General features: G+C 40.9%; 3 protein-coding genes, 1 long non-coding RNA gene and 1 pseudogene across 23 annotated transcripts; 3 read left to right on the top strand and 2 right to left on the bottom strand.

Moving 5' to 3' along the window:
• Window positions 1-54,993: 54,993 nt before the first annotated feature.
• Window positions 54,994-59,130, top strand: PTH (parathyroid hormone). Of its 2 annotated transcripts, none has more exons than XM_004050731.3 (3): window positions 54,994-55,133; window positions 58,321-58,411; window positions 58,515-59,130. In XM_004050731.3, exons 1-3 carry the CDS (start codon window positions 55,043-55,045, stop codon window positions 58,774-58,776), a joined length of 444 nt encoding a protein of 147 aa, XP_004050779.1. In that variant the 5' UTR covers window positions 54,994-55,042; the 3' UTR covers window positions 58,777-59,130. The 2 variants fall into 2 exon arrangements, with proteins under 2 accessions (XP_004050779.1, XP_063567058.1); XM_063710988.1 differs by lacking the exon at window positions 54,994-55,133 and adding an exon at window positions 55,176-55,262.
• Window positions 59,131-88,019: 28,889 nt separating this feature from the next.
• BTBD10 (BTB domain containing 10) lies at window positions 88,020-165,613 on the top strand. 5 transcript variants are annotated; one of them, XM_019037559.3, is made up of 9 exons: window positions 88,020-88,211; window positions 108,035-108,192; window positions 131,947-132,143; window positions 134,049-134,334; window positions 136,526-136,628; window positions 140,025-140,145; window positions 147,814-148,011; window positions 150,391-150,501; window positions 164,489-165,613. In XM_019037559.3, the coding sequence occupies exons 2-9, from the start codon at window positions 108,092-108,094 to the stop codon at window positions 164,797-164,799; spliced, it is 1,428 nt and encodes a 475-aa protein (XP_018893104.1). In that variant the 5' UTR covers window positions 88,020-88,211; window positions 108,035-108,091; the 3' UTR covers window positions 164,800-165,613. The 5 variants fall into 5 exon arrangements, with proteins under 5 accessions (XP_018893104.1, XP_018893105.1, XP_063567057.1 ...); XM_055356509.2 differs by lacking the exon at window positions 88,020-88,211 and adding an exon at window positions 88,519-88,689; XM_019037560.3 differs by lacking the exon at window positions 108,035-108,192 and having other exon boundaries at window positions 88,032-88,219.
• Window positions 121,405-121,550, bottom strand: LOC115933489 (uncharacterized; annotated as a pseudogene).
• A 759-nt stretch (window positions 165,614-166,372) lies between the features above and the next one.
• BMAL1 (basic helix-loop-helix ARNT like 1) lies at window positions 166,373-275,185 on the bottom strand. Of its 15 annotated transcripts, none has more exons than XM_063710981.1 (20): window positions 275,119-275,185; window positions 242,950-243,022; window positions 202,908-203,033; window positions 198,540-198,687; window positions 197,978-197,998; window positions 196,204-196,242; window positions 195,885-195,926; window positions 194,387-194,544; window positions 192,551-192,630; window positions 187,274-187,366; window positions 186,112-186,229; window positions 183,127-183,276; window positions 180,496-180,742; window positions 178,704-178,810; window positions 177,143-177,293; window positions 176,182-176,270; window positions 174,466-174,589; window positions 172,369-172,462; window positions 167,846-167,948; window positions 166,373-167,043 (listed from the first exon to the last, which is right to left on the bottom strand). In XM_063710981.1, exons 4-20 carry the CDS (start codon window positions 198,677-198,679, stop codon window positions 166,883-166,885), a joined length of 1,917 nt encoding a protein of 638 aa, XP_063567051.1. In that variant the 5' UTR covers window positions 198,680-198,687; window positions 202,908-203,033; window positions 242,950-243,022; window positions 275,119-275,185; the 3' UTR covers window positions 166,373-166,882. The 15 variants fall into 15 exon arrangements, with proteins under 15 accessions (XP_063567051.1, XP_063567052.1, XP_063567053.1 ...); XM_063710982.1 differs by lacking the exon at window positions 275,119-275,185 and adding an exon at window positions 226,565-226,619; XM_063710983.1 differs by lacking the exon at window positions 275,119-275,185 and adding an exon at window positions 209,371-209,535.
• A 1,292-nt stretch (window positions 275,186-276,477) lies between these two features.
• On the top strand, window positions 276,478-281,302 carry LOC109028927 (uncharacterized). Its single transcript, XR_010135433.1, has 2 exons — window positions 276,478-276,756; window positions 280,397-281,302. It is a non-coding gene; the product is annotated as an uncharacterized lncRNA (long non-coding RNA).
• The last annotated feature ends 7,056 nt before the right edge of the window (window positions 281,303-288,358 follow it).

The raw sequence follows: 288,358 nt of genomic DNA, 5'->3' as shown, positions 1-288,358 counted from the left end.
TTCTTTATACTGAACCCCATCTGAACTCTCCTTGTCTTTCACATCTAACAGGGCTCAGTATCTCTTGCATGTAAGTAGCTATCACTTATACAGCACTTTACATGGGCTAGTGTATTCATCACAGACTTTCTATTTTATGATATTTTGATGTGTTGGGGAGCCCAACTACCCAGGGAAAGACTGCCCCACAGAGGGATAACTAATTTTTAGAGATAATAAACAACTGGCACGCACACATGCATCTCATATGCAAACCAATCAATCCCAGGTCCATACCTCCAACCTCCTCTTTTATCTAACTCGCACACCAACCCAACATTTACCCTTTCCTAAATCACCCAGGTCCAGCTAGACAACTAAAGACCACCCTTTAACCCAGAGCCCACCAGAATTATTCAAACTAGCCAATCCTAACCTGTTTCCTATGCCCTGCCTTGCCTTTTTTGTGGGAAATACAGGAAGGGTCTGGGCCGGGCCTCCTCTTTCTCCTTTCTGCCTCCTGACTGACACTGATGCTTTCCAAGGTGGCCCTGCATGGCATGGCATACTCCCTCCTCTAGGAAAATGTAACTAATTAAAATCTGTCTTTAATGGCATTATCCTCTCCTTGTGGTCATCAATCACTTCCATAAGTTAAAATCCTATGAGTACAATTGAGACAGCTAAGAATCATTGGATAACTTTGCATGGACAAACTCATTTAATTTTTATAACAACTACATGAGGTATATACTACTATTTTCTCTATCTAACAAGGAGGACATAAAGGTACAGAGAGGCTAAGAAAGTTGTTCAAGGCCCTGTGAGTGAATGGCAGAGCTAGGATGCAAACCCGGTCAGCCTTGTATCCGCCGGTCTGTGGTTTCACAACTGACTGTACTGCCTCTTGGGGAAGCTGGGGTGTGTTATGCGTTATAGACCTAACCCGGACATCCTTTTTACCACTACAGGCCTCTTGCAAGAATTGCCTGTCTTATGTGAAATCCTGTCTTAAAGTAGTTATCAGAATGAGGAACAAACATATCTGGGCCCTAAAAAGCATCACTGTCTCGATCCCAGTTGGTTGACTTGGGATGAATACAGAAAAGAATATCTAGGTAAAAGTGTCTAGAATTCAGATGCTACAGGGATGAAAATTCTTACTTTGTTCCTTGGATTTATCTTTTGGTAAGAATGTAGCACCAGTACTAAACACATAAGAGCACAGTTCTTTTCTTTTTTAGATGGCAGATAGGAGGTGGTGTTAGTGTGTCTCTCCTACTTGGAAGGACAGAATAGCAGGCAGGGATTAACACTGTGAATTTTTTTTTCCAAGAACCACTGCAAGAACTTACCAGGAAAACCAAAAGAAACCACAGATCCTTTGAAGGAAGTGTCAGGCTGCAGCCTATCCTATGAAGCAGGCAAAAAAACTATAAGTTTCCAGAGTGTGCAAGGGGGAGAGCCTACTTCCAAACGTACATCCCCACCAGGGAATCTGAAAATCCGGATCATGGGAGAAAGCCTTAACCCTTCCCAGAGCTGGAACGGATTTATGGAGCAGCATGAAATATAAAAGTGGAAGCAGCAGTGGGAAGTGCCTTGTAGGCATTCCCAGTCTTCAGCACAAGTCGAGGGAAACCATTCCTGACTACATTTCACAGAGGTCTTCTGGGAAGTCAGCCAATGAACTCAGGGCAGGGTTACAGGGTGAAAGAAGCTACCAACTGAATTTTGTGATATAATTTCAAGTTCGGACAAACTCCCTTGAACAGAATCCAGGGGTAAGCAGGAAGTGTGCTGCAGACAAGAGTACAGAAGCTGGGCACCCAGCCTTGCAGGCAGATGTGGAGGGGACATGGACTAAGAGCCATGTTTGCTATCTTTGTGGGGAAGCTTATGGCCTGGGGCACGTCTGAGTTTTGTGTGCAGGCTGCCTGGATCTAAACCCAGTGCTGTTAGTGGGGCATTGCAGGAGTGAGACTGGCCTTGCCAACTGCATGGGAGCTGGGTGAGGCCTTCCACTGCCAGCTATTCCCTACTCCCATTGTAAACTCTTCCGCACAGCAGAGGCAGTTATACTCGCCTCTGGAACATTATCCCAGAGGCCTGAGAATCACCCTTTGTCCCCCACAGTGGCTGTGGCTGGCCCTGCTCAAGGAGAGTCTGAGCTCAGACCCTCCTAACCCTGAGCCTACCTGATGGTATTCCTCTACTTGCCCTAGGAGCCTAACAAAAAGACAAGCTTTTGGGAGTTTTATGGCCCCAACCATCACCTGAGAAACCAGCATACTTCCTCTTTACAACTTAGGGCAAGCTCAAATCCCATTGCTCTACCACAGCTGGTGCTCTCTTGCAAGTGCCACCTAGTGACTGAAGGCCAACCAACTCAGGCCATTACAGCACATCTTGGCAGATTAACACTGCTCCCAGGAAGGAGAAAATAGCTGCTAACACCACTGCCTGCAACATCCTGGCTAACCAGAGGTCCTGAGTCTGTCCACATGACAAGTTCACTACTAGCATAACCAGCATTTGAGAAAGCCAGCACACTAAATCTATCCACAACCAAGTAGTCTCACAGAGTCTGCATCACTCCCCTGTAACCTCCATCAGAGCAGGTGCTGGTATCCACTTCTGGGACACTTGAAGACAGGTCACATCACTGGATCCTTGGCAGACATTCTCCAGCACCAGCCCAGAAACTGGTAGCCTTGCTGGGTGGCTAGACCCAGAAGAGCAATAAAAATCACTGCAGTCAGGCTCTGAGGAAGCCCCGTTCCCAGGGGAAGGGGGAGAGCACCACATCAAAGGATAACCCCACGGAACAAAAGATTCTGAACAGCAGGCCTTGAGTCCCAGATATTTCCACAATTGCAGTGCTGGGCACAGTAGGGAAAGTCTGCACCTCTACCCCAATAGGCAGGTAACCTCTGTGATCATGAAGGGCCTTGGAGAAGGAATCATTGTTCCCTCAGGCACACCACTGCAGACACAGCTGGGGCTTTTTGCCTCAGGAAAGCAGCATGGATGCACCTACAGACAGCCTTCCTGAAACAATGCAGGGTAATTACAGCCCACAGGAGAAGAACTCCCCAGATTCAGGTCTGCATGAGACGCAGAGTCAGAGTTCCTCCCTAGTTGGAACATTAAATTCCTACAGATGAAAAAAAGATGCCTGTCTGAACTGAATAGCCAGAACACTGGGACAGGAGTGAAGCTAAGCTGTGAGGTGGATACCTTTCCTTCTTGCCTGGCAGGGGAGCTGAGGTAGCTCCCCCTCTTCAACCTGATAAAACCTCAGCACATATAATTGAGAGCTCCCCCAGCCACCTTCATCAAGGCTGGGACCTCTGCCCACCACTGAGTATTACATCTACCCATCTGTCTTAGCTACAACCAGTGCCCACTAAGGGATACCTCCCCTATTGGCCTGAAGCCTGAATCATCAACTCCATAAATAAAATACTGAGTAAAAATCAAATAAATAAAACGTATGCCATGAGAGAATGGGATAAGCTTCAAGAGATCCCTGACATTCTCAACCAATAGGAGACAGTAAACTTGCCCACACAATTAGTATATAACTACTACAACCAGTATCTGAGAAAGCCAGTGCAAAAAGACTCTATAACTAAGGAACTCATACAGAGTCTTCACCCCTAAAAGCACCAATAATCAAATTAGGCAAAAATAAAGTATAAACATTAAAGTCTGATCCTCAAGAGGGGAAAAATGAAATAAAAAAACCACAGTCCAATCAAAAATAAATTCATGAACAATTTCAAGAAATAGTCTACTCAAATAAGAATGAACCAGAAAAGTAATTCTGGTAATATGACAAAACAGGGCTCTATAAACACCCCCAAAAGATCACACTAACTCCCCAGCAGTAGATCCAAACCAAAAAGAAGTCTCTGAAATGCCACGTAAAGAATTCAGAAGGTTGATTATTAAGCTACTCAAGGTAGCTTAATATTTCCCAGATGCCAGAGAAAGGTGAATACCAACTTAAATATTTTTTTTAAAAATCCAGGATATGAATGTAAAAATCTTCCAGGGAAAAAGAAACCATAAAGAAAAAACACTCAGAACTTCTGGAAGTGAAAGAGACACTTAGAGAAATACAAAATGCAGTGAAAGTTTCAACAATAGACTAGAACAAGTAGAAAAAAGAATTTCAGAGTTAAAAGATATGGCTTTTGAATTAACCCAATCAGGCAAAGACAAATTTTTTTTTTTAAATGAACAAACTCGCCAAGAAATATGTTGTATTAGTCGATTTTCACACTGCTGATAAAGACATACCTGAGACTGGATAATTTATAAAGAAAAAGACGTTTAATGGACTCACGGTTCCATATAGCTGGGGAGGTTTCACAATCATGGTGGAAGGTGAAGGGCACGTCTTACATGGAGGCAGGCAAGAGAGAAAATGAAAACCAAGTGAAAGGGGTTTCCCCCTATCAAACCATCTGATCTTGTGAGACTTATTCCCTACAATGAGAACAGTATGGGGGAAACTGCCACGATGATTCAATTATCTCCCACCAGGTCCCTCCCACAACATGTGGGAATTATGGGAGCTACAATTCAAGATGAGATTTGAGTGGGGACAATGCCAAACCATATAATTCCACCCCTGGTCCCTCCCAAATCTCATGTCCTCACATTTCAAAACCAATCATGCCTTCCCAACAGTCCCCCAAATCTTAACTCATTCCAGCATTAACTCAAAAGTCCACAGTCAAAAGTCTCATCTGAGACAAGGCAAGTCCCTTCTGCCTATGAGCCTGTAAAATAAAAAACAAGTTAGTTACTTCCTAGATACAATGGGGGTATAGACATTAGATAAATACACCCATTCCAAATGGGAGAAATTGGCCAAAATGAAGGGACAAAAGGCCCCATGGAAGTCTGAAATCCAGCAGGGCAGTCAAATCTTAAAGCTCCAAAATTATCTCCCTTGAATCCATATCTCACATCCAGGTCATGCTGATGCAAGAGGTGGGTTCCCATGGTCATGGACAGCTCCACCCCTGTGGTTTTGTAGGGTACAGCCTCCCTCCCAGCTGCTGTCACAGGCTGGCATTGAGTGTCTGCAGCTTTTCCAGGCACACAGTGCAAGTTGTTGGTGGATCTACTGTTCTGGAATCTGGAGGACAGTGGCCCTCTTCTCACAGCTCCACTAGGCAGTGCCCCAGTGGGGACTCTGGGTGGGGGCTTCAACCCCACATTTTCCTTCTACACTTTCCTGGCAGAGGTTCTCCATGAGGTCCCCACCCCTGCAACAAATTTCTGTCTGGACAACCAGGCATTCCCATACATCCTCTGAAATCTAGGTGGAGGTTTCCAAACCTCAATTCTTGACTTCTGTGCCACTGCAGGCTCAATACCATGTGTAAGCTGCCAAGGCTTGGGGCTTACACTCTCTGAAGCCACAGCCCAAGCTGTGCCTTGGCCCCTGTTAGCCATGGCTAGAGCAGCTGGGACACAAGGCACCAAGTCCCTAGGCTGCACACAGCAGAGGGGCCTTGGGCCTGGACCATGAAAACATTTTTTCCTCCTAGGCCTCCAGGCCTGTGATGGGAGGGGCTGCCCCAAAGTTCTCTTACCAGCCCTGGAGACATTTTCCCCATCGCCTTGGTGATTAACATTTGGATCCTCATTACGTATGCAAATTTCTGCAGCTGGCTTAAATTTCTCCTCAGAAAATGGGTTTTTCTTTTCTATTGCATCATCAGGCTGCAAATTTTCCAGACTTTTATGCTCTTTTTCCCTTTTAAAACTTAATGATGTTAACAGCACCCAAGTCATCTCTTGAACACTTTGCTGCTTAGTGATTTCTTACACCAGATACTGTAAATCATCTCCCTCAAGTTCAAAGTTCCATGAGTCTCAAGGGCAGGGGCAAAATGCCACCTATCTCTTTGCTAAAACATAGCAAGAGTTACCTTTACTCCAGTTCCCAACAAGTTCTTCATCTCCATCTGAGAACGCCTCAACCTGGATTTCATTGTCTATAACATTATTAGCATTTTGGTCAAAGCCGTTCAACAAGCCTCTAGGAAGTTCCAAATTTTCTCACATTTCCCTGTCTTTTTCTGAAACTCCAAACTGTTCCAACCTCTGCCTGTTACTCAGTTCCAAAGTCACACTCGTACATTTTTGGGTATCTTTACAACAGCTCCCCTCTCTACTGGTACCAATTTACTGTATTAGTCCATTTTCATGCTGTGGATACAGATATACCTGAGACTGGGTAATTTATAAAGAAAAACACATTTAATGGACTCACAGCTCCATGTGACTAGGGAGGCCTCACAATCATGGTGGAAGGCAAAAGGCACGTCTTACATGGTAGCAGGCAAGAGAGAAAACGTGAACCAAGTGAAAGGGGTTTCCCCTTATAAAATCATCAGATCTCATGAGACTTTTTCACTACACAAGAACAGTATGGGGAAAACCACTGCCATGATCCAATTATCTCCCTCTGGGTCTCTCCCACAATACACGGGAATTATGGAAGCTACAATTAAAGATGAGTTTTGGGCGGGGACACAGCAAAAACATATCATATGGTATTATGTAAAATGGCCAAACCCAGAAAGAATTGATGTTCCTGAGGGAGAAAAGAAGTCTAAACGTTTGGAAAATTTATTTGAGGTAATAATTGAGGAAAACTTCCCAAGCCTTGCTAGAGATCTAGACATTCAAAGACACACAGTTCAAAGAACTCCTGGGAAATTCATCACAAAAAAGATCATCACCAAGGCCCATAGTCATCAGGCTATCTAAAATCAAGATGAAGGAAAAAAATCTTAAGAGCTGTGAGGCAAAAGCATCAGGTGACCTATAAAGGAAAACCCATCAGATTAACAGCAAATTTCTCAGATGAAACTTCACAAGCCAGAAGAGCTTAGGGTCCTATCTTTAGCCTCCTTAAACAAAATAATTGTCGTGGCTGGGCATGGTGGTTCATGACTACAATCCCAGCATTTTGGGAGGCCAAGATGGGAGGATTACCTGAGCTCAGGAGTTTGAGACTGGGCTGGCCAACATGGCAAAACCTCACCCCTACTAAAAATACAAAAATTAGCCAGACATGGTGGCAGGCACCTGTAATCCCATCTACTTGGGAGGCTGAGGCAGGGAGAATTGCTTGAACCCAGAAGGCAGAGGTTGCAGTGAGCCGAGATCATGCCACTGTGCTCCAGCCTGGGTGACAGAGCAAGACTCCATCTCAAAAAAATAAATAATAATAATAATTGTCAGCCAAGAATTTTGTATCCAGCAAAATGAACCTTCATAAATGAAGAAAAGATAAAGCCTTTTTCAGAAAAACAAATGCTGAGACAACTTGCCGCTACCAAACCAACACCACAAGAAATGCTAAAAGCGTTTCTAAATCTTGAAACCAAACTTTGATATACACCAAAATAGAATCTCCTTAAGGCATAAATCTCACAGGATGTATAAAACAGCAACACAATGAAAAATAAAGTACCTAGGCAACAACTAACAAGATGAATAGAATAGTACCTCACACCTCAATATAACATTGAATGTAAATGGCCTAAATTCTCCATTTAAGAAATACAGAATGGCACAATAGATAAGAATTCAACAACCAAATATCTGTTGCCTTTAACAGACTCACCTGACACATACGGACTCACAAAAACTTAAGGTCAAGAGGTGGAAAAAGATATTCCACTCAAATGGAAATCAGAAGCGAGCAGGGTTGCTTTTTTTTTTAGACAGGATCTCACTCTTGTCACTCAGGCTGGAGTGCAGTGGCATGATCTCAGCTCACTGCAACCTCTGCCTCCCTGGTTCAAGTGATTCTCCTGCCTCAGCCCCCCAAGTAGCTGGGGCTACAGGCACATGCCACCACGCCCAGCTAATTTTTGTATTTTTCAGTGGAGATGGGGTTTCACCATGTTGGCCAGGCTGGTCTCAAACTCCTGACTTCAAGCGATCTTCCCACCTTGGCCTCCCAAAATGCTGAGATTACAGGTGTGAGCCACTACACCCAGCCCAGGAGTAGGTATTCTTATATCAGACAAAACAGACTTTAAAGCAACAACAGTTACCAAAAAAAAAAAAAAAAAAAGACAAAGAACAATTATATAATGATAAAAGGATTAGTCCAACAGGAATATATTGCAATGCCAAATTTATATGCAACTAACACTGGAGTTCCCAAATTTATAAAATAGTTACTACTAGACCTAAGAAATGAGATAGACAGCAACACAATAATAGTGGGGGACTTCAATACTCCACTGACGGCACTAAACAGATCATCAAAACAGAAAGTCAACAAAGAAACAATGAAACTATACCCTAGAACAAATGGATTTCACAGCTATTTACAGGACATTCTTCCCAACAACTGCAGACTATAGATTCTTCTCATCAGCACATGTTACATTCTCCAAAATAGACCATATGATAAGCCACAAAACAAGTCTCAATAAATTTAAGAAAACTGAAATCATATCAAGTATCTTCTCAGACCACAGTGGAATAAAACTAGAAATCAACCCCAAAAGAAACCTTTAAAACTATACAAATATATGGAAATTAAATAATCTTCTCTTGAATGATTTTTGGGTTAACAATGAAATCAAGATGGAAACTTAAAATTCTTTGAAATGAATGATAATAGTGACACAACTTATCAAAACCTCTGGGATACAGCAAAAGTGATGCTAAGAGGAAAGTTTATAACATGAAATGCCTACATCAAAAAGTCTGAAAGAGCAGAAATAGACAACCTAATGTCACACCTCAAGGAACTAGGGAAACAAGAACAAACAAAACCCAAACTCAGGAGAAGAAGTAACAAAGATCAAAGCAGAATTAAATGAAATTGAAAAAAAAAAATAAAAAAGATAAATGAAACAAAAAGCTGGTTCTTTGAAAAGATAAACAAAATGGATAGACCAGTAGCAAGATTAACCAAGAAGAGAGAAGATCCAAATGAGCTCAATTAGAAAGGAAACTGGAGATATTACAACCACTACTGCAGAAATATAAAAGATCATTCAAGGCTACTATGAACACCTTTATGCAAACAAACTAGAAAATATAGAGGAGATGGATAAATTCCTGAAAATATACAACCCTCCTAGATTAAATTAGGAAGACATAGAAATGCTGAACAGACCAATAACAAGCAGCAAGCAATAAACAAATTTCCAACAAAAAAGTCCAGGACAAGATGGATTCACAGCTGAATTCTATCAAACATTCAAAGAACAATTGGTACCAATCTTACTGAAACTTTTCCAAAAGATAGAGAATGATGGAATCTTTGCTAAATCATTGTATGAGGCCAGTATCACCCTAATACCAAAACCAGGAAAGGAGATAACAAAAAAAAAAGAAAGAAAAAAAGAAAAAGAAAACTACAGACCAATATCCCTGATGAACATAGGTGCAAAAATCCTCAACAAAATACTAGCTAACCGAATCCAATAGCATATCAAAAAGATAACACATCATGATAAAGTTGATTTCATACCAGGGAATCAGGATGGTTTAACATATGCAAGTCAATAAATGCAATACATTACATAAACAGAATTAAAAACAAAAATCGTATGATCATCTCAAGAGATGCAGAGAAAGCATTTGATAAAATGCACCATCGCTTTACGATAAAAACCCTCAACAAAATAGGCATAGAAAGGACATACCTTAAAGTAACAAAAGCCATATTTGACAAACCCACAGCCAACATCATACTGATGGAGAAACGTTGAAACCATTCCCCCTGAGAACTGGAACAAGACAAGGATGCCCACTCTCACCACTTCTATTCAACACAGTACTGGAAGTCCTGGCCAAAGCAATCAGACAAAAGAAAGAAATAAGGGGCATCAAAATTGGAAAAGAGGAAGTCAAACTTGCTGTTTACTGATGATGTGATTGTATACCTAGAAAACCCTAAAGACTCATCCAAAAAGCTCCTAGATCTGATAAACAAATACAGTAAAGTCTCAGGATACAAAATCAACGTATACAAATCAGTAGCATTGCTATATGCCAAAAGCAACCAAGCTGAGAATGAAATCAATAGCTCAATCCCTTTTACAACAGCTACAAAAAATAAAATAAAATACTTAGGAATATACTTAATGAATGAGGTAAAAGATCTCTACAAGGAAAACTACAAAACACTGCTAAAAGAAATCATAGATGACACAAACAAATGAAAGCACATCCATGCTTATGGATCAGAAGAATCAATATTGCAAAAATGACCATACTGCCAAAAGCGACCTACAAATTCAATGCAACTCCCATCAAAATACCATGGCCATTCTTCACTGAACTAGAAAAACAATCCTAAAATTCATATGGAACCAAAAAAGATCCCGGATAGCCAAAGCAAGACTAAGCAAAAAGAACAAATCTAGAGGCATCACATCACTTGACTTCAACCTGTACTACAAGGCTATAATTTCCAAAACAGCATGGTACTGTTATAAAAATAAGCACATAGACCAATAGAACAGAATAGAGAACTCAGAAGTAAAGCCAAATACTGATAGCCAACTGTTCTCCAATAAAGCATACAAAAACGTAAATTAGGGAAAGGGCACCCTATTCAAAAAATGGTGCTGGGAAAACTGACAAGCCACATGTAGAAGAATGTAACTGGATCCTCATCTCTCATCTTACACAAAAATCAACTCAAGATGGATCGAAGACTTAAATCTAAGACCTGAAACCATAAAAATTATAGAAGATAACATTGGAAAAGCTCTTCTAAACATTGGCTTAGGCAAAGACTTCATGACTAAGACCCCAAAAGTAAATGCAACAAAAACAAAAATAAATAGATGGGACCTAATTAAACTAAAAACCTTCTACATAGCAAAAGAAATAATCAGCAGAGTAAACAGAAAACCCACAGTGTGAGAGAAAATATTCACGACCTATGCATCTGACAGAGGACTAATATCCAGAATCTACAAGGAACTCAAACAAATCAGCAAGAAAAGAATAAATAATCCCATCAAAAAGTGGGCAGAGGACATGAACAGACAATTCTCAAAAGCAGATATGCGAACATCCAAAAAACCTATGAAAACATGCTCGACATCACTAATTATCAGGGAAATGCAAATTAAAACCACAATGAGATACCACCTTACTCCTGCAAGAATGACCACAATTAAAAAGTCAAGAAGTTATAATGTTGGCATGTATGTGATGAAAAGGGAACATTTTTACACTGCTGGTGGAAGTGTAAACCAGTATCATCACTATGGAAAACAGTATGGAGATTTCTTAAAGAACTAAAAGTAGAACTATGATTCAACTCAGCAATCCCACTACTGAGTATCTATCCAAAGGAAAAGAAGTCATATGAAGAAGACACATGCACACACGTTTATAGCAGCACAATTCGTAATTGCAAAAATATGGAACCAACCTAAGTGTCCATAAACTAACAAGTGGATAAAGAAAATCTGGTATATATATACCATGGAATACTACTCAGCTGTAAAAATGAATAAAATAATGTCTAGCTGGAGGCCATTATTCTAAGTGAAGTAATTCAGAAATGGAAAACCAAATATTGTATGTTCTCACTTATAAGTGGCAGTTAAGCTATGAGGATACAAAGGCATAGGAGTGATAAAATGGAGTTTGGAGACTCAGGAGGGAGGATGGGAAGGGGGTGAGGGATAAAAGACAACATATTGTGTACAGTGTACACTGCTTGGGTGATGGGTGCACCAAAATCTCAGAAATCACCACTAAAAAACATCCATGTAACCAAAAACAACCTGTATCCCAAAAACTATCGAAATAAAACTTTTTTAAAGTGCACAATTCTTTGAACTGCCCTAGAAATGAACAAAATACCTTGTGTAAGACAACTTATAAGCCATCTTATGTTTCTAGGGCATAAAGTGCAAGATAGCACTAGTGCTAGGTGAGGTCAAAGAGCTCCACAGGAGCCAGGGAAGGGCCATAGGACTTGCCAAGAGCCATGTAGGTGATAAGGAGCCAAGTTGCCTCCCTCCCTCATGCTTGAGGAATAAGATCCTCTCAGTGATAGTCCAGTGGCTGCTACATAAACAATCATTTAGATTATGCAACATACAGAGCAAAATTTTTATTAGTGACACTAATAAAACTTTAAATAGACACTCGACAAACAATATTTTCTTTTCAAGTATTGCCTGGGGCCAATTCCCAAATATAAGAATGAGTCAAGAAAATTATTATTGTTCTCATTACTATCACGAGAACACCAGCATAGGGGTAACAACACCCATGACTAAATTACCTCCTACCAGGTTCCTTCCACAACACATTGGAATTATGGGAACTGTATTAGTCTATTTTCATGCTGCTGATAAATACATACCCGAGACAAAGGAAAGAGGTTTAATGGAGAACTCACAGTTCCATGTGGCTGGGGAAGCCTCACAATCATGGTGGAAGGTAAGGAGGAGCAAATCACATCTTATGTGGATGGTGGCAGGCAAAGAGACAGAGCTTATGCAGGGGAATTCCTCTTTTTAAAACCATCGGATCTCATGAGACTTATTCACTATTATAAGAAGAGCGTGAGTAAGACCCATCCCCATGATTCAATTACTTCCCACTGGGTCCCTCCCACAGCACATGGGAATTCAAGATGAGATTTGGGTGGGGACACAGCCAAACCATATCATTCTGCCCCTGGCCCCTTCCAAATTTCATGTCCTCACATTTCAAAACACAATCACACCCTTCCAACAGTCCTCCAAAGTCTTAACTGATTCCAGCATTAACACAAAAGTCCAAGTCCAAAGTCTCATCTAAGACAGGCAAGTCCCTTCCACCTATAAGCCTGCAAAATCAAAAGCAAGTTAGTTACTTCCTAGATACAATAGGGGTACAGGCATTGGGCAAATACACCTGTTCCAAATGGGAGAAAGTGGCCAAAACAAAGGGGTTAGAGGCCCCATGAAAGTCTGAAATCCAGTAAGCAGTAAATAAACCTTAAAGTTCCAAAACAATCTCCTTTGACTTCACCTCTCACATCCAGGTCATGCTGATGCAAGAGGTGGATTCCCATGGCCTTAGGCAGCTCTGCCCCATGGCTTGGTAGGGTACAGCCCCCCTCTCAGCTGCCTTCATGAGCTAGCTTTGAGTATGTGATTTTTCCAGTCACACAGTGCAAGCTGTAGATGGATCTACCATTTTGGGGCCTGAAGGACAGTGGTCTTCTTCTCACAGCTCCACTAGGCAGTGCTCCAGTGGGGACTCTGTGGGGGCTCTGACCCCACATTTCTGTTCCATACTTCCCTAGCAGAGGTTCTCCATGAGGGCTCCATGCCTGCAGCAAACTTCTGTCTGGACATCCAGCCATTTCCATACATCCTGTGAAATCTAGGTGGACGTTCCAAAACCTCAATTCTCGACTTCTGTGCACTCACAGGCTGAACACCATATGTAAGCTGCTAAGGCTTGGGGCTTGCACCCTCTGAAACAATGGACTAAGCTGTATGTTGGCCTTTTTTAGCCACAGCTGGTACACAGGGCAGCAAGCCGCAAAACTGCAAAAAACAGCAAGGCTCTGGGCCTGGCCCGTGAAACCATTTTTTTCCTCCTATGCCTCTGGGCCTGTGATGGGAGGGGCAGCCATGAAGACCTCTGAAATATCCTGGAGACATTTTCCCCATTGTCTTGGTGATTAACATTTGGCTCCTTGTTACTTCTGTAAATTTCTGCTACTGGCTAGAATTTATCCTCAGAAAATGGGTTTTTCTTTTCTATCGCATTGTCAGGCTGAACATTTTCTAAACTTTTATGCTCTGCTTCCCTTTTAAACATAAGTTCCAATTCCAAACCATATCTTTGTGAATACATAAAACTGAATGCCTTTTTATTTTTTATTTTTATTTTTTATTTTTTTGAGACAGAGTCTTGCTCTGTCACCCAGGCTGGAGTGGAGTGATGCAATCTCAGCTCCCCGCAAGCTCCACCTCCTGGGTTCATGCTATTCTCCCACCTCAGCCTCCTGAGTAGCTGGGACTACAGGCACTTGCCACCACTCCTGGCTAATTTTTTTTTTTTTTTTTGTATTTTTAGTAGAGATGTGGTTTCACCATGTTAGCCAGGATGGTCTCGATCTCCTGAGCTCATGATCTACCCACCTCAGCCTCCCAAAGTGCTGGGATTACAGGCATGAGCCACTGCACCCGGCCAACTGAATGCTTTTAAGAGCACACTGTCACATCTTGAATGCTTTGCTGTTTAGAAATTTCTTCCGCCAGATACCCTAAATTATCTCTCTTAAGTTCAACAATCCACAGATCTCTTGGGCAGACGTAAAATGCCACCAGTCTCTTTGCTAATGCATAGCAAAGTCACCTTTATTCCAGTTCTCAAAAAGTTCCTCATCTCCATCTGATACCACCTCAGCCTGGACTTTATTATCCATATTACTATCAGCATGTTGGTCAAAGCCATTCAACAAGTCTCTAGGAAGTTCTAAACTTTCCCACATTTTGCTGTCTTCTTCTAAGCCCTCCAAACTGTTCCACCTCTGCCCATTACCCCGTTCCAAAGTCTCTTCCACATTTTCTTGTTTGTTTACAGCAGCACCCCACTACCCAGTATGAATTTACTGTATTAGTCCATTTTCATGCTGCTATAAAGAACTGCCTGAGACTGGGTAATTTATAAAGGAAAGAGACTTAATTGACTAACAGTTCCACAGGGCTGGGGAGGCCTCAGGAAACTTAAAATCATGGTGGAAGGAGAAACAAACATGTCCTTCTTTACATGGCAGCAGGAAGGAGAAGTGCTGAGCAAAGGGGGAAAAGTCCCTTGTAAAACCATCAGATTTCATGAGAACTCACTCACTGTCAAGAAAACAGCAGCATGGGGGTAACAGGCCCCATGATTCAATTACTTCCCACCAGGTCCCTTCCATGACATGTGAGGATTATGGGAACTATAATTCAAGATGAGATTTGGGTGGGGACACAGCCAAACGATATCACTGCTCTTGGGAAATATTTCCCAATTCTCCCTATCACAGTTAGGGCTTTCCTCCACTATATTTTCTGTGTATTATAATTACTGTACACATCTACACCCAACACTGAGGTTCTAAAACTTGTTTCCCTGGAACCTGGCCAAGGCTGTGGTACAAAATAGAAGCTATTCAATTTTAAAGTGCTTTCTAAAAAGTTATTTTGAGTCAATCTCTGCATCTCTAAGCTTCACTTTCCTAATTTGTAAAATTTAAATTGTAATACCTACTCCATAAAACCATTAGTAAATTGAACCTAATAATTTACACAAATGCCCTTTGTAAACCATACTGTAACATATAACTTTTAATTCTAAAGTCACCTGTAGAATTAAAGTGTGATGAACTTTAAAATTATAAAGTTCATCACACAAGTGTAAGGAGCATTTGAATCAGCAAGATGTCAAAATATCCTTTATTCCAGGTTTCATCCCTTCTACCAACCACCCTACCACCAGGTTCTCTTTGCTCCACTCAATGGGGGCATTACTCAAGTCAATAACAAGAAGTTACACCAGGGGGCTCCCCTGTATTTTCCATATGCAGTCTGCAAAGTGGCCTTCACAGGAAACCCAAATACTTCTGAGTTCCAAAGTATTTGCTCTCTTGGAACAAGACAACATAAAAGAATTCAGAAACCTAGAAACAACATCATTCGTTTTTATCAAACCACTGTCTGAGACTTTCTTAGTTCTTCTTAGCCTGTTAAACTAGTAGAAGGAATTACCAATCCTCTACTACTAAAGAGATATAAATACTAAAAGACAAACTGTCACTCAACTGAGGAATTCAATATATTATTTATTCACAGGTTTGATCCCAGGTTGAGCTCAATAGAGGACAAACACAAGAAGACAAACATTTAATTATCATGTTCCCAAAAAGATCTTGCAAATAGGAGGTGGGGGGTGGGGAGGGTAAATAAATGAAAGTATATCTGATGTTTTCCTTTTTAAGATAATCAGCTACAAACTGTAATACAAGGGACCGTAGATAAAGAGTCAAGGACTGGTTCTAATGCTGGATGAACTTCTAACTTCTGCTAATTGTGTGATCACCTACCTTTAGACCTCAATTTTTTCACTTTTAAATGAGTTTTTTTGGGGGAGAAGGGGTCTTCACATCAGCTTTAATGATATATTATTTATATATGATTGTATGTTTAAATAGTTCTTAAGTGTAATTTTTTTTTTTTTTCTGTTTGAGACAGAGTCTCGCTCTGTCCCCAGGCTGGAGTGCAGTGGCGCAATCTCAGCTCACTGCAAGCTCCGCCTCCCGGGTTAACGCCATTTTCCTGCCTCAGCCTCCCATCTTAAGTGTAATTTAATGAGTTCTGAAAACGTATGTAGTGTTATTATCTATTCACCAGTTGAACATTTGGGTTGTTTCTAGGCTTTTAAAAATTATTATTACTGGTGGAGAGGCAAGATGGCCAAATAGGAACAGCTCCAATCTGCAGCTCCCAGTGAGACCAATGCAGAAGGTGGGTGACTTCTGCATTTCCAACTGAGGTACCCAGTTCATCTCACTGGGACTGGTTAGACAGTGGGTGCAGCCCATGGAGGGACAGCCAAAGCAGGGTGGGGAGTCAACTCACCCAGGAAGTGCAAGGGTTGGGGAACTTCCTCATCTAACCAAGGGAAGACCTGAGGGACTGTGCCATGAGGGACAGTGCTATTTGGCCCAGATACTATGCTTTTCCCACAGTTTTTGCAACCCGCAGACCAGGAGATTCCCTCGGGTGCCTACATCCCCAGGGCCCTGGGTTTCAAGCACAAAACTGGGCGACTGAGCAGACACCAAGCTAGCTGCAGAAGTTTTTTTTTTCCCATATCCCAGTGGCACCTGGAACCCCAGTGAGACAGAACTGTTCACTCCCCTGGAAAGGGGGCTGAAGCCAGGGAGCCAAGTGGTCTTGCTCAGTGGGTCCCACCCCATGGAGCACAGCAAGCTAAGATCAACTGGCTTGAAATGCTCGCTGCCAGCACAGCAGTCTGAAGTCCACCTTGGACACTAGGTCAGCCTGGTCAGGGGAGGGGCATCCGCCATTACTGAGGCTTGAGTAGGCGGTTTACCCCTCACAGTGTAAACAAAGCTGCCAGAAGTTCACACTTGGTGGAGCCCACCACAGCGCGGCAAAGTCACTGTAGCCAGACTGCCTCTCTAGATTTCTCCTCTCTGGGAAGGGCATCTCTGAAAGAAAGGCAGCAGCCCCAGTCAGGAGCTTATAGATAAAACTCCTATCTCCCTGGGACAGAACACCTGGGGGAAGGGGTGGCTGTGGGCACAGCTTCGGCAGACTTAAACATTACTGGCTGCCAGCTGTGAAGAGAGCAGCGGATCTCCCAGCACAGCACTCAAGCTCTGCTAAGGGGCAGACTGCCTTCTCAAGTGAGTCCCTGACCCCCACGCTTCCTGACTGGGAGACCCCTCCCAGCAGGGGTCGACAGATACCTCATACAGGAGAACTCTGGCTGGTATCTGGCGGGTGCCCCTCTGGGATGAAGCTTCCAGAGGAAGGAGGAGGCAGCAATCTTTGCTGTTCTGCAGCCTCCACTGGTGATACCCAGGCAAACAGGGTCTGGAGTGGACCTCTAGCAAACACCAGCAGACCTGCAGCAGAGGGGCCTGTCTGTTAGAAAGAAAACTATCAAACAGAAAGCAATAACATCAAAATCAACATCAAGTAAAAGGATGCCCATGCAAAAACCCCATCAAAGGTCCTCAGCATCAAAGATAAAAGGTAGATAAATCCACGAAGATGAGGAAATACCAGTGCAAAAAATGCTGAAAATTCCAAAAACCAGAATGCCTCTTCTCCTCCAAAAGAACACAACTCCTCACCAGCAAGGGAACAAAACTGGATGGAGAATGAGTTTGACGAATTGACAGAAGTAGGCTTCAGAAGGTGGGTAATAACAAACTCCTTCGAGCTAAAGGAGCATGTTCTAACACAATGCAAGGAAGCTAAGAATGTTGGTAAAAGGTTACAGGAACTGCTAACTAGAATAACCATTTTAGAGAAGAACATAAATGACCTGATGGAGCTGAAAACACAGCATGAGAACTTCATGAAGCATACACAAGTATCAATAGCTGAATTGATCAAGCAGAAGAAAGGATATGAGATTGAAGATCAATTTAATGAAATGAAGCATGAAGACAAGATAGAGAAAAAAGAATGAAAAGGAATGAACAAAGCCTCCAAGAAATGTGGGACTATGTGAAAAGACCAAAACTACAAATGACTGGTGTACCTCAAAGTGACGGGGAGAATGGAACCAAGCTGTAAAACACTCTTCAGGATATTATCCAGGAGAACTTCCCCAACCTGGCAAGACAGGCCAACATTCAAATTAAGGAAATACAGAGAACACCACTAAGATACTCCTTGAGAAGAGCAACCCCAAGACACATAATCATCAGATTCACCAAGGTTGAAAAGAAGGAAAAAATGTTAAGGGCAGCCAGAGAGAAAGGTCAGGTTACCCTCAAAGGGAAGCCCAGTAGACTAACAGCAGATATCTCTGCAAAAACCCTATAAGCCAGAAGAGAGTGGGGGCCAATATTCAACACTCTTAAAGAAAAGAATTTTCAACCCAGAATTTCCTATGCAGCCAAACTAAGCTTCATAAGTGAAGGAGAAATAAAATCCTTTACAGACAAGCAAATATTGAGGGATTTTTGTCACCACCAGGCCTGCCTTACAAGAGCTCCTGAGGAAGCACTAAATACATAAAGGAAAAACTGGTACCAGCCACTGCAAAAACATACCAAAATATAAAGACAAACGACACTATGAAGAAACTGCATCAACTAATGTGCAAAATAACCAGCTAGCATCATGATGACAGGATCAAATTAACACATAACAATATTAAGCTTAAATGTAAATGCCCCAATTAAAAGACACAGACTGGCAAATTGGATAAAGAGTCAAGACCCATTGGTGTTCTGTATTCAGGAGACTCATCTCACATGAGCCACACATAGGCTCACAATAAAGGGATGGAGGAATATTTACAAAGCAAATGAAAACCCAAAAAAAGCAGGAGTTGCAATCCTAGTCTCTAATAAAACACACTTTAAACCAACAAAGACAAAAAAAGACAAAGAAGGGCATTACATAATGGTAAAGAGATCAATGCAACAAGAAGAGCTAACTATCCTAAATATATATGCACCCAATACAGGAGCAACCAGAATCATAAAGCAAGTTCTTAGAGACCTACAAAGAGACTTAGACTCCCACACAATAATAGTGGGAGACTTTAACACCCCACTGTCAATATTAGACAGATCAATGAGACAGAAAATTAACAAGAATATTCAGGACTTGAACTCAGCTCTGGGCCAAGCAGACCTTATAGACATCTACTGAACACTCCCCACAAAATCAACAGAATATGCATTCTTTTCAGCATCACATAGCACTTATTTTAAAACAGACCACATAATTGGAAGTAAAACACTCCTCAGCAAATGTAAAAGAACAGAAATCATAACAAACAGTCTCTTAGACCACAGTGCAATTGAGTTAGAGCTCAGGATTAAGAAACTCACTCAAAACCACACAACTATATAGAAACTAAACAACCTGCCCCTCAATGACTACTGGGTAAATGATGAAACTAAGGCAGAAATAAATATCTTCTTTGAAACTAATGAGAACAAAGACACAATGTACCAGAATTTCTGAGACACAGCTAAAGCACTGTTTAGAGGGAAATTTATAGCACTAAATGCCCGCAGGAGAAAATGGGAGAAATCTAACATCAACACCCTAACATCACAATTAAAAGAACTAGAGAAGAAGAGAAAACAAATTCAAAAGCTAACAGAAGACAAGAAATATCTAAGATTAGAGCAGAACTGAAGGAGATAGAGACATGAACAACCCTTCAAAAAATCAATGAATCCAGGAGCTGATTTTTTGAAAAGATTACCAAAATAGACTGCTAGCCAGACTAACAAAGAAGAAAAGAGAGAAGACTCAAATAGACACAAAAAAATAACAAAAGGGATATCACCACTGATCCCACACAAGTACAAACTACCATCAGAGAACACTATAAATATCTCTACACAAATAAACTAGAAAATCTAGAATAAATGGATAAATTCCTGGACACATACAACCTCCCAAGACTAAACCAGGAAAAAGTCAAATCCCTGAATAGACCAATAACAAGTTCTGAAATTGAGGCAGTAATTAATAGCCTATCAACTACAAAAAGCCCAGTTCCAGGTGGATTTGCAGCCAAATTCTACCAGAGATACAAAGAGGAAATGGTACCACTCCTTCTGAAACTATTCCAAACAATAGAAAAAGAAGGACTCCTCCCTAACTCATTTTATGAGGCCAGCATCATCCTGATACCAAAACCTGGCAGAGATACAACAAGAAAAGAATATTTCAGGCCAATATCCCTGATGAACATTGTTGTGAAAATCCTCAATAAAATACTGGCAAACTGAATCCAGCAGCACATCAAAAAGCTTATCCACTACAATCAAGTTGGCTTCATCCCTGCGATGCAAGGCTGGTTCAACAAACGCAAATCAATAAACGTAATCCATCACATAAACAGAATCACTGACAAAAACCACATTATTATCTCAATAGATGCAGTAAAGGCCTTTGATAAAATTCAACAACACTTCATGCTAAAAACACTCAATAAAGTAGGCATTGATGGAACATATATCAAAATAATAATATTTATGACAAACCCACAGCCAATATCATACTGAATGGGCAAAAGCTGGAAGCATTCCCTTTGAAAACTGGCAGAAGACAAGAATGCCCTCTCTCACCACTCCTATTCAACATAGTATTGGAAGTTCTGGCCAGGGCAATCAGGCAAGAGAAAGAAATAAAGGGTATTCAAACAGCAAAAGAGGAAGTCAAATTGTCTCTGTTTGCAAAATGACATGATTGTATATTTAGAAAACCCCATTGTCTCAGCCCAAAAATTCCTTAAGCTGATAAGTAACTTCAGCAAAGTCTCAGGATACAAAATCAATGTGCAAAAATCACAAGCATTCCTATGCACTAATAGTAGACAAACAGAGAGCCAAATCATTAGTGAACTCCCATTCACAATTGCTACAAACAGAATAAAACACCTAGGTATACAACTTACAAAAGATGTGAAGGACCTCTTCAAGGAGAACTACAAACTACTGTGCAAGGAAATAAGAGAGGACACAAACAAATGGAAAAACATTTCATGCTCATGGATAGGAAGAATCAATATTGTGAAAATGGCCATACTGCTGAAAATAATTTACAGATTCAATGCTATTCCCATGAAGCTACCATTGACTTTCTTCACAGAATTAGGAAAAACTACTTTTAAATTTCATATGGAACCAAAAAAGAGCCCATATAACCAAGACAATCCTAAGCAAAAACTACTAAGCTGGAGGTATCATGCTACCTGACTTCAAACTATACTATAAGGCTACAGTAACCAAAACAGCATCATACTAGCACCAAAACAGATATATAGACCAATGGAACAGAACAGAGGCCTCAGAAATAACACCACACATCTACAACCATCTGATCTTTGACAAACCTGACAAAAAGAAGAAATGGGAAAAGAATTACATATTTAATAAACAGTGTTGGGAAAACTGGCTAGCCATATGCAGAAAACTGAAACTAGACCCTTTCCTTACATCTTATCCAAAAATTAATTAATCCAAGATGGATTAATGATGTAAACGTAAGACCTAAAACCGTAAAAACCCTAGAAGAAAACCTAGGCAATACCATTCAGGACACAGGCATGGGCAAAGACTTCATGACTAAGACACCAAAAGCAATTGCAACAAAAGCCAAAATTGACAAATGGGATCTAATTCAACTAAAGGGCTTCTGCACAGCAAAAGAAACTATCATCAGATGAACAGGCAACTTACAGAATGGGAGAAAATTTTTGCAATCTATCCATCTGACGAAGAGCTAATATCCAGAATCTACAAGGAACAAATTTGCAAGAGAAAAACAAATAACCCCATCAAAAAGTGCACGAAGGATATGAACAGACACTTCTCAAAAGAGGACATTTATGTGGCCAACAAACATATGAAAAAAAGCTCATCATCACTGGTCATTAGAGAAATGCAAATCAAATCCACAGTGAGATACCATCTCACACCAGTTAGAATGCCGATCATTAAAGTCAGGAAACAACAGATGCTAGAGAGGATATGGAGAAATAGGAACGCTTTTACACTGTTGGTGGGACTGTAAATTAGTTCAACCATTGTGGAAGACAATGGCTGATGTGGAAGTTCAACCATTGTGGAAGACTGTGTGGCAATTCCTCAAGGATCTAGAACCAGAAATACCATTTGACCCAGCAATCCCATTACTGGGTATATACTGAAATGAATATAAATCATTCTACTATAAAGATACACACACGTATGTTTATTGTAGCACTATTCACAATAGCAAAGACTTGGAACCAACCCAAATGCCCATCAATGATAGACTGGATTAAAAAAATGTGGCACACACACACCGTGAAATACTATGCAGCCATAAAAAAGGATGAGTTCACATCCTTTGAAGGGACATGGATGAAGCTGGAAACCATCATTCTCAGCAAACTAACACAGGAACAGAAAACCAAGCACTGCATGTTCTCACTATAAGTAGGAGTTGACCAATGAGAACACATGAACACAGGGAGGGGAACATCACACACCGGGGCCTGCCAGGGAGGTGGCGGACAAGGAGAGGGACCGCATTAGGAGAAGTACCTAATATAGATAACGGGTTGATCTATATATGTAGTCTTATGGCAGTATCACACTCTCTTGATTATTATAGCTTTGCCACAAGTTTTGAAATCACAAAGAATGAGTCCTCTAACTTTGTTCTTCTTCAGAGTTGCTTTGAATGGGCAATGTTCTTTAAATTTATTCGACTCTAACTTCTATGACGTAGGCATTTAAGGAGATTTATCATGTATATGAAACTGACATATTTATCATATATATGCATATATATGTCATATATACATATATAATTGATATATATATCAATTAATCATCACAAAAATCCTGTAAGTTAGTATTAGAATGTTATTAGTTCATAGTTTTAGTATCTCTTATGTTCCAGGCATTGCAGGTACAGAAGCTAGGAATGCTAAGATGCAACATGATACATGTTTTTTCTTGTTGTTTTTTGTGGGTTTTTTGAGACAGGGTCTCACTCTCTCACCCAGACTTGAGTGCAGTGGCCTGATCTCAGCTCACTGCAGTCTCTACTTCCTGGACTCAGGTGATCCTCCCATCTCAGCCTCACAAGTAGCTGGGACTACAGGCACACGCCACCACACCCAGCTAATTTTTTATTTGTTGTAGAAAGGGGGTCTCCCTATGTTGCCCACGCTGGTCTTGAATTCCTTAACTCAAGCAATCCACCTGCCTTGGCCTCCCAGACTGCTGGGATTACAGGTGTGAGCCACCGCGCCTGGCCCTCATGATCCCTGTTCTCACACATGAGGGAACTGAGGCTCAGAAAGTTTAGAGGTTCTTCCAAGCAACCCAGGCGAATTAGAATGCAGTTCTTTTAACTCTAAGTCATGTAGTGTTTCCACTACAACAAGACTGATAGGTGGTTCCTTTTCTGTAATCCTCCACCTTCTGCTGCACTTTCTATCTGACCTGGGCTAGGTGAGTAGTCACCTTAATGGCATGAGGGCAAGGATAAATACTGGATCTCACAGTATTCTCCATTAGATGGTAGATCAATTATTTATTCATTTAAAGAATATTTCTTAAGGGCCTACTGCATGCCAAGAATTAATGATATACTCAACACCAGACAATGCCACTCACTGCCTTCATGAAGTTCACTTTATTTCATTAGAGATGTAGTATAAGGAATTTCCTAAATAATAAAATAATTATAGAAAATAATTGCAGATTGCTATAAAGAAAAGCAAAATGTGCCATAATTCAGAAGACCAGAAACAACTACTTGAGACAAGAGTTTCACAGAAAGCCTCTTTGAAGAGTTAAAATTGTGTCAAGTCATGAAGAATAAGGGAGAATTTGCCCCATCAAGAGCATTCCAAGCAGAGAATGTACAATGGCAAAATCCCTGAGGCAAGAAAGAGCTAAATGTACCCTAGCAAGTGATAGAAAGCTAATGTGACCAGAGTATACTAAGGACAGGTAAGCAGGCAATGTGTCACAGCGTTACTCAATAGCTGATTTACCCAAAGTCCAGTAGAAAGCCATTAAATGATTTTAAACTAAAGACTGTTGTAATCTGATTTACATTTTTAAAAACTGACTCTGGCCGATGTGCGTAGAATGGGTTTGGCATATAAGGCAAATAAAAGTAGAATCAGGAAGTCTAGTTAGGAGGTTACTCCAGCCGCCAAAATGAAAGAAGGGTGTCTTTGACGACAATGGCACTAGTGGAAATAAATGGAGAAAGCCAGGCATAGTGGCACATACCTGTAGTCTCAGTTACCGGGAGGCTGAAGTGGAAGGATCACTTGAACACAGGAGTTTGAGACCAGCCTTGGCAACACAGTGAGATCCTATCTCCATTTTAAAAAGAAAAAGAAAAAAGAAAGAAAAATAAATAAATAGATGTGAACAGACTCTCTATATACTTTGGAAGTGAATTAACTGGTTTACATTCAAGTTTCCAGCTTTAATAACTCACTGGATAGTAGCACCATTTGCTGAAATGATGAAGAGTCAAAGAAGACGAGAATATATAGGCAAAAAAAATCAAGCATTCTATTTAGACATTTTAAGTTTGAAATGCCTAGAAAATACCCAAATGGCAATATCAATACGCATTTGGGATAAAGGTCGGGGTCTTTCAGCAAGAGAAGCAGCTGAGAAAGAGGGCTTACTGTCGAGGAAAACTTGGTTCCTTGGGTGTGAGGCAAGTGTCTGATGAAGAAGGCCATTATTTTGAAGAGCACAGAGATACAAGAACCAACAATTAATGTTGCTGTTTCAGCTCATCTTAGCAAATACTTTTTGAGTGGCCATAGGGACCACCATGAGACTACTCCCGAGGTAGTAGAAGGAGGCATGAACTTGAAGAGAGAAGACATGGTTCAAAGCCTGGTTACTTTGGCAAAGTTTAAACTTCTTTGATCTTTGTTGAATGGTTGTGAAAACTGAATAGAATAATTCACATGAAAGCATCTGGCCATATAAATATAGGTTAATATTATACATTTTGGGAGTAGGCATTATTATGAGAAATCAATATGAATAATACTGGATAAATATTGCTTTCTACAAATAACTAATGACTTTGGTGATGGCTTAACATAACCTGAATAGATTTAGTTTACCCTAGACAGGCCAGCTCTTGCATTACCCAGGTAAAGCAGATCAGGACAAAGTGATATAAAGGAGACTGATGGGACGCTGGGTGCCGTGGCACATGCCTGTAATCCCAGTACTTTGGGAGGCTGAGACAGGTGGATCACTTAAGGTCAGGAGTTTGAGACTAGCCTGGCCAACATGGTGAAACCCCGTCTCTACTAAAAATATAAAAATTAGCTAGGTGTGGTGGCATGCACCTGTAATTCCAGCTACTTTGGAGGCTGAGGCACGAGAATCACTTGAACATGGGAGAAAGAGGTTGCAGTGAGCTGAGATCACACACCACTGCACTCTACCCTGAATGACAGAGTAAGATTCCATCTCAAAAAAAAAAAAAAAGAGAGACTGATGTGTGTACACTGAGCTCCCATTGTGTTGTAGAACACATGCAACACCCTTCAGAATCCGTAAGCCTCAGCAGATCTTTACCCTGATTTTCTGTGACCATGACTAACAGTCACAGCTTGATTACAATGGCTGCGATCTCTTTGCCATTGCATCTCAAATACGTCAGTGTTACTTGTACCTTCTTTAAGAGCCCACCTGTCAGCATTAGTTCATGACCTTGGTAAGACATGGAAGTGATGGTTTACTTTCTGTCCTATACAATCACATAGACTTGCTGATTCAACAAGATAGTTTTTTTTTGCTTTTCTTTTTTTTTAACCTCTTCACTCTACCGATGTAGAACAACTCAATTTTTCTCAAACACTGTGTACTTTAACATTGCCAAACCTTTGTTCTTACAAAGATTCCTTTGGCCTAGAATGCCCCCACTACTCATCCTCCTGCTGGTCTGCTATTTATACTTGTGAATAAGTATGGGTTCAAATAAATGTAAATTGTGATTTCTCCTTAAAACACTAGATGGAATTCATTACATCCTCATCTATATTTTCATTTCACTCTATTTATAATTCAATATACTTATTCAGCAAACATGTATAGAATGCCTGCTGAATGTCAGAACTCTTCAAGATGCAAATGGCAGAAACCCAATCCAAACAGATTAAACAAACCAGCTCACCATGTTTTCAATCTCACCAATTTTTCCACTTTCTTTATAAATTAATATACTTATTCAACAAATATTTATAGAATTCTGCTTAATGTCAGGACTCTAAGATGCAAATAACAGAAACTAAAATTCAAGTAGCTTAAACAAACTCACTCACCTAACTAAAACACGCAAGGAAAAACATGATGAAATTTCAGGCTGATTAGGTTAAGTTCCCTAGAAATAGAGCCTGAGACAGGGATTCTTATGACAATGATTTATTAAAGGAACACTTTCAGGAAAAGGTGCATGACGGAAACAGGATAGGACAGGGAAAGAAAGCTAAGCAACGATGCTGTCTCAGCTGGAGACTACTTTCAGCCTTTTCCATGGGGAGATCTGGAGCATAAACTATACACATAGTTTATCCTACCTTGAGGCAAAGGGGTCTGCCTTTTGCACCTGCTTCCCATCAGTCAAGAGCTGAGTGCTATGGGATGGGGGAGTATTGTGCTAATCTGCTTGGTGAAGGAGCTCTGGGTGAGGCACCAATAGCATCCACGTGGCAGGCATGATGGCTGCCAGTAGCCCATTCATATGAATCTTGGGTAACCCCAAAGGAAAGACCTTTTCCCCTAAAGCTCTGACTGTACTGTTCCAGGGAGAACTCTGATGTGAGCAACTGTTTTGCAAGACAGATGGAGTCAGAGCCAATCAAATCATGTCGAGTGGGTGCTTCACTGGAAAGAGGGTTGTTTTAGCAAAGAAGTGGGAGGAAGGATGGGTAGACAAAGGCAAATGTCCTCTCTACCTACCACATACCAGGCACTGCTAGAGGCAAGGGATACAATGAGGAACAAAATATACACATCTCTGCTTTCACGGAATACACGTCTTGTTTAATGCAAGACAGACCAATAAGAAATTATAATAAAGTCAGATATATGCTTTAATAGAGAAAGTATAGATTGCTATGAATGAATCATATAGGAGTCATCTTACTCTTCTCAAGGGCCATATTTTTCCAGCTTTATATCTTCAGTGCTCACGTAGTACCATAAGTATTGTAAGTGCTCAATAAATGAGCACATTCAGCTTGATGTGTGGATTCAAGAGTCTAAGGAGGCAGTAACCCTCTCTAGGAATAGCCTTTTCAGTCAGTTTATGAGCCATGAAAGAAAATCACTTACTAATTTATGGCCATATCATGCCTTTAAGTAGAATTATTATTATATCTGTCTCTTAATGACTTTTTGGCTACTCCCAAATTCTGAAACCATTATCAAATGGTTGACTTGCTGACTTTGAGAATATTTAATTTCTCTTATTTAATTCAACATATTGGTCATCAACCTTGTTCTCATAGAAGGCCAAGCATTTCAAACTATAAAAATGAATAGACCTTAGTGCCAGCAAGCAAGATATTTAAGACTACTGCCTAGTAGGGATAAATGTTATGATGTATAATAGTTAAGGAAAGCAACTACATTTTCTAGTTAGCTTCTAGGGGAATTGCAGATTTTAAAATATGCACTTGATCATATTCTGTAAGTGTCATTGAATCTAAGGCCAAGAGGACACACATTCACAGAGAGAAGCCTTTACATCAGTGCCCTGAAGACAGGAGCAGCAAACAGCCCTTGATTTTTATCTTTTTCTTACCCTTCACATCTAGTTCCACCTACAGATCAACTCTCCATACCACCATCCTAGGCCAAGTCACCTTCATTTCTCACATGAACTGACCCTCATCTCTCACCTGAGAGAACCTCCTAACTGGTCTCCTGGACTCTCTCCATTGTGTCCTTCCTATCTATGCTCCATATAGTAGGCAGACTAATTTTTTGAAATTGTAAATTTAATCATATCTGCCAACCCTCATCTCTGCCCTATTTAAAATCCTGTCTGGCTCCCCTATTGCACTCAATGTAGAATCTAAACCCTTTATAGTGTCCTACGTGAGTTAACCCAGCTTCTCCTCTCTTCTCTCATCTTTAAACACCTTCCTTCAGTTTTATGCACACTGGAGGAGGAGGGCCTCCACACACGTGCCTCCCCCAGCTCAATGTATCTGTCTCCATCTCAATTTTCAATCTTGGTTTAAAAGGCATGACCACAGAGAGGCCCTCCATGACACCTTACTTAAAGAAGATATCATCCCCTCCACATATATCTTTATTCTCTATCTTAGCATCAAGTTCATTTCATCCATTTTGCTTATCACAATTTGCATTTAAGTGTTCATTTGTTGCCTATATTCTCCACTAGGCTGCTGTCCCAGGAGGGCAAGTAGCATATTTGTTTTTCTTTTTCCAGTAGTGTACCAATCACCTGGTTCAGTGCCTTGCATATAATTGATATTCAATAAGATTTCAGTTAATTCAATTCAATTCATCCAGTCATTCATTTACTCACAAATATTTTAATCCCCAAGAGTTTTTTTTTACACTTTCATGAATAGAAGTCAAATATGTGTACTTTTCTAGCTTAAAGCAGTTTTTTAAAATAAAATATGAAGACTTGTTTTGTCTTCGAGGAAGATCTTACTTGATTTTGAGAAAACCACTTGAAGATTTTTATTACAAATAAACATCTATATCTATATCAATGTATGTCCAATACCCATCCATTGTTCTTGGAGAAAATGGAAACAATCTGAAAGCAGATGTTTTGCATGAAGTACCTCAGTTTTCTGTCTGATTATGTAAATTTGATGTATGTTTTGGGAGTACTTATCTGCAGAATTTTTGCTTATTTAGGGAAAATTTTTCTTTAATCGAATTTAAACAGCTTTATTTTTTGTTCTTATGAATATATGAGAGTGTGTCTTTACTCCAAGAGATCTGGAAATCTGAAAAATGTACCAAAATATAAGGTCCTAAACTTTACCTGGAACTAAACTGTTGATGTCTACAGATGATCTGAATAAATACCTCAATTGTGCTGATGTTGAAATATTGATCTGATGAGATTGTACTTTCATGGGCCATTCTTTATGAGAATCCCTCTGTGGACAATAGAAGGAGTTTCTCCTGAATGAAGTGGATATTTGTACTCTTGCTCATCCTGTCAGCCTGGAAAGATGCTGATCCTGGAACAGAAAATAAGGACTAGAGCAATAGCCATGCAAACTGCTTCATCAGAGGTGCAATTTTAAATTCAAGACAGGTGAAGTGCTCAAGATGTTTTCTTTTGCAAGCGATAAGGTGGCACCACTCAGAAAGTGGTGAAGTAGTGGCTAGGCAGGTGGCATCCTTCTAGGACCTTGACGGTATGGATCTGAGGCTGGGTCTAAAGATGCTGAGTAACAACATTTAGCAACAAGTGTACATTATTTTCTCTATTCTCCTTTCTGTCCATCACCAATTAAAGAAAGAGTTTGTCGGCTGGGCGCGGTGGCTCACGCCTGTAATCCCAGCACTTTGGGAGGCTGAGGAGGGTGGATCACAAGGTCAGGAGATAGAGACCATCCTGGCTAACACAGTGAAACCCTGTCTCTACTAAAAATACAAAAAAAAAAAAAAAAATTAGCCAGGCATGGCGGCGTGCGCCTGTAGTCTCAGCTGCTGGGGAGGCTGAGGCAGGAGAATGGCGTGAACCTGGGAGGCGGAGCTTGCAGTGAGCCAAGATCGCACCACCGCACTCCAGCCTGGGCGACAGAGCGAGACTCCGTCTCAAACAAAAAACAACAGAAAAAAAAAAAAAGAAAAAGAAAGAGTGTGTTTCCTTCACGCACTGCCCCATGATAGAGGGGTAGTAGCAGCACGTCTTCAAGGGCAGATGATAATCCTTGTATTAGGCAGGGTTCTCCAGAGAAACAGAACCAATAGAATGCTTTGCATTCAGATTGATATAGGCTTGGGCTGTATGAAGGTAAAAACTGTCAAAAGGTTTTAAATAAGTTTTTCAGCATTTTAAAATTATATCACAGATTATTTTTAAGTGAAATATTAAAATTTTTCAACACATGTAAAACTTGAGAGAGTAGTATATGCAGCTCAATATAAATAGCATCCAGATAATTATCAATATTCTGCCACACTTGCATCAGTCCATCCTGCCCATCCCACCTCACTCCCTTTTTCTGGGAAAATAACAACTCTAAACCTCCTGTCAGTTTTCCCCTCTATACTTCATTATCCATCTCCAAAATCTATGGACATTTTCTTACATAGCAATGATGTCATTATAACAAAATATATTCAGGGTTCCATTTCCATCACTTTCCCTTCTACCCCTTTTTTCTCTTTTCTTAGTAGTAACCTTTATCTTTATTTTATTTTACTGTAAGTTCTGGGATACATGTGCAGAACGTGCAGGTTTGTTATATAGGTATATATGTGCCATGGTGGTTTGTTGCACCTAGTGACTCCTCCTCTAAGTTCCCTCTCCTCACCTCCCACTCCAGCAGGCCCTGGTGTGTGTTGCTCCGCTCCCTGTGTCCATGTGTTCTCATTGTTCAGCTCCCACTTATGAGTGACAACATGCAATGTTGGTTTTCTGTTCCTGTGTTAGCTTGCTAAGGATGATAGCTTTCAGCTTCATCCATGTCCCTGCAAAGGACATGATCTCATTCCTTTTTATGGCTGTGTGGTATTCCATGGTGCATATGTACCACATTTTCTTTATTCAGTCTATCATTGATGGGCATTTGGGTTGGTTCCATGAGTTTGCTATTGTAAGTAGTGTTGCAATAAACATACATGTGCATGTGTCTTTATAGTAGAATGATTTATATTCCTTTGGGTATATACCCAGTAATGGGCTTGCTGGATCAAATGGTATTTCTGGTTCTAGATCCTTGAGGAATCACCATACTGTCTTCCACAATGGTTGAACTAATTTACATTCCCACCAGCAATGTAAAAGTGTTCCTATTTCTCCACAACCTCACCAGCAACTATTGTTTCTTGACTTTTTAATAATTGCCATATTCAGGAGAATGGCGTGAACCCGGGAGGTGGAGCTTGCAGTGAGCCGAGATCGCGCCACTGCACTCCAGCCTGGGCGACAAAGCAAGACTCCGTCTCAAAAAAAAAAAATAATAATAATAATTGCCATATTGACTAGCATGAAATGGTACTGCATTGTGGTTTTGATTTTCATTTCTCTAACGATCAGTGATACTGAGGTTTTTTTCATATGTTTGTTGGCCGTGTAAATGTTTTCTTTTGAGAGGTGTCTTTTCATATCCTTTGCCCACTTTTTGATAGGGTTGTTTGTTTTTTTCCTGTAAATTTGTTTAAGTTCCTTGTAAATTCTGGATATTAGACCTTTGTGAAGTGGTTAGATTGCAAAAATGTTATCCCTTTCTGTAGGTTGCCTGTTCATCTGATGATAGTTTCTTTTGTTGGGCAGAAACCCTTTAGTTTAATTAGATCCCATTTGTCAACTTTGGCTTTTGCTGCAACTACTTTTGGTGTTTTCATCATGAAGTCTTTGCCCATGCCTATGTCCTGAATGGTATTGCCTAGGTTTTCTTGTAGGGTTTTTATGGTTTTGGGTTTTACATTTAAGTCTTTAATCCATCTTGAGTTAATTTTCGTATAAGGTGTAAGGAAGGGGTCCAGTTTCAGTTTTCTGTATGTAACCTTTATTTTTTTAATGCCTGCTTTATCCTTATGTTTTTTAGAAAATATAATTAAATATGCATGTACGTTCTTATTTCTTTTACTTTCTCACACAAAGTTAGAATATATTGTTCTACATCTTTTTTTTTTTTTTTTTCACTTAGCACTATATTCTGGATCTCTCTCCAGATCCATGTATAGGGAATCTTCCTTGTTCCATAGTATGTCATGGTTTACTCAGCCAGCCTCCCATTCATGTACATTTTGGGTGTTTTCAATCTTGTGCTATTAATAGTATGAATAATAATGCATAGTAGTACATACATATAATAATATGCATAAGTGGGTTTGTGGTTTTTGCCAGTGTATCTTTTGGAGAATGTATTAGTTTGTTTTCATGGTGCTGAAAAAGACATACCTGAGACTGGGCAATTTACAAAGAAGAGAAGTTTAATGGACTCATAGTTCCATGTGGCAGGGAAGGCCTCACAATCATAGTGGAAGGCGAAAGGCACATCTCACATGGTGGCAGACAAGAGAAGAGAAACTTGGGCAGGGAAACTCCCCTTTATAAAAACCATGAGATCTTGTGAGACTTACTAACTATCACAAGAACAGCATGGGAAAGACCCACCCCCATGATTCAATTACCTCCCACCGGGTCTCTCCCACAACATGGGAGAATTGTGGGAGCTACAATTCAAGATGAGATGTGGGTGGGTACACAGGCAAATCATATCGGATAGAGTCTTAGAAGTGGGATGGGTGGGTCAAAAGGTAAATTCAAATGTAATTTTGCATTATTCCCTTCCATAGCAAGTGTACCAGCAATTCCCACCAGCCAAGTATAAAAGACCTTGTCCTTTCAGAGTCTTGCCAATAGACTGTGTTGTCAACCTCTTAGATTTTTGCCAGTAGGTGAGAAGTAGTATCTCAGTGTAATTTTAGTTTAAATTTATCTTACTATGAGTGAGGTTGAGCATCTTTTCATATGCTTAAGAGCCATTTAATTTTCATCTTCTGTGAATTGCTGGTTCATATATGTATTAGTCTTTTCTCAGGTTGCTATAAAGACATATCCAAGACTGGGTAACTTATAAAGGAAAGAGGTTTAATTGACTCATAGTTCCACAGGGTTTGGAGGCCCCAGGAAAATTACAATCATGGTGAAAGGAGAAGCAAACACATTCTTCTTCACACATGCCGGCAGGAAGGAGAATTGCTGAGCAAAGGGAGGAAAGCCCCTTATAAAACCATCAGATCTCATGAGAACTCACTCACTACCATGAGAACAGCATAAGGGTAACTGCCCCCATGATTCAATTACCTCCCACTGGTTCCCTCCCATGACATGTGCGGATTATGGAAACTACAATTCAAGATGATATTTCGGTGGGGACACAGCCAAATCATATCAAAATACCTTACCCATTGCTATCTCTGTAACTGACACTGTACTAGGGATTTTCATATATATTGTCTTAATTTGATTATAACTGCAACTCTAAAAGATAGGCATTATTATCCTAACTTGGTATTTCTTGAGTTAATATCAAATTGTGAGGAGAAGAGTCAGAACTCAAACAAATGTTTCTAGACATTTCACTTATAATATCTCTAAATATTAAGAAACATAAATGACCGTATTAGTAGTGCTACAGATTATACTTTCCAAAGACAGACACGTCTGTATCTTTATCCATCTCACTTACCCTTGAATGATATTCTCCCCACAAGAGATGGGCTCTATGTTTCCTCCACTTAAACTTGGGCAGGGACTTGTCCAACCAATGGATCAGAATGGAAATGATACTATGTGGTTCTCAAAGCTAGGACATAAAAAGGACAGTTTCCACTGTCTCATGCCATACACAAAAATTAACTCGACATGGGTCAAAGGCCTAACTGTAAGAGCCAAAACTATAAAACTCTTAGAAGAAAATATAAAAGTAAATTTTTATAGGTCAGGCAGTGATTTCTTAGATAAGACATCAAAAACACAAGCAATTTTTAAAAAATGAACAAACTGAATTACATTAAAATTTAAAACTCATGTTGCACACAAAACCATCAAGAAAGTAAAGTAACAACCCACACAATGGAAGACACTTTTTGCAAATTATGCCTCTATAAGGGACCTGTATCCAGAATATATTAAGAATTCTTTTAATTCAAAAATAATGCTGGGCATGGTGGTTCACCTGTAATCCCAGCACTTTGGAGGGCCAAGTCATGGATCACCTGAGGTCTGGAGTTTGAGACCAGCCTGGCCAAAATGGTGAAACCCATCTCTACTAAAAATACAAAAATTAGCTGGGTGTGGTGGCGATGCCTGTAATCCAAGCTACTCGGGAGGCTGAGGCAAGAGAATCACTTGAACCCAGGAGGCAGAGGTTGCAGTGAGCCAAGATGGTGCCACTGCACTCCAGCCTGGGTGACAGAGTAAGACTCCATCTAAAATAAATAAATAAATAAATAAACAAACAAACAAAAAATTCAAGTTTTTAAAATAGGCAAAGGATTCAAATAGGAATTTCTCTAAAGAAGATAAACAAGTGACCAATAAGGATATGAAAAGAGGCTCAAGGTCATTAGTCATCAGAGACATGCAAATTGAAACCATGAGACACCATTTCATACCCACTAGAATGGTGGTAATCAGAAAGGTAGACAATAATAAGTGTTGGTGAAGAGGTGGAAAAATTAGACCCTCATACATTGTTGGTGGGAATGTAAATGTTGCAGCTGCTTTAGAAAACAGTTTGACAGCTCCTTAAAATGCTTAACATATAGTCACCTTATGATCCAGCAATTCTACTCCACTAGGTATATACCAAAGAGATTTGAAAACATATTTCCACTCAAGAACTTGTACATGAATGTTCATACCAGCATATTCATAATAGCCAAAAAGTAGAAATAATTCAAATTTTCATCAATTGATGAATGGATAAATAAAATGTTGTATAGCCATACAATGGAATATTATTTGGCATTAAAAGGAAATTAAATATCAATACCTCCTATAACATGGATAAACATTGGAAATATGCTAAGTGAAAGAAGCCAGTTACAAAAGACCAAATATTGTATAATTCCATTTAAAATATCCAAAGTAGGCAAATCAATAGAGACAAAAAGTAGATTAGTGATTGCCTAGGGCTTAAGGAAGAGGGTGGAGAAAGTATGGGGTGTGACAACTAATAGGTATGGAGACTTTTTTTAGGGGACAATTAAAGTGTTCTAAAATTAGATTGTGGTAGTGGTTGCACAACTCCATGAATATACTGAGAAACATTTCATTGTATACTTTAAATTGATGAATTATAAATTACCTATCAATAAAGCTGTTTTTAAAAAAGAAAGGGTATGGTTTTTACTTGGCAATTCTTTTTCAGGTTGCTTGTCTTTGGACACCACTCACCTCATCATATTATGAAGAAGCCCATGCCTCATGGAGGAGAGACCCATGTAGTGAGGATCTGAGACCCTTCATCAATAGCTGGCATCCACTTGCCAGGTTTGTGAGTGAATCACTTTGGAAGCAGATCCTCCGGCCCCAGTCAAGACTTCAGATGACTATAGCCCAGCCAACATTTTGACTGCAACTACATAAGAGGCCTAAGACAAAAATGACCTTTTAAGCCACTTCTGAATTCCTGACCAGAGAAACCATAAAAATTAATAAATAATTATTACTTGTTTTAAGCCATCAAGTTTTGGGGTAACTTATAATGCAGCATTAGATAACTAAAACATACAGTATAACATCATATTAGATAGGGTCCCTCCTGTCTCAGTTTGCACCAAGGTGCTAAGTACAGGCATCAAAATTTGCGCAAAGTAAATCTTCACGGACAGAATTTGCAAAGGAAATGAGAAAATCCATTTCACGACTCTTGAACCTTCTTACCCACTTCTATACTATAAAGAAGTATAGAAGAAGAGATATTGTGAGAATGATATCTTTGAAGAAAATTGTACTCATATCTCAAATCTTTTGAGGAGGTTTATTCAGTGCTGCTCAATTAATATATTACTTCTACACTTAATAGTGCAAAACTGAGCATATATGTATGTATACAGCAGGAGGTTAATGTGAAAGAGATCTGAAGTACTTTTCATTGGTCCTAAAAGTAATGGCTTGGAGTTTGGTGAGAACAGAGGGCAATTGGTAGATGAATGGAATTTGCCACAGAAGACCCAAGAGAAATCTGCATAGTACCTGGTTAAGAGAAACATGATATTGTTCATTGCTGCTTATATCCCATAGCTCCTAAACACTTAAATAGTCAATCCCTCTTCTGCATTTCAGATAATGTAAGGGCTGATTGAAGGGAATTCTTTAAGTCTGTATAGAGATGGCCACAGCACTCAGAACCACTATCATATAGCTTGGTGCCTTCCTGAAAAGTCAATCTCCAAGCCTCCATTAGTTCCCTGTTTTGAGTTTCACTGGTGAGTCAGCCTGCTAGTGCCATAGCTTAGAAGTGAATGTGAGAGGTACTGGGGTGATGGAAAGAGCCCTGGATTGGATTTCATCCTTGGCTGCCACTTTCAGAGCTTTGGTAAGAGATGAGTATAAAGTGTCTTGGGAACATCCCAGTGGTCAATACTTTGGCAGGCATCACAGAAAATGTTACATTTAGGCCAGATCTTGGAAATGAGCATGTATTTGCCAAGTGGCCAAGGGAGAAACCCAAGTCTCAGAACAGATACTTGGCTCTGTCTTACTGTTGTTGTTTACATGTGGTTATTCTGTTTTCTCGATGCTGGCGAAAAGATGATCTTTTCCCCATAGAATGGTCTTGCATCACTGTCAAAAATCATTTGACCACATATGAAAGGGTTTATTTCTGGGGTCTCTATTCTATTCCATTGATCTGTATGTCTTTCTTTATGCCAGTACCACACTGTGCTAATATTTACTATGGCTCCGAAGTAAGTTGTGAATTCCAACTTCATTTTTCTTTTTCAAGATTATTTTGGTAATAAAAAATCTACCACCCCCAAAAAAATGCCTGGACTAGATGGATTCATAGTTAAATCCTATCAGACATACAGAGAACTGATACCAATCCTACTGAAACTATTCCAAAAAAATCAAGGAGGAAGAACTCTTCCCTATCTCATTCCACTAAGCCAACATCATCCTGATACCAAAATCTGGCAAAGAAAACAAAACAAAAAAGAAAACTGTAGGCCAATATCCCCAATGAACATAGATGTGAAAATACTCAACAAAATACTAACAAACTGAATCCAGCAGCACATCAAAAAGTTAATTTACCACGATCAAGTGGGCTTTATTCCTGGGAAGCAAGATAGGTTCAACATACACAAATCAATAAATGTGATTCACACATGAACAGAATTAAAAACAAAACTACATGATCATCTCAATAGACACAGAAAAAGCTTTCAATAAAATCCAACATTCTTTCATTATAAAAACCCTCAATAAACTAAGCATTGAAGGAATGTACATCAAAATAATAAGAGCCATTTATGAAAAACTCACAGCCAGTATCATACTGAATGGGCAAAAGCTGGAAGCATTCCCCCTAAGAACTGGAATAAGATAAGGATGCCCACTCTCACCGTTCCTATTCAACATAGAACTGTAAGTCCTAGCAAGAGCAATCAGACAAGGAAAAATCATAAAAGGCATCCAAATAGGAAAAGCAGAGGTCAAATTATCTCTCTTTACTGACAATATAATTATATACCTAGAAAACCCTAAAGACTTCACCAAAAGACACCTAGACCTGTTAAAAACTTCAGTAAAGTTTCAGGGTACAAAATCAATGTACGAAAATTAACAGCATGGCTATACACCAATAAATCTCAAGCTGAGAGCCAAATCAAGAATACAATTTCATTTACAATAGCCACAAAAAGGATAAAATACCTAGGAATATATCTAACCAAGAAGGTGAAAGATCTCTACAAGAAGAACTACAAAATGCTGCTGAAGGAAATCACAGATGACACAAACAAATGGAAAAACATTCCATGCTCACGGATTCGAAGAATCAATGTCATTAAAATGCCCATACTATCCAAAGCAATCTACAGATTTGATGCTGTTCCTATTAAATTACCAACAGAATTTTTCACATAATTAGAAAAAAAAGTATTCTAAAATTCACATGAAAATAAAAAAGAGCCTGAATAGCCAAAGCAATCCTAAGTAAAAAGAATAAAGCCAGCAGCATCATATTATCTGACTTAAAACTATACTACAAGGCTACAGTAAACAAAACAGAAAGGTACTAGTGTAAAAACAGACACATAGATCAATGGAACAGAATAAAGAATCCTGAAATAAAGCTACACACTTACAACCAACTGATCTTCAATGAAGTCAACAAAAATAAACAATGGCAAAAAAATTCCCTATCAATAAATGGTGCTGGGAAAACTGGCTAACCATATGCGGAGGATTGAAATTAATCCCTACCTCTTACAAAAATTAACTCAGGATGGATTAAAGACTTAAATGTAGGACCTCAAACTATAAAAATCCTAGAAGAAAACCTAGGAAATACTCTTCTGGACATCAGCATAGGCAATGAATTTATGACTAAGTCCTCAAAAGTAAATGCAACAAAAACAAAAATTGACAATGGAGGCCTAATTAAACTAAAGAGCTTCAGCACAGCAAAAGAAACTATCAACAGATTAAACAGATTACTTATACAGTGGAAGAAAGTTTTTGCAAACTATGCATCTGACAAAACTTTAATATCCAGCATCTATAAAGAACTTAAACAAATCAACAAGAAAAAAACATTAAAAAGTGGACAAAGAACATGAACAGACACTTCTCAAAAGACATACAACAAACATGAAAAATGCTCAACACCACTAATCGTCAGAGAAATGCGAAACAAAACCATAATGAGATACCATCTCACACCAATCGGAATAGCTATTACCAAAATTCAAAAAATAACGGATGTTGGTGAGGCTGTGGAGAAAAGGGAATGCTTATACACTGTTTGTGGGAATGTAAATTAGTTCAGCCACTGTGAAAAGCAATTTGGAGATTTCTCAAAGAACTAAAAACAGAACAACCACATGACCCAGCAATCCCATTACTGGATATATACCCAAAGGAAAAATAAACTGTTCTACCAAAAAGACACTTTCACTCATATATTTATTGCAGCACTACACACAATAGCAAAGAAATGAAAACAACCTAGGTGCCCACCAATGGTGGATTGTATTTTGAAAATGTGGTATATATACATCATAAAATACTACATAGCCATAAAAAAGAATGAAATAATTTCCTTTGCAGCAACATGGATGTAGCTGCAGGCCATTATCCTAAGCGAACGAATGCAGAAACCAGAAAACCAAATATCACCTATTCTCACTTATAAGTGGAAGCTAAACATTGGGTACATACAGACATAAGGATGGGGACAATAGATACTGGGGACTTCAAAAGCTGGGAGAGAGGGAGGCAAGAGCTGAAAAACTAATTGTTGAGTACTGTGTTAATCATATGGGTGATGGGATCAATAGAAGCCCAAACCTCAGCATCACACAATATACCCTTGTAATAAACTTGCACATGTAGCTCCAAACCTAAAATAAAATAAAATAAAATAAAATAAAATAAAATAAAATAAGGAAAAACTTGTATTCGACATTCAGGGTCCCAGAGATTTTATATAAATTTTAGGATAAATTTTTCTATTTCTGCAAAAAAAATCATTGGGATTTTGATAGATGTTGCATTTAATCTGTAGATTGCTTTGGGTAGTATTGACTTCCTAATATTAGTATTAAGTCTTCAAATTCATGCACACAGAATACCTTTCCATATATTGATGTATTTAATTTCTTTCAGTCATGTTTTGTAGTTGTCACTGTAAATTCATTGCTTGTAGTGATCACTGTAAGTTCAATAGCATTTATTTCTTTTAATGCTTTTGTTAATGGGATTGCTTTCTTAATTTCCTTTTCAGATTATTCATTATTGATGTAAAGAAGTGCAACTGTTTGTGTTGATTTTGCATGCTGCAAACTTGTTGAATTTGTTTATTAGTCCTATTTTTGTGTGTGGAACCTTCAGGGTTTTTTAACTATAAGATCATGTCATCTGAGAAGTGAGATAACCTCATTTTTTTCAGCTTGGATGCCTTTTATTTCTTTTTCTTGACTAATTAATCTGGTTAGGATTGTCAGTACTACGTTGAATAGAAATGGTGAAGAGTGGGTATCCTTGTTTTGTTCCCGATATTAGAGAAAAAAAATGTGTCTTAAAAAATGATGTTAGCTGTAGGTTTTTCATATATGGTCTTTATTTTATGTTGATATAGTTTTATTCTAATTCTAGTTTGTTGAGTGTTTTTATCATGAAAGGGCATCGAATTTTGTGAGATGTTTTCTCTGCATCAATTGAGATGATCATGTAACTTTTTTCCCCTCATTCTGTTAATGTTGGGTATTACATTAATTGATTTTTGTCTGTTGAACTGTCCTTGCATTCCAGCGTTAAATCCCACTTGGTGATTGATATGGTTTGAATGTGTGTCCACACCCAAATCTCATGTTGAATTGTAATCCCCAATGTTGGAGGTGGGGCCTGGTGGCAGATGACTAGATCATGGGGGCAGAGTTTTCATGAATGGTTTATCATCATCTTCCCTTGGTGTTGTCCTTCTGATAGTGAGTGAGTCCTCAAGACAGCTGGTTGTTTTAAAGTGTGTAGTGTTCCCACCCCTCTCCCAACCTCTCTCTTGCTCCTGGCTCCTGCCTTGTTTCTCCTTTGCCTTCCACCATGACTGGAAGATTCCTGAGGCCTCCCAAAAAGCAGAAGCTGCTGTGCCTCCTATACAGCCTGCAGAACTGTGAGCCAATTAAATCTCTTTTTTTATATAAATTACCCAGTCTCAGGTATTTCTCTTTTTTTTATCTTTTTATTTTTTTAATTTTTTTTTATTATAGTTTAAGTTTTAGGGTACATGTGCACATTGTGCAGGTTAGTTACATATGTATACATGTGCCATGCTGGTGCACTGCACCCACTAACTCATCATCTAGCATTAGGTATATCTCCCAATGCTATCCCTCCCCCCTCCCCCCACCCCACAACAGTCCCCAGAGTGTGATATTCCCCTTCCTGTGTCCATGTGATCTCATTGTTCAATTCCCACCTATGAGTGAGAATATGCGGTGTTTGGTTTTTTGTTCTTGCGATAGTTTACGAGAATGATGTTTTCCAATTTCATCCATGTCCCTACAAAGGACATGAACTCATCCTTTTTTATGGCTGCATAGTATTCCATGCTGTATATGTGCCACATTTTCTTAATCCAGCCTATCACTGATGGACATTTGGGTTGGTTCCAAGTCTTTGCTATTGTGAATAATGCTGCAATAAACATACGTGTGCATGTGTCTTTATAGCAGCATGATTTATAGTCCTTTGGGTATATACCCAGTAATGGGATGGCTGGGTCAAATGGTATTTCCAGTTCTAGATCCCTGAGGAATCGCCACACTGACTTCCACAATGGTTGAACTAGTTTACAGTCCCACCAACAGTGTAAAAGTGTTCCTATTTCTCCACATCCTCTCCAGCACCTGTTGTTTCCTGACTTTTTAATGACTGCCATTCTAACTGGTGTGAGATGGTATCTCATTGTGGTTTTGATTTGCATTTCTCTGATGGCCAGTGATGGTGAGCATTTTTTCATGTGTTTTTTGGCTGCATAAATGTCTTCCTTTGAGAAGTGTCTGTTTATGTCCTTCGCCCACTTTGTTTGTTTTTTTCTTGTAAATTTGTTTGAGTTCATTGTAGATTCTGGATATTAGCCCTTTGTCAGATGAGTAGGTTGCGAAAATTTTCTCCCATTTTGTAGGTTGCCTGTTCACTCTGATGGTAGTTTCTTTTGCTGTGCAGAAGCTCTTTAGTTTAATTAGATCCCATTTGTCAATTTTGTCTTTTGTTGCCATTGCTTTTGGTGTTTTAGACATGAAGTCCTTGCCCATGCCTATGTCCTGAATGGTAATGCCTAGGTTTTCTTCTAGGGTTTTTATGGTTTTAGGTCTAACGTTTAAGTCTTTAATCCATCTTGAATTGATTTTTGTATAAGGTGTAAGGAAGGGATCCAGTTTCAGCTTTCTACATATGGCTAGCCAGTTTTCCCAGCACCATTTATTAAATAGGGAATCCTTTCCCCATTGCTTGTTTTTCTCCAGTTTGTCAAAGATCAGATAGTTGTAGATATGCGGCGTTATTTCTGAGGGCTCTGTTCTGTTCCATTGATCTATATCTCTGTTTTGGTACCAGTACCATGCTGTTTTGGTTACTGTAGCCTTGTAGTATAGTTTGAAGTCAGGTAGTGTGATGCCTCCAGCTTTGTTCTTTTGGCTTAGGATTGACTTGGCGATGCGAGCTCTTTTTTGGTTCCATATGAACTTTAAAGTAGTTTTTTCCAATTCTGTGAAGAAAGGCATTGGTAGCTTGATGGGGATGGCATTGAATCTGTAAATTACCTCAGGCAGTATGGCCATTTTCACGATCTTGATTCTTCCTACCCATGAGCATGGAATGTTCTTCCATTTGTTTGTATCCTCTTTTATTTCCTTGAGCAGTGGTTTGTAGTTCTCCTTGAAGAGGTCCTTCACATCCCTTGTAAGTTGGATTCCTAGGTATTTTATTCTCTTTGAAGCAATTGTGAATGGGAGTTCACTCATGATTTGGCTCTCTGTTTGTCTGTTGCTGGTGTATAGGAATGCTTGTGATTTTTGTACATTGATTTTGTATCCTGAGACTTTGCTGAAGTTGCTTATCGGCTTAAGGAGATTTTGGGCTGAGACAATGGGGTTTTCTAGATATACAATCATGTCATCTGCAAACAGGGACAATTTGACTTCCTCTTTTCCTAATTGAATACCCTTTATTTCCTTCTCCTGCCTAATTGCCCTGGCCAGAACTTCCAACACTATGTTGAATAGGAGTGGTGAGAGAGGGCATCCCTGTCTTGTGCCAGTTTTCAAAGGGAATGCTTCCAGTTTTTGCCCATTCAGTATGATATTGGCTGTGGGTTTGTCATAGATAGCTCTTATTATTTTGAAATACGTCCCATCAATACCTAATTTATTGAGAGTTTTTAGCATGAAGGGTTGTTGAATTTTGTCAAAGGCTTTTTCTGCACCTATTGAGATAATCATGCGGTTTTTGTCTTTGGCTCTGTTTATATGCTGGATTACATTTATTCATTTGCATATATTGAACCAGCCTTGCATCCCAGGGATGAAGCCCACTTGATCATGGTGGATAAGCTTTTTGATGTGCTGCTGGATTCGTTTTGCCAGTATTTTATTGAGGATTTTTGCATCAATGTTCATCAAGGATATTGGTCTAAAATTCTCTTTTTTGGTTGTGTCTCTGCCTGGCTTTGGTATCAGAATGATGCTGGCCTCATAAAATGAGTTAGGGAGGATTCCCTCTTTTTCTATTGATTGGAATAGTTTCAGAAGGAATGGTACCAGTTCCTCCTTGTACCTCTGGTAGAATTCAGCTGTGAATCCATCTGGTCCTGGACTCTTTTTGGTTGGTAAGCTATTGATTATTGCCACAATTTCAGATCCTGTTATTGGTCTATTCAGAGATTCAACTTCTTCCTGGTTTAGTCTTGGGAGAGTGTATGTGTCAAGGAATTTATCCATTTCTTCTAGATTTTCTGGTTTATTTGCGTAGAGGTGTTTGTAGTGTTCTCTGATGGTAGTTTGTATTTCTGTGGGATCGGTGGTGATATCCCCTTTATCATTTTTTATTGCGTCTATTAGATTCTTCTCCCTTTTTTTCTTTATTAGTCTTGCTAGCGGTCTATCAATTTTGTTGATCCTTTCAAAAAACCAGCTCCTGGATTCATTAATTTTTTGAAGGGTTTTTTGTGTCTCTGTTTCCTTCAGTTCTGCTCTGATCTTAGTTATTTCTTGCCTTCTGCTAGATTTAGAAGTGCAAAAATGAACTAATACAGTAATGGTGTATAATTGAACTCATGTTTTAAATTAAACCAAATATAGAACTTCTTATTCTGCTGCTAACTAGCACTTGGGAAGCTTGAGAAGATATAAAAAATTTTACAGATTAGAGAAACTATATTTTCTCAAATCTAAGTTATCATATAAGTAAACATACTTTAATATACTGTTCCAGTGTGTGTCTATGGGGGTACATGTGTGGACAGTATTCCATAATTATCAAAAGCATGGGTTCTGGAGTCACACTGCCTCTATTCAAATCAGGTCTCTGCCACTTACTAGTTGGATAACCCTAGACATGTCTTTAACTTATTTATGCTTCAGTTTCTTCAGTTGTAAAACAGGGGTTAAAATAGATCTACCTCAGGGTTGCTGTAAAGATTAAAGAGATAATATTTATAAAGCACTTAGAACAGTTTCTAGCATATAGCAACTGCTCTGTGAGTATGACTAGTACTATATAATTGCACTTTGGTTAATGAAACATATGGGTCTTTTGCTGAATCCAAACTTAATATCAGATTGTCAACTAAACTATTTAGTGGCAAGGAAAGCATTTACAGTTGAAAACTATAGATAGAGACCTTTATACTAGATAAAAGATTGTCAGCTTTATCATTCATATGTGTCATCTTACTTACATCTGAAAAGAAATTGAGATGCCCATCCTTCAATACTCTCTCAGGCATAAAGAAGTAATCTTCCAATCTGCAGAGATTGCACATAGGTGTAGGGATCTGACCTTGAAACTTCTTACCACCGACAGCCAAAAGCTTGTGAGAGCACATCATTATGGCCCCACCATAAGCTTGTGCCACCTCTGTTCCACCTCCCCACTCTAATGGATCTGGCATTATTATAAATCATACTTGTCTGTCTCCACCACTAGAACATACATTCCTCCAGGTCACAGTCTATGCCTAACCTTCTCTATAGTCCCATACCTCTCAAAACAGGGCCTTGACCTCAGCAAATATGCCCTGGATTGAATTCTCTGTTTCCTTTCTATTGACCTTTATTCTTTGCAGTATGATATTAAAGAAAAAGATGTAAGTCCAGATGCGTAGATTTAAATTTGGCCTTGTCCCTTATTAGTTGAGTAAACTTGAACCAAAAACTTCAGAAGTCCAAGTTTAAGCCTCTCATTTATAAGACAGAAATAATATTTACCTCAAAGATACCTGGTGAGAACCAGGTAAGACAAAGTATAATATAAAGTGTTGTGGAAATTGCCAGTAGATGATCAAAACAATCTTACTTGACTCTTAATTTTGCTGTATCAAATCCTCTACTTCTCAATTAAATTCCTAAACTTTTTCTTTTTGCTGAGAGCTTCACTTATTTATTTCTTTTTGTCTGCTATATCTCCATGACTTTTCTTAAATGAACAGACTTTATTTTCCAGAAGGATATTAGATTTGCAGAGTATTTTAGCAGATAGTACAGAGAGTTCCCACATGCCCACCCCATCGCCTCCCTACTGATAGTTTCCCCTATTATTAACATCTGATGCCCAGGTGTGGTGGCTCACGCCTGTAATCCCAGCACTTTGGGAGGCTCAGATGGGCGGATTACATGAGGTCAGGAGTTCAAGACCAGCCTGGCCGACATGGTGAAACCCCATCTCTACTGAAAATACAAAAATTAGCCAGGCGTGGTGGTGCATGCCTGTAATCTCAGCTACCCAGGAGGCTGAGGCAGGAGAACTGCTTGAACCTGGGAGGCAGAGATTGCAGTTAGCTGAGATTGTGCCACTGCACTCCAGCCTGGGTGACAGAGCAAGACTCCATCTCAAAAAAATAAAAAATAAAAAACAAAAAAAAACCCATCTTACAGTAGTAGTATGGTACCTTTGTTATAATAAACCAATGAATATTTTTATTATAACATTGATATAAACTTTATTAATTTATTGGTAATTTGTTAATATTATTTAACTTTATTGATTTTATTAAGTATTGCTAACATTGATATGTTTTTATTAACTAAAGACCATAGTTTGTTCAGATTTCCTTAGTTTTTTCCTATTGTCTTTTTATGTTCGAGGATCCCATCCAAAGTGCTATTTTACACTTAGTTGTCTCGTTGCCTTAGGCTCCTCTTGACTGTGACAGTTTCTCAGGCTGTCCTTGGTTTTGGCAGCTTGACAGTTTTAAGGATATTGTAGAATGCCCCTCAATTAGAATTTTCCTTGTTTTTCTCATGATTAGACCAGGGATATAAGTCTAATAGGGACTTATATTTCTAATGATTATCCTGGTCTAATCATGAGAAAAATATGGCAGATTCTAATTTGCCTTGGGGAGGAAAATTGCAGAGGTAAAGTGCCATTTTCATCACGTAATATCAAGGATATATTCTATCAACACTATTTATCATTGTTGATGTTGACTTGATCACCTGGCTGAAGTAGGGTTTGTCAAGTATCTCCACTATAAAGTTATTCTTTGTTCCCCCTTTCCATATTGCACTCTCTGGAAGATAAACTACAACTGCAAGAAATCTTGAAACAAATTCTGCAAAATAGGAACTGTTAAGAAGAGCCAAATCATCAGGAAAAAATAATGTAAAAGAGAAGCATGTAATTTAGATACTTATAATTTATTTCAGATAAACAACAAATATTTTTAGTATAAGTAGGTCCCATGCAATATTTTTTATCTCAGTGTACATATGCTTAGGAAATAAATAATTCAAATTTAACTGGGTGTCTTGTGCTTTCATTTGCTAAATCCAGCAACCCTTGTAATGCCAGGATTTGAACTCAGGTCTTCTGATTCCAAATCTAGTGCTCTTTCTACTATGACCTTCCCTTCAGTTGATTACATAAAATAACCAACTGCATGAGTGTGTTTGAATTAAATTTTACAGCTACTTTTACATACTTCATTGTTGCCCTAAACATTAGGAAACTGTCCCTGGGGAGAAAATAGAGAATCTCATCTTCATGCCTCTCTTTGCATCCATTAGGGCATTCTTCTGAACAATGTATTGAGTTAGGCCATGCTGAAGATTCTTTCCATTGTTGAAAGATAAAGTCAATAGCATTCTAGCATTAACTTTTAGAACAGCTCTGAAATGTTATTTGAAATGTCATGCAATCAGCAACAGAGACACAGAAAGCTACAAAGTTGAATTACATCATCTTAACAGGATTCACATAGACTGTTATTATTATTGAGATTCTAATCAGTACCATTGATACTGTTGACAAAGTACTTGGATATACATTATTCTACATGATCCTCACAAAGTCTAGGGGGATAGTTTATATCTATTTTTCTGTGGAAATTGAAATTCTCCTATGTAAAATGACTTATCTTGGGTTGTGCAGCTGATAAGTATCACAGCTACAAACTACCCACATTGTCTGCTTCCAGATCCTGAGTGTTTCCACTGCACAGTGCTGCCAAGTGGATGTAAGAACAACACGGCTTCTGGGGCTGCTTGTTGGTTTGTTAACTTGAATAAGAGTCCACTCTCTAATCACGCTTAGTACATATTGCTACCAGAAGAACAAAGATATACTTAGCTTTAGTTTAAGTTTTACAACAACTCCTTGTGCAATTAGCAAACACAGCATGGATTTTATGAACATCATAACTGCCTACTGCCTCAGAATTCTTTGCACTTCAGGGAGCTGGACTCACAAATCTGGGAGGCAGAGACCAGATTGGGCCAAGTTGCTCAGCACTCTCTATGCTTATTACTAGGAACTCCTAGAGTGAGATGGACTCACCTGAGGGAAGGGATAAGGGACACTTTCAGATTTAGATTCAACCAGCATTTTTCGAATGTCAATTATATGCAAAGCATTTTCACATATGATAGTTCGTATCTGAAAGCTCATCAAATGAGGGAAGGCAGTATTCTACTTTGAGACGTGGAATTTTAAACTATGAAAAGTTAAGATGTCATAATTTTTTTAAAAATCACATAAAAACAAAACTCACAAAGATTATGAGCAGGGAAATCTTGCCTGGTTGACTGTAAGTGCTCAGTGAAACTTTACCATATTAGATGAAAACCATAATGTAAATTGCAGTGTTGGCATTCCTGAACTGGAGTCTGAGAACCCAGATCATTTGACTTAGAGCTTCACTAATGGGAAAACAATACCCCATGCCCCACTATTTTCCCACACTATTTCAAAAACATAAAGGGAAGAATCAAGTACATAGCCTATTTGCTCCAGCTGAACACTGGATAAGGGATGTAAAAGACATTTTATTTTCTTGTTTTGTTGTTGTATCATAAATTGCATCATCATGATGTTCTATCAAAGATAAAGAAAGAGTAGAGCAGAAAGCTATCTATGTAATCCAGAGTAAGAGCCACATTAACTGAGGAGACCATATTATCTAAACTTCAAAAAATTTTTTATGTTATTCTTTTTTCTGGCAGGAACTAATAGAGTATGAACCCTGAATTGAAACACTTGGTCTAAACAGTATAACTACATTTATGGGACAATAAAAGAGAATATTTAGAATCAAAAGTGTTGGGCCAGGTGCATTGACTCACACCTGTAATCCAAGCACTTTAGGAGGCCAAGGCAGGAGGATCACGTGAGGCCAGGAGTTCAAGACTAGCCCAGGCAACATGGGGAGACCCTGTACCTACAAAAACAAATTAGCTGGATGTGACAGCACAAGCATAGCTACTAGGAGGCTTAGGAGTAGCTAGGAGGCTTACTAGTAGCTAGGAGGCTAGCTACTAGGACTTCGGAGGCTAAGCTGGGAGGATTGCTTAAGTCCAGAAGTTTGAGGTTACAGTGAGCTCATGTTCATGACCCTGCAGTCTAGCTTGGGTGACAAGTTAACAATAATAATAATAATAATAATAATAATAATAATAGTGGTCTGGTTACTTCACTGGAAAGGGCCACAGAAAATTTGAGACTTTACTTCTCAATTAAATTGCTATGGCTTTCTTATGATTCAAAAAGTGATGACTCAATTGTGTCTACTTCTTTCCCTCTCTTTTTTTAAGAAACAGAGAACTTTGCACAGGCAACTAAAACCTTTTCAATTAAATAAAGATCTAAAGGTTTCCATAAGTCCATAAGTGACTCTCTAGGTTTGCTCTGTGACAAGACAGAGACATTCCTTACTGTATTTAGAAAGACAGTCTCATCCCAGGCATCCAGTAACTCGCTATTTCCTTCAGTCCCTGCCTCTAGAGATGCCTCTTTCTCATCGTGGAAACATTGCATATCATCTTAACACTCCTCCAATCCATATAAACATGTAGAAAGCTGAAAACTCATGCAGGGTTAGATGTTCACTGATAGAACACACAAAAAACAACAAGTAATATTGTATTTGTGAATGTGGCTGCACGTTTTAACTTCGAGGAGCTACTCAGATATAATGGATCCCAGAGTTTATAACATGAATATATAGAGATCAGTGGCCTTCTAAATGCTGCCTATTAGAGAACCACAATCACAGCGTCCATCAATAAAAATTCTACAGAAAGAAAAATAAGGAACAGAATACTATCATAAATACTTGGAATATTAATCATTTATTATGTGCTAAGTCACTTTAAGAATTTTGTTCATTGCCTCTAACTATAAACAAGTTTAGGGGCTGGTGAAAGGAAGCAGAGAGGAAAGTTTTTTCTGACAGATCAAAAGGAGCTTGGTTGGCTGAGTACAGTGGCTCACGCCTGTAATCTCAGCACTTTGGGAGGCCGAGGCGAGTGGATCGCTTGACCCCAGGAGGTAGAGACCAGCCTGGGCAATGTGGTGAAACTCCGTCTCTTCCAAAAATACAACAATTAGCTTGGCATGGTGGCATGCTCCTGTGGACCCAGCTACTCAGGCTGCTGAGGTAGGAGGATCCCTTGAGCCTTAGAGGCAGAGGTTGCAGTGAGCTGAGATCACACCACTGCACTCCAGCCTGGGTGACAGATTGAGACCTTGTCTCAAAAAAATTAATAATAATAATAATAAGGAGCTCAGTAACTCATTGCACAGAGGGGCTTGGAGCAAAAGAATGATTCAACCATTAAGATAGACACTATTCAGAATAAGTTCTAGAGATCTGCTATACAATGTAGTGTTTCTACCTAATAATACTGCATTGTGAACTTCAAAATTTAAGAAGGTAGGTCTCATGTTGTGTTCTTCTAAACGACAAGGAAACTTTGAGAAGTGCTGGCTATGTCTATTACCTTAATTGTGGTGATGATATCACAGGTATAACATGTATGTCCAAACTCATCACATTGTACACATTAAATATGAACAGTTCTTTGTATATCAATTGAAACTCAGTAAATTTGTTTTTTTTTTTAAAAAAAGGGAGTAGAAATTATCCAATCTGTTCACAAAACATGGAATTAGAGAGATGTAGCTGGATTTTTCAGCCCTGGAAGCTTGTTGATGTCAAGTTCCCAAAGCTGTACTAATTCCTATTGAGCAAACAGAAGGAAAAAGTATCCGTCTTAACTTAAACCTTCCATAAGGGAACAGGGCACAACACACGGTATTTTATCCTTCCCAAATGTGAGGAATACATTAGATTGTTTGACCCTAGCTTCAGTACTTTAGAATGCTAAGAAAAGCTGACGTTTTCAAAGCAAAAAGCTGTGCTCAGCTCTTCTCTGTCACGGTGTCATCAGTCTCTTGTGCCCACATATCCCCTAACCCTGTCCTCCTAAGTGATTTCCTTCTATCTAATACCTGCAGGTCCAGAACGTGATGGTTCAGATAAACTATATATCAAGTCTTGGCAGCTATACTACTGCTTTGTGGGAAGGTCAAGTAGTCCTTTGAAAAATTTGAAGGACACAACAATATTACTCATGCACACATTTAGAGTTTAGAGAGGACTGCAAGACAAAACTCCTTGGCATTCACACAATAACCTTCCAAAATTGTACCCAAATCTTACTTCTTTGGAGTCATCATCCATTTCCCCATTTTCCCTCTCCATCCACAAGCATATATTCAATATTCAGTCTTTTTTTTTTTTTTGAGACAGGGTCTCACTCTGTCTCCCAGGCTGGAGTACAGTGGCATGATCAGAGTTCACTGCAGCCTCCATCTTCCAGGTTCAAGTGATCCTCCCATCTCAGCCTCCTGAGTATCTGAAACTACAGGTGTGCACCACCACATCCTGCTGATTTTTTTTTAACTTTTAGGAGAGATGAGGTCTTGCTATGTTGCCCAGGCTGGTCTCAAACTCCTGAACTCAAGCAATCCCCTTGCCTTGGCCTCCCAAAGTGCTGAGATTACAAGTGTGAGCCACTGCGCCTATTCAGTCTTCATTGCCTGCATGCCTGTGCGCATGCAGTTCCCTCTGTCCTTTCTTACCTTCTCTGATGGAAAACACAATCACCTGTCAGGACAGTTCAGCTTTTCAGTAAAACAGCTTCCAACAACTTTAGGGAAATTGTCACTTCCTCTTCTGTGCTTTTATAAGTCTTTGTTCATACCCCTATTATAATACCTATCACATTATAATTATGTGTTAAATTTCAAGGCATTGATTATGTCTCAATTATCCAGTGATTAATACAGCCCCTGGCAGACAGTATTCAACGCATTTTTTGAGTGAACAAATGAGTGACCACTGTCTGAACTATTTGCTTTATTTTTCTGTAAAACTAGTTTAATAATGTGGTTGCCTTGGTATGACAATTTATTCTATAAATAAGTGTAAGAGGAAGAAGAACAAGAAAGTGATAATTGCATCACTCCTAGAAGGCTGTCAATTACATTAAACTTACCCAAAGTGGGAAAAAATCTCCAAATCAGAATATTAAGCATGGCTTTATAATAACAATGCAAAAATGTGTTTATAAAACCATTTACGTATGCAGAAGATTGAAACTGGACCTGTTCCTTACACTATATACAAAAATTAATTCAAGATGGATTAAAGATCCGAAACTATAAAAACCCTGGAAGACAACATTGGCAATACCATTATAGACATAGGAATGGGCAAAGATTTCATGAAGAAGATGCCAAAAGCAATGGCAACAAAAGCAAAAATTAACAAATGAGATATAATTAAACTAAAGAGCTTCTGCACAGCAAAAGAAACTATCAACAGAGTAAAGAGACAACCTAACCTACAGAATGGGAGAAAATTTTTGCAAACTATGCATCTGACAAAGCCCTAATATCCAACATCTATAAATTAAACAAATTTACAAGAAACAAAAAACCCCATTAAAAAGTGGGTAAAGGACATGAACAGACATTTTTCAAAATAAGACATACATGTGGCCAACAAGCGTATGGAAAAAAGCTCAACATCACTGATCATCAGAGAAATGCAAATCAAAACCATAATGAGACACCATCTCACACCAGTCAGAATGGCTGTTATCAAAAAGCCAAAAAATAACAGGTATGGGTGAGGTTGTGGAGAAAAAGGAACATTTATACACTGTTAGTGGGAGTGTAAATTAGTTCAACAATTGTGGAAAACAGTGTGGCAATCACTCAAAGACCAAAAACAAAACTACAATTTGATCCAGCAATCCCATTACTGGGTATATACTCAAAGGAATATAAATCATTCTATAATAAAGACATATGCATGCGTATGTTCATTATAGCACTATTCACAATAGCAAAGACATGCAATCAACCTAAATGCCCAACCGTGGTAGACTGGATAAAGAATACGTGGTGCCTATATACCATGGAATACTAGGCAGCCATAAAAAAGAACAAGATGGAGCTAGAGGCCACTATCCTTAGCAAACTAACATAGGAACAGAAAACCAAATATCTCATGGTCTCACTTATAATTGGGAGCTAAAAGATGAGAACACATGGACACAAAGAAGGGAACCACACACACTGGGGCTTACTGAAGGATGGAGAGTGGAAGGAGGCGGAGGATCAGGAAAAATAACTAATGGGCACTAGGCTTAATACCTGGGTCATGATATAATTAGTACAATAAACATCCACAACATGAGTTTACCTATATAACAGGCCTGTACATGTACCCCTGAACTTAAAAGTTAAAAAATAAAAATCCATTTGTGGCTGGGTGTGGTGGCTCAGGCCTGTAATCCCAGCACTTTGGGAGCGAGAGGTGGGAGGACTGCTTGAGCCAAGGACAGCCTGGGCAATTTAGCTAGACTCTGCCTCCACAGAAAATTTAAAAATTAGCTGGTTGTGGTGCTGTGTGCCTATAGCCCCCACTACTCAGAAGGCTGAGGTGGAAGGACTGCTTGAGGCCCAAAAGTTGAGGCTGCCATGTCCATACCACTGCACCACTCCAGTCTGAGTGACAGAGTGAGATCCTATCTCAAAGAAAAAAGAAAAACCATCTGTATTTCCAATTCTTCTTCTCAACAGAGTATAGCAGAAAAATGACACACAAACATCACATGTAGAGTTTGCATCAGAAGAGGTCTTTAAAAAGATCAAGACAACAGATTTTTACAGTTAAAAGAGACCTCTTGGTTATCTAGTTCAACTTTCTTCTATGTATGAATCTCTATAGTATGCCTGATAAATGCTCATCTACCTTCTACTTGAATATTCTCAGTGATGGAGAAATCATTATTTGAGAAGGTACTTGATTCCTTATTTTGACAATTATAATGTCCAAGTTAAGCCCAATGAACCCAGCCCTTCCTTCTTAAACCACAGAGAATACTTCTTCCTTATGGTAACCCTATAAATAATTAAACACAGCTATAAAGTCATCCCGTCTTTTTTTCCTCAGACTTTTCTAGTTTCATTCAACTACTTCTCATGTTATAGTTTTCAACATTTTCACCAAACTGATTGATATCCTCAGTGTATGTTCCCATTTGTTTCTACTACTTCTAAAATGGAGCCTGGAGCAACACTCTAAGTGAGGTTAACCCAGAGTGGAGAATTTCCTAGGACAGGACTAGTATATATCTCTCATTATAAACTCCATACAGTTACTATTCAAATTTGTACTGGCTCTTACCTGAGGTAGAGTCAAACCTTGACAATGGCTAGTAGGAAAAAGGATGACATGAAGCCAGATGGGACCAGAGCTGAGAGAACTGATCCCACTCTGGCACCGGATCTTTGGTGGGAAGGCAAAGCTGTCTAAAGGAGTCCTAGATATATCAAAGACATTCAGGGCGTTTTGACAGGTGGACCAGGCAAATATTGCTGGAGGAATATTTGAAGTCAGACATGTGGCAGCATCACACCTCCAATAGGTTTTGGAGCAGGCTCTCATCATCCCTTAGGGAACATGAGAATAAAGACCTAACCCCTAGGGGAAAATGGTGCAAAGAGCTTTTGCTGTGTTTTCAGATGACTTTGCAAATTAAAGTCAAGAAGACTGGAGTTCAAAGAAGGGCTATATTTCTAGGCAGAAACTGAGGTAGTAAGAATCTGGTGTCATAAAGACCTTTGTTGAATTCCATCTTTTCTGCTTTCCAAGCCTAAGTTTCCTCATGTAAAAATGGGGGATAAGCACCTACTTTAGTACTTTAAGTACTAACTTTAAAGGACGGCTGTGAAGATCTAGTGGGATAATATATGTAGTTAGGCATGCAGTTAGTGCTTATCAAATGTTATTATTACAGATTAAGATGCACAAATAAAATATAAGTTAAATAAATTTTAAAATAATTTCACTTTTGAAGCTTTTAAAGTAATTATGTACTAAGAGCATTTTCTCAAATTATTCTTAACACTTCCTTTAAGAAAAGGGCTATATCTGTTTTTTTGAAAGATGACCAGAAGTGACATGGATTGGTTGAAAATGGCTTGTAAAGTAAGCCTAACATTTATGATTTATTACCATAAAAACTGTACCAACAGTACGGTTATAACAAATACACTTATTTTTGGATTTTATTTTCAAGTAAGATAATGACTTTATCATAAACCTTTGAAATCAGTCTTTTTACAGTATAAATTCAGATTCATTAATCCACATAGAATTTTTCTCGATGGCATAATTCTGTATTTGTTAAAAGTCTTTGCATAAGCCCCTTTTCAAGCCAAATGCTGTTTTCCTTTTAGTATCCAATTATCTGAAACTTAAGAAGAGTGTGCACCGCCCAATGGGTGTGTGTATGTGCTGCTTTGAACCTATAGTTGAGATCCAGAGAATTGGGAGTGACATCATCTGTAACAATAAAAGAGCATCTCTTGGTAAGCAGAAGACCTATATATAAAAGTCACATTTAAGGGTCTGCAGTCCAATTCATCAGCTGTCTTTAGTTTACTCAGCATCAGCTACTAACATACCTGAACGAAGATCTTGTTCTAAGACATTGTATGGTAAGTAAACTTAAAAATTCACTTCTGAATCTCATGAGATTTTGATAATCAAGTTATTATTTAATGTGTACCATTTCTACAAATACCATGTTGTTTCTTCAAGGTAAAATGCTAAGAAGTTTGAGTTATGTTTAATATAAAATGCCACATACAAAATAAATTAATGCTACTAAAATACTCTCAAATCACAAAATACTTTTTGATTAAAGTCTTCTGAGATACCTTGCCTTTTAAAACCTCATCTGAAATTACAACAAAAAGTCATTAAAATTTGGCATGCTATGCTTTAATATAATAGTATCGGTATCAAAATTTTGAAATAAAACAGGTTGATGGTGAATGAATAGTTCTGATTTAAATAATCTTTATAAATTTATTAAGTGGAGTTAATATTCTGTTTTTCCTGCAGAGTATTCTTATTTAGATTATTTATTTTATGACTCATAAAGAGCCCAATCTGTATACTAAAGTTGGATAAGCCCAGTTTGACTAGTAAATATTTATTTCCTTTACATAAATGACAGCTGTATTCTGAAAACTGTATTTCCTATGCTATTTCTAAATGATGCAGTTTCCCTGTAAAATAGGAGTACATAACTACTCTATGTGTATGTTAAAAGGTGGTACACTGAGCATTAAGGAAAAGCACTTCTATAATAACAGCCTTTGCAAGTACTGAAATGCAGATTAAGGCAAGAATATCCTATACTGATGTGAAACGAGGAAAGAGACAAAAGTTATATTAAAAGATAATTGTTAATAAAATAAGTTGAAGAAATAAGCTACAAACAAGCATTCCATTCAGAGATAAAGCTCGAAATCCATATCACAAGTAATTAATCAGATGATTTTTAAATGCTTTGACACATTATTTTTAATGCTAGGAGAAATGTGAATTAATTTAGTGAAAATCTCTAAATTAGCACCTATTAGTTTGGTATTTATGGTTATTACAATGCCTGAAATGAAGGTTACTTAAGAAAAGGATTTGCTACGTAAATAGTGTTAACAATTTACACTATGAAGAAAATTAGGCATTTTCAAGCAAGTTATAAACATGTAGGTGTAATCAACATAAAATGCAGTGCGGAGGGGATTTCTCAAAAATAGGCTCTTTCATTCCTCTTGTGGCTTAAGATTTCCGCAGTGTGACAGAAGGGAGCATGAGAAGCATGGCTCACCAGCCAGCCTCTATTGTCTATGTAATTAGAAGCTTCAGAACTCACTAATACCACTGTACCTTTCATTGGCGCATTACCCCATAACACTTGTTGAGACGAGGTGAGATCTGAGTATAAAGATAGGTCAGAAGTATTTTAAAGGGCTTAATTTGCCAAAAAGAAAAGTAAAAAGCTAGAGACCCTTTTTGCAGAACATTTGGTGACCACACATTTGAGGGAAGATGTGGCATTAGATGAAGCAGAAGCAAACCCTGCTCTTAGGGGCTCATCTAGGTGAGTGCACAGCCTGTGACACTACAGGGAGAGGCTCAGTAAACTGAGATCCAGCATTCTGTATGACAGAGGCATTGCTTATCACAGAGGTTCTGAATTTTAAGTAGGAAGTACATAATGAAGAGGGCTTTAAAAATTGCTAAGAAAGCGAGTCACCAAGGCTGGCAGTAGTGTCACAGGGCCATCCTGAGCTGTTAGGAGAGTACATGCAGGGAGGGCTGGTGACCTCCGTGGGTTTATCTGTTGGAGACTCTTCTCTCCAAATCCCAGGCCTGGCTTCCAGCACCATCCAGCTGTGCCCAAGAAGCCACCCTGGTCTGTTCTCCAACACTTTTAAATGGTGCCCAATTTTTCTAAGTGAGCTTAGCAATGAGAAGAAAAAAAAAAACATGAATTATTTTTCTGGAAAATCAAGGAGACATGGATAACAACAGGCACTAATAAATATTTATAGATGAGTGAATGAGGAAATAATTACATAAAAAAGGTCAGTGACAATTGATAAATGACAAGGAAATATTTAATTAGGTAAAAGTAAACCATTGCTCTCTATACTAGGATAGACTTTATCTACTTCGCCTGTTCCTAAGTCAGCATGTTAATTCTGGGGGAGGATCATAAGAAAGGAAATACTTTTTTAAAAAAAATTTAAAAACATGTAACAAAGCAAGGGTAAAATATATGTATATACATAAGTGGTGTGACTGTAAAACTGTACTTTCCATTTAGTTATTAGCTGAGTTAAGAGAATGATCACATTGAAGTACTGTGTGGACTAGAAATGTACTCTGTCATCATGCAATGAAATGTTGCTAACATTTTAACATAGCTCATTTATGTAGAATGAATTCTGGCAGTTTACCCCAAGTCACAGTTAGGACAGTAGATGGTGAGATCTCAGATGCGTGATTATCTAGATTCAGTGTTACATTTTTGATGTTTATCACTCAGTGGATTTTTATTAATATGCTGATTAAGTTATTTACTTGGCCAGTCATTGTGCTAAATAGTTGCTCTTTTGTGTTTCATTGCCTTGATGTTTGAGTGTAATCTAGCATTTTAATACAGTGTTTATTTTGCATGATCTTTAACAAATGTTTTAAGCAATTTTAAAAAGGCAGGATGTTATTGACATTATACGCTGAAGTCTTAACATTTTAATATTTATAGTGCTTATTAGTTTGCAAAATTGTATAATTAGGAATTATTTCAGAGACAATGTTTTCTTTTTCAGGTGAGTAGTTGCCGCTTAATATCATTGGAGTACATTCTTTATACTGTTTGTGAAATTAATACTAGCATATTAAGTGTACAAATAGATTTAGAAAACAATAAAAAATTGCATGCTAAAAAAAAAAAATAAAATAAATAAATAAATAAAACTTGCACAAGAAATCTCCAAAAGATAGTTAGGAGCATAAAACTAATTTCTAAGTTAAATTATGTGTATATATAATGTATACTAATGTATCCATAAAATAAAGAGGTTGATTCCAAAAGCTTCTCATGAAAACCAACCCAATTAGTTAGTATTGCATTCTGTGTACTATAGTTTGGAATATTAAAAATATTTTAAAATACCTCCATTTTGCTTGTCCTTTTAGTGAAGATGATACCTGCAAAAGACATGGCTAAAGTTATGATTGTCATGTTGGCAATTTGTTTTGTTACAAAATCGGATGGGAAATCTGTTAAGTAAGTACTGTTTTGCCTTGGAATTGGATTTTTAATGTTGACTTTATCATTTCAAAGTGGGGAGCTAATGGGAAGTGGCCCTCTCTGTTTCTCTTCTTCCCAGGAAGAGATCTGTGAGTGAAATACAGCTTATGCATAACCTGGGAAAACATCTGAACTCGATGGAGAGAGTAGAATGGCTGCGTAAGAAGCTGCAGGATGTGCACAATTTTGTTGCCCTTGGAGCTCCTCTAGCTCCCAGAGATGGTGGTTCCCAGAGGCCCCGAAAAAAGGAAGACAATGTCTTGGTTGAGAGCCATGAAAAAAGTCTTGGAGAGGCAGACAAAGCTGATGTGAATGTATTAACTAAAGCTAAATCCCAGTGAAAATGAAAACAGATATGGTCAGAGTTCTGCTCTAGACAGTGTAGGGCAACAATACATGCTGCTAATTTTTCAAAGCTCTATTAAGATTTCCAAGTGCCAATATTTCTGATATAACAAACTACATGTAATCCATCACTAGCCATGATAACTGCAATTTTAATTGATTATTTTGATTCCACTTTTATTCATTTGAGTTATTTTAATTATCTTTTCTATTGTTTATTCTTTTTAAAGTATGTTATTGCATAATTTATAAAAGAATAAAATTGCACTTTTAAACCTCTCTTCTACCTTAAAATGTAAAACAAAAATGTAATGATCATAAGTCTAAATAAATGAAGTATTTCTCACTCATTGCAAGTATATCTTTTTGGTTATGACTGATACCCAGATGTTTACATTGATCATGACTAGGTAGAACAATACAAAGTATTTTTTTAGTCATGTGTTTCACATTTGGATATTTTGAACATCAACCTTTTAGTATTACCAAAGTATTAGGTTTCCAAATCTTCACTAGCTCAATACTGTTGTCCTTTTGGTTTCAGGAAAGGAAATAAAATGCTCAGCAAAAAAAGGGGGCATAAAGTGGTCTGAAACTTGAAAAAGTATTTGCCCCTACATAAAAACCCACTAATCATAGTTCTAGTCTGGACCCAAAATTGCAAGAAATAGAATGTTTGTATCTATTAGAAGATAATTTCATTCATTCGTCATTTGACAATATCTATTTAGTGTTTATTGTTTGTCGTGTACTGTCTTAGGCACTGGCATACAATGGCAAACAAAACAGACATGGTTTCTGTCTATATGCGGCCTAAGATTTAACGGAGAAGACAGATATTACTAATTCATAATTTAGTTTGATAAGTGCTATGTAAGCACAGCACAAGATATTGGAGTGTAAAATACAGAGCCCTAATGTACTTAGATCAGTGCTGTCCAACAGAACTTTCTGTGATGACAGAAATGTTCTGTATTCTGTGCTGTCCAATATGGTAGCCACACGTTCATTTATGTAAAATGTGGGTAGTGTGACTGATGATTGATTTTTATTATTTTTATTTTCAATCCCTTGGTCAATTTGAATGATTTAAAATTTTAAATTTAATTTAAAATTAATTTAAATAAAATTATAAAATAAAAAATGGAAATAGCCACATACGATTAGTGACTACTATACTGAACAGTATAGTTCAATCTCAAGATGATCCAGCTGAATAAGAAACATAAGTAAGAGTTAATTAGATGAAAAGAAGTAGGAGGGTTTCCCAGGCAGGTGGTATAGCATATGCAAAGGCCCTTAGTTGGGAGGGAAGATGGCTGTAACACTAAGAGCCAGGATTACAAAAATGAATAAGATTCCATCTCTGGCCTCAAAGAGTTCATGTTCTAATGGAGAAAGACAGATAGGTAAGCAAGTAATTACCATACAAATGCAAAATACTCTGAGATACAGAGAGAGTAGACTTGCCTGATAGAATGAACAACTGAGATGGAAGTTTAACGGTAAGTGAACTTTGCAAAATGTAGAACAGAAGAATATTAACAAATTTCTTGCATTCTGGTGGAATCAATCAAACTGTAGTTTAAATGCAAAGAAAATTAACTTTAAATAGAAAGGGATGCATTACAGAATCATAGAGAATGCTGAAGGAAACAATCTAGGAAAGACTCAAAGTCACTGAGGAAGCGATTCTCTCTTCTAATAGCAGTAGCTGCCTTGACTATTATCCTGAGACTGCCCTGATCAGGAGGCAGCTGCTGTTCCAGAAACACACTACACCTCTACCATCCACCCCAGCAAAACAGATGTCCAGCATTCTGCCTATTGACATCTGTCAGTGCCTTGTCATTGTAACGTTTGCTAACACTAGTACAGTAAAATCAAACCGGTCCACAACAATGCTTGTCAGCAGAAAGGGAGAAGTGGCAGATCACCTTACTTCTGCCTTCCCTTTCTCACAAGAATGCATATGATTTGCTGAACCTTAGCTGCAGAGGTGTCTGGAAAATGTAGTTTTTAACTTGCCAGCCTATGTAATAGAGGAATACACACTAGAAGGTGGAGTGGACAGTGTCTCTGACTCCCTGGTAGAGAAATGGCACAGTGAGTATTCTTGAATATGTCCTCTTATGAAACTGTGTGAGAATTTCTTTGGGATCGTTATCCAGAAGTAGAATCATAAGACAGACATAAATGAGTTTCACAAGCACAGTTTATACTCCTTCCAGTAGGCTAAGCATTCCTGTTTCCTTATTTCCACCTCCAGTTTGGAATGATATGCCTTTATAAAAAGTTTTGCCATATTGATGTCAGGTGGTAGCTCACTGGTTTAATTTGTGTATCTCTGATTATTAGTGAGATTGGTATTATCTCTACATGTTGGTCATTTGAGTGTGAACTGCTTATTTATATCCTTTGCCATTTTTCTATTAGTTTTCTGGCCCTGTTGATTTTGAATTCTTTGTATATTCTAATGCAAATCCCTTGCTGGTTTTGTTTGTTTATGTATTTATTTATTTACTTATGAGACAGAGCAGCCTCACTGTGTTACCCAGGCTGGAGTACAGTGGTGCAATCACGGCTCACTGCAGCCTCAAACTCCCAGGCTCAAGTGATCCTCCTACCTCAGCCTCCCAAGTAGCTGGGACTATAGGTGCACACCACTATGCCCAGCTAATTTTAAATTTTTTTGTAGAAATGAGGTCCCACTATGTTGCTCAGCTGGTCTTGAACTCCTGGGCTCAAGTGATCCTCCTGCCTCCCCCTCCCAAAGTGCTGAGATTACAGGCGTGAGCCATCGCACACGGCCCCGTGTTGGTTTTATATGCCACAAATATTTTCTCCCAGTGTGTCATGTATTTGCTAACTCTTTCTATGCTTTTTTTAAACTTAAAGGTCTTTTATTAGCATTAACTTAGCAACTTAATAATGTATTAAAATAACCATTCTAAAAAAGAAAAACTTGAAACATGTTTCTATAGTATTGTCTCAAAAACTACAAATTAGACAACTGACTGAAAATGCCAACTTTCCAAAGAGTGCGCAATCTCACCATGATATTTTGCTTTGTATATTGATCCTGAATTAATAAGAACTAGTAATATAAAGAAAATTCGCAAGTTAAATCAGATGTTCAAAATAAGATTTAGTCAAGAGATACCTTTTAAAATTGTCAATGACTTAATAACCAGATTTAATTATATGAGGGTGACGGATATACTCATTATCTTCATTGTAATGGTGGCTTCACAGGTATATACGTAGGTCAACATTTATGAAGCCATACACTTCATGTCTGTGGTAGAAAACTTTTAGAATTACATAAAGGATTTTTAAAAGTGGGGGGGAGGAGGGAACCATCCTAAATGCCACCACCAGAAATGACCACTGTTGATATTTTGGTTACTAAGTTTTTGGATTTTCTAGCATACATCTACTCAGAGTACAATTCATAATTGACACGTTAATTGCAACTGAGAGTCAGCTAAAGCATGTACATGTTAAAACAAGGAGACCACCCACAATTTTAGCAAAAGTATTTACTTCCTGCCATATAAAAGCTTCCAAACTTATTTTAAGATGCCACACAAAGCCCATTATCCAACATAGTAACTTTGGTTTCAAACTTTGCCTGTCCATTGACTGTAGCAAAAACAAGCTTAGGTACTCCAGGTAAGACAGAAGTGGGGGATGGGGATGTTGGGAGAGGTGCCACCACTTCTAAAGTGTCTGTATGCAGAGTCCAAATCTAAAACAGAGAAACTGACCCAGTACCACAAAATTGAGACAACTGAGCCTATGATGACCACTTAGTGCAGTTAGTTATGTTTTGTCTGCATTAGAAATCGACATTTGCCTTTCTAAAGGATTTCTTTCTACATATCTTGAAAGACAACATAGAGGAGTGATCCTGGCTCAGCCAAGGGACCCTGAGGCAAGCTGATTCAGTACGTCGGGTCTTAATTAATTAATTGCCATCTCTGTAAAATAGGGCTTACAACCAAAACTCACTGAAGCACAGTTCATACAGATAAAACACTTAGAACAGCTCTGCCGTTTAGCAGTGTCACTGAAGTCTAGGTGGAAGCCACACCCCTTATTAATCTGCTTTGAAGGCCTTGTGTCTCTTTCTCCACACTCATTTCCTGAACCTCCCACCCCTACGGGTCCCAGTCACTCCGACGCTTCCATCAATTCCCAGAACACACCGGGCTCATCACCTCCAAAGCTTCTGTTCTCACTATTCCAGGGCCTGCCTTTTTCATGTGGCCTCCCCTTCTTTCATTCTTCATCTCTTGGCTTAAATGTCACCTTGATGAGGGGCTATCACTCAGTCTGTCTAGGCTTTCCTGCTATTTTCTGCCACTAAACTCTGCTTATTTACTTCAAACCATTTTCATGATTGGCAATATTTTGTTCACACTATTGTCTGTCTCCATTTCCTGTGGGCAGCAACTCTCTCTGGTCACCTCCATACCCCTGAAGTAGTACTCATTATGTAGTGAAGGGTAATACATACCTGTTGCCTCAATGAACGCACCCTTGTGGGGAAAGGCAGACATTGCCTCTTGGGCAGGAAGAGCAGAGGGGACACAAAAAGTCCTCAAATGTCAGGAATCAACAGCCGAGAGGAAACGAGTTCAGCAATCGAGAGCCTAGACCAGGAGCGTCCAATCTTTCAGTTTGGTTTCCCTGGGCCACAATGGAAGAATTGCCTTTGGCCACACGTAAAATACACTGACGTTAATGATAGCTGATGAGCAAAAAAAAAAACCAAAAAACAAAAAACAAAAAAAAAACCAAAAAACAAACAAAAAAAACGCACTATGTTTTAAGAAAGTTTACCAATTTGTGTTGGGCTGCATTCAAAGCCGTTCAGAGTGGTATGCAGCTGGTGGGCCGCAAGTTGGACAAGCTTGGCCTAGACGTTGCTGTCATACGTAACAGAACTCAGCCCCCACCAGCTCAGCCTTCTGAGGGTGAGAGGTGACAACGTACTAGCAGCCCTCGCTCGCTCTCGGCCTCCGGTCTGGCCGTGCTTGAGGAGCCCTTCAGCCCGCGGCTGCACTGTGGCGGCCCCTCTCTGGGGCTTGCCGAGGCTGGAGCGGGCTCCCTCTGCTGGCCGGGAGGTGTGCAGGGAGAGGCGGCGGCTGGAGCCATTGAGAGGTGAAACCAGCCGGCTTCTGGGTCGGGTGGGGACTTGGAGAACTTTTGTGTCTAGCTAAAGGATTGTAAACGCACCAATCAGCACTCTGTGTCTAGCTAGAGGTTTGTAAACGCACCAATCAGCACCCTGTCAAAACGGACCAATCAGCTCTCTGTAAAATGGACCAGCTCTCTGTAAAATGTACCAATCAGTAGGATTTGGGTGGGGCCAGATAAGGGAATATAAGCAGGCCACCCGAGCCAGCAGCAGCAACCCATTCGGGTCCCATTCCATGCTATGAAAGCTTGGTTCTTTCGCTCTTTGCAATAAATCTTGCTGCTGCTCACTCTTTGGATCCGCACTAACTTTATGAGCTGTAACACTCACCATGAAGGTCTGCAGCTTCACTCCTGAAGCCAGTGACACCATGAACCCACTGGAAGGAATGAACAAATCCAGATGCACTGCTTTTAAGAGCTGTAACACTCACCACGAGGGTCCGCGGCTTCACTCCTGAAGTCAGCGAGACCACAAACCCACCAGAAGGAAGAAACTCCGGACACATCTGAACATCTGAAGGAACAAACTCCGGACACACCAACTTTAAGAATTGTAGCACTCACCACAAGTGTCCCCGGCTTCATTCTCGAAGTCAGCGAGACCAAGAACCCACAAATTCTGGACACAAGGGAAAAATGCCAAAGGAGAGTAGGGCAGAGGCAGAGAGATGAGACATGGCCTATGCTGAAGAGGTGAGGGCAGGATAGTACCCAGTAGCCAAGGAGGAGAGGAGAGACAAATGGGACTGTGAGCCAGGGGTGGAGATGCAAAGCTGGGAAGCGCCCCCATCGCCTCTGGGATGAGGCTGGTATCTCCAGGGGTGAGCCCGCCTGAGGACATGAGCCTGCAGAACCCAAAGATAGAGCCTCTGGAAAGACTCCAGCTGCCCCAGTTCCAGGCCAAGGCCTGGCTCACCTGTGGCTCACCTTAGCCACGGGCAGCCCCAAGAACTGGATCCCTGCAGCAACTGCGTCACCACCAGCACCACAGCTGCCATCTTTATAGTTAATTTCGATGAACTCAGATATATCAATTTTTCACTTTATTGTTTGTATTTTTCGGGAGTCTTGTTGAAGAAGTATTTCCCCAGCCCTAGGCCACAAAGTTACCTCTTACATCTGCTTTAGAGTTTTACCTTTCACTTTATTTTTTTCTTATTTTTTTATTATACTTTAAGTTCTAGGGTACATGTGCACAACATGCAGGTTTGTTACATATGTATACAATGCCATGTTGGTGTGCTGCACCCATTAACTTGTCATTTAACATTAGGTATTTATCCTAATGCTATCCCTCCCCTCTCCCCCGACCCCACGACAGGCACCGATGTGTGATATTCCCCACCCTGTGTCCAAGTATCTCCAGAATTAGTTCCTTCCAGTGGGTTCTTGGTCTCACTGACTTCAAGAATGAAACCACAGACCCTCATGGTGAGTGTTACAGCTCTTAAAGCTGGTGTGTCCAGAGTTTGTTCCTTCAGATGTTCAGATGTGTCCAGAGTTTCTTCCTTCTGGTAGGTTTGTGGTCTCGCTGACTTCAGGAGTGAAGCTGCAGACCTTCCCAGTGAGTGGCACAGCTCTTAAAGGTGGTGTGGACCCAAAGAATGAGCAGCAGCAAGATTTATTGTGAAGAGCAAAAGAACAAAGTTTCCACAGCATGGAAGGAGACCCCAAATGGTTGCCACTGCTGGTTGCCACTGCTGGTTGCCACTGCTGGTTGCCACTGCTGGCTGCCCCTGCTGGCTCAGGTGGCTAGCTTTTATTCCCTTATTTGGCCCCATCCACATGCTGCTGATTGGTCCATTTTACAGAGTGCTGATTGGTCTATTTTACAGAGTGCTGATTGGTGCGTTTTTACAGAGTGCTGATTGGTGCGTTTACAAACCTTTAGCTAGACATAGAGCGCTGATTGGTGTGTTTTTACAGAGAGCTGATTGATGCATTTACAAACCTTTAGCTAGACACAGAGTGCTGATTGGTGCATTTTTACAGAGTGCTGATTGGTGCATTTACAAACCTTTAGCTAGACTCAGAGCGCTGATTGGTGTGTTTACAATCCTCTAGGTAGACAGAAAAGTTCTCCAAGTCCCTACAGAACAAGAAGCCAAGCAGGCTTCACCTCTCACAAGTGTTTTCGTTGTTCAATTCCCACCTATGAGTGAGAACATGTGGTATTTGGTTTTCTGACCTTGCGATGGTTTGTTCAGAATGATGGTTTCCAGCTTCATTCATGTCCCTACAAAGAACATGAACTCATCATTTTTTATGGCTGCAAAGTATTCCATGGTGTATATGTGCCATATTTTCTTAATCTAGTCTATCATTAATGGACATTTGGGTTGTTTCCAAGTCTTTGCTATTGTGAATAGTGCCGCAATAAACATACTTGTGCATGTGTCTTTATACTAGCATGATTTATAATCCTTTGGGTATGTACCCAGTAATGGGATGCTGGGTCAACTGGTATTTCTAGTTCTAGATCCATAAGGAATAGCCACACTGTCTTCCACAATGGTTGAACTAATTTAAACTCCCACCAACAGTGTAAAAGCATTCCTATTTCTCCACACCCTCTCCAGCACCTGTTGTTTCCTGACTTTTTAATGATTGCCATTCTGACTGGTATGAGATGGTATCTCATTGTGGTTTTGATTTGCATTTTTCTGATGGCCAGTGATGATGAGCATTTTTTCATGTGTTTTTTGGCTGCATAAATGTCTTCTTTTGAGAAGTGTCTGTTCATATCCTTCACCCGCTTTTTGATTGGGTGGTTTGACTTTTTTCTTGTAAATTTGTTTAAGTTCTTTGTAGATTCTGGATATTAGCCCTTTGTCAGATAGGTAGATTGCAAAAATTTTCTCCCATTTTGTAGGTTGCCAGTTCACTCTGATGATAGTTTCTTTTGCTGTACAGAAGCTCTTTAGTTTAATTAGATCCCATTTGTCAATTTTGGCTTTTGTTGCCATTGCTTTTGGTGTTTTAGTCATGAAGTCCTTACCCATGCATATGTCCTGAATGGTATTGCCTAGGTTTTCTTCTAGGATTTTTATGGTTTTAGGTCTAACATTTAAGTCTTTAATCCATCTTTAATTAATTTTTTTACAAGGTGAAAGAAAGGGATCCAGTTTCATCTTTCTACATATGGCTAGCCAGTTTTCCCAGCACCATTTATTAAATAGGGAATCCTTTCCCCATTTCTTGTTTTGTCAGGTTTGTCAAAGATCAGATGGTTGCAGATGTGTGGTATTATTTCTGAGGGCTCTGTTCTGTTCCATTGGCCTATATCTCTGTTTTGATACCAGTACCATGCTGTTTTGGTTACTGTAGCCTTGTGGTATAGTTTGAAGTCAGGTAGTGTGATGCCTCCAGCTTTGTTCTTTTTGCTTAGGATTATCTTGGCAATGCAGGCACTTTTTTGGTTCCATCTATTAAGATAATCATGTGGTTTTTGTCTTTGGTTCTGTTTATATAATGGATTATGTTTATTGATTTGCATATGTTGAACCAGCCTTGCATCCCAAGGATGAAGCCCACTTGATCATGATGGATAAGCTTTTGGATGTGCTGCTGGATTTGGTTTGCCAGTATTTTATTGAGGATTTTTGCATTGATGTTCATCACGGATGTTGGTCTAAAATTCTCTTTTTTCATTGTGCCTCTGCCAGGCTTTGGTATCAGGATGATGCTGGCCTCATAAAATGAGTTAGGAAGGATTCCTTCTTTTTCTATTGATTGGAATAGTTTCAGAAGGAATGGTACCAACTCCTCTTTGTACCTCTGGTAGAATTCGGCTGTGAATCCGTCTGGTCCTGGACTTTTTTTGGTTGGTAGGCTATTAATTATTGCCTCAATTTCAGAGCCTGTTATTGGTCTATTCAGGGATTCAACTTCTTCCTGGTTTAGTCTTTGGAGGGCGTATGTGTCCAGGAATTTATCCATTTCTTCTAGATTTTCTAGGTTATTCACATATAGGTGTTTATAGTATTCTCTGACGGTAGTTTGTTTTCTGTGGGATTGGTGGTGATATCCCCTTTATCGTTTTTTATTGTGTCTATATGATTCTTTTCTCTTTTCTTCTTTATTAGTCTTGCTAGCTGTCCGTCAATTTTGTTTATGTTTTCAAAAAACCAGCTCCCGGATTCATTGATTTTTTTGAAGGATTTTTTGTGTCTCTATTTCCTTCAGTTCTGCTCTGATCTTAGTTATTTCTTGCCTTCTGCCACATTTTGAATTTGTTTGTTCTTGCTTCTCTAGTTCTTTTAATTGTGATGTTAGGGTGTCGATGTTAGATTTTTCCCATTTTCTCCTGTGGGCATTTAGTGCTATAAATTTCCCTCTAAACAATGCTTTAGCTGTGTCTCAGAAATTCTGGTACATTGTGTTTTTGTTCTCATTAGTTTCAAAGAACATATTTATTTCTGCCTTAATTTCATTATTTACCCAGTAGTCATTCAGGAGCAGGTTGTTCAGTTTCCATGTAGTTGTGCTGTTTTGAGTGAGTTTCTTAATCCTGACTTCTAATTTGATTGCACTATGGTCTGAGAGAGAGTTTGTTAAGATTTCTGTTCTTTTACATTTGCTGAGGAGTGCTTTACTTCCAACTATGTGGTCAGTTTTGGAATAAGTGTGATGTGGTGCTGAGAAGAATTATATTCTGCTGATTTGGGGTGGAGAGTTCTGTAGATGTCTATTGGGTCTGCTTGGTGCAGAGCTGAGTTCAATTCCTGGATATCCTTGTTAACTTTCTGTCTCATTGATCTGTCTAATGTTGACAGTGAGGTGTTAAAGTCTCCCATTATTATTGTGTGGGAGTCTAAGTCTCTTTGTAGGTCTTTAAGGACTTGCTTTATGAATCTGGGTGCTCCTGTATTGGGTGCACATATATTTAAAATAGCTCTTCTTGTTGAATTCATCTCTTTACCATTATGTAATGGCCTTCTTTGTCTCTTTTGATCTTTGTTGGTTTAAAGTCTGTTTTATCAGAGACTAGGATTGAAACCCCTGCTTTTTTTTTTGTTTTGTTTTGTTTTCCATTTGCTTGGTAGATCTTCCTCCATCCCTTTATTCTGAGCCTATGTGTGTCTCTGCATGTGAGATGGGTCTCCTGAATACAGCACACTGATGGGTCTTGACTCTTTATCCAATTTGCCAGTCTGTGTCTTTTAATTGGGGCATTTATCTCATTTACATTTAAGGTTAATATTGTTATGTGTGAAGTTGATCCTGTCATTATGATGTTAGCTGGTTATTTTGCCCATTAGTTGATGCAGTTTCTTCAGAGCATCGATGGTCTTTACAATTTGGCATGTTTTTGCAGTGGCTGGTACTGGTTTTTCCTTCCCATGTTTAGTGCTTCCTTCAGGAGCTCTTGTAAGGCAGGCCTGGTGGTGACAAAATCTCTCAGCATTTGCTTGTCTGTAAAGGATTTTATTTCTCCTTCACTTATGAAGCTTAGTTTGGCTGGATATGAAATTCTGGGTTGAAAATTCTTTTCTTTAAGAATGTTGAATATTGGCCCCCACTCTCTTCTGGCTTGTAGAGTTTTTGCTGACAGATCCGCTGTTAGTCTGATGGGCTTCACTTTGTGGGTAACCTGACCTTTCTTTCTGGCTGCCCTTAACATTTTTTCCTTCATTTCAACTTTGGTGAATCTGACAATTATGTTTCTTGGGGCTGCTCTTCTGGAGGAGTATCATTGTGGTGTTCTCTGTATTTCCTAAATTTGAATGTTGGCCTGCCTTGCTAGGTTGGGGAAGTTCTCCTGGATAATATCCTGCAGAGTGTTTTCCAACTTGGTTCCATTCTCCCCATCACTTTCAGGTACACCAATCAAACGTCAATTTGGTCTTTTCACATAGTCCCATATTTCTTGGAGGTCTTGTTCATTTCTGTTTACTCTTTTTTCTCTAAACTTCTCTTCTCACTTCATTTCATTCATTTCATCTTCAATCACTGATACCCTTTCTTCCAGTTGATTGAATCAGCTCTGAAGCTTGTGCATTTGTCATGTAGTTCTCGTGCCATGGTTTTCAGCTCCATCAGGTCTTTTAAGGTCTTCTCTACACTGCTTATTCTAGTTAGCCATTCTTCTAATCTTCTTTCAATGTTTTTAGCTTCCTTGTGATGGGGTTCAAACATCCTCCTTTAGCTTGGAGAAGTTTGTTATTTCTGATCTTCTGAAGCCTACTTCTGTCAACTTGTCAAAGTCGTTCTCCGTCTAGCTTTGCTCCGTTGCTGGCAAGGAGCTGCAATCCTTTGGAAGAGAAGAGACAGTCTGGTTTTTAGAATTTTCAGGTTTTCTGCTCTGGTTTCTCCCCATCTTTGTGGTTTTATCTGCCTTTGGTCTTTGATGATGGTGACCTACAGATGGGGCTACAGATGGGGTTTTGGTGTGGATGTCCTTTTTGTTGATGTTGATGCTATTCCTTTCTGTTTTTTAGTTTCCCTTCTAACAGTCAGGACCCTCAGCTGCAAGTCTGTTGGAGTTTGCTGGAGGTCCACTCCAGACCCTGTTTGCCTGGGTAGCACCAGCGGAGGTTGCAGAACAGCAAATATTGCAGAACAGCAAATGTTGCTACCTGATCCTTCCTCTGGAAGCTTTGTCTCAGAGAGGCATCAAGCTGTATGAGGTGTCAGTCAGCCCCTACTGGGAGGTGTCTCCCAGTTAGGCTACTTGTGGGTCAGGGACCCAGTTGAGGAGGCAGTCTGTCCATTCTCAGATCTCAAACTCCGTGCTAAGGGAACCACTGTTCTCTTCAAAGCTGTCAAACAGGGACGTTTAAGTCTGCAGAAGTTTCTGCTGCCTTTTGTTCAGCTATGCTCTGCCCCCAGAGGTGGAGTCTGCAGAGGCAGGGAGTTCTCCTTGAGCTGCAGTGGGCTCCACCCAGTCCGAGCTTCCCAGCCACATTGTTTACCTAGTCAAGCCTCAGCAAAGGTGGATGCTCCTCCCCCAGCCTCGCTGCTGACTGGCAGTTCGATCTTAGACTGCTGTGCTAGCAGCGAGCAAGGCTCGTGGGCGTCGGGCCCACCAAGCCAGGCACGGGATATAATCTTCTGGTGTGCCATTTGCTAAGACCATTGGAAAAGCACAGTATTATGTCAGGAGTGTCCCGATTTTCCAGGTACCATCTGTCACGGCTTCGCTTGGCTAGGAAAGGGAATTCCCTGACCCCTTGCACTTCCCAGGTGAGGTGATGCCCCACTCTGTTTCAGCTCACACTCCATGGGCTGCAACCACTGTCTAACCAGTCCCAGTGAGATGAACCCAGTACCTCAGTTGGAAATGCAGAAATCACCCATCTTCTGCATCGCTCATACTGAGAGCTGTAGACTGGAGCTGTTCCTATTCAGCCATCTTGGAGCTGGATCTACCTTTCACTTTAATGTAGTTATTCTTCTGAAGACTAGTCTTGTGTATGCTAAAATGCTATGTTTGCATCTTATTTACTTTTTCATATGGACAGTCAGTATCCCAAACACCATCTGTGAAACAATCCATTATTTCCCTATAGCTTTATGGAGACATTTTAAAAATCACACCTCAGGCTCTTGGGTTAAACATAGGTCTATTTTTTATGTTATTTAATTTTGAGGGAAAAGAGGCTGAAAATTTGCTTTATTGTGCTCTTTGAATCAACTTTCAGTTCATGCCAACAAATGACTCTTCCTGGACTTTTCCTTCATTTCCCAACTTAATCATTGGACACCATGTCCCTCTGAATATCTCCAGCCCTGTGATTCTCCTCCCCATGTGGGGCATACACAGGAAACTTTCCTTCTCAAGTCCACGGGGGTTGAGCCTATGAGTAGACAACCTAGGCACTCTTCAGAAACAAGTTCTTGGTTACATGAGGAAGCAGCAGTTCATGGAGGTAGCCTGGGAAACACACAAGAGGAGAAACAAAACTAGCCCTCACACTGTGGGCCTCTTGGGTTTGGTCCAATTTTATCTCGAGCAAAGACCAGTATTTACAATTAAGTTAGGTTTTAAAATCAATTGTTTATTTTTGCAATTCTAATCTTAAAGCTTCCTTTTTAGTAAAACAAATGGTTTCTCAAACTTATAAACTCCTGGTAATGTCAAAAGAGATGAAAGTGTATGATCTGACAGTTTCATCCTGCATATTCCTCTTTTCCTGTCTCCCTGAGAGGACTGTGGTCAAATTATGACATCGATACCTTCCTTGGCACAGATCTTCATGTGTTGCATGTTCTCACCCTCTCTTGGGATCCCAGGTCCGAAGAGTGAAAATAGAGGCTCCAAGATAGACATATTGTGAAGGTGAATAAATGGAAACTATCAGAGGTGTTGAAAAATGAAATGGTTTTCAGGTCACAGTCCAGGAAAATCCCCACTTCTAAGTTTGGGCTCACATGGAGAACCGTCCTAGTTTCTGTGCTAGCAGTGACTTCACATACGCTCTTGAGGCTCACCACTTAGAACCAGAGATCTGATGATACCAGGAAAGGTTCTTCATGAAATGCAGATTCTCTGCAAACATCCGCAATCCATCCTTTTATTTCTCCCACTTTGAACTCCTAATAATATCAGCCAGAGGTGAAGCACGAGGACCCTAGGACAGGAGGAGCAGAGATTAATGTCTTGGCATTCTCTGGTGGTCTCATCTGGACATATCTCCATAAGAGGCTCTACAGGTCATTAGAAAATATGAGGAGGTTATTACTTGTGGCCACATTCAGACTCATCTTTTCATAGAACTCCATGCAGAACATGCTCAGCACAAGTGTCACAAGTGTCATCACTGTGATCTCAGCCACTAGCTTCCCCAGGGCCATATTGGTGGTCTAGATTCTCTGGATCCAAGAGATGTCAAGACACTGGGAACAAGTGAAAGGACATGCTAGTTCTCCCTCTCCAACTGCCTGAGGCAGGTGAAGCAGAAGTTGTGTTTGCAGGGCATCAAGCAGGGATCTTTGAATAGTTTAAGTTAGATGGGACATGTCAATTCTTTTTTGTGTTTTTCTGCTATGGCCACCATTTCAACGTAGCTATTCTCAGTTTTGTGCTCCTCTAGGGTACTACAATTCTTCTCAACTGGATTCTGGAATTCTCATAAAGGCATTTTTAAGCCTCATAAAGTCTCCCTATATCATTATTAAATAAATGTTTCTGTGAGGCAATGAGGGCTGGAACTTCCTATTCTGCCATCTTGCTGATGTCACAAATATAGGTTTATATTTGAGCTCTCTTTGTTTATTCTGTTCTAATGATGTATTTGTTCAAGTAATATAAATTAAGTGTGCACACACGCACACATCCTTCTTTATAGACGTCTGTTCTCCCATATAAATTTTACAATCAACTGAGCTCTCTTCTAAAAAAAGCCAATTGCAATTTTGATTGGGATTGTATTAAAATTATAAATTTGTGTTAGGAAGAATTGTCATCTTTATTATATCATCCTATTCATTGATACTGTAAGGGTCTTCATTTATTCTGATCTCATTTTATGCCTTTTAAATAGTTCAAATTTTCTCTGGAAAGATCTTATATAGCCTTTGTTAATTGCTGAATACTATGTAGTTTATTGTGTGGTTATTATGAAAAGTATCTAAATGTTAATTACATTTTCTATTTAGTTATTTTTGGTATACAGGAACATTGTTCATTTTTCTAATTTTATCTTACATCCAACAACCCTGCTGGACTCTCTTATTAATTCTAATAGTTTGTCTTTTGATTAAGCTTGTTATACATGTAGATAATCATATAATCACAAATAGTGATACTTTTTTCTCTTGTTTCCCCTCTGATTACACCTTTTTTTCAATTCTTATGGCATTATTCAGTACCTCTAAGTTCTTGTTAATGAGTGATGATGTTGAGCTTCCTTATCATATATTCTTTACCTTAATAGGAATGTGTCCATAATTTCTCAAGAAGAGAAAGTCCATTAACACATTGATGACATTCCCTTTTACAACTAGTTTTCCAAGAGTTCATTTGAGATAATAAAAGGGAATTAAACTTTATAAAATGATTTTCCAAACATATGCAATGTTTTACTTTTAGCTCAATGTGATAAGTTAAATATATTTACATGCCTGGGATAGAACCTACTTAATATCGATATGTTTTTACTTTTTTAAACAGTAAAATTTACTGTACATATAGAAGCCTGTATAAAACATATATGCAAATTTTTAAGAAAAAAATAGAATTAACATCCATTACTCACTACTGAGATTATGAAATACAATATTGCCAGTACAAAAATTTCTTGTAAGACCTTCCTTTATCACATCCCCCAATTCATCCCCATTTTACTTTTATCATTAGTCTTTCTATTATCTATATCTATATATAAAATCTATGTGTAGATTTTATGTATACATATAGATTTCATATGTATAAATAGTATACCTATACATATATAATCTAATCAAAGGGTGTGTGTATATGTGTGTATATATATATATATATATACACACACACACACGTATATGCCTTTTAAAGATTTCAAATTTAACCATTTAATAAATACACACTATTTAATAAATAGTGTGTGTATATGTGTATATATATACTCCTTGGTTATTTTATATTGAAAAGCAAGTATTAGACTATTCAGTCTAATTAATGGGTATATGATTAGATTGAATAGTCTAATACTAGCTTTTCAAATGTTTGCCTTCGAAAAACATAGGCTGTCTTTTCAGCTTGTGATATTACCATCCATCTGGCTAAGCCCCATCTCTCTATTTTTAAGTTTTTGCTAGTCAGAATTCCATTTAAAGGTATTCATTTCTGAGTTCATTAGGGTGAACAAATTGCTATAACAAATACATCCCAAATGTATATTCCCTTAAATTGAATAGAAGTTTATTTCTTGTTCATATAACATTACTGGAGCCAGGCGCAGTGGCTCACGCCTATGATCCCAACACTTTGGGAGGCTGATGTGTGTGGATCATTTGAGGTCAGGAGTTTGAGACCAGCCTGGCCAACATGGTGAACCACATCTCTACTAAAAATACAAAAATTAGCTGGGCATGGTGATATGCGTCTGTAGTCCCAGCTACTCAGGAGGCAGGAGAACCTGGGAGGTGAAGATTGCAGTGAGCTGAGATCATGCCACTGAACTCCAGCCTGGGGGACAGAGTGAGTGAGACTCTGTCTCAAAAAACAAACAAACAAAAATTACTGGAATGTTATATTCCCAGGCAGGCAAACAGGTCAACAGGATGACCAGGAATTCTATTTCTACCATGTAACACTGGGGTTGTTTCCAGTCCAGTTAGCTGGAATTGAAAAATGTAAGAATACTATGTGTGAAGGTGTTACGGGCCAGGCCTGGAAAAGGTGACATTATCTCTTAACATTCCATGGACTATAATATAGTCACGTAACCACACTTGATTTTTTTTTCTTTTTCTTTTTTTTTTTTAGAGACAGTCTGTCTCTGTCACTCATGCTGGAGTGCAGTGGTGTGAATTCCACTCACTGCAACCTCCACCTCCTGGGTTCAAGTGATTCTTGTGCCTCAGCCTCCTCAGTAGCTGGGACTACAGGTGCCCACTGCCACGCTCAGCTAATTTTTTTGTATTTTTAATAGAGACGGGGTTTCACTGTGTTGGCCAGGATGGTCTTGATCTCCTGACCTCGTGATCCACCCGCCTCGGCCTCCCAAAGTGCTGGGATTACGGGCATGAGCCACTGCGCCCGGCCCTCATTTTTTATGATAGCCATTCTTGTGCATGTGTATTGGTATCTCATTGTGGTTTTAATTTACATTTACTTAATGACTAAGAACTTTGAGCACCTTTTCCTATGTTTATAATTCATTTATATGTCTTCATAGAAGTGTCTGTGCAAGTCTTTTGCCACTTTTTAATTGTACTCTTTTGTCTTCTTATTTATTATGGAGTTGAGTTCTTTATATATTCTTATATAAGTCCTTCATATAATTTACAAACATTTCTTTTTGAGACAGCCAGGTGGGAAGGGGTCCCCAGAGAAACTCCAACCAGCCTGCACACTGAGAGGAATGTACACTGGGGTGGAGCCACAGAAGTTCGTGCCTTTTGCAGTTGGGTGGAGTCTGGCCCCTCCTCTTCCTGGGTGGAACCTGGAATTCAATCTGTGAGGTGGGAAGCACACTAGCAGGGACTTTGGCTGTGTGGAGAGTCCCTGTTTCTCATTTTTTCCTTTTTGCCCGATCAATTCCATTATTCTCACCCTTCAAAGTGTCTGCGAGGCTAATATTGGCCGTGTGACAAGGACCTGGCTCTTAGCTGAACTAAGTAGGAAATCCTACAATATCTTGTTGAACTAAAAGAAGAAACTGAGGCAAAATGTAGGGATAAGTTGCATTTTTCCCTTTTCTGCTCTTTGTCATGAAAGGAATGATGGGGTTATGAAAAACTCGTTCATGGGGGAAGACCAGATTCCGTCAAGAGACCCCATATAAGTGGAAGTTGCTGTTGCAGGCTGGTATTGATTTTGCATAGCCATTATAGGTGGAATCTTTGTGATCTGGAAGATATAAACTTAATGAGAGAATTAAAAAGGCAGGGACAAAATATTAAAAGAAGAATGACAAGGAATACAGGTCTAAAGAATGGAAGAAGCCATGTGATTTCAATAAAGGTTTTGGTCCAGTCTTGGTTACTTTGGAAAAGTGTGTGTATCAGTTTCCATTTTTTCAGATACATTAATGTAGGTGCAACAAGTTTTGTTGATGACAGCACAGATTCGTCTTTGTTCAGCTAGGAGGTAATTTTGAGCTTGTCTATTACGAAAAACCATTCCTCCTAGTGAGTCTAAAGACTTTTCTATTGCTGATATACTTGTGCCAGTTTTTGCTAAGGCTATGTCAGGGGAGGCAGTAAGTTCTTGTAGTGTGATTTCATGGTAAGTAAAACCTCCAAGTGGCAAGAGTGAGATAGTTCCCACAACTGTGGCCACATTAAATCCTAGGGCCCTTTTTTTCTAGAATGAAATTCTGAATTGGAGTTATGTTCAAGACAGTGATTTGGGTGGGAGCTATTGTTCCCAAAATACAATCACCATAATGAAGAGAATTATCAAGGTGGCACAGGGCCAAAACTTGAAAATGGATTAAATAATTATTGGTGGTGCTACAAAACCATAAGATTCCAGGAGGGGCAAGTAATATAGCTTGAGGCTTTTTGGACTACGAGGGCCACTGATGCTAAAGCTTCAAAGCAGGGGGCCATCCCTGGGAAACCAAGTCTAAAATTTTGAAAAATATGTTATAGGGCGCTTAGAGGGCCCCAGATTTTGGGCTAAGACACCCAAAGCAATTCCCCTTCATTCATGTACATACAAAAGCAAAAACTTAGTCAGATCTTTTAGGGCTAAGGCTGGGCTGAGATTAAAGCCTGTTTTAAAGTGTTTAGAGCATGCTTCATATCATTAGTCCCTAAGAGAGGTTGTTCCTCAGTTCCCTTGAGGGCTTCATATGAAGGTTTTGCTATTATTCTGAAGGAAGGAATCCATATTCTGCAAAACCCAGACATACCCAAAAAGGACCAAAGCTATTGTTTAGTTACAGGGGTTGTCATTTTAAGGTAAGATCTTTACTGGCACTAGAAATGCTCATTGTACTGGGGGTTAAACTAAGTCCCCAAAATTGAATGCTTTGTTCAGATATTTGTACTTTGGGAGAAACTTCTTTGTACCCACAGTTAGCAAATTTGTTTAGTTACGAATACTGTATTTTGGTCTGAAACAGCCTTGGTAGGACTACAGATTAGTAGGTCATCCACATACTGGAGTATATTGCTATCTGGGAGAGGCTGCAGGGTGGACAGGTCTTTAGCTAGGGCCTGTCCAAAAAGGCGGGGGCTATCTCTGAATCCCTGGCACAGAACTGTCCAAGTTAACTGTTGAGTTATTTGAGTATCTGGGTTTTGCCATTCAAATGCAAAAAAAAAAAAAAAAAAAAAAATGGCTATCTGGGTATACAGGAATGCAGGAAAAGGTGTTCTTAAGATCAAGTACAGTAAACCAAGCTGTGGTAGATGGAATTTGTCTACAAAGGGTGTAAGGGTTTGGGACAATAGGATGAATAGGAATAACAGCTTCATTAATTATTCTAAGGTCCTGTACTAGTTGGCAGGAGCCATCTGGTTTATTTACAGCTCAAATAGGAGTATTGCAAGGTGAGTTGCATGAGCTCAGTAATCCATGGGCTAAAACTTTTGTCATTTCAGGCTTTAACTATTTTCATGCTTCTGATTTCAAGGGATATTGGGGGATTCTGAGGAACTCATTGGGATTTTTAAGCTGAATGATGACAGAAACAGCTGATATTGAGCGGCCAGGAGCAGATGTATTCCAAACCTCAAATGGCATTTGTTTCAGAATGTGAGGTTCTATTGACTGCAGTGGCTCTTTTGGTGAAGTGTGAGTTAATACAGCTAGAAGGTGAGGCTATAACTGTAAATTCGCTTGTAATTTTGTGAGTAAGTCATGACCCAATAATGTAACAGGGCAGCTTGGCAGGACTAAAAGGAGTAGTTAAAGGATGAGTTTTCCATTTTACAAGGGAGTGGCAGTGTGAAACAGCTTCGTTGGGGTTTTCCTTCAATACCCATGAGGGAAATGGAGGACTGGCACATTGGGTTATAATGAATGTTTAAAGTTGGACCCTGTATCTATGAGGAACATTATTTCTTGTTCAGCCACAATCAGATTTATCTAGGGCTCATCCATAGAAGTGGAAAAGACAGGGGCCTGGATAGCCTCACAGCCCCATCAGTCATCTAGAGGATGACTTTCGAAGGCTTGAGCATAACCCAGGAATAGTGTTAGAGGTGCTTGTCCTTGTCCTTGCCCTAGTCCTCGTTCTGCAGGAATTTCTCATCAGCTAGGTTGGCAAGGTTGTGGCTATGACAGCACAGAAAGAGGAGGTGGTCCCATCTCATGAGGGAAAGAGGGACAATCGCTCTTCCAATGACCCTCTTGTTTGAAATGAAGACAGGGTCCTGAAAACAGCTTGTAAGCCAGAGGTTTGGGACATTCTCTACTCCAGTGTCCTGGATTTCTGCAGCAATGACAGGCCTCCATACTATTAGTATTATAGGGACAAGCCTTGGGGTTGTTAGCTAAGGAGAAAGAATGCGCCAATGCTGCCACCAGGTAATTAGCATGACAACAGCATTTTTCCTCCTCCAATTGAGCCTTTTTTATTTTTGATGTTTCCTCACAGTTACTGAAAACCTTAAAGGCTGTATTTAACAATGTAGGAAAGGGAGTTTGTGGACCTTTCTCTAATTTTGGGAGTTTTTGTCTGATGTCTCGGGAAGCCTGACTTATAAAATGTATGGCCAGAATGGATTGGCCCTTAGGGTTTTCAGTGTCTAAATTTGTTTATTTATTCATAGCCTCCACCAGTCTAGCTTGGAAAAGGGCAGGGTTCTCATGGCTCCTGGGTGATTTCTCATACTTTAGAAAAATTAACAGGTTTTATTACAGCCTTTTTCATTCCTTCCAACAAGCAAGTTATCATATAATCTAATCTGCCCCACCTCTGTTTGGGCTGGCATTGGCATCCTGGTACTGCCAGCTGGGTTCTGTGTCGTGGACAGCTTCTGCCCCAGCTTTATTATCATTAAGATTACAAGCATGAGCTTCATCTGCCCAAGCTTGAGCTAAGACCATATGCATGATTTTTCTTTTTCTTTTTTTTTTAGAAGTTTATCAATTTTTTTTTATTTTACTTTAAGTTCTGGGATACATGTGCAGAACGTGCAGGTTTTCTACATAGGTATACATGTGCCATGGTGGTTTGCTGCACCTATCAACCCGTCATCTAGGTTTTAAGCCCCGCATGCATTAGATATTTGTCCTAATGCTCTCCCTCTCCTTTTGCCCCACCCCCCAACAGGCCCTGGTGTGTGATGTTCCCCTCCCTGTGTCCATGTGTTCTCATTGCTCAGCTCCTACTTATGAGTGAGCAGATGCAGTGTTTGGTTTTCTGTTCCTGTGTTAGTTTGCTGAGAATGAAGGTTTCCAGCTTCATCCATGTCCCTGCAAAGGACATTCTTCTTTATGGCTGCATATTATTCCATGGTGTATATGTGCCACATTTTCTTTATCCAGTCTATCATTGATGGGCATTTGGGTTGGCTCCAAGTCTTTGCTATTGTAAATAGTGCTGCAATAAACATACATGTGCATGTGTCTTTATAGTAGAATGATTTATAATCCTTTGGGTATATACCTAGTAATGGGATTGCTGGGTCAAATGATATTTCTGGTTCTAGATCCTTGAGGAATTGCCACACTGTCTTCCACAATGGATGAACTAATTTACACTCCCACCAACAGTGTAAAAGCATTTCTATTTCTCTGCATCCTTGCCAGCATCTGTTGTTTCCAGACTTTTTAATGATCACCATTCTGACATGAGATGATATCTCATTGTGGTTTTGATTTGCATTTCTTTAACGACCAGTGATAATTAGCTTTTTTTCATATGTTTGTTGGCCTCATAAATGTCTTCTTTTGAGAAGTGTCTGTTCATACCCTTTGCCCACTTTTTGATGGGGTTGTTTGTTTTTTTCTCGTAAATTTGTTTAAGTTCCTTGTAGATTCTGGACATTAGACCTTTGTCAGATGGATAGATCGCAAAAATTTTTATACACATGATTTTTCTTCATGAGAACAACTAGTTAATAACACGAATATATCTTGCCAGGTTAAATCAAAGGCAATAGTTAAAGCCTGAAATTTCTGAATGAACTTAGAGGGATCCTGGCTAAATGAACTCAACTTAGATTGAATTTGTGAAAGACCAGACATTGGAAAAGAAAAATGAACTTGCATTGTTCCCAAATCTCCATTTGCTACCTTGCAGAGAGGCAAAATATTTTTGGGATTTTCTGAGGACTCTGTACTACTAGTGGCATATGTGACTCCTGTGTGAGCATGTGAGGAGGATAAAGTATTGCATATGGAGGAAATTGATTGGGGGATGGAACAGATGAAGAGGGTGTAAGTGCAGGGGGAATATTCTGAGGAGAGTGTGATAGACAAAAGAAACGATCATCTAAGACATCAGAATCAGGGAGAGAGGAACTTCCTTGGAAGCATACATGATGATTTTTATGTAATTTTGGGTTTTGGGATAAAGCTAAAAAGACCTGAACATCAAATCAGAGGTATGGGACCCCTGATTATAAAAGAAAATTATACACTTTTTTTTTGAGAGTTTGTGGGTGAAAATGGGACCAATTTTTAAGACTGAAACCTAATGGCAAGAAGGAATGAATTAAAGAATAAATTGAACCCATGTTGGGTTTTGGTAAGGGACTACAAGATCCCCGAGGCTTCCCTGAGGGATTTGGACATCCCTTTTCCCTTTGACTCACTGTATTCAGGGGTGTCCCACCACAAATAGAGGGCCTGCCCTTTCCTGGATGACCAGTATAACTGTCCCCTTGTTTGAGTGGTCAGCTCAAGCCTAATGTGAAGAACTCACCCGTAACTTGGGATGAGGTGCCTGTGAGGAAGTTAAATGCAAAAGTGGGTCGGCAACCTGTAGAGTGTGTCTGTGCAGTGTTCAGATCACTGCTGCTCATTTCCAAGGCACCATTTACAGAGTGTTAAAAGTGGACTTGCCACCCTGACGGGTAATAGCAAATTCGCTCTTTAGTTATGCCTTCGGGTATCATCAGTTCAGATAATACAACGGAGGGCCCTCAGCCGGAAACCCTCAATTGCCAACGAGTATTCAAGCTGGCTCACTGGCAGTCCAAAAACAGAAAAGAACCCTGGCTAGTCTCTCACCCCTAAGGACAGCAACAAAGTATAAGTATCCCTTCTCTAGGGCTTCAGGATCTCAGCCTTGGCCAAGGGCCTTTGGTTCCAAAGTGAAGGACCAGACCACTGAGGGAAGCAGGGAGGACAAAGAAGGGAGAAATCTCAGTAAAGTCCCCATATGGTCAAGATGCCAGGCAAGGTGTCAGAGCCCTGGAATTGGGAGGAGTTTGAATCCCAGGTTGGTAAAAAGAATTTATCGGCACCAGTATAGGTTTAAAAAAGGAAAGTTTATTAGAATGTGGCAGAGGAGTGCAGTGGGAAGCCTCAGTGAGAGGACTGAGCGTGCTGTGGTGGATTTTTCACTGGAGAATTTGTGGACCATAAGGCGGGAGTGTATGGAGAATTTATGGACCTTAAGGCAGGAGCGTAGGGTTGTAAAATGAGTTTCCACATGGCATTCCAGAGATATATAGGAATTTTAGTTACTTATAAATGTTGAAAGAGACCTGGAACCACATGCCGACTTTAGCTACCAGGGAAGTTTAATTACTTCTAATTTTCCCTAGATAAGGAGTTTTGCCTCCGGATGGCCTGCTTGATAGTCACCAGGTGGTCTTTGCTCCCTTCTAAATTCCTCAGATAAGGAGTTTTTGTCTCCGGGGCCTGTTCAATGATCACCATGTGATTTTGCTCTCCTCAATGGGTACATGCCTATGTTTGTATATTGTCTACATGGTGCCAAATTGATTTATGAATAAATGAGCACTTATTAAGCAAATAAGCCCAAATGCTTTTGAAGTTCACGTGACTTTAGTAATCACTGGTAATTAAAACTAGTTTTTAAAATGTTGGTAAAATAAAATTAGAATTTCTTCAGAATTGTATTAAATATAATTCAGACATTTTCACCTAGGTCTCTTGGTGAGACATATTTATACTGTTTCCACTAGATGTCTTAAGGTAACAGAGTTTGGTGACCAAACACTGTGGTTAGTGCTTATAATCCCAGCACTTTGGGAGGTCAAGGCAGGAGGATGGCTTGAGCCAGGAAGTTTGATAACAGCCTGGGCAACATAGTGAAACTTTGTCTCTATAAAAAAAAAAAAAAAAAAAAAAAAAAAAAAAAAAAAGACACATACAAAAAAATCGTTGCTTCTGTGAATTTTTTTTCTTTTCTTTCTTTCTTTTTTTTTTTTTTTTGAGACAGGGTCCTACTCTGTTGCCTGGGCTGGAGTGCAGTGGCACAATCATAGCTCACTGCAGCCTTGAACTCCTGTGCTCAAGCAATCCTCCTGCCTCAGCAACCCAAGTAGCTAGAACTACAGGTGTGTGTCACCATGCCTGGCTAATTTTTAAATTTTTTGTAGAGACAGGGTCTCCCTATTTTGCCTAGGCTGGCCTCAAAACCTGGACTCAAGTGATGCTTCCACTTTTGCCTCCCAAAATGCTGGGATTATAAGCATAAGTCACTATGCCTGGCCATTTCTGTGATATTTTTGATGTTTGATTTGTCTTGGAGCCAAAGCTCTGAGGGCTGGCTGTTGGGCTTCCCTGAAGCCTTGAACACATCTTACTGTGAGCTTACATCTTTGGTTTGAGCCTTTAGATTCTGGGGTCTAGACAAGTGGCCCTGGTGAATGAAGCCTGAAGACATACATATGTCCACAGTGTCTAGGCTGTCAGGTGTAGGGCAAACCCAACGTATCCTCCCTGGCCAAGCTATGCCTCCTGGTTATGTTGGGTAGGGTCGGACCCTCCAGGCATCCTCTTCACAGCTCTGCCCTCTCTCCTAAGCTCTAGACCTGGTATGTAAATTCAGGATCCAGATGAGCTCCACCCTTTACAGCCATCCTCGTTGCCATGTAGGTACTTGGGACCCAGGATGACTGGGGAAGACATTAGAGAGAATTCCTGTGTTATTTTAAAGTTATGCTGTATTAAATTAATAGATAAGCATAAGATGTCAGAGTCACTTCTAAGTTAAAATACTGAAATATTATTTCTAAGTTAAAATACTGAACTATTAATCTCTAAACATAAGTTTAAGTTTGTATATTTTAGCATCTTGTTTTTATGTGGTATAGAAAAACTAATTATATTTATATTTGTTAATTAAAAAATTTATCTACAACTACTGATATAAAACAGTTCGAAATTACTTTCTAGGATTTTCACTAGAAATTAAGGTTACTAAGAGTTAAAATTGTAATTAACATGTAATTAAAATTACTAGATATAAGAGAAACAATTGTGTATACAGAGTGTATAAGAAAAATAGGATGAATTTTTGGTAGAAAGGATTATGAAGGAGGCATGAGAATGTGTTTTTTTGTTAAAAAGAAAGTAATTTTGTCCAGAGGTTTTTGTTTTAAGTTGAAGAGATTTAAAAAATGATAAAACTGAATGGATATAGAAAATTGAGGAAAGAAAGAAAATTGAAAAAAATTATGAGTTTATAAAATGTTTATAGAAATGTTGTGTGGTGAAAGCTGATTGAGATGAGATGAATGAGCATTTCCATTGTGTATACTACCCTCAGTCTTCCAGACTGGTGGGATGCACAAATGGAAAATACAAAATCAATTGGCAAAGCTTACAGAAACGTCTTACCTTCCTTGGCCTAAGACTCTTTCATTTGCTTAGCTTAAATTCTACCCTGCTTGGAATACATCAGCTCTCTCCCATTGAAGTGATAATGAGAAGGCCCATGCCCCTGAAAAAAGGAGCTTACAAGCTAGCTCTCCTTAAAGGTGGTGTTCTTAAAAAAAAAAAAAAAGAAAAAGAAAAAATAAAAATAAGTAATCTTATGTCTGGGTGCGGTGGCTCACGCCTGTAATCCTGGCACTTTGGGAGGCCAAGGCAGGTGGATCACCTGAGGTCAGGAGTTCGAGACCAGCCTGGCCAACACAGTGAAACCCCATCTCTACTAAAAATACAAAAATTTAGGCGGGTGTGGTGGCACATGCCTGTAATCCCAGCTACTCGGAATGCTGAGGCAGGAGAATTGCTTGAACCAGGGAGACAGAGGTTGCAGTGAGCCAAGATTGCACCACTGCACTCCAGCCCGGGCAACAGAGCGAGACTCCATCTCAAAAAAAAAAAAAAAAAGAGTAATCTTCATCTCTGTCCTCCCACAACACATTATTTCTATCTTTGACCCAACTTGTTTTCCTTTTGTTATTTAATTATACATCTCATTTTGTCAGAATATGTATAATACTATCTGTATCTCTTAGTATTTTTATTTTTTTCAGTTTTGTAGAGAAGTCTTGCTATGTCGCCCAGGCTAGTCTCGAACTCCTGTCAAGTGATCCTCTCGCCTCCCAAAGTGCTGAGATTATAGGCACGTGCCACAGTGCCCAGCTCTTCTGGTATTCTTACACAGGGGCTTGATTAATAAATGTATTTGCTGAATAGGGATCGAGTTATTTTTGCGTGTATGTGATTTTCCTGTTCCTGCCATTAGATGGCAGTGCTCAAACTTAGTAGTACAAAGAAATTCCAGGTTTTAAAAATTAAATAGGATTCTGGGTCTGTGGTCTTATCTGCTTTGAAACAATATTGCCTTAGCATGCTATAACACAAACTACCAAATGATCTTGTTTGTCCACTGCTACAATATGAAACTTCTCTTTCTGTATGGACCTCTTTGGTGTGTGGAAGAAAGACTTTCATTAACGTTCTGAACCTTAGCCTATGCAGTCAGCTAGCATTTACAAATTGTCGTGTAGAGCAGATTTGTGATTATCTAAATCTATGGCATTACCTACCAAATGTATAACTGTTACCACTGCTTCTGTGCTACTACCTTAATATTTGAAAGGTTAATTATCTCTTTTTTTTTTGAAACGGAGTCTCGCTCTGTCGCCCAGGCTGGAGTGCAGTGGCACAAGCTCTGCTCGCTGCAAGCTCCGCTTCCCAGATTCACACCATTATCCTGCCTCAGCCTCCCAAGTAGCTGGGACCACAAGCGCCCGCCACCACCCCCGGCTAATTTTTTGTATTTTTAGTAGAGACGGGGTTTCACCATGTTAGCCAGGATGGTCTGGATCTCCTGACCCCGTGATCTGCCCGCCTCGACCTTTCAAAATACTGGGATTACAGGTGCAAGCCACCGCGCCCGGCCGGTTAATTCTCTTTTAAAGCAAAGAACAGTAGAAACTTTATTCGATTTTCTATTTTCTCCCAACTCCCATTCTCTTTTGTTTTTGAAGAACAGCAGAATGAAATGAGCTCCAGGACCCATCCAAGTAGGGTATGATGGTTTGAACAGATTCCAGCATGGAACAAAGTTTGCATATTTTGCCTGAAGTCTTTCATTCATATGATTCTTCTAATGCTTCCTGGAAAATTCCAAGAACTTGATGTGAAATTATGCTTAATAGAGCACCCAATTGGCCTATGGCAGGTGCATTAGTCCATTCTTGCACTGCTATAAAACAAAGAGGTTTAACTGGCTCATGGCTCCGCAGGCTGTACAGGAAGTCCGAGGGCTTCTGCTGGGCTTCTGGGGAGGCCTCAGGAAGCTTACAATCATGGCAGAAAGCCAAGGTAAAGCAGGTACGTCTTATATGGTGGGAGGAGTGGGGTGGGGGGGGGGGGCGCCACACACTTTTAAAGAACAGATTTCACCAGAACTCACTATCACCAGAATGGCAAAAACAGGGAAATCTGCCCCCATGATCCAACGACCTCCAACACTGGGGATTACAATTCCACATGAGAGTCAGGTGGGGACATAGATCCAAACCGTATCAGCAGGGTTAGAATAACTTTTTTTGTTTTCCTCCTAAATGTTGGGCTTATTCGTAGGGAGAGTATGGTAAGCCAAATAAAACTATAGTATACATAGTATTTTTCATATAGTATACATATTTTTATATGTAATATGAAAATAATGTGTCCAAAGGAAGGTGAGTGGAAACTACAGCAAAATACCAGAGTCTTTCTTTAGAAAAGGACAGCTTCTATTTTGATGTAAGAGTATGGTTCCTCATTAGCCCTAACTTGGACTACAGAATGACTTCTTTTGAGCAGAGCTTATAGCAGAAAATTTTGATAATAAATCAGGACTGATGACGTTTTTGTTTTTTGCCTGAGAATTTTCTCAGAGTTTCTCTGAGAAACTGTATCACAAAATTCCTATTAGATTGCTCTTATGTAGACAACGTGAAATTATTGGCAATTTCCAATTTAGCAAAATGTTGGCTATAATAACTTAGTGAATTACGACAATAACCCGTTTCTCTTAGGTTTCTGATATTTAAGTGTCCTTACAGGAGAAAGATGAAGCTATCTTATAATTGTCCAGCTCAACTGCTCATCTTCTTAGCATAAACACTGATTTGGAAAATACTTTGCGTATCACACGTAGGAGCCTGGGAATGTTCTCATCCGAACTAAACAGTGGTTAAAGGTTTTTCAACAAAGTTCTTGCTGCAATATCTGTTTTCATACCCAATTACTCAAACCAGGTCCTCTTCCTCTTTGCTTCCTCTCCTTGCAATGCCCTTCCCTCTCTTCCCTAAACTGGAGAACTTACTTATGCTTAAGATTCAGCGCAAGTGTCACTCCCAGGTGAAGGCTTTCTCAACAAGGCCTCCCCGTCTGCTCCCAGAGCTCATGGCAAGCAGCTCGGCTTTTATCAGAGAATAATGGGATTATCTATTTTCCTGTAGGTCTTGCCCCGGGGGTGTAAGCTTTGAAGGCGGAGACTGTGTCTTTTACATTTTTTCCCGTTTTTATTGCCCGGCCAGCCCATGTAGGTGACTCTCGGTGTTTCCTAGGCGGCCAAACTGAAGGAGTTTCAGCTGGCACACGGGTTCCCGCCAACCGAGCGTTTAAAAATAAGCAGCGGGGGACGTTAGGGAACAGAGGGTGTCCCTCACGACGACCGACTCTCATCAGGTCCACGCCGGCAGAAGCGATTTTGGAGTTTGCTTTGATAAGGAAAACGCTCTCCCTGAAGGGTCCCTGCAGTATTTCTCCAACTCTGTGACCGAGACGCTGTCCACTTTTCTCTAACAGTGACAGGAAGTCAAGGGGGAAACGTGGGATTCAAAGGTTTGAAGGTAACAGCCCTCAGCCACTCGGGCTCGAGGCTCGCGGTTGACCCGAGCTGATGTCTGTGAGGAGAGGACGCGCGGCGCCTTCCTCTCCACGCCGCCTGAGATCCCACCCGTGGCCGCCGCGCCCTCAACTGCCTTCTTCTTCGGTGCCCCGCCCACCCCTGGGCGGAGAGCACCGTTCTCGCGAGAACGCTGCTGGCCTCGCCTCTTCGCATTGTGAGATCTCGCGGTAAGAGGCTGAGGAGCCGGCCTGCAACCTGCCGGGGCGGCTCCGCTACGCGCAGCCGTCTCAGTGGCCTCCTCCACAGCCACCTCCGGAGGGCTCTGGCTGAGGAGGAAGTGGAGGTGTCACTGGCCTCGGCCTTTGCCCCAGTCTTCTGTGGGCACTGAAGGGGGACTACAGGTTCGAGAGTGAGTGGACTCAGCTGGGGAACTCGGCGGGGGCGGCGCGGGAGGCTGGGCTTGGCCGGGGCGAAAGAGGAAAGGGGCGGAGGGCGAATCTGGGCGTGAGAGCCAGGCTGCTGCGGCGGTGGTCTGAGCGGCCGGACCCTGCTCGGGTACCGTGGGTGGCGTTTTGGGCTCCGGCCACGAGCACCCAATTAGGAGAGGCCGGGATAAGACTTGAGTTTTGCGGCTGCTGCTTTTGGGTTGGGAGTCCGGGGGCCTTTCTCTGGGGATGAAGGCGATACCCTCATCCCTTTCCAGGGCAGAGGAACCCCGTGCCCCGCCCCTTTCCTGTCATCTCAGACGAACGCAGCGACATCCTGAGGAAGGCGCATCACAATAGGGGATAAGGTGGTGGGCAGCCTCCCTCTGGGTGAAGAGGAGTGAGACCCCACTAACGTGCTGCGTGGTTTTATGCTGTAACCATTTTACGTGTGGTAAAGCTTTGTTTTCTTAAAACTTGAACGGAAAAGGTTCTGATGTCTTTCTTCTTCAAATGCAGGTGCCCTGACACCCTTATCTTTGGGAATGGGGCGGGGGAAGGTGAGACATCAGTTAGTAATTTGTTAGTGTGGGCCAGTGTGACTGTCCCTGGGCCTCACAGATTTCCTGCTTCTCCTTTCTCAGTATTCTGAGTCCATGATGAAAAGTCACTAGTCCAGACATGCTGAAAGATAGAGCTTCACTTGCTTGTGGCTTTGTGCACTTAGTAAACAAGATTATTTTACGAAGGTTTATTATCTTGCAGAGTTTTCATGCTTTTTATTTAAATTAGCAATCTAAATGAAACAGCACAGGATATTAATTGTATTTGGACAACTGAGTTCCTTCCCGCCCCTATCCTCCCAACCCCCCAACTACACAAATTCGATCAAAATCTTTTAGAGAGGGGATTAGGGATAAATTTTCAATGAAAGAGACTGTGGAAATCGGAATAAGAGATATAATAAAGAATGCAGCCATAACGGCCAAAAGAGTTTCTGTATTAGAGAGCCTGTCCAGGATTGAAGTTCAGGCCTGAAACCCAGGACTGCAGTTGTCATTTGAATATAAAGCGGAAAGCAGTAGAAAATACTTGGGAAGGGGTTTGAAAGTAGACTAAGACTGGTAAAAAAAAAAAAAAGTGTGAGAAGAATTATTTCTGATGATGTAAATGTGTTTTATAAATTTTCCCAATATTTCTCAGCGTGTATGACCTAACTGCTATTATATTAATACATACAAAGCAGGAAGGAAGTTTCTGAAGCATGGAATGTGGTAAGGAACCACCAGAGAGTAACAGTGTTCAATCAGGAAAGCTTTTAGTGTTTCAACATGTTTTTGTGTTCGTTCACCTTTTTTCTCACTCCCAGAAAAGCTTTCATATGGACTTTTAACCCTATGTAATTATGTTACCCTTCCACCAGTCTGAATTTTCTTCTTTCTCACTCCCTCTAAGCCATGTGAATTTTTTAAATTATTAACTATGGAGTTGCAAACCACTGTGGTCTGCTTTTGGCTTTTTATAATAGGTGACTTAGGGAAGTATGGAAGTGATATGGAAAATATTATGCACCTTTCAAAGCCCTAGCATGAGCAACAAACTCACATGCCTTCGGGTACTAGTTAGATAATGAAAATGAGGGAAATGCACTATGCCTTATCAGAGAGACATCCAAGTCTCAGGTCCCCCTAATCAGTGCTATATATGAATATGGACCCCATCTTCAGCATTCTCAAGAGAACCCGGAAATCTAGATTTTTGCATTCAGTGTCTTGCGTCTTAAAAATATTGACAACTAATTAAAACCATTAAAAATATCATGTGACTGAATCAAATCCAAACCTGTCCATAGTTGTATTCTCCTCTCCAGTTTAGAAGCTCTGTTATAAATCAAAATTAATAAATTTTATGACTGGAAAAAAAGGAGGTTTAAAGCAAGTTTGGAGTTTCAAACTTAAGGGGTCTTGGGAAAAATGTCACATCTAATTGAAAACAGTAGTTAAGTTTAATAGCCTTTAAGTATAGTAGGGCAAATTGAACTGGTATTTACTATAAACGTTTTAACTGTGGAAATAACTGAAGAAAAAGCATCTCAGTATTTATGGTTTAAGAACTCAGAGTTCTGAGCAAAGCTGATTTATAGGTATCTTGTACAGAAATTGGATTATTTAGAAGCTCTTTATTGTATTTGCAGCTAATATATAAAATTAAATACAAGAGACCCTCTACAGTCCATTTCAGGATTTGAATGTTTATTGTTTGCTGTGCTATCCCACATTGTCTTCCTAGGCATTGACTTACTGGAAGAAATACTGATCCCTTGGATTTTATTCCATGCCAGATGGAGATTGGAGGGGTTTGGCAACAGGATGGAAAGAACTGGGTGGAGAAAGTGTGATGTGAAGCAGACACTCTTGTGCCCCTTCCTTACATTGTTCATTAAAAGATTGATTTGTGTTAGTTTTTCTTGTAAGAAGGATAGGTATATTAATTGATTAAACTTAGTGCCTTATACATAGTAGAGTTTAATGACATGTGTGGAATTGACCTTTGTGGATTAAACCTCATTTACCCATTAATATGAAGTAATTTAATCACATAATCTGATTCATACCTAGTTGGGTTATGGGGAATGGGAGTGCTAGAGGTCAAAGCTAAGTAACAGGTGGTTTTTAGGCATATACAGGGCAAGTTGGGGGTCTTCACTTGGGATAAGGGTGAGAGAGGAAGTCAGGTAAGGGAGAGAATTTTGAAAAGGAAGATGAAATGATTAAGTACCCATTTGTGTATTGTGCAGTTTTAAAAAGAGGTCTGCCTTTTGTGGCTAAATTTATCATAACTTGTGCAGAGACTACATAGAATACTGGTTTTTAATCAGGACTGCTTTGGGAATTTGCAGATTTTCTTTTCTTCATTTTAGCTCAGTCATCTCAGGCCAAGCTAGGCTAATATCTGTTCATTCAATCTCTGCCTCTCTCTGAAATAGGAAATGAAAGAAGAGGAGATATGTATTATGTTTGTGAGGTGCTCCTGTTGAAGAGTTATAAGACTACTTCTGAGGAATTTGTTTTATATTTGAGAAGATTGTGCTTGTTGAAGGGGGAACCATTATTTTCGTCTTTACTTGTTTCTACCATGACTCATAAAGTAGGAAGTTCTTTTTTGGAAATAGCTTTCCGCTTCTTCCCATCCCCTGAGTTGCCATCCCAAAGGAGGATCGGGGAGGCTAGGGGAAGGGATTGAGTATACTTTTGTTCAGTGCCTTATGATTCAATTTTTGGGACTCTCAATTCTTAGGCTATACATTGTGTATTCATTTGTATGGTAGGCTTATCTAAGCAGGCTGGACTACTAATACTATGAGGGAGAAGGAAATGGAATGCCTACAGTTCTAACTGGGTAAGTTTAATTTGCAGTTGAAGTAATAAGGGTTTTTGCACGTTGGATTTAGTTATATTTTTATCATCATCTGTTTGTATCCTTTATTTTTTGTTGATTCTGAACTGAAAGTAAGGCGGGTCAGGAAGATACAGATGTTACCTTCTCCTGTTAATGGAGAAAGAACTATTAAAATTTTTCCCCCTTTTTAATAGATTCTTCATCAGGGTTCAAGCCAATGTTGCATTTCCCCTAGTGTATCTTGCTCTGGTTTACTTTGAGATCCTTGAAACTGACACCTAGTTTGCTAAAGAATGTAGCAATCAGCCAGCCAGACATGGTGGCTCACGCCTGTAATCCCGGTACTTTGGGAGGCTGAGGTGGGCAGATCACGAGGTCAGGAGTTCAAAACCAGCCTGGCCAACGTGGTGAAACCTCATCTCCACCAAGAAATACAAAACTTAGCCAGACGTGGTGGTGGATGCCTGTAATCCCAGCTACTTAGGAGGCTGAGGCAGGAGAATTGGTGAACCCGGGAGGCTGAGGTTGCAGTGAGCTGAGACTGCGTCATTGCACTCCAGACTGTGTGACAGAGCGAAGACTCCATCTCAAAAAAAAAAAAAAAAGAATGTAGCAATCTATAACTTGAAGATGGAAGGTGAACAATTTAAAAAGATGCTCTCTGAGAAAGGATTAAGAAATTTTCAGGCAATGGGAATACAATGAGCTGAGTATTTGAAATAGTAGAAACTTGAACATAAAGAGGAACGATTTTAATTTAAATATGTAACCTTATGTCACAGTAGATTTATGAATATTGTAAATTATCTTTGCCAATAAAAGCATATTTCTGGCCGGGCGCGGTGGCTCACGCCTGTAATCCCAGCACTTTGGGAGGCCGAGGTGGGCAGGTCACGAGGTCAGGAGATCCAGACCATCCTGGCTAACACGGTGAAACCCCGTCTCTACTAAAAATACAAAAAATTAGCTGGGTGTGGTGGCACGTGCCTGTAATCCCAGCTACTTGGGAGGCTGAGGCAGGAGAATTGCTTGAACTTGGGAGGCGGAGGTTGCAGTGAGCCAAGATCATGCCGCTGCACTCCAGCCTGGGCAACAGAGCGAGACTGCCTCTGTCTCAAAAAAAAAAAACAAAACTTTCTTCACTCTGTTAATAGTTTAATTATGTTATTCTGTTTAAATGTAAGGTATCTGATTATATGGTGCTTATTTTTGTCTTTGTAGTTGAAATGAGTGATCTATGAGTAATTTTGGTGACAAATTGAAATTACCATTTAGTATTTAGCTCAGAATGAAAGTCCGTTATAATGAATCATTGATTGAAGTACTTGATTAGAAACTATGAAAAATACTTTTCTAAGGTCATTTATTTACTTATTTTGTTTGTTTTTCCCTCCAGCCACGGAAGCTCTAGGAACTAAGGTCATTTTAAATTGTAATCATACTTTTCTGCCTGAAGTGTCTTATTTAGTGTCATTTAGATCTGAGTTTAAAGCCCACTGTTAGCTCTATGACAGTAATGTTAACCTCTCTGAGCCTTTGTTTCCTCACATGAAAAATGTATATAGAACACAATTGTCAGAGATTTTTCTTGTTTGTTTTGTTTTTTTTTTTTTTTTTGAGACAGAGTCTCTCTCTGTCGCCCAGGTGATCTTGGCTCACTGCAACCTTCACCTCCTGGATTCAAGCAGTTCTCCTGCCTCAGCCTCCATAGTAGCTGGGACTACAGGCTCACGCCGCCTCGTCTGGCTGATTTTTTTTTTGTGTGTGTGTGTTTTAGTAGAGAGCGGGTTTCACCGTGTTACCCAGGCTGGTCTCGAACTCCTGAGCTCGGGCAGTGCGCCCGCCTCAGCCTCCCAAAGTGCTAGGATTACAGGTGTGAGCCATCTCACCTGGCCAATTGTCAGGGATTTAAGGATGAAATGAAATAAAGTATATAAAAGTGCTATCATAAATAGTAAAATGATGTATAAGTTGTTAGCACTTTGTTCTGTGTTTATGCTCAGAAAATAGCATACCGGCATCATTGCCTCCTTCTCCCACCTCTCTATCTCCAATGATCTTGAAACATAGTTAGATTTACATTCACATCTGGCTGTCTCACTTGGAGAGGACAAGTTCAACTGATTATTTACAGCCTTGCCAATATCACTCCTTCAATGGAAATTACAAAGCTTTTTCTTTTTTCTTTTTATTTATTCTAGTAAGCATTGAACAATAGGAAGCTTTTTTCTTGTTTTTCATATTGGCATCTATTGGCCGATATCTGGTATTCTGTGTAATATGAATGCTAGGTAGAAAAGTAGGCAAAAGGGAAGAGATTAGAGTGAAGAGAGAGATGGTGTGGCATTTTAAAAATTGTCTTTTGGGATACGGTTATCTACCTCTAAAAAAATCATTTTTATTAATTTGGATTATTTTCCTTTAGCATATTTGACTATTATTGCTTGTAGCACATGAGTAGAAAATTAACTTGGGTTTTCTATTTGTAGACTACATGAAATGTCAGCTTAAAAAATAAATGTCATCCTAGGAAACCAACTGGGTTTGGAAAAAAATAAAAGATAAATAAAAATAAATTTTAATGCTCAGATACCTGACAAAGAATCTTAGGTACAAAATTGTACAAGCGTTGTTATGATTTTCTTGTTTTTGGGTGGCATACAAATAGTGCTGGATTGTTTTAAAGGTAATTACTTCATTCAGACAATTTATTTTATACAATGCAGGCTTGAATTTGATTTTTCTCACCTCAAGAAAGCAAGCGATATGATCTGTTTCTTTCAGCTATTCATTTGTTCATTTAGAATTTTCTTAGAGAAGACCATAACCTCCTGTAAGATGGTTAACTGCGAGACATTCTTGTTTCTTACTTAGTTTTCCAAATTGTTGGAGTTTCTCTTTTAAAAGAGAATAATTATTAGAGAGACTGGTGGGATTATGAAACCGTAATACTGAAAGTAACTTTAAAACCATTAATACTCCAATTTTTGGAAGAGAAAACTAAAGTGCAAATCAAGCCCCTTAACTGATTTTGATCAAAGATATTGGCAGGCAGTAAGACAGCTGAGACTAGAATACAAATCCACAAGTTTCCTGATTTGGAGTAGTTTGTTCCAGTGATTCCCCCTAGTGGGTTGCATGTGCTTTTGCGGATATATGAAAAACTTGTTCATTGTGCTGTATGAAGAAAACAATAGAACTTCTATTTATTTTTTACTGTATCCTTTTTAAATTTCCATTTCGTGTGTGTGTGTACTGTATACATAATACTAGTGTGATAGTATATGTGCGTTGTTTATAAATATACATATATACAGCTGTCCGTGTTACTTGAACTCAACATATTAAGAAAAGGAAAAACTGCCATATTTTAAAGTGGTATGGCATCTTTGATCATCTTTGCTTCCCTAGTGAATGATATTATTTAACAGTAGACTGGAACAGTTTTTTTTTTTTTTTTTTGAGATGGAGTCTCATTATGTTGTCCAGGCTGGCCTTGAACTTCTGGGCTCAAGTGATCCTCTCACCTCTGCCTCCCAAGTAGTTGGGATTATAGGCGCATACCACCACACTCAGCTTGAATGGCTGTTAATTTTGAAACTGTTTTATGATGAGTAGTTTGAAAAATTTCCTATAAAAATAGATTTATTTGGAGTAATTTCTTTCTGACTGTAAAAGTAATGGGTATTACGTGCAACTGGGGACATTTAGCAAAGGGCAAAGAAGAAAATGGTACCATAATCCCATGACTCAGTGATAATTGCTTCCAGTCAGAAATATATGTGTGTACACAGATACATACATACATACACATATGAATATTACATACACCCCTTATTAATTTATTTGGAGTATGTAAGTCATTATGTGGTTCAAATATCTAAAGTATATCGAAAGAGAACTCAGAAGTCTTGATTACATCCCTATTACCTTCACCCCAGTCCTACTCTGCCCATATAGGTAACCATTTTGATTAATGTCTTTATACTTTGAGTTGTTTTCTTTTACAAAAATAAATACATGTATATTTGTCTTTGAATATATATACATATTTTTAAGTTTACCCTTTATGTTACAAAAGATAGTACAATGAATACTGCTTGTTCTGTACCTACCTGTTTTTTGCTGTTGCTGTTTAACCTAACGATGTATTTTGGATATTAATCTGTTATTCTATTGTGTGGATGCATGTAGTTTATTCAGTTAACTCCTTTTGATGCACATTCCGATTGTTTTAGTCTTTTACCATTACAAATAATGCCACAGTGAATATATTTGCAAATATTTTATGGAATATTAGTGGAGTTGTATCATCTTTGAAGTAGGACTAGTAAGTGTATGTGTAGTATTGTTGGATATTACAGAATTCCTTTCTACCAGGGTTATATAATCTGTGTTTTTCTTTTTATTTTATATATGTATGTATTTATTTATTTAATTTTTTTTGAGACAGGGTCTCACTCTGTCACCTAGGCTGGAGTGCAGTGGCATGATCACCGCTCACTGCAGCCTTCACCTCTCAGGCTTAAGTGATCCTCCCACCTCAACCTCCCAAGTAGCTGGGACTACAGGCATGTGCCACCATGCTTGGCTAATTTTTGTATCTTTTAGTAGAGATGGTGTTTCACCATGTTGCCCAGGCTGGTCTCAAACTCCTAGGCTCAAGTGATCTGTCCACCTCAGCTTCCCAAAGTGCTAGGATTATAGGCGTGAGTCACTGCGCCAGGCCCTCATTTGTACTTTTCATTGGCGGTGTATGCCAGTATTGAGACTGCTTCTCCACAGCTTCACCAACAGAGTATATGGCCAAAATTGGAGGTGTTAATTTGCATTTCTTTTATGAGTGAGTTTGAACATATTTTTTATGTTTAAGGCCATTTGCCTTTATTTTTCTGAGGATTGCCCATTTCTTTGTGCATTGTCTGTTTTGGAGAAGAGAAATTGTCTTTTTCTTTCCTTCTTTAAGGAGCTCTTTATATACTATGAAATTAGCCCTTTTAAAAAAATTACTTGTTTTTAAAACTTTATTTTTTTCTGTGCTTTTTGCAAGTAGTGGTGTTTTTCGTAGGCAAATAGGAAAGGCTTTCTCTCCTTCCCAGTTGTCAGTGAAATCACCCATAATTTTTCTAGTATTTGTATGATTCCAGTTTTTACATTTAGATAGTTGATTTCATTTGGAGTATATCCTTGTATGTGGTATGAGGTACGAATTCAGTTTCATGTTTTCCTGAATGTTTATTCAGTTGTCCCAATACCATTTATTAGTGTCTGTCTTTTCTCGATGACTTGAGCTGTCACTTCATCATATATTGAAGTTCTTTATGTTTTAGGGCTCTGTTTCTGGGCCTTTAATTCTCTTCTATTGGTTGGTTTGTCTATTCATGCACCACAGACTTTTAATTATTGAAATGAGCCTTAATTCAAAGATCTTTGAATATAACAACATTTTTAATTTTATTAAAATGGAATGCTACCTATAGTACCAAGACACAAAGATGTGTAAAATGTTTCTTTGTGAGCAAGTGTTTTGTCTCAGGGCAAATTTTAGATTCCTTAAACTTTTCAGACAGTGCAGACGTAGAACATTTCCATTATCACACTGTTGTGATAATGGAAAGTCGCACTGAGCAGTGAGTGCTACAGTCTAGAACTTGAATTATATTTAATAGAGCCTTTACTAGCCTGTTGAATTGATGGCTGATAGACAAAAATCGGAAAGGAATGGAAGGTAAGGGGAATAATGAGTAGGTCAAAATGGAACAGCATAATAAAGGTTATATGAAAAAACATAAAGCATCATGGAAGGAAAAAATATTGTTTAAAATATTGTCTGACTTTGTTTAAAGGGCGTTGCTTCTTAGGAGTTGACCGTAATCTCCTTTGATTTAGGCATCAGCTTCAGGAGCATTGCCTGTATTAATTGATATTATGTCAAGATGGTTTGCTTCAACTAAGGTGTTTCTGATTTTGAAGTCAACACTTTTTGGTCATAGTAGAAAAGTAAAACATTGTTATTTCTTTAGGATATTGAAAAAATATGCCTTTTGAGTTTTAAGAAGGTAGCCTATAAACTAAACAGTGTCTAGTTACTTAACAATGCTAATCATGTAATGTAGGTACTTTGTAAATGCTTAAAATATGGAAAGGTTTTCAAACATTTATTGAGCTGTTTGTGATGGGAAAGAAACAAATGAATAATACTTCATTTATTGAAGTGTCAATGTGTTAATTAAGAAGTCAGCAAAATTTGAATAGAAATTCTATAAAAGTGATAAAATCAATTAGCACAAAGATTTTATATCCAAATCACCTCTGGAACATCACGGGTTGACTGAGCTGACTTTGGAAGTCTTAACATCTTGGTGAATTAGAGATCACCCTTTAAATGGACAACAGGGCTGGGCGCGGTGGCTCATGCCTATAATCCCAGCACTTTGGGAGGCCGAGGCAGGCAGATCACTTGAGGTCAGGAGTTCGAGACCAGCCTGAACAACATGGTGAAACTCTGTCTCTCCTAAAAAGAATACAAAATTAGCCAGGTGTGGTGGCACACGCCTGTAATCCTAGCTACTTGGGAGGCTGAGGAAGGAGAATTGCTTGAACCCGGGAGGCAGAGGTTGCAGTGAGCTGAGATTGCATCATTGCACCCCAGCCTGGGTAACGAGCAAAACTCCGTCTCTAAATAAATAAATAATTAAATAAAAATAAATAAATAAACAACAGATCCTACTTTTAATGGAAATACCATGCAGTTTTATTAAATCTGTTTGTTAGAGTCTCCCTAGCAGTTATCAAAATGCCTGAAAGGTGCTAAGTACTCAATAAATAAATTTTGAATGAAAGAATAAATAAATTTTATTTTATTTTTAAAAATCTTTTTAATTTTTAAATTTTTATTTAATTTAATTTTTTATTTTTAGACCCGGAGGTCTCATTATGTTACCCAGGCTTGCCTTGAACTCTTGGGTTCAAGCAATCCTCCTGTCTCAGCCTACCAAGTAGGTGGGATTATAGGTGCATGCCACCATACCTGGCCACTTTAATTTTATATGGTGAAATTAGATACTTACAATTCAGTTGGTTATAAAAATATCCTGAATAAAGTTCTCAGCTAAGCTTGTCTCGTTTTAACTGTAACAAATCAGAAAAGGTCAAGCCTTAACAATTGAAAGGGCTTCTGTGAGATTTAAATAGGCACATCTTTGAGGAATGTTTTGGGGAAACTTAGGGCTTGTTTGGTAATAGCTTGAAAAATGTTTTCAGGGATGTGATATTTTCTGTCTTTTATCCCCACTATCTTGATATGTATTTCCTGAGAGCATTAGAAATTGAATTGTTATAATTTTTGCTTATTTGAGAGTGAGATTCACATGATTGGTGCTCTTTGCAATAACTAAAACATGAGTACAGGTATATGACAGTATTCTTTTAAGACAACTAGAAGTTAAAGACTGCTTATAAATCTTTGTAATTCTTATTTCCTCTGCACTAGTAAATTATATTAAGTGAAATGTCCTTCAGTTTCTTTCTTCTTCTTTTTTTGTTTTTGTTTTTGAGATGGAGTCTTGCTCTGTTGCCCAGGCTGGAGTGCAGTGGCGCGATCTTGGCTCACTGCAACCTCCACCTCCCAGATTCAAGCGATTCTTCTGCCTCAGCCTCCTGAGTAGCTGGGATTACAGGCGCCCGCCAACACGCCTGGCTAATTTTTATATTTTTAGTAGCAGTGGGGTTTCACCATGTTGGTCAGGCTGCTCTTGAACTTCTGACCTCGTGATCCACCTGCCTTGGCCTCCCAAAGTGCTGGGATTACAGACGTGAGCCACCGCACCCAGCCTCTTTCTTCTTAATGTAGTTAACATTTTGTAAAAGCTTACATACAAATTGTGCTAGGCTGTGGGGACACAAACCTGAATCATACTTTGTTCTTGCCCTCAAGGATCTTATAGTCTAATGGGGGACATGTGGCAGAAACATACTCTATCAATGCATATTTAGTGACTATATTTAAGCAATCCAAAAAAATTTACAAAACTACACTTAAGCAGTAAAATTAAACAAGGAAGAAAATTTCTATAGCACTGTCACCTCCAAATACTTTTTAATAAACCTTCCTCAATATTATCATTTTGAAAATAATATGTAGAAAATTCAAGTAGTATGAAGGGATACAACAAAAAGTAAGTATCCTTATTCCAGCATTTTCTCAGAGGCAACTAGTTTTAATTTTATGTGATATTTCTAGATATTTTATCTTAACATATATAAGCATGGATGAGTGTGTGTGTGTATGTGTATTTAATTTTTAAATTTTCTTTTTTGTGTTTTTTTGTTTTTGTTTTTCTTGTGTGTAAATATGGGATGACATAATGCATATCTGTATCTTGCTTTTTAGCTTAACAATATATTTTGAAATATTTTCTGTATCTGTATCTATATATCTTATTTTTACTGGTTGCATGATATATTGTGCAGATTTTTAACCGATAAACTTGATGAACATTTAGATTGGTTCTAGATTTTTTTCTAGGACAAATAGTACTGTGTATCATGTCAGGGAGAGAAAGGAGATGTATTCATTATGTGTATATGTGTGTATTAGTGTAGTTATACCATGTGTAATTATACCATGTATAATTAAACAAGGGCTGAGCAAAATCTTAAAACTTTTAGTCATGAATGAACTAATAAAATATACACAAAATTTATATTAGGTTGCCTACTAAAGACAGTAAGCATTGTGCCTAGCACTGTGTTATATAAGGTATCCTGTCTAACAGTTTGATGGTTAAAATAATAATAGATTAAATAATGAGAATTGTGTTATTTTCTTCATTTCACGTTTAAGGAAATTGGGGTCTTGAATGTTAAGAAACTTTTACACAGTTATACAGGTTTTTTCTGATTCTAAAACGTCCTCATTACTCACTGTTGTGGCAGAAGTAGAAATGAAAACTCACCAGTTTTCCTTATCAAAAGTTTATGTATGTCGTTTGTGGCAGTGGAAGGATGGCTATTAAGTATGCTTGCTATGGTAATGAGACAGTGTGATTGGGGTTTTTGATCAAAAAGTGGTTTCATTATGCCTTGCTGATATATTTGATGCTGCTTTTACGTATTAATTAAAATCATTGCTGATTTTTTCTTTTAAAATTTAAATGCAATAAAATTATTTCTTTCTGATATACAGTTCTGTCAGTTTTGATAAAAGCATACAGGTGTTTACCACTACCACAATTAAGGTACAGAATAGTTCATCACTCACCAAAATTACTTTGTGCTGTCCCTGTGTAATCACTTCAGCCTTAACTCCTGGCTGATCTGTTCTCTGTCTTTATAGTTTTGTCTTTATAGTTTTGTCTTTCATAGACATGAAATCATATGGTATGTAACCTTTGAGTCTGGCTTCTTTCACTTATCTAATGCTTTTAAGATTCATTCATATTTTGTGTGTATTCAATAACTTACCTACCTTTATTATTAGATACTGTCCCTCCTGTCTCTGAATCTCTTTTCAATTTTCTTCAATCTTTCTTGCTCTTTATTCTATGGATTGGGTAGTTTCTATTGATCTGTTTTCCAAGTTCCCTGATGGTTTTTTTTGTTATCTCCATATGCCATTGTACCCATCTAATTTTTCATTCTAGTTATTGTTCTTTTCAGCTAGAGCTGAATTTCCATTTCTTTTGACAGTTGGCACCTCTCTACTGAGATGCCCTTTGTGTCAATCATCAAGACAGTACTCTTCTTTTAGTTCTTTGTATAGGCTTTTTCTTTAATTGTTTGAATATATTTATAATAGGTGCTTTGAAGTCTTTGTTTGCTAAATCTAACATCTGGGCCAACTTGGAGTCAGTTTCTGTTTTCTGCCTTTTACTGTTTTAATTTTTTGCATGTCTCATAATTTTTGGTTGAAACCTGGGCATTGTAATATTTTTATGAGGATTTGTTGTTGTTGTTTTGTTATTGTTTTAGAGAATGTTAACTTGCTTGGATTCAAACTGCAAACTTGTTTCCCCTGAAGTGTATAGCAGCTGCCATCTGTGCTTATTTCTTACTTCCTCCAACTACTTACTTTTTTAGCTTGTTTTCCTGGGGGTCAGGGCAAAGGGAAGGCTTTTCTGCACCTGTAATTTGGTGGTCAGCCAAGAATTTGGGCAGAGATTGTACTCACATTTTGGAATTCACCCTCTCTGTGGGTTCTTTACTTCTGGGAATTCCCTCTTAATCTTTACCTGCTAGTGGTGGTCTTTGTCCTCTGATACCCTAACCAGTAAGGGATTCAGCTTTCTGCTGCTGGAGGTGTATACAGTTGGGGAATACATTCAGCTTAGAAAGCATCAAAATCATGTCTCATGCCATGCAGCTTTCAAGGGCAGAGTTCTCTGTGGTCCCTGCCTGCTTTTTCTGCCAGGCTACCTGATGTCCCTCCCCTACCTCCCGTACATGTGTATTTTAGCTATCAGCCAGGGATTTGAGCAGAGTTTATGCTCAGATGTTGGGCCTGCACTTTTCTTTGTTTCTTTCACTTCCACTACGTCTACCTGAAATTTCAGCTCTGAGGTTTTCTCTGCCACTTTGAGCTGTGTGGCTGCCTGGTTTCCTTCACCATATTTGTGAGGGATGGGGAGGCCAATCAGCAAAAAAACTTCAAACTGAACTCGTGATTTTGTTGCTTCTAGTTGTAGTTTTTCAAGAGTAAGCTCTTCTTTCACTACTGTCTGCTTTTGGACACTTGCCAGTGCTTTTAAATAGTTGTTTTTTATAGTATACCTAGATTTAAATAATTGCTTTCTGTTGGAGGTGTGCATGATCACTTCACCTGGCTGTGTTTGCAAGAAGTTTCTTTCCGTCTGTCTGATCTCCTTTTCTTTTAAAAGTTGCTTCCACCTGTTCTTTGTCCTACATTATTAACTGTGATAGTTTGCAGTCCCTCAAGCTCTTTCAGTTCTTGATGTTGCTAAAAATGACTGTTCAGTTCTCTGTCAATTAATTGTTGGATTTATGTTACACTCCATGGGAGAATTTAGAGTAGATTAGCAATCAAGAGGAAATTATAAACATTTTCATGGTGGTTATATCCGTATCATACATTTTCTGTGTTTTTGGTGATACAGTCTCTCTTTTATTCCTAAGGATAGAAGCTCATCAAGTGATCTTTCAGTTTCTGGTCCTTAGAATTCTTCCTCCTCGTAGGCCCCTCTGAAGGCCTTCTTTGTAGTTAGTACAAAATTAACTTTGTGAACATTCAGGTATTTGCTCTTTTGTCTACCAGTATCAAGTGATTAATTTGCTCTTTGGGGCTATCTCTCCTCCTTTTGGTCCTTTCCACATAGAGAATGTCATCTTAGGACATTTAACTGACTCAGGTGTCGTCTTGGCTTTCTCCTGGTCAGTCTTTACCATCCATATATTTGGATATTTGGACTTCTGTAGCTGAAGGCAACCCTTGTCGTCTGATTCTGGGATCACTGTGTAATTCTATCCTCTTCACTATTCTCCCTCTCTTATCTATCAGGTCTTTCTAGTAATGGCTGCACTTGAAATATTTTGTCTGCAAAGTTTGAGAGATAAAAATAATTTTACATTAATAGAAAAGCTGTTGTGTAACAACACTATTTAGAGTGTGCTATGGTTTGACTGTGTCCCCAAAAATCCATGTGTTGGAAACTTTATCCCCATTGTAAAAGTGCTGGGAAGGGCCTAATAAATGTTGATTGAGTCATGAGGGTGGAGCCCTAATAAATGGATTAATGTAGTTAATTTCAGGAGTTGGTCAGTTATCAAGAGAGCTGGTTATTATAAAAGTGAACCCAGCCCTTAGTGTTTTCTCTCACCCAAGTTCTCTTGCCTTTCTACCTTCTGTCATAGATGACACAGCATGAAGGCCCTTGCCTAATGCTACTGACATGCTTTTGGACTTTCCAGCCTCCAGAACCATGAGCTAAATAAATTCCTGTTCATTATAAACTACCCAGTGTCAGATATTCTCTTACAGCAACAGAAAATGGACTAAGAGTAGGATTTTAATAGGATGGATGAAGCCACAAGATGGCTGAGGTTTAAAAGGCACATTGTTGGTAATAAGCAAAAATATCAATTCTTTTTTTTTCCCTTTAAACTCTTTTGGACTTGAAAAAAGTACCAATTTTTATATACCTTGCTTGGTGCATTGGAAATAACATGGGCTTTTTGTTAGACTGGGGTTTTAATCTTCTCTCTTAAGATTTCCTCATATATGAAACAGGATAATAATATACAGTTGTTTTAAGGTTTAAGTAGGAGAAAATATATAAACTTCCTAGAACTTCGATAGTGAAAATAGAATAAGTGGTCTCCATACACTGTGCATTGTCTTTGTTTTGTTTTGTTCTTCCATATATCATTAGCATTAATTGATACTACCTGGAAATAGTGTCCCAAGGAGCAATTATTTATTTTGTTACTATAGTCTTGAAGATTCTGCCTATCCCCCAACCCCCACCTCCTGTTTAGACAGAATGTCCAAGAGAAGGGGAAGTAATTGCATCATCTTTTTCTCAGTTAACTTTTGGCAGTCTCCTGAATGCCTGCCCCTAGCCAACAAGCCCAGTGGTTCCAGCCTCTGTACAGATGATTTCTAGATTATTTTGAATTTAAATTTATTTCTATCATGCCTAAACGTAGTAATGAATAGTGACATATTTTCCAGGAATTTTATTTTTGGTTGTCTGGTAATTATTTTTTGATGATTACAAGATCCAAACAACAATAAACTTTAGTTTTTCTGGACATTGGGGATTCAAGTGCCAGATTCTGAAGGACCTTTTTATAGTAAGGAGTTTAGATATAGGAAACGAGGAGCCATTCAGTTTTTAGGAAGGCCGTTCTGATTACAGCAAAGCCAGTAAGGAATTGAATGGTGGTAAGGAGGTCAGCCAACATTTTTACTGATAGATGATAAGGGCTTAAATAAAGGCAGCACTGGTATGAATGAAAGGGAGAGAAGGAGTCAAAAGAAGATTCTAAAGTAGACTTGGTGTGGGGAAATGAAAAAGAAGTCAAGGATGACTTCAAAGTTTTTAGCTTGATGAATAGAAATGACATTAATTGATGTGAGAGGCCAAGATGATGAGACTGACTATTGAAGTTGGGGTGCCTGTTAAATAATTCAGATAGTGATAATGCGAACATAGATTCTATGTAGTGTATAAATCCTGATGTTTGCAAGGGTTTGGTCCTTATTTCTGTTTTGTTTGCTGTCTCTCTCGAACCAGCAAGTAGAGAAGAGAGGAAGATGGAATCCTAATAAACACCAAGATTTAATGAGGGTGAAGGATGAGGCAACAGTAGAACTTGAATAGAAGTGCTACAGGTGGGAGAGAGATACAGGATATGGAATCATGAGAGGTGTCTTTTTTCCCCTTCTAAGATGAGTTTTTTGAGTACAGGAATAATGTCTAACTTACTTCAGCACCTTGCATATTGGCATATTGTAGTAAATGCTTATAAGTGCTTGAATGAATGAATGAATGAAATCTGACAAATATACTGTCACTGAGAATGGCACAGAGGATGGTTAAAACTGAAGAGATTATCAGATATTACAAAATAGTATATAATATGTGCCAGTGGCCTTTCAACCATTTACAGTTATAACTTGGCTTATTGATAAAATTTAAAAACGCTAGCATTTTTGTGTATTTTACACAAACATAAAACACGTTATGTTTGTGTAGGCAAACATAGGCATAGTTTTTCCAAACATCTCAATTTGAATTCTGCTTATTTTTTAGTGTGCTTGTAACCCTATGACTACTGGGAGTGAGGGCTGGGGAAAAATCTTTCATGTGGTAATACCTAAGTTTTATTGACAAATGAAATGTGAATATGATTTTTTCAGCTGATTTTTGAGCACCTTTATCTGAACATTCATTACTTTCTTATGGCTTGCTGTGAAATACATGCTGATTAAATAGGATTGATTAGGAAAACAAATGGGAATTTCGCTCCTGCCACCTGTTTACCATCCAGTGTAATAGTGGTAGAAAATCTGAATCTGAATTTGCCTTGCTTATCTATTCCTTGTAGTTAGCTTTTTGGTCACTGCCACCCATGGTTTAGGATCATTCTTCCCTCAGTGGACATCTGTGGCTATCCTATTCAGAAGAGTATCTGATGTTAAGGAAAAGGAAGAGATAAAATGCTCTTCAAAGATATGTTAGTCTGTATTCCCAGATATTCTGGAGGCTGAAGTGGGAGGATCATTTGAGCCCAAGAGTTGGAGACTGCAGTGAGTTGTGATTGCACCATTGTACTCCACTCTGGGTGACAGATTGAGACCCTGTCTCGAAAGAAACGGCTGGGTGCCATGGCTCATGCCTGTAATCCTACCACTTTGGGAGGCTGAGGTGGGAGGATCACTTGAGGCCTAGAGTTCAAAGAAAGAAAGAAAGAAAAAGAAAAAGAAGAGGAGAGAGAAAGAAGAAAGAAGAGAAGAGAAAGAAAGGTTAATCCCTGAAATAGTTTATACTTGAGGATATGTAGAGTAAGGAAAAATTGTTCTAAATCTCATTCTACAGAATCTGCCAAATCTCTACATCTTTATTTTCTCACATTGTTTCTTTCTACTATCCTTTTGCATCTCTTTTGGTGACTACTTTTTTTCTGACTTTCTCCTTTGCTTCTCTGATTTGTTCATTCTCCCCATTTTCTTCTCTTTGACCTCATCTCTTCAGTACAGATAACTAGTCATAAAGTAAAATTGAGGTTTTTAAAAGTTTTTTTGTAATGAATACATTTTTATTTTTATCTAAAATTCAGATGACATTGACATATTTTTATGTTCAAAATAATTCATGGTTTTTATAGTCATCTAATACCTGATTGATTTGTGATACAGTCATTCTTAAGGAAATAATAGGAAATAGGCTTCCTTTTCCAGGAGCATTCAGCAAATAAACTATGTGGCATTTGCTTAGGAATTTGCATCAGTCATAGATTCAAAGGAAGAATTTGAATCAGCAGTTCTTCCTTTCCCCCACTTTTATTTTTATTTCACTCATGGATCTACGTAATTATTTATATATTTATTATATTAAATGCTCATTTATTATAAAATTTTCAGCTGTTTTTAGAAAGAAGGTACTATGAGAAAAAAATTATAGTAAAATGGTTTCTCTAAAATGAAAATGTATTTTCTACTGATTTTTGATATGAACACAATTTTAATGAGTTTATCTTTGGCATTCTTTGTGAACTTGTACTGCAATACTGTGTAAAACTCAGGAAAGTATAGTATTTTCCCAGTTTTGGAATTTCCCTTTGACTTTTATGTACAACTCTACCTCACCTCCCACCATCAGATCCAGCTTGGAAAAGTATATAGAAGGTATACAGGAGTGGGTGTCAGGAAACCTGAGTTCCAGTCCAAATCGTATAGCTTTGTTTGAATTGTTTAACTTCATTTGGTTTCTCTTTTGGTGTCTGCAATTTCTGAAAGTCAAATCATCTATTTCCAAACAAATACTTTAGTTTCAGCATTTTTCAAGATCAAGATTTTATTCTATATAGTGAATTATCCTTGTTCTTTATAATACCATTTAGCAGCATTGTGACCTTTGGCAAAGTTACTAAAATTCTGAGGCTTTCTATTCTGTATATGGGGATCATAATGCCTACCTTGCAAGGTGATTGTGAACATTAAATTGGATAGTGAATGTGGTTTAAAAGTGTTTAGCTCAGATATTCTGTAAAGCTGTTGTTAAGTGAGTTTCCTTATCATTTCATTTGACTATAGTAGAAATAGCAGTTACAAGCCTCACATGTGAAAAGGCATAAGTATATGAATTGTATTGATAAAACATTTTTATGGTTATTGCACTATAAGGAAACATCAGAATGCTTACATACATTTATTTTTGAGTAAAAATTAAATTTCTATTCAGAGTTTTTAACTTCGTTAAAGGAATAATCATTAAAGAAATGATAACATTGGTTATTTGGTTTTACTACATGCTTTCCTAAGCATCTTAAACTTTTAGTAATTAGGAAATATGTTCCAAGTGAAATTGTGTCTAAAAGAATCATTCTATGGAATTGTTTTTGCCTTTTTGGTACCATAATGATATTTGGATACATGAGGTACCTATACAGTAGTTGTTTAAGTATATTTACTAAATACAAAGAGCACATTATTAAACTGTTACATAGTGGTAGCAGATTTAATAGACAAATCAAATGAAAAGTACCTAAGAAGACCTCTGGTGTTTATTTTAATTTGATTTGTGGCATTTGTATGGTTAGTATTTTATAATCTATTCATCACTTTAAAAATATGTCACAATAATATCAAGTCTATACAATTCTATGACTTTTATTCTGCATGGAATAGATTTAAAGGTCAACACTGCTCTTTTATGTAGGTTATGGGTGCTACATGTGTGCTTTCAGAGCAGTAGTGTGAGGAAGCTTGGAGTGGGATGGCAGGACGGCCTCATCCCTATGATGGTAACTCCAGTGATCCAGAGAATTGGGATCGGAAATTGCATAGTAGACCTCGTAAACTTTATAAACATTCAAGGTAGGTAGAAAATATGTATTTCGCATATGAAAGCTCTGCTAAAAACTGATTGTAAAGAATACTACTGCATTTGGTTGTGGCAATTCCTGTCAGAGAATGGGGGCTGTTTTACAAAACGTTGTGAATGTTTATCTGTCTCCATAGATAACTTTTGGAGAAACATTTCTTTTTAATTTTTTAATATTTGTATTTGAATATTTATTTCTGTCTCTAAAGATGGTGAAAATCTCCCTATTGACCCCATGAATAAATGCTATAATTTACTTAATTGGGGACTCTCACATGACAGGTTAGTTCTTTGTGTTTAAAACTCTCTAATAGGAATTTATTTTGTGCTCTAAATACATTGTATACCTTACACAGGATAATATATAGATTTATGTCAGTGTTTGCTTCATACGTTTTTAACTATCTGAGTTTATATTGTGTTGTCATCCTTCTCATTAATGAGAAAAATTAATCTTTCTGGAGTGACTCTACTGGTTTATTTAAAGTTTGCTGCATGAAATAAAATTCATTTCAAGTTTCAGCCCTTCTATCTATTATTTTTAAAACTTTCATTTTCTGCTGTGTAACTTAATGAGGAATGCCTCATTTTGTACACTTTGATCTGAAATTTTAAGATGTTAATTGACAACTCAGAAACCTCACATATTACAGGTATGTAAGCATGTTTTCATAAAGCAAAATCTTCTATGAATATTACTTAGGGGATATTATTGAGCATTTAACTTACTTGAATATAAATTTCTCCTTACCACTGATAACAAATGCCAGCTTTCTTGAAAAAAAAAACCATAATATTGTGATAATGAAATCGTTTTTGTGATTTTAAAGAAATAGTTCAGGTACTTTATATACTATAGCTAGAAAATTTGAGTGATTGGTACTTTTTAAGTCTCCTGATAATATGTTCACCTTTATTGTGGACTTTTAATGTTATGAGGTCTAAAATATTAATATTAAGTTGACTTTTTAATAATTTATAAGTCCGTGCCAAATTGTATGAGTGTTTTTTTGGTTTTTTATGTTTGTTCATTCTGCGTGTGTGTATGTCAGCATCCAAACTGGGGCTTTTGTTCTTTTTCTCTATTTCATGGATATTATTTTGTCATTTAGATTAAAGATATGTTGGTTTTGCCAGGTGTGGTGGTTCATGTCTGTAATCCCAACACTTTGGGAGGCCGAGGCAGGCAGATCACTTGAGGTCAGGAGTTTGAGACCAGCCTGGCCAACGTGACAAAACCCTGTCTGTACTAAAAATACAAAAGTTAGCTGGGAATGGTGGCATGCACCTGTAATTCCAGCTGCTTGGGAGGCTGAGGCACAAGAATTCCTTGAACCTGGTAGGTGGAGATTACAGTAGGCCACTGCATTCCAGCCTGGGTGACAGAGTGAGACGCTGTCTCAAAAAAAAAAAAGTATTGGTTTTATCACATTAAATGTGGGGCTGTATTTATATCTACTATGTTTTATATATATATATGTGTATTTTTTTAAGTGAATTATATAGTATTCATCCTAGTTCTTGCTGTTTTTCTGCTGAAAAACAGATTGCTGAGGTATAATACTGCATTATATAATGAAGAGGTGACAAGGGAGAAAATAAGCCATTATTTTATAAAAGGCTACATACATACAGTGGGAAAAATTGATAAAAATGAACAGTGCATTTTTCATTATTGTTGTTTCATTGTCAGTAACAAATACTCAAAGCTCTTCTTGATAGCTGTAACATCAGTAACTTTTTAGTGCTGTTTTTATTCTTTTTTTTTTTTGAAATGGGTTCTCACTTAGTCAGGCTGGAGCGCAGTGGCACCATCTCAACTTACTGCAACCTCTGCTTCCTAGGCTTAAGCAATCCTCCCTCCTCAGCCTCTGGAGTACCTAGGACTACAGGCATGCACCACTACCACCACACTCAGCTAATTGGAGCTCTTTTTAGGTAGACTGCAGCAGTATTTAGGGTTATTTGGGTGAAAAACATTAAAGTAAAATAGAAAATAAATACCAGTGAATTGATTTTTTTTTAATGCAAAGACTATGAAGTCCGTTAAATGAGTTTATTTTAGCCTCATTCATGGAAAATCTGCCCAAGGAAGAACTTTTAGAGACCTCCTGTGCCATATGCTTAGGAACATATAACTTAGGACACTTAAAAAGTATGATTTGACTTTTTAAAAGTGTTACTTTTTGAATTAATAGTAAATTAATTGGCTGAGCAGTTTTAAAAAGTAATAGCAAGTATTAATGAGAACTTGCCTTCAGTTCAGGAGAGATTCAAAAGCGCACTGTTATGGAATAGTTTAGTATCCACGCATGGAACTATTAGAGGACAATAAGGCACTTAAACTATGGTAATGAGTTATAAAATAAGAGTTCAGAGAAAGAATCATTATCAGCTTGAGTAGGTGAAAATGAGACTTGAGCTAATCCTGGATGATTAGAGTATTAGGTAGATGGAGGACATTTCTGGCATGGATCTTCAGATTACCTTGACTGGATCTGAAGGTGGAGCTCTGTGGATAGTATTATTGTTCCCATTTGGCAAATGAAAAAAAACCAAATGAGTAAACTTGCCCAGGACCATCCAACTTGTAAACAGCAGAGCTGGGATTTGTAAACAAGTTTCTCATTGTTTTCTTTTTCAAATTTTACATAATTTATTATGGTATATTTTAAATACATGCAAAATAGAACAGATGTAATGAACCCCTGGTATTCATCACCCAGCTTCAAGTTACCAACTCATGGCTGATTTTGTTTCATCATGCCTCTCCTACTCTCATTCCTTTTTTTGAATATTGTGTATTTTATTTAGGTATGTTTGAGTAAAAGAAAACAAGACTAAACACTGGCTGATGTTAGGGGTTTATTATTCTTTTAAATAAGAAATCCAGAGATAGGCAATGGCGGATGCATGTTTAGTGGCTTAAGGATGTTAGGGTCAGAAGTCTCTTATTTTCTTGGCTTTCCTCTCATTATCACAAGGTGGATATTGTAGTTCCAGATGTCATTTTCACTTTCTAGACAAGAAGGAAAAAATGGAAAAGGGCTTCATTTATATCAGGAAATTAAATTTCTCAGAAATTTCCAGCAGATATCTGCTTATAAACCAGTCATTGGCTAGAATCATGTCATATGGCCATCTCTGGATCAGGGAGACTGAGAAATATGGTTTTTAAATTGGGCACATTGTCACCTTGAACAGTTGGGGATTTAAATCTATAAACGTAAGGAAATAAGCATACTTTATTGTTTAGTTTTTATAGCTAATCTAAATTTTGTCTTGTTGAAATTTGTGTTTTGTTTTGTTCTATTTATGTTTTGGAATAGCCTGACTTTTTCTCGTCTTGTACTTTTGATTTTTTTCCCTACTTTTCCTTGCTGGCTAGGATAAAAATAAATTTTTTGATTTATAAAAGTAACAGCAACAGTTACTATCTAATGTGTATTTACCATTAAGGTTTGAGAGTTTGAGAGCATTGCCTTATGGTTTCTGTTCTATCTAAACAACTTTAGGTACTTTAAAAAATCATTTAATTATTATATTTTATTTCTGATCATTTTCCTTCTTTTTTCAAAAGATTAAAAAATTTTAAAAATTGGCACATAATTGTGTATATTTATGGGGTACCTAGTGATATGTGTATCATATAGTGATCGTATCAGAGTAAGTAGCATGTCCATCATCTCAAATATTTATCTTTTTTTGTGTTGGGAATATTCAGTAAAAGGTGCTTTCTTTTTTAAACTTTCTTTTGAATGTAGATATATATCTCTTTTAAAAATTTGTTTACAGTTAGAGAAACTAGTCTGAACATGGATGGACTTTTAGGGTGCCTATGATCTCTCAGCAGGTCTATATGATTGAATTTGTTTAAAATTTACTGAATTGGTTTAAAATTAGTTTAAAAATTACTGAATTTGTTTATAAGTTGCTCAACTTGTTTCTGGGTGAGTAGTTGTATAGTTACATGTAGAGTTGCATAGTTATATACTTGTATGATATCCATATAGAACAGCTTGGTAGCCTGCTGAAGATGTTAAAGATCATTTCAGTTGAAATGTATTTGGCCTGAATTTGTGACAACTTCTTTTTAAATTATGAATTAGAGGAGCTTTTGCTATTTAAAAAAAGAAAAAGAAAAGCACTTTTTCTGTATAAGAAGGTTAAAATGTCTAGATAGATGATACACTTAAAAGCTCTTAAATATTTGAATTGGGTGGAATATTACCATATAAAACTCAGGTCTGCAGTCCACTCAGGTTACTAAAGATAAATGCATCATACATTCAGTATAGACTATGCCGCAAGGTTTCATTCCCACATGGAAGTACGCATGCTCGTTTCTCCTGAGACTGCATAAAGTCTGAACGTTCCAGTTTCCCTTTTAAGTCACTTCATAGCCCTAGCAGCAGTTTAGAAATGCAAAAGTTTGGTTGCTTTAAAGAATAGTTCTTGAGTGGATTCTTAATTAAGTACAATAATGTTTTCTCTTTGATTTTAAAGAGGTTTACTGCCCAGAATGGATACACAATAAAATTTTGAAAGGAAAAAGAAAGTTAGCTGTATCCTAGTTTTCTAAACCCTGGCAAGCTGGCAGAGCTAGAATTAGCTTTACAGATGGCATTTGGCAACATATCTACATATCTCTAAGCCCTCAACTCCTGCATTTTGTTATGCCTGTCTATCAATTACAATATCCAATCACTGCTCAGAGATGGAGAAATGGGACGATCACAGCTCACACGATGCTGTTTTGTTAGAAACGTCAGTGCTGCACAACCCACGGCTGAGTCAGTGTCTGTGAGAAAATAAACTGAATTAATATGTAGAGGGGGTTGTATCTCTGAATATTTAAAGCCTAAATATTGCAACAGCATTATTACACAGTAGAGGGAGGAAGCTAAAGGAAGTCTATGGACAGGTGAGGTAGGGGGAGACTGGGGAATTTTCTGATTGTTCAGAGGAATCTTGAAGATGATGGAAATATCAGATGTGCTAAAGTTTCCTAGTAATGCCCAAGGATGCTGACCTGGCTTTCAGTGCTTCATTGTTTGAAAGAGCAGAGTCCCTTTATACTCTGATTTCAAAATTTTTTTCTTGTTTTTGTGTGTCTGCCTTGGCATATACTAAAGGAAGGTGTGTATTCATTTATTACATGATATCTCTGGGTTATAATTATTTACATATATGAATTTGAAAGAAAGATTGAGAGGGATATGTGTGACCTTTGTTTCATTATGATCATTTACATGACTAAAGATAAAGATCATATGTCTGATTTTCAGTTTAATGGCAAGTTACTTAAAATAAATGAAATATGTTTTTATTGTTTTTGTGGGTTTGATGCTTTGTGTTTTATTTCAAGTAACTTGAGAATGCATTGTGTTTGGTACTGTTTTTTATGAATATCATTAAAAATTTATTTAAGGAGAGAGTAATTATGAAATAATATTTTTGATTTATTTGAAAATAAAATTCAAGATAAATGAAATAATTGAAATTTTCTAAAGAAGGAATTGAATATATTTTTACATTTGGATGAACTAAGGATTAACTGAACCATTTATATATAGTACTTTACAGAACTGAATGTACTTAAATGATAAAGCTCTAATTGGTTAAAGTGACTTTCTTTCAAGTCAAAGAACCCAGAAACTGAATAGATGATCTAACTATTGCCACTGAGGTTTTGGATTAGTGAGTATTAATTTTCAACCAGACAAAATTTCTAAATAAGGATAATGGTTTTTCCTGTGAGATTTTAAATCTTAACAGGTGATATTGCTCACTTTATTAGGAAATTTTACAACAGTTTAAAACATTTTGACTAATGGTTTTCTTCCTTCTCTCTTTATTACCCTTATCCTGCTGATCCTTAATTTTTTTGGACTTTTGGGATATACAGCATTTTACATTTACTTTGTTTTTAATGTATTTAAATGGTTTATAACATTCTTTCCTTGAAGTGTAAGGAAGTTCTTTTAATTTCCCCCATTTAATTTCTAAAAGTTTGAATGGTCATCTTATGGTTGTCATGACTTATTTATATAGTTCTGTTCGTGGTATCTTGTATTGACTTTTTTTGTGGTTTAGGGTCCAGAAATGTTTTTGTCAGCTTATTAAATAGAGTTATAAAAGCAGAATCTCAAGCTAGACCTTTTAATCTTATACTTTATAGGATACTTTCCCCTGGTTCTGCTGATTCTTTTAAGATAATAATGTCTGTCTTATTGTGAAAATGGTACATACTCATTAGGTAAATTTGGTAAGCCCAGAAAAACATATAGAAGAAAATGAAAATAAGTTTTTCTATTATAAAAAGAAAAATAAATATTTTGGCATATAACCTGTTTTTTCTGTGTATATATAAAAATCTAAAATAACACATATGCACTTAAAAAGACATTACTGTAGTGCTGTTATGTAACCTATCCTTGAAAAAAAAAGAAATTTAATTATGAACATCCTTTAGTCATGAAGTGATCTTCTATTGCATAATTTTAAAGGATTACATAGTGTTTTGTACATATATATTTTGTAATTTATTTCACCAATCCGCATTTTTCTGGTAATTGATCAGAGAAAAGATCAGCATGATTTCACAGCATAAATATCTCCAAAAAGAAAGAATGTCTTAAGGAGTTAAGTAAAAATGTAATATTGATTATTTTTCTGACAGAGAAAGATCTTCAGTGTGATTACACAGTGAACCCTTTAAAGACATACACATTACTTTTAAAGCAAAGCAAATAGCTAAGATAACCATCATAAAGTATAAAAAATAAAAAATCAGGAAAACTAGAGCTCAGATGAACTGAGACTTCAGAAAAATGCCAAGACCACCAAAAAAGATTTCTTATATTACATTTAATGTAAGAAGAATAATCAAGGAAAGTATAATAATAATGCATGACAATGAGAGGGAAAAATCTAGCTCTTGAAGCTTCTTTGTCAAAGTGGAAGAGGAAACCACTACCACCTCTAACAGAAATAGAAATAAGACAAACATTGACAGGAAGGACATGAAGGCCAATATGAGTATAGAGGTAAAGAATGCATCTGATTAAATGAGTTGTCTTCTGGGCCATTTAAAACATCTTATAAAAGGAACTGCATGCAACACCTTAAAATTATTGTTATTATTTGTGATCTTTGAAGGTTTTCTGAGAATAAAAGAACTGCTAAAAGATGGGAGATTCTGGGCTTGATTTTGAAGCAGGTAGGAGATTTTGGAATTAAAAATGGAAAGGACTCATTTATGACTGACTTGAAGAAAAACAGTTTAAAAATGATTAGGGATAGGTTTGTTAAAATTAGATTGCCAGACCAACTTAGATTTTTCTCTGATGCAGTTAGTAGACTAGCAACGCTATATTTGGACTTAAGCTTAGATTTTGGTAAAGTCATTTTGATACCCTTGAGAGTAAAGTGGGGGAACAATAAGTTAGCTACCAGCTGATCGTGGTAATTAATTTACACAATTCTGACTTTAAGTGATCCCATCCAGAGATTCATTGATCTTGAAAGGTGGCTTTGTTCTTTGCTTTGGGTAATATACTAAATGATCCAAAATAATTTTTGAGGCTGAGTTGCTGTATTAAGTTTAGATGAACTTTTTGGGAGTATATATGTAAGGACTAAAAAACACCAGGATACATTAAGGTAGCATCGCTCTACAGCATCACATATGAAAAAGACCTGAGGGTGGCTGTTGGCAGTAAACTAGATATAAGACAAAAGTATCATATGGCTTCCCATCTTCTTCCTCACCCCTCCCCTAAAAAATCCATTTCAACTAATGGAAGAGTAGAGTAACTGCTGAATACCAAAGTATTGTTATTTTTAGTTCTGTGTGTATTCAAGAAGAAGGATGTGAAAAAGTTGGGTATGTTGCCAGTTTAAGGAACTAAGAATTTAAGAGAAATCTTGGGCTGGGCGTGATGTCTCACACCTGTAATCCCAGCACTTGGGGAAGCTGAGACGTGCGGGTTGCTTGAGGCCAGGAGTTTGAGACCAGCCTGGACAACATGGTGAAACCCTGTCTCTACTAAAATTACAAAAATTAGCTGGGCGTGTTGGTGCACGCCTGTAATCCCAGCTATGTTGAGAGACTGAGGCACGAGAATCGCTTGAACCCAGGAGGCAGAGGTTGCAGTGAGCAGAGATCACGCCACTGCACTCCAGTCTGGATGACAGAGTGAGACTCTTTCTCAAAAAAAAGAGAGAAATCTTGTGACAGCTCTGGTTGGATATTAAGGAATGTCATAATAAGAGCTATCTTCAGATATTTTAAGACTTTTCCTTTGAAAAGTAATTAGACATGGTTTGAGCCAGACTTGTTTGAAGTTAGGAGCATGAGCTCTGGAATTGAACCCCTTGGTTCAGACCCAGCACTTAATTAACTATATGATTTCAGGCACCTTGCTTAGCCACTAAGTTTCCATTTTCTCAGCTGTAAAATTGGGGTGGTTTTGAGGATTAAGGTGCTCAGTACTGTTCTAAATGCCCAAGTGTTTGCATTGTTGTTGTTATTTGGTCCCAGCAGGTAGAACTAAGGCGGTGGTTTTCAGCCCAGATGATTATGTTTTCTAGTGGACATTGGCAATGTCTAGGGACATTTTGGTTGGGGAGCTGGAGGACGTACTAGCATACTGGTGGATGGAGGCTAGGGATGCTGCTAAACATTCTACAATGCAAACAACAGCTTTTTTACAACAAAGAATTACCTGGCCCAAAACCCTGAACTTGGGTTAGGCAAAAAGGTTTAAGCCTTAATGTGAAGGAAAAACAGCCTAAGAGTCAGAACTTTCCAAGGCTAGAATGAAACTTTTAAAAGAGAAAAGTTCCCCTTCCCTGTCATTAGCAGTAGGTCAGCCAATTCGAGGACACTTTGTAGATGAAGATTCAGGAATTAGATAAATGTTTGGACTAGATTTTCTCAACAGTTTTTCCTAAACTTAGGTTCTGTGTTTCTGTGGATATTTCTTAGGATAGTTAGACATACTGAATTACAACATCATCAAAGGGCCTCTGATAGAAATTATTTTAGTCTTTAATTTCATCAATCTAATTACAGTATAGATTTTTATTTTTGATATTTAGGATTGAATAAAAGGCATAGTGGGGGGAATTTAATAGAAAAAGGTTGTGTTTTCAAAGGTCATTTGGAAGGAGTGATTGTGGGATGGCTGTGATTTGTCTTTAGAAATCTGTTTTGTGGCCGGGCGTGGTGGCTCATGCCTATAATTCCAGCACTTTGGGAGGCCAAGGCAGGCAGATCACAAGGTCAGGAGTTCAAGATCAGCCTGGCCAACATGGTGAAACCCATCTCTACTAAAAATACAAAAAATTAGCCAGGCGTGGTGGCGGGCACCTGTAGTCCCAGCTACTTGGGAGTCTGAGGCAGGAGAATTGCCTGAACCTGGGAGGTGGAGGTTGCAGTGAGCCAAGAGTGCGCCACTGCACTCCAGCCTGGGCGACAGAGTGAGACTCTATCAAAATCTGTCTTGTGAAAGTAATTTATTAAAATATTCACAATCATTTGATAAATATTTTAAAAACTGAGTCTTATATTTGTACTTCATATCTTTTATACTCCAAAAGTTTAAAAAAATTATATTTTTAAAAGCATTGCTTGAAAAATATTGGTTGTGTATTCATTATATTATTCTCAATCATTAACAGTACCAAGAACAGTAACTGGCACAGGTAGTTATTTAGTAAATATTTGTTGAACGAATGACTATTCAGTAGATACACAATAAACCTGTGCAACCATTAATTTAGCTTTGAACAATTTTTAATAGTGGCTAGCTATTTTTAAAAAATTTTTCATGCTGGGAAGTTGCTGAGAATACTAAGTATGTAGTGACTGCCAACTCCGAAATTTGTATTTCTAGCCTAGACTTTCCCCCTGAACTTTAGACTTATGTATCCATAAGTATACACAGACTTACATATACTCAGATGTGTAATAAGCATCTCACTTTTAACATGTCTAAGACATACCTACATTTCTAAACCTAGTCCTTTCACTCTCACTTGCATTCAGTAAATGGAACTTCCATTCTTCCAGTTGCTCAGGACAAAATCATGGAGTCATCCTTAACTCTTCTTTTTGTCTCACCTCCTACGTTTCATCCATCAGTAAATTTCAGAGGCATATTCTTCAAAATATATAGTCTAGTCCACTCTTTACCACGTAACTCTGCCATTACACTGGTCCAAGTCACTTTCAGCTTTCGCCTGATTATTTACAGTAACCTCTGAAATGGTCTCCTGGTTTTACCTTTGTCTCCTTTCTCCCATTCTCCCATTGTTTGCTTTGCAGCTAGAGTGATCCTGTTAAAATGTAAATTACATCATTTAATTCACACTTCAGTGCTACCCATTTCACTCAAACAAAAGCCAAAACCCTTTAAACATTCCTTCAATGCCCGTCATAATCTTGTTCTAGTCTTGCCTAACTAAGCTCTACCTTTTTAACATGGTTGTTCTTAGTTTCTATGCTCCAGCAACCCTGGGCTTCTTGAATGTCTTGAAAAAGCCAAGGATAACTCTTACCACAGGGCCTTTGCATTTACTATTCCCTTCTATATTTCATAGTTCTATTTCTTACGTTTTTAGGTCTTTGTTTAGACACTTCCCCCTCAGAGAGTTCTACTTTGACCATTCAAAATGGTGGCACTCTTTTTTTATTACCTTTATTTTTCCTTATAACATTTATCACCATATGTTAGTATCTGGGTCTTCATGTGACTTCAGTTGAAATTTGAAAAGATACTCTTAGGCGCTGCTGCTGCTGCTGCTGCAGTGGGATTTTAGGAAGAAGAGAAAGATGTCAGGATTTAGAAATAGTATTAAAACTATTTTTAGGCTATACATATTTATTGCTGAAGTTGTCTTTGTAGGGGTAATCTGGGATTTAAGTATCATTTAAAATATTTTTATGGGAAAAATATATCCGACAACAGACTTACAGGTGATCTTTGAGAATTTAACTAATTCTTCAGTTGAGAACTTCCCTTTTCCATAATTAAGCATTTATTCCTTGGGAAACTGACCATATATTAAGCAGAAGAGCAGAAAGTTTATAGAAGACTAATTGACCAAAAAAAGGAAATAAGAGATAAATTGTTATTAAATCTATTTAGAAGTTTGATAGCATTTTTTATATTATAGTTGTTGACATTTAATACAGGGGTCAGCAAACTTTTTCTGTATAGGGCTGGATAGTAAATATTTTTGGCTATGTGGGCCACAGTGTCTGTCCTAACCACTCAACTTTGTCATTGTAGCATGAAAACAGCCATGAGCAGTAATCATGAATAGACATGGCTGTGTTCCAATAATACTTTATTTACAAAATCAGGCAATGGGTAGAATTTGGCCCATGAGCCATAGTTTGCCAAATCCTGACTTAACACATTAACGATGCTTATAAAAAGCAAATCAGTTGCTTCAAAAATATATTAATATAAAGTCATTTAAAAGCTTTAGTTTAAAAAACCGAAACAGAGGGTCTGGTATTTGTTAGAATAGTAAAAAAATCAGCTAATTTTTTCTCCCAGAATAAAAATAGGATTTAAAATATTGCTTCTTTATTGAGGTCTGACTAATTCAAATGGATAGGAGTATTGTCAGTGGAAAAAAAACACACTCAAACTCCAGGGTATGGGACAGGACACCTTCTGAAATGAGGGGTCTATGGCCTATAAGCAAAGTAGGTCAGGGGATTTCTTTATGGTCAGCTCCATTACAGGAAGGCAGGGGAAGAGTAGAATGTATTTTTAGTTTCTAAGGCCTGCCTTGGAGAGAAAAAGGAGCCATGAAAAGAGGGCAGGTGAAGGTCAGAGAGAGAGATTCTGTTTACTGAGGCCTAAAGTGCCCCCAACATTGTAACAAGGGCAGTAGGAGTTACGAGCCAGGAAACATGGACAAAAACATATATATAGCCTTTTATGGAGACATATAGTTTTTTACAGAGCTATGTATAGTTTTTTATATTACAGTTTTGTGTGTTTGTCAACAGTTTTCTGATATGAGTGCTACTTATATCAGCTACTTCTGGAAATTTTTCTTATATTATTTCCTTGAAAATGTGCTCCCCTCTATTTTCTCTGTTCTCTCTAGAACATATATTAGTTGAATGTTGACCTCCTTCATTAGTTCTCTTTTTTAATGCTTTCTTATTTTCCATTTCTTTGCATTTTTGTTCTTTTAAGGATATATTCAATATTTTCTTTCAACCCTTCTAGTAACCTTGTAAAAATTTCTGCTATTATTTTGAATTTCTCAGAACTTTTTCTTATTCTTTAATTTTTTTAAAATTGCAGCATTCCTGTCCTTATTTTATGGATACATTTTTTATGTTACTGAATTTATTACAGTTTTGTGTGTTTTTTTTGTCTCCACTTTATTTCCCCTTTTGTTATATAATTCAATGAAAATATGAATTATTTTCATTGTGAAATAATTTTAGATTTACAAGATGTCACAAAAAATCGTACAGTGAGTTCCCAGGTACTCTACTCAGCCTCCTTCAGTGATAACATCTTACATAACTTTAGTACATTATGAGAACCAGGAAACTGATGTGAGTACAATACTAATAACTAAATTATTGACCTTTCTTGTATTTTATCAGTTTTTACATGCACTTTATCTTTTTTCTATTACATGGTTCTGTGATATTTTATCGTATGTATAGATTCATGTAACTCCCACCACAATCGGGATATAGAACTCTTCTATCACCACAAAGAAATTCTCTTATGCTACCCCTTTATAGTTACACCCTCTCTCCAACTCTGACCTCTGGCAACCCCTAATTTGGTTCTATATCCCTGTAAGTTTGTCATTTTGAGAACATTATGTAAGTGGAATCATATAGCATATAAACTTTTGGGTTTGGGTTTTTTCATTCAGCGAAATGCTTTTGGATCCATTCACATTTGTTGCAGATATCAATAGTTTTTTTTTAAATTGCTGAATAATATTCTATGGTATGGCTGTACTACAGTTTACCCATTCAAAAAATGGCTTGGTTTTTGTTATAAACTTTGCAGTACTGTTGGATTTTAAAAACTCTGTACATATTAATTAGTATTATAAACTTTTTCCCCTTGTAGGAGTCTCTAGTTTCATTGAACAAAACGAGGCCCTGATGTTTTTCTTCAGTTCTTAGGAACCTGCCTGCCATTGAAAACTGTTGCTGTAATTAGAATTTTTAAACAAATTAGGTGACAAAATCATATGCAGAAGTTCATACCAGATTTGCAGTCTAAAGTTTGATGTGAATAGATATTTGCTTCTACACTTGATCTTAGCCAAAAGGCCAAGAAGCAATAGATATTTGCTTCTGAGAGTGACCATTTTAATAAGATTTAAAAGTTTTTAGAAACTTTACTGCCTGTTGATTCGCCTTCTGCTTCAAAGCATGATTTTGAAACAAAGTGAAAAGTTAGTATTAAAGAAAACAGAAGCATTATTAAGTCATAAAGCTGCAAAATTTAAAAATGGAAATATTTTCTTTTGTGTTTAAGGTGGATTTGTTTATGTAACTAGAGGTGCTTGGAAGTGATTGATATTCCTTAGTTGAAGCAAATTGTGATCTCAGAGGATCATGATTAAGGGTTCTAATTTGGGCTTTTGTAGTAAGTTTACTGGGTAGTATATGTTGGTTTGTGAAGTTTTCAAGTGGTGATCAGTTGGTGATGGTAGATGTTTTTAATCTGATTGTAGAAGTGCTTTTGGTTTCTTGAGACCATGGACCATATTACAACAAGAGGATGCAAAAATCTATGTAGATTGGTAAGAGAAGGAATTTAGTGCACTCTGCTAAGAAAAGTGTGAAAAGAAAGGACTATTAGAAGAAGAAAGGCATGACTTTTATTACTTAAGTGTAATTAAAATGGCTAAGTAGTTGTTTTCTATTTTGGTATTCTCAGGCAGCTGTGTTTTGGCCAAGAGGTCAATTCTGGTGTACAATTTGGTATATATATATATGTGTGTGTGTGTGTGTATATATATATATGTATCTCCATAAAACCTTACCATAATTAGGATAATGAGCATATACATCACACTCAAAAGCTTCTTTGGTGCCCTTTGTAGCCCTTCCCTTTGAACTCCTATACCCCTTTTTGGTGAAACCACCAATATGTTTTCTGTCGCTCTATACAGTATTCTATGTTTCCTAGAATTTTATATAATTTATTTTTTGTGGTGGGGAGAGATCTGGCTTCTTTTATTCAGTGTAATTATTTTGAGATTGATTCATGTTGTAACTTGTGTCAGTAATTCATTCTTTTTTATGTTGAGTAGTAGTCCATTGTATGGATATATCGCAAATTGTTTATCCTTTCACTTGTTCATAAACATTTAGGTTGTTTTCCAGTTTTGAGCTGTTACAAATAAAGCTGCTAAGAATGTTTGTTTACAAATTTTTTTTATGGATAATGTCTTCGTTTCTTTTGGGTAAATACATAATGGAATGGCTGAATCATATGGCTAGAGTATGTTTAATTTCTTAAGAAACAAACTTTGTAGGGACATGGATGAAATTGGAAACCATCATTCTCAGTAAACTATCGCAAGAACAAAAAACCAAACACCGCATATTCTCACTCATAGGTGGGAATTGAACAATGAGATCACATGGACACAGGAAGGGGAATATCACACTCTGGGGACTGTTGTGGGGTGGGGGGAGGGGGGAGAGATAGCATTGGGAGATATACCTAATGCTAGATGACGAGTTAGTGGGTGCAGCGCACCAGCATGGCACATGTATACATATGTAACTAACCTGCACAATGTGCACATGTACCCTAAAACTTAAAGTATAATAAAAAAAAAAAAAAAAAAAAAAAAAGAAACTGTTTTCCGAAACAGTTTCTAAAATGGTTGTACCATTTTCCATTCCTACCACAAGTGTATGAGAGTTCCATTTCATACATGTACTCATCAACACTTGATATAGTCAGTCTTTTTATTTAGCCACTCTAATGTGTAATGATGTAACAGTGTCATTTTAATTTGCATTTCTTTAATGACAAGTGACGCTATCATTTCATGTACTTTTTTCATCTGCATATCTCAAATTTTTTACCCATTATTTTGAGAGTTCTTTATATAGTTTACATATCAGTCCTCTATCAGATACATGATTTGCAAATATTTTCTCCCAGTCTGAGGCTTGTGTTTTTAGTCTCTATTATTTATTTATTTTTTTGAAACAGTGTCTTGCTTCGTTGCCCAGGCTAGAGTGCAGTAGCATGATGACCATGACTCACTGCAACCTCGAACTTCTGGGCTCAAGCAATACTCCCACCTCAGCCTCTCAAGTAGCCGGAACCACAGATGCCTGCCACCACTCCTGGCTAATTTTTAAAAATTTTTTTTGTAGAAATGGTCTCACTATGTTGCCCAGGCTGGTCTTGAACTCCTGGGCTCAAGCTATCCTCCCGCCTCAACCTTGCAAGGTGCTGGGATTACAGGCTTGAATCACTGCGCACAGCCTCTTTTCATTCTCTTAACACTGTTTTTTGAAGATCAAAAGTTTTTAATTTTGATGAAGTTCAGTTGTCGGTTTGCTCTTTTATGCATGGGGCTTTTTATTTCTAGAAGTTCTGTAGTTTTAAGTTTCAGATTTAGGTGTGTGGTCCATTTTGAGTTAACTTTTGCATATGATGGGAACTATTGCGCAGAGTTCTTTTTTTTTTTTTTCTAGAATTGCTGAAAGTGAAATACCTATTGTATATTCATTTGTTCCAGCACCATTTGATGAAAAACTCTTTCTTCCCTGAATTGTGTTTGAGCCCTTGTTGAAAATGAGTTGTCCATATATATGTATGTGAGTTCTTTTCTGGAGTCTTCATTCTGATTCATTGATCTATGTGCCTGTCATTATGCCAGTAACACACTTTACTCATTACTACACTTTTTTAATATGTCTTGAAATCAGATCATGTTAGTCTTCCAACTGTTCTTTTAAAAAAATTATTTAGGCTATTCTAGGTCATTTGCATATTCATATGAATTTTGGAATCAGCTTGTCACTCTTGACAAGCAAGCCTACTTGGTTTTCCATTGGGATTATGTTGTATCTAGTAGATGAACTTAGGGAGAAAATTGACTTGTAAAGACGGTAGGTTTCTCCATTTGTTTAGGTTTTCTTAATTTCAGTAATGTTTTATAATTTCCAATGTGTGAGTTTTTCACATCTTTTGTCATATTTATCCCTAAGTATTTCAGGTTTTGGTGTTATTTGTAAGTAGTGTTTTTAAAATTTCAATTTTAGGTTGCATATTGTTGGTATATAGAAATAAAGTTCATTTTAAAATACTGATTTTGTATTCTGCAACCTTGCTGAACTCATTGGTTCTAGTAACCTTTTTTTCTTACTAGAGCCTACAATAGATGATCGTGTTTTCTGCAAATAAAGACAGTTTTACATCTTAATCAATCTGAATGTGTTTTCTTGCCATATTGCACTGGCTATAATCCTCAGTACATTGTTGAAGAAAAGTGACAGTAGACATTCTTATTTCTGATTTTAGATGGAGAGCATTTGGTCTTTGATTACTATTCTTTTTTTATGCATTGCTGGATATGATGTGTTAAAATTTTGTTTAGAATATTGATATTTGTGTTCTAAGATTTGTGGTTTTCTTTTCTTGTAATATTTTTTTCCACTTTCTTTTAGTTCAAAATTTTCTAATTTCCTTTTTGATTTCTTTATTGCTCTGTGAGTTGCTTAGGTAAAGGTATTATTTAATTTCCAAGTGTTTGGGAATTTTCTAGATAGTAGTGTCTGGGCAATGTTGGTCTCATAGAATGAGTTGGGAAATACTATCTTCTCGTCAATTTTCTGGAAGAGCTGTGTAGGGGTGATATTATTTCTATCTTAAATGCTTGGTAGAATTTGTCAGTGAAGCCATATGAGCCTAGAGTTTTCTTGGAAGGAATGTTTTAAACTACAAATTAAATTTCTTCAGTAAACAGAGCTATTCAACCTTTTCTTAAGTGAGCTTTTTTGTAGGTTTAAATTTGTCCATTCTGAGTTGTTGAATTTATTGGCTTAAAGTTTTATAATATTCTTTTATTATTATTTTAGTATCTGTAGCCTCTCTTATTTCTGACATTGGTAGTTTGTATCTTCTCGATTTTTGTCCCAAGCAGTCTGGGTAGAGGTTTAACAATTTTATTGACTGATGTCATTTTTCTTAGACCTTTCTTCTTTTCTAATATAGGAATTTAATGCCATAATTTGCCCCTAAGTACTGTTACAATGTCATACCATGCCACAAATTATGGTATCTTGGGGTTTTTTCCACTTTCTTTTAGTTCAGACTTTTCTAATTTCCTTTTTATTTATTGCTCTGTAAGTTGTTTAGGTAAAGATATTATTTAATTTCCAAGTATTTGGTAATTTTCTAGGTATCTCTGTTATTCAATTTTACTTTAATTCCATTGTAATCAGAGGACATACTTTGTATGATTAAATTCTTTTAAGTTTATTGATACTTGTTTTATTGCCCAAAATATGATCTATCTTGAGAAATGTTCTTCTGTGTGCACATGAAAAGCATGAGTTTTCTGCCCTTTTTGGGTGTTTTGTAAATGTCAATGAGATCAAGTCAGTTGATAATGTTATTCAAATCTCATCAATCCCTACTGATTTTCTGTGTAGTTTTTCTGTTAAATATTGTGAGAGAGGTGATGAAATCTCTGATGATAATTGTGGAATTGTCTAGTTCTCATAGTTTTATCAGTTTTTGCCTCCTGTATTTTGAAGCGCTCTCATGAGGCAGAGAAACATTTGGATTGTTATGTGCACTTAATAAATTAACCCCCTTATCTTTATGAAATACATTGGTGATATTCTTTGTTCTGAACTCTGCTTTGTCTGATATTAATATAGCTACTCTTGCTTTCTTTGAACTAGTGCTAGCATAGTGTATCTTTCCTCATTCTTTTATATTGAATCTCTTTGTACCATATAGCATATAGTTGGACCTGGCTTATTATTATTATTATTATTATAAGACAGGGTCTCCCTCTGTTGCCCAGGCTGTAGTGCAGTGGTGGGATCTCCGCTCACTGCAGCCTTGACCTCCGAGGCTCAAGTGATCCTCCCACCTCAGCCTCCTGAGTAGCTGGGACCACAGGCATGTGCCACCACACCCAGCTAATTTTTGTATTTTTTGTAGAGATGAGGCTTTGCCACGTTGCCAAAGGCTGGTCTCGAACTCCTGGGCTCAAGTGATCTGCCAGGCTGGGGATCTAGCTTTTATATGCAATCTGATAATCTTCACCTTTTATGGTTTAGACAGTTTACATCTAAATGGCTAAGGCTATCTGTATTTAATGTGATTATTGACATGGTTAAGGTTAAGTCTTATCCTGTTATTTATTTTCCGTTTGTCCTATTTGTTCCTTTTCCTTCTTCCTCCCAACCCCTTTTTTCCTTTGCCCTCTTGGATTAGCCAAATCCTCTTTTATGATTTTATTTTATCTCCTTTTTTGGTATATTAACTGTATTTCTTTTGTTTTCTTATATTAGTGGTTGCTTTAGTATTAACAGTATACATCTTTAACTTATCACAGTATACCTTCAAGTGATGTTATACTGTTTCTTGTGTGGTGTAAAAACCTTACAAAAGTATACTTGCATTTCTTTCTCCCAGACTTTGTGCTGCTCTAGTTATATGTATATGTTATAAACCCCATATTATATTATTATCATTATTGTTTAATCTTTTATAGAGATTTAAACAATTAGAAAAAAATTATATTCTTCCATGCAGTTACTTTTTCTAGTAGTCTTCATTTTTTTGTGTAGATTCATATTTTCATCTGGCATTAGCTTTTTTTTCTGCCTGAAGGACTCCCTTTTAACTTTTCTTGTGGTGCAGGTCTTCTCATGATGAATTCATGTGTCTTTTTTTGCCTGAAAATGTCTGTACTTTTTTATTTTTTTTCGATAAATCAATGCAGATCCTTCTTATTTTTGAAAGATGTTTTTACTGGCTATGACAAACCTAGGTTGACAGGGTTTGTTTTCATTTTTTTTCTTTAAAGTGTGTGTGGAGTTTGTTGTGCATATTGAATCTGTGGGTTTGTAATTTTTGCCAAATTTGGAGAAAGTTCAGATATTACTTCCCTTTTTTCCTTCCCACTTCGTTCATGAACTCCATTTACACCTATATTAGGCCACTTGAAATGAACCTGCAGCTTACTTATGCTGTTTATTTTTCTGTTTTCTCTTTTTTATTTTGAATATTTCCTATTGCATTGTCTTCAAATTTGTTAATCATTTCTTCTATAATGTGTAATCTCCCATTAATTCCATTCAGTGTGCTTTTCTTTTTTAAAGTTATTTTTAATTGACATGTAACATGTAATAATTATACATATTTAGAGGTACTGAGTGATATTTCAATACATGTATACAGTGTGTAGTGAGCAACTCAGGGTGATTAGTATGTCACCTCAAACATTTATCATTTTTTAAAAATGTCGGGAACATTCAAAGTTCTCTCTTCTAACCATTTGATAATATATAAGAAATTATTGTTAACTATAGTCATTTTAAAGGGCCATTTAGTATACTTTTCATCTCACATGTAAACATTTTTATCTCTGGAAGCTTGATTTGCATCTTTTTAATCCTGTATGTCTCTACATTGCTTTTTGGAGGGCTGTGGTTATAGTGACTTTTTAATGTTTTTATTTCTCATTCTAACATGTGTGTCAGTTCATGTTTTATTTCACTTGATGTTTTTTTCCTCATGGGTTATGTGTTCTCACTTCTTTGCATGCCTGATAATTTTTGATTGGATGCCATACATTGTAAATTTTACCTCATTTGTGTGTTTGATATTTCTTATAAATATTCTTGAGCTTTGCTTTAGGATTTAGCTATAGGGAAACAGTGTGGTCCTTTTGGTCTTGATGTTAAAATTTATTAGGGGAACTGGAACAGTGCTCAGTCTAGTTGTAATTATTTCCCATTTTAGAACCTTCTAATTCTCTTCCCAATGCCCTATAAATTATTAGGCTTTCCAGTCTGAACCAGTGGGAACAGGACCTATTCCTGGCCCTGTATGAGTGCTGGGCACTATTTCCTCTAATCCTTTGAGCTGGTTTTTTCCCCCAGCTTCTTTTCATAGTGTCCTCACATGTGTGACTGGTATCCAGCTCAGTACTCAAGGAGGACTCTGCAAATTTCTGAGGTTTTCTCTCTGTGTTACACTCTCCTCTCTGGTACTTTTCCCTTAGAACTCTAGCCGTCTCTTATCCCAATGTCTCAGCTCCATGTCTTTCACTCAGAGTCCACTGGGTTCTGCTTGTGTTTCCCCTTTCTGTGTTTACTTTGCAAATGCTCTCAAGATAGTAATTTGGGACCATTGTTGGGCATATCTCATTTGCTTTCCATTTTTCAGTGATTGCTCTCTTTCATTGCCTGATGTGCCATGTCTTGCAGACTGTTGTTTCATATATTCCGTTTGGTTTCTTGGGTTGTTTCAGACAAGAGTGTGAACTTAGCCCTTGTTATTCTATCTTGGCTGGAAATAGATATTAGGGCTAATCCAGTCTTCATGTCCTTACCTATCCTTAGTTCATGAATCTCAAACTTTTCAATGCAGCCTGAAACAGAGCTTTCCCCTCTGAACTTGCTCATCCTCATTTTCTTTTGTACATATTAACTATTTTTGCCTTTAAAGTGATTTCTTAATCTGAAAGTGTTGAATTAAATATAGTAGGACATAATTTGTCTTCCATGACATCTGATTTTGAAGGTCTGATTCAGGGTTCAGTCTATATGGGAATTAAAAGAAAATATGAAAGTGTATTATGACACCTTTTGAATTCGTTTAAAATCTAAGTGGTTTAGAGATGAAGCCAATGTTTTAGCAGTGTCTAGTCTTTCAGCTACAGGGATGTCTGGTGAAAATGCTTTTTTAATTACTCAGTCTGCTTGGCCCTTACTCAAACTGAACATTTAGCTTGTATTTGTCTTACTCGTTGTTGTGCTTGTACCTTGTCCATTAAATTACCAGACTCACATTTAGATAATGTGCTTTCTTATAGTTGAAAATGATGAAAACTTAGCTGCCAGAATAATTTGAAGAGTTATTTTTTCTATATATGATCTTTGTTCTATTTAGTGTGGATTCCTTTTTTTCCTACTTTAGAAAACAAGCCAGAAATTCCAGTATTCCTACTCTAACGATTTTTTAAAAACATAAATGCAGTAGGATCTTTTGATCTGTTTGAAAGAAAAGATTATGTTCTATTGATGCAGCTGTCCTCTAATTTTTTTTCACTAGAATGAAGGTGGGAGTAGAATTTTTCTCTGTAGGTTGATGAGAAACAAATAACTGATAAAGGCTGTTAGGTTGCCTTTATTTCCCTAGAAGTAACTTTCAGGATAAATACAAAGTCAACTTTATCTTCTGTCCTGGCAGTCTGTTATAGCAAGGTGATGACTGATTTTTATAATGAAAGAAACCACCAAAATAACAAAAAATATTAAAGCTAATAAAATCAACCAAAGAGATGACCCGGAGACACTGAAAGATTTTGTTTTCTGAATCACGAAGATTAAATTTTTTTTTTTTTTTTTTTTTTTTTTTTGAGATGGAGTCTTGCTCTGTCGCCCGGGCTGGAGTGCAGTAGCGCGATCTTGGCTCACTGCAAGCTCCGCCTCCTGGGTTCACGCCATTCTCCTGCCTCAGCCTCCCGAGTAGCTGGGACTACAGGCGCCCGCCACCACGCCCGGCTAATTTTTAGTATTTTTAGTAGAGACGGGGTTTCACCGTGTTAGCCAGGATGGTCTCGATCTCCTGACCTCGTGATCCACCCGCCTCGGCCTCCCAAAGTGCTGGGATTACAGGCGTGAGCCACCGCGCCCGGCCCACGAAGATTAAATTTTAACTCGTGTGGTTTTGCTAAAGGAGAGCAGTATAATATTATGAAAGGGGCACTGGAATGACTCAAAAGGGTTAGGTTATAGTGTTATTAGCGTTTCTACTAAATGCTATGTGACCCTGAGCAAGTCTTGCAGTTTTGAACTTTAACATCCTCATCTATCATAAACTAAATAAACTAACATTTCATGAGTAATTATGTCGTGCCAGGTATGTTGCTGGTCAGCTTACTTATTATACTTCATTTAATTCACCTATTCACCTTAGAAAATAAATAGAATCTACATTTTACAAATGAGAAACCTAAGTTTCCAGAATATTAAGTATCATTCAAAATGCCAAGCAATAAGCATTAGACGACAATTTTACTCTAAAGCCATGAACTTCCTTCTCTTTCTAAAAAGAACTTTAATATTTTTGAACCATACTATATGCTAACAGTAAATTTCCAAATTGCCTTAGGTCTGGCTTTATTATTTTTATTATCATCAGTTTTCTTATTTGCAGTGTACTCTAATTATTGAAATTTTATCTGTTTGTCAGGGCCTGGACACTAGTGATACACTAGTGGCTACTCTATAGCAATGTCTTTTTTCTTTGAAATCCTAAAGCATGTATTATCTGATACCCATTTAGTAGTTACATATTTGGGAACTCTTTAGTAGTTTTATATTTGGAAGTTGGGATAACTCTTGAATTGTTTAAAGTTCTGCATGTTCATCTATTATTGCTACACTTAGAAAACAAGCTCCTGAGGAAGCTTCTTTCTGTTGGCATTTAGCATAGCATTGTGCATATAGTATGTGTAACTTAATACATAATTGTGTTAAAATATTCTGTAAGCTGGACTGTTTTAATCAGCATTCTGAGTTATTCACTTCTGGTGGAGAAGTTTATTATATATAAGATATTTTTAAGTTTTAAAAATTCTGTGACTTTATGTAGTCAGAGTAGGTAGGTTTGTTAGGTTTTTCAGAGAAATGCTTTTCTTTTTTTTTTTCCTGAGACAGAGTCTTGCTCTGTTGCCCATGCTGGAGTGCAGTGGCGTGATCTCGGCTCACCGCAACCTTCCCCTCCCAGACGATTCTTGTGCCCCAGCCTCCTGAGTAGCTGGGATTATAGGTGTGTGCCACCACACCCAGCTAATTTTTGTATTTTTAGTAGAGACAGGGTTTTGCCATGTTGGCCAGGCTGGTCTCGAACTCCTGACCTCAAGCGATTCACCCGCATTGGCCTCCCAAAGCGTTGGGATTACAGTGTGATTCACTGTGCCTGGCTGAGAAATGCTTTTCAGAAAAACTTAAAAAAAAAAAATCATAGTGTTTTGAAAAGGCTCAACTGAAAGTTGGTTGATTGAAGTTAGCATGTAGACTTATTTTGTTTGGCAGGGAGACCAATTTCTCTGCCCCATTCCTCAGTTTTTTAAGAGTTCCGAAAGCTCTTGCCTTCTCTTCTTCCCCTACAATGAAGGAAATCAAAAGAACATCTGAATAACATTTAAGATATCTGAGTGATCTACTACTATTATTACTACAACTTCTACTAACTCATATGTTAGTTAACCTTTCTAAGCTTTAGTTTTCTCGTTCATAAAAAACTGAGTTCAAGTATGTGATCTTCAAAGACACATTATTCCAGAATTTTTAAAGCCTACAAGTTTGAGGTAAATTAGGTTTCAGAATTAGAAAGTAGCATTTGATTTTTGCACTTCAAGATACTAGTTTTATATTACTTGGGTGTTTGTTTTAAAATGTTTGCAATCTGATGTTCTGCTTTTATGGTTAATTTTCCTTTCTAACTTATCAGTACTTCCTCGCGTATTGCTAAAGGAGGAGTTGACCACACCAAAATGAGTCTACATGGTGCTAGTGGGGGACATGAGAGATCAAGAGATAGACGAAGGTCAAGTGACAGATCACGAGATTCATCTCATGAAAGAACAGAGTCTCAACTCACTCCTTGTATTAGAAATGTGACTTCTCCAACACGACAGCACCATGTTGGTATGTAAAATCAACTAATCTTCCTAACAGTTCTTAAAAACATGCATTTACCTTTTTAAAGTAGTAATGACATTGAATTGTGCCTAATACTGCAGAGTAAAATTAGCTGCTTCTATTCAGTTGTTTCTGTTTTAGTTGAGCTTGGTTCTTGGTGTGAAAGAAAAAACAGCTCATTAAATGCAAAGTTAACGTGAATTTTTAACCTCTGGGACAGTCTTATAAAATAAGTAATTGAAAAGCCTTTGAAACTGTGATACATAGATTTTCAAAGTTTTCAATTTAATTTTTGTCTTATGAAATATATAGCAATAGTTTGTAGTAAATTATTGATAGGAGTTTAGTTATTATCATGCTAACAAAGGACCTGAAAGGTAGAATAGCCATCATGTTATTTATTCTGATTTTTGACAATATCTCAAATTTAATAATAAAAATAGATGAAAGGTGTGATGTGTTTTACTTTGTTAGTAACTAGCTCACCTTCCTTCCTACTCAGTATTATAAACGAACATTAGTACCCCAGGTGAACACATGGTATAACTATAAAACACCAGCTGAAGAAGAGGTGCCTTAGCATGTGAGCTTGCTGATTTTTATTTTCCCCTGCAGAAGGGACAAATTAAAACTTTGACTTAGTATGTGCAGCAGTAGTTTCTGATAATCTGTTGTAAATAAGAATCATTAATATTAGGGTCTAATTATGAGAGAAGTTGTCAATGTTTCAGTTGATCCTTGAAGTCAGACTTGTACTTTTAAGCCAGACATCAACAAAAGTATAAATTAGAGTTGACAGTTTGTTACATGCAAAAGTCAGTGTCTGGGAGTAGAATAGCAGGATATAATAAATTATTTTATTAATATTGCTTTAGCAAATTTTGCTTTTGGGATGCTACCAGTATTGTAGAAACAGGCAATAAAAGGGAGGTGTCAGAGTATCTCTGGAGATAATGTCAAACCTAATTATACAATCAATAATGCTGTACAGAGTGTTCTAAGTAGTTTGAGTCATAGAGGAATTTGGCAAAAGCTGATGAAAGTGATGAGATGGAGGTACATTTTTAGGTCACCTTTAAAGTTTAGTGATCTAGTCTCTAAATGAAATATATCACAAAATCTTGGTTTTTATTTCTCTTTTGTAGACTATTAGAACTTCTTAAGAAAATTTTCTGAATTTTAATATTTTCTACCTATGAAAATTACAGACTGTAATTATAGATCATAAAATTTGTAGCGGTGCTTTATTCAACAAACATGAGAATGAGAAGAAAACAATATATTATAAGCTACTAAAGCCACTTTATTTGGTAGACATAAAAATCATTAAAAAAAAAAATACTTCTTACTACCCTTAGTGAATTTCTTTCTTTTTTTGTGGGGGAAGGGGGACCTTCTTTTTTTGAGATAAATTGCTGGTTTTAGAATGCCCTTATTAACGTAGTGAGATTCTAAAGATTGTACTTTGTGTTCTCAGAATAGTGTTATCCCTTTTAGTAATTAGGACAGTTTAAATTGGTATTCTTATTAATCTTTTACTGTAATAACTTTCAAAGCATATTTATTTTACTTGTGAGAATATTCGGTTCCTTGGGTTTCTATTTTTAAGTGGAGTAATAACATAAAATTTTCCTTAGTCTTGATGTTAGTTTGGGTTAGCATTAGTCAGCTATACATCTTTTTTAAAAGTCTACAAATAAATATTTTAGAAAGCATTTTGATGTTTTGGGTTGTATTCCTGGGAACCAAATGAATGTTTATGGTGTTCTGTTAACATCTTATTTGAAATTGAAAAGTAGAAATGCTATGACTTAAAACAACTTTTATAAATCAAACATTTAAAAAGATATATATAAATCTTGAATTTGTAAAAGAAAAGTTGCATAACTTCGTCTAACATCTTTATTTCAGAACGAGAAAAAGATCACAGTTCCTCTCGTCCAAGCAGTCCGCGTCCTCAAAAAGCATCCCCAAATGGTTCCATTAGCAGTGCTGGGAACAGCAGCAGAAACAGTAGTCAGTCAAGTTCAGATGGTAGCTGTAAGACAGCTGGGGAGATGGTGTTTGTATATGAAAATGCAAAAGAAGGAGCTCGGAATATAAGAACGTCAGAACGAGTGACACTAATAGTGGATAACACTAGATTTGTTGTAGACCCATCCATTTTTACTGCACAGCCAAATACAATGTTGGGCAGGTTTGTATTATTGCAGTTATTTGCATTACTAATTATAAGGTGCTTTTACTGCCATTATTTTTTTGTTTAAGTTTTACAGTAATTCTCTGTTGAAATGTAACATTTCTGTTTTACAGATGAAAGAAATGAGCTTTGGAGGCTAAATTACTTGTCCCAAGTTAATACAGCTTAGAAAGTGATAGAGTAAGAGCTTGAACTTGGTTTTATTTCTAGTGTTCTTTGCAGTACCAGTAGAAATAGCAAATATATTAGTTATTGAAGTCAGGATACTAAAATATCTTTACAGATTGAGACTGTAAATTGAATCTAACCAGGTGAATTTAGCAATGATAGTATGTTTCCTGCACTTGGGTTCCCATTCAATCACAAAATATAAACAATCAACATTGTTTAAAGGCAGAAAAAAAACCCAATAGGTAGTTTAGCTGTAAAGTCAGCATGAATTGTCAGTTCGATGTAGATACTTAAAAAAAAAAAAAAAAGGAATGTCAACAAGTAGTTAGCAAAATGAAGGAGATAATTGTCATCTTCTGATTTGTGCTGGTCCAGAGTAATAGATCAATTTAAAGTTTGCAGTTATGGGAACCACAGTCTAAGAAGGATATAGACAATATAGACTTGATTTTTCACCATGTCCAAACTGTACCTTTTAATTGCAAAATCAGTATCTTTGTTCACACTGCTATCAAATGAAAGGGCATGTGCATGAAATAGAAGTTTACATGAGGTAAAAACTTGTACTTCACTAGATTGTATAGGTAATGTGTGTATGTGTGATTTATCATTGTCTCAATACAGAATAAATGCTGCCATTGTGATATTGCATACATTTTTGAGTAAATATTTTCCTTCAACGTTGACACTATGCTTTATATCATGAAAAAAAATCTTTAAACTATAGGCTTTTTTGTATTTTTAGTATTATAGGGGAGGATTATCAACAGAAATCAGGAATATGACTTGACGGTGTTAATAATACTTTATATTTTTACATAATATATATAGAAACAATAAAAAAAGTAGATATTTGAAATTTTGGCTGTTATGTTTTCTTAAAAAAACGTTTTAAAGTGTTCATATTGATGTGAAAAGAATAGCTTTCCCCTTTTGTAAAAAATGATGACATTTGATTCCTGAAAGACTATCTTCTTTTTCTCCTTTTTCAATTAGCAAAGCCTTCTTTTTATGCCGATTGACTAAAGTGTGTCTTTGGGGATGAAAATTAATATTCATGGGAACTGTAAAAAGCAGCTGGCATTTTTTTTTTTTGGAAACTGACATAAAAAGCTTTGTTGTTCATAGTTTTCTGTGTTACAACAAAAGAGAAAACTATTTGAATTAGGAAACTACTGAGTAGAAAACTTAGTTCAACCGTACCATAGGATCTAGAGGTTCACCTTTCTTTAATCATGATTTTTAAATTTTCTGGAGAGTACTAGAGTACATTTTTTATTGTTTAGGACATATTTTGGAAATTGCGTCTTTTCTAAACAGCCGCTGTTGAAGGGCCGACAACATGACTTGAAAAAATCATAAAGTCATTTGTATTTTCTTACATAAGAGCTTTTTTAATTTATTTTCTTAAACTTGCCCTTGTCTTATTTCTTCATTCCTGTCTATCCCAGCATTTGATTGCTTGTCTTTCAGTTCTAGGATGCAAGTCTAATAATTTTGAGTAGGATTTGTTACATTTATAGTTAAGGTTGTGAAATGTAAAACAACCTGACTTGTCCTGTATCATATCACTTTGTCTCAGTTTAGCTTGCTATTATGTGCTGCATTATGGCATTAACTGTACAATGAAAATAGCAGTTTTAAGGAAAAAGCACAGATAACATGGTTTCCCTTTTTTTTTTTCTTCCTGGTAAAATTGGTATTAAAAACTCATCTTTTTCCCTAGATTAATTGGTTGGTGGTGTTTTCTGAGAAGGGGTAGGAAAGCTCTTTAGCTTCTGAATTTTGTCGTTTATTTTATTGTTGCTTACAGGAAATCTATACTAGTGTTCCTTACCATCAAAAAGAAAATGTTTTTAATATTTTCTTTTATGATGTTTGCCAGAATAAATTAATGATAAAAATTCTTGAACTAAATTTAATGATATAATTCCTTTTTACTTTTGTACATGAAATCTATTTTCCGTTTTCAAGGAAGTATTCTATTGACGTATTTCTCAATTATTTACTATCATAGGATGTTTGGATCTGGCCGAGAACATAACTTTACACGACCCAATGAGAAAGGAGAGTATGAGGTGGCAGAGGGAATTGGTTCCACTGTGTTTCGAGCTATTCTGGTGAGTGTTTCTTACGAGTATTGACTTAATCATAAGACCCCTTCTTGGAGGTACTTGGATTAGACGCAGAATTCTATTTGAATATCTCTCTGGAGTTATTCCAGGATATTGTTTTTCCTTAAATACCATTTAATTCATCTTTATTTTATTTTGTTTATATTTTTATTTTGCAACAGGGTCTTGCTCTTTCACCCAGGATGGATGGAGTGCAGTGGCACAATCATAGCTCACTGCAGCCTCAACCTCCTGGGCTCAAGCAATCCTCCTGCCACACACTCCTGAGTAGCTGGGACTACAGGCATGCACCACTATGCCTGGCTAATTTTTTTTGTTTTCATTTTTTATAGAGACGAGGTCTCACAGTGTTACCTAGGCTGTTCTCGAACTCCAGGGCTCAAGCGATCCTCCGGCCTTGGCCTCCCAAAGTGCTGGGATTATAGGCATTGAGCCACCATGCCATGCTCTCATCTTTATTTTAGTACATACAGATAATACAATATAAGCAAATGAATTTTATGACCTTCAGGATGATAGGATAGGGGATTATTAATCTCTTAGGTTTGCATATATTAGGTATTTAGTAACATTTCTGGAGCCATATTTACTTCTCTTTCTCCTAAATACAGTAAGTCGATCATTTTTACTATCTGAGAATGAATATGACTACTTGATTCTATTATTTTATTGCACATAACTAGCAGTGTGGAAACTTAGAAACATATAAAAGTCATCTCCAAAATGTATTTGTTAACATCTTTAGTTTTTATTGTTTTTTTGTTGTTGTTGTTGTTGTTGTTGTTTGCCCCAGACAGGGTCTCACTCTGTTGCCAAGGCTGCAGTGCAGTAGTGTGATCACGGCTAACTGCAGCCTTGACCTTCTGGGTTTAAGTGATCATCCCACCTCAGCCTCCCTAGTAGCTGGGACTATAGGTGTGTGCCACCACGCCCAGCTAATTTTTTTGTATTTTTAGTAGAGATGAGGTTTCGCTGTGTTGCCCGGGCTGATCTTGAACTCCTGAGCTCAAGCAGTCCTCCTGCCTTGGCCTCCCAAAGTGCTAGAATTACAGGTGTGAGCCACTGTGCCCAGCTGACGTCTTTGTTTTAAAACTTTTTTTTGAGGTTTTAATAAACCGTTTTTTTTTAAAAAAATATTTTATCACACAGAGTCCCTACTTGTAATTTAAATTCAGTGATTTTGGTTCATAAGGCTGGGTGTGGTGGTTCATGCCTATAATCCCAGCACGCTAAGAGACCAAGGCAGGTGGATGGCTTGAGTCCAGGAGTTCAAGACCAGCCTGGGCAACATGGCAAAACTCCATCTCTACCAAAAGAATATATCCAAAAATTAGCTAGGTGTAGTGGCACGCCTGTAGTTCCAGGTACTTGAGATGTGACAGTTACTACAGGATTGAATGAAGGGGGACGAACGCAGAAATGAAAACAAAGACAAGATAATCTGCTTTAAAGAAGGGGCTGGGGGCTCCTTGCTTCTAGTGAGCAAAGGCCTTGAGCTTCCACAGCCTTTTGTATTTACTGGGGAGAAAGAGCAGGGAGGAGGTGCTGTTGGTCAGCTGCTTGATTTGTCACAGGTTCACATGATTGCTAACAGGCTTCAGTTGTGCCTGTAGATAATCACAAGAAACACTGCGCCTGGGGCATGACTGCCCTCAGCATTCGTTTTAGGCGGCAGATGCAGTTTGTCAGTTTGCCAACAATCTGCTTTCATGAGAACAGTTTGCTGTTTGCTCATATAGCCTCCAGTGGTATACTGAGTTGGTCACCACCCTCATTCTTTTGGCCTCCAACACTTGGGAGGCTGAGGTGGGAAGATCTTTTGAGCCAGGAGGCGAAGGTTGCAGTGAGCTGAGATCACACCATTGCACTCCAGCCTAGGTAACAAAGTGAGACCCTGTGTCGAAAAAAAAAAAAAAAAAGGTTTGATTGATAGTTTGTGATCGTTTGTGCCACAGCCTGAAAATACCATTTTCTTAAATAGTTTGAGGGAAGGGAGGATTCTGTGATGGAAGACAGATAGGGAAATTAGTTGATCTTGATCAGGTGAGTATTCATACAAGTACCAGAAGATGTTTCACTTCCATTGATGCAGCAACCTTAGAAATTGTATTACTGGTTACTTTGGTTCGGAACCTCAGGAAAACTTGAGACAGGTCTTTTCTTTTTTTTTTTTTTTTTTTTTTTTTTTCGTTTGCGATGGAGGCTCGCTCTGTCGCCCAGGCTGGAGTGGAGTGGTGCGATCTCGGCTCACTGCAACCTCTGCCTCCTGAGCTCAAGTGATTCTCCTGCCTTAGCCTCTTGAGTAGCTAGGATTACAGGTGTGCACCACCACGCCTGGCTAATTTTTGTATTCTTTTTTTTTTATTTTATTTTATTTTGAGATGGAGTCTTGCTCTGTCGCCCAGGCTGGAGTGCAGTGGCACGATCTCGGCTCACTGCAAGCTCCGCCTCCTGGGTTCACGCCATTCTCCTGCCTCAGCCTCCCAAGTAGCTGGGACTACAGGTGCCTGCCACCACACCCGGCTAATTTTTTTGTATTCTTAGTAGAGAAGGTTTCACCGTGTTAGCCAGGCTGGTCTTGAACTTCTGACCTCAGGTGATCTGTCTACCTCGGCCTCCCAAAGTTCTGAGATTATAGGCGTGAGTCATGGTACCTGGCCGAGCCAGGTCTTAATTTTGGGGAAAAAGTGCTTTTTTAGCTGTCCATATTTCCCCTTGAGGAATTGAAAAGAATTTTTATCACTCATCTCTGAAGTAACTTATCTGTGATTCTGGGGTTGTCCTTTAACAACTTATTAAGTGGATTTTGGAAAAAATTAATATTGCTTGTCATAATATGGAATCACCAAAGGGTAGTATTAAAAGAAGAATATCTAATGATATGTCTTATTTTACATATTTTAATACTTGAATATGACTATAATTCTGTACTAAAAACCTCACATTTTGTTAAATTATCTAGGTAGTAGTTAAGATAACATATCATTCAATTTCCTTACTTTTTAAAAAAATGTTTAAAACTTTATGATGGTTTCGTAGAAATATAACTTGTAGAAGGAAAATACATATGCATTGGTGTGATGTCATAAAGAAGACATGAATTAGGTAACAGGGAGCCCTATATTCAAATCTTACCTTTGCTTTTAAATAATTTTATGACAGGCTAAGTCGGTGAATTCATTTCGACCTGAATTTTCCTTATAGGTAAAATGAAAAAGTAGTTAGGTGAACGGAGGTCTTATTTAAGTTTAAACTTCCACATTTCAGAGATGTCAGAGTTCTCTACTGTTTCTGAAAATGTTACCAGCCCTTCCTTAATAATAAGTTTTGGCTACCTTGTGCTCCAGATATTTTATGCTTTCTTTACTTTTCTTTTTCCAGGATTACTATAAAACAGGAATAATCCGTTGTCCTGATGGCATATCTATTCCTGAACTGAGAGAAGCATGTGACTATCTTTGTATCTCTTTTGAATATAGCACTATTAAATGTAGAGATCTCAGTAAGTATGATGTTTTGTGTGTAAGTGGTTTGTAGAATTAGAATATATTGGAACAAAAAGCCTGAAATTAGTGCTATTTACCTAGTTAGACTTAAAGTATTTAATTTAATTATAAAGCATTCTAGTACCACAAAGATTATTAATGAAAGCTTGCAAAGACCTTGATAATCGCCTTGTGCAATTTTCCAAATATTTTTTCAATTTTAATAATTTTCTTTTTTGACAAACCCAGATTTCCTCCTAGACAGTTTTCTATATTATTTATTTGTTACCAGTTTTATCTCCTAGATTTGGATCCTTGGCTTTGGTCAAGTGTGGTCATTTGGCTTCATTTCTTTGATTACATCATCCAAAAATTTATAATTTTTTGTATTACCACGTATGATAATATGAGCACTATGGAAAACACAAATAACTCTCAAAAACAATACCTATCATTAAAGATCCTAGGTTGAATGTCTAGCCCTCATGTATACATAGGATTAAATGACTTCATCCAAGAACTTCAAATATTGTCTCAAAGCAGTGTGTAGAACGTTGTAATCCCAACTTTTTGATGGTATTCTTCTCTCACTACTTCTTCAGCACCCCTACTCCCATTGTTACTTCTTCAGCACCCCTACTCCCATTGTTTCTCCCAACCCTGAGAAAAGATGTGATTATGCACAAAAAAGTCAAAATAGTGTATGAGAAGTATCAAATGTTGACTTAGGTACTTAAGCCAACACTTAAGTGGTTGGAGAAGTTCAGAGGAAGGGGAAGTCATTGTGGGCTAGAGGATCATGGAAGAGTTCAGTGGAAATAGGTAGTAAAGAATGAACTAAATGATTTACAAAGAGTAGATAGTATTGTTTTGGGGAATTATTTATATCTTCCATAGTGCCCAGGATATCATCCTACATGGTAATACAAAAAATTCTCAGAGCTGAGGTTTCTGGAGTAAAGATGTAGTAGGTATACTTTGGAAATACAGTAGATCCAATAGATTGTCCAATAGATTGTTGGACAGCCAGAACATACAACTGTACATTTGAACAACGTTGCTGGGTTTTTGTTGTTGTTGTTGTTGTTGTTGTTTTTGAGATGGAGTCTCGCTGTGTCACCCAGGCTGGAGTAGTGCAGTGGTGCAGTCTCAGCTCACTGCAACCTCTGCCTCCTGAGTTCAAGGGATTCTCCTGCCTTAGCCTCCCCAGTAGCTGGAGTTACAGGCACCCACCACCACACCTAGCTAATTTTTTTGTTTTAATAGAGACAGGGTTTCACTATGTTGGCCAGGTTGGTCTTGAACTCCTGACCTCAGATGATGCACCTGTGTCGGTCTCCCAAAGTGCTGGGATTACAGGCGTGAGCCACCGTGCCTGGCCAGAGTTGCTGTTTTTCACATCTTAAAAAAATGATTTTAGGGGCTGGGTGCAGTGGCTCACACCTGTAATCCCAGCACTTTGGGAGGCAGAGGCGGTCGGATCACCTGAGGTTGGGAGTTTGAGACCAGCCTAACCAACATGGAGTAACCTCTTCTCTACTAAAAATACAAAATTAGCCAGGCGTGATGGCGCATTGCCTGTAATTCCAGCTACTCGGGAGGCTGAGGCAGGAGAATTGCTTGAACACGGGAGGTGGAGGTTGTGATGAGCCGAGATTGCGCCATTGCACTCCAGCAGGGGCAACAAGAGTGAAACTCCATCTCAAAAAAAAAAAAAAGTTTTGGTTGAAACCATGAGCATTATAGATCCCTGATTTCAAGTTTTGTGTCTATTCATACGACCATTTAAATTAATCTTTATATAATTTAATGTTGAATTTTGGTGACTGGCAGAGATAGAAAAAAACTAGAATTTTTTACAGATGATGTGAATCTCTTAGTTCTGCAATCTTTTGTTGTGCGTAGTTTACCTTGTCATTACTACTAAGTATCTTTTATTTGTTATAGATTAAAAGTAAGGGTTTTATGTAAAATATGTGTAATATGATTATCCTAGACTTTTAGCTTTTCAGTAATATTTGTAGTTGTTTCTAGATTACTTGTAATATATGTTACTAAAAATTTAGAGATTCTCAAAGACGTTTTAAAAAAAAAACTATGTAGAATTTGAAGAGATGGAAGTGGTCTTGTAAAAATGTAGGTAGACTTTAATCCCAAAGTAAATTTTTTTTCTTGCAAATATATGCCTTTGCTGAATATTTGGAATGGCACTTTGCACTAAAATATCTGGGCTTATATCTTAATTTAAGAAGAAATTATACAATTTGCTTGCATGTTCTCTCTCTCTGGTTGAGGCACTCTTTTTCAGTTTGTGGCATTAAACTAGTTTGGACTTGAGGACAGAGACTGTATCTTTTTGACTTTGTGTCTATAGTGTGTGGCACATCCTAAGGACTCAACAAAATGTTTGCTGAACTAATAAATTATTGTATTCCCTTGTGCGTTTTTAGGACCCTCTTCCACTGGTTGTCCTCTCTGGTATCATCAGTCTTTCCCTATGTAGTAAACCTCAGTCTCAAACATACTCAAATCTGACTTATGTCTATTGTAGACGTTCAAAAACATTCTCTTTAAAAAAAACTTGAGCTTTTCATTGGAATCCTTTGAAGTTAACTTTTTAGAAGAATTAACATATAGCTCCAAATGCTGTGTCTTCCCATTTATTCACACTTTTGTGTCTTTAGGTAGAGTTTTATCATTTTCTTCATATAGTTTCTACTCTGGTCTTGTTAATATTTTGTGTTTTTATTATTGCTGTGTGTAGAATATGTTTAACTTTTCTAAGTGCTAACTTATAATAAAGTTACTGAATTTTGTACATTTAGCCACCTCATAGAGCCGTGTTTGTTTCTAATAATTTTTTAGTTGATCCTCATATATGCCTCACAGTTAATTGACTATGTTATAAATAACGCTTTTTATATCTTTTTTTTGTCCTGTCAAATTGGCTAGAAGATTTTGAACAATGTTAAGTTTAATGGGAATTCTGGCATCTCTGTCTTTAAAGGCATTTCCCTGGACGTGGGGCTCATGTCTATATTCCCAGCACTTTGAGAGGCTGAGGTGGGAGGAGCACGTGAGCCCAGGGGTTCGAAATCATCCTAGGCAACATAGCAAGACCCTGTCTTAAGAAAAATAAAGGCATTTCTTTTAGGCTTAATTACGATGTTACTCATTTTTTCTTGACTCTCCCTTCCTTTGGCTTTTTGGCATCCTTTTTCCTGATCCTTGGAATGTGGTTGTTCTCCACTGTTAGCTACTTTCTCTCTCACAGAATCTGCACTTATTCTAAGTGGTGCTATTCATCACTGTGGCCTTCAAATATTATCTTTACACTGGGGATTTCTACCTTTTTATCTTTAATTTCTAAGTGTCAACTTTAATTTTTTTTTAATTTTATTTCAGTTGTTTTTGGGATACAGGTGGTTTTGGGTTACATGGATAAGTTTTTAGAGGTTATTTCTGAGATTTTGGTGCACTTATCACCTGGACAGTGTACACTGTACTCAGTATGTAGTCTTTTATCCCTCACTTCCTCCCAGCCTTCCCCACCGACTTCCCAGAGTCCACTATATCATTCTTGTGCCTCTGTGTCCTGATCAACTATTCATTTCTAGTTTACCATTTAACTTGTCCTTTCGTCCCCTCTTCCTTCTTAATCAAGCTTTTTATGAGTTTCATGCATATAGTACATATAGTGATGAATAAAGACAGACATTGTCCCTGCCTTTATGGAGTTTATAGTCTGGTTGGGAGGACAGACATTTAACAAGTAATAAAAGCTGTGAAAAATGCAGTGAAGAAAGGAGATATTATTAGAAGTGTATGACAAAGGGTCTGTGGAGAATCATTATCTAAGTGCCGTTAAAGCCGAGACCTGAAGGAGTGGCAAAGAGTGAGGGAAAGCTGACCATAGAAGCAGTAGAAATGATGTGTGCAGAGGTTTAAGTGGGAAGGAATGTGACATATTTAGGGTACTCAAAAAAAGGCAAATGTGGCTAGAGCAGAGGGATGGAATATGAGTGGTGAGGAATAAGGCCTGAGAGGTAAAGAGGAAACAAAATTTATGAATTAAACAAATATTTAATGACTCTACTCTGTACTAAGCACTGTTCTAAGTTTTGGGGATTCAGTATGAACAAACCAGGCATAACTTTCTGTTCTAATGGAACGTACACTCTATTGGGAAAAACGTGATAAACAAAGTAAATAAATCATATATGCTATGTTAGTGATAAGTGCCAAGGAGAAAAAAGTGAAGAAGTTACTTAGAGGAGCCAGAGAAACTTTCACTGGAAATAAAAATGTTAAATTCCAAGCAGAGGTTACTAGTGAATGCACACAGTGAAGGAGCTTGTCTGGTATATTTGAGAGCAGCAGAGAGGCCAGGATAGTTGGAGTGGAGTGAGTGAGAGTGTCAGTAATAGGAGATGTGGTCGGAGAGATAACAAGGCACCTAGGTCAAATAAGGCCTTTATGTTTTGGCGTTTACTCTGAGTGAGATTGGAAGATATGGGAGGGGTTTGAACAAAAGAGTGATATGATCTGTAAGGCTGTCACACTGTACCATTTCATGGGGGCCCTGTTCACACAGAAGTCAGTGTAGAGTTGTTCAGTGCTATAATCCTGACCTGACTTAAGGTTTAAAAGAATCACTTTTGGCTGTTGTGTTAAAAATGGACCAAAAGGGGAATTGTGCTAGAAGCAAATAGATCAATTAGGAAGCCACTGTCAAAGTCCAGGTATGAGATGGTAGGGGCTTGGATTAGAGTGGAAGCAGTAAGAAGTAGTCAGATTCTGGGTATATGGGATGTTCAGATTACCAGAATTTCCTCTTCAATTGAATGTGGAGTGGAAAGGAGAGGAGAGCTTTAACCGGAAGTGTGAGGTTGCCATTAATTGAGATGGGGGAGACTTCATGAGGAGCAAAAATCTAAAAGCTTGATTTTGAACACGTTAAGTTTGAAATACCTGTTAGATATCCAAGTAGAAATGTTAAGTGGAGCATTGGGTATACATGTCTAAAGTTCAGCAGAGAAATGTGGGCTAGATGTAAGTGGGAGTCATCAGTATATGGATAATATTTAAAGAAAGTGTATTAAAGGATTGATTCTAGACACTGATCTATAACATTCTTTTTCACATAGCAGGGCTTTATGTACCAAGTTGAGGATTTGAGACTTATTTTAAAGATAGTACAAGTCATGAGAGACAATTAGATTTGGCTGCTGTGGGGAAAATGAATTGCAGAGAGGCAAAAGCAGATGTTGGGGGAATGTAATCAGAAAGATTTTGTAGTAATTTGGGTGAGAGTTAATGATGAACAGAACCAGGATGGAGGCAAGGGGATGGAATATGTCGGGTTAACTATTGCTGTGTAATAAACCACCCCAAGCTTAGCATAAACTATAACCATTTTATTACTCTCATTTATTCTGTGGGTCAGTAATTTATACAGGGCACAGCAGAGGTGGCTTATGGTTGTATCACAATATCTGAGGCCTCATCTGTGAAGAATTGATGGGCTGGGGTGGCTCACAAGGCTGGAGGCTTTATTCACATGTCTGGTGCCAGGACTGGGATGACTGAAAGGCTGGACTCAGCTAGGAATGTCAAACAGAATACCTGTGTGTGGTCTCTCCGTATGACTTGAGCTTCTCAAATCCTGGAGGCTGCATTCAGAAAGGAAGCATTTGAAGAAAAAGCATTCCAGAAACCAAGGCAGAAATTGCAAGGCTTCTTTTGACTTAGCCTCCAAAGTCATGTGCTGTCTCCTCAGCCATGCTCCTCTGGTTACAAACAAGTTTGTATTACCAGTCTAATTAAAGGGGAGGGGAGCTAGACTCCACTTTTTGGGAAGAGATGTCAAGGTCACCTTGCAGAAAAGTATGTGGCTTAGGAGATTTTGCAGCTATCTTTGTGCCAAAAGAAGGAAATAACACAATTCAAGGTATGTTTAAGAAGACTTGGGGAATTATTTGAATTAGGAGGTAAAGGAGAAATCCAGGATTTATTCATTTAGTATGCTAACATTTAAGTTCCCATTATATGCCCAGCACTGTGCTGAGATAGTTCTGAAAACTTGAGTGGATAGTGATGCCATTTACTGATTTGAAAAATACCGTGGAGAGAGATAGAGACAGTAATTTAAATTTTGGATGTATTGAGTTTGAGGTACCTCTGAGGTTACATCCAAGTGGAAATTTCCAGAAAGCAGCTGAATATAATGCATCTCGAATACAGAAGACTGAATTAGTAGAAATAAATTTGGGAATTCTCAGCATAGGATAAAGAAGAAAAGAACTTAAAATTGTCCTGAGAAATACCAGTATTTAATGAACAGCTGGAGGAGAAAGAGTTGGCAAAGGTTACTGAGGAAGAACAGCCAGTAGGAGGAAAAAAACAGGGATAATGGTGTCAGAGATTCTTAGGGGTGAGTATGTTTCAAGAAAGAGTGTTCCATTGTAGGAGATTAAACTGAGAGGTCAAATAAGATCAGGACCAAAAGATGATTATTGTCTTTAACAATATAAAGGCTATTTGGAGACCATAGCAAGACATTTTTGTAGTATAGTGAGAATGGAAGCCAGATTGGAATTGGTTCAGAAGTTGGGGAGAGAGAAGGTGTTGAAATATAGGTAATTGTCTATAAAGATAACTTTTTAAAATGATAATGGGAAATAGCCAGCCTGGAGAGAGACATGGCTAAGTAATATTAATGTAGATTATTTAATTATCTAATCAATTATTATATTAATTGTAATATGTTAATTATAGTGTCTATTATATAATATATAATTATAGAGACATCTTGTAGGGAGGAAAAGCTCTCCCTTGGGAGACTGTAGGTTTGAGTTCTAGCGTCCTCCTTCACCCCTTCTCCAGTTCTCCAGTTTTTACAACACACACACACACAAACACACACACACACACTGTCTCTCTCTCTGGCTCACTCTCTCTTTCTCTTTCTCTCTCTCTCTCTCTCTCACTCATGCGTATGGTTGCCATGGTTGCTTCTTTAACTTCGCTCTCCAGGCTGATGCAGTAGCAGTAGTTCTTGAGATGTTGGCATCTTCAGTAGGGAGATAGGACATTGCCATTAAATAGAAATAAAAGAAAAAAGCAGTGCAGGTGAGTTTGTGGCTGTGCATTTAGGAAATTGAAGTTGTTCATTATGTCTGTGCTTAAGGAGGTTGAAGTCTATCTTTCAGCTCTCTCACTTCTAGTATCAAGTTCGCTGTGGAATTCCTGCATCATGTTATATTTTGCTTGATCTTTTGCCTGCATTATTCTGAAGACTATTGACCCTTTTCAGCTCACCTCTCAACCTGCACTGAAATATTAATTCTGTTTATAACTTTCGGAGAAGGAGAGCATGCAGGAAATGGAATATAAGAACTATTTCAGTTTATGTGGATAACCTGAAAAGTATCTTTAAGATATACATATTGCGTATACTGATGGAAGATAATATGGTATAGTGAAAAATATGCTAGGCTAGGGATAGGGTTTTAATTCTGACTTCGCAAATTAGTTTTGTAATATTAGGCAAGTTATTTCATGATGTGTAAAATGAGGGGGCCTATGTAGGCTGCCTGGCCTTTCTTGTTATAAGATTCTATATTTCTAAAAGAACTCTTTTTAGGAAAAGTTTTGGTAAGATATTTTTGTGGATTTCATTTCAGGTGCCCTAATGCATGAGTTATCAAATGATGGTGCTCGTAGACAATTTGAATTTTATCTGGAAGAAATGATCCTCCCTCTCATGGTAGCTAGTGCCCAGAGTGGGGAACGGGAATGTCATATAGTGGTGCTTACAGATGATGATGTGGTTGATTGGGATGAAGAATATCCACCACAGATGGGAGAAGAATATTCACAAAGTAAGTACTCTGGCATGTTTTCTCTCTCCTGAATCATCACGAATTATTTCTTGTTTATGTAAAGAAAGAGCTCTTCTCATAGACCAGCCTGGGGGTCAATCCAGCCCATCACCTATTTTTATAAATTAAGTTTTATGTATTGCCTATGGCTGCTTTCATGCTACAGTGGCAGAGTTGAGTAGTTGCAACAGAAACTGCATGGCTCGCAATGCCCAAAGTATTTATTATATGTCCCTGTACAGAAGAATATGCCCCGTCCATGCCATATACACATGGTTAGTTATTTGTTGACTCTCTGGAACTTGATAGATTTTTTTTCTTTGTATTTAAAAGCATTCAGGAGAACTAGTTCCTTTATAAAAATAGCTTGTTTAAAAAATGAGTTTTTTTACGTAAATTTGGAAGCTTTAACTCATTGATTTTGAGGATAACTTTAAGTTCTAAGGTACCCTTTTTTAAAATATCATATATGTTCATCAAGGATACAATGACCCTTCATAAGGCTTTGTAGAATTATAGTTCTTTTGGGCATTTCTAACCAAAATGGCCTATCTTGAGCAACAATCACTGACATTTTTTCTTATTTTTTTGTTATTTTTTCTTGATGAGCCCAATATCAGTATTTTTGACCAGTTTTATAAATAAGGAAGACTTGAAAAAGAATGACTCAAGGAATTGAATAAAATAGCCTAGCATCTTCTTCTGTACTATATAGTCTGTTGACTTGGTAAGGATTAGGGTTTAATATAGAAAGTACCAAAACACCTTATCTCTGATTTTTCCATTTTACATATGCTTTTCTAAAATCAAAACAAAGCAGACTCCAGATGGCATTCTTTTTTACTTCTGAAGGAGATTTTTGAAAGATTATTTTAACACAAGTTATGGTAGCACTTTACAGAGTTTGCATTGAGATATTTCTTTTGCATGATGTACTTAAATGAGTGTTGTGATTCCTTTGTGGATAGTTGTAGTAATAGACATTTCTGTTGCTATTTCCTCAGTTCTAGGCTCTTTGCTGACAATGGTTTTCTATAATATGTGGAATAAAAAGTTGAACAAAACCCAAGAAAAATGAAAGGTTGTCAAAAATAAAAGAGGTATACTAAATTATTTTCTGTTAAGGAAAAGGAGTGAACAAGCTTATAACTTACATTTTACTTTTCAAAAGGTTTGACCCCAAGAAAGTACAGTCAACCATAGAATATAGAAATGATATTATAGTGATAAAGGAATTATAATAAACCTGGTGTTTTCCATTGTTGAACTTTTCACTTCAATATTTTTTTGTTTTCTTGTTTTTTATCTTAAAGCTTAAAAGGCCTAAAAACATTTTTACTTAGTTGTCTAAATATGTATTATTTTGTATCAGGATGATCCAACATAAAGAAGATTCGTTTGAGGAGCTAGAGATAGCCTTTCGGCCTGATTTTTCTATATGTGACTTTATGACAGATATTGTCCTTTCTAAGATCTAAAATAATCTTTATCTTAAAATACCAGTAAATCTTAAGGATGTAGTAATAATCACAAATTTACCCCATGAGTAGAGTTTATATACGTATTTTCCTTTTATTGGCTCTTAAACCAGCATGTTTGGTTTGTGAGTGTGTTTTTCTTTTTTTGAAAAAACCTTTGCAGTTCACCTTTTAAGGGAGATAACTCAACCTGAAAGAGAGAAGGCGAGGAATGTCCATCAGTCTAACTCCCTGAAGTTCTCAGCACATTTGGAAGACTCAACATGTTGTCAGTGGAATGTCTGTCCTTTGCAAAGCCAGTTTGCTCTAAACAGACTAACCTAGGCAGAACTTGCTCGAATCTGCCATTTTTAACATCAGTATTAAATGGGGCTGTTCGCCTGAATGGAAAACAGTTTGTGGGGAGGGTCTTTGCCTTTTGGGAAATTATTAATAGTTGCTCAATCCATGAAATGTAAAATGTATCTGTTTTGTACTCTTTGACAAGGCAGTTTTTCCGCCTCTAGACTAGGCCTTGTAGACATCTTAGCAAAGTCCTTTACTTTGCTTGATAATGATGCGATATTGATATCTTCTTTGGATTCTCTTATTTGAAACTTGGGGCAGATCCCATTCCAATAAATGTGTAGATGATGTATCTTTCAGAAGGAGATTCTTCCTATGGATTGGGTTTTCTGATTGGTTGTCAAAGCTTTTCTTGTTTCCACTTAAGTAGACATTTGCTTCTACATTAACTATACTGAATACTGCCCTGTCATGTTGGCTAGTCATCCTTTGGCATTACTGCATCCATTATTTGGGCTTTTAGGACTGTTAGGCCCCTTTGATGAGCAAGATAAATTTAAGTTCATCTCTAAATCCTTTAATTTTAATACAATAATATTTTTCTTTTTGTTTCTAGTTATTTATAGCACAAAATTATATAGATTTTTCAAGTATATTGAAAACAGAGATGTGGCCAAGTCAGTTTTGAAGGAGAGGGGTCTTAAGAAGATTAGATTGGGAATAGAAGGTAAGACATTTTCATTATTTTCTATTAATTTTCTTTTGAAAACAAAAAGGTTAAAAACAATTGGATCTTATTTAGAATACAGTTGGAATACTTTGAGAAAAACTCTGACAAATGATTACCACATGCTTATGCAGTAGACCTATAAATAACAAAAATCAGCTGCACTTAGAAGACAGATAAAAGGCCATTAGAAATTGTTATTCCATAAGATTCTCTAGTGATAGAGATATGAATTTGTCTTTTTCTGCCCTAGTTTGCCCTAATTCATTTTTGACAAAGCCCATGTGTGTGGACATGAATATATGTACATTCCCATAGGATTGGCAGGGCTTTTTGCATAGTAGTGATCATTGAAGCCCAACAGAATTAAAAATTACTTCCTTAAAATTCATGTAAAAGCAGCACTACTAGTAGCTTACTTATGTCTTAAAGTATGATAATAGCTTATTTTCAAGGTAAGTACAAATTATGAAATATTCTTTCATCTTATGTAAATGCATAGAGTTTTAGATAGCTTACTTTATGAATTAAAATAATTTTTCTGTAATGTTTTATCAGATGCCTCTTTTATTTTAAATTACCCATAGAGGAACAAAGTGTCTTAATTGATATAACATGACAATGTAAAGAGTAAAGGCTCTGGAGCCAGATTACTTACGTTCAAATCCTGTGACTTATGTTCAAATCCTGTGACCTTGGCCAAGGCACTTAAAAATTCTGTGCCTCAGTTTCTTTCCTCTAAAATGAGAACATTAATGAGTACTTTATAAGGTTTTTGTAAGGATAGAATGAATTAATATATGAAAAACACTTAAAACACTGCCTAGTACATAGTAAGTTTGCAGTATATGTTTGTGATGGTGATAATGAAGATAATAGTGTTGATCATTGACCTACCTGATTGAACTGTTGGAGAATAGTAATGGGCTGCTGAGATATATAGGAAGAATAACCAGAAACAGGATTTTTGTGTGGGAAGGGGCAGAGACTTTGGGCTTAAAAAGCAGTGGAATTGCTGATATATGAAGCATTGGTCTAGTGTCCTCGTCCATTACTTTGTAAACAGTGAGATTTAGCTACTTGGTCTTAGAGCTAGAGAGAAGGCACTGGGAGCTACTTTAGATTGGGAGGACAGGGAAGGCCTCCCGAGAAGAAGACATTCAAGGGGAGGCCTGGTGACAAAAATGGTTCTAGAAGGAGAAAATAGCAAGTGCAAAAAGTGTTGAGGTAGGAATGAGCTTACTATATTTGTGGTACAGAAAACATACATATGTCTGGTATAATAAATGAGGAGGAGGTTTGAAGAGATATAGTTGGTCTGAAAGTTAGTAGAAGAGATAAAGTAGGATCAGAAGATGCAGGGTCTTATAGGCCATGGTAAGGAGTATACTGGCCAAGTGTCTTAAGGTAAGTCCCTCAGCCTTTCTGAGCATCAGTTTCCTTTATCTTAGTAGTGAGTATAATACTCTGTATATCTTAGAGGGTAGTTGTGATAATCAAATATTATTTACTAGAAATTACTTCCTTCCCACTCTACTTCCTCTTTCTCTACATGGCAACTATTATTCATCCTTTAAATCCTCTGAAACCTTCTTGGAACCTCTGTGAAATTGTTCCTTAGAATAATTTGCTATATAATACTCTGTTCAGTCATAGACTGTGAGCTTCTTGAGAGAAGTCAAGTTGCATATTGCATACCTAACATGTGGTCTAGTTCCTAGGTATAGGTGGTTCTCAAATAGTAAATAAATGATTTATGGAAAAGCTGTATGTAAATTAGTTACTGAAAGTGAGGACTTCTTTCTCTGTCACAGGGAGATAATAGCAGTGCTCTAAAGCATTGAGCCATAACTCTTAAATGAATTTTCATATAATTGTAAGGACCTATAACAAGTACTAGTTACTATTAACCTCATATAAAATTCATTTAAAATAGTACATTATATGTGTGTGTGTATATATATATAATGTAATATATATATCTATATATATATGATATATAATATTTCACTCCAAAATATTTTAATATGCAGCTCTAAAAATATTTTAACATACCCAACAAAATTAAAGAATACTTTATTTGAATCAATCCATATTAAAATTTCGCAGTGGTCTCCCCAAATTTCCTTTTAGCTGTTTTCTCTAAACCAACATTCAATCTGGGACCACATCTTACAACTAACTGCTTGTTTTGTCAAATTTCTCAATCTAGAATAGTTCCTTATTTATGATATTGTCCTATTGAAGAGTCTGGGCCAGTTGTCTTGTAGAAGGTCCCACTTCTGGATTTGCCCTATTATTTCCTTGGTGTGTCCTTCAGTTTAGTCCCTCTCTTCTGTAATTTCTGTGAACTGTAAGTTAGATTAAAGGCTTAGTCTGTGTATTAGTCCGTTTTCTCACTGCTATAAAGAACTACCTGGGGGGTGGAGCCAAGATGGCCGAATAGGAACAGCTCCAGTCTACAGCTTCCAGCGTGAGCGACGCAGAAAATGGGTGATTTCTGCATTTCCAACTGAGGTACCAGGTTCATCTCACTGGGGAGTGCCGGACAGTGGGTGCAGGACAGTGGGTGCAGCGCACCGTGTGTGAGCCGAAGCAGGGCGAGGCATCGCCTCACCTGGGAAGCGCAAGGGGTCAGGGAATTCCCTTTCCTAGTCAAAGAAAGGGGTGACAGACAGCACCTGGAAAATCGGGTCACTCCCACCCTAATACTGCGCTTTTCCAACAGGCTTCACAAATGACACACCAGGAGATTATATGCTGCACATGGCTCTGAGGGTCCTATGCCCATGGAGCCTCGCTCATTGCTAGCACAGCAGTCTGAGAGCAAACTGCAAGGTGGCAGCCAGGCTGGGGGAGGGGCACCCGCCATTGCTCAGACTTGAGTAGGTAAACAAAGCGGCCTGGAAGCTCGAACTGGGTGGAGCCCACCACAGCTCAAGGAGGCCTGCCTGCCTCTGTAGGCTCCACCTCTGGGGGCAGGGCACAGACAAATGAAAGACAGCAATAACCTCTGCAGACTTAAATGTCCCTGTCTGACAGCTTTGAAGAGAGTAGTGGTTCTCCCAGCACACAGCTTGAGATCTGAGAATGGGCAGACTGCCTCCTGAAGTGGGTCCCTGAGCCCCGAGTAGCCTAACTGGGAGGCACCCCCCAGTAGGGGCGGACTGACACCTCACATGGCCGGGTACTCCTCTGAGAGAAAACTTCCAGAGGAACGATCAGGCAGCAGCATTTGCGGTTCATCAATATCTGCTGTTCTGTAGGCACTGCTGCTGATACCAAGGCAAACAGGGTCTGGAGTGGACCTCCAGTAAACTCCAACAGACCTGCAGCTGAGGGTCCTGTCTGTTAGAAGGAAAACTAACAAACAGAAAGGACATCCACACCAAAAACCCATCTGTACGTCACCATCATCAAAGACCAAAGGTAGATAAAACCACAAAGATGGGGAAAAAACAGAGCAGCAAAACCGGAAACTCTAAAAATCAGAGCGCCTCTCCTCCTCCAAAGGAATGCAGCTCCTCACCAGCAACGGAAGAAAGCTGGACGGAGAATGACTTTGACGAGTTGAGAGAGGAAGGCTTCAGAAGATCAAACTACTCCCAGCTAAAGGAGGAAGTTCAAACCAATGGCAAAGAAGTTAAAAACTTTGAAAAAAAATTAGACGAATGGCTAACTAGAATAACCAATGCAGAGAAGTTCTTAAAGGACCTGATGGAGCCGAAAGCCACGGCACGAGAACTATGTGACGAATGCACAAGCCTCAGTGCCGATGCGATCAACTGGAAGAAAGGGTATCAGCGATGGAAGACAAAATGAATGAAATGAAACGTGAAGAGAAGTTTAGAGAAAAAAGAATAAAAAGAAACGAACAAAGCCTCCAAGAAATATGGGACTATGTGAAAAGACCAAATCTACGTCTAATTGGTGTACCTGAAAGTGATGGGGAGAATGGAACCAAGTTGGAAAACACTCTGCAGGATATTATCCAGGAGAGCTTCCCCAATCTAGCAAGGCAGGCCAACATTCAAATTCAGGAAATGCAGAGAATGCCACAAAGATACTCCTCGAGAAGAGCAACTCCAAGACACATAATTGTCAGATTCACCAAAGTTGAAATGAAGGAAAAAATGTTAAGGGCAGCCAGAGAGAAAGGTCGGGTTACCCTCACAGGGAAGCCCATCAGACTAACAGCTGATCTCTCGGCAGAAACTCTACAAGCCAGAAGAGAGTGGGGGCCAATATTCAACATTCTTAAAGAAAAGAATTTTCAACCCAGAATTTCATATCCAGCCAAACTAAGCTTCATAAGTGAAGGAGAAATAAAATACTTTACAGACAAGCAAATGCTGAGAGATTTTGTCACCACCAGGCCTGCCCTACAAGAGCTCCTGAAGGAAGCACTAAACATGGAAAGGAACAACCAGTTCCAGCCACTGCAAAAACATGCACAATTGTAAAGACCATCAAAGCTAGGAAGAAACTGTACCAACTAATGAACAAAATAACCAGCTAACATCATAATGACAGGATCAGCTTCACACATAACAATATTAACCTTAAATGTAAATGGGCTAAATGCTCCAATTAAAAGACACAGACTGGCAAATTGGATAAAGAGTCAAGACCCATCAGTGTGCTGTATTCAGGAAACCCATCTCACATGCAGAGACACACATAGGCTCAAAATAAAGGGATGGAGGAAGATCTACCAAGCAAATGGAAAACAAAAAAAGGCAGGGGTTGCAATCCTAGTCTCTGATAAAACAGACTTTAAACCATCAAAGATCAAAAGAGACAAGGCCATTACATAATGGTAAAGGGATCAATTCAACAAGAAGAGCTAACTATCCTAAATATATATGCACCCAATACAGGAGCACCCAGATTCATAAAGCAAGTCCTGAGTGACCTACAAAGAGACTTAGACTCCCACACAATAATAATGGGAGACTTTAACACCCCACTGTCAACATTAGACAGATCAATGAGACAGAAAGTTAACAAGGATATCCAGGAATTGAACTCAGCTCTGCACCAAACAGACCTAATAGACATCTACAGAATTCTCCACCCCAAATCAACAGAATATACATTCTTTTCAGCACCACACCACACCTATTCCAAAATTGACCACATAGTTGGAAGTAAAGCACTCCTCAGCAAATGTAAAAGAACAGAAATTATAACTGTCTCTTAGACCACAGTGAAATCCAACTAGAACTCAGGATTAAGAAACTCACTCAAAACCGCTCAACTACATGGAAACTGAACAACCTGCTCCTGAATGACTACTGGGTACATAACGAAATGAAGGCAGAAATAAAGCTGTACTTTGAAACCAATGAGAACAAAGACACAACATACCAGAATCTCTGGGACACATTTAAAGCAGTGTGTAGAGGGAAATTTATAGCACTAAATGCCCACAAGAGAAAGCAGGAAAGATCTAAAATTGACACTCTAACATCACAATTAAAAGAACTAGAGAAGCAAGAGCAAACATATTCAAAAGCTAGCAGAAGGGAAGAAATAACTAAGATCAGAGCAGAACTGAAGGAAATAGAGACACAAAAAACCCTTCAAAAAATCCATGAATCCAGGAGCTGGTTTTTTGAAAAGATCAACAAAATTGATAGACTGCTAGCAAGACAAATAAAGAAGAAAAGAGAGAAGAATCAAATAGACGCAATAAAAAATGATAAAAGGGATATCACCACCGATCCCACAGAAATACAAACTACCATCAGAGAATACTATAAACACCTCTACGCAAATAAACTAGAAAATCTAGAAGAAATGGAAAAATTCCTGGACACATACACCCTCCCAAGACTAAACCAGGAAGAAGTTGAATCTCTGAATAGACCAATAACAGGCTCTGAAATTGAGGCAATAATTAATAGCTTACCAACCAAAAAAAGTCCATGACCAGATGGATTCACAGATGAATTCTACCAGAGGTGCAAGGAGGAGCTGGTACCATTCCTTCTGAAACTATTCCAATCAATAGAAAAAGATGGAATCTTTCTTAACTCATTTTATGAGGCCAGCATCATCCTGATACCAAAGCCTGGCAGAGACACAACCAAAAAAGAGAATTTTAGACCAATATCCTTGATGAACATTGATGCAAAAATCCTCAATAAAATACTGGCAAACTGAATCCAGCAACACATCAAAAAGCTTATCCACCATGATCAAGTGGGCTTCATCCCTGGGATGCAAGGCTGGTTCAACATACAAAAATCAATAAACGTAATCCAGCATATAAACAGAACCAAAGACAAAAAACACATGATTATCTCAATAGATGCAGAAAAGGCCTTTGATAAAATTCAACAACACTTCATGCTAAAAACTCTCAATAAATTAGATATTGATGGGACATATCTCAAAATAATAAGAGCTATCTATGACAAACCCACAGCCAGTATCATACTGAATGGGCAAAAACTGGAAGCATTCCCTTTGAAAACTGGCACAAGACAGGGATGCCCTCTCTCACCACAACTATTCAACATAGTGTTGGAAGTTCTGGCCAGGGCAATTAGGCAGGAGAAGGAAATAAAGGGTATTCAATTAGGAAAAGAGGAAGCCAAATTGTCCCTGTTTGCAGATGACATGATTGTATATCTAGAAAACCCCATTGTCTCAGCCCAAAATCTCCTTAAGCTGATAAGCAACTTCAGCAAAGTCTCAGGATACAAAATCAATGTGCAAAACTCAGCAAGCATTCTTATACACCAATAACAGACAAACAGAGAGCCAAATCATGAGTGAACTCCCATTCACAATTGCTTCAAAGAGAATAAAATACCTAGCAATCCAACTTACAAGGGATGTGAAGGACCTCTTCAAGGAGAACTACAAACCACTGCTCAATGAAATAAAAGAGGATACAAACAAATGGAAGAACATTCCATGCTCATGGGTAGGAAGAATCAATATCGTGAAAATGGCCACACTGCCCAAGGTAATTTATAGATTCAATGCCATCCCCATCAAGCTACCAATGACTTTCTTCACAGAATTGGAAAAAACTACTTTAAAGTTCATATGGAACCAAAAAAGAGCTCGCATCGCCAAGTCAATCCTAAGCCAAAAGAACAAAGCTGGAGGCATCATGCTACCTGACTTCAAACTATACTACAAGGCTACAGTAACCAAAACAGCATGGTACTGGTACCAAAACAGAGATATAGACCAATGGAACAGAACAGAGCCCTCAGAAATAATGCCGCATATCTGCAACTATCTGATCTTTGACAAACCTGACAGAAACAAGAAATGGGGAAAGAATTCCCTATTTAATAGATGGTGCTGGGAAGACTGGCTAGCCATATGTAGAAAGCTGAAACTGGATCCCTTCCTTACACCTTATACAAAAATTAGTTCAAGATGGATTAAAGACTTGCATGTTAGACCTAAAACCATAAAAACCCTAGAAGAAAACCTAGGCAATACCATTCAGGAGATAGGCATGGGCAAGGACTTCATGTCTAAAACACCAAAAGCAATGGCAACAAAAGCCAAAATTGACAAATGGGATCTAATTAAACTAAAGAGCTTCTGCACAGCAAAAGAAACCACCATCAGAGTGAACAGGCATCCTACAGAATGGGAGAAAATTTTTGCAACCTACTCATCTGACAAAGGGCTAATATCCAGAATCTACAATGAACTCAAACAAATTTACAAGAAAAAAACAACCCCATCAAAAAGTGGGCAAAGGATATGAACAGACACTTCTCAAAAGAAGACATTTATGCAGCCAAAAAACACATGAAAAAAAGCTCATCATCACTGGCCATCAGAGAAATGCAAATCAAAACCACAATGAGATACCATCTCACACCAGTTAGAATGGCGATCATTAAAAAGTCAGGAAACAACAGGTGCTGGAGAGGATGTGGAGAAATAGGAACACTTTTACACTGTTGTTGGGACTGTATACTAGTTCAACCATTGTGGAGGTTGGTGTGGCGATTCCTCAGGGATCTAGAACTAGAAATACCATTTGACCCAGCCATCCCATTACTGGGTATATACCCAAAGGATTATAAATCATGCTGCTATAAAGACACATGCACACGTATGTTTATTGCGTCACTATTCACAATAGCACAGACTTGGAACCAACCCAAATGTCCAACAATGATAGACTGGATTAAGAAAATGTGGCACATACACACCATGGAATACTATGCAGCCATAAAAAATGATGAGTTCATGTCCTTTGTAGGGACATGGATGAGGCTGGAAACCATCATTCTCAGCAAACTATCGCAAGGACAAAAACCAAACACCGCATGTTCTCACTCATAGGTGGGAATTGAACAATGAGAACACATGGACACAGGAAGGGCAACATCACACATGGGACTGTTGTGGGGTTGGGGGAGGGGGGAGGGATAGCATTAGGAGATATACCTAATGCTAAATGACGAGTTAATGGGTGCAGCACCCCAACATGGCACATGTATAAATATGTAACAAACCTGCACATTGTGCACATGTACCCTAAAACTTAAAGTACAATAATAATAAAAAAATAAAAAAAATAACTACCTGAAAGTGGGTCATTTATGAAGAAGCAAAGAGGTTTATTTGGTGCACAGTTCCGCAGGCTTAACAGGAAGCATGACTGGGAGGCCTCAGGAAACTTACAATCATGGCAGAAGGCAAAGAGGAAGCAAGGACCTTCTTCACATGGTGGCAGGAGAGAGTGAAGGAACTGCCACATACTTTTAAACCGTCAGATCTCGTGAGAACTCACTATCACAAGAACAGCATGGTAGAAACTGCCACCATGATTCAAACACCTCCCACCAGGCCCCTCTCCTGACATGTTGGGATTACGGTTTGTAATGAGATTTGGATGGGAACACAGAGCCAAACCATATCTGTGGGTGACAACCTCATCTCTCCATTATAAGATTAAGATGTTCCTTTGTGTGGTATTATTTTGACACTAAGAATGTTCAGCTCCCGGCTAATCATTACCTAAAGATTTTAAATTCTAGTTGATAATTTTTGCCTGAATTTGTAATTTCATTAAGGATTGCAAAATGATAATTTTCTAATTTATCATTACTTTTACATTTATCAGCTGGTATTTTGTAAAACAGAGCTTTCCTCTACCTAATGAGGTTATTTGGTTAGCTATCATTATCTCTGTTTTTAAGAGAAAGAAGCTAAAGCTTAAAAGGTTAAATACTTATTAAAGTTTTTTGGGGAATAAATAGCAGAGCCAGGTCTTGAATCCAAGTCTGTGTGATTTGAGTCTGTGAGTGGTTTTGAAATATTATTTTAAGTAGAAATTTTAAAAATTTAAAATTTAAAATTAAAAAAATTCCACTTAAATAGCCAATATTATTTGCCTGTGTACTACAATCTGTGATATTGGGCTTGACTTTGGCAGGACGGTAAGTAACCAGGCTCTTCTGTTCTTTTTTTCAATAACTGCTTCTATGTACTGAAGCACTCTTTTCTTTCTCCACTAATATGTACACCAATAGCCGTATTTTCTTATCAAGTCTATTACTTTTACCTCTTGAAAAAATAAGTAGAATAGTCATAACCCCAGCAGACGTGTTGAGACTTTCCTGGAATTACAGAAAAAAAATTGAGATTTCCAAGTTAGCCATTTTGTTACTATCCTCCCCCACCATTTCTATGCCCCTGCCATACCAATCCCAAGTCCCTTAAAAAAAGTTTATTAGAATATTAAATGTGTTGACTTTTATGGGAGCTAGATTGGGTTGGTGTATAAGAGACATGAGGAGGACCAGAGAGAACTTGGATATGTGAGAAAAGGTGAAATATAAGGCCGGAAGTATTCAAAAAATAATTTTAGCTCTGTGGTCCCATATTCATATTGAGAGATTGCTATAGTCAGGCCTACCTAAGGCCTCTTCTACTTACTTTTATAAGCAGGCTTTTTGGGTTTATTGCTGTTGTTAAACACAAATGTGTCGTGGAAAAGCACAAATAATTCTTACCTAAATCATTCTCCACACCACAATTCCACCAAAAGGCACTTCTTTGGGGTTTTTCATTTTGTTTGTTTCACTTATCCCTTAATGGAACAACATCTCTCAACCTCCTAGGGTTGGGTTCTTAAGGCAGTTTAGGACTACTGCTACCCCATCGAGCAGACCATACTGGATGTGGCCTTAACTCCCATCATTAGTCCTTGTCCTGAACTCAGTAGAAAGCTCTCTTCTGTCAGAGTAATTGGCTGAGACTTAGAACAGAACCTGAAGTTTAAGACAACAAACTCTAAAATAATTGTGGAATTACAGTTCCCATAGAATATAGGAAATGCGAGGCAAAGTAATGAAGTCTTTAATTGGATGGGATTGTGAATTAGTCTACCCTCTGCATCCTGGGCAGGAATGGCAAGACAGTAGTAGGACTGGCTCTTATCACTGAAAGTTCACCTATATACAGAACCTCTCATTTCCCAATTCCATGTTTCTGGAAGTGCATACAAAATTTTGTTCTCTGCAAGATTTGAACAAACTAAGCTAAAAAAAAAAATCTGAGCTTCTCTTTTAATAAAGAGTATAATTTACTCTTTATTAAAGAGTAGAATTTACTCATGGCTGTCCTCCATTTGACGATAATCTGTCTTCTAATGTTACCTCCAGCTATTTCCCAGTACACTTTCTGCTCCAGTCATACATGTGTTAGGGTCTCCTAAACCATCTTCTGTGTTCCTGCCTCTGTAGCTTACCTGATGCCATTCTCTCCTTAGAATGATACTCTCTGCCTACCTTGCACTCCCCTTGTTTCTGCCCATCCCAGTCTTGCTCATGCATGAAGATTAAGGAAGGCATTCAAGAAGCTTTTTCTATTTTAGTCGATTAGAATCTCATTCATCTTCTGAATTCTTTACGCTTCCACTATTGCTTTAACACTTTCTCTTATGTACGTATATTTGCTGTTTGGAATATTCTTTGACTTTATGAACAATTTAATGACTCTCAGTAGACCATAAATACCTTAAGGGAGTGATCTGGCATTACAGTTTTGTGATGCAGTAGCTGCTAAACCATTAACTGTTGACTAAATAGGTTGGTAAATCTGCAAGTCAGGGGCAGGCTTGCCCTATCTGTCTGTCTGTCTGTCTGTCTGTCTATCTATCTATCTGTCTGTCTGTCTGTCTTCTGTCTGTCTATTTATCCATCTATCTGACAGGGTCTCGCTCTGTCACCAGGCTGGAATGCGGTGGCACAACCTCAGCTCACTGCAGCCTCCGCCTCCTGGGTTCAAGTGACTCTCCTGTCTCAGCCTCCCGAGTAGCTGGGACTACAGGCGCACGCCACCACACCCAGCTAATTTTTGTATTTTTAGTAGAGATGGGGTTTCACCATGTTGGCCAGGATGGAGTCGATCTGTTGACCTCATGATCCGCCTGCATTGGCCTCCCAAAGGGCTGATTTTACTTTATTTTTAAAGGAAAAAATGTTGAGTAAGATGGATATTGGAAGAGGTTATTACTTATAACTGGCATATCCTGGTAGTTCATTCACTCTTTGTTCAAATATTTGTTTAGCACCTGCAGTGTATCAGGTACTATGCTAGGCACTGAGGATACACCAACAAAGACACTGGCTTTGCCATATAGGAACTCATTATTTAGGTCAGAGAGTCAGACATACAAAAAGGTAATTACAGTTTAGTTCTGTTAAGTATTGTTAACATATGGGAGTGCTATGGAGCATAAGAAGTGAATGATTAACTGTGTGGAGAGTCTTAATGTTTTTGCCAGGGATAAAAGAAGGTGGAGCGCAGGGATCAGGAGGCTGAGAGGGAAGAGGCAGCAGAACAATTTGTGTAAAAGCATGTTTGGGGAAAGCTTAATATGGCAGGTGTATTTAAGAACTCTAGAGTTAGAGTGTAGCATGATAGTAGATGACAGTAAGTAGATATGGAACCAGGTTGTAAAAAAACCTTGTATAATATTCTAAGGAGTACAGACCTTCCCATTAAGCACGAGGAAACCATTGGTAGTTTTTAAGCAAGGATTGTAATATGATTACATTTGTCTGGAGTGGTTATTTTGTGTGGGGACAGAATACAAGGAGATGGGAATTTTAAAGTCTTTCTAATAGTCCAGGAGGAATCAAGGACAAGGGAATGGAGATGGAGACCTTTCTGATTTCTGGTGTTGCCTTCAGAGGTAATTGACCAAAAGTATGAAATGAAGACATTCTACAGGTTTTTAGATTTTCAGTTTTGTTCACCTGCTGCACCTATCTCACTCCCACCACATACACACATACTCCACACATGGCTATTTGTACTAGCTACCAACGATGCCTACATACATTCCCTTATGCAGTAATCATTAATTGATCCCCTACTATGTGAGACCATTCTATTTTTTTCTGATTCTAACTATGGTCTAACTTTGGCCTATGGGCCAAAATCAGCTCATTGCCTCTTTTTTATAAAGTTTTATTGAAACATACACATGTGGCTGGGCTCAGTGGCTCACACCTGTAATCCCAGCACTTTGGGAAGCTGAGGATCACTGGAGGTCGGGAGTTTGAGATCATTCTGGCCAACATGGTGAAACCCCATCTCTACCAACAATACAAAAATTAGCCAGGTGTGGTGGCAGGTGCCTGTAGTCCCAGCTACTCGAGAGGCTGAGGCAGGAGAATCTCTTGAACCCGGAAGACAGAAGTTGCAGTGAGCTGAGATAGCACCACTGCATTCCAGCCTGGGTGACAGAGACTCCGTCTCCAAAAAAAAAAAAAAAAAGAAAAACATACACGTGCTCATTCATTTACGTATTCTCTGTGGCTGATTTCACTTTACAGTGGCAGAGTGAAAAGTAGTTCTAGTAGAAACCATGTGGCCTACAAGCCTGAAGTATTTACTCTGGACCTTTACAGAAAATGTTTGCCAATCCCAAACTAGTTAATTCTTACTAGAAGAAAGGAGGGAAGGGGTCTATAATAGTTTCTTAAGGACAGTTGATCTTCGGAGAAGTGGCCTTACTAGTAAATAACTAATTTTTTTTTTCAAATCTAGGGTTGTCCTTACTTTTAAGTGACTATGTTCCAAAAGAGGAAGGTAATATTAGGTACTATTAATCAGGGAACGCTGCTTCGGGAATGTGACTGTAAATTGAATACTTGGTTGCTGGGAGTAGTAATGTTAAAATGATATGGGAGGTTAAAATATTGGCCTTGCTGATCTAGATGCAGAAGTATCTAGAACCACCTGGAGAGCTGTACAGCTTTTTCATTTAACAAAAAGAAAAGAAAAAACTCAGAGCAATATAAAGACGAGATGTAGGTTTAAGGAAACTAGAAGGCTAATGTGGCTAAATTCCAGGCCTGTAGGCCAGGTAATCCTGTGACGAGAATATAAGGATACGTAGCTAGAGGCCGGCATGGTGGCTTGCGCCTGTAATCCCAGCAATTTGGGAGGCCGAGGCAGATCACTTGAGGTCAGGAGTTCGAGACCAGCCTGGGCAACGTGGTGAAACCCCCTCTCTACTAAAAACACAAAAATTAGCCAGGCATGGTGGCACATGCCTGTAATCCCCGCTACTCTGGAGACTGAGGTGGGAGAATTGCTTGAACCTGGGAGGCAGAGGTTGCAGTAAACCAAGATCACACCATGGCACTCCAGCCTGGGTGACAAAGTGAGACTCCATGTCAAAAAAAAAAAGGATACATAGCTAGAGACCAAGATCTGCTCCAACATACTCCTACTTTAATAATTTTTTTTGATGGTTGATATATTGAGTAATTGAAAGAATGATAGAAGATTTTATGAATTACATCAGTAGGGTTTTCATGTCTGGCTCATGAACTGATGAATAGGTGGATGGAATATCGTTTTCACTTCGTTTTAAATTTGCTTCTTTAGGATCTATAGCAGAAAAGCTTTCTAAGGCAAAATTGGGTGAGAGGTCCGTGTGTGTCTCCTCAGTTTTTAAAATCTTTCTTTCTTTCAGGTTATCCTACATACAAAGAAAAAGTAAAGAAAAGGCCTGGAGGCCGCCCAGAAGTGATCTACAACTATGTCCAAAGACCCTTTATTCGAATGTCCTGGGAGAAGGAAGAAGGAAAGAGTCGGCATGTAGACTTTCAGTGTGTAAAGAGTAAATCTATCACCAATCTTGCAGCAGCTGCAGCAGACATTCCCCAGGACCAGCTGGTAGTCATGCACCCAACTCCACAAGTGGATGAGCTGGATATTCTCCCTATCCATCCCCCTTCTGGCAACAGTGACCTCGATCCTGATGCACAGAATCCAATGCTGTGATGCTGATTTTCCTTGAAACCATAGCATGCTACTCTTCACAGTGACGTTGTACTCTCCTCATTCTGCACTGCAAGGCCACTCTTCTTCATTGTGAGATGCACATAACAATGTTTAGGATATTGCAGTGTAGGCTTTTTTAAAGACCAAAGGTAGCTGAATGGTTTTTTTTTTTAAATGAGTACAACTCTAGCATTTTGAAGTTCCAGTTATATAAATGTATTTGTTTACCAGTAGGTTTGTGAAATTGGTTCTTTGTATGGGGGATGGTCCTTTTTCACACAGCTTAGGTCTTTTCAGAAGTGGTGGAAATTGGCAGCTGGGGTACTTTCAGTTTGGACTGATATTCATCACACCTCAGATAAAATGCAGAGTAATATATAGTTGCACTTTATAAATGGTGGTTAAATGGAAATGTTCAAGCCATTTTATAGTTGTGATGCACAATATAATTTAAGTGCTTCTGTCAAAGTATTCCTCCAGTAAAATTTGTATAGTTTGCTGCCCTTGATGAGCAAAAAGTATTTATCTTGGGCTTATCTGAATTATCAGGATGAGATTTAATGCCCATATCTTACCAGTTCAGTTATCTCCAGGGCCGTTTCACCCTTTAGAGTGAGTCACATGCAGGGAGTGTGAATGTCAGAGGTGGTTTAATATCCAGTCTGCCTTACCCTTAATCTGTTCACAGATATTTATTTACTAATGCTTTTTTTTTCTTAAGAGTTATGGGATAGGAAAATGAAGTGTTTGCTCTTCATTTACTAAATGATTGTAAACTTGAGTTTTTCATCAAAATAAAATTCCATTGTTTTAATGTTTCTGACCAAATTTATAACCACGTTGACCAGATTTTTAGTCTCATAATTTCCCATCTCGGTGGTATAAGTATTATTAGAAATAGTAGCTCAAGGAACTTTTACTATATGTGTGATGAGGCATTTAAATTCCCTAATTATAAAATATACTATAAATCAAAACAATATTTATTAGAGCTGAAAAGAGTATCTTCTAGTCCAACTTGATATGAAGGGCAAAATGACTTTACTAGGTCATATAGTCACCCTAAGTTTCAGAGCCAGTTTCTCATACTAGTTCAGTGCTTTTTCCATTATACCATGCTACTTTGCTTAGCAAATTATTTATGCAAATGCTATTCTAAATATTCTGTGGTCCAATTCAAGAAGGAATCAAATATTTAGGTGCTTTAGGACTGGGGTCACTTACTATATAACTGAAGTAGTATTTATTAGAGAGGTGCAGCATTAGAGAAGCCAATTTGTTAAATATAATCTTGAATTTATAATTTCAGAGGATTTGATGTTTGTGGATAAGCAGTAGCATCTTTGTTCTCACATAAATTAAAATTGCAACAACTTAGAAATGAACTATTTTAACAACACAGCTAAGCTAGTAGCATGGGGAAATTATGCAAGCCCAGAATCGTTATGAAGGCCAGAAAAGCACCACAAATGCTACTGGCGTAGATCATCCTTGAACATCCACTGTAGAAACTTATAATCCAGCCCTGCAACACGTAGGATTTTTTTTCTAATTATTTGAAATGTGAACAGTATTTATAGAACAAGGGAAACATTTATTAAAAATATTTAACTGTCTAGTACATTATACTTTAACCCATATTTATAGTAAAGGATTCTTACAAGGAAGAATAAACGGCTTTATGATACAATTAGTATAAGAAATATCCACATGGGGGACTTCTTTGTAGTGTAAAAACACCATACCTCTGAAATGACCATTTGCATATAAAAGCTACCAATGATGCTTCTGTGCACAATGATTAAAAAATTCAACACAAACAGAATCCAAAATATACAATTAATGCAAGCTATCCACAGCTAGCCCAATAATCAATGATGAGGAAACACTGGAGCAGGCTTAGTTCCACTTTGTCTGAAGTTACATATAGTAAGATTGACTTGTATCAATGGCTCTGAGATGGCTTTTATGAAGTCAGTACATAAAAGCTATTCTCTCCTTATCCAGTAAGCTTCACAGACTGTAAAACTCCACCAGTAATGCACTTTGATACTATAGCTGTTGCCAAAGCAACATGTAGTGTTTACAGCGGCCATGGCAAGTCACTAAAGTCAACAGGGCCACCCAGTCCAGCATCTGCTTCCAAGAGGCTCATGATGACAGCCATTGCTGCCTCATCATTACTGGGACTACTTGATCCTTGGTCGTTGTCAATCATGTCTATACCTATGTGGGGGTTCTCACCTGTGGGAGGAGATAAAGACTGGTCAGTGATTTCTTTTTTAAAGCATCTTCAGATTAAGTAAGCAATTCCTAAGCACATTTTTAATAAGAAAGTTACATTTAATGGTAGGGTGAGATGCTGCTTTTTGGGCTGCATGGCTATCTTTTTTTATATTGCTGTTTTTCAGAGGAAAGAACCAATTTTTTAAAAATATGTAAGAAATAAGTGGGGTTACGTTGTGAAGAGACACAGCTCTAAGGAATCAAATGATCATTTTAGAAATAAGTACAAAGTGCTTAAAATTTAGTAAATGTTAAAAATATTTGAGTCGAGCTTATTTTAATAATCTGATGTAACCAGTTAAGAGGAGTTACAAAAAGAAAGGCAAATAGGAAGGGAGAGTTTAGGAAAAAAACAGATCTAGAAAGACAAGTGGAGAAAAAGATGGATGTGATGGGAAAAGCAAACTCTTTTCACTTAATGACTTTTAATACCTTCTGATATGCTTACTAATCACGCTTCTAGGCATTATCTCTGAACCTTCATTAGCCGCCTCTCTGAAGAGATTATGCCCCACATGGGAGAAAGCCTATGTCTAGGTAGCTGTAAGCCTCCTCGAGTTCCAGGCACAAACTTGGACCTCCACCAAAACTCAAACACTGAAGTCTTTTTAGAGATTTAAACAAATTTTAAACTTTTATTCCGTTCCTATCAAATTTATCTAGGATTAGCTTGTTTCATACAGTTCAGTTCTTAAAATTGACTTTATGTAAGATGTTTTGCAAGCTCATTGCAATGGAAACGAATAATGATGCCACTTACCAAGAATAGAAGAACTATCAGAATATGGATAACCTGGGTTCTCCTGAGCCTGGCCTGATAGTAGGCCACTGGAAGGAATGTCTGGAGTCCCTCCATTTAAAATCTACAAACAAAAGGAGGGAAGTGTGAAGTTTGAATCAGTATTATGAGCAATGCCAAAAGGAAAATGAAGCATGGGGTGGGGAGAAGCTTCAAATGGCTTCAGTTTTCTATTGGATGATTTCAAACAAGGAACTGTTAGACAGACATGGTCAGAGTAAGAAAAAACCTCTCCCCCGAACTATTCTTTTCTCTTCATTTTAGTGAGCCCACAGAGGCAACTTAAAGGCTGAATAAAATCCCAAGAGCATTCAACTGCCTGGAATCATGATGCCCACATATTTCTTTAGGACCAATGCCTAAACTTCAATGAGCCCAGCTAGACATTTCCCCTATAAGGGAATAAAACATCTTATAGTGACAGATATTTCTGAAGAAGAAAAAGTGGAGTTAACAAGCTATGAAGAGACACAGCTCTAAGGAGTCAAATGAAGAAAACACTTAGAAGTAAATCTTATACTACAGGTGCCAACTTCAGTAGCCTGTGGTTTAAGTTAAGACAGGCTACTGGGGAGGATTATTACTACTACTCAGTAAGAGAACTCTGTCTCAAAATCTCCCCCACTCACCCCAGCTGCCTTCCCCTGGCTGAGTCTCAAAGAAGAGCATTCTTTTGAGACCTATCTGGATATACGTGAGGAAACAGTTGGGTAGCTGCTGCTTTCAGGAGCAGCAGTGATTTCAAGCCTTGCCAGTAGGTGGCATTATAACTTACTTTATTTCCACAGCAACGTTTTGGTCTAGGGACACTTTTACACTCTTAAACAAATCATTGAGGACTCCAAAGAACTTTTGCTTATGTAGGCTGTATTTATCAATATTTACTGTATTTGAAATTAAAACTAATAGATTTCTTAAATGTAATAAACCCGCTACATGTTAACATAAATAATGAATAGTATTTTAATGAAAAATAACTATTTTCTAAAACAATAACAAAAAATTACCGGGCAGAGTATTATCTTACATTTTTGCAAATCTAATGTCTGGCTTAATAATTTTTAACTGGATTCTCATATATGTTTTTCCATTCAGTCTATTTAGATAACGTCTTGTGATTCAAGTATATGAAGGAAATCCAACCTCCCACAGATAAGTAGTTGGAAAAGGGAGGCATATTTTAATAGACTTTTCAAATAATTGTATTCTTTTTTGATACCATTTCAAAATTTGACACGTAGAAGTTTCTTAAAGGTGAGTTGCAACGTGGAATCTGAAACCATATCAATGAATGTTTTGTACTCTTTATATCTTGGCACTTAGGATGGATCTTTTACCCTTACATGATTTTGAAATACCTTGCATTGTTTAGTTACAAAATATTGGTTCACTGAGTTATGGAGATCTTCTATATATTAACACATTTCATTATACAGCATCAAAATATCACTATTGTTAATACTCCCTATCTCATCAACCACATTTTTTAAGTTTTAGGAAGATCTCAAGGTCAAAGTAGCAGAGACAAGTTTTCTAAAAATTCCAATTTTTGCTTGAAAGCTCAGATTTTATCATTGGCAACAAATGTCAGTCATTTTCCTTGAAGTGACAGGTTCACTTCATTCATTTCCAAAAAAAAAGTATTCTAAATACCCAAAACCGAATGACCATATACAATAAAAATGGTGTCCAATGAAAACAGTAGCTAGTTCAACTCACAACTTAATCACACAAGTAGTTTTTGAGACAAACATCATACTTTGGTATGCAGCACAAGTTCTTTCTGTGTACTTCTGTCACAGAGCATTAAAAAGATGTGTGCTTGAGAATTTTATAGAAGTAATGATGGACATTTTCCCTCCCTCCCTCCCTCCCTTTCCTCCTTCCCTCCTTGATAGGGTCTCACTCTGGTTGCCCAGGCTGGAGTACAGTGGCACAATCTCAGCTCACTGCAGCCTCAACCTCCTGGGCTCAGGTGATTCTCCCACCTCAGTCCCCCGAGTAGCTGGGATTACAGGTACACCACCAAACCTGGATAATTTTTTGTATTGTTTAGTAGAGATGGGATTTCTGTATGTTGCCCAGACTTGCCTGGAACTGCTGGACTCAAGCAGTTTGCCTGCCTCAGCTCCCAGAGTGCTGAGATTACAGGGGTGAGCCACTGCACCTAGCTATGATGGACAATCTTAAATGAAACTGGCTTTAAACTATTTTTTTACTGTGAGTGTGTGATGGTGAAGAATACAATGACTACTAGTATAGTTTGGTGCCACTTGTCTGATTTTTGTAAAATGCCAGCAGTTTTACCCAACGGTGCTTTTAGCATGAATAGTGCACATTATCAATACAGGGAAAAAATTAACGTTTTAATGTTATTAAGAAAATAGCTTTAACCTTGCAGACCCTTAAAAGGATCTTGTGTCCCCTCTTTCTGGAAAAAGACTGCAGATGACATTTGTAGAACTGCTGCTTTATCTGAATTTTCCTTAGTGCTTCTGGATGTCTGTACTCTCCTGCGACCTATGGAGGCTCACTTAGGCTTCCTTTTTAGCTTGATCCTGACTGAAACAACTGCAGGCTAAATGGTTCATTTTTGGACCTTCCAAATTTGAAAGTGACTGGAAAGGGCTGGGTATGGTGCACCATTTAATACTGCTGTCAGTTTTAACTGTCTTGTTTAAGCTGCTTTTCTTATAAGTCCTGCTGCCCAGGACTCATCTCGTGAGAACACATCCAAATTTCTTCTCACAGATCCATTTTATAATCCATTCTTCTCAAAGAAAAGGGAGAATTTTCATAAGTGCCTCAAAAATAGCTGGGGCTTTATGATGCAGAGCACAGCTTTTGATTTCTGGTAGTTGTTGATGTGAAAAGAATTGGAAGCCATGAGCCCAGGATTGTAGTCTGGGGGCCATACTTATAAAACGAACGCTGAGGAGCCTGGATCTTGTCACTATAATGTTGTGAAGGTGAGATGAGACAATGTATATGAAAGTTCTTTGAGTAATATTTAAGCCTATATTGGACTGATAACCTTTCAAAACCAAGAAGTAGAATCCTTGGTAATACCAGGAGTCAAGTGCCTAAAAGTTAACTTAAGAAGCAGAGACTGGAAGACCACCCTAAGAAGATGGTGGATCCAATATGCAGGAAGGACCTGGAGGTATAACAGAAGAACAGCTAAGAAGACAGCTGGCAAGCAGTGTGTGTGTTGTGGGCAGGGGGGCGGGGGGCACGGGACACCAAGCCCAGACTTCATCTGTCAGTGGTATTTTGGGCCAAGCACTTTCACATATATTATCTCACAGTAGGACCTCATGTGCAAAGATGCTGGCTACCCTAACCAGTATTAGCTCCATTATAAAGAAAACTAGGGCTTGAAAGTTGTACAAGTTCACATAACTAGCACATGGCAAGGCCAAGCTTCGAACCCAGGTCTTTCTTACTTTGTAGTCTTACCCATTAATTTGTTAACTTTCAACCTTTTTTGGGGGAGCAAAACCCTTTTTCAAATAGAAATGTTTGCAGAAGATTCCTATATAAAAAAGAAGTATTGCTGCCCTTGTAGAAGCAGGATTTCTGCTCTTACCCTCTCTCTTTAGCAACTATCCCCACGCCCATCCCACCTGGTAACACCACAGCTCTTGGTAACCTGAACAAACCTCCGAGGAGCTCAGTTTTGAAAATCCTTGCCCTGCTTTTGATGGTTTGTGCCCTAGGAGTCCTGCCTATGGAAATTCCTAATATTCTCTCTGTCTGTTTTAGGAGATGGGGAAGGAAGCCATTGTGTCCAAAATGATGGCCTTCAAACTGTCCTAAGCTCTACTGGCATCAGGCAGTATAAACAGATTTATAATTTACGATTAAGATGGGCCTAGGCTTATAAGTTCTCCGGCAAAGATGAAAACAAATGACTGGTTCCTAAACCTATTTATAGTGTAGTCTTATAGCAAGCTCTTCATGAGGGGTGGTGATTGATCCACTGCTTGGATCCAATGCTGTCACACCAAAGGAACCCCCAGGCAGCAGATCCCCAAGTATTCTGCAGCTATAAAGCATGGCTTGATTTCCAAAGCACTGCTGGTGGCATTGCTGTTTCCATTGCCTGCCCTAGACACTAATATTTTCTCCCTTGAAAACTCCTGGCAGAGAATGAGAAACTTTTCTATGTGAGGTACTCAATAATCTTTCCCTCATGGGAACTCTTGAATTGCTCCCTCAATTAAATGAACTGACAGTTCCCCATTCCTTATTCTTTCTCCCTTCCTCCACTCACATGGAAGAAAGCCTCTGAGGATGTCAGCAAGCCTCCCTAGCCCTACCAGTATGCTTTGTATCCAGCCTCACACAGATGCATTTACTTCAAGGAGGAAGTAGTCCAAATTGTTTCAGCAATCGCAGTTGCAATTCCATACTCCCACCCCCAGCATTTCAGATCTTGGGCAAGAGGTTCTCTAGCTTAGGCTAAGAATCATCAGTCTTACCTTCTTGCCTCCTGGAGAAGAGGCATCAGGGGGAGGCGTACTCGTGATGTTCAATGGGCTGGAGCCACAGCTAGAAGGTGATGACCCTCTTATCCTGTCAGAAAAGAGAATTACACTGCCTTTTCTTTTTTCAGTGGAGTGTATGTGCTTTGTTAAGGGGTAAAGGTGAGAAAGGGGATGAAGATCTAGATTAGGGTTTGGCAAGCTTTTTCGGTAAGGGCCAGATAGTAGGCTCTCTAGGCCATATGGTGTCTGTCACAAATGCTCAACTCTGCCTCTGCAGCTTGAAAGCAGCCACAGATACGAATCGGTGTGGCTGTGTTCCAATAAAACTTTATTTACAAAAACAGATGACAAGCTGGATTTGTTCTACAGGCACCTGATCTAGAATGCAGTCCCTAGAGTCAAGTATCTCACCGACAGAGCCCTTGGAGTTTGCATTCAGTTGGTGAATTTCAAGTAAGTGGCCAGTTTTATTTCCTCACAGAATCCAGGTGAATTGGAGGAGAACTTCTAAGATCAACCTCCACCTCTGATCCACAGAAAACAATTTGTCCCCTTCTCCACAAACACTGTTTAGCTAGTGAATACTCTTAGGACATGGAGGGCACCAGGGTCTAAAAGGTAGCCTAGTAGTAGTGACAGTAAAAGCAGCCTTCAAAGGCAGTGGTTGATGGAAAATGGGTCCAGGCCTTTCTTATCTAGCATATCTCTCAGAAGATTTATGGAAGGGAAGACTTAGACCTGGAAATCCACCTAAATACTTGTCAGGCTGAAGGACCTCAGGAAAGAATCCATCACTTGGCATTGCAGCTACAGTTTAGGGAGAGTGTGATGGCAGTTGTGTAACCACAGGACTCTCAGCTCCTACATGGATGAATGTAGCTTTTGGGCCATGCACTCTCCCTTTTTCCTGTTATCATAAAGAAAATACACTTATAAAAGATTTTAAAATTCTTGAGGTCAAGGACTGTTTGATACTGTTCTTGGATGGTCTCAAGCAAAATACAGGGTATGCAAATGCAAAGTATAGGGTTTGAACCTGATTACACTGCACACTACCCTCATATCTCCTTCCTGATGCAGAAGTCACACCCACTAATCCTGTGGGGTTGGAAAAGAGCTGTGTTACCTATAGGGGGATAACAGCCCCTTTAGGGCCAATTGGAAAACAGGCCAGCCTCTAATTCTCCTGAGAGAATCCAGTGGCAGCAGTGTTTTCTTCCTTTTCTTATGTTACATTAAGTTTCGTTCTGAAGAATCTGGTTACCACCTTCTCTATTCCCCAAATTTGGACAGACTTAGGATAACTGCTTCCCTCTCGACTGCTCTTAAAGACAGATTTAATTAATTTTTAAGCACTCACTATGTGTCAGGCTGTGTTCCTGGAACTTTCCTGAGTGCCCTCACAATCCCTAACACAATTCTTGGGAAATAGTGCTTTCTTTTTATGGTTTAAGTCAACAGAGAGCAAGAGGTTAAGTAAGTCTCAGCATAGCCAGGTAGAGAGACAGGCCCAGGACTCAAACCCAGGTGGACTGCTTCTAAGCTCCTTCTCTTTCATATGGAAAGGAAGTCTCTCCCAAGACAGCTAGTAATAACTAGCTGATCTGCTTGGTTTCTAGTACTAATCCTGGGCAGCTCTTTGATTGAAAAAAAGTGAATGTTTTGTTAGGGTCCAGATCACTCTGATAGTTCACAGCTCTACTCCTGCATTCCTGTAAAGGTACATCTATCCGCACTGAGAAGCTCCTTGAGCCATAAGAAAGTTAAGTCTTCTCAAGAATTCTCTTTAGCTCTGGGCTATTTTGGTTTAGCTTCTTTATTTAAGGCAGGATTTCTTAATCTAGGCACTACTGACATTTTGGATTGGATAATTCTTTGTTGGGTGGGGAGGGGGGAACTGTCCTGTTTACTGTAGGATGTTTAACAAGCAGCATCCCTGGTCTCTATCCACAGGATGTTTAAGTAGCAACCTCCCACCCAGTTGTGAAGACCAAAAATGTCTCCTGACATTGCCAAATATTGCCTGGGGGAAAAAATTTCCCTGGGTTGAGAACCACTGGTTTAACAGAGGAACTAGAAGGTGTTACTTGCCTGTGGATTTCCATGATTTCCTCAGCAATCATTCGGCCTATTTTTCCTGCCCCAGCCCGGGTTCCCCCTGGAATCCCTGGAACAGTGGGGTGGGTCCTCTTTGGGCCACCTACAACAAAGGAATCTGAGAGTAGGAAAGGGGAAAACTGAGGAAGAAATACTATTATGTATTAAAGTAAAACCAGTTTATCCCATGATCCACTTGCAGTTCAACATCAGAGTTGTGCCTTGAGGGACTTTAGGGCTACAGCTTGTCAGGAAAAGGCATTCCAGCAGGGAAAGGCTCAAGTTTCCTTCTAGGATCTGAGGCCAGTTTTTTCCCTTCATACACCATCTAACTCTTTCCCTTCATGCACTGAAAAAAAACGTTTATTGAAGACCACTGTATGTGCCAGGGTTACAGAGACAAGTCCCTGCCCTCAAGGAGCTCACAGTTTAACAGGAAAACCAACAAGATGAACAATGGCTAAAGCAAAATGTTGTAAGTTTGACAGGCAAGCACGAGGCAACCAACTCATCTGGGGCCAGGTGCAGCTTCTGGAGCAAGTTAACCCCGAGCTGAGTCTTGAGAGATGAATATGAACTAGCTTGGCAGAGAGGTAAGGAGGAGAAAGCATTTCAGGCACAGCAACCAACACGTGCAGGAGCACTGAGGCAGGTTAAAACTTGGGAGACTCCAAGGAATTCATCATAAATGATGATGAGAGCATGACAGATGAAACTGGGGCAGCAGGTACCAATCCGATCATGAGGGGCCTCTTGGATACCGTACTAACGAATTTGGACAGTTTCCACAAGGGAATGAGGAGTACCAAAGGACGACACACAGAAAAGGCACAAATGAGAATTGGGTTATTAGAAAGTCCACGGCAGGGAGAATGAACTACAATGGAGGATGGGGTGGGGAGAGGGGGACTAGAGTTGCGAAGTGATTTGCAATGATCCAGGCAGCAGATGAGGAGGGTGAAATAGCAATAGTGGTGACGAAGTTTAAGAGATAGAAGGTTCAGGACTCCATGTTTAGATATAATGGGGAGAGACAACAGCCAGGTTTCTGGCTTAAACAACCAATCAGGTAGGGGAGTGCAGAAAATCAGCTTGGGATATTCTGAATTTCAGGTGCCTCTGAGACTCCAGGTGGTTCTGTCTATGAGGCATTTGGAGAGACAGATCTGGAGCTCGGGAGAGAGACTGGGCCTGGAGATGTGGATGTGGGAGTCATCGATGGGGGGCTGCAGCCATGCATGTGGGGATGGTCCCAGGAAGGATGAGTCCAGCGTGGACAGCAGGGGCAGGGGTAGGGCCAAGGCTGAGCCTGAGAAGGGAGCCCAGTGGGTATGGCACACACCCTGGTGCCGAAAGACACCTTCCTGCCAACCACAGGAGTGACAGTCACAAAAGAGCACTTCACATCATGGCCACTAGCCAACACAGGAGGAAAGCACAAGGGGAGTAGGGAGTTTGCGAGCTCAAGGGCTTCCAGGGGCCAGCAGCTTTGGGAAGTGCAGCAGTGAGCTCCTAGTATTCCGGCTCAACAGAGAAAGTGACATGACAGTGTCCACTGCATTCATGGGGAAATCCGCACATCATCCCCTCGAGGCCTCCCTTGTTCCACAGAATATGAATGGAGGGGACCCTGAATACTTTAGGGGAGGATATTTGACCACAAGCACCTTCCCACGGGCAAGCCCCAGGGCCCCAGCAGCACATAGTTACCTTCTCCAGAGGGCAGCATGCTGTCCATGCTGTGGGGGGATGCTGTGAGCTGTGGGAAGGTTGGGTCCCCGCCTTCCAGGACGTTGGCTCTGTGAACATCCCAGCAATAAGGAAACGTGAGTCAGGCCTGCTCAGAACTGTGCACCTTTCAACTTGGCCAAGGTGTCCGGTGTCCACTCTGGACCTGGACAGGCCAGAAAATGAAGTGTCTGTCTGAGTGGGTAAACAGGTCTGTTTGATAATATAATGGATAGCATCCTGGCCTTTGGCCCCACTGCCTGCCTAGGCCTTCCTAATATGTGTGGGACACAGTTCAGCAGAGGTGGTGGCTGCAGTAACCTACTGCCATCACTACAGTACCTCCTCCTGCCAGCCTGCAGTGCACCTAGGCCCGGCCCCTCACACAGCTCTAACCATAGGTGGGGTTTTGGACACTATGGGGAAGGAAAAGTGGGGAGCAGCCCTGGCTAAAGAGAGGCTCCTTCACCTCCCTCTGCTCATCTAGCAGGTAGCAGCCTTTCGAGATGGCATTCCAGCTGCCAGTGCTTGGGCCCCCTGTCTGACAGGTATGGAGACCTCCCCATCCTCAGCCAAGGCCAGTGTGAGCTAGTGCCTGAATGAGCCTTTCATAGATTGCCAACCCCTTCCTCCACAGCAGCACAAGTGGATGCCTAGGGTGCAGGGCCTGTGGAATTCAAAGGTTAGCTGCTTTATCTGGAAGGAAATGTTGCTATTTCCTGGAGCAGTTTCATAAGCCAGGGCCTGCATGGTACAAGTCCTGAAGCTTGTCCTTTGTTAACAATCCTTTCTAGCTTCTGCCAGTCCTGAGGCTTCACAGATATTAGCAAGATGGCATTAAAGGATGTGATACTGGATGTTGCCTGCACCCCATTTCCCAGATAAGGAACCCTAGGCATCTCTTTGAAGCAAGGGGAGCTTCAGATATAGGAAAAGTACTTACAAAACAACAGTGTTAGTTGAGACAATATATTCTACTTCCTTGGTCCAAGGGTTCATGAAACTGAACCATCGACTCCGTAGTGTGATAAAAGAACCATCTTTGATTTTAAATTTATAGCAATTAGTTGTAATTTTTTCTCTCGTCTGTAAAACTGAAAATGTAAAGAAAACATGGACATTGTTGTTTTCTCAGACCAAAGTATTAAACAGGACATCCAATACAATATTAAAGGTACTTGAGCTCCAACGACATCGCTCTTTAGTAAGCCAAGGAAACTCCAGTGGTCAACACTCAGGAAATAGGTTGTTTCTGAGGGTCTAACTCAGAGCCTTTCAATTCATTTGTGAAGCTGTCACAATTTTCCAGTCTGTAAAATTGAGGCTCTAGGGAATTACTGACTGCATGTTATACATCTAACTGGAATCAGCTCTAACATGACCACCAGCAAATGAGAAGGCACTGTCCAAAATGTCACGCTTTATCTCAATCACAAAGCCCAAGGGCAATATAGAACTTATCTCATTTCTAAGAACATCCAAATCAACAGAGGCCACTCACCTATTCAACCTCATTCTTTCATGTAACAAACATGTAATGAGCCCTTCTCATGTGCCAGGCACTGGAGATACAAGAGGAGACAGGCTATGACTCCTGCCCTCAAGAAGAGTAGTGAGGGAAGGCTATACAGGGAGAAGAGATCAGAGCCTTGAGGGATGAACACGAGTTTGCCAAGAGAAGGAGGGAGGGAAGAACCCAGCAGTGCCTGAGGAGCAGCAGGGTCTGGTTGGGGAGGGGCCAGTGAGGTCAGTGTGCCTGGAGCACAGGCCTCTGCAGGCAGGGATGGGGACTGAAACTGAGGAGGTGGGCTGGGGCCAGAAGGTGGAAGGTCTCACATTTGAATGCCTGTCAAAAGCACTTGGGCTTGAGTCTAAAGCAGGAGGTTTTTAAGCAGGCTGATGTTATCAGGCTCAATCTATCTGGGGATAAATGGGATAACTATGGAAGATGAACTGGGGGTGAGAGGGATCAGAGAAACCCTGAGAAGTCTATCACAGGTCTCTAAGTAGGCACAAGGGCCTGAACCAGGGTGATGGCAGAGGTGGTAAAAAGTAGACTTTTGGAAATGCATGTCTGAGGTGAATGAACAGGATCTGGTGGAGACACAGTGAAAGAAGGGGTCAGTGTTGGTCTCTCTCAGGAGGCTGCACACGAAGCCACAGCATTAGTCAAGACAGAAAACACAGGAGGTAGTGCAGGCTTGAATGGAAAAGAGAATCAGATCAGTCTGGGCCATACTAAATCTTTACAGGGTCTGGGAAAACCCTCTGAACAAGAGATGTCTTTCAGAAACTGCCATGCAGTCAGCACAGGGCAACTACAAGGGGGATAAACAGTGCCTGCAGGTATCAGCTTCCTCTTCACACAGATGTTCTGACCTGAAGAGTCCTAGGCTGGCTGACTCTACATCCTCAGTGGACAGACTTCCCTGGAAGGTCATGTGGACTAGTCTAGAAGCAAGGGGACACTTTAAACTTAAGATCTTTCATACATCCTAGCTTACCTTGCCTATGACATTCTGCAAGATGTCCTATGTCATCTTGGTGAAAATATTCATAACACGATGTGCCTAGAAGTTCTTGTGGTAAATATGCCAAAATAGCTGTTGCCCTAAAAGGGAATAAAGGAATATTTAAGGAAGAAAAAGCCATTCAGATGATTAATTGCAACTTTGCAATGGATAAACCCTGCTACAGCCTATGAGAGCAAGGTCAAAGCTGCAGGCAAAAGAGCGGGATGGATTTTCAGAGGGCTCACTGTGTGGATCTTTCTCTCTTTTTTTCAGGCATCTGAATTTAATCAAGGCTATAAAAATAGAGGGAAACAGAGCAAAGCCTTTGTAAAGGGACTATTATCACAAGAAATCAAATCTGAGGGGGCTTTAAAAATTGCAACCAGTCGGGCATGGTGGTTCATGCCTGTCATCCCAGCACTTTGGGAGGCCGAGTTGGGCAGATTGTCTGAGCTCAGGAGTTCAAGATTAGCTTGGGCAACATGGTGAAACCCTGTCTTTACCAAAAACACAGAAAAATGAGCTGGGTATGGTGGCACACGCCTATGGTCACAGCTACCTGGGAGGCTGAGGTGGGAGGACTGCTTGAGCCCGGGAGGTCAAGGCTGCAGTAAGCCAAGATCTCGCCACTGCACTCTAGCCTGGGTGACAGACTGAAATCTGTCTTTAAAAAAGGAACAACATTAATTAGATTAAAATGTGGTATAAATCTAAACCTCAGTGCAAGGCTTCTAGTTTTTGCTGCCTCCTTTTTATCAGGACAACCAAATGCCAGAAGCTGCAGCAGCTGAGGCCACAGGACAGCTGAGGCTGTCTCCTTTTCCAGCATGTTGTGGCTGTCTCTAGTAGCCAGAAAAATTATTAGCCTGTGCATATTCTGAGGGAAAGCAGTAGGCAGCAGTAAATTTGGGACACCTGGGTCCTTGGTCCAGGTCTATTACCAATTAGTTGTGAATCCTACAGGAGACCAGTCCCCAGGCTGGCCTCTGTTCTTCATCCATAAAATAAGGAGGTTGGATTACATCAACGCTGTCCAACAAGACTTTCTGTGATGATGGAAATGTTCTATGTCTGTGCCGTTAGCCACATGGGAGGCTACCATGGCCAACGAGTATTTTATTGGACAGCTCAGGACTAAATAATTGCTTCCAAGTCCTAGATTCAAAAGAATTTCAATCACAATAATGGTTCTGGAACATTCCATAGATTCAGACAGCACGCTATCCCTACTGTTTTTCTTTTAGCCATGGACATCAAGGCACCCCACTTAATTGTCTCTATATGCCAAAGAATGACAGAAAAATCTCTGTATTTATGATGATATCCTATTGAATCTCATTCTTTAACAGAGACTCTCATCACTTGTCTTTTTTTTTTTTTTTTTGAAACAGGGTCTCACTCTGTTGCCCAGGCGGAAGTGAAGTGATGCAATCACAGCTCACTGCAGCCTTGACCTCCCGAGGCTCAGCTGATCCTCCTGCCTCAGCCTCCAGAGTAGATGGGACTACAGGTATGTATCACCATGCCTGGCTAATTTTTGTATTTTTAGTTGAGACAGGGTTTTGCCATGTTGCCCAGGCTAGTCTCAAACTCCTGGGCTCAAGTGATCCACCCGCCTTGGCCTCAAAAAGTGCTGGGATTTGAGGTGTGAGCCACTGCACCCCGCTTTCTTTCTTTCTTCATTCTTAGAAAAGCCAGCTGATGGCCCAGTCTTCTCTTCTTTTTAGATCAGGGTTGAAAATCCTCTACCATCATTGCTCAAGGGTAGTATGTAGAGTCTTACCTCTGGTCTACAAAAACAAACTTTCCATCTATCGCGTGCCGAGAAACATATTCCATAGATTTCACCCTGATTTCCCCGTTCACTGGTTGTGGAACTACATGAGAATGCAGTCGTCCAATTGCGACGAGGCAGCTGAGGTTACACCCCTCATTGTCTGGTTCGTTGTCTTCATCCAGCCCCATCTTTGTGGGTGGCCAGCTTTTCAAATAGCCTGTGCTGTGGATTGTGCAGAAGCTTTTTCGATCTGCTAGAAAGCAAAGTTCGTGGTTAGTGTCAGCACTAGGTTTGGGCCATGGAGGTGTACACGGCCGATGGTGGGGTGGGATGTAGGTAGGGAGTCAAAAAATAAAAAAAATCAAGGCTTCACTCTCCAGAAGTGAGCATCTAATGAAAGGGGCAGACGGGAAGAGAAACAAACTGTCATCCAGTGTCAGAATGCTTAAGTAGGGCCAGTTATACCATGGATATTCATTACATACACCAAGGAAGGAATATCAAACTCTTCCTGGGGAGAGGAAGGCTCCCCCAAAAAACCAGTAGAGGAGGTGGATCAAGAAGGATGAGCAGTGGCTGAGGGACTAGAATGTATAAAGGCTGACGACATACAAAGGCACAGAGGCACAGCCTATATAGGAACTGGCCAAGAGCTCTGTGTGGTTGAAGTGAAACTGGAGGTACTGGGAGTAAGGGGCAAATTGGAAAGGCAGGTTGGAGGAAGATTAAAAGGGCCTTGGATTACTTTCTAACCAATGTTGGTCTTTTTAAGGCAGGATATGGAGAGCATCTACAGGTATTTAAGTGCAGAAACAGCAAAATCAAATTGTGGTTTGGATGCTGTAGGAGCAGAGTGATGTATGAACTGGAAGACAGTAGAAAACAGAAGTAGGAAGGCTGATTCAGGGGCCAGTGGCTATAATACAGCAAGAGATTAGGAGGACTGAACTATGGCAGTGCAGTGAAGATGAGAGGGAGCAGAGAAAGGAAGCAGGAGAAATTTCTGAGATCAAACTGTTGGGATTTGCTATGAATATCAGGCTTAAGGGAAAGAAACAAATGAAGATGACTCCAACTTTTCTGGATTGGGTGGTTGCTGGTGTCATTCACTGACTCAGAGAAGAAAGAAAACAGACTAGAAGAGAGAGAGAGAAAAAAATAGTTCGATTTGGGACACATTAAATGTGGAGCACCTATAGACTTCACCAACAAGCAAACCACTATGGAGTGTCTGCCAAGCGTGGAGTCTGTACTGGTTACTGGAATAGAGTGAAAAACAAATCAGACATGCCCTTGTGGAGTTTACAGCCTAGTGGGGGAGACAACTTTAAACAAATAATTGCACAAATAACTATATAACAGCAAGTATAAGAAAGCACTAGAAAGCAAACCAGCAGGGTGCTATAAGACATAAGGCAGTCTGAGGTTGGAGAGAGCCATGTGAAGGGAGTTCATGGGGAGAGGGAAGAAATTCCAACCAGGAAGCGACAGCATGTGCAGAAGCATTGCCCAGAAGGGGCTTGAGGCATCAAAGGAAGTCAGCATGGCTCACATGTGCTTAGTGGCAGGGTCGGGGGCTGCATGGTCACGTTAAATATTTTGAGCTTTTCAAGAGCAATAGGGAACACTGAAGGGTTTTTAAAAGGGGACTGATAAAAAGATCATCCTGGCTGCTGTGTTGGGGGTGGGGAGCATGTGGGTCTACACTTTATGAGACCTGGTGAGAGTTGGGGGCAGCCTGGAGCTGAGTGAAAGTAGGCAGCATGGAAAAGGACAGACATTTCAGAGAACTTTTGCAGATGGGACTCATCGTGGCAGGACTTCATAACTAACGGGATTGAGGAGTGGGGTGGTGAAGCAGAAGTGAGGGCACCTCCCCGGCTTCTAGCATGAGCAGCCAGCTGGATGGCAGTGCCATTTATGCTGGAGGAGAGGCTCAGGTGATTACTTCGGCACGTATCCTGTTGGAGATTCCCCTGAGATATCCAAGCAGGTTGATTTAGTAAGCAGTATATTTATGAATCTGGAGTTCAAAAGACAAGTCTAGGCTGGAAATATGAATGTGGAAGTTGTTGGCATTTAAAGCTGAGGGAGTAGATGACGTGACCAACAGAGAGAGACTGCAGACAGAGATGCAGCCCAGGACAGAGAGGGGCAGCCAGCAAAGGGGCCAGCAAGAGAGCCTGTAGCAGCACGGGGTCGGGGAGGAGGAAGAAGAATGTGGTTTCATGGAATCCAGGAGAAGAGAACACTTCAAGAAGGAAGACAAAGGAAAAATGTTCATTGCATTTAACAACATGAAGGTCACCGGTGAGCTCAGAGGAATTTCGGTGGACTGGTGGGTGTTCATAAGGCAGTTAGGATTGTGGCTGAGAGTATTCTTCCTCAATCATGTTAAAAGAAACACAATTTAAACAGAGGAGGCCTCTCCACAAATCTCTGCCATCAGGCTTTTCAGCTCTCTCCTCTGCTCCCAACTGCCCTACACATAGGGAGGACTGCAGGGTCCTGTCTGCAGTCCTGGGACCTGCCACTCTGGCCAGCCAGAAACCATGGAACAAATGCCCAGCTGAGAGCTCCGCTGCAGAAAGCACGCTTCACCTGTCACAGGGTTTTAATGGACTGTTAAATTGTTACCTTTTTTCTTTGAGCAGGTAGAGGGGAAGTCCTTGTCTTCAACCTTTACTGAAGGCCTGTTACACTTCATCCTACAGAAGAAAGAACGTCGTGCTCCAGAACATAATCGAGATGGCCCAGGGGTTATATCTGTTTTAACTGGAAGTCCAGCTGCAAATCAATACACAAAATGTGATAAACTGAGAGCAGTGTTGTCTGTCAGGAGGGGGAGTGTGACCTTGAGCAAAGCCTTTTCTTGCCTGCCTCACTGTTTTATAATGATGACATGAGACAAATATCTCCCAAGTTTAGGCTTTAACAGATGCAGCATGGACAGGTGTGTTGTCAAGTCTGGAAATGTTTATAAATCACATAGAGTGTGCTACTAAATAAATGGATTAGGTACTCTGGGGATGAAAAGAAATATAATATGGGGTTCTTGCCCAATAGAAGCTTATGGCTGACAAAGGGCAAATGGAGGTGCACCAAGAAAAGATTAATAATAGGACAGGGTGATGTATGATTAGTGCCAAATAAATGGCAAAGACAACCTGTGCTTCCCAGAGGAGAAGGAACTTGGGCTGGCACTGAAGGATGCGTAGGATATGGATATTGGGAAGGCAAGGTGGGAGCCGGACTGCCTTAAGTTCTCAACCTGGCTTGTAGGCCAGAATCCCCTGGATGCATGATCAACCTACAGATTCCTGGACCCCATTCTAGATCTGTGCTGTCCAATGCATTAGCCACTAGCTGCATGCAGCTACTGAGCACTTGAAATGTGGCTTTTCTGAATTGAAATGTGCTGTAAGTGTGAAATACACACAGGATTTCAAAGACAGTACAGAAAAATAAAAGAATGTGAACAAACTTATTAGTTGTTTATAATTATTACATGCTGAAATATTTTGGAGTCAATTTTACATTTATTTTTATTTTTTAAAATCTGGCTACCAGAAAATATCAAATTATATATGTGGCTCATGTTTGTGGTTTGCATTATGTTTTTATTGGACTGTGCTGTCTGGAAAAACCAAATTAGAATCTCTGGGGGTGGAGCATGACTATGTTGAAAAGCTCCCAGGTGATTCTGAGGTGCACACCTCCTTACCAAACACTGGCTAGGTGTCAGTACAGAAGCCGAGGGAAAACACACCCATGGCCATCACGCGAGCAAGTGTGCCGAGGAATGGCCACTGCCCAGGGCTCCTTCTGGGCTTCATCCCATCCCATCTACCTCCCACATTGCCAGCTCTGCGATCTCCCCTAGAATGCCAATCCGAGCCTGCCCCGCCCAACTCAGAGCTCTTCACTGTGTCCCCACAGAACAAATGGTCTTCATGGTTCAGCCCTTCCCCTCCGTGCACGTTTTGTCCAATAACACCAAGCAAGCCATGTGGCTCCACACCCCTGCACCTGTCCACAGATTGTTTCCTCTTCATTACCTGGCAAACATTAATTCATCTTTTCAAACCCACCTCGGTTGTCATCTACTCAGTGATGCCTGTCCTTGCGCCCACATGAGAATTAATCATCCGTTCTTTAGGCCTGGCACTATTTCTATGGCTGCACCTATTACTATGCAGGGTGCTGTCTGTCTCATTTCTCTGACTATATGCTAACAGCCTCAAAGGCAAGGCCCAAATGCCATTCATATTTTTCTCCTAAGGTCACTAAAAAAAGCCAAGGCTAGACTATAAAGAACAACAGATACCAAAGTCTGCATTTTCCTTTTAGGAACAAGCGGTGTGCTGTAATGAAAGAGATGACTTGAAGGAGATTCCTCTGGTGGTGTTTTTTTTCCAGGGATTAACATGGACAGCTTGGGAGCAAGACATTAGTTAGGCCACACTGATACTGTTCTTACTATGTGCTAGGAACTGTTCTGCCTGCTTTATATACATTAACACTTTCAATCCTCACAACAACCCAAAGAAATAGGTACTCTTCCATAAATGAGAAAACTGAGACAGAGAGAGGTTAAGTAACTTGCTCAAGGTCACACAGCTAGTGAATGGTGGAGCCGGAATGAGCCCAGTAATCTCCCTTGTGTTCTCATTCCTTTTTTTTTTTTTTTTTTTTTTTTTTGAGACAGAGTCTTGCTCTGTTACCCAGGCTGGAGTGCAGTGGTACAATCTCAGCTTACTGCAACCCCTACCTCCTGGATTCAAGAAACTCTCCTGCCTCAGCCTCCCAAGTAGCTGGGATTACAGGCACGCACCACCACACCTGGCTAATTTTTGTATTATTAGTAGAGATGGGGTTTTGCCATGTTGGCCAGGTTGGTTGCAAACCCCTGACCTCAAGAGATCCACCTGCCTCAGCCTCCCAAAGTGCTGGGATTACAGATGTGAGCCACTGCGCCCAGCCAGAGTCCTCATTCTCTCATTCTTAACTGTAGGAGTGCACAGCCTCCCACAAGACTAAAGTAGATGACAGCTACTGGGGCCTTGCACAGAAGTGTGTGCAGTAGCAGGAAGCTGGGGGCAGAGGGGGCGATGTGAATGGTGGTTCCACTACTGCAAGAAGAAAGCCAGGTGGGGGAGCCAACCTAAGGAGGAACACTTTGGTTGAAGAAACACCATATTTATAGTTGACGTTTTCTTACTTTTATGAGGCTGCCTGTGTGCAACTGAGGTAAATAGAGCCCATTTGTTCTGGGAGAACAAATCAAACTTAGCCCTTTAAACTCAGGAGCATACAACTGGGATTTTCTAGATTCTGAAAGAAAAAAAGAAAAATCTAAAAATCAGAAAGAATCCAGTCTAAATAGCTCTTCTTTTCAATAAATTTGGACATTGAGATTTTTTTCTTCTTTTTATGTAAAAGAAACCCAAAAGAACATAAATAATTCCATTTACCCAAAGATAGCTCTGGTGCCCCAGAAAGAGGACAGAGAAGTAGGACTGGAAAGGCTGAGCCCATCACACACACCCGCCCTCTGCTCACTCAGGGTTGGCTGCCTGTGAGTGGGCTGCTGAGGAAATGCGAGGCCTCTCTGGTACTCACTTTTTGCATCTATGAGCCGCTCCCGGGGTGCAGTGTCAGAGGAGGAGAGCTGCTCCTTGACTTTGGCGATATCTTTAGGATGCAGGTAGTCAAACAAACTCTGACCAATCAGATCATTCTTGGAGATGAAATGTTAAACATGACAAGTCAATTGCATGCAGAAAATCAATTATGCAACAAGTAAGCGTGCAGAGTCTGCATGTTGCCTTTGTGTTTTTGTGCATGAGACCTCAAACTTTTCCTATGTGAACCTGTACATATGTCCAACCACTTTGCCTAGACACCAGGAAGGAGGCATCTGGAGGTTGATTTTGATAACATGACGGGAAAACCCTCAATTATATAAATAGTTTATGCTCTTCTAAGGCAATAATCTTGGAATTCCCCTGTAAGACCTCAGAAGGCAGAAGATAGGGGTGGGCTCTGATTCCAGCTCTGCTGTTCAGCCTCTCTGTTCTCAAGCAAGTCACGCATATCATATGCTTCAGTCACCTTGTCTATTAACAGAGATAACAGCAACTTCCTCCATAACTTTGCTCTGAGACTAAAAAGGGCAGAAATCTTTGGAAAAATTAAATTTACATTAATTCTAATTTACATAAATGTCATTTTGATTCTTCAAGTCTTCTGCCTACCAAGCTTCCATGCAAATACCAGTGTGTGAGTGAATGAATAAATGAATAAAAACTCTGGGGGACATAATAGGTGAAAAGTTCTGTTCTAGAAGCATTCATAAATGTTACTCTTATTTGATCCTATAACTTATCATCAATTTTTAGAGTAAATTGAGGTTCAGTAGAGCTAAGAAGTGACACAGCACTGCAAACACAGTATGGAGTGGATTTCCAAGTGACGTATTCTCTGGTATTATGTTAACCTGCCTACCTTTCTCCCTTGTCAGATAGCCTCTTACCCTCTGTCATAGAAGAAAGCCATAATGCTATCGATCAGATCAGAGTCAGATCTTTCAATGGGGGGAATACGGAACATATGACAAGATTGTTCTAAGTCTAAATTAATTTATCTGTTAAGAAGTTAAGAATTTTCTGGAAGAAGTTCACATGTGACTTGTATACTATAATTATTCTGACAAAATTGAGTGACACTTCTGACTTCTGACTGCTGTGAGGCTGCCCACCATCAACAGGAGCATGAACAATACCTGGCTGTAGTTGAGGATCTTGAAGACAGACTCTGAGACAAAGAGTATCTTCCCTCGGTCACATCCTACGACAAACAAAAATCCATCTGCTGCCTAATCAGGAGAAATGGATAATCAATTTCTCATACTGTAGGAAACATAATTTGTAATCACCCTGATAACAAATAGAGGATGTGCTTTCTAAGCATCCAAAGCACAGGAACACTAACAGTTTCAGTGATATCCTGAGTGCAGGATGCTGAAAACAAACGTCTCTGAAGAACTGTAAGATTGTGTGTGTGTGTGTGTGTGTTTCTGCATATCATCTAATTATTATAGGAAGAAAGTCCAATTAAAGTAAGTTATATTTCAAAGCAGAATTCAGCTTGCACGTGTTCTTTTGAAGGTATCATGGTCCAGAGAATCATATTTCATTGCTCTAATTATAACAACTCTATGGAGAGTCAGAGAATCTGAGATTTGGAAGGACTCTTGAAGAATCCCCTCTCCAACATCTCAGCCATCATCTGCCTTCAACTTGAAAACCTCCATGTACAGGGAGCTCTCTAAAACAGTGGTTCTCAACATTTGGAGCAGTGTTTTTTGTTTTTGTTTTTATGCTGATGGTCTGGCATGGGGCTGATCACTGGGGTATTTTTAAACCCATCCCACTTCCACGTTAATGTGATTCTAATGTACACAGGGCTGAGAACTACTACTCTCAAATGTTATCCCTCCATCCAGGGCTGGACTATTTGCATTCCAAGTGAGACAAGAAAAGCAAAACTCCCCGCTTAGATTCTTCTTACCCCTTCTTCAGTTTAAATACATGAAAAAAATCTAAATGTTCCAATAAAGCCAGCCATTAAGATAGGACAACATTTGGTAAAGAGACTGAAGCAGGTAAATACCCAAGCTATAGTGCCTGAGAGCTTGGGCTGTGTGAATCCCACCCACTGCCTTCCAGACATACAGCCACTCAACTCCTGCTGGGGTCTTCCGGTGACAAGGAGGGTGTGCCCCACTCTGTCATGCCCTTGCTCTTGTGACTCAGCCCTCCCTGCTTCTAATACACAGTGGACTAGTTTCTCACCTTAGTCACTGGTCCTTAATCTGCTCTTTGGAAAAATACAGAGAAACTGTTCTCTTTTTCCACAAAAGGGCCTTCATGATGTAGTTTAATTCAAAGAACTAGGAAATGAATTAATGTGCCAGAAGGTAAAAGAATGGTGCATGTACTTGTGCTGGGACAGAAGAAATGAGTGAGAGGGGAACAGAATCACTGTTGCTTAAGACCCTGGCAGGCTACTCAGCCAGAAGGAAGCTGGGGAGGATCCTTTCCTAAGTTAGGTCCCTAAGCTGGCCCAGGGGCAAGGGATGACAGTGAGGGGGAAGTCACTTTCCAAGCACCATCTGCTGGAAGCCTCATTCTGTCAACAAATAGGGTATTAAAAACTTCCTCGTTTGCCTTGCAGATAATCTTGTATCTCATAGAAGTGTTTTTGAGGCTTTTCATTGATGTGGCAATATGGCTTGAAAGGTACCTGGACAGAAGGGAACTGTGACACCCTGGAGGTAATGCTGGGCAGGGTCAGGCCTGAACCGACAACACAGGTAAAGCTATTTCAGTACTCCAGGGGAAAGCCAGCAGGTTCCAAAGCAGTGAATGCATCAGCGAGGGGAGGCTCTGGACATTCCAACTCCATAGCACCCTGGCCAGCAGACCATCTGTGTGAAGGAGCCGGGCCCAAAGGACAGCTAAGGAGCAGAAGCTGTGAGAACACTACCAGCACCACAGAGCCACAGGGCCAGCCAGTGGCAGGGTCACTCTTGGGAAGATGGTGCTTGTTAATAAATGACACAGAGGCCTTGGTACGGTCTGCCTAGTTTTCAAAACATGGGGAAGTAGACTAATGTAGACATTGTAAACTGATACAGTTGACTGATCCCTCACATACACTTTATTAAAGATATTTTGAAAGCACTTAGTAAAGAAAGCAGTTTGTCCATTTTGCATTGCTGAGGAAAAGCAGAAGTCCAGCTCCTGCAGCCAAACTGTCTGAACATCATCTGAGTAGACCTAGCTTTCTGTTGAAGCAAGTCCCTGGAACTGGGACCCTGGAAGTGATAAGGGATTGGACAGTATTTCACAGCCACTGACACGTGCCAGAGAGGTGACAAAACCTTCATCAGGCAAGAGAGATCACTCTTGAGTGCTGCATAAAACAAGGGAGTAGAAAAGACAAGCCCAACATGAAGTATTTAGCTGAGATAGCATTATAATCCTTGTTCCATACCCTAGTAAGTATGGGTATCTGATAGAAAATTATTAAGAAAAGCAGCAACAATGGCGTGAACCCGGGAGGCGGAGCTTACAGTGAGCCGAGATCGCGCCACTGCACTCCAGCCTGGGCGACAGAGCGAGACTCCGTCTCAAAAAAAAAAAAAAAAAAAAGAAAAGCAGCAACAAGAAAACGATTAAGCATGTGCCATTGCAAAAGGAGCTTGTTTTATTTATTTTTAAATTTGTCCATCCACAGGACTCTGCTTATTATTTTACATATATATATATATATATAGATATATATATATGAAATAAAGACATAGATTCTTTTTCTTAAAATAATCAAGCCTGTACCCCAGCCTAAAATGTCATTGATTTGGATGTTCCTAGAACAATGCCAAGCCTCTAGTAAGTACACAAAAGGGTTTGTTGAATTCATGAATACGCAAGAATGAAAGGCATAGAGGCAGGTCTATCACATCTACAGCTGCAGATCTGTTACCAGTATGGGAATCAGGACCAGTTACATAATTTGTGGGGCCCAGTACAAAATGAAAATGCAGGGATCCTTGTTCAAAAATTATGTTTTCAAGATGGTGACAGGGCATTAAACCAAGCATGGGGCCTTGTGAAACTGCAGAGGTCACATGCCCATGAAGCTGGCACCGACGGCAGCTCTCGAGATGCTACAGGCATCGGTCATATTTTAACCTCAGCAAGTCCTCTCTGAGAACACGGACATCTTTACGAAAAGGATGGAGAGGTGGGCAGAGTTGGGTGTTTGAATAACTGTGTTCAGAGAGTGGTAGCCAAAAGACTATCACTCACTTGATCGGGAGCCTGGTCCCACCCTGAAGTGTTTCTCATTGATTTGGATGTTCCTAGAACAATGCCATGCATCTAGTAAGTAAACAAAAATGTTTGTTGAATTTATGAACAAACAAGGATGAAAGGCACAGAGGCATGTATTGGATCTACAAGTCACACAAAGATTCCAAGGGTCACTAATGACAAGCTGGACTGTGGGGCCATTCAACAAACAGGTTTTGACAGAAATGAAAGAGAAGTCCTATCTTAAGTTCAAAAAAGCACCTATACAAGATGTAAAAAACCTGACCTAACAATAATTCATATTCAGGATAGAAGGGGGAGGAGGCAGTACTGCAGCTGCCCCAAATGATGCAGTACTAATCAGATGGCTTTTTTGGCAAGGAAGGCACTAGTCCCATTCAACCTCAGGCCAATCAGACCACAGTTGAAGCACTACATTGGGTTGTGGGAGTCACTTCTGGAAGGAATCGAGCAAATGCATGTGGCTCTGGAAAGTGTGTGTGGCAAACACTGTTGGGGAAGCCAATTCCCAACACCATTCCCAGGCCCCTTCTCTCTTGCCTGTCTCCACCAGGGAGGCTGGAAAATCTATAAACACTTGTTTCTGCACCCTGCCCTGCAGCTAGGCGTGACCAAGTGACACACTTTTGAATAAGCTGAAGTCCACTATTGAGTTTTCAGGAAGGTGTATCCTTTCTTGATAAAAAGGACAGCCAGACTAAAGCTTCATTTACCCGTTTTTACAGTGGGTCTGGCTACTTAGACCTGGCAGAGGTACCTGGCTACATTAAGGAAACAAGCTAGCATGCTAGCTTGGTGTGGCTGAGTGCAAAGACAAAGAACCTGGTTCCTATTGACCTCATTGAACCACTGCAGCAACCCAACATAACCTACTCCAGACCAGTTATACTTGAGAAATTAAACTGTATTTATTCATCAGGTCTTCTGGACCTTGCAGGTGAATGCTTTCCAATCTGAGATAGCACCGTCATGAGGAGATAAATAGAGAATGCTGGAGTGAGCAGACAGGCCAGGCTTATAGAGAGCTGAAAATGGATAGTGATGATGCAAAATTCCAGATGGACTACCCTCTACTCTAGAGCTTTGCAAACTTCTGCTGAAATATGGGTAGGAAGATTCTGTTGGCTGTGCAGGTAAGGTCAGCCCTGACTTTGTGGGAGGTGGAAGCGGGTATCCTTCCTTTTAGTTACGTTTTTCTATTCATCTGTTTACAATCTACAAGAACACATGTTTCTGAATCCAGTTTCTTTCCCTTCAATTCCCAAGTTAATCTCACTTTACCTAGTAACACAACTTAGAGCTTTGTGCCGACCTAATTCTTCATGGAAGACAACAGGTTTCCATAGTGCCACCTCAACCATCTCCCAGCAGAGATTTAGCAAGACAGAGAGAGCACTCAAGTCAAGCAGGTGAAAGCATATATCTCTTGCATTTATTTTTCTTTTTTGGACCAGTAGTCTTTGTAAGTTTGTTTGTTTGTTTTTTGAGACAGTCTCACTCTGTTGCCCAAGCTGGAGTGCAGTGGAGTGATCTCAGCTTACTGCAACCTCCACCTCCCAGGTTCAAGCAATTCTCATGTCTCAGCCTCCCAAGAAGGCATCTGCCACCACACCCAGCTAATTTCTATATATTTAGTAGAGACAGGGTTTCAACATGTTGGCCATGCTGGTCTCAAACTCGACCTCAGGTGATCTGCCCGTCTTGGCCTCTCAAAGTGCTGGGATTATAGGTGTGAGCCACAGTTTTGTTATTTTGATGAGATTTTGGTGTAAAGATTTAGGTGGACTTTTTGTGCTAGTGGTTAAATCAGGTGAAGAGAAATTCTCAATTGTTGTTGGTTTCAGTCCCATCCTAAAATCTTCATGCAGAAATGTGAATCTTAAATCTCTCTTATTTTTAACAAATCCTGACTCTTCTGATTTTAAATTGCGGTGGCATAGACCTTCCATTTTTGTCTAGACGAGGTTAAAAGAGGAGGAGAATGGTTTTGTGGAAGAAATGTGAAGCCTGTCCAAACAATAAGATAAAGGGAGGGACCTGAGAGAGGAAGCAGGCCTAAAAAAAAAAAGCTCAGTGTTGAAACATCAAATTCCCACATGCTGGTACTTACTTGAAAACTTATAAAAACAAATGTTGTAAAACAATCCCATAATTGAACATACCCTGAGAATGAGGTGTTTCAATTCATCGTCTGATAGAAAAGTTGGTTTGTAGTTTGCTTCTGTGTATGGATTGGTGGCACCTTAGGGGGAAAAAGAGAAAGAATTGGTATACTTGATATTCAGAAAATGTCTCATTCTAACTTGCTGCCTCAAACCTTCTGTAAGTGGCCTAGTCTCTATGACCTGGTATTTAAATTTTATTGTTTAGGCCTTAACTGAGATGAGCCTAGATCTGGCTTTGGACAGAATCCTGTAAGCCAAAGAGAATTCCATGGAAAAGAGAACACTGTTACCCACAGGAGACCTAACAAGCCTGTTTTTCTCATTACAGGGAAAACCAAGAGATAACAGAAGGAAGTTTAACAATCTGCTTCTAAGAAAGAAGGCAGCTCTGGAAGTAAACTGGTAGAGGCTCCTCAGAGAGTTCCCTCCTCCTAAGATCTATATTAAATGGGTTGTCTGGTAGTCCTTCAAATCACCACTCTAAATGTTCTTGGGAAACCATTCAGTCTTCCAGGCCCTGAGTAAATATATTGTGGAAGGCATTTAATGTGAGTTCCTCCTTCATCAGGGGTGAGTTAAACGAGCGTGGCAATGTGGAGGAATGCATTGCTTCAGTCAATGCAGCTCTCACTCCCAGGACTGAAAGGGGACAAGACTTAGGTTTAAAAGGCTGTCAATCTGGCATTTTTCAGGAGTTAACAATCACTTAACAGAGAAAAATGCCAGCAGTAAATGATTTGGAGTCTGTAGAATAGCGAGTAGAATAGTGAAGGAATAAAAGGAAATGGATCTGTAACAATTCAAAGTACCATGGGGAGGGAAGGAGACAGGACGTGTTGCAACCATCCTATTGATCCCTATCCCTGCTCTTTACTGTAACTTGAGATTTGCCACTTTTTTCCAATGTAATAGAAATTAGTTTATAATAATTTAACCCATGTTATCTTTGCTAATATGAATTTTTAAATGCCATTCTTCCAGCACAGGATACAACATTTATATTTTTGGGTAATGATCTAAAGTCAGACAAAACCAGCTACTTCTTATTTCTGGTGGCCTTGTGCAAATATAAAAAGACGCAATTCTTCTACCACGCAGGTCAGAGATCTGACTGAGCGCCCACTTTCCAATTTCCTCCAAAAGTCCAAGACTAGCTATGGAAAATTCCAGGAACAGCATTCACCAAAATGCCTGATATATTTCAGATTTCTCTTGTGGTTTGGATAAGTCACTTCCACTTTTCTGCCTATGTTTTCTCACCCTCCCCACACTCAGAAAAGAAGGAAAATACTGCCTCCCTCACAAAGAGTGGATCTGGTTCGGGAAAATTCCAGGAAGATGAAAATATCTTCAGTGTTCATTCCTGACAACAAAATGTCGCGAGAACCCGCAACCCATGACTCACTTTTCAAAGGAACCATGATGAATTTTCATCTTTGAACTGACTTTTCTATGTCACTGTGTGCACCTACATTTCTGTGTGTTATAATTGTAAGGATGGGATCCAGGCACAAACATAGGCAAGGTGTGAGACATCAGAGCAGTATCATCTCTGATAGGCACATAGCCTGATTACATGCATATACAGAGACGTGCAAAGCACAGTTTCTATGCTCTGAGAATGTGTGACTGCAAAATTGCATGTCAAAACCCACATAAGCTCAATAATCACTTCATTTGGCATCACGGCTGTTGCTGAAGAGTAAAGGCATACTACTGAAGGCTACATAATTGCAAGCAATAAACATCTGCCTTAGGGATAGGAACATTCTAGGCAAGGGTGGTAACATTTGTGGGCAAGGACATAAAGGACAATAGAGCCCAGGGTCTCACCTCTTAATGTTTTCATGTGCTGAACAGCCATCCTTAGCACAGTAAGTTTATCTAATTTCCTGGACATTGCGTTGCATGTTGGTACCAAAGAAGCCAATTCATCTATAAAACTGTTCATTTTATCCCGACGCCGCTTTTCAATCTGACTGTGAGCTTCCCTGAACAACAATATGAAAAACGATTTCTTATAAAATGTAACCAAGCATCAAGAAAAGATGACAAAAATAAATGAGTTGTAACTGTTTTCAATGTTCATCTGACAAGGCAAATTTAGAATCTGCAGAATGTTTAAAATTAGACTTTTCTACTAAAGTCTCCAAGAAAATGGTCTCACTGCCAGGTCAGTATTAGTTTTTTTATGTTTACCTCATCTTTAGAATTCAGGAGAAAAGCTACAAAAATTGTCTCTTCAGAGTAAACTGAATTGTTCACTTCTCCTCGTTTCTTTTCCTCTCAGCCTTTGTAAAATTGGATTTTGAAATGGGGGTGAAAGGAAAGAGAAGGGAGGTGGTGGCTTCATAGCACAGAGCATCCAGAGCCCCGTGGGCTGTCCCTGAGGTCTGTGAGGAGCCCGCTGTGTGGCCGTGTGACCTGGGCAGGGCACCAATTCCTTCCAGTCACAGCCTCACTGACTAGGGCACCCAGTAACCAAAGCCGTCATCCTTGGATCAAAACCACTCCCCACCTAGGTGCAGCAGATGCTACATCTGTCCCCAGGAGCCTCCTCTGAGGAATGTCACACTCCTCCCACCGAGGCAGGGTGACACTGACTGATGTGCACCTGCCATTGGTGATGGTCCTCCTAAGGAGGTGCAGCAACGATGGAAATGTAGTTTGCTGCAGCTGCCGCAGATACAGAGCCATGGGAGCTCCTGCCAAGGCTGGCCTCCGAGGGAAGAGCTTGAAGCCTTAGGGCAGCCAATTTCTGCAGCCCCCTGTATCAGTCTGTCATGACGCAGCCTCAGAACACAGCCTGGTACTAACGGCAGAAGAACTGAGGACCCAATGGGAAGAGGTCAGCAAGTGTGGCTGGAGGCAGGACGGACCCAGGCAGAGAATCTACTCGAGACACCGAGCGTGCCCCATGTGGTGCATTCAGTTGCAACTCGCAGTGCAATAGGGGCCCCTGTCAGAGGCGAGTCCCAGCCCAGGAACCAAATCACTGAGCCATGTCTCCTGCGGAGGGCGCTCTAGTCAGGAAGACATTCTCTGCTGAAGACTGGGGAAAAACTTGAGCCTTGATTGATTTCTGCTACCTTCAAATCCACTTCAGGTTAAAGGTGCTTAGACAGCAAAGAGTAAAGGCCAGCCAGTACGGAGAGCATGGAGGGCAGAAGGCCACCTTGGCCAAGGCCCACTACCTGCCTATTCCCTAAGGAGGTGACACTGCTCAACAGAACTCTTAGACAGACAGGACCAAACATGCAGAGCCTCCTCGGCTGCTCTCTAAGCAACCAGAACTAGGATGCTTTGTAGACAAAATAAGGTCCAAGCTTACCTTGCATTTTTTATCCTTCCTTGGTGTTCTGTATATTCTAACCTGGGGGGAGGAAAAAGCAAAAGATAAAAACATAATTCTCTGGAGATGAATGGCAAAGTTACACATTGCTGTTTTCTTCTGCCTGATCCTGTCATCTCTCTGCAGACACACAAGGGGACTGGTGGTTGGAGGGACACAGTGAGCGCCCACAGGCTCACGGCCTCCTTGCTCATCTCCAGTTGAGGACATGGGTGCTGCCCCAAGTAATAGAATGTGTAACAGTGCAAAGAAAATGGCTATAAGGATGCTGAAGTTCAAATTACTAGGTTCATGGTACCTTCCATGAGGGTCATCTTTGTCTGTGTCCATGCTTTCTCTGAAAAAACAAAAGAGAATGTGACTGCATGTTAATAAAGACATACAGAAGAGCTTCTTATCATAAGACAGAAGGCTCTCATTTATCCAGAAACCAAACAATCATAAAGCTCGAACAGCCACAGTATCAATTAATGATGTATAATAAGGGTAAAACATACAAACGAAAATTAACTTGAACTTACTATAAAACCTGGACCAGCTTCTCAGGTTATCAAACAAAAGTTATCATCTCAAAAGAGTTTGTGTGTTAACATATATTTTACCATATTCTGATTGTTTGAAAATTGGGAATATGTAGTGTTTATAAAAATGCTTAGTTAACCATAGGATTGAAATATCTATATAACCTCTCATTCTCCCCCCGCCCCATCATTCTGGATAAATGAAGCTTATTCCGTTTGCAAAACATATTGAGCATCAAAGATAAATGTGCATACATATCTATTTGGCAGGGGAGGGATGAAGTGAGGAGGGTGGAATTAAAGTACCAACAAAGTACTGAGCAGAGCCCCAGGCAGCTTTTCAAAGGCACTACTGCCAAATATTCTGCTTCTCAGGTAGGTGGGAACCCCTAGATTTTAGGAATTGGGATGGAGGGGCGTAGTGGGGCTGAGGGCCACAGAGGTCCTGGGGTCACAGCAAGGATCTCCCTCCCTTTCACAGACTTCAGAAAACCAAGTTTCGTTGCATCCTGTGGTTCAGTAGAAGAAAACAGACTGAAATCCCCAGAGGAAGGAGTTCCAAATCCCCCTCACTGCCTTCTCCAATCCATACATTTATCAGGAGGGCATGGACTGCCAGTTGGGCCTCTCTCCTTTTTCCTTTATCCCACAGGAAAGGAGAGATCATGGCCCTTCAAACAATGTAATCCCAAGGGCAAAAATAGCTGTTTCTAGGAGCACTGGATCATATCGTGGGCATTCTAGAACAGTGTTCCCAATTACACGCCCTGGGGTTCCTCACAGGCAGAGAGTTTCCCCAGCTAGTTCTAAAGTTCCGAGATCACACAGGCCACACGGAAGGACAAAAACTCCCCTCTCCCTTTTGTCTAGAATTCTATCTGTTCCTTGAGGCCAGGTGATAATCTCAGGTGAGAAAAAGCTCTGCCTGACAGTCACAGATGACTTCAGTTACATTAAAATGATAGTGAAAGGGATTACAGTTGCTTAATTAATTGAGTCTCCATGAATTACAGAAGATTAGGAAACCAGAGTCCACAAGGGAAATCTTGGGTGGTGACCAGGCTGGAACCCACAGGTCCAGATGACAGAGGCCTTAGAACACATCAGTGGCTACCTTAGCGCTTGCTCAAGACAAAGGGTTTGTGGCCAACATCTCGCAGTCTTTCTGCTGGGGAGTTACTGCTATGGAAGAACGCCCTCACAGCCCTCATACCCACTCTCCAGCCCCTGGGTGTTGGCTGTCTTAATCATCTGGGATAACTTACATATTAATCATAGCATCTCCTAGTGGGCATCTGACCTCCAGCCATTGTGCTCCCCAAATTCGACCTGTGAACTTCAGCAGAAAGGACATCTGCTGTAGGGGGTATACCTCCTCGGAGATTTTCCCTCATTAAACAAAAGAAAACCTCTTAAATGGACATTTGGGTAAGATTCCACGCAGGTGCTTCGGCAAAACAAAATGTGCCTTTGAATATTCTACACTGCCTTATTCCCTAGGTGTTTGTACATATACAGAAGGGATGACTGTAAGTGTGAAAATTTACTTACTCAAATGAAAAGTCATCAAGTCTAAAAATAAACAAAAATACTATTTAATATAACAAGTTCATACTAATTTAAATAATATTTAAGGACAACATCAATGTTCCTAAATTGTTTTCAGAGAGGACATCCACTCATTCCTTCCATAAACATTCATTAAGCACCTGACACTTGCTGTCTTCCTCAGTGAGGCCCTCAGGCAAAGCTCTCTTTGAACCCCCTGAGATGACACCCATAGACTTAACCCTCTTGCTCAAAGGAGCAAAGAAAGAAGAGGAAGAAAGGGGTAAAAGACAGAACTTGGCCTTACGGCTGTTCTTTTTCTCTGGGTGTAGAACATTTTGGGGACAGGAAGTGGAAGTTAAATGCCTCAGCACTGCTGAAGGCTCCTTCTTGCTTACAAACTAGGGGAAGGTAAAGCCAAAAACCAACTGTGTCGCCACCTAGAGTTGGGTTTTTTATTCCCATCCCCTTTTCCAGGATGAAACAGTAGCTGGCTGCTAGATGTTCCATGCCCGAGAACTGACACCAAGTTTAACAAGAGGAAGACATGCCCCAAAGGCCTTACTGGTAGTCAGTGGAGCTGCCTTTCCGTTTGCGGTTGCAATCCACACCACTGGTACCAAGAGAGCTGGAAAGCAGGTCGGTGGGGCCCGGGGACATGAAATCACTGATGGTTGAAGAAATGTCCATTCTCTGGTCTGCCATTGGATGATCTGGAATTGTTACAAGAGGCACAAAGGCGTGTTTATTTCGATGAGCTCTCAAAAGTGGTGGAGAACCCAGGTTGGTGCTTGGGGGTTTGGCGGTCGGGGCGCGGGGGGAGACCCGGGGCTGGTTTACAGCAGCACTAACGCATCTCTCACACCCCCGGACCCAGAACAGGCATGTGATAGAATGGAAAGAGCATCATATTTAAGAGTTTTTGTAGGAAATTTAAGCCCACCCGCTCATTTTTCTGGTGAAGATATAAAAGCCTAGAGAAGCTGAGCAGCTTCTCGGTCCCTGTGCTGTGGCATGGAAAAACTAAACCAGAACCAGAAACTCTAGGAGTGAAAACCCAGGGCGGTTCCCACGGAGGGGACCAAATAACCCAGATGTTCTCTGACAATGCTAATTATTTTTCCTCCCTTTTCTCCACACACAAAGCTAATTTTATTTTATTTTTTTTATTTGTTTTGAGACAAAGTCTCACTCTGTCACCCAGGCTGGAGTGCAGTGGTGCAATCTCAGCTCACTACAACCTCCACCTCCCAGGTTCAAGTGACTCTCGTGCCTCAGCCATCCAAAACGCTGGGAAGCTGGGACTAAAGGCATACACCACCACACCTGGCTAATTTTTGTATTTTTAGTAGAGATGGGGTTTCACCATGTTGGCCAGGCTGGTCTTGAACTCTGGACCTCAAGACATCTGCCCGTCTCAGCCTCCCAAAGTGCTGAGATTACAAGTGTGAGCCACCACACCTGGCTGCTAATTTTATTTTCTTCTAATCAATAAACATATGATCAAGGAAACAAATAAATGCAAGTTCCTTATTATCTTTGTACTTCTGTTATGACTTTTGAGAGCTTGTTTGGGGGTCCTAGCAGAAGAGTGCAGCTACTCATATAGCCTTGACCAAAGACCGGTCCTCCTCTATCGGGGATGGTCATCCTTTCTGAACATACAGCTTTAGGAGGGACGCACATGGAGTGGTGAGGGAGGAATGGGACACCCGCCTAACCAGCCAGATCAGCCCAATCAACTCTGGCGACCAATGGGGTGACAGATGTTGCAGCCAGATAGTCCTCACATCCTGTTATGACTTTTGTAAACACTGTAAGAAAGCAGAAAATATCCTTTCTTCCACTGTAAGTCTTACTTGGGAATCAGGAAAATATGGTCCCCTCTATCACGGCCCAGGCAGTCGGCCTGTTTTCCCCCACTGTCAGCATCCTTTGCAAGGAAAGCCATGAATGATGAAATGAAGACATTGTAAACAAATTTGCAAAACATTTTGAGAACTCGTATTTTAAAGCATTAAGCAAACCGGCCCTTGAAAAGGGCTTGACAAGTGCCTTGCGAGGGACTCTGACTCCAAGCCCAGTTGAAGAGGTTGGGCACGGTGCCTGCCTACAGCCAGGGGGTCTGAGCTCCGTGGAGTAGGACTGGAGCTGTCACTACCCCTCTCTGGACCCAACTTTCCTCATCTGCAAAACAGGAGGGTGAGTGTGAGCTACTGTTTCCCACTATCCCTGTTAGGCCGACAGATAAGTGAACCAGTTGCCTCTTGTTTAGATGACTGCCATTTTTTCACTTTGATAAGCACTGCTGGGGTGAGCATCTTTGTGCATATATTTCCTTGCATTTGAGCAATTATTTCTTAGAATAAATTTCTAAAGGTGGGACTGACAGGTCAAAACGGGACACACATTGTATTCTGGAACATACTGTAACTGTGCTCCAGAAAAGCGACAATAATTTCTATCCCCAACAATAGCTCTTGCCAGTCTAAAGAGAAAAAAAAGAAAACCTCATTGTTTTTACTTGTATTCTTCAGCTATTACTGATGTTGCTTTTCTCTTTACAGGTGTTTCTCTGTCTTACCTTGGGTCTGCTCACGTCCTGTTTTTCTACCACAATGGCCTCCTACCCTGTGTTCACCTGTGTAACAGGATACGGCTGGAGAAACATACCCCTTAGAGGCCTGCATGCCGCCCAGCAATCCTTCATTCCCCTGGCCATTTATTTTCTCATTCTGCTATGAAGGACTTCATACTTTGCCCTCTCTCCTCAAACTTCCATCATCTCCTTAGTCTCCATTCTCCGCTGAGGACTCTGCTTCTTAGTGAACTGAGAAAAGAGGCAGGTGCACACCTACCACCTCCTTAGATGCTCCTACTTAGGATCCCTTCCCCAGCTCATGCCTGGATTCTACCTCTCCCACCTCCTCGAGACCACCATTTCAGAACCCTCACCCCAGCCCAATCCTGCACCATCCACTCTCCCCACGCTACTGAATCATTTCCACTTGGGTGAAAACAAGAGTTATGTAACTCCCATCTTGGGAAAAATAAACTTACTTGAATACCATCCTCCTCCAGCTATTGTCCCATTTCTCTGTCTCCAGTTTTTTTCCTCTTATTCTCAATAATCCAACTCCAAACAGATTCTCTCCCCATCATTCCCATAAAACAGCCCTTGTTGGGTTGACCAGTGACCTCCTCACGCTAGATCCAATGGCCAGTTCTCTCCTTGCCCATCAGCACATCCAGAGGAGAGCTGACCTCGCCCTTCTCACTGTCTCTTGGCTTGGGAGATCCCCCTTCTCACGGGACTCCTTCCATTTCAGTGGTCACTCCTTTTTGCTCTCTTTGGCTGGCTCCATCTCCCTCAACTCTAAGGGAGGGTCCCATGGATGTCCTGGGCCCTCTTCTGTATCTACACACACTCTCCAAGGGCTCTAGCTAGTGTCATTCTTTCAAATACTATCAACACTGTAACAATTCCCAAATTTATATCTCCAGCCTAGATGTCACCCTGAATTACAGATTTTTATGGCCGACCACCTCCCTGACATCCTCACTTGAATATACAAGAGAGATGTTAAACTGAAACATCCATAACCAAAACTCTAATTATCTCCAAGCCAAGCCTCTCAGTCATTCCTATGTCAATCCTTCTGGTTGCCAGGCCCCAAACCTAGAAGCCACCCTGACTCTTTTCTTTCACAACCTGCATTCAATCCATCAGCAAATCCTATGAGCTCGACATTCCAAAAACAGCAAATATGCTATCAGCTCAACATTCAATGACTTTCCCTTTTTCTTCACATGTCATTCCATCAGTGAAGCCCCCCTGAATATCCACATAATGCAAACCCTGCCAAGCCTCCCTAGCCCAGCCACCTACGTAACGTTTTTGTCCTTAGCCCTTATCAAAATGTGACCTACAATAATCTACCATAGTCACTGGCAGTCCTCTCCATCAGGGTCTAAGTACCAGGAGAACAGGAACATTATTTACTGCTTGTGCCCTTAGTGCCCAGAATACTTTCTAGTACACACTAAGTGCTCAATAAATATTGAATGAACGAATAAATTTGTATACTAAGAATATTAATTCTTTGTTCATCATTGATGTTGTAAACACTTTTTCCACCCTTTTGCTTTTTAACTTTGTTTACGATATTTGTATGTGGCACCAAAAGTGACATGTTTTAAGTCTTTTCTTACCCAAAATAATATAAATATTCTTTTTTCTAAGATTTTAATGATTTTTTTAATTTAATGCTATTTGGAAATTATTTTGATATACTTCCTAAGCTTAGGAATTTCTTATTTCCCTCTAATGGATAGGAGATTTTTTCTAACACCGTTTGCTAGCCCATGCATCCCATTGCCACTAACTTGAAATACACCTTTATTGATTTATCACCTATTTCTGGACTCTCTACTCTGTTCCTCTGATCTAGTTATTTCCATCACAGTACTATACTGTTTTTACGACTGTGCTTTAGAATACATTTTAATAGCTAGCAGAACAAATACTCTCTTACCGCTCTTTATTTTCGGAAATTTCCTAGCTATTCTCTCTGATTTATCCTTCAAGAAGTATTTCATGATTATTTAATCATATTAAAGACCCTGTTGGGTGGGTGACATTTTATTTTGTCATTAACATTTACAGAAGCAGGGCCAGGAATGAGTACAGAGCCCTGCCTTCAGGGTCTTGGTGATTTATGGAGCCCTGGCCCCCTTGGGCCATGCAGCAGACATGAAGTACCTCCAGAATCCCCCACTCCCTTTTCTGACCAGCCAAACAACCGCATGAGGTAGAATACCCCAAGTTTCAGAGTTCCTGGAAGATACTACACTTCCTAAAGGAAGAACTGCCATGCAAGCTACCAAGAATCATGAGTTCACAGGGGGCAGGGAGGGGATACTACTTTGTTACCTGAAGTTACAGTTCTTACACCCCAGATCCAGCTTGGGAGAAGTTAGGGGCCTCTGGACTTGGTCACCTCAAAGCGATTTTCATGTTTTATAATTTCTTTTCAGGCGGTCAGCTTCTTCCAAAAACCTACAGTGGGGGCCACAAGAAAAGAAAACCCAGACAGGTCACTTTGAGGTAAGTAAATGTAAAAATCTCTTATTAGCTAAGGGAGATGGTGGAGATGGTTCATGACTCCTAATTACAGAGAGGAAGGCTGGGCGAGCTCGTCACACTCTACCGGCACTCACCACCCCTTGCTGCCTGGCCGTCCTTCAGCTGCTTGTTAAAGCTAAGCTGCAAACACATGAAAAAATCTGGCAGGAGATATTTTCGGTGAAAAACAATGCCTTCAAAGTTACTAAAACTGGATTCTTGGGCATGTCCTTAGAAGGAAGTTAGTTGTGTTTTTTATTTCTCCTACTGGGTCAAGTAATCATAATTGTGAAAACTTGTTGAGTGTGATTTTGTGTCAGGCTCTATCCTTATTGTTTTATGTAGATTAACTCATTGAAACCTGAAAGTAACTCTATGAGGGAGATACTCCTGTGTTCTCCGTTTTACAGAAGAGGCTGAGGCACAGAGAGGTGGAGAAACTAGCCAAAGTCACACAGCAAGAGAGTGGTGGCCTTCAGAAGCTACCTCACTGCTGAAGACACCACTCAGCTCTTGCTAGGTTGAAGGTAGTGGCCTGAAGCCAGACAACAAGAACAATGAAAAACAACAGAAAACAAGTCTTCAGAAAACATTAAGCCGAAGCATAATGCCAGCAGAGCCAACACCTGAAACTAACTGCTAAAGCGAGCTCCTCGGTCTAAAGAAAACATCAGTGAATCTCAAGTGCACCTGGGCACACACGAAGTTAAGAAAGAAATTCTGAAACAGGGTTCATGGTAGCCACCTGGCGGTACTGCCCTCCCACCTTACTGAAAGGACTGAGGGGTCTCCTCTCCACCCTATGACTCATGCGGAGGATTCCTGTGTCTGGCAGAAACTGGCTCTGAAAGGAAGAAAAGGGTCACCCCACATCCTCCTAATCCATCCCTGCACTGCCTTGAGATGGCAAAATTTAGATTTTTAAACGGGGCTTTCCTGACCTTTCTGAAGCAAAAATTTTGGCATTTCAAATTCCACTGGCTAATTCTTGCAGTCTTTGGGGTATCTTTGCCTCGATCGCTATAGAGATCTCCAAATGAATATCTGCGAATACAACTGCTTCCAGCCTCCCAAGGCATTCATTCCCCATTGCAGTCTGATTCAGGAACCCTCACTGTCCGATTCTGTTAACCCCAGTCTGGGCGCATGCAAATAATGTGACCAGAAATTTTGTGCTTCTCATTCTTGAGCCTCAACTGGTAAAGCAGCAGCAAATGGATGTGAAATCCCCAGGCTTAATATAGGTAATTCCATCTAAATCTGATTCTCTGTTTAGGTCACACGCTATCCTCCCAGCCCCCAAATTAGCAACCCAGAACCTACCCTGGGCTTCCTTCCTCTCTTCCTCCCACACCCCACAGCCCCCACACAGCCCTCTAAGGGATGGGCCCAGCCACTTCCCTCCAGATCCTTGTCACTGCCTCTGTTCAGTCTGCTGTCGTCTCCAGCCCCATCCCCTCTCCACTGTGGTCAGAGGCGGGATACCCCCTTGCTCAGACCACTGCAATAGCTTCGCTGTTCCCCCTAAGTCTTCCAAACAAAGTTCAAACCCACCCAGCAGGAAACATTGCTTAGTCTTCAGCCCAACCCTCCCATCTGCTACCCAAAGCCCCCCGACAGACTAAAAGACAAGAGTTCCCAAAACCACCCTGCCTCTGCTGGGCCCACGTTTCTTGCAGGTGTGGCTCCTTTCAACCACCCAGTCACCTGATAAACTCCTGCTTTCCTTTCCTGTGCCCGTGGGCACACCTCCTGGAGAAGCCTTCAGAGCTGTATCCTCTCTCCCTGGCTCTCCTGCAGCAGCTCCTGCCCAGGCTCCTTCACGCCCTGTGGCCATTCTCTGCTTGTAGGCGTGTCTCCTCCACCTCCCATAAGCTTCAGGCAGGTAGGGCCTTATTTATAGGCGTCTCCTGTGCCTGATCTCGTGCCTCACTCCAGGTGGTACTCAACAAATGCTAAATAAATGAACAATTTCATGTCCTTTCTCGTTCTCTAAGTTCCCTGAAATTTACTTACTTATTTAATTATTTTTTGAGACAGTCTTGCTCTGTCGCCCAGGCCGGAGTGCAATGGCATGATCTCGGCTCACTGCAATCTCCATCTCCTGGGCTCAAACTATCCTCCTGCCTCAGTTTGTCCTGTAGCTGGGACTACAGGTATGCACCACTACCATGTCTGGCTAGTTTTTATATTTTTTGTAGAGAGGAGGCTTTGCATTGTTGCCCAGGCTGGTCTCAAAGTCCTGGGCTCAAGCAATCCGCCCATCTCGGCCTCTCAAAATGCTGAGATTACAGGTGTGAGCCACCATGCCCAGCCCTGACTTCCCTGAAATTTAGATGAAGGATCCAAATTTCAAGTACTAAACTCCATATGAAATTTCTCATTTTGATCAATTTTTCCAATACTCAAATTTACTTTATAGAAATAAAAATAATAAATGCTAATATAGATTTTGGTACTTCTGCAAAACAAAAATCAAAAAGCCTTTTTTATTTTTTTTGAGACAGGGTCTCACTCTGTTGCCCAGGTTAGGGTGCAGTGGTGTGATCATAGCTGACTGCAACCTAGAACTCCTGGCCTCAAGTGATCTTCCCACCTCAGCCTCCCAAGTAGCTGGGATTACAGGCATGTGCCACCATACGTAGCTAATTTTTTATTTTTAGAAGAGATAAGGTCTCACTATGCTGCCCAGACTCCTGGACTCAAGCAATCCCTCCATCTCGGCCTCCCAAAGTATTGAGATTATGGGCATGAGCCACCACGCCCAGCCTCAAAAGCCTCTCTTATATGCTTAGACAAGGTAAGGGAGCTAAACCAGTTGTGACACTTACTTAACATTATTTCTGGAAAACTGTTTTCTGACCAAGAAGGTGTTCTTAGATGCAAGAACAATAAATAAAACAACAAAAGATAAGAAAAAAGAAAGCCTCTTTCTGGGCTACTTCCAAAAGGGATTTGAGCCAACAGAGGTGCCTTTGAGAGGGTATCCTAGCCGAGGGTGGGCTCTGACGGCCGCCCTGACCTGGCCATCCACATGGTGTGTGGTGAGGATGCTTTGGGGAGAGCCTAGCCTGTGGTCCTGGAGTCAGGGGCTGCAGGTGTGCCCACTTCCAAGCTAGAGAGACCCAAAGGTGAGATGGAGGCATGCTGGACTGCCAGAGAAAGCAGGGCATGGAGGGACTTGCGCAAGATGCCTTGGAAGAATGTGAGGGCACCCTCCATTCCACCCAGGAGCATGGGGAAAGGATCTCAGGGGCTCCACAGGAAGGAGCAAGGAGGGTGGAAGAGAAGTCACAGCTCAGCCTGCCCTGTCGAGAGAGGCCTTGGCAGCTGAGAAAGGTGAGGGCATCAACCACTAGAAGGCGTCCAAAGGAGACACAGCTGCTCCTCTGAGCAGAGCAGGGTGAAGCTGTACACTGCCCCTTAAGAAACCCATACCGACCATCTACAGGAAGATGATCACATCCAAGACCCCCAATTCAGACCAAGTGACTCTCTCCTTTCCCTGGTCCCTGCTCCAGCACCCTAAAATGCAACAGAAGAGAAAGGTGAGCCTGGCAGAGTGGATCAGTGTTCCAGGCTGAGCTGTCCCACCCAGTGGGAAGGTTCTGCACAGCCTGGTGGCAGGCCTGGCCATGTGACTGACCCCGACCAGTGAATGAGGGCAGTAGTGACAGCCACAACTTTCTAAAGGACCTTTAACATGTGTTCCTCTGTCTGTGCCCATGACGGTCAATTTCCTGGGATAGAGGCTCCTCCTTTAGCCAAGGCCCTGGATGGACAGTAGCACAATGAAGAAATAAACCTTTGCTACAGTAAGCCCCTGAGATGTTGAGGTTGTTTATTACCAGGGTGACCAACTCATCCATTTGCCTGGGACCTTCCCATTCAGCACTGAAAGTCCTGCATCCCAGGAAACCCCTCCGTCCCAGACAAACCGGGATGGTTGGTCCCCTAGTCACTACTATTGTACAACTCATCATATGCTGACAGACACAGGCAGGAAGAAGGAAATTAAGACTAGGATTCTACAGCCACAGATCAAGCCTGATCCAAGAGCAGGAACAGGAAACAGTGCATTTACAACAAACAAGTTTAATTTTCACAATAACCTATCCATTCATTATGATCATTATCCCAATTTTCAAGGTGAGGAACCGAGAACTGAAGAGGCAACTTATCTTACTTAAAATGACACAGCTAGCAAGTGGGGATGCAACCCAGGTGTGTCCAGCTTTACTGCTGGTGCTTCTAACTACCATGCTGCTGCAATACTGCCTCCAAAAACCACCCCCCAAAGTGTAATACAGAGACAAAAGCAAGATAAACAAACAAAACATAAAAAAGCAAGGATTCCTGGAAAAGGAACAAGGAGAATTTATAAGAAAAAGAAATCCTGGGTCAGGAAAGCTACAGGAACTGAGCAAACAAGTTATCTCTGAGCTTCCTGGCAGCCGGGGCAGAGAGGGAAATGCTCAGCTCTCACTCTTTTAAGACCTGGAAGAATATCAGGGAGTTCATCAGGACAGGCCTGAGCAAGGAGAGCTATCTGTTGGAAGGTTCTCTCTACGGGACCTAAGTAATACTATGCTGAATGGCTTGGGGTAAACAAGTGTTGTAAAAGAACAGAGGACTTCCCCCTTTTTAAAATGGGACCCCAGGGAAGGCCTGCCTCTCCTTCTGGCCCACAGTGTTACCCCTAGTGTGACAGCTGGGCGGAGCTCTGTTAAAACACTTGGTGAAGCCCAAGAATGTCACTTGGGTAGCAGCCTCCCATGATGTGGCGAGCTTAGGAAAATAGGGACAATAGTGAATCAACATCCTTGACGACCCTATCTGGTATCCATGTGCTTACTGATCTACTTCTCCACAAAACTCTAAATCCCCAGCAGGGGTGCTTGAGTTGCCACCTCTGCATTCCCACAACCTACCTACAGGGAGCTGGCCCTGAGCACAGCACATGCTCCAGAAGTACTGCTCTCCTTCCCCAGCCCAAACAGCCACGGCAGATGGCTCCTGGCCCCACTCTCCACTACATGGTGCCTGCCCTGATGTCTGTAGAGGGAATGAATGCTGAATTGCTCTGACCTGTTCAGAGGGTGGTGCCTCTGAGCAGAGGTGAGAGGCTGATGGGGCCCTGTCCCCACTGCAAGTCCTGTCCGACCTCCATGGTTACTCTGACAGCCTGTGGCGAGCCTTGCTTTGCAACAGACAGATTTAGAAAACCTTCACTGAATGACAGCAGATGCCCTGAACCTAAGGTAACAGGTGTTTGCACAAGGATCATTCAATAAGCATTTCTCTAGCCCCTAGCAGAAGCCACAATGGGGACGAAGACAGAAATCAGCAGTCCTTACGTTCAAGATGTCCTCAGTCCAGCTAGAAAGACAAGTGTTTTAATAAGTACATGACAGCATGACCAATTTAACAGGCAGGCCATGTTTACAGCTGTACAAGCAATGCACTACCCTACTCCAGAGGTGCCTGAGGGTTTAGAAGTGGCAGATATTTGTTGAGCCATGATGACAACTCTCCAGCAGGTGGCAGTCAAGTGTCTTGAGGAAGGCGTGCTTTTTTTGTATCAGTGGGGCATAGGTAAGGTACAAGAGCAAAACAGATGAAAACATGATTTGCTTGTGGGCTTGGGTGTGTGTGGAGGGGTGCTGAGGAGGTGTTAATAAAAGGAGATGAGACCAGCGAAGAGGTCTTATGAGGTGTTGCAGGGGTTTGCCGGGTGGCCTGGCTGGTAGGGAGAATGCCCTGAGCAGAGGACAGCACTATATGCAGTGGTACTTCAGTCTCAAAGGTGCTGGTTGTCAGGGGTTGGGGTGTGAGCGGGGCCCATCTGTGGCCCTTGGGTACCCAAATTCAACTGGTAGCTCTAGATGCTTGTGGATCCCCAAATTAAACATCAATCAAGGAGACGGCATTTGGAGCTATGGGGCTTGATCAGTTGAGAGGATCCCGCAAGGCGTAAGATTTGTAAATCTGAGGCACTTTGTCAATCAAAACCAGGCTGGTCTTTGTGGAAAAGACCCCCAATATCGTTGATAGAGGAGAGTCCACAGAATCCCAGTCTCCCAGACAGCTACTGAGGGTTGGTAGAGGGATTCAGAAGTCTAACTAAGTCACCAAACAGTGCTAGTTCCCCCAGGGCATGCATCTAGCTCAGTAAAGGCACTCAGTTTGCTGAATGATAAAAGCGATGTCTTCTTAACCCTTTGTCAATTCCATCACTGAGGTGTAGAAAGAGAACAAGCTACCAACTCACTGGGCATCCTTGGGGGGACTCTTGGTCCTGGAAGTGGAGGCACAGGCCACAGATGAGATGGCTGTGGAAAGTGGCCCGACTCCACCTGAATGCTGAGCAGCCGCCCAAATTGAAGTGGCCCAGGATGAGGCAGCAGAGCAAACGAAATGGTCACAATGGGAGCATCTGAGTGGGCAAGCAGATCGAGGAGATTACTCTTTCAACAGGGCTGATTTTAATGACTGCAGAATGACTTGGAGTCCCAGGAACCATCAATCCCCCTAACAGATCCACGAACCGTCTGAAAAGGGAACTGATACCAATTAGTGCTTTTACTGCTCTAGACCCTTTAGAACATAGTGATTCAGAGCATGTTCTCTGATGGGAGATGACGGTCAAGTTTCAAATCCTGACCCCATCATGTATGAGTGCCTAGGGTTCAAATCTTAGGTCCCACATTTACCAGCCGTGTGACGTTGGGCACAACATTTAGCCTGTATGTGTCATTGGTCTCCTGACCTGACCTGTAGGATAAGGATAACATTACCTGCCTCACAGTTGTGGTGAAAAGTAAGTGAGATATATAAAGTGCTCAGAATGGTGTCTGGAGCATAACAAGCCCTCTGTAAGTGTCATTACTATCTGCCCATTAACCATCACAACAGCCTCATAAGACAACTAGCTAATGTTTCATCCCCCGTCTTACAGATAAGGAAACTAAGTTTGAGAGAGTAAGTAACTTGATCGACATCAGAGATTTTGTATAATGGGAAAGCAGATTTAAACACAGGCCGGTCCCATCTAAAGCCCATACTCCTTCCACTGTACAGCACAGCCTCCATGCAATCTAAGAAATGGGCACAGTCCAGAGGGTGCAGGGATTTACAAATTCTTCAAAAAACACTTCCCAAAGTTCTGCCATGGAACACTAATCCCATAGGATTGTAATGATGTTATCTGGGGGAAAAAATCAGGGGCCAAATACGTATAGGGAATGCTGGTTCAATAGTTAGGTTTTTCTTCTGCAGGGCTTCTTGGACCTTTAAACGCAGCCCTGTGGAGGGTGAAAGTCTAAGGGCAGCGGAGTCTGAGTCCCAAGTGTATGCATCCACACACCATTTATCACCTCACATCTAACAGCCAAGGGTTCCATGGGGCACACTAGGGGAACCATGCTCTGCAAGGCCATTCAGGATTAAAAGTCCCCTCCTGTATGACCCTCCCCTCCCCCTGCTGATTTCCTCACCAGAAGATGCTTATTTTCCAGCCTCTTGGCTCCTCTGAAAGCAGCCCAGGCTCTGAGGTTCATGTCCCACTTTTTCTTGTGAGTGGTCTCTGGCCACTTCCTTTGCCCAGTGAGTGCTCACTGGCCTGGCACTGTCCTCTGCCCCGCATGCAGACCCCATGCATTCTGTCCCAGAAACCAGGAATTTTTTGCAAGAGTTTTCCCCCAGCCTAGACCCCAGAGATGCTCTGCTTTACCTGGAGGACCACATGGGATCTGAAGCCACAAAGATCTCCCAGGTGCTGCCTCTCCCCAGGCAGGGTCCAGGCCTTGTTCCCCTCTGCACTCCGGCACCCAGCACTCAACATCTGGGGGCAAGGCTGGGGGTGATATGTGCTCTGTCTGCCACACCCCTCCTGCCCTGCCACTTCCACTCTGGGGACCAGACTGGTGAGGCCAAAGCTCTCTTCCTGACCCTTGGCCTCGACATGCCCCTGCATTCAAAGAGGGCACAGGGTGCAATCCCTGATGGAAGCAAGAAGGATCAACGAGTCATGCTCAAAGACCAGCTAAATGCAGGCGCATCAGCCTGGCTCCTGTTTCTTTTCATTGTTTTCTTGCCTGTCTTTGTCTTTAACTGCTACAGAATAAGAGGAGAGAGCCTGGTTCTAAAGACTCAGGGAGTAACACTCCTTTCACCAAAAAACTTACTGCCTGAAGTTGAAGAAAATTCTGGAAAACATCTGCATCTTGTTCTAAAGGAAACAAAAGAATGCACTGCTGTTATCTGGTGGCAAAGGGAGAGAGGCCAGTGTGAGGGAGGGTGGAGTTAGGATGGAGCACCTGAAAGGTGCTTGTGTTTCTGGCTAGGGCTTAGGGGATGCCAACAAGACAGGCTGGGCCAGGCAGCAGGGGCTGGACTCAGGGCAGGCCGAGACGCAGTGAAGAAAGCCACATGCCTTCTTTGAGAATGTGGGGGGAATGGGAAGAACATTCAACAGCAGAGAAAAGGAATATTATAGGATCTTGGATGGAATGGCCTGCACCTTTCACCACAGTAAAGAGCAAGGCCAACTACAAAGTGGGGTGATGGGACCCCAGGACAGGCAGGAAGGGATCCGTGGGACAGGAAGCCTGCAGAGCATCAGAGCCTCCTGGCAAGGCCAGGCAGTGGGCATGTCTCCAGAGCAGGCTGGCCAGGCGTGGGACCTTCCTGGCAGAAGACGAAGCAAGTGGCAGCAGCAGAAGAGGCTGAGGGTTCTCCCCCAGGTGCCAGACAGGCAGGACAAGGTGGGTTTTGACAATACAGTGAGGGGATTCTGGGTGCCTGAGGAGAGGCAGGGCAGGATGGTGGTCAGGGCGGGGCCTCTTGGGTTCCAATCCCAGCCCTGCCACTTACTAGCTGCATGTCCTAGGCAAGTTAGGTGACTTCCAGGAGCTAGAGATGCCTCATCTGTAAAAGGGGTGGATTCCCCGCACTGGGTTGTTGTGCAGACCACATGAGTTGAATATAAGAAAACACCTAGCATGCTCAGTGGTGTCCACTACGACCATGGAAATGGATGGCCTCGTGCTGGTTGAAAAGGGAGAAGGCTGGGAAAAGTGATGTCAGGAGATGCAAACTCAGGTTGAAATCCTGGGGATGCAGGAACTCAGAGATGGTGAGAGCAGGGGTGGCAAGAGGACATGAAGGAACTTAAAGCTGGAGAGATCCAGGACAGTGACCCCTGGGAACGAGGAGGGAGTTGAGGAGAGTGGCTGCAGGGAAGGCTACAGGTATCCTGGGGGTTGGTCTGGAAGGCATTCCAGAGCGCAGCATTTCATAGCAGGAAGCATTGAGGACTCCAAAGAATCTGAAAAGTGAATAGAGTTTTAAGAGTCCAACCGCTTTGTTTTAATATAAAACAGAGAGACAACTCCTCCTGTGAGAAGCTTGGACTAGGACAATGAGAAAGGTCAGTGGGATATGAATAACAGAATTTTGGAGCTGCTCAGGGAGATAAGATGTAGAAAGCAAGGACAATGATTTCCTTAGGGAGACGAAGCCCACAGGAGGAAAAGCGGAACCCAGCAGGGTGACAGCTGCTGCTGAGGGGTGGGCTGGGGCTGCCCCAGGGATTCTGGGGTGACATAGTAGCATCAGCTAAGGATGCTGGGGGCATCTCTTATGTCCCACCCAGCACAGGGTTTGGCTGACTGGCAAGGAGGCCTCAGACGGCTACCACTGCCCCAAAGCCTTGAGGCAATCCAACACAGTTTATTGAGAACCCACATATGCCAGGTAATTTCTTCAGTGAAAGAATTGGTAATTTGAGTAAATTTCCACCATAAACTGCTTGTAGTAGCCAAATTTCAATTCGGGACAATTTTGTAATAACGAAGACACTGTTGGCATGCTGGCCCACGATCACTTATTAATCTCTCAACAAATATTTACTGAGGGCATCCAAGTGCCAGGCACTGTTCTCCATGGCAGTGCTGCAGATGGGGGTAGGGATATAAAAATCCTTGTCCTCATCTGGTACACCTCCTGGTGAGGAAGGCAAGCAAACGAAACAAGTAAATTATGTCGGGTGCTGGATGGCAGTAAGTGCTCGGGAGGAAAGTCAGAGATGGGGAGGAGGCAGACCACAGGAGGGAGGCAGTTAGAAAGGCCCCAAGGAGGCTGGACAGGAGGAGGTGAGAGGTGACAGATGTGTTCCAGGCAGAGGACAGCTAGTGAACAGGGCCACGGGGAGCTGCCCAGTGCTAGGGGACCAGCGACCTGGGGCATGCTAGGGAGAGGAGACAGCTAAGGAAGGTAGGGGTGCAGTCAGAGGGCCAGGTGTGGGGGCCTGCAGACCCCAGTAAGGATCTTGGCCTTGACTCTGAGTAAAATGGGGAGTGACATGATCCCTCTTAGGTTTTAAGTCTGGCTGCAGTGGTGAGAAGATACCGTGTGTGTGTGTGTGTGTGTGTGTGTGTGTGTGTGTGTGTGTGTGTGTGTGTGTGTAAAAGCAGGGCAGGAAGCTGAGTTAGGAGACAGCTACAACAGTCCGGGGAAGAGATGCTATGACTCAGCCCTCTGTATTAGGTGTGGGGGTGATGAGAAGCAGCTGGATTCTAGACATATTTCCAGGGGCTGTGCTGATCAATGGGATGTGAGGTGTAAGAGGAGTCAGTCTGAGTGGCCATGGCGGGGTGACAGAAAGTCAACTCTTGCTATGTTCTGAGAAGTTGATTCTTGGTATGCTCTAAAGGAACAGCCAATGGGTTTCCTGATGGTCTAGACATGGGGGTGACTCCCAGTCCATGAACTGCACAAAGGCTCCCAGCCAAGGGGTAACTAGGGCTGCAAAGCCACTTGCCAGGTACATGCCCCGTGTGACAGCTGGATGAAGAGGTCCCTGTACACCATCCACCCATCCAGGGAGGAGCTGCTGGTTTGGGACATATTCAGTGTGGGATGCCTATGAGATGTCTAGGTGACACCACAGGCCCTGTTGCTGTGAGTGGAGGTGAAACAGAGCAGTCACCTGCCACCCCCACAACTCTGAACACTGACCACGTCCCGTTTACTGAGCATCAAACACGTGCCTAGGATGGTTCCTGCCCTGATATGTCTCCTTTGGTCCTCATAACGACCTTTTGGGGGAGGCATCGACATCACACAGAAGATGACACTGAGGCTCAGAGAGGTAAGGCAACTTGTCCAAGATCACACGGCTGAGAAGGGCTAGAGCAGGGACTGGAACCCAGATATGCCCACCTCCAGGCTGGGACTCTGCACATGCTCTATTGCTTCAGTGACTCAGCAAATAAAAGCAACAGCTCTGTCCCAAGTAGGAGAAAGAGGGCAGGGCAGGCTCATACCCATCCCTCCTCCCACCTACGGGGCAAGGATGTCAAAAACCAGTAACAAGGACATGAATAACCAATGGGCTGGGGGAATGGCACATCTGTTCAATGGGTTAACTAAAAGTTAGCCAGGTGATCCTTTCTGTTTAAACGTGAACAACTGAAAACCTTTCTAAAATGCACTTGTCCATTTGCCTGGCAAGCACACTTGGAGGAAGATGATGTAATCTATAACGAGTCTCGGGATCTTCCCAGCCCTAGATCTAAAATGTTCGTCTGAATGTATCCTGCCTGACCCCAGAAATAACTCTACAAATTCCTCTTAATGAAAATGAAATCGGCTTGTTTTTTTTCCTTCATTTGTCTCCTTCTGGCAAGAAGAATTTTTTAAAAACCCCACAAACTTCTGTGATTTCAGTTTCATTTTTCTGAGCTTTGGATATAGTGAGTATCATGTGTCTGTGGATCTGAACAGGCATGAGTCGTACAGCTCAAGGTCATTTTTCTGAGAAAATACTCAGTGCAGGAATCACAACAAAAATAACAACACAAAAACTATTGGCAGAAACCACACACCAGGCTTTTTTTCATGCTAGTCAGTGTTGTTTCGTTTAGTTCTCAAAGAAGAACTAATTAATTCCGAGAGGGGTCAGATAAATTGCCTGAAATCCCTCAGCTCACAAGTAGGAAAGCCAGAGTTCAAACCCAGCTCCGTCTGACTCCAAAGCTCTGTGACAACTGAAGCAATACTACCTTTTCTGAGTTAAAACAAAACAAAATCTCCTATAAATCAATAAAAAGGCAAATACCTCCGTGGAAAACTAAGCAGAGAATATGAATAGGAAACCCCAAAAGATGAAACACAAAGACCAGTAAGTATACAAAAACATGCTCAATCTCATAACCGTCAAAATTTAATAGATAATATGCCACTTTCACTGCTCATATTAGCAAAGATTCTATTTAAAGATAATACCAGTATTAGTGAAGATGTGGTAAATGGGCAGGTCAGTACACTGTATATCTGAATATAAACTGATATATCTTTTGACAAAGTTATTTCATGCCTAAATTAAATTTTATGTTTAAGAACATCATCTCTTACATAGTACTCTTTTAATAGATATGCACTGGTATCTGTTAATATATCAATAGATATAAATAGATATACATTTAATAAATTTTCATTTAATTAGTATTCATTAGTGAACTGATATACATTGATATACATTGGTGAAAAAGGATACAAACGTATATACACAATATTTCCCAATCTTCTTATGTGTCTATAGAAAAAAGACAAGAAAAAAATTCACCAGAATATTAAGACATCTTCAACTGGTGAGATGGGTCATTTTTGTTTTAACATTATAATTTCTCAATTTTCCATCTTTTTCTATATTGGACATGAATTATTTATATAATAAAATTTCATAAACACAGAAAGGACTGAAAGGAAATAAACCAAAATGCTGATAGTAGCTGTCTTTGTGGGCTGAGATAATGGGAAGTGATTTTCATCTTTCAATTTCTCTACCTGTTTCAAACTTTCTCTTATGAGGTTGTGTTACTTTGAACTAAGCAGAACTATAAAACTTAGTAGTAAGTATTCAGATTTTCTGTAACTATATCAATATCATGGAAAAGACTTCAACTAGTTTCCAGATAGGAACAACAAAGGACAGGGAAATCACACACCAGCTACCCTAGATGAAAGCCTTGGGAAATTTCCAACAGCGAGTGTTAAGGGACCAAAAGCTTACTGCCAGCCCACACATGACCACCAAGGCAGCATCTGACACTGGCACATTCACAGTTCGTGTTTGCCTTTTAGGTGTCGTGTTCAGTTCTGAACGCCTGGCTATCCATGGCATCAACCCAACAGGCACACAACACTGCTGCTCAGTACAGTCAGTGCTGGGCAGCATATTCCCTAGTGACAGTTGCTCTCTCCTGGGGATCCTCCTGGATATCAGACCCTCGTGGTCCAACTGGAGAGCCCTCAGGTTTCAGGACAGGTAGAGGCCCAGGCTCGAGGCAGGAAGCTTCTGGTAGACTGACTTCACCCACCCAACTTGGCCTACAAGTTGCCCCCACGAGAAGCCCCATTACCTCCTTGACTTTCCCTTGGACCTGCCCACAGCTCCCAGAGTCAGTCTGACTCAGGCCGAGGTGCAGGCAGAGGTCACAAAACAATCAAAACAAACTTAGTAAAGAGTGGGGAGCCTGGCTGGCTTTTCTTTCTTTAAAAGTCTATATGGGGACGCTTTTAAATATATATATGTACAAGTGGGAGGAGTGAAAAAAAATAGAGATTGCAAAAATGAAAAAATATGACAATGGAAACTGTTTCAGGCTCTTTTAGGATCATATACTTTCTAAAAGGGACAGGGGAAACATCAAAACACCTCATTTCTCTGACAATGAATGCAGTTAAAAATTTGGACTTCTACTACATATCCTTATGTAAAAGGACATTTCTAGGAGATATGAAACCATTTCTTTTCATTTAAAGTCTGTCTTAGGATTTGTCTAGCTAATTTGTAAGCATGTGCATGCATGCACACACACACTCTCTCTCTCTCTTGCTCTTTCATATTGTCAAAAATGCAATAAAAATATTTTAAATATGTCTTTAGCTCTCTTGAAATCTGTAAATAATATAACCTTACAACACTTATAATTCCAAAAATAATCAATATAATGCCCTAACTGTAATACAAAGAAGAAAGGAAATATAGTTAAAAATAAGACAACATGTAAATCAATATGTAAGTATTGGGGCACCGCTACACCAGAAAACATCATGAAAGATATATGAAATGCTTGCACCTATTCATAACAAATAGGTAAATCTTATATACTTGGTAGCTGTGTTCGCAGAAAATTCAGTATATATTAAAAACATGCAAAAATTATTTGTGTTTATGTGTTAATTGGAGTCAGATTCTAGGCCCAGATAATTTTAAGCAGGGTTTTGCCCACAAGAATGCACTGAGCATTAGGCAGCTATGCAGATGTTGGGCAATCCTTTGTTCCCCAAGCATTATATCTAGCACCCCTGCCTTCCCCTCTTCCCCCAATAAAAGCCTCGTCTGGGTCACTGTGACATCCAGATCACCCACACACATTCCCACGATGTCCTATAGGGGGCGCGAAGTACCCATTCAGAACCAGTAGCATTTCTACAGACAAAAAGAGGCAGAGAGGTTAGCTATTTACCCAAAACAACAGATAAAACCCAACAGCAGACAGGACTAGAATAAGAGAAGGAATAGACAGCAGAGGAAGAAGGAAGTTATTATTCTCATATTTATGTTTCTTCACTGCTAGACATCATGCCAAGGACTGTTATGTCCATGCAGAATCTCATCTAATCCTCCTGTCAATCTTCCAGGTTAGTAGTATTATCATCCCCATTTTTCAGATAAAGATATTACCTTTCAGGGAGGTGAGGTAACTCTCATAGCCCTATTTTTGGTAGAACCAGATTTTATCCAGTGCTTTTTACATTGCTTCAAGCTGCTCCCCTCCAGGTCTCTGAGTCGATGCCCAAGGGTCCCTCACTTTGCTGCTTAAATCTCTGGAAAATAGTGACCGGAATGTGTGCTATCTGGAAAGCAACTCACAAAGAGAAAGATGGTTCAATCCCAGCATCTCAGCCCTTCTGGCCCTGTCAGTGTATGGCTGTGGCCAGAAAAGCCCAGGCATCCCAGAGCACAGGAAGCAAAGACTCTGGATGAAATCATGGGCCATCTTTCTCTAGACTCCTGGAAGAGCCTGGCTAGAGGCACCAGGGATCATTTCAGGAGAATGTGTATTTGGCACCTACATCCCAGTTTTGGATGGTAGGTGGTCATCACATCCTTCCACCCCCGTAACTGCTGGAGTTGTTCTCTGAGACTGAATATTGGATTAGGCACTTGAAGAGATGACCCAGTTTTGCAATTCATAGGTACCTCTCTCCTTCTACTTTCTGGCCATAAAACCATGACTAAGCACTTTAAACAAGAAACCTATTGCTCAGGCACCATGTTCAGGAAAAAAAAAAAAACATCAAGAGCCCTGTATTTGTCACCTTGATCTAAAGCTACCATTTCATGAACCCTGTGGGGCCTGGCAGAGCTACAGGATGAACCCATTTGTTGGGGACAGTGCAGATGCCTCTGCCCTGCAGTCTGTTCTGTCAAAACAAACTCTGAAGGTTTCATAGAAAATGGTTCAACTAAGGCTCCTGTCTAATGATTTCTTGCAAAATAAGTTAAAGCAGGGCCAGCCCAAGTCTAGTGCACCATGGGCTTATTTTTGGCACTATGCAGGAAAGGCTGTAAGATAGTCTTGCACCACAACTAAGAGCACGGGCTCTGGAGTCACACTGCCTAGCCCCAAATCTCTGCTCTGCTGCTTGACTGCATGGCTTGGGACAAGATGTGAGCCCTCGTTCCTTAGTTGCCTCATTGGTAAAATGAGGATGATGACAGGGCTCACCTCATATGGTGATTTTGAGTCATAAATAAGACAATTCACGTATGGAGCTTAGAACAGTGCCTGGCCCATGGCAAGCACTCTCTGGATACATGTTACCTTTACTGGGATTAATACTGACTGCCATGCCATAGAAAGAATGGCTGAAGGCACTGGAGAACATAAACCTTGTGGAGGGAGATAGAGTGGGTGGAGAGGGAAAGGATGTGGGTCCATGAGCACTACCTTCAAACTTCTAAGCTGGAATTGTGCCATGCCTACCGACCTTTGTTCTGTGTTGCTACAAAAAGCAGAACTAGGTCACTAAGGAAACACTGCCAAAAGGCAGATCCGGGGTCAGAATAAAGGAGGATTTTTAAAAGCCAAAGATGTCCATAAAGCAGGAGCAGGATGCCTGGTGCGGAGATGTCCGAGTGGGGCTAGGGAACTGCCTGTCATGGGCAGCCACTGCGCAGATGGGATCCTCCTGCACTGGTGGGTGGTTAGAGGAAGTGACCCCTTATGCCCCTGCCCACTGGACCATTCTGTCACTTTGAAAATGAGTAAATAAGTGCTGATAGCCAGGGTGTGGTTGATCAGCCTGAAGGAAGGAGGATGGACTTTGCACCAGTCTTAACATACACAACCTTCAGAACTTTTACTTAATGCTCTCAGAACCACATCTGGTGGTGGCAGTGGTGACAGGAATGACCAGTAATGGCTCAAAGAACCAAAAGTGTTTCTGGAACACCTGCTGGTGCCAGACAATAATTCAGGGAATGTGTAAAATGACACGGCTGTGACAACAAGCTATCAACATTTTCTTACTTTGGACGATTTAAAGACAGTATTGGCCGGGCGCAGTGGATCACGCCTGTAATCCCAGCACTTTGGGAGGCCGAGGTGAGCAGATCACCCAAGGTCAGGAGGTCGAGACCAGCCTGGCCAACACGGCAAAACCCCGTCTCTACTAAAAATCCAAAAATTAGCTGGGTGTGGTGGCATGTACCTGTAATCCCCAGCTACTTGGGAGACTGAGGCAGGAGAATCACTTGAACCCAGCAGGCAGAGGTTGCAATGAGCTGAGATCACGCCACTGCACTCCAGCCTGGGCGACAGACTAAGACTCTCTCTCTCAAAGAAAAAAAAAAAAAGACAGTATCGATGACTAATGCCATTATCTGGGGGCACACAATATAGAGTGATCAAGTCTGCCAACTCCATGGGCTATGACCGTGACAGGAAGCCTGGGGTCATTCCAGTTCACAGGCTACTTCCCAGCCTCCTCTCAGGCAAAGGTTTTAGTGTTCTTCAGCACCTCCTTACCACCGACCCACCCACACAACCCCTTGACCTGGATCTTACTCAAGTCAGTCTCCTGGCCGAGTCACACACAGGAAAAGTTGCTAGAACACAGTGAAATGTTCAAGAGCAAGAAGTAAGAGAGAGAAAGAGGAGAATCTGCCTTTTGAAAATTGGTTCAGAGCTGGGGCAGCCTCCATCATGAAATAGTGTTACCTTTATTAACTATAGAAATAATTTTAAAACTAGAAACTATTTTACCAACAAGAAAAATTGCTAGCTTGTATTGAAATTATAATCCAGATCCAAGAAAAAAATGAAATTTCCAAACTAAAGCTCATCAGCCATTTTCCAAGTATTTCCTGTGCACTTGTTACTGCAAATTTATATGTTCTCAACTCTGAGAACTCGAAAGCAGGTAAGTGGCTGTAGGTATCAAAGATTAGGAAAAACAAATATGTGTAGGTGACCTTGGGGACATTCTGTGTACACATTAATTGTTTGCTATCTGACAACACCTGGCACCATGTTTGAGAACCACTGTCCAGTCTGTCTAGGAACTCCCTGGGCAGGAAGATCAACCATCTCTTCTCAGAAAGAATGGATTCAATAACCCAAGGGCTTCAGCTTTGGATCCCAGCTGCTGGATCTGCCCACAGCCCTGATTCCTCCCTCCCCACCTCTGACCTTCTCTGTAGTAGGTGGTTCACATCCTAGCATGTCACTGTCTTTTACTCTCTGGTTGGTTGTCTGTCTGTAGCCAAATCCTAGTACGTCTCCCTCATCCGTAATCACTCCCCGTCGCTTGTTCCTCTCCATGCTAGCCGCTACAGCCTTAGTTTAGGCCCAGACCAACCCCGCCTGGCCTCTTCGCATCCTCTAAAACCCCTGGCCTTTGGTATCCCAACAGGTGACTTCTCCAGAGGCTTTCACAGTTTGCCCTCCCTAGCAAAGTTTTCCCTACGTCCCTCTGCCCCTTCCAACCTCAGAAAGAGAAGTAACTCCCCAAAGCCCACTCTGGCTTAGGCACTGTGCCTGACATGCAGCCCAGGGCGAGAAAGAGATAGAGGTTCACCACACAGGCTGGCACCAGTCCACTGATACTGGCTACCAGAATGCCACTCAAAGATACAGAGGCTCAGAAAAAACCCACCATGATCAGTTATTATTCTTCTACCAGGGGTGGGGCCAGAGCATTGGGAACATAGCACTCATGCCACCCACTTGCTTTCCCAGAAAAGGGCAGGGTACTCCAGGGAACTCGGGATTGCCTGTCTCTGGCCTGTGCCCTGGTCCTATGCTCCCTTTGGTATTCCTATGAAATCACCTCAACAATCCATTCCCAGGGCTCCTCCAAAGTTGCAACACTTATCTTCACTGCCTCCTACCACCCACCACTGCATCATACTTACCTTCCCACTAACACATGGCAAATGTACTGCACCTTTTTCCATTAGAAAACTTTATAGCGTCTCTATAAGCTTTTCCCAAGTGGGTCAGAGAGCAACTGATGTTACCTTTGCTTTGCTATCCAAATAGATTCCAAAATTCCCCACTCTCATTTTCTCTACCACTCAACGAATCTGTTATATACACATATCTTGGTCTGCTTATGCATGGGCTGATTGTTTGGCCATCTTCGTGCCTGTGTCTTCTAAGACTGTGAACCCCTGAAGGGTATCTGTTTAATACAGTAGCTCCAGTGAGCACAGCAGGGCACTGTCAAGAGAAGCACAGAGACTGCCGCCCCAGCCCACCTCTGCCATGACTCTTAATGGGACCCTAGGCAAGTCGCTCCCTTGCCTAGGCCTCTGCTTCCCCACCTACAATGAGATATACTTAAAACTAGTGTCTCTCTGAAGGCCCATCTTGTAGCTCTAGTACACTACGACAACACAGGCAAAAAAGCACTGGGTTTATGTCTCTTCATGACTACGTGAGCAACAATCACTCAGGGTTAGGCTCAGCGAGATATCACAATACTGCGCCTTTGAGTGGCACAGAACTGCCATTGCAATGTGTGAAAACTCTAAAGTGGCTATTTAGTGCAATGGGATGGATGTTTGTGCAGCTAAGTATAATGGACAATGAAGAATGATTTTATCTCCTTTTGAGAACATAAGTATACTATTCTATATTTATCCCTCCCATCTCCTAATTTAGACAGGGAAGAACTTTTTCTGATCAGCACCCACTTGCCAATAACTTCGCTCTACATCTAAATGGAGAACAGGAGTCATATAAGTTCACAGATTGAATGGATGGTTGATTTACGAAGCCCTTGAAATGTGGCTGCAGGCCGATGCTGGCAACCCCATAATTAGATATGGCATGCTCTGCAATGATGTATTTTTTAACTGTTTTTTAATAACTCAGTTCTCCTTCTGGGATGAGGAGAAAAATGGAATTTGTTAAAAATAAATCGAGATTTTAGTGGCTTTTCAGCCTTCTGCTGCTTGTTGCTCAAAATATTCTATAAATAAGAGAAGCCCTGCCCTATAGTGCACTGTAAACACCCACAGACACTCACAGCCAAATTCTTCCAATTATGACCCTGTGCCTGTTGCCAAGCTACTGCAAGGACCTACTTGAAAGGCGGCCATCTAGGCCATTTCCTGATTAAGCTGCCCTGTAGCAAGGAATCAAGGCCTGCTGCTTTGGCATTGTATCTAGTCTCAAATAATTACTCCGTGTTCCTGAAATTAAGCCCTTTCCTTGTGATAGAATTACAATTCAGAGGTAAGTGAAAGGCTAACCACTCACCCATCTGTCCGTCTGCCTAAGTCGTGTGTGCATTTAAGACCCTGAGCTGTCACATGTTAGACTTTATTTAAATCAGGTAGCAGAAGTGCACTCACAACAGCATCTTTAATTGCACTGAGCAAATCAAGGTCAAACAAAAGGAGGTCATCTATCGACATGACAGGTGAGTCAGATGCAGCCTGCCTTTCTGTTCAGTGGCTTCCTGACTCATCAGTTTGGATCACTGTTGCCCAGCCCAGCAGGCTGAAATGGTCATTTAAAAATCCGTACCGTACCCCCAAGAAGGCAATGCAGTTATGTCAGGCGTAGGGCTTACTGCTCTGCCGTTCAAATGCCAGTGTGTGAGGTGGAACTGCCCCGACCTCTGGGCTTCCACGCAGCCTCAACAAGCCATTGAAGAACTGCATGCAGAGAATCAGGAGATGACAGTGTGCCACATTCTCGCTGAGAGAAACTACTTCCAGCTCCTTAGAAACCAGAATGTTCAAAGCAGCAATGGAGCAAAATGGGCTCTGGCTGGAAACTAATCACCCCCCACCTCCCACCATGAGGTTTTCATGTCAGCCCAACTGGGTGAGTGTTCAAGAGAAGTGTCGTCCATATTGGCCCTGAGACCGTCAAAAGGTCCTGTGACATGGCTCCTGCCCCGGGAACTCACTCTCTAAATGGGAAGCCCATTAATGAACAAGAGAACTAATACGTGGTCAGATTTTCCAAACTCAAAATTGAGACCTATATACTTGGAGGGGCAGTGTTTTTAAAAGTAGGAGTCCTGGAAAACTTGGGACCGGGGGGGGTCACAAAGCATTGAGCTCTTCAGGGAGGGTTCTGCCAGCCATCCGACATAAAGGGGTCCTTCCTGTGACTCTCATGCTACCCCTGGGTTCTCATTTCTTAATAACTGAAGTGATCTTGTGTTCTTGTGCCTCCTCTGATTAGAATGTGAGCATCATGAGAGCGGAGACCCTCTCTGTCTTGCTCTTGACTGGTTCCATATCAACTAGAGCAGTGACCGGCTCTTAGTGGGTACTCAATTCATATTAACTGAAAAAAAGCAAATACACACCAGACTCTCAGAAAACCATTATTTATACCAATCTCCTTCAATCCCTACAGCAATATTATGAGGTAAAATAATTAGATCTCCCATTCAATGAGAAAAATCAAGGCTCAGAGAGGGCGTGTGTTTTGCCCAGGGCTGCATCTAATAAGTGATAGAAGTGGAATTCAAAACCAGGTATGGAGCATTATGATCCTCCCTTTGTAATGAGTGTCTATTATTTTGTATAATTTAGAAAAAGCAAAAATGAAAACTCTGGAGGAAAAACTGCTCATCAGAAACAGCTTTATATCAACTAATCTTATCTGTGATGAATTCAGTTCTGGCACCCAAAATCCAAGTTCCATTTCCATCTACAGAGGACACTGGCAGCATAGCTACAGCAGGAGAAAGGATTCTGGGGCCTTCCTTATGAAAGGATTCTGTTCCTTTCTTTCTGCGGGGCCTCAAAAGCCAGGCAGGGAGTGGAGGGGCCATCGGCACCAGTGATCCTCATGCCTATGGCTGCTGGATGTGGCAGGCTTGCTCCACGGTTCACTGGAAATGTTCCAAAGAGAGGCTCATAAGCAAGTCTGAGGTTGAAGAGTTAAAGTGTTTGGAATCCGCCTTCTCCCAAACCCATACCTTAAAACTTGGAAGGAAAAAAAAAAGCATTTTTTTAAAGACTGAAATTTCAAAAATGTTTAAAATGAAAAGTAGAGATTTACACTTACCTGAATTGAGAATATTAAACCCTGCTGAAGCTAAGTTTATCCCCCTTTTTAGTCTATAACTCATAATAAAATTCCTACTAGTCTGATGTTTTGGGCCAAAAAAAGCCTCTCCAGTCTATCCTCTAGATGCAGGCCACGGCTTGAGTTTATGTGCAAATCAGCAGGTACATCTCATCAAAATGGCCAGGCCAGTTCTCATGTGTGAATACATATCTCAAATATGGGAAATAAATGCAAATAGCACACAGTATCAATGAAACAGGTATAGTGTTGCCAAATTGCCCAACAACCCTTACATACAAACATCCTGCGGAAACATTACACCCTTCATGGCTGTGAATGAGGAGCAGCACAGTGACAAAAGAGCACATAGCCTTCCAGATCAGAAATTGTTAACTGGGATCCCTGGGTGGATTTCGGGGAAAACGTCTCATGAAAAATGCTGGGCTTGTATTTGTCTTGTCATTTATTTTTTTGAGAGGGTCTATAAATTTCTTCAGACTCACAAAGTGATCTGTGACCCCAAAAGACTAGGACTGCTCACCAACCCTTTCTGTTGCCACTCTTCTTTCATTTAGACAATGCTGCTAACACAAACAACTATACAGGAAGCCCTTTCACAGTAAACACGATGATGGTAACAATCAGAAAAAATTGTCCAAGCTCTTACACAGACGATCCAGCCACCGGAAACTGTTCAGTCAATGACAGAAAAGAGGTCAGTAGCTCAAAGGGACTGGAAAACTGCTGTGCCTTAGCTTGAGCCCACTGCCCAGACAGGGACAAATGGCACAACCAGAAAAGCGCAAGGAAGCAAACTTAGGGGCTAGAAAGTTAGGGACAGGTGAACTTCGGAGCAACACGAGAAAAAAACACAATCTTTGGAGCCAGGCAGGGCCTCACCTACAGACTCAATCTGTGGCTTTGGGATGATGATGATGATGAAGATGATGATGATAACAGCATCTGCGATGAGCTATTATTTGCTGACAGCACAATGTCTGGTGCATAGTAGGCACGTACTTAATGTACTTATGAAATTACATGTTATTTCATTTAATTTTTATTTTTCTTAATTTTTTTTTTCATAAAAGAGAAGTGGTCTTGCTATGTTGCCCAGGCTGGCCTTGAATTCCTGGCCTCAAGTGACCTCCCACCTCAGCCTCTCAAAGTGCTGGGATTACAAGAGTGAACCGCTATGGGCTGGGCGCAGTGGCTCACACCTGTAATCCCAGCACTTTGGGAGGCTGAGGCGGGTGGATCACGAGGTCAGGAGATCGAGACCATCCTGGCTAACACGGTGAAACCCCGTCTCTACTAAAAATACAACAAAATTAGCCGGGCATGGTGGCGGGCGCCTGTAGTCCCAGCTACTTGGGAGGCTGAGGCAGGAGACTGGCGTGAACCCGGGAAGCAGAGCTTGCAGTGAGCCGAGATCGCACCACTGCACTCCAGCCTGGGCGACAGAGCGAGACTCTGTCTCAAAAAAACAAAACAAAACAAAACAACAGTGAGCCACTATGTCTGGTCATTTCATTCAATTTTTATCACAACTCTGTATTATCTTCATAATATAGAAGATATATATATATAATACCTATATAATCTTCTATATTATCTCTCTATATATTATCTTTATCTTCTAAATGTGGAAAAAGGTTAAAAAAATTAAGTAGCATGCCCAAGGTCCCCAGCTAGTTGAGAATCAATCCAGGGTCTGTTTGGCTGTAAGCCCATACTCTTAACTACTAAGCAGTGGCAAGCTTCAGCTTCCTCATCTGTAAAAGAAGATTATAATCCTTACATCCCCGAAGTGGTAAGGATTAGAGAGAATGCATGTGAAGTGCTTACCACAGTGCCCGGCACACAGGAAGCCCTCTAGCGTAGATTCCTATGACATCGGAACCTTTGGAAGGGAGAGGAGAGGCGGGAGGTGAGCATCCAGCTATACAGATGGTACAGCATTTCACTTTGAAGGGCCTGACAAGCAGGATTAGGAATTCTGGACCAGGCTTAAAAGACTGGGATGAGGCTGGTCCAAAGGTAGTGAGTTATCTCCATTGATAGTTCAGTCTGTAACAGATCAAACTCCTTGTTCTACTCTTTTTTTTTTTTTTAGACAGAGTCTTGCTCTGTTGCCAGGCTGGAGTGCGGTGGCATGATATCGGCTCAACTGCAACCTCTGCCTCCCGGGTTCAAACAATTCTCCTGCCTCAGCCTCCCGAGTAGCTGGGACTACAGGCGTGTGCCACCACCCCCAGCTAATTTTTGTATTTTTAGTAGACACAGGGTTTCACCATGTTAGCCAGGATGGTATCAATCTCCTGACCTCATGATCCACCCACCTCAGCCTCCCATAGTGCTGGGATTACAGACGTGAGCCACCGCGCCCAGCCCCTTGTTCTACTCTTTCCCCACTTCTCACTACTGCACTTGACTAGTATGAAAAAATAAAACATAAAAAAATACAATAAAATTTAAAAGGCTGGGATGACATACTCTCAGGGACACAGAGGGGACACACCTCATCAAGATGGGAAATAATGTGCTTACTTAGAGATGAAAAGCTTTTCATCAAAATTTGGAGAGGGTTGAATTTTTGAAAGAAGGAATCATTCAAGCCCACACACACACACACACACACACACACACACACACACAAGGTCTCAAAAGGCAGCACCAGACAGCATGGCTACGCCTGGGCCAGGAATGTGTGCCTGCTGCCGGTCTGCCTCCCTGAGACCCAAGGACGGCAAAGGCTCCTGTTCGTGTTTGTAAGAAGGAACCCCAGTTATCTGTAAACCCCACCTGGAACTTGAGCAAAGTCTAGGTATTCTTTAAACAAAAAAAAAAAAAGAAAAGAAAAGAAAAGAAAAAAAGCAGCATTTGTCAGATCAGAATCAAATAAGGTGAAATGTACCCACTGTGAGAAAAGAACCAATGACTTAGTGTGGCTTGGAGTATGCAAAGATCAATGGATCCATCTGCATGAAGAAGACTCCCACTCACTGACACCACCATCTTGACTATTCTCTTATTAAAAAATGGAACAGGGGAGGCTGCGGAGCAGCAGAGTCAATCCCCAGAGAGCCAATGCCACTACAGAGAACATGCATCCCAGGGCTTAGGTTTGCTTGGTGAGAAAAACACCACAGAGTGTCAACAGTCTCTCCCTGGACTAGCTCATCCCCTCCTGCTTTTCTTATAAAGGAATCACTATACCAAGTTATCCCAATAGAAATCAAAGACACTCAAAGATCTTCAGGTCCTGTCATCTGTCCCCTCTTCTCCATCCCCACAGCTCTAGCACAACACTCAGCATCAATTTCCTGGACGATTTTAACAGCCGCTAAAGTAATTCTGCTGCCTCCCTCCTACAGTCCAGCCCCCACACTGCCACCAGCTGGCTTTCTAAAATAAAAGTGCTGACCACGTCACTCACCTCCTGAAAGATGTCTACTAGATTTGCACTGCCTATGAAATAAACTCCAAAGTCTTCGCTTGCATGCAGGCATGCATTAACTCAGTCATTTGTCCATCCACCCACCTCGTGTTTCAGGATCACCTACTGTGTGCCAGGCTCTGTTTTAGGCCCTAGAGTGCTGAATGCAATAGATAAGACCAGGTCCCATCTTCATGGATTTATATTCTTGTGGGGTAAGACAAACACTAAATAAGAAGACAAACAAACATATCATATAAAGTCAGGGAGTGATGAGTGCTAATGAGAGAAACCAAAGCAAGGTAGGACAGAATGGTTGAAGCAGCGGGGAGAGGGGGCAGAACGGTGCTTTTTCAGACAGGTGGGAGAACACTTGAATAGAGGCCAGCGTGGAGTGAAGGTGAGACAGGCGGTGTCTGGGGAAGAGCAGCTCAGGCTGAGGACAGCAAGTGCAAAGCCCATGAGGCAACAAGGGGAACAGTAAGAAAGATGCAGCAGCTAAAATGGAGTGAGCAGAGAGTGCCAAGTGATGAGACCAGAGAAGATGAGCAGGAGGGGCTGGCAGGCCAAGGCGAGATGTTTAGATTCCATTCCAAAGATGCCAGAAAGCCACTAGAGAGTTTAGAGCAGGGAAATGACACATATTTGCTTTCTAAAGGTCTCTTCGCCTATGTAGCAAACTGACAAGAGACCTGCTGAAAGACAGTGGAGGTTTGAACGAGGGTAGAGAGCAGTGGTCTGGCCTGCTTGGTTGATAAAGAAACAAACTAATAATAATAAGGAGCAGTGGTGGCTTCCAGGACATACAATAAGAGTTGTCAAGAATTGCAATGTTTGAAATGACAGATATGTTAATTATTCTGATCTGGTTACTACAGATTATATGTATTGAAACATCACTATGTACCCCATAAATATGTACAATTATTATTATGTGTTAATTAAAAATAAATAAATTGGCCAGGTGCAGTGGCTCATGCCTATAATCCCAGCACTTTGGGAGGCCAAGGCGGGTGGATCACTTGAGGTCAAGAGTTCGAGACCAGCCTGGCCAACATGTTGATACCCCATCTCTACTGAAAATACAAAAATTAGCCAGGAGTGGTAGCGCACGACTGTAATCCCAGCTACTCGAGAGGCTGAGGCATGAGAATTTCTCAAACCCGGGAGGCGGAGGTTGCAGTGAGCCGAGATCATACCATTGCACTCCAGCCTGGATGACAAAGCAAGACTCAGTCTCAATATATAAATAATTTTTAAAACCAGTAAAACAAACAAAAAAAGAATTGCAAACAGATGATGTGAAGAACACAGGAGGAAGCAGAATCAAAGATGATGCCCACATTTTAGGCCTGGGTAGCCAGGTAAAAATGATGGGACCTCATAACATGGGGAAGACTGAGGAGGAGCAAGGCTAGTTTTTTGTTTGTTTTTGTAGGAACAAATCAAGACTTCTGTTTAGTTATGTTGGGTCTGGGAAGACCACTACACTTCAACATGCAGCTAGCTGCTGAATGGGCAGTGGGTATGGGAGTTGGGGGCTCAGGAAGACAATCTGGGCTGGTTACAAAGATTTGGGGCTTGCCAACATATGGGTGACTGCCAAGATGTAGCCACTTAGGTCCTCCACCTCTTGGCTCCAGCTCCAGACATGCACCCAGTGTGTCACCTCCTACCAGGGCTCTAGCCTCTGCCCTGTGCTCCTTCTGCCTGGGCCCTTCCTACTTCTACAGCTGACAGACTCCTTCCTACTCATCTTTTAAGACTTGCTCACAACGGCTGGGTGCAGTGGCTCATGTCTATAATCCCAACACTTTAGCAGGCCAAGGTGGGAGGATCACTTGAGGCCAGGAGTTCAAGATCAGCCTGGGCAACATGGCTAGACGCTGTCTCTACAAAAAATTAAAAAAAAAATCAGACAGGCAAGTGGCACATACCTGTAGTTCCAGCTACTTGGGAGGCTGAAGCAGGAAGAACCCTTGAAGCCCAAGATTTCAAAGTTGCAGTGAGCTAGGATCACGCCACTGCACTCCAGCCTGGGTGACAGAGCAAGACCCTCTCTCAAAAAAAAAAAAAAAAAAAAAAGACTTGCTCTCAAGTCACCTCTTCTCTATGAGGTCTTCCGAGAGAACCTGTGTCATCCTCTCTTCTCCCACAGCATCTACTGCATACCTTGGTGACAGGACAAACCCATGTGTCACTTTATGTATTTACACCTTTCCTCCCTGTGAGCTTCTTGAGGTCAGTGACTCTATTTCTCTCCAAATCCCTTCACCTAACATAAGGCCTGGGCATGACGGACATTTGCTAAATGAATGGAGTTTTCCTCTTTGCAAAGAAATGCAAAAGAAATTATATAAATGCAAACTGATTCACACTGCAGCTTCTGTCTGCAAGGCGGAAAAAAGTGAAAAAATAAGGTGCTGTCATTGAAGCACTAATAAAGCTCAATGGGGTAGAAGAGTATCTTCCTTTGAGGAGTTTCTTAACAAAAAAGAGCTTCAAGAAATCTAAGAGTTGAGTATCTCAGGGTGTTGCGAGGTATAATGAACATTGTACCTAATGAAGGTGTTTTGGTTTCAACTGCAGAAACACCCAGTTAGTCTAAAACCAGTGCACTCAGGAGTTGGAGACAGAAGGAAGGAAGCCGATGTTCCTTCTCATTCAATCTGGACAGTGATCCTGGGAAGCAGGTCCTCTTAGCCCTCCTTCGTAGACAAGGACAAGCATCAGGGAGTCAGGGGATTAGCCCGAGGTCACAGAGCTGGGAAGTACAGGAGCCAGGATGCTCACTCAGGCCTGCCCAACACCAACGCTGAGATCCTTCCAGCCTCACATGGTGATAACAGGTTCATGCAGTAGGCAGGCTCCCTAGGACCACCCGAACCCCAGACTGCACCAAGGACACAATCTAGTAGTTCTGGAGAGGGAATATTATTTACCCATAATGACTGAGGAGTTACCAGCAGAACCGAAGCTGGAATCTAAGTTTCTGATTCCCAGGCCAGGCTCTCAGGGCACTGTGTATTCTTTCACATAGTCTTTAAAGGAGAGAGATAAAGCAAAAAATGAAAAGTTAACAATCTAATCTATCTGCTTACAAGTACCTTAGAAATAAAAGTTGAGAGGAAAGGGAAATTGTGTTTTTTGTCAATTATGACTGATGTGTGACCCTGGGGCCCCACTAATAGGTAGGAAAGTAACTGAGCAGCTGTCATTGCCCCATGTGGGTTACAAAACCAGCAGCACAAATCAAACTGACCGGCACGTGGCAGGCAGTGTTCTCATATGTTCAGACAAACATCTGCTGTCCACCTACTATGAGCAGGACCCCAAGCAAGGCAGCAAAGAGGGAGAAAAAGACCCTGGAGGTGAACTGTGGCTTTCCCACTCACTACATGTATAATATTCAGTATATTAACCTACCTAAGCCTCAGTTTCTTCATCCATAAGAAAGAATGGGCAGCCCATTTCACAAAGCTGCTCTGACATTCTGGGGACTAAGTGAAATGGCACATGTGCTTGGTATACAGGAGTCACGCAGTAAACATCAAATGGTTGGTAGTTTGTTCATTGATGGGCAACCCAAAAGAACTTATATCTACCGTAGAAAAAGGAATGCAAAAAAAACTCCAGCTACACCAAAGTTCTTGTAAAATCTCAGTAGGGTGAACTAGTATCCTCTGAGGACTTACTACAGTATAAAGAAATTCTTTAAGACATTTTCAGTGGCTGAGTATTTCAAGGCAGGGCTGGAGGAAATGCAGAGTGAAGGGAAAAGGGAAGAGAAAAAGAGAGGAGCTGAATTTGAATATATCAGTGCATTGCCAAGGCCAAAAGAAGTCAACATGTACATAAAAAACAATGTAACTTTATCTCTAGTGGATACAGCCATATATATATTATTTATGGTCTATCTTCTCTGTCAAACTCCTGTTGAACCTTCAATACCCCACCTACTTTTCCACCCCACCCACCTAGAAGGTTAATTAATCTTTCCTCTATTAATCAGTTCCTATTACTGGACACACTATTTGCTTGTTAGGCTCCCATATCAAATACTAAGCTCCTGAGAACACACATTGTTCATGATTCATCTCTGGATTTACATGGTAGCCTTCCTCTTACTCCAGGATCCTCAGCCAGTAGCCACCAACTTGGAGCATCCCCAACAAACTTTCTCTCTACAGCAGGAAGATAAGAGAGGACTCATATTTATACACTGTTTATTTTGTGCTGAACATCTGAGAGGCACCTGACAAATATTAATTCGTATATCCCTCAAAATACCCCTGGGAAAGAATTACTGTCCCTACTTTGTAGAAGGAGACACTGATGCTCAAAGAGGTGAGGTCATCAGCCAAAGGATCACACTGTTAGTAAATGTGATGATGTCAGGATTTGAACCCAGGTCTGTCTGTCTCCAAGTGCCTCTTTCCACTATGCCAGACTGCCCAGCATGGGTCTGATGAAGCTGAGGGCACCCTCAAAGGATAAATGGCCTGGGTATCAAGTCTACTCAGACTCATAAAAGTGACGTTGGTGTTAAGAAGTCAACAAAGGGTAAACTGTTTGCAAATGCCAGACACCAGCTCAGAGCCAGACAGGAGAGCTAGAGAAGGTAGAATTCAAAATTTCACATGCAGTTAGCAGGTGGTAAGCTGACCTGTCCTTCTAAGAAGAAGTCTTGAGATACAGCCTGGACCAAGAGTTCACAACTACCTGTGATCAGTTAAGGCCCCTGGCTGAGAATTTGCAGATCCTTCCCAAATGCTAAGGTTTCAAACCTTCGTAAACATGAGCCTAAATGTTAGCACTCCTGTGAGAAATCTATGAACAAAAGTGACCACCAGAAGTCTGGGACCATCACTTCCCTTTGCTTTCCTCATCTAGCTCAGTAAAGGAAACAGCCAGGGGGTGTTGTAGGCAAAAACTTTGTCTCAGCCTCACAGCAGTCACTTGCCATCTCCCACTCCCCAGGTCTCTGGGGCCCAAGGCCTGGCACTCCCTGGCAGGGCCCCTTCAAATGCTGACCCAGCCTCAGTATTAATGGCTCAGCCCTTGGTGGGAAAGACAAGCCAGCCTGGCAGAGCTGTGGAAAAGGAAGCTGTGATTTGGCTGTAATTCTTCCAAAGGCTACCTGGCAGAACTGATATCCTTAATAATTATTTAATAATTGTGTACAGCATTTAGGGAACTTTTTGTCACCTTGCAGGATGATAACCATCATCAAAGTCAAGATATAAAAATCATATAATTAAATCTACAGACATATATTCTGAATGCTTTTCTAAGATAAACATGTAATTTTGATGGCATTATTTGTGAGGCTTTTAAGATTTACTTTCTTACACATGTGTAAGCAAAAACTAGATTAGCAAAGCCATAATGGGATGCTCCTAGGAAGAGCATGAATTGGTACAGACTTTTTGGAGGGTAATTTGGCATTATGGATTCAAATTTTAAACAGCAAACCATTCAAACCAAAAGTCCTACTTCTATGTGTCTATACCAAAGAAAATCTCAGGCAAAAGTTCACAGGTGTGCACAAAAATTTCCACAGCAGCAATGACTGCAATGGCAAAAGACCAGAAACAACCTGAGTGTCTATCAATACAAAATGAAATTTACTTAACATAGAACCATAACATGGAGTACAACTTTTAAAAGTAACAAGTACATTTATCTGTACATATGGACTTGGAAAAATAACCATAATAATTGACAGCTGTAAAAAGAAAGTTGCAGAACACCATGCACAGGGAGAGTCTATCTTTAGAAAACAAAAGGGAAAGTATCTATGTCGTGGTTGAGGGCAAAGGGTAGGGGTGGAGAGAAACAAGCAAATGCAAAAGTCCAGGAGTATAAGAAGCAAACTCTCAAAAGTGCTTATGTTTGGGGAATGGTTGGAAAAGGTTGGGGGAGGTCACCGAAGATTTTGTTGCTTATGTTAAAGCACTTCAGTGTTGTCTGAATTTATCACAAGTGTTTATTACTTTTGTGATGACAAAAACAAAAAAGTTTTTAAAAGCTCATAAAATAATAATTAAAAAAAATTTTGGTATTTGCAAGGGCCCCCCTCCCCTAGAGTGACCACCATTGGAAGCTAAGTCTCCTCTCCACCCTCCAGATGTGGCCACAGTGCTCAGCGTGCACTAGCTAGAAGGAGGCACAGACTCATCTGAGGAAAGACTCCAGAAGGCAATGGTCTCAAGTTCTGAGAAGCTCAAAACCCTTGCCTATTTCAACAAAGACTCTGCCAAAGGTCAACTATATAATTATTTTATTCTGAAAAAAAAAAAAAAAAAACTAAGTGTCTTTTATTTTTCAAATTTACAACACCATAAATTGTTGAATTAAAGCAGTTCACTTGTTTGCAACCCCCCTTCAATAGCAGCTATCGAAATTTATATCCTGCATTATTTAAAATTTTATGTTGCTATATAAGCCTTGCTGAACACTTTTTAAAAATTGTTAATGAGGAAATCCCACAGAGAGGAGAGAAGGTAATTCTATTAAATCCAAAAGAGCCTAAAATACTATTATAGCCATTTGGGCTATCATAAGAATGACAACTTAGCAAGTAAAATATCCTTCCTACCTATGGTCACAGTTGCTAGTGGAAATAATTCTAAACTGATACACAGTATCTAAGGGGTATTAGTTATATTAAGCAGAGACTACAAACTCTATTCCTACAGGGGCCAAGCAGGCCATGGAAAGGTACAGGGAGGCTGGGCCAGCCGGAGGCAGGCTGGAGAAACAAGCTCCCAGGGGAGGGACCACCACTCTTCCGCACTGCCACAAGGAAGACGGGCCCAGGCCCACTAGACCTTTGATTTTTTTATGAAGAGCTGGAAATCTGGATTTTGATTCAAAAATCTACCCATTTTTAAATGTTGGCCACTAATTTAAACATCTTAAAACACTATGAGTGCTGAACAAAACACATCTGCAAGCCAGATGCAGCCAGGGGGTAGACAGTTTTCAACCTCTGCCTGAAAGTATCTACGTGTTTTTTAAATGGCTAATTTGGCTCACTTTTATTTCAGAAAGATGGGAAGAGGCAGAGTAATGATAGGGAATGGAGATAAAAAACAAAACAGTCAAGTAGTTGCTATTAAGAAAGTATTTCTAACATACTTGTGAAGACAATGGTAGCTGTTTATATCAAATTCTAAGGAAATTGTTTATATTTATTTAGCTATACAAGGCACAAAACTTGGAGAGGGAGAATTTCTCAGGTCTAGAGTAAATAATAACTCAGTGCATTGCCCACAATTTACTGTCAATGAACCTCTAAGAACTTCTGTCAGGTATTGTTTACCATAACCATCTTAAACAATAGTGACCATTGAAATAATGGCTCTTCTTTGCCAGGTGCTGTCCAGGCATTTGGCACCCAGGGTCACCAATGTGGGTCATACATCCACTGGACAAGATTCCAATAAAGGCCAGTGTGACAAACCTTTTTCCAAAACAAAAAACAAAACGACAAAGGACATAGACTCAACATCATAAAATTGTGCTCCAGCATTTTTTTCAAAGACAAAACAATAATAGACATACTTGTGCTAATAATAATATCTGGACATAATGTGCAATTCAAAAAGCGCTTTTCTTATATACCATCTCCCTTTCATCACAGCCTGCATTTTAGACTTTATATCTGTTCCAAAGTCTTCTTATAATTATTATTAACAATAATACTTTGACAAACAACAACGTTAACAGATAATAAACATTTGGTGCTTTCTACATGCCAGTCACGGTGCTAAGCACATCTTCATTCCACTCTCACAAGAACCTTATAAAGGTTATTCTAATGATTACAATCCCATTTTACAGATGAGAAAATGGAGGCTAAGGGAGCTTGGTGGGTTTGTCTTAAGTCACAACGCTAGACAGACATGGAGCTGATGTTGTGAAGCAGGTGGGCCTCCAAAGCCTGAGACCAGTGTGCCGAATGCCCTTTGAAGCAGGCATCTTAAAGGCCAGCCACACTTTAAGCCCATCTCAGTTTGCTGCTGGCAAATGTACCTAGGGTGTGGCTAACGTCCCCCTTCTCCTCCTCCCACATCCACTTTCCCCATTTGGTCAGAAGCCATTTTAAAATTTTTACTTTTCCCAGTCAAAAACAGTATGAGTCAGTTGAAGCTCAGCCAGCCTGGCCCTAGAGAGCCCTGGAGGCCTGGTGAGTTGCCCTAGGGAACTGGGCTTCCCCTGCTGCCAAGGCCCCTGCCCAGCTGGCTGGAATCTAGGTAGGGTTTTCACATCACTGCAATCTCAATGAGGTCTGGGAAGTCATAACAACCCTGTGAAGTCACCGAGGTACCAAAGTGAGGCGTAGGGGAAAAGGGAGGTGCCTTCAGATCAGCGGGGGAGAAAATATGTATTTAGCCAAGAGCTATGATGTATCTACTATTCAAAGCTCCATGTTAGACCCCTGAGAGAGGGAGATATAGCAGGGGGATAAATAACACAAATAAAAACATCATGCATGAAAAAAGCACACATCCACACATACATGCACACATACCAACTGCACCATGAAGCAGCTTCTCTTAAGGTAATGACCTCAGGCTCTCCCTCAGCCTTCCGTAGGGCCATGAGCCCTGACTGTACAAAGTATTGCTCTGCCACAGAAACCAAAGTCCAGGGCTGACAGACCATCATGACCTGCCATGGGCAGTCATCCTCAGAGTGTGTGCAGATCAAGAGGACCAGGAGAAGGGCAGCTGGCTCTGCCCTGAGAGACAAAGGGGGCCCCTTTCCTTGAAGAAGGACAACAAAGGGGTTGTAAGGTAGAGAAAAGGGCAAAGGGAGTGGGCAGAAGGAACAGACCTTAACAAGGCACAGATGTTTCCTTAGCACAGCTGGTTCTGATGCAGAACCATGGAAGCGAGGGTGACGGCCAAACCCCATGCATGCACTCAGTGAGCTCCAGAAACGGGGAGGCCTGGGCTGGCTCTTTTATGGTCCTAGCCCACCCTCCTGTGATGCAAAAGGCAAGAAGCAGCTGTGGGCAAGTGGGCAGTCCCACATGCTCTCGGTCAACTCCAGGCTGAGCACCTGCCTAGAGTCCTAGGTACTCCTGCCATCCTGGGGCTCAAAAGGGCTGCCCAGTGAGGGAACAAACATTCATTAATCAAATAACCACACAAACTGAGGTCACGACCTCCGTGACAAGTGCTGGAAAAGGACAGACTGCAAGGACTTGGAGCAGACGGAACGGTGGCGTATAGAAGAAAGGGTCAGAGCGTAAACCCACAGTCCAGCATCTGGGATAAACTCCTGCTCTGTCACCTACTCAATGGGTCGAGGCCTCAGTTTCCTCACACAGTGTCTTTGGGACAATGATGACACTTACCTCAGCCAACATCTACCAAGCCCCTAATACAAAGTAGCTACCCATGAAGCATTCTAACAGTACTTGACACAAGGTGAGCAGTCCATAAGCGCTAGATGCTGGCATGGGAATGGTGAGGACAAGACCTAGCCTTCTTATCAGGGAGGTTGGGGAGGCTTCTGAGGAGGAGGCAGGCCAATCAGCTGAGTTCCAAAGGGTGAACAGGCATGAGCTAGGCAAACCAGGAGAAAAATGCATTCCAGGCTGAGGGAACAGCATATGGAAAGTCCCTACAAGGGGAGGCAGCATCACAAGCATTTCCATCCAAGGAAAGCAGTTCCAAGAGCCTGCTGGAGTGTCCTGGTCTGCAGGACACCTCAGTGCTGAGAATGGCTCTCTTCTGAAAAGCTTTCCTAGATTACTGTGAGGCCCCAGATAAAAGCTGCACTCTTGGCACAACTTCTCAGGTCTCTGGCAGAGATAGGAAGTGAAGAAGACACAACAAGCAACAAGCTTAAGGCACTGAATGAAAACATGAGAGTTTATATGCTATTGGCTAGGTGCATTGTGCTAGCTCCCATGCAAAGTACAGATGCTGACTTGGGACCCCTGGGGTCAGAGCTTCTTCCTATTTGTGAGACTCCTCAGTATTCACTGGGGACTTTACAAGGTTTAAAATGAAGACAAAGAGGCCCTCAGGCACCCCCATGAAGGGCCACTAGGTATCCTTACCCTTCAAGAAAAGCATTCTCAGCTGCATTAAGGGGGAAAAAGGCTGTCAGACAGTAGTTGGCAAGAATAGATATTCTGGCTAATTTAGGAAATTTGGGATTCATCCAGGACCAAGGTGGGTGGACCTCATTCCTGAGAATTCCTTGATGGATTATTTTTCATTTTGAATTGCTATTATCGGTCCATCAAAAACAAGAGCTAAAAAAATACAAAGTCAGGGGCAAAGAATATAGAGAAGAGACATTCCTGAGGTCTCAGCATGCTGGGAGACACAACAGGCGTCACAAACTCAAGCCCAACACAACCTGTCCTGCACTCAAAGCTGACAAGAAGAGCACCCCAATAAACCCGATGGCCAATGAACCTCCCATTTCAGGTACATTTTATCACACTATAAATCTGTTGCTTGGCTGCACGAACAGACCACTCCTCACTCTTACAACAAAAACTTCCTGAGCCAGGTAAACTATGCTGGCACTTGGAACAGAGAGAGAGAGACAGAGTGTGTGTGTGTGTGTGTGTGTGTGTGTGTGTGTGTGTGTGGTCCCCACCCTTAAGGAGCTCAGGTTGCTGAGCATAACAGGTAAGTAAATCAACAGTAACACCGATAAGTGCTTTGCAAGAGAGACATGAGGGTGTTCTGGGAGCCAGGAGGAAGGTCATTTCCAGGTCATGGAGAGGTGCTGGGTAGGGAAGGATGGTGTCCTGAAGATTTGGGGGAAACTGGAGTTGAGTTCCCAAGAGGGTGAACAGAGACCACGCCATTCCCAGGAGAGGGCCCAGCATTGCAAAGGCACTAGGAGGTGATGGCTGTTGGTAGCTAGGCTGAGGTTAGAAATGTGAGTTAGGGAAAAAGGAAAACCCAAAGTGGGGTGGGGGTGGGGGAGCAAAAGCTGCAGGGGGCCAAGGGCCAGATGATGAGAAGACTGCAGGCCCTGCCCAAGGGGGTTAGCTTTTATCTTCTAAGCAATGAGGAGCTCTTGGAGAGCTTTAAGCAAAAGAAAGCTCTGATCAGACATGTGTTAGAAAGATCATGTTGATAGGAACGTGGGCAGTGGAATGAGGGAGGAAAAAGATGAACACAGGATGACCAATTAAGAGGCTGTCATAGAACAAAATGATGAATCCTAAACACAGGAGTGGAGAGACAGAGAAGAACGGAGTTGACAAATTAGAAGATGAGCTCTTCAGGATGTGGTAACCAAGGGAATATGAGGGAAAAGACAAGGCCAGGACGACTCATGAAGCAGAAGCAACTGAGGGGCGTGGACCAAGCAGGCAGCACAGGGAGAAAGACGCATGTGGCACTCAGGAGGGGACAGACAGGTTGAGGTGCCCTCGGGGCAGACCACTAGGAGTGTGGACTGGGAGGAGGTTCAGACCGGATATGGAGATCCGGGTGTCTTCAAGACAGAGGTGAGTGGTGGATGAGCTCACCCAGGGAAGACGTCAAGGATGACGTGAAAGGGACCAAGCCAAACCAGAAGCTAAGGACAAAGAACAGAGAACCAGCAGAGCAGGCTGTGGAGGCTGGGATCTGAGCAGCTGGAGGAGAACCGGGAGCCGACCCAGGAGAGGCACGCTCAGCAGAGCTGAAGAAAGCGAGGCCTGAGGTGGGAGTTCTCGCTGCAGGGAGCAGTCAGCTGGGCATTGGCAATGGCAGCCAAGCAAAACAATTAAAACAAGGTGCTGACAGCGCAGCTGACAATCTGTAGTCACCCCAAGAGGAATTTTATGGATTTTACCCCCAACAAGCTCGCTGTCTCACTTCTTGGACAGGCCTTTCCCTCTCCACCCCGGTCTCACTGTCTTTTATTTCAGAGCATGATCATACCTGACGTCACATTCTACGTCTCACACATGTAGACATCTGCTTCACGACAGCAGAGACCTTGTCCTGTTTCACCTCTATAACCATGATGCCAAGAGCAGTGCCTGAGAGGCTAAGCGCCTTGTACCAAGTCCCTTGGTGCATTCGAAGCAATAAATAATTAGTGAGTACATAACATACTACATGCCAGATTCTGTGCTACGATGCTGGGGATACAGTGAAAAACAAGACAGAATAGGAGCCTGCCTTTGGAGCTCAAAGCTGGAGGTAATTGGAGAGAAATGCCAAGAGTTTAAACAAAAATGACATTATAATTGTCATAATGCTAGCACTGGAATCTGACTCTCATGCCTTCTAGCGCTATTTTCTTTCCAAGCCCAAGGCTGCTGCCTTCAACTAAATTTTATCTGGGGAAACAGTTAAAGTAAGTGTTTGAGGTTTGGCCTTAGTCTCTTCCAGACTTCCCACACTTCTTCTGCCCTTTCAATAGACTCCTAAGAAGTGGAAACACCCACTACAGCCTCTGAATATTTAACCTGAGGGACTCGATCTATCTCTAGTCCTTCTACATTAGTAGGAGGAAAAATTCCAGACACAGGCAAGATAAAGTAGGAAGCAGCATAAGCCAGGGATTATACAGACCCGGGTTCAAATCCCTTGTAACCTTGCATAGTTACTCATCTATGACTTATTTCTGGCTGAAATAAGAATACTATCAATAATTCCCCCCACATAGGTCATTGCAAAGATGAAATGGGATGATACACAATAGCACTTAGCACTGGACTTAGTACATAATGAGTGTTCAATAAATCATGGCTCTAAACCAGTTACAACTGTTGCTTTTGTTACCAGCTCTCTAACTGCTATATTCACGCAAACCAAGTCAAAAACTACTTAGAATTCAAACCAAAGAAGGTACACTCAAAATACTCAGAGCACAAATTGATACATAATTAAATCATGACTGGAGGAATTATCCTCAAGTCCCCATACTTGGATAGACTCTGTAGTAAGAAGGTTTATTTCAATTTTTGGTCCACTCTGTTTTCTCCTCCAATTTATACAAATGCAACTACTTCCCCAACAGATCACATCTTGTCTCATGGCAAGGGTCCAAACATGGGCTGGATTCCGTGGTGCAAGTTGTGGCAGAGTTATGAACACCACACCTCAAAAGGGAGCATAAGAACACAATCACAAGCCCAAGGTACACACAAACTCCCAAACACAGCTTGGCTCCAAAGAAGGAAATGAAAACTGGTCACAGCATGCTTTGCCTGCCTCAAAGCTAAAGCAAAGGTTATTCTGACAAGCAAGAATCTAAATCTTATGTGTCTCCCTTCTTTTACTACCCAAACCTTCTATGAGCGGTCTATTTTTGTAACATCTCAATTCTTTAACCTTCATTTATGTCCAACTCCATGTAACCTGGCTTCCTCTTCCCTTCCCCTCTTGTGACATTACATTTCTCAAGGCCATCTGCAAAGACCTTGTCACAAATTCAGCAGCCTCCCTTCAGGTCCCTTCTCCCTGGTCCCTGCTGCCCCATTCTCTTCCCTTCCTGGGACTCTCCTCCATGGCCTCTGGGTCTCTTCCATCTTCTTCCCATCCCACAGTTACGCATATTCCCCACAGCTCAGCCCACTGCTCATCTTGGGGAGACCGTGTTTAATCCTATGGCTTCCATTCCACATCTCTAGACTTAATCTTCTCAGGCCAGGCTTCAGCCCTGCATTTCCAATTCTCTGCTGGACATTTCTTATGGATGAACCACTGTTATCTTGAATTCAACATATCTAAAACCAGATGCATCAGCTACTCCTTTCCACCCCCAACATCTACATTTCTGTCAAAGATACCACTGTAAACAAGCAAGCTTAAACTTTCATCCTCTTTGACTCCTGCCTCCAAAGTCTAAGAAGACTGAAAACGCTATTGGTTCTCCCTTTGCAGTATCTCCTCCATTGATCCTTTGCTTCCATTTTCACTACGTTCACCGCAAGACCTCATGCCTGGATGACTGCTGCTGCCTTCCAAAAGGGGCCCATGCCTCTTGTCCAGCTATCAGATGAATGTTCCTAAAATGTAAACATCACTTCTGCCACTTCACTTCTTTATCCAAAATAACTTCAATGGCTTCCCACTGCCTTCAGGATAAAGTCTATGTGCCTTAGCCGGGCATTTAGGGTCTAGAAAAGGAGTTGGCAAACTACATCCCACAGGCCAAATCCAGCCCACCACCTGCTTCTGTAAATAAAGTTTTACTGGAACACTGCCACACCCATTCATTTCCATATTATCTATGGCTGCTTGCATGTTACCACAGCAGAGTGGAGTAGCTGTGACAGAGACCACATGGCCTACGAAGCCAAAAATATTTAGCATCTGGTCCTCTACAGAAAAAGTTTGCTGATGGACTAGAATCATCAGACGCCAGCAGATCCCACCACAGTTCTTGCCCATGACTCCTTTCGACGAAGATTTTGCTCCTATGGGACTGCTGCTAAGCCCACTTTGTTTACACCTCACCTCTATGTTCTCAAGTCCCGAAAATCTTCTTTCACTCCTCCCTGGACTTTTTTCAATCTAGCTTGCCCTTCAAAACAGAGCCAAAGCTCCACCTCTCCATAAGGCCCGCTGCATCCATCCCCCGCACCCCTTGGTTCCCCTCCTCTGGCCTCCCTCTCTGCATCTACCACAGAAACCTACAGTGAGATTTCACTTTTCCTATGTACCCCTTCAGCCTGTGCTACAGGCTTCTCCAGGTCCAGGGCTGGTAACCTCCACAGAGAACTTGCCAATGATAACTACCTTGCCTTTCATTCCAAATACCAATCCTCGATAGCATAATTTGGTAAGAAGGCATCAAACAAACTTACCAATGAAGGCCCAGGATTCCACATTGGAAAAGTTAAGCTTGGGTCCAAACGTATACACTCTAGCCAGCACCACCTAAAAGCCAATGAAATAAAAGTTTAGCTTTAAATTCATAGCACCCAATAAGTTTTGATTTACCACACTCCTGGGATGCCCATTTCTGCTTCTTTGCCTAGAAAATCCCTGCTTGTCCTTTAAATCCATTGGACAGTTTTTCCCTGTAAGCCTCCCCAGTGTTCCAGGCAGGCCAGGCACCCCCTCCTCTCAGCACCCATGGAACTGTGGTGGCATGCCTACGGTAACACATGGCACGTTGTGGCATAACTTCTTGTTTAGGAAGGAGAGGGGGTTTCTCTAGACTGTAGGCTTTTTAAGAGAAGAGACCTGTTAAATTCACCCCATCCCATACCCCCAACTGCCTAGAACACTACGGGCACTTAGATGATCCTCAATAAATACTTGTAAAATGGATGGAAAAATAACCTACTCAATTCATTGACACATGCTTGGATATCTAAAATTCTGCTAGGCCAGAATTTTCACCATAAAAACGAATGCCTCAACCCCACTGCTTTTAATAGGCAATGGTTGCCTATTAAATGGTAGCCTCTGATGGTTTCTGCCCAGGGGAGTGTCATTCCAAAGGTGTGTATTTAGATTAATTTCAAGGACTAATGAAATTAATCTAAATACACACCTTTGGAATGACACTGCCCTGGGCAGAAACCATCAGAGGCTCCCAGAATCTAAGAAGGCAGGCCCAACTCCACAGCCAGGATGCTGGGCCTGCACCAACTGGCCCGGCTGCAGTCTCAGCTTGCATGGTTTCCCCCGATAGACCCTACCATCCAGACAAACAGGACTGATAGTTCCCAAAACCCTCTCAGCTGGACGTCTTCCTCCACCCTTCTCCACATTACCTCCATCTACTGAGATGGCACATCCATTTCCAACATCATATCCCGGACCAAGTTCATGATGGGGCCCCAAAGAGTGCTCTGTTTTTTATTTAATCTCTCTCCATTTTTAATTGTGAGAAAATACATGTCACATAAAATTTACAGTCTTAACCATTTTTAAGTGTACAGTTCAATGGTATTAAGTACATTCATATTCTTATTCAACCATTACCACAATCCATCTCCGGAACTCTTTTCATCTGCAAAAATGAAACTCTATACCCACTAGATAACAACTCTCTCTTCCCTCCTCCCCGCAACCCCTGGCACCCAATAAGTTTTTGCCAAATGAATGAATACACAAATGAATGAAGGTATGAATGAATCTGACTCAATCCTCCCCACAAAAGCCAGAAGCACTGTTTCCTTCTGCTGGATTCCTACGGTACTATCTTCACATCTTTCTCAGATTTATTTCAATAAATCTTAAATGATCCCTTTTTGCAAAATTATATTCTCCTTCTGGGAAGGAACTATGACTTATTTGCAAAGTTAAGCTTAGGTCCAACAGCATACGCATTTGGCCTGTCTTGCATTTTGCTACATCCATTGGTAAAGTCTCAGTCCTTATCTTGCAGCTTTGACACCAGTTAATCATGCCCTCTAGCTCTCCTGGTTTTCCGGCCACCTCACTGGCTTATCTTTGCTTATTCTCCCTCATCTCCCCACCTCTTATGTCAGAGTGTTCAGTCCTTGTTTTCATCTCTTCTCTGTCACTCCCTTGGTGATCTCAACTAGTCTCCTGGATTCACACATATCACCTCCATGCTAATGATGCTCAGATTTCTCTCCAAGCCTGGACCGCTGCTCTGAACTCCTGACCAGTATATCCAACTGCTTGTGTCAAGTAAGAAGTAGATGGGAGCTTTGTGTAAGATATGGTAGGTGTCTCAAACTTAAAGATGTCCAACACAGACCCCTGACGTGCTCCTCCCAGCGTTGTGTCTGCCTCAGTTTAAGACAATGTTCTTCCAGCTGCCCAGACCAAAAATTTGGAGTCATTTTCATCTCCTTTCTCTCCCACTCCGCATCTAATCCTCACTAAAACTGGTTCTTACCTTCAAAATGTATTCAGAATGTGACCATTTCTCACCACCTCCACCGTCCCCATCCTAGATTGCTGCGACAGTCTCCTAATTGGTGCCCTGCTTCCCTGCTGCTACTCTTGGAGTCACTCTACCTCCACCCATAGTCTATTCTGAACAGAGGAGGAAATCTGGTGCAACATGAATCAGATTGTGTCATTTCTTTCCTTAAATCCCTTAAAAGCCTTCCCAGCAAGGATGATGCCAAAAGGACGAATGTGCCTAAAGCAGACTCGCGGGCCTCAGGGCAGGCTGGGGGCAGGAGAGTCTCCAAGCCAGTGTCTCCCTCTCCCCAACCTATTTCTCCACTGGCAGTCCTGACTGTATCACCTATCATCTGATTTCTCAAAAAAGGAAGCTCTTTAAAGGGAGGGAAATGCAATCAATCAGCTTCCTTTTCCAGCTGGATACCACAAGAAGCCAACAACACTAACACTTCTGAAGAAGCAATAAGGTACATCGAGTCTGCCAACACTTAATAGTGTTTCCAAAGATAAGGCTAGCCCTCCAGAGACTCATTCTTTATGCCCTTGGTGGCAGTGGGGAATCCTCCATAAGACCCCCTTCTCCCTGCCTCCATCTGGCCACCAAGTCTTGCCTGTCTAACATCTCTAGGACTCTATGCCTGTTCTCAACCTCACTGATGCTGTCGCTAGAGGTGAAGTGCAAATAAAGTAAGTCAGGATTCTAAGCTAGCTTAGGCCTCATCAGCGCTCCTTGGAGCTACAGCAGTGGCCTCCGAACCCGCCTTGACACCTCTTGTCATTCACTTCCAACCACAACCCCATACAGTGTCCAGAATGATTTTAATAAAACCTAACTTTGATCAAGTCCCCTGCTTTAATCTCCATGAAGAGTTCCTGCACTGCCAGACTACATATTCTTCAAAATCTATTACAGTAAGCCATGGTAAACAGTCTTTTTTATCTTCCCCAGATGCATTTTGTCTGCCTTCTCCTTTAAAAGACTCTGGTTGCCCCAACAGGGGTGGGCAGACGATCCGGCCTAGATTAGAACTCTCCACTCCCTTGCAACAGTGACGGGTCCAAAGGCAGGCACATCACCAACCTGGGCCAGTCAGAGCCTTTCCCTTAAACTGATACCTAGATGTAGAGAAAGGTTCTCCCCCTTCGCTGGGATTGTAAAACTGAGGCTGCTGGTGGCTGTGCCCCCTCAGGCAGGGCAGCCTGTCTGCAGTAGAGAGGTCTGATGCCAACACACAAAGAACAGAAGGCAAGGAGCCAACTGGACCGCTGGCAGCATCAACTCGCATTCCAGAACTTCTTCCTTTTGTGCACTCCTACAGCATCCTTCCCAGTCATGGAACCAGTAACTACCCACTTATGCCTCAGCTAGCTGGAGTCCCAACAGGCCCATCACGCCGTTTTCTGTATCTGTGCCTTTTCCCACGTTGTTTCCTCTGCCCAGAATGCACACTCCCTGGATTCTTACCCAGCAGCCAGAATTCCTCTGCCCAGAATGCACACTCCCTGGATTTTTACCCAGCAGCCAGACTTCCTCTGTGAAGCCTCCCCTGAGGGGAAGCACAGCAAGTCCAGTCTTCCAGATCTGCTCTACAATGCCTAGAATACACCCCTCTGCCACGCTTAGACCCCTCCCTCTGTCTCTGTTATCTCAGAACCAGCTAGCTGCTCTAGCTAGAAACCTCAGACCAACCTGGTCTCCTTGCACTTCCTCACTGTCCTCATGGAACTTCCTGTCCTTCTTTCTGCTGAAGTTCTGTCACGGCCAGGACCTCAGGACTTCAGGACCTCCTGCTTGGACACAGGCAGCAGCCACCTAGGCTCTCTCCACTCCCCTTCTTCCCATCCCCCTCCCACTGCTGTCAGGGCTGAGCCTCCACGGCCCTCCTGCACCTACAGAATGGAGCCCTTGCATCTAAACTAGCCCCGACCTATATGCTCCAATTTCACCCAACCATTTCCACTCCCAGCAGGATGGAGCAGGTGCACTTTCCCTGATTCCACCTGCTAAGAACAATGAAAACCCCTGGGCATTCTATGCTAGATGACTATAAGAAGACTTCAAATGGCAGTCTGAAGAAGGCAGACCAGCTGGGACCTCAGGATCCAAGGAACAACACAGTGGTGAGCTTCCTGCATTTCCTTTTCTGCGTATAGCTCAGACCTGGAACTGAGGAGACCAGCAACTCAGAAATGCCAAGGAGCACAAACAGAAAATGCCCCAACAAATCTCCCTGTTTCAAGACAGAAAACTTGTAGATAATAACCACTGTATTTCAGCCAAACACCACACACACACACACACACACACACACACAAAACCCACAGTCCTACTCACAACCATGCCAGCAAAGTGCAAGTGGCATCTACAACAAATCCACAGCTGACCTTACACTTAATGGTGATAGGCTGATGCTTTCCCCAAGACTAGGAACAAGGCAAGGATGTGCACTCTCAGCACTCTTGTTCAACATAGGACTAGAAGTCCTGGCCACACAATCAGGCAACAAAAAGAAATAAAAAACATACAGATTGGAAAAGATGAAATGAAACAATCTCTATTTGCAAGTGATACAATTGTCTATGCAGAAAATCCTGGGGAATAAACAAAAAAAAATTTCTATGACTAATTAGTGAGTTTAGCAAACACGCAAGATACAACATAAAAACAAAAAAAATCAATTGGATTTCTATATACTAGCAATGAACACATGGATACCAAAATTAAAAATACAACCCCATTCGCAATCAGTAAAGAAAAAAAGAAAGAACTATCATTTCTCTCAGCTAGCCATTCTATGGTTTAGCCACTTGAGGCCATCTGTGCCATGAGGGCAGGGATGATATATTGTTTTGCTCTCCAGTCAAATAAAATACCTAGCGGGGGCCCAGCATCTAGTAGGTGTGCACTATCTGTTTTCACAGCTCATGCCCTGCCGTCTCTAAGATGAACTTTCTTCCCCATATGCTCCCAGTGAGATCATGGTCTATTAAAAAGTCCCATCTCCAGTTTCAGCCTTGGCAGGTCATGACTGCCAAAGAAGTACGTGGGAAACAGTTTCCGCTCCCACTCTCAAACACAGAGCCTTTTCCCTTAAACTGATACCTAGATGTAGAGAAAGGCTCTCCTCCTTTGCTAGGATTGTAAACTGAGGCTGCTGGTGGCTGTGCCCCCTCAGGTAGGGCAGCCTGTCTGCAGTAGAGAGGTCTGATGTCAACACACAAAGAACAGAAGGCAAGGAGCCAACTGGACCGGTGGCAGCATCAACTCGCATTCCAGAACTTCTTCCTTTTGTGCACTTTTGTGGGTTGTTACCCTTCAGCCAGGGCGTCACCAGTGTTTGCAGATGGCAGGCATTGGAAGTGGACTCCAGTAGGCATATCTCACCCCCCTAAAGGGCACACTCAGTCCCTGCCATGTCACTCTAAAGGGGTCCCAAGGTTTGACCCAAAGACCCCAAAGTGAGACAATTCCCAGTGCTGCCTCACCTCTGCTGTGTGCCAGGAGGGACTCCAAGTGCCCTCTCCGTGTCTGAAAGCTTAGTCATGAATGGGAATTGCCCATCTGTGCTGAAAAAAGTATCACAGAGTGAAAGAGGTTATGGAGGACAGGTCAGGGCCCAGAGAACACTCAGATATCCTTTTCCAAAAAATTTCCCCTCTTGCTTCTGAGGGTAGGAAGTGAGACTAATACTCATTAGGCAAAGCCAAAACCTCAGAATAATCTTGACTCCTTTCTTTCTCTCATGCCCCACTACCAATCCCACAGCAAAAGTTGCTGGCCCATCTTCAGAACTGATCTCAAATCTAACGGCTTCTCCCCACCTCTACCACCCCAGCTCAGGGCCAGCCCTTCTGGTCACACCCCCGGATAACACCCGCAAACGCCCGCTTCTCCCCTGCATCCCCCTTGCTCCCTCAGTCCACTCTCAACACAGCAGCCAGAGTGAGCCCTGTGAGACATGCCTCAGATCCTGTCGTTCCTCCTTCAAAACTCTATGTTCTGGCTCTGCTTGTTATTCCCAAGGCAACCAAATCCTTACAGTGACCCCAGTGGCCTGGCCCTCACAACTCCATGCCCTCATCTGCTCCCACTCTCCTTCTCTCCTCCCCACTCCATTCCAGCAGCCTTTGTCTTGCTGCTCCTTTTGTGTAAAATGCTCTTCCTCCAGCTAAACACATAGCTCACTTCTTCACCTCACTCGCTGCAACACACCATGCCATGACTTCACCAGAACCCACTTCCTTTTTTTAGGCGGCACATGGCCAGACTTTCTTTCCCAGCCTCCCTTGCAGTCAGGAGTGAACATGTGACTGAATTCTGGCCAGTGGGTGGGAGGGAGGTATGCTTCCTCCAGACTGGTCCATAAAGCCTTCCTCACAAACTACCCTCTCCTCTTCTTCCTCACGCTCCAGCATTTGAATGCAAAGGAAACTAAGGCCCTTGAAGAAGGCAGAGACACAGGATAAAAGGAGTCTAGGTGCCTGGATGACTGCAAGGAAGGCTGCCTACTAACCAGGAGCAGCCACTTTGGAATTTTTTCTGCAGAGAAGTGCAGTTTTGTTGTGTTGCTACACTGAGATTTGGGGGTTTGTTTGTTAACCTAACAATTTGTTGTACTCTCAATGAGGCCTTCTTTGACCACTCCTCAAAATCCTCCCACTTCCCATCTGACCTCCTTGCTTCATTTTTCTCCATAGTTCTCATTACCACATAGCATAATGTATATGTCATTTATTATATGATCTCTACCTCCCCAAGTTAGAATATAAGCTGAAGGTGGGAGTTTTGCCTTTTTTCCCTTTGCTGTACACCCTGGGTCTACAACAGTTCTCAGCCTGTTGCAAACAATCATTTGTTGCCAATGAATGAATGAATGGAGCACATGGAGTCTAAGGTTAGAAAGGCCCGCTTAAGCCCAGCTCTGCCATGTACTAGCTATGCAACCTGGGGTAACTTACTGTATCCCTTTAAGGCTCATTTTCTTTATCTGTAAAATGGGGGAAGTAATAGTACCTACCTCAAAGAAATTGGGAATAATTAAGATCATGAACATAAATCCCTTAGCTTAGTGCCTGGTAACCACTCAGGCTCTGTACATGATGACTGCTATTGTTAATCGGCTTGAGGCCAGAGGACAAGACTGGGTTTCAGCCCCAAGCACGGTCAGTGGCAGGGCAACATCTCGGAGAGGAAGAGGCTGAATGGATATCTACAAGCACAAACTCTTCCGGAAGAAATCAAGACAAATACATAGGTAGTGAGATTCAAGAGCTGCCTAAAAGTTCTCAGTAAATTGCCAACAATCAGAGGAACCTGCCAAGTGGGGGCAGGGGCGATGACAAGTGTGTGCGGAGTCTGCAGAAAAGTGCTGCTTGTGGAGCGAGCACCACCCAGATGACGAGAGATCACTTTGTGCCTTTTAAGAAACAATTTTCACAGCAAAGCTCAAGAAAAGAGAGAGGCCTCTTGCATCATGGGGACAAGGTAATAAGGCTATAAAAATGGAACTCAAATAAACCACACACAGAGCCCACATGGGCCCAATTTTCCAGGGAAAATAGCGATTGCACAGCATTTAGATGGGGGAAGTCACACTTGTGCCTCAGCATAGCAAACAGCTTTCAAAAATCATTAGGCTGCAGAAAAGTCACCAGGTTTGCCAAATTAGCAGTGCCAGCTCTCACCTGCCCCCTCTGTCACACTCACCTCTTTCTACAGATAAGAGGACAGGGACAGTGATACTCATCAACAGCTATGATCCCCCAGGAACACGCAGCACTCTGCAGCCAGGACAGGACACCACAGCAGCTCCAGCCTGGGTCACCCTGCTGCCCCTCTCCCGAGGCCCTCATAGCTTTCTCCTCGGCCCAGACCTATTCCTCAGGTCTCACCTCCTGGGACTGTCTGCAGCTCTGGGCCTCACTGACAAACTTCTCCTTAAAGCTCTGTCTTCCTGTGGCCCCTCACGGCTCTCACCAAACCCTCCTCCCATCCCCACCTCTCCAATCCCCCTCATCTCCATCTCTGGTCTCTTTTCCACCTCTGCATTCCTGAGTGTTGATAATCCCAGCCTCTAAACATACGGCATCTGTCCATCTTTCTGATTCTAGTGACTGTTCTTTACCCAAATCAGAGGCAGGACAGCTTCATGGTCAGAAGCACAGAGCCTGGAGCCAGATGAACTTGGTCTGATCTTGGCTCCACAGCAGTGTGATCCTGGGCAATTAATTCCTTGCTATTTATCTTAGCTTCCTCATCTGTAAAATGGGGATAATAACAGTACCTCATTTGGTTCATTGCATGGATTAAGTGAGTTACTACATATAAAGCTCTTAGAACCATGCCTGGCACCTGATACTCTCCATAAAGTGCTACTATGACCATTACTACAGGCATGCAATTCTTCAGCCAAATCCCAAACATTGCCCCATGTCCTTCCATCTCCATCTCCTCTACTCAGGCCTTTTACCTTTGCTGAGAATGTCCAGCCTCCATTTCAGCCTGTCCTTCAAGGTGTTGACAAATGCAACTAGTTCCATAAAACCTTTCTTGATTCTCCTGCCCCTTATCCCCACCCTGCCCAGCAGTGAGGTAGAACTCCTCCCTTCTCTAAAAGGATGGAGCTGACTCTCCCAGGGCCCCCTTCTTAATCTCCCCTGAATAACCATTGGTTTTAACATTGCTTTATCCTTCCCACTCCCTGGTCATGAGCTTCTCAGAAACAGGGGTGCATTGGGTTCTTTCTCCCTAAACTTTTAGCCCTTGCAACCCTATATAGTGTAAACATTTGCTGGTTTAAACTGAAATGCAAAGCTTACAGCCCAAGTCTACATAATAAGCCACCAGAGACTGAAACAATAAAAATAACAACAGACCGGGCGCAGTGGCTCATGCCTGTAATCCCAACACTTTGGGAGGCCGAGGCAGGTAGATCATGAGGTCAGGAGATTGAGACCATCCTGGCCAACATGGTGAAACCCCATTTCTACTGAAAATACAAAAATTAGCTGGGTGTGGTGGCACGTGCCTATAATCCCACCTCTCGGGAGGCAGAGGCAGGAGAATCGCTTGAACCAGGTAGTCAGAAGTTGCAGTGAGCCAAGATCACGCCACTGCACTCCAGCCTGGTGACAGAACGAGACTCCATCTCAAAACAATAACAACAACAACAACAACAGATCAGCAAGTCAGAGGAAGCCTTCCCCATCATTCCAAAGCCAACACATACCTCAGGCTCAAAGCAGTACTGGGAACCAAGTCAGTGTTGTCTGTTTGTCAATTTCATTCTAGTTATTTCCTAATGACCAAAAAACCAAATCCTTTCAGCAAGTCTACAACCTGCTTCCACTACTAAATGGCATTTCCAGAGAGGCTCATTTGGAATTAAGGAGACATGTTTTTTCTCGGAAATCTTATTTACTTTTTCTTGTTTTAGGGCATTTCTAAAAATATCCTTAAGAAGAGATCACTGTTTGTTATGTTTTCATCAGATGCAGGAATACAGATCTCTTTGATTTTCACAGGTAGATTGCTCCTTCCAAGGATTTATTGGCTCCCTTCCACACTCAGGAACAAACAAGTCACGAGTTACTTGTATACACACAGTCTTTCACTTACAACTAATTCCATGTTACTGTTTCCCTGCTTCCTCATTCATGAAAACCCCAACATAGATGATTCCTAGCATTTTAAGTAAATTTTTTATATATCCTCATGACATTCTTCTTGAAAAAAGAAATTCTGATTCTCTATTAAATCTTGGGCCATTGCCATTAGCTAGACAAATGCCAACTAATGAAATGATTCCATAATACACAGAGATGGCTTAATGTAGCATTAGCTGAAAGAGCAAAAATTAGAAGCAATCTAAATGCTCCATAACAAGCTCATGGCTTACTGAAAACATTCCCTTGATAGAATATTATACGGCCATTTTAGATGGCCATAGGGAAGACGAGGGGCCCACGGAAAAGGGCTGGGGCATAATGTTAAGAGTAGAGAGGCCATAGTGCAGGGGAAAGGCCAAGATCAGGGAAAGGCCAAGGTCAATGCAGGAATTCCATCCTCAAACAGCCATGAGGAATGGGAAGGGAACTTTCCCTATGTTTGCAGAACGAATCCATCTCTGGATGAGCGAACAACTTTCAGCCCCTCGGACACTCAATGTCAAGCTTGGTCCTCTCCAGTGTGGCCACCAGGCTCCCACCTGAAGGCCCAGCTCTCCTCAAGTCTCTGAGGCTAATGCTGAGCAAAGGCAGGAGGGATTTGCTCACTTGCTGCTAACCTGGGAGGTAAAGAAAGTGAACCAAGAAACTGGGCACCTCAGCCAAGGCCTCCGACTTCTCAGCCCCTTGTCCTCTGTTGGTTCAGTTGAAACTCTGCCACCCCAAAGGTGCCTGAGAGCATGGGCTCTGCGTGCCACGTGCAGGTCCCCAAGACAACTCCACCACTGGAAAAGAAAATGACTCTAGAGCTTCTCTCCCAGGGGCCCTCTCCCTCACCCCACCACAATCCCCAGTGTGGACCCCTCCTGCCAAATACAAGAGGCCAAAGTCATTGCCCTGGCATTACAGTTTTCCCCCCATGGCCCCAAACCACCTACCTAACCATGGCTCCCAAGGCACCTACCTAACCACCCCTCCCCAGGTATGGCAGGGGCAGCTCTCCTATTCCTTCTGCCACCCCCAGAAGCTATGCTCCCTTCACCAACTCAGATCCCTTACAGGCCAGCTCAAGCCTTTTCTCCTGCACCCTCTCATCCCAGCCACCTCTGAACACATGGGTATTACACTGCCTCCCTTGAATGACCCCAACCTCTCAAAGCCTGAGTAGCCAAAAAGCCAAACTCTTATATGTGAAACAATCAGGTCACCCAGATGCTGTCATCCAAGAGACTCCTTTCTCCAAAATTTGCTCTAAATATACCACTGGAGACTCTCATTTAAGTGGTTGCCAAGCTCTCCCTTGACACCCCTTGGGAGGGCGCACAAACATCAGACGGCAGTGATGCTGGAGCCAGGCCCCCTTGTAAGGGTCCTGATGCATTAAAAAGCTCTTTCCACCTCCCACAGCCACCAGCAGCAAGCACTTCCTAAGCTCCTACCACATGCCAGCTGGGGGTGCAGACCGCCTGAGATACAAATCTGAACAGGCCAGTCTTTGCCCCACAGGAATTCCAATTGGAACAGGAAAAAGTGTGAGATAAGCCCCACTACTGCACTGTGATAAATGCCGAGCAGACAGAGAAGGCAAAGTGAAGGGGAACACAGAGCACAGGTGGTGGTGACTTAATTCAGCCTGAGAAGGGACTGCAGAAAGGCTCAGAGAAAGCCACATTTGAGCCAGGGCCTGGACAGTTAACAGAGACAATGAAAATACTGGCATCCATGTATTAGGTGCTTCCTGTGTGCTGAGCACCGTACCCAATACTTTACCTTTGTGCATCCAAACTCATTCACTCATGCATCACTGAACCCCTACTGCCAGGCACCAATCCAGGCACTGGGGATACAGCAGTGAACAAAATTAACACTGGTGCCTGCCTGCATCAAGCTTATGTTCTGTTGAGAAATAAATAAATAAATAAATAAAAATAAACCAAATAAATAAGGAAAACGTATCATATATTAGATGGTGATAAGTGCTAGGAGAAAAAATAAAGAGCAAGGGAAAAAGGGAACATCTGGGGGGCAGTGACCCAGATGGAACAATTTTAAATAGGGTGACATTTGAAAAAAGACCTGAAGAAGGTGAGCTAACTAGCCATACACACCTCTGGGGGAAGAATGGTCCAGGCCAAGGGAGCAGGCAGTAGGGAGAGCTTAAACAGGAAGCATGCCTGGTGTGTCTGAAGAACAACACGGATTCCACTGTGGCTGGAGCGGAGCTAGAGAGGGGCAGGTAGGAGCAGCATGTACAGCTGCACAAGTTGTGCAATGCATAAGTTGGGGAGGAAGTGAGTGCCACTTACATGCACCACAATGACCACAATGAGCTGTGCAGAACCCAGCATGATCAACCATACACCATGGCCTTGGGGTGGGAGATGAGGTCAGAAGTACCAGGAAGCTCTGAGGGCCATGCTAAGATTTGGCTTTTCCTCTGACTGGGACAGGAAGCTACTGTGGAGAGGATTCTGAGCAGAGGCCTGCCCTGATCTGACCCTCGGTCACAGGATCACTGTGTAAAGAATGCACAGTAGCGGGATGAAATTGGAAGCAGGAGACAGCTTTGGAGGCTACTGCAATCACCACACTCAACTACAGTCTTATCCTCATGGTCCCATGCAGTAGGTTCCATGAGCACTCTTTCACAGAATAAGAGATTGAGGCTCAAGAGAGATCTGGTCACTTGCCCAATGTCACTCAGCTAGGATGGAAAGCAGGGGGAAGAAAGCATTCCAGATGGAATGAACAGCATAGGCCATGAAGCAGGAGCTTGGCAGGGCCTAGTACACTTGGGAAAGGGCAGGCTCACAGTTTGGGATGCCCAGAGCCTCCCCTGGGGACACATGGGGACACACGGCAAGGGCAATGGGCGAAGGCCTATCTGCAGCCTGCCCACCCTCACACCAATACCCACCAGCAGCCCTCATGCTGGCACTGCTCCCTGGACCAGAGCAACTGCCTCCTAACCCATCTCCCTGCTGCGCTCTTGTCCTCGTCACTGCCGGCCCACAGGCAGCGAGAATAACCCTTAAAAACATAAATCAAGTATTATTTTCTTGCTCACAGCACTCCAGAGGCTTCCTATGATGCCAGGCACACAGTAGACTCTCAACTGATGCTGGACAAATGGGCAACTCCTTCATCCCTACAGCCTTCTCCAGGCTTGTCTTGTCTCAAAACCAAGGTAAGAATAACTTCTTCCTTTCCTCCTTAGCACAGGGAGGTGACTCCATGCTGAAGGGAGCAGCGGGGCTCCAGCCAGGTGTAGCTCATTCAGACCAAAGCCAGAGAGGGGAGCCATTCAAACAAACTAAGGGACCACTTACATATTAAACTTATTTTTTTAATAAAATTGCTTACTACAGCGCAAACTGGATGTACTTTACCACGCTGTGGCTATGTAAGAGGAGGGCTGCAGAGACACCTGGGCTGTAGAGACTGCAGCAGGCACACTCCACATGGGAGCCCTGGCACCCTGAGGCCAAGCAGCACCCAGGTACCAAGAACTCCTGACAACACTGTCACAGGCAGGAGGACGGTGCAGGAGCTGCCTGACACTGACAGAGCCACAAGTGCAAGATGGGACACGAACGGCTTCCCCACTGAGTCTGACTATGAATTTAAGGGGCAGAGCTGATGGCCATATTCTCCTTTACATGCTGATTACAGTGAGCCCCAAACTTATCTTGGAAACTGGGAAAAACTGTGAAACCAAGGCTGAAACAAAACTTCACAAATTTAAGCCAGAGAAGATTTGGAACAAAAAGTATACATTTCCCAAAGGGTCACTACCACTCCCAGGGTTTAAATCCAGGCCCTCTGAGGGCCACATTCACAAGGGAAATATAGAAACATGTAGGTACACACATGCATGTATGTAGATACATTTTTAAAGGAGGGTAATAACAACCAACAAAATGAGATAGTAATAAGCTCCCCTTTCCCAAGTAAACAGAATCTAGTAACAAAGAGTCTTCCTAGTGGGACTGGAAGGAGTATTCAACCACAGCATGAATGACTTACTCTCTGGTTAAAATCGGTCTGTGGGTGGGAGAGGAGCGAGGAAAGCTCTGAAAGCCATGTGATTCCCCAGACCCCTTCAGGAGGCAAAGAACTTACAGATTCCCATACTGCATCAGACAGGTATGAGACAAGCTTCAAAGGCTTTGTTCTTTGAAAAGGAAGACGGGGGAAAGGGCTGGGAAAGCCCCATCACTGATGTTTGCAGGAGGAAGGGTGCTGAGTCTCCATGGAGTGAGGGTCCTGAGGGTTCCCAGAAGGAGGGGACAAAAGAGCAGGACAAATGGCCAAGCCTCTAGACCTGACAAAGAAGTACAAAGGCAGACTCAACAAGGATGCTCAGGGAAATCGCCTAAGTTTGCCTGACACCAAGCTCCTCTGGGTAGTCCATAGCCAAGCAGACAGTGCTGCAGAAAGGTCCTGTGAGCACTGGTAATCAAGAGTTTCAGAAAGGCTAACACCAAGGCAAAAATATTCTTATTGCATGCCAAAGCCAGACTCTGAGCCACCAGGAAGGGAACTGGGGGTGGCTGGGTGAGAGGTAGGCAAGGAGGAGTTAATTAAAATTGTTCCCTGAAAACACCAGCCCAATATCCTTGCTGGAGGGGCCCTGAGATGCTGGTATCTCATTAAAAGTTGAAAATAATAGGAGAGAAAATATAAGCTTGCCTTCAGACAAAGCTGCAGCATGCATAAATCTGGACTCTTGTATGCAAATTTGCTCCGTGTTCTTTAAAAAACAAGGCTATTCACCTGGGGCAGTACAGAGATGGGCAACTGGAGTGACCAAGAGAGCCAGTCCCTAGCTTATGCCCTCAACTTTTGCTATCTCCATCTGAAGGCCCCAGGCTGGTCCAGACTGGCTGAATGGGAGAAGCTCAGCCCTCCCAGGGGGTCTCCTCCACCTCCTCCCTTCCCACCAGAAAGCCCAGAGGACACATAAGGAGCCAGACCTTGCAATCAGGGACATAGGTTCCTATCCCAACTCTGGCCCTCCCACTTCTCGACAAACAGGCACCTGTAACCTCCTCTGGGGCTGTTCTTACAACCTGTAATTATCTTCTTCATTGATTCCCCTGCTAATCGTCTCTCTCTCTCTCCCTCTACCACTAGAATGAAACTCCCATGACAGCCAAAGCCATGTCAGCCTTGGTCATCAGCCAGCATCTAGAACAGAGGCCGCCACATTGAAGGTGCTCAACAGATGAATGCATGCCCTGGGAACTGTCTTCAAACACCAAGCAGCCATCTTCAAGAGCCACTCCTGAGCCTGCCCTGCCAGCTGTGGGCCAACTGCTGCTGGACGGATGGCCCAGTGCCTTCACCCAGGGAAGCTCGGCCAGCTCAGCACCCCTAGCCCTTCCCTGCAGTCTTGACTGCTTCTCTTCACCTCATCCCAGGAGCACTGCTTAGGCCACTCACCTGAGCAATGATAAAGAGGAAGAGGAAGCTGCACAGGGACAAGGACAGCAATGTGCTCTCTTCAGTCTACAAGAACACTGGGGGAAGAAGCCACAGCCAAATCAACAACATTGTGAACATGAACAGAGAACACTGGAAACGGCAGGGGCCCGAGAGAGCCAAGGACAAGGTCATGCAATCCCAGGATAAGAAAATCTGGGGACCCTGAGGTACATATGAGTACAGGATAAAGAGAAAAAAATGGTGACACAGTGAACAGGGAACCCACAAAACTCATTTCCTTAAGTAACTGTAATAAAGGCTAGTCAGATTCCAGGACGAAAGTTACTCAGGACATCTTTCCTAACACATTATAAGCCCTTGGCTTGTTTCTTGATTTCCAGAAGGAAAGCATCATCTTTATAACAAGTTCCTCAATGCCTCACTCAGAAAAGAATCTGCATAGGTCTGAGATAGTGTGACAGTTTATAGTCCAAGCCAGGTTGTGAAAAATAAAAATTCGTGATTTGGCTTGAGAGTGTTAATTTGTGAGACTAATTTTTAACTGGTCTTTCATGATGATAAAAGTAATTCACACTCATTGTTGAAAAATAGGAAACCACAGAGAAGGAGATGAGAACAAAAGTCACCTCTAATTCCATGAGGTGAGAACCACTATTGATATTTCAGTGCATTTTCCTCCATCCATGCATGAGATTTTAAAAGAGTTTAGAGCACACTGTGAATATAATTTCAATTCCTGTTTTTTTCCAGTAAAGTCCATCTAAAAACACTCCGCAGAGTTCCAAGAAAGAAGTTCTTTCCTTAGCAAATGAACAAATTAAATAACAAAATGAACAATACAAACCCTTCATGAAGTTAAAAGAAAAAGAAACAAAACTGATTATTCCACTGAGCCCCCATTTTCCTACCAAAAGGAAAAAAAAATCACTATTGCTAGGCCCAGAAGATAGAAACATTAAGCTCTTTTTTGTATCCTCTTATTTATGTTACATTTTCTATTAATACATATTGTTTTGAACAAGTCACACATTTTTTCCAAATCAACAGAAGCATTTTATAACTGCATCTTATCATTTTCAAGCAAGAAGTCAAGTTTTGGTGGCCTTGGGAAGGTTTCATCTTCTAACCTGCCCATGGACCAAATCATTTAAAAATGATTAGTTCACATTCATGGGCTATACCTCCACTTCTGTTGCACTTGGTTACCTACACAGAGGAATGAGCAAATGGCCTTGCCAAGGACATACTATGTGTCATGTGCTACCCAGTAAGGAGCTGCAGACATCTGCCCATGTGTTTGTTAGGTACCCGGTTTTACACATAGGCCCAAGGCCTTGACCAGTGGAGAGCAGAACCTTTCTGCCTGGTAGAGAAGGCTGTCCAGGATTAAGACCTCCTTAGTATAATGCATTTTTCCCAACTCTTTTAATAGTTCACATTTCATTCAACAAATACACCCACGGCAGGCCCTGGGCTGGGCAGACACTGTGCACATCTCCATGGGGCTGCAGTCTACACAGTACTTCCTCATCCTCTGGTCTCACACTAAGCCTGGGAGGCAGGAAAGGCCATCACTGTTATTGCCATTATCTAAATAATAAAGCAAATATTTATGGGAGTTTTTTGCCCCAGGTTATGAAGTAAAAGGGCTGGACTCAAACCTAGGTCTTCTGACTCCTAGTCTAAGTGCTCTTTCTACTGATTCAGTCACACTGGTGAATTTCCTTTTGCTGACAACCTAATGTCTTCTGGGTAATTCACATTCCCTTCCATGCCTGGGTGCCCCCCACTGCTTAGTTTCAGAGCCAAGAGCTTCCCCGACCTCTAGATGGCTGCACATGCCCTGGTTTCTGTGTGCCTGCTTAGATTCTCACCCTTGACTCAGGCATCTTCCCAACTCTACTGACAACAGCTTCAAACTCTACTTATCCCTTCCATCGCCACCACAACACAGCAGACTGCTAGCTTTCCTCATTCAGTCCCCTTGCCACCCTTAAAAACAGAGATTTTGCTAGACTCATTGCTTCCCAACTAAAGATATCTCCCAGTCTTCTTTGCAACTATATGTAGTTGCAAATTCTGGCTACTGGAAAAAGAGAATGTGCTGCTTCCGGGTCTTTCCCTTAAAAATGACTGGATGTGTGCCCCCTTGGGTCTTTCCTCTGGGAGATGGTAAGTTTTTACCTTCAACCATCAAATGGAAGCCATATGTTAAAAATACTAGGTCTGGACCACTATCTACTAGGGACTAGTACATGAGAGAGAAAACTTCTACCTGGTTTCAGCCATTGTGTCTGTGGGTCTCTTTAACAGAGGGACTTACCTGGTATCCCAACTAATACAAGAAGCTTGAGTGAGACCAGGTGTCCATTCTTCTAGCAAAGCCCCTTGCCACCAATTAAATACTTTATTTTTCATTTTATTTTATTTTTTTTTGAGATGGGAGTCTCGCTCTGTCGCCCAGGCTGGAGTGCAGTGGCGTGATCTCGGCTCACTGCAAGCTCCGCCCCCCAGGTTCATGCCATTCTCCTGCCTCAGCCTCCCGAGGAGCTGGGATTACAGGCGCCCGCCACTATGCCCAGGTAGTTTTTTTTTGTATTTTTAGTAGAGACGGGGTTTCACCGTGCTAGCAGGATGGTCTCGATCTCCTGACCTCGTGATCTGCCCGCCTCGACCTCCCAAAGTGCTGGGATTACAGGCGTGAGCCACCGTTGACGGCCAATTAAATACTTTAAAGGGGTGAAAAAAAAGTGTTCCATTCAGTTGTCTTTTGTGGAAAACTTTTAAAATATGAGATTACCAGGATCTCAAAGACAATTTATGCTTAGGTCACAGAAAAAACTGAGAAGACCCAGAAAAGCAAATCAGCCTCCAGCAGAAACAGTAGGGGAGAGAGCTCTAAGTGACAACCACAACCAGTGCTCTTCTTTTAGCAGTTCACTCCATTCCTAGGAAAGGCACTGAAAGCTGAAATGATGCAAGCCAAGGCTAATGTCTCCATGGAAACTGTTACAATTGAAGCTGGTGTTCCTGACCAAGAACTCGATGGCCAACTTTTTCAAGAAATTACGCAAACTCCGTGTTTTATTATCTATTAAAGCCTTGGGATTTTTAAAGCTGTTGGACCAATGATATCCCACAAAAGATATGTGTGTATTCTGTATCATACAGAGTATTCTGTATCATACAGAGTACACGTCAATTAAACCTAACACAACAACCAATCATGTGACCTTTTATTTACTCTGATTCAGTAACAGTGTATACCACAAAGAAGTTCACTTTAATAATTCCCGCCGACTTCTAAATACAGTGAATCAGAACATTTAAGAACTTCAATAGAGAAAGCAAAGATGAAACTTGAATAGAGAGTAAATTAAGTCACAAAAGCAATACTTAAGTGCTGCCTCTGCCGCTGACCAGTTGTAGAACCCTGGACAGTTGCTTAAATTCTAAGCAATTTCCCAGTCCACAAGAGGAGACGTCATAACACTAGGAGATGTCATAGACTAGGAGGCATCTTCCCAACTCTACTGACAACAGCTTCAAACTCTACTTATCCCTTCCATCACCACCACAACACAGCAGACTGCTAGCTCCCCTCATTCATTCCCCTCACCACCCTTAAAAACAGAGATTTTGCTAGACTCATGGCTTCCCAACAAAAGATATCTCCCAGTCTTCTTTGCAACTATATGTAGTTGCAAACCCTCATAGGGTTGTGATGATGACTAAACAAGACATTGTATGTAAAAACTACTTGTCAATTACACAGGAATGTTCTATGGTATTGTTATCAGAATCACAGCATTTGGAAAGGTTTTTACGGGGTGACTTTGATGAACATCGAACTTGGCCTTTAAGTAGACTACAAGCTACCAGTTACTCTTTGAAAAACTGACCGAGAGAAATTTCTTTTGCTGTCTTTAAAATTCACCCACATGCACTAGCTGGCAAGAGTTAGTCTTTCTGCTGCATTCACCACTGGCACCCATTTGCTCACCAGCCAGAGTATCCAGGAGGATGTCTGTCACAAGCTATGAAGAAAAAAGAGCTGTGCTGAGCTGAGCCTCTGTGTGGCAACCCATCCATCAACCAATAACACAATCAGAAACCTCAAAACCAGAGACGAGAAGTATTTTCAGGTACCAGGAAAAGAGAGAAAGAAGAACATAGCAGTTATGCATCCAGGCACTGGAGTGAGACCGTTCTGAGTTTGAATCATGGCTTTTACACTTAGCATGTATCAGCTGAAGCTCCTCTGAGTTTCAGTCTCTCTAACTAGAAAACAGGACTGACATTACCCACCTTATATGAATACTGTAAAGACTGAATGAGAAAAAGTATGTAAACACTTAGCACAGTTGCTGGCATATGGTAAGTAGTCAAGGTTAGATACTGCTATTAATAATAATAATAATAATAATAATAATAATAATATATACACTTGTAATGCTGGCAAAAATTTAGATTTGGCAGATCTCCAGTCAGGCTTTGCAGCCAGGTATTACCTGGACAGCATGCTGGCTCAGCCATGAATCCCCCAGGCTAATCAAGGTTCCTCTGGATCACTGCCTAATGCCCCAGGGCAGATGAAACATCCAAGAATGCCAGACTGGCCAGCTGGCTAGATTCTGACACTTGTTTTTCTGGTTCACAGCTGCCTGTCACTATCCTGAAAGGTGTCTACAGGTAATAGATTCACATGGCTATCCATGCCTAACTTTTCCGTCCATGCCCAGGCTTATGGGGGTGAAATGTAATCATCTTTAAAACATGGCCCTATCCCAAAGGATATGAACAGACATTTCTCAAAAGAAGACATTTATGCAGCCAACAGACACATGAAAAAAATGCTCATCATCACCGGTCATCAGAGAAATGCAAATCAAAACCAAAATGAGATACCATCTCACACCAGTTAGAATGGCGATCATTAAAAAGTCAGGAAACAACAGATGCTGGAGAGGATGTGGAGAAATAGGAATGCTTTCACACTGTTGGTGGGAGTGTAAACTAGTTCAGTCATTGTGGAATACAGTGTGGAGATTCCTCAAGGATCTAGAACTAGAAATATCATTTGACCCAGTGATCCCATTACTGGGTATATACCCAAAGAATTATAAATCATGCTACTATAAAGACACACGCATATGTATGTTTATCATGGCACTATTCACAATAGCAAAGACTTGGAACCAACCCAAATGTCCATCAATGACAGACTGGATTAAGAAAATGTGGCACACATGTACCATGGAATACTATGCAGCCATAAAAAAGGATGAGTTCATGTTCTTTGCAGGGATATGGATGAAGCTAGAAACCATCATTCTGAGCAAACTATCACAAGGACAGAAAACCAAACACCGCATGTTCTCACTTATAGGTGGGAACTGAACAATGAGAACACTTGGACACGGGGCGGGGAACATCACACCCCGGGGCCTGTCAGGGGCTGGGGGGCTGGGAGAGGGATAGCATTAGGAGATATACCTAATGTAAATGATGAGTTAATGTGTGCAGCAAACCAACATGGCACATGTATGTATACCTATGTAACAAACCTGCGCGTTGTGCACATGTACCCTAGAACTTAAAGTATAATAAAAACAAACAAATAAACAAAAAACATGGCCCTATCCAGTAAAGTAGTACACATCAGCACCCACTTGGTGGACAGCGCCAGATCCTTAAACATGCCCTGGAGGTAGGGGAACTTTCTTCTGGTTCTCCTAGGCTATTCCTGTAAGGGCCAGTACATCTTCACTATTAAAACTGCACTGCTGCTCCCTGCAGCCAGGGAGCAACTTTACAGCTTCAAAATGCCTATTCTTTCCTTAGCTCACACAAGCATCACACATCCACTGAAAAGGGCTCAACAGGAATTGTTATACCTGTTCCACAGATAAGGAGTCAGGCTCAGTTTGAGACATTAAGTTATTTGCTTTGGCTATATGGTGACTAAGCAGCAGAAGCAGCCTAAAATGCAGGTCATCTGACTCCTAATCTGGTGCTCTTTCCAGAAAATGTGGGCATTTGTTTTGAAACATTTGACTTCCATAATGGCACTTTCTGTCTGGAGAATTCATTAAGGTATCTTGGTCACAGTACAGTGCAGATTCACACACTTGAAAGCCACTCACACAGGCAGATGTTCACCGCACTCTAGAAATCTAAAGGGTGACTGATAACACCATGCTGATTAACATAATTGACAATTAATTCTCAGTTCTGGCTTCTCTCTCTCCTTCCTGGATTCATCTCGCAGCCTCCTGTCAGGTCTCTGCTGCATTTAGTCCTTCATTGCTCCAATCCAACTGGAACACTAACACTGGATTGATACTTTAGGGAGAAATATTTCATGTCACTAAAATCATAATCATAATAAAACAACTCCAGTGGTTATCCATTGCCTAGCAGTCTCTGACTCACTAGGTAAACTCCGACTTGCCACTTAACCTCACTGAGTTTCCCCAACTGCAAAATGAAAGAGTGGGCTAAATAGAGCCTTGCCTATTTCCAGCTCATGACTCTAAAACCCCCAATCTCAGTGTCCATCACAAAAAAAAAAAAAAAGAAAAGAAAGAAAGAAAGGAAGGAAAAAGAAAATCCCCAATCAAACTCAAATCCCGCATCTAGAGACTGCTGGGAAACAGCCAAGTCCAGTGCCAGTGGTCCAGAGCTCCCATGGCCTTATTTTAAGCCTGGATCTACCACTTATCAGCTGTCACTTTAGGCAAGTCACTAGATGTCTAAAATGGCTTCAGGTTTGGGCCTTCAGTGATCTTCCATACTTAAATTCCCACCATTATTTAAGAACCTTCCATTTTAGGCAAGTCTGTGTCCATGAATGCAAACTGGTCCATTCCTACTTCTGTGCTTTTAATTATGCTGTTTCCACTCAGCCACTTCCTGGAAATACCTGTCCTCACCTTGTCTGTGAATCGAAATCCTACCATCCTTAAAGGTGAAAACCTGACCAGTTCTATGAAGCCTCCTCCCTTCTACAATGCTCATAAAGATGTTCCACAAGGCAATCAAACTGCAGGCTCCTTGGTCACAACAACAATTTCTGCTCTTCCTTTGGGTCTAGTAACATTCTCGGCATATAGACTCACAGATATTTGTTGACTGAATAAATACATGTGTAGTACTATGCCTAAATAAATATGCAACAAATTTTCTTTTAGTTAATGTGGCTCAGCTATAGATTTGCTGCAGTTTGGAGCCAATTAAAGATAACAGAAGATGAACATCAGCAGGGCAGGGACAACCATCATCAGTAAAAGACACTGATATCTGACCAACCTGAAGAATAAGAAAAACACAGATGTCAAAAAGAAATGGCAACCTAAACTCCAAAGTACCTTGCAAGACCAACCTCATAAGCCTATACTGTTAGAGAGTGGAGGAAATTAAAAATTTATCCAAAGCTGAATTCACTTTTTGAAGGAATAAACAAGTATTTATTGAGAGACTTTTCTGTACAGACACTGTTTTCATTGCTAGGGGTATAGCAGAGAACAAGAGATGACATTGCCACTGGTATTCCAGCATCCAAGAAGGCAGGCTAGGTCTAATGCCACCCTCTAGCTCCAAAGTGAAGTCCACGAAGCAGTAACTTCTTGTACCAACTCCTTGCTATGCCTTCAAGTAAGGAAAAAAAGGAACACACCATTCACAACTGACCAAATAGAGGCAGAGCTAAAAGTGCTCTGTCACTCTCTGTGAGGCATCCCTTACCCTAGAATGCACTGGGGAAGTTTGCAGCACAGCACTCTGCACCTAAGTCATTTGAACACTGCCAGTTGAGCTCTGCCACTAACGTCACTTAAATATCAAACCTCTCAAATGGCAGATGTGGCTCATGATGTCGAAAACAAAACTCAGAGGTGGGAAGGGAGGGTGGTAGTTGGCTAAAGGATCAGGTACTTTTCACCACTGCAAAACCTTAGGTTCCTTTCTTCTTTGGAGCAAAAACCTCTTCTATCCTCTAAAACCTTGAAAAAAATTTTTTCTTCCAGCAGGGTACTGAAAATAGCTTTGCATTTAACATTTAAAGTTGTTTTTGATCCCACACTCTTTCAGCTCTGCTCCCTCCTGCAAACTCATTCCATTCCCTAAGGGCACTTATAACTATATTTCATAAGCAGGCAAGCCAGAGTCACCATTTTTATCCCTAAGAGTTAAAAAGAAAAAACAATTTACATAATTATATGGAAGATAAGTTGGCCAAGAACACAGAAATCTTATCTGGACCAAAAGTTCTGGGACAAAATTTCTTTCAACTCATCAAGAAAGATAGCAGATCAAAATCAAGGTTCCTACTGAGAATGTCACTGCAGAGCTCTACACATGGGAACTGCTTGAGTTCCTCATTGCTGAGTGCCATATACTTCTTCAAGAAGAAATCAGAGGCAGCCATTTGAGGGCAGGTTTGAACAATGAAGTATATCTATGTTTCCCTGCTATGGTGAGAAAACAATAGGATTTTACAGCCAAGAAGAACCTGAGAAATCAAAGTTCAAAGAGGATAACTTACTCAAAGTTACTCAGCCAGTCAGTGGCTGGGCCCAGTCTGGAGCCCAGGCCTCTCCCAGCTCCCAGTCCGGAGTTTTCCCCACTCTCTGCCCTACTGTCTCATTTATAACACATGAAACCAAATCTTAAAGGTATAAAGGTAAAAAATCCCTTCTATAAAAGTTTAACAGACTGAAAATACAGTAGGAGAAGTGACTGAGGTAAATGGGTCCTATGATTGCTAACAGCAAATGAGGTACAATGCTACTGAGAGGAGGGTCTACCAGCAGAAGGCTTGACGACTGCTGATACCAACCAGTATGTTTTCAGCTACAGTCACCACTAAATAGCTTTTGAGGGCTCGCCTAGAAACTACATCGCTATTTAGTTCATTGTTTCCTATAGAAAAATTTATCCCAAGTTTCCATCTAGTGCCTTACAAATAAACTTTTGGAACAAAACCTGTTTTTAAGATGGTTGTGCACGTGAAGCAGAATTATGAGGTCTAAAGTTCTGCACTAAACACAATTAAAACAGTAATATTTGGTGAAACATGCTAGGAGTGCATTTATAAGAAAACCCTTCAAACCCTTAATTTGTTTATATGCAATATAATGTTTTATTAAAAGCCTTCTAAGCAGGGTATGATAAATTACTATTTTATAAAACTACTATTTTATAATATATAACCAACGACAAATGCTATAATTCTGTATGTAAGTATTTACAAGGCCTTCCTAACACTGGGCTCAGGGTTAAAGGGAGTATAAAAGAGGCAGAAAACATCTGTACACAAGCAGCTCATAATTGAGTCACACTAGCCTTTACTTTCCTCAAAAATATCAAGCACCTTTCAACCCCAGGGCCTTTACACGTGCTGTTCTCTCTTCCTGGGATACTTTCCCCCAGATCTTTCTGAAGCTAAGCTCAAATGTCACCTCCTCAGAGAGGTCTCCCCTGTGATCTAGATAAGGTACCCTCCCTCCCACCATACCTCATCGCTACTGCTTTACTCTATTTGCTTGCTATCCTAGCACTCCTAGCACTTCTCACAACAAGGCATGAATGTGTTTCACTATTCATCATCTGTCTCCTCCTGCTGGCCCCTTGTTTTGTTCACTGCTGTATCCTCAGTGCCCACAACAGTGCTACGCATCCAATAAACTTCAAGTAACTGAGTGAAACTGGAGAGTGGGAAGTGAGCGTAAGATAATTAACCATGAAACAATTAAAAAATGAGACAACTGGCCATCCTGATTCAGTATGATATGGTAATTTGCTCATTATGACATACCCCTGCTTCTGAACGAACGAATGGTTGGCAATCAAGAGCAAAAAGGAGAGCACACACAAAGGGAACAAATGTCATCAGAGGTACCTCACAGAGAAGTGAGATCCAAGGCAGGCACGGGCAAGGAAGAGAGGCCTCAAGGGAACAATTTAAGCAAAGACCCCGCTAGCCAGAGGGAGAGTGTGAAGTGAGGTGGCCTAGGGAGGACAGCGGAGAGGCAAGGAGGACTGAACCTCGGGCACAGGGCTGTGGCTGGGAATGCAGGTTGAGCGGGGAAGCGGGGCTGGGGAGGAGGAACAGGACCAGACGCTGGAGAGCCTGGAAGACTGGACACAGGGGTGCCACCTGCACGCCACTGGCACCAGGGCTGTTCTTAGCAGGCAAAGCTGGCCTGTCATCTGGGAAGATTGAAAGGAGTTGAGCAGAGCAGAAAACTGGTCAAAAGATGACCTGGGTGGTCTAAGTACGAGGGGCAAAAACAGCTTCTTCCCTCTGCTTGGGTGTGAGAAAGATACAAGTGAGCAAGATGCGAAGGCATCCCCCACCCTCCGCCAAAAAAAAAAAGACAATTTCCAGAGCATCTCACAGTACCACACCATGGCAGATTCAGGCCAACTTCCCATCCATCCTGCTCCCGGTGCACTCAAGAAAGGCAGAGCTCAGGACGAGAGCTCTGAGGGCAGGGCACGTCCTTCCATGCCTCCCAAATCTGAGGTTAATTATATTCAGGACGGCCTGTGTTTATTATCTTTTTATTCTTTGAAAAAAAAAAGTGGTATCTAATTTCACTGTGCAGTATATATTTGAACATTATATAACACATTTTTATGTAACAGGTTCTTGACATAAAACAATGTGTCCCTTACTATCTAAATGTATTTGGGGAACAACTGGCATTAAAAAAATATATATACACATATACATATATATATATATACACGTATATATATACGTATATATATACATATATATATACGTATATATACACGTATATATATACATATATATATACGTATATATATGTGTATATATACACACACACACACACACACACACCCCAACACTGTGGATATACCAAGGTTGTGGACGTTGGTCTTCAGGGAGAAAAGGACGAAGGTGAGGGACCTTTGAAAAGGTCCCCTCCCCAGTGAGGAGCTCTGCAGATGGCTAGATGAGGGTGGGAGGTGGGGTTAGTGAGTTATGTTAAAAGGTTCATCTCACACAAGGAGCTGCCTGGGGAGGAGCTGGCTGAGCCACAGGGGGCCTGGGTCAGAGCAATGCTGCAGAGAAAGCAGGAGGAGGCCAGAGAGACAGCCATGCATAACAGGATGTGAGGAGAATGTTCACAAGCCCCTGGAGCTGCTGCTCAGGTAGCATCCAGGTCCACATCCCTTATGCGGAGGGTTTCAGCCAGCTCCGCTCTAAAAGAGGCTCATACCAGGTTTGTCAACAATAAGACTGGTTCCCAATTGCTGTCGGCCTACTAGGCTCCTGGCATGGTGCGGCTGAGTGACGTAAGGGATATAACGGGGTGTTTCCTCCCAGCAGGAATCTACTAGGGTGTTACAGGGCAGACTCTGGAGTTCACCAGCACAAATTGTGCCCCAAGCCATAACAGCTGAGTGATCTTGGGCAGTTTATAAAACCACCTCATTTGTGAAGTAAGGATAATAGTACCTGCCTCATGTAGTTGTTTTGGGGTTTAAATGAGTTAATAAGCAAAGGTGACTCACATATCTGCTGGCACATAGAAAGTGTTCAATAAATGTTAGCTGCTATTATCGTAATAATTATTATTCCTATTTTGCACTCAGAGAAGCTAATTAACTTGCCCAGGTCACACATTTCAAACAGTGATTGAAGGAATAAATACAAGCCAATGCTTCATCCAGTATACGCACAAAACCCAGTGGGTAGAGCATTAGCCAAATATTAAATTAGGCAGACCAGCCATCCCCTTCTTTAACCAGGCTAGATAAAGAATTAGTTTACACTATTTAAAAGGACAGCACATACTCCGGTAAAAACCGCTCTCCATTACATGCCAGTACTCAACGTTCCCCTGCAGCAAAGATGACTAAACCTTATCCAATCTTATCTCCCCCTGAGGTTAAGTCCCCAATTCAAACCCTCCTTCCATGCAGACCTAAGTACTTACGGCCATGTCCACTTATGGCCCTGTTGCACCCCCACCTCTATGCGGTGTGCATCCTGTTCCCTCCACCTGCTCCGTCCCTGAGTGCCCACCCCATCCCATCTCCTCCTCCACAAGATCAATGTGCATTGGACAACCATGGCCTAAAGGCTCCCTGTGCCTGTCATTTTGGAAAAAGCAAGATAAACTTCTCCCAGAATGCTCAGCCTGAGCGAGCAGGCGAGACATTTTCAGAGACAGCCCAACACAATATGGAATGCAGCAGAACCTAAGAGAATTGGAGAAAAATCAATGTGGACATTGCTGCCAGGTGTGGGGAGGAAGGAAAACAAAATGAAGAAATAGTGCTGCAGGACCAAGGCCCTGGGTCCTAAAAGCAGAGGAGGATTTGGACACGTGAAAATTGAGGGATGGACTGGGCCAAGGGCTGCTACAGGGAATGGACAGCCCCTCAGCTTGACTGCAGTGTCCAGGCACATGGCAAGGTCTGGCAGACAGGCAGGCTGAATGTGGAGACCACTACAAACCAGGCCAAGGCACCCCGGCAAGACAACGAAGAGCAGCAAGACTGACAGCAACATTCACTGAGTGTTTGCGATGTGCCATGAATAGATTGGCACACTTTTTCCAATGCTTTAACTCATTTGATCCACACCTCAACTCTCTGATGTACGGGCTACTATGATCCCAGTTTATAGATGAGGACACCAAGGCACAGAGAGCAAAAGAAACTTGACCACAAGTCAAGAAGCCAGGAGGGAATACTTAGGATGTGAAATCTGGCTCCAGAGTCTGTATGCTAAACTACCCAACCAAACTGCCTTTGAGGACAGCCTGGGGAATGAAGGGATGTAGGCTCCAGCGTGTCATGAGGACTCAATGTGACAGTGCTTGCAAGCAGTCTGCAAACCTGTAACTCCGAGACAACAAATGCAGATTACAGGCTGCCATTCATGTCCACAACGGACCTGCTAGCAGAACACAGGAAAGACAGGTCAGGGCTAGAGAGGGGACCCCAGGCCACGGACAGTGTGAATAGCAGAAGCTAGGACAGACATTTATCTTTACAGGGGTGCAGGAAGAGAATCGAGAAACCAGCGTGACCCAAAGGCTGAGAGAGGAAAGGATTTCAAAGGACAAAAAACAAGTGAGGTAAAAGCTTCAAAGGGGCTGAGCACAGTGACTCATGCCTGTAATCCCAGCACTTTGGGAGGCCAGTGCAGGTGGGTCACTTGAGCCCAGGAGTTTGAGACCAGCCTGGGCAACACGACAAAACTCCATCTCTAATAAAAATACAAAAATGAGCCAGGTGTGATGGCACGTGCCTGTAGGCTCAGCTACTCTGGAGGCTGAGGCAGGAGGATCACCTGAGACTTGGGAGGCTGCAGTGAGCCACGATTGCACCACTGCACTCCAACCAGGCAAGACTGAGACCCTGTCTAAAAAAATAAAAAAAATACTGCAAAGGGGCCAAGAACAACCACTCAGGAATAAGGATGGGCAGATGGGCCCCAGGAACTCAAGACAAAGTTTTGGAGAAAACTTTGAGAAGAAATATAAAGAAAGGTGGTAGAGAGAGAAGCCAGAGGGCAGGTACTAAGAATGGAGCAGGAGATGGGAGAGTGGGGGAGGCTGGCAGGAGGGAGGAAAGAGAGGCATACGAACCCAGGGTACCAAGTAAAGACACATGTAAATTGCCTGGCACACAGCAGGCTCACCACAAGTCTGTCTCTGCCTCTTCCATCCTTCCTCTCCTAAGTCAAGCCTAAGGTTTTCAGGGTGGGGCAGGGGAGACTAAGGACAAACAGCACAAATAATATTCTAGTGATAGGACCCGGGTAGAGGTGAGAAGGAATGGCAGCTGGCACAAAGGAAAGGCTTCCTGTGTGCCAGGCCTTTTACATGCACCATCTCCCTTAATCCTCACACAGACTCCACGAGGCAGGCACTGCCATTACACCAAGAGGAGAAACCTGAGGTCAAAGGAGTCAAGCACACATCCAAGGCCACACAGCCCAAACCTGAGCCATGGATTCTTCTGCCACCAGAGCCCAGGCACTTGCCTATGGTGAGAGGCCAAGAAAAGGAACAGAGGAGAGGTCCATTTGCTTTCTCTGAATTGGGAGGAGAGGAGGGGACGATGGGGATAGAGACAGGACATTTTGGGCGGGAAGTAAGAGATGCTGAGGGCGTTGAGTCAGAGCAGGTCTTATTTCATGAGAGGGAGAAGAAAAGACAAGGTGGGTATTTGGGATAAATCTGAGTCTTGTGATAAGGTGACAATGAAAAAAGACTGTGGAGAAGGATAACATGCCTGTGTCCCTAGCTCCCAACTAAACCTCAAGGTCTAGAAAGGATATTTTACTTCCCTGCAAGTACCTACTTTAGTTATCATGATGCTTCCTAAAATCACTGCATGTAATCACGGGGCTGAAACTGTTTATTTAATATTGATTTTCCTACCACAGTGAGAGTTGATGATGAAATCACGAAGAAAGCTCAGATACATTATAACCCTTACACCAAAGAGAGATATTAACTATCTAGTTTTTACCTTTTCATATGCAGTTTTGTTAATACAGCCAAATCTTTCTATGGTGCTTGTCCATCTTTTAGCATATAAATTCCACAGAGATTGTTGGTGTGAAGGGATAAACCTGAAAACACGGCCACTTCCTTTTCCTGCCCTGTGGCATGCAAACCTCTTCTGCAAATAGCAGACAAACTCGTAAGTAGTCATCATTTTATAAATCATTTTGAAATGGATTCTTTAAAACACCATCTGTTGATCTGCTTAACTTTCTTATGAAAATAGGGCTTCAGCTCAGATATTCTGGAGGTGCCAGGAGGTAAATACCAACCTGAATTCAAATGTATTAAATATTTAGAGACTTACAGAACTTCAAAAGAGAGGAACCTTTGAGATCACCTATTTCAACCGTCTTACTTTCCATCAGAGGCAAACACAACCTAGAAAACTTTAATAACTTGCCCCAACTGGAACGGCCATGAGAGCCCAAGCCTAAACTAGAACCAGGATGTCCAGCTCCTAACTCCCAGGTTAGTGCTTTTCTACCAGATCTGTTCGTTCTTCAGAGGGTTGAATAAAGAACAAATTTAACTGCAGTTTTAACTTATTGTTATCATTCACTGGCTGCATCTACAATCAAAATCAAAATGCTTCTACAGACCCAGCTTCAGATGATACAGGCAATTTCAAATCCTGTCCAGGAAATTTCCAAACCTTCTAAATATGTTCTATAAGCTGTGTTAAAGACTTATCAGTAAAGTGATCTGAGTAACAAAACATGGACTGAAAGACTGAATTTTGTATTTTCAAAAATATTTGGGAATTCCATTGATATGGAAATCAAATATAACACCAGCGAATTTTTTTAAGTCTTGCAAGCACAGAGAGCATGATATTATTCAAAACTGCTCAGGAGCAGCAATGATTATTTTAAGCTCATGATTCAACGGGTACATTAATTAAAAACTCCACCAACCCAAATTGACAGATCTGGATATCAATGAGACCAGAAAAATTAAAATAATAGTTGTCATTTAAAAATAGATTAAAGGGGTGAACAACAGCAGATGTCAGAAGGACAAATGACAAGCAAGCAGGTGTCGTGGGAAATGAATGCATCTAAGGGGCAGCTTTTATGGATGTTTAATAAAACGACGATGCTGGAAATACGGGTATACGGGTAGTGTCAAGAAAAGCTTGTTCACAAATACGGAATCTGATTTTTGGAAGCTGGGTGAGAAAACTTGGCTAATAATTCCTCGCTGAGGAGTAGCGGTGGAAGAAGGGAGAAGAGACCGCAAGCGCCAAAGCGCCAAAACAACGCTAGGTGACCGGGAAGGGGCCGAGGCGGAGAGGGGAGAGGGGTCAGGAGGTGCGGGGTGCGCGGCGGCAGCGGGTCTCTCACCGGCCGGCGAGAACTTGACAGCAGGCGCCGGTGTCCAGCACACCCCTTCCCTCCCCAGCTCCTGCCGGCGGGCACCTGCGCTCACCCCGCTGCCGGCTCTCGCGACCCCTCGGGGAGGCTAACATGCGCCCCACAAGGTCGACGTTCACCTCTACCTTCCTCGTCTTCTTCCAAGCAAACGGGAAGCTCTCTGGGATGTCAACGCCCGGCAATAGCCGAGCGGGAACCTTTTCTTCCCTGACATCTGTCAAACCCGGAGCTGGAGCCAGGCTCGCTGCGCCCTCCGCGGAGCTCTGGGACTCCAAGGCCGGCCCGCACCCGGGCTCCGGGCGACATCCCCACGCCGACGCGCACCTGCCCGCAGACCCACGGGGCATCCTTGAGGGCCGCCCAGGACCTGGACGGCACAGGCCCCACGAAAGTTCGCAGGCTGGGGTCGGCCCCGTGCCGGCCGGGGATTCCCGGGTGCAGCGCCAGCCCTGGCTACAGGGCCGAAGGGGCGGGCGGACTTGGACTCCCCAAGCCCGACGGAGACGCCCTCCCCGCCCCCACCCAGCCTCGCGGGCTCCCGAAAGGGAAGTGAAGCGGGGAGGAAGGGCAGACGCGGCACCGTTCGCCCAACGCCCTTGAGGGGCAGCCGCCAGGCATGGTCCCCTCGGGGATCCCCGAAGCTCCCGGGGATACATCTAGGAGTCCTCCTTGGCCGAGTCACTGCCCCCAAGAGCAGAGCTATCCCTTTAAGAGGCAGCTAGCTGCCCCCTCCCCCCGCCAGGTAGCGATGCCCACGGAAGGGCGGTGGGTACTCCAGCGAACACTTTCCCGGCCCCTTTAACGGCTCCTGCAGCACCTCTGCCTGCCCTAGCCCGCAGCGGCAGCCCCCGCGAGGAGGATGGGGGCGGACGGGCGCGGCGCCTTTAAGGGGCGCAGCCTCCCCACGGCCCGGGTGGGGGCAGGGAGCGGTCACGGGCCCTTTAAGGCCGGCAGCGGGCACGTCGGGCAGGGTTCTTCGGCGGCCGGGTTGCCCCCGGGGCGGCGGCAGGGGCGCAGCGCCCGCGAGGGTGCTAACGGCCCCCGACGGGGTGCGCGGGATCGCGCCGCTGGCCGCCGCCGGCCTGACACTCACCGTGGCTCGCCGGGAGCGCCCGCGCCCGCGCCCGCACTCGGATCCCGCGGCGGCGGCGGCGGTGAGTCCGGCGCGGGTAAACAGGCACCTCCGTCCCTGACCTACTTTCTGCCTTCCCTAAATGTCGCACCACTAACCTACTTTCCGACCAATCCGCTCCCCGCCGGCCCAGGCCCGGCCCCCCGCCCACCAATCGCTGTGCCCAACCCCCCTTCCCCGCCCACCAATGGAGGAGCCGCGGAGCCCGGATACCTGCCTCTTCCCGCCAGCCAATCCGAACGCCCGAAGGGAGCCGGTCCCGGCGGCCGCCCCCAGCCAATCCGCGCGTGGCTCGGCAGCCCGCTGGCCAGTTGTGTGGCGGCTAGAGAGGCCGCTGACCAATGGCGAGGCGGCGGGGGCCGGTTTACCTGCTACTTTCCTGCCACCAATCATTTGGCGCACAGGAGCGCACGCCCCGAGGAGAGGACCAATCCGCGCGCGCTCCCTGGTTTCCTCGCCCCTGCCCTCTCCCTTTCCCCTTAGGTCTCCCACTAGCCGCGGCCACTGCGGTGCCCAAGCCGCGCTCCTCGGGGTCGCCCGGGATGTCCCTCTTCTCTGGGTACCCTGCCGGCTGGCGTCTGGCCGCCCGCCCTCACCCCTCCTCCTTCTCCTTCTCCACTCCGGGCATTCCGACGAAAAGCAGCAGTTCCTGACTCCCTCCCTCCCTCCGGCTCCATCTAGGAAACCAATTTTAGGAACGTTGAGTGCCAGACCCTTCCTAAAATCCCTGGTTTGCCAAAGTCTAAACGAGAGAACGGATGCTTAGTATTTCTAGTAGGCATTTCCACCCCGAGGACTGCAAGTGTTCTCACGTTCTTTGCGTTCGTCATGACCTCCAAGTGTCCCACTGGAGCTGTCATTCCCGTAGTTCCAAAGAGAATACTCGAGCGCGGAGCGATTCCATTGCATTTCCTTCCAGTAGCCTGGTTTTGACCACTTACTGAGGGGTAGACACCAGCCCCGCGGCAGCGCTCTCTGCTGCAAAAAGCTGTCTACGGAGCAAGACGGAAGGAAACAGTTACAGAAAATATAAATTTGATAACGACATGCGACTCGGTTGCTGAGAGGACAGAGAAAGTGACTTATTTTTGCATCTCAGGCACTTTATAGAGGGCCTTTAGCACAAAGAACTCCCGGCTCTTCCAGATGTTAAACTCCCTGAATAGAAGGACAGGGTCTTCTTTTTCGTTATCCATCATGCCAGTTCTCCTTTAGCGCTGGGGTAGGGTGGAGTGGTGGGGGCGGGGCTGGCACCCAACAAGTGCACCATAAATATCTGTTGGCTGGATACATGAACAAATGGAATTAAATAAATTGGCCTCATTCTGTTACCCAGACTGGCCCCCGTGACTCTAGACTTCTAGCCTGGTAAGTTCCTTGAACACAGACACTGCGTTTTTTAATCTTTGTAACACCATTGCCCATCCCCAGCTCATTGACAGGCACGGAGTGCCCAATATGTGCTTGTGGTCTGAATGCTGACTGTTTTCGAGGTCAAGCAACTCCGTCGGTAGCTTGCTATTTTTCCGAAGTTTACACGCAGGTGGAATCTTATTGCTCCTTTGTCTCTGCCCCCATTTCATGAGGAGATCACTCTAGGTAAGTGGGACTTAAGCGAAGCACTTGACAAGATATCATGGACAAGATGAAGAAATATGGGCTGGATGCTAGTATCCTTAATTGGACTAATAACTGGTTAAGTAACCATAATCTAAAGATGCTGATTAATGAGTCCACGTTGACCGAAAAGAAGATTGCAGGGAGTCAACATTCCAGCAGCACCTACTACGTACCAGACACTGTGCTAAATACTTTCCCCTCATGTTCTCCCTTAATCTTTATAACCACACTGTGAGGAAGCTTTTATTGCCCCATTTTACAGATGGGGAAACTGAAACTCAGAATTTAGCTAGCTGGCCAAAGGTCACACAGTAGGTGGCAGAGCCGTGATTCAAACCAGACTTTCTCTTTTTATTTCAAAGCCTCTATACCACACCAGTTACCCTCAGAATGACAGAAGCCTCTCTCCCAGGTCCAGACATCAGAACTTTTATCAGTGTCCTGAAGGAAAATCCAGAAGATTCGCATCACATGTCCAGATGACACAAAGCCAGGAGGGGAAGAGACGCTATTACACCAACCACATACAATATTGGAGCAGTGGGCTGACTCTAACAGGGGTAAATGTGGAGTCCCACCCTGTGTGAAGCCAGCCGGAGGCAGAGGTGTCTTAGATGCTTATAGGAGCAAGATAAAGGGTCTTAGGTGACAAATAATCTGAGTCCACAGTGAATTGTGGCTGCCAAAATAAATAAACGCTCTTAGGCTGCATCAATGGAAGTCTGACATGTAAAGCAAGATAGGTGTTGTTGTGCTGCCCAGTGTTGGTCAGTACCCACATGAAGTATTGTCTGCAGTTAAGATTTGGCAGAAAGAAATTATCTACATGCACAAGTAGAGGGACCAGGATGTAAAGAGGCTAGAAACTATGTCATATGAGGAAATATTAAAGGAAGCAGAAGGTTTTGCCCCAGGGGTACAAGGTAACTGTCTTGATATATGTGAAGAACTGTCAAATAGAAGAGAAATTAAACTTATACTTCAGGGCCTTAAGGGGTTGAAGGAGAACCTGTGGGTAGAAACTCTAGAATGAATCAATATGAACAATTTTCTAACAGCTAGAGCATCCTCTGCCTTGATTAATTGAGTTTCTTGTCACAAAAAATGTCCAAGTGAGAACTGGATTACCATGCAGTGGGAGGCGGGCTGAAATAGGTGTCTTTTTGGACTCCCTTCCTCTGAGATTCTCATCTTGTACCCTGGCTTTCCTCTTTTAAAGGTTATCACCCTGCCTTATCCTACCCTCAGTGGCCAAGCAACTGTCTTCCCTCATGTGCACCTGTTTTTCCCTGTGTAATTACACCTTTCTTTGTGTTTCTCTCTGTTGGAGATCCCAAACACCTCCTTCCACTACCACCTAACTTCCCTTTTCTTTTCTACTTTCCAGGATACTGAACTTTCAATTCTTAGGGCACTGCTAAGGTCAAAATATTGTCCTCAATGTAAATTTTACTGGGCATGAGTAGAATCATGTGGATAAAACGAAGATAAGAGAGAGCATTTATTTGCACCTACTGTGTACCAGATGCTTTAAATACATTATTTAATATAATCCTCATGTTAACCCTAGCAGTTGATATGCTTGCCCTCCACACTTGCTAGCTGGATGACTTTTATCAAATTGCTTAACCTCTTTGTACCTCAGTTTCCTCATCTGTAAAAGGGGGATAATCTAGTATCTACTTCATAGGGCTGTTATAAGAGTTCAATGTGATGATAGATGGAAAGCCCTTAACACAGTGCCTGGCATACAGTCAAGATGTGATACATATTAGGTATCACTCTTAACAATTCTATGAAATAGATATTTCTTGCTCCCGTTTTACAGATGAAGTTAGTGAGGATAAAGTAGTATAATCTACAGTAGTTTCCCTGACTCTGATCCAATGAATAGATCCATTAGAATTACCTGGGGAGTTTTAAAAAATACAGACTTCTGAGTCCTGTTCTGGAAGATTCTGATTGCGTTTCTTTGGGATTTGACATTTGTGAATGGTTTGATCTGTTAACCAAGGTTGACATCTGGGTGTACAAAAAATGGGAATTAAAAAAAAATCAGGCATTAATGAGTTAACCAGTGTTTATAGCTTTTTCAGCTGCTTTTGAAAAGACCTTCCTTGACTCTTTTTTTAATGGGATGGCCATAGCAGCTCAGAATGGGAGAGCAGTAATACCTCATTTGGAATGTGTCCTAGACTGTGTAATTAGGCTTTAGACTAGATCTTGCTTGCAGACATGGCCAAGATTCCAAAGATCTTGGTGCTCAGATGTGAAAGGGGCTTTTCCGTTTGGCTAGAGGAAGCTAAAGCACCAGTGGCCACATGGCTTCTCAACAGAAGCTCTGAAGAACAGATAGACACTGTCTTCAAAAAACTGGCATCAATTTTGCCCTGCTTCACTGGGATGAGCAGACTAGAGTTCACTTTCCGGAGAATATAAAAGAAAGGAAGAATCCATTATAGTTAGTATAGCAAAGTGAAGTGTTCAGGCAAGCCATTTCAGAAATGCATTAGCTCAAAAAAATTTACAATATGCTTTTGAAAAAGAAAAGAAGGGATAGACTGGGGGAATCTGATCTCATATATTATCAAAGTGTACTATTAAACTGTGGTAATAAAATAGTCTGGTATTAGTATAGAAACAGACCAATAGACGAATTAAAAGGCATAGCATCCAGAAATAGACCCAAAGTATAGGAAAATTGAATTATAAAGTGAATTTTAAAGGATTGGGAAGAAGATGGATTTTTCAATAAATGCTATTGAAACAACTAGCTAGCCATAGGGAAACACATAAAATTTGCCCCCTACCCTGTACTTACATTAAAACATAAATCATAGGAAAAGAGAATTTAAGTGCGTATAATCAAACCTATAAAAACACTAGAAAAAAATATGAGTAGAAGTTCTATAATCTTCAAAGGCCCATCTAAGCCTAACACAAAATCCAGAGGCCATGAAAATAAAGGTGGATTTCATACATGCACACACACACACTCTCCATATAAACGAAATAAAGGAACAACTAGCATGCAGGCCCCACACCACATTATTAATGCACCATATACACATTCCAGTTAATAAGTCAGCAGCTGGCATGGTGAGATGTAAGCAGTGATGTCATTTAACCTGTCATTGATAGAATTACTCCTTATAAAGAGCTACTCCTTGTAACATTGTCTTACTTCATTGGCCCTCTCTTTCTCATTTGGTATTTTAAAAATAAAAGTTTATAATCACCAAGCACGATCTCCAGCATCAAAGGTTGTTTAGATCCTCTGCAGTGAACTCTGGGTTCTTTGCTCCACTCATATAAAAGCTACAGACTCAGAATTTACCTAAGGAAAACTCTCATCCTGCATACAGATGTGTGTGCATTGTAAGAATGACTGCTACTCAAATCTCTCCTTTCTCTTTGGAAGAACAAGAACATCTATTGCTTTTTTTTTAGATTATGAAACCAATTTACATTTGTGATCAAAAATTTGGAAAGCACACACATAAAGAAGAAAATAAAAATAATCTATAATTCCATTAAGCGGATATAACCCACATTAAAATATCAATGTATTTTTTTCTGTAACTATATCCTATTTTGACCTAATTTTTTTCTTTTTCAGAGACAGAGTCTTGCTATGCTGCCCAGGCTGGACTCGAACTTCTAGACTCGAGCAATCCTCATGCCTCAGCCTCCCAAGTGGCTGAGACTATAGGCATGCCACCACACCCAGCTCTTTTGATGTAATTTTTATCACATCAAAGTTTTGTCATCTTGCTTTTAAAAAATTATCACATGCATTCTCTCTTGTTATTGAGCCTCCTTCTACAACAGGCTGTCTAATGGCTGCAGCATTTTTATTGTATGGAGAAACTATACCTCATGCAAAACTCTCTCATTGAAAGCATTCACATAGTTCCTAATGTTTCTTTATTATACAGATGGCCCTGGGCTCACAGTGGTTTGATTTACGATTTTTCTAGTTTATGATTGGTATATTGAGATATTAAATGTATTTTCAACTTTCAGTATTTTTGACTTGCCATGGGTTTTTCGGGACATAACCCCATCGTAAGTTGAGGCTCATCTGTAAACAGTTTTGAAAAGAACATCCTTTGGGATTTTTAAACCTCAGGGCCCTCTGGAAGCTGTAGGCTAATGGGACTGGCCCATAGCTTTCCTACTCTACTTCATTACCACACTGGGTTTCAAAGAATCAGCTGGTATAGATAGGAAATACAACTTACATATTTTTTTCTTATAAGGTTTCAATGTTATCTCCTCCTGCTGCTGCTTCTCTCTCTGCCATAGAACTTATTTTAAAGACATGGAAAATTATATGCACTTGAGTTAAATACAAAACCACAAGTGACTATAGCTTGATAAGTGGTCTTTGGGAAATTTATGAGCCAAAATCTGTGTCATAAATTGATAGCACTCCAGCTAACAAAAGATTGACAATAAAACTTACTGTAAATAAAACTATCTAAATCTTGAGTATGAATAAAGTCCATTAGTTTGGGTTGTATTTTTATTATTGTTGTTTTTGACTCCTGTGCTGCATGTACATTTTCTTTTATTCATCTACTGCAAAATCATACATTTGCACATTTACCAGAGAAGGGCAAGAAAATATAATCAAGTGATATTACTTCTTAGACCTTGGAAGATTTGGATAGGTGAGAAAGGTGAAAGTCAACAGCCAAAAAAGAAAGAAAGAAAGAGAGAAAGAAAGAAAGAGAAAGAAAGAAAGAAAGAAAAGAAAGAAAGAAAGAAAGAAAGAAAGGAGAGAGTGAAAGAAAGAAAAAGAAAGAAAGAAAGAAAAGAAGGAAAAGAAGGAAGGAAGGAGAAAGAAAGAAAAAGAAAGAAAGAAAGGAAAGAAAGAAAGAAAGAAAGAAAGGAAAGAAAAAGAAAGATTGCACACTGATCCCCTCTGCCTGTAAATTTCCCTTACTTCCATTGCCTTTGACCCGTGAATCTGGCTCACACTTGCTTCGCTGCTTAAAGGTCACTTCCCCAGGGAAACCTTCCCTGACCTCCCAGCTATAAAAATCTACCACAACAGCACCTTGTACTTCCTTTTTCAAAGCACTGTCACACTTGTAATTTCTTGTCTTCTCATAAACTCTGTGAGGCAGGTGCCACACCTGCATAGTTCACTTCTATATCTCCCATAGCTATCAAAGCAGTAGCACATTCATGAGAACAAATATTGTCTGAACAAATTAATAAAAAATGATAAAGACATGCGAAAGTGAGCTGTACTTCTTGCATGGACACACGCAAGACATCACCTTCCAGAGATACACATAGGATTTAAGCACTGGCTTCAATTACCCCCTCATCAGAGAAAACCTCCCATCCCTTCTGAAATATTACAGCAGCCTCTGCATTTCACATTTTACCCTTCTTGAATTTTCTTTTCAACACATATCACTATCTGACATTTTGTTGTGTATTCATTTATTTATTGTATGCTTCCCCCCGTAAGGTCTGTGAGAGGAGGGTTATTTTTACTGCCATATCTCTCACATCTAGAATAGTATCCAGCAGTAGTAGGTGTGCAATAAAAGTTCAATGAATGAATGAATGAATGAATCAATCAATCAATCAATGAGATTCCAGAGTGCAGCACATTGAGCCATTTTGGCTTTCTAAATAGTCATACCAACTTCCAGCAAAAAGCACCACATTCCATAATATAGGGAGACAAAAGAATAAATAATTGTTAAAATTGTTTCCTTTAGTTGAGTTGTTTCTATCATTTGTTAGCCAATTTTTAAAGTTGCAACTATCAAAATTTTTTATGTTTTTCTGCCTCACAGTGAGTTGACAATATGTTCAAATAAAGTAACTCATTGGGTATGAAAAGAAACAAACTTTTTCATGAGTTACAGTGTGAATGTTGATTTTGTTGTTGCTGCTGTCATTGTTCAGGAAGTCCAATAATAAGGACTAGAAAGTTTATTCACTTTTGAGAAAATAAGTAGTTATATCAGCTGGATAAAATACAACGCCATCCTTTAAAATGTTAAATAGGAAGTTAAGCCATAAATGTATAGAAAAAAGCCAAATAATGTAATATGAAAAGTAAGACTCCCATCATATACAGAGTGACTGAAATTTTGTAAATAAGATGTGTACATATGGACAAAGTTATAAGTATTCTAGCAGTAGCTCACTGATTACATTTTATTGAAGAGGTTATGGGATAAACTTTCTGCAAAGTTGTTTATAAAAATAAAAATAATTTTAAAAGGAAACCAGGAGAGCCAAGTGTCCCAGAACACTTCATGTGTTTTCTGGCACCACTTCATGTTATTCTGGTTTTTTCTTCTTAGTTAGTCACCAGTTATCCACCTTCAAACTGAACAGCCTTTGAGATGACTTGCCCTGGTTGGGCTGGGATCCCTGGAAAATTCCAGGGTGATCTGCTTTTATGCCTTGGAGTTCCTTTTAATCTCAATACACTGATAGAGAAATACCAAGAGTTGTATTGTGAATTTCCAGTTTCAAGATGGAATTCAATATAACTTACAGTTTTAGTGGTGCTTGGTATTATTTTTATTTTTTGGACATTCTCCAGCTTGAAGCTCTGCTTCTGGGGAAGACACTCTGCTGCCCAGGAACATTCATAGCTAAAGGACCTCTGCACTAAAACACCACAACCCCACACGCTACGCCAGGTCAATGCCTTAACCAAGAGCTCCGGTCTGGGCCCAAAGGGGGAAAACATAATTTTTTTCCTGAGGCCATGGTCTTGGTGATTTCATGCTTCCCAGGGACAGCAGGCTTTGGAAATTAGAGTGAACCAGCTCTTCTCACATAATCCCCACCTTATCTACTCCACTCTCTTCCCCTAATGCAGAGTGCAATATTGGCACCTTGGAAGGTTGGCCATGATTCATGGTCCATTATAAGGTTTAGGAGTTAACCTTTCCAAGTAGATGAAACCAAAATAGTTGGTAACCTCCCTATTAAAATCAAACCTTTTCCCTCACTCTTTCCTAATCTTAGGACTTGAGAGTATGAAAGACAAACAGCAATTTCATTGTACCAGGGGAAAATAATACAGTAAGACTCTCTAATTCTTCAGACTGGGTTTTAAGCATCCAGCTGTCTTCATTTGCAAGGCATTAAATATTTTCATATTCCACAAATGGGGCTATTGAACAATGATAAATGAAGTCTAATGCAACTATTTTTAGTATGGAAATTGCAATTAAAATGCAGTAGAATAATAATCGTGCCCAAGCATGTCTGAGATCTTCTTTCCAGTTTTTTCAAAACAATGCTTTCTATGTCTGGCTGCAGAGACTTGTTGCTTGTTTTCCTTTTGCTGAAGAATAGGTAACACTTGACATTCTTTCTAAACCAGGTGAATGTGCAGCTGAAATTGTGGTTTTGGCTGGACACAATCCTTCCTTCTTTCTCCATGTTTTCATTTACACAATCTAGGGGATGAAATCTGTTTCCTATATATAGTGGTAAATTACCATGAACCAAATCAGTTTCCTAGGTAACTATTATCTATTTATTTATCTTTCCATCGATCTATCTATTTTTAAACTTAGGATAGTTCATTATTGTTGTTTGAGACAGAAAACATACCTAACAAAATAATAATAAAAACAAACACTTTTATGGTGCTTACCACATGCCAAGTATTATTTGAAACACTTTATACATATTGACTCAACCCAACACAATTGACACAACTCCAGAGGTAAGTTTCTATGTTATTCTTATTTTATAGATGAAGAAACTGATGTGTGGAGAAGTTAAATAACCTGCCTATGGCTCCCAGAAAGTAAATGGCGGAGCCATAATCCAAACCCAGACATCTGACTCCAGAAGCGGCTCTCAGCCCATGTGCTGGCCTCACAGCAGCAACTTTGGGATGTGGGTATTACCCCCATTTTATGGGTGAAGCCACTGAGGTTCAGAGAGGTAAAGCTATTCATTCAATATCACAAATCTGGTAAGCAGCTAACCTAGAATTCAACTCAGATTTCAGGTGGCTTTGGCTCTAATGTTTGTGTTTTCTGTAACCTGAAATAGTGCTATTTATTTGATATAATACCTTTTATTAGTAGGAATAAAAAGTCCTATTTTTTACTCCTACTAATAAAAGGTAGGATAGTCCTACTAATAAAAGGTATTATATGTCCTGGGCCAGGCACGGTGGCTCACTCCTGTAATGCCAGCACGTTGGGAGGCCAAGGCTGGCGGATCACCTGAGGTCAGAAGTTCAAGACCAGCCTGGCCAACATGGTGAAACCCCGTCACTACTAAAAATAAATTAAAAAATAGCCAGGTGTTGTGGCACATGTCTGTAATCCTAGCTACTTGGAGGCTGAAGCAGGAGAATCGCTTGAACCCCGGAGGCAGAGTTTCCAGTGAGCCGAGATCACACCATTGCACCTCAGCCTGGGTGACAAGAGTGAAATTCCATCTCAAAGGAAAAAAAAGGGGGGTATTATATGTCCTTTTAAATACATTCATGGGTTAGCGAGACTTGTGTTAATATGAAAACACAATGAAAAGAACACTTTTTCCCCATTAGAAAGTATTTTCAAACTTCCAAGGGATCACCTTATAAATGATGGTCTGTAACTCACTACATTTGAAAGTTGTAGATTAGTCAAGTTTAGAAAATAAAATCTGATTTTCAAATATTAAGTACCATAGTCCTTTGAAAACACATTGTTTCTTATTCTGCAAGGAGGGAACAGGTCTATTAAGTTGATTGAACTAGAAAAATGCATTTTCTCTTTTAAAAAACCACACACACACCAAAGAACAAAAAAACATAATTAATTTTTTTGGGTTTGTTACTAACCATGCTTCTAAACTGCGTTTATTCTCTGCAAGCCTCTGTAAGAGGCCATTAGCTGCAATGCAGAAGCCTTATTTATTTATTTATTTATTTACTTTAAGGCTGAAAAGCTTTCCTCTTCAAGTTTCTGTTTGTAGGATAGTCCCTGGTGCACGCTTGAACACACTGGGGAGAATGCACTAGATGACCTCACCTTGAGAATGAATCTGAGGATAAAAGCTTCCTGAAAAACAAGCAGTCAAAACTGATTGTCATAGAATCCTAAAGAATAATCCATCACTCATTTAAAGCTGAAGTGTGATTTCCATGTTCAGCATTAATGAGGATTTTGCTGTGCTTTGAAATTTGCTGTCATCCCATTTCCTGTGCTTTACTGTTTTTGAGGCCAATTCAGCAATGACAGGGTCCTGCTTGCTCTGCCCTGCCAGGGTCATTAAAATCAAATTTATTAACAGTACTCTTCCTTTCACTAGGGTGTTGCCCATTTTTAAATAGCTATCCTGTAAAAAGGCTTCATTTTTAAAGTAGAAACATTTTAAGCGCTCTTTGAAAAAAGACACTTGGGAATCCATTGGTAAAGAAACCACCCTTGGAATGAAACATTAAAATGAGCTACATGTGAATTTGAACATTTACTTCATAGAATATAGAGAAAAGAATTGCAGGGCTTCAGATTCAAGAATACCTGGTACATTGCATTAAAACCATTTCAACTCTGGTATATGTTGCTAATGCCAATGGAAACATTTAGTTCCTATAGATAAGTTGTTCAACAAAGAGTTGCTATTATCTCTCTCTCTCTCTTTTTGAGATGGAGTTTCGCTCTTGTTGCCCAGGCTGCAGTGCGATGGCACTATCTCGGCTCACCACAACCCTTCCTCCCGGGTTCAAGCGATTCTCCTGTCTCAGCCTCCCGAGTAGCTGGGGTTACAGGCACATGCCACCACACCCGGCTAATTTTTGTATTTTTAGTAGAGATGGGGTTTCATCATATTGGTCAGGCTGGTCTCTAACGCCTGACCTCAGATGATCCCCCCTCCTCAGCCTCCCAAAGTGCTGGGATTACAGGTGTGAGCCACTGTGCCTGGCCTATCTTTCTCTCTTAAGTATTGCTATACTTATCCCAAGAAAGTTGTCTGTATTTGTGGCCTCTTGTTATATACTCTGAAATCCTTCCTTATCCTCCTATATGCCCATTTTCCTGAATAAAAGTTTTTAAAAGTCACCAGTGACATCCTAAACACCAATTCAAATGGCTTTTACTTAGTCTTCAGTCTTCTTGACTTGAGAACAACACGCAGGTTAGTGGAAAAATAATTACCAAAGTTAATTTGACATATATTAACTGATATGCAAAAAAGTTGCTTCTTAGTAATTAGACATAAATATTAAGCAAGTATTACAAATAGCTTTAACTGACAGTGTCACTTTTTTCCAGCCCAGTTTTCATTTTTTAATTCTTCCTTTTGCTTTATTTTATCAAATAGTACATTTTATTTCACATTTTCTATGTGCCAAGCACTATGCTAAACATTTTATATACATTATTTCATTTAATCCTCACACACATGCAAAGATTAATGTCCTTATTCTACCAATAATGAAAGGAAAGTTCCGAATGATTGGGCATTTGATCCAAGATTACATGGCTATCAGTGGAGTAACAAGTTCAACCCATTTTGGTCAGACAAGAGAACACTTGCTCCTGATTCTCAGTATCTACACACAGTATCATTTTGATGGTTTTTCTTCATATCATATAATTTAATACTCATTAAACACATCCACTTATCCTATCAGTTAGTCTAGTGGTCCATAAACATTCAAGTTTTAACTGCGATACTGAGAGATATAAGATATAGTTCCACCTACCAAGGCATTTCTGGGCTAGCGGGGAATATAAGTCAATAAACAAGTTTACAATCCAGTGAGATGGTTATCATAATAAAGGGATGTATTAAGTGTGATGGGAGCGGAGAATGGCCAAAATTTATCTGGGAAAGTGAGGAAAGTCATCAGAAAAAGGCTTTGATTTGAATAGAGACTTTAAGGACAGGGAGAAGAGATGAACTGGGGTGGAAAGCAAATGGGCTCCGCATCTGGAAGCTGAGGTTGCTGTGCCTATAGGTCCTCTGTACCTCCAAAACATCTGGAGTTTGTGCACTTAGCTGGAATAACCCCAGCTTACCTTTATCAAAGAAAACAACATATCTTAAAGACAAGAGGTACCAGATTCTTCTGACAATACTCTACTAATATCTACTAATACCCTATTCCCCTTTCTCCCTAATGCTCTATTTCAATGGTTCTCAAAGTGTGGTCCTTGAACCATGAGCAGTAGGAGCAACAGCACCTGAGAACTTGTTAGAAATGCAGATTCCTAGACTCTACTCCAGATTTACTGAGCCAGACACTCTTTGAATGGGGCCCAGCAATCAGTTTTAAAGAGCCCTCCAAGCGATTCTGGTGCATGCAGGAGTTTGGAACTACTGCTGCACCCTCCTGCATATACTTTAGAACAATGAAGCTAATTTCCCTAACAAGCTTTGAGGTGTGATGTGTCTGTTGCATTCACCCTTGTGCTCCCAGCACCTAGCCCAGCACTGGACACAAACGTAGTAAGTATTCAATAAACATTTGTGGAATGAATGAATGAATAATTAAAAATGCATTTCACAAGTGCATAAAAAGCTTTAAATGCCAATACTCCTAGAAGAGATGAAGTAGTTTCACTAATTTCTGATA

This window comes from Gorilla gorilla, chromosome 9, assembly GCF_029281585.2.
Source record: "Gorilla gorilla gorilla isolate KB3781 chromosome 9, NHGRI_mGorGor1-v2.1_pri, whole genome shotgun sequence".
Taxonomy (NCBI): domain Eukaryota; kingdom Metazoa; phylum Chordata; class Mammalia; order Primates; family Hominidae; genus Gorilla; species Gorilla gorilla.
Note: the sequence above shows the minus strand (reverse complement) of the source record. Positions and strands in the feature narration are given on the sequence as shown.

Excerpts from the sequence above, each read along its gene's own strand:
- BMAL1 (XM_063710977.1), bottom strand. The coding sequence starts at position 242,973 with ATGTGGAATCCTGGGCCTTCATTG. Across the intron at positions 176,271-177,142 it reads TCAACTAACACTGTTGTTTT|AGCCAACGTCCTGGAAGGCG; the intron begins GTAAGTACTTTT and ends GGATGTTCACAG. Across the intron at positions 172,463-174,465 it reads GAAATCATGGAAATCCACAG|GATAAGAGGGTCATCACCTT; the intron begins GCAAGTAACACC and ends CTTTTCTGACAG.
- PTH (XM_004050731.3), top strand. The coding sequence starts at position 55,043 with ATGGGTGTGTGTATGTGCTGCTTTGAACCTATAGTTGAGATCCAGAGA. Across the intron at positions 55,134-58,320 it reads CAATAAAAGAGCATCTCTTG|TGAAGATGATACCTGCAAAA; the intron begins GTAAGCAGAAGA and ends TTGTCCTTTTAG. Across the intron at positions 58,412-58,514 it reads TCGGATGGGAAATCTGTTAA|GAAGAGATCTGTGAGTGAAA; the intron begins GTAAGTACTGTT and ends TCTTCTTCCCAG.
- BTBD10 (XM_019037561.4), top strand. The coding sequence starts at position 113,214 with ATGCCCAAGGATGCTGACCTGGCTTTCAGTGCTTCATTGTTTGAAAGA. Across the intron at positions 132,144-134,048 it reads AACACGACAGCACCATGTTG|AACGAGAAAAAGATCACAGT; the intron begins GTATGTAAAATC and ends TCTTTATTTCAG. Across the intron at positions 140,146-147,813 it reads TATTAAATGTAGAGATCTCA|GTGCCCTAATGCATGAGTTA; the intron begins GTAAGTATGATG and ends ATTTCATTTCAG.